The sequence below is a fragment of the Apostichopus japonicus genome, chromosome 8 (genome assembly GCF_037975245.1).
Source record: "Apostichopus japonicus isolate 1M-3 chromosome 8, ASM3797524v1, whole genome shotgun sequence".
Taxonomy (NCBI): domain Eukaryota; kingdom Metazoa; phylum Echinodermata; class Holothuroidea; order Aspidochirotida; family Stichopodidae; genus Apostichopus; species Apostichopus japonicus.
Window position 1 is genome coordinate 291,818 of NC_092568.1, and position 243,793 is coordinate 535,610.

General features: G+C 36.8%; 8 protein-coding genes and 1 pseudogene across 27 annotated transcripts; 4 read left to right on the forward strand and 5 right to left on the reverse strand.

The window, feature by feature from the left end:
- Positions 1 to 11,282: 11,282 nt before the first annotated feature.
- Positions 11,283 to 76,423, reverse strand: LOC139970630 (potassium channel subfamily K member 2-like). Of its 5 annotated transcripts, XM_071976487.1 has the most exons (6): positions 74,787 to 74,969; positions 26,825 to 26,981; positions 24,710 to 25,028; positions 18,050 to 18,391; positions 15,287 to 15,609; positions 11,283 to 11,631 (listed from the first exon to the last, which is right to left on the reverse strand). In XM_071976487.1, exons 3-6 carry the CDS (start codon positions 25,017 to 25,019, stop codon positions 11,626 to 11,628), a joined length of 981 nt encoding a protein of 326 aa, XP_071832588.1. In that variant the 5' UTR covers positions 25,020 to 25,028; positions 26,825 to 26,981; positions 74,787 to 74,969; the 3' UTR covers positions 11,283 to 11,625. The 5 variants fall into 5 exon arrangements, with proteins under 5 accessions (XP_071832588.1, XP_071832585.1, XP_071832586.1 ...); XM_071976484.1 differs by lacking the exons at positions 11,283 to 11,631; positions 74,787 to 74,969 and adding an exon at positions 76,285 to 76,423 and having other exon boundaries at positions 12,414 to 15,609; XM_071976485.1 differs by lacking the exon at positions 11,283 to 11,631 and having other exon boundaries at positions 12,414 to 15,609; positions 26,821 to 26,981; positions 74,787 to 74,975.
- Positions 76,424 to 80,225: 3,802 nt separating this feature from the next.
- On the forward strand, positions 80,226 to 100,819 carry LOC139970660 (cathepsin L-like). Its single transcript, XM_071976536.1, has 11 exons — positions 80,226 to 80,532; positions 83,425 to 83,532; positions 83,999 to 84,082; positions 86,660 to 86,732; positions 87,612 to 87,725; positions 90,762 to 91,004; positions 92,539 to 92,619; positions 93,805 to 93,924; positions 95,204 to 95,359; positions 96,743 to 96,801; positions 98,138 to 100,819. The coding sequence occupies exons 1-11, from the start codon at positions 80,350 to 80,352 to the stop codon at positions 98,210 to 98,212; spliced, it is 1,296 nt and encodes a 431-aa protein (XP_071832637.1). The 5' UTR covers positions 80,226 to 80,349; the 3' UTR covers positions 98,213 to 100,819.
- A 10,599-nt stretch (positions 100,820 to 111,418) lies between these two features.
- Positions 111,419 to 170,797, forward strand: LOC139970669 (leukocyte tyrosine kinase receptor-like). 5 transcript variants are annotated; one of them, XM_071976546.1, is made up of 10 exons: positions 111,419 to 111,637; positions 151,179 to 152,481; positions 152,678 to 152,788; positions 161,048 to 161,194; positions 161,999 to 162,117; positions 163,015 to 163,178; positions 164,310 to 164,536; positions 164,962 to 165,178; positions 165,856 to 167,541; positions 168,045 to 170,797. In XM_071976546.1, the coding sequence occupies exons 2-10, from the start codon at positions 151,854 to 151,856 to the stop codon at positions 168,685 to 168,687; spliced, it is 3,942 nt and encodes a 1,313-aa protein (XP_071832647.1). In that variant the 5' UTR covers positions 111,419 to 111,637; positions 151,179 to 151,853; the 3' UTR covers positions 168,688 to 170,797. The 5 variants fall into 5 exon arrangements, with proteins under 5 accessions (XP_071832647.1, XP_071832651.1, XP_071832648.1 ...); XM_071976550.1 differs by having other exon boundaries at positions 151,179 to 151,962; XM_071976547.1 differs by lacking the exon at positions 111,419 to 111,637 and adding an exon at positions 140,728 to 141,186.
- On the forward strand, positions 113,579 to 113,666 carry LOC139972698 (U2 spliceosomal RNA; annotated as a pseudogene).
- Positions 169,302 to 192,620, reverse strand: LOC139970670 (carbohydrate sulfotransferase 15-like). 6 transcript variants are annotated; one of them, XM_071976552.1, is made up of 9 exons: positions 192,279 to 192,620; positions 182,247 to 182,300; positions 176,935 to 177,363; positions 176,317 to 176,512; positions 175,659 to 175,754; positions 174,753 to 174,909; positions 173,727 to 173,901; positions 173,186 to 173,330; positions 169,302 to 172,454 (listed from the first exon to the last, which is right to left on the reverse strand). In XM_071976552.1, the coding sequence occupies exons 2-9, from the start codon at positions 182,256 to 182,258 to the stop codon at positions 172,270 to 172,272; spliced, it is 1,395 nt and encodes a 464-aa protein (XP_071832653.1). In that variant the 5' UTR covers positions 182,259 to 182,300; positions 192,279 to 192,620; the 3' UTR covers positions 169,302 to 172,269. The 6 variants fall into 6 exon arrangements, with proteins under 6 accessions (XP_071832653.1, XP_071832652.1, XP_071832654.1 ...); XM_071976551.1 differs by lacking the exon at positions 192,279 to 192,620 and adding an exon at positions 191,927 to 192,102; XM_071976553.1 differs by lacking the exon at positions 192,279 to 192,620 and adding an exon at positions 188,875 to 188,979.
- Positions 192,621 to 194,783: 2,163 nt separating this feature from the next.
- On the reverse strand, positions 194,784 to 202,797 carry LOC139970969 (molecular chaperone MKKS-like). Of its 5 annotated transcripts, none has more exons than XM_071977069.1 (7): positions 202,655 to 202,797; positions 201,332 to 201,534; positions 200,921 to 201,105; positions 198,979 to 199,981; positions 198,391 to 198,572; positions 197,327 to 197,437; positions 194,784 to 196,189 (listed from the first exon to the last, which is right to left on the reverse strand). In XM_071977069.1, the coding sequence occupies exons 3-7, from the start codon at positions 200,921 to 200,923 to the stop codon at positions 195,740 to 195,742; spliced, it is 1,749 nt and encodes a 582-aa protein (XP_071833170.1). In that variant the 5' UTR covers positions 200,924 to 201,105; positions 201,332 to 201,534; positions 202,655 to 202,797; the 3' UTR covers positions 194,784 to 195,739. The 5 variants fall into 5 exon arrangements, with proteins under 5 accessions (XP_071833170.1, XP_071833171.1, XP_071833172.1 ...); XM_071977070.1 differs by having other exon boundaries at positions 202,569 to 202,715; XM_071977071.1 differs by having other exon boundaries at positions 202,578 to 202,698.
- A 6,672-nt stretch (positions 202,798 to 209,469) lies between these two features.
- LOC139972171 (uncharacterized) lies at positions 209,470 to 216,559 on the reverse strand. Of its 3 annotated transcripts, none has more exons than XM_071979166.1 (3): positions 216,300 to 216,559; positions 212,168 to 212,232; positions 209,470 to 211,781 (listed from the first exon to the last, which is right to left on the reverse strand). In XM_071979166.1, exons 2-3 carry the CDS (start codon positions 212,214 to 212,216, stop codon positions 211,090 to 211,092), a joined length of 741 nt encoding a protein of 246 aa, XP_071835267.1. In that variant the 5' UTR covers positions 212,217 to 212,232; positions 216,300 to 216,559; the 3' UTR covers positions 209,470 to 211,089. The 3 variants fall into 3 exon arrangements, with proteins under 3 accessions (XP_071835267.1, XP_071835266.1, XP_071835268.1); XM_071979165.1 differs by lacking the exon at positions 216,300 to 216,559 and adding an exon at positions 214,461 to 214,874; XM_071979167.1 differs by lacking the exon at positions 216,300 to 216,559 and adding an exon at positions 212,973 to 213,542.
- A 1,378-nt stretch (positions 216,560 to 217,937) lies between these two features.
- Positions 217,938 to 233,472, reverse strand: LOC139972169 (regulator of microtubule dynamics protein 1-like). Its single transcript, XM_071979163.1, has 8 exons — positions 232,911 to 233,472; positions 231,953 to 232,109; positions 231,356 to 231,467; positions 229,745 to 229,881; positions 225,452 to 225,529; positions 224,598 to 224,750; positions 223,568 to 223,648; positions 217,938 to 221,061 (listed from the first exon to the last, which is right to left on the reverse strand). The coding sequence occupies exons 1-8, from the start codon at positions 233,273 to 233,275 to the stop codon at positions 221,011 to 221,013; spliced, it is 1,134 nt and encodes a 377-aa protein (XP_071835264.1). The 5' UTR covers positions 233,276 to 233,472; the 3' UTR covers positions 217,938 to 221,010.
- A 261-nt stretch (positions 233,473 to 233,733) lies between these two features.
- On the forward strand, positions 233,734 to 243,420 carry LOC139972173 (GTP cyclohydrolase 1 feedback regulatory protein-like). The gene is made up of 4 exons (XM_071979168.1): positions 233,734 to 233,925; positions 238,199 to 238,293; positions 239,878 to 240,055; positions 243,281 to 243,420. Exons 1-3 carry the CDS (start codon positions 233,890 to 233,892, stop codon positions 240,029 to 240,031), a joined length of 285 nt encoding a protein of 94 aa, XP_071835269.1. The 5' UTR covers positions 233,734 to 233,889; the 3' UTR covers positions 240,032 to 240,055; positions 243,281 to 243,420.
- The last annotated feature ends 373 nt before the right edge of the window (positions 243,421 to 243,793 follow it).

Here is a 243,793-nt window from a genome sequence, read left to right on the forward strand (position 1 = left end):
GATAATACATGAAAATAACTTACAACCCTATAAAAGTGTAATCTCGTTAAGGCGCCAACTTGAAAGACAGAAATGACGACAGGGCATGCGTGTTTCAAATCATTTACAGCTGATTTTCCCCGCGCGTTTTCCTTGGATACGGATATCGTCTGCTCAGTTGAATGAAGCCATAGAGCACATAAAATGCTTCCCGGGTTGTTTAGGGTACTGTATTAGGTAAAAATGTGATAGTGTAAGAGGTACAAAGTAAAAACACCTCCTGCCTCTCTCCCTCAAAGCAGAATTCCCAGGGAGACAGAGGCGTCTCTATAGATCTGAAATCCAGATGAATTTGTTAGAGGAGATCAGTTCAGCGAAACATCGAATTTCTTCGAATATTTTGTGTGAACGTTTAGTATATGCGTTCTCTTGCAGCAATATCTCTTAATCTTATTTCTTTTTCAATCATAACGGCAAATGGATTTATTTTGAGTTGGTTGGGTTGGGGGGGGGGGCTGAATTAAGTAAATTTACAATATCACATTATAGATAGTCATCTTCTAAAGATGACTCAACGGGGGCATAGAAATGACTTCATATTGAAATAAAAATAGGACTGGTGCAGCGTGGTGCGAGGACAGGAATGGTACATGGTTACCAACCGTGCTGCGGTAGCTTGATTGCTTGGGCAACAAAACGGGTATATGGATAGGGATGGGGCCGGGCACTGATTTGGACATATAATGTGACACTTTAGACAGCCCCCATGAAAAGAGATGAGGATTTAAAACTGTTTTGGTTCAAAACGGGCGGATGCAGGATATTATAGTGGAAGAAGCGTGGTCCTGGTACCACATAGGGGTAGGGATTAGGGGTATTCCCCAGAAAGAAAATAACAATTTATGATGTCAACTTTTGTGGCATTTTGATGTGGCATTTGATGTGGCATTTGATGTGGCATTGTTTAACTATAAATAAGGTCTTTAAACTACTTTTGAAGTTTTTGTGAGGTGGGGGAAAGGGCTGGGGAGTGTACTACCCACACCACCAGGTTCCTCGCCTGCTAGACACTCTTCCTTCCCACTTCCAAAATGTTAATATTTTATAAAATTTATGTACAATGTTAGACTTTTAAAAAAAGTGAATGTTATGCAAAGCGAAGCTTTCTTGTATCTCATTACTTTGTTTTAATCTTTTTTTAATTACGGTACACATCATCACTTAAAGGTTGATTTGAAAATTTAATGGGAACCAGATGTAGCCATTCTATATTAAGAAATATTTAGATTACAGTTGTCGTCTATTGTTTTAATATTCAAGACTCTTACTCATATAACTACTATAAAGAGATGCGGCATTGATTTAGCGGTTGTCTGTAGCCTTCATTCTCAGACAATGGTTTAAGAAGCAAATATGACTTATTACAGATCCAAGCTGTTATTAACATTTACTTCTCGTCATTAAATGAAGAGTGTTAAAAGGACACTATTAAGTACTATAAACATTAAAGCAAGACAGCGACATCTTATATTAAACGAGGCAAGGGGAAAGCCAGGTAAACAAAGGTTTGGATTATCAAACAGTTCCGATGGGTGGTGGGGGGGGGGGGGTTAAGAGTGGTAGAAATTGGGTTAGGAGTGGTTGAGAGTGGGAGGGGGGGGGGTAGTTTATCTATACGTTATTGAGGCCAAGTAAAATTGTTTATGTGAATGATGCAACAAAGATCGTTGGATCTAAAATTATTTAATTGTAGCAACAAGTTTAATGAAATGAAGTCAAAATTCGAAGTAATGGTAACGGTTTTCTCACGGGACACCCAAATCTTTCCCCGGTGTTATATTTAGTTTTAAAGATGGCGACATATCTTAGGACGAAAGTCGCAATACACGACTCCTGTTCAAAAACAGTTGTAATGTTGCGGGGGATGTTAATTCGTTTAGTTATAATACAGTTCTAAGCCGGCTGTATGATATTTACCTATAATCATCATGATCACAGCGGTAGGCTTTATCCTGTAGGCGCCTGAGATGTGCAGACGGTAGACTAAATCTCATGTCGAGACGTATTTATTAGGAGGCCACAAAATGAGAAGAATATGAAATTACAAACAGAACAATAACGGACAGTGTGTGTGTGGTAGATTTACACTATCATACTAAATGTTAACGAGTAGTTATATCACGTATCACCTACTGTCACTTGTAAGCCTAAATCAGATTACTACACCCTCGTACCTCAGTCTAAATTTCATTGGGTTAAAAGGAGAAGCGACCCCAACCATCATTGTAGATGCTTGGGCTGAATAACTCCCACAAACAGGTAAGTAAAATGTTGTTCCATCTGGTGAGATATCCTGGGTTGAATGTCACCTGGGAGGGGGGGCATTTTTTCTATTTGTGATGTCATAATGTCACAAGGGGGTGATATCTTAGACCCCCCCTTTGAATTTCTTTTAATATCACCTCCATGGTGAAATTGATCACCATTGTTGCTAGTTAATGTCAGTATGATATATAGGTAAAGTGCGAAACGTCATCTTTGTAGACAGGACCATTTGAAAAATACCTCTACTATAGAAAAATTAAGTCATTAATAAAGGTAAAATGAACATTCAAACAACTAGCTGCACTTTGATGTGCTTTCAGACTTGCTCAAGTCTTCTTCCTCGCATTTGAAAGAAAATGTTAAAATTCGATACCTCCCACTACTTGAAATAGGCTGTGGTTTTCTCGTTTTAATATTTTTTACGGACATCACATACAATTATGTTCTTCTCATTTGGCTACAAGATTACCCATACAGATGGATCCAGTAGCCTATAGTTCTTAAAATAAATTAATGAATTGGTTTTGATAACTGTTTTAATACTTAAACTAATCAAGTCTGAGATGAAATAATGAGGGAAGGTTCAGTAATTAGGCTATAGTGTTAATGACGCATAGCATCGACACGATAACCTTTCAGTGACCTAGTGCTTTATAGGTAATTGATCTGTTATAAAAGGTAAACAGCGTATTTTCATGGCTTAAATCTGTACTCCACGCCCACCCCCCCCCCCCCGACCCCCATCCATCCGTAGCTCCATTCACCATTGCCTACGTTCGAATCTCATTTCTCCGTTACCTATAGTTGGACGTCTGAGATGTACTACATCGAATCTATTGCTTTTCCTGACATTTTGGTTGCTGTCCATAGTTCGTTATCCTAGAACGACCTTATTTTATATCGAGCCATAGTCTTCAAGTGTTTACGTACTACTCTACAGGGCCACACTATCTAGGAGGAACCCATGGGAAAGCGGTTTAACTAAGAGCAACAAGGTGTGATTTTATTTTAATTAATAAGTTGTTTATAGATATATACCTTCATGCAGCTCGATTGAAAGGAATGAAATGATATACTTGCTTCAGACAAACCTCCAAATCCCTCTCATCTATACTCTCTAGTTCTAAACATTATTCAACTTATCTGGATATTGTAACAACTGTATATGTTATAAATACCCTACAACAGGTTCACGGTAGGTTTTGTAAACTCAACCGACGGCTTTCTGGGAGTTTCAGATGTCTGGAATGAGTTAAGTCTCTTGCAGTTTAATGTTATTTTTATGATCTTCTTGGAGGTTTACGGACCTTTACCCTTTTTTCTCGGTAATTGAAAGCGTATACGACTGCAAAAACACAAATCATGCAGGATCCAAGGGGCAGGTTTTTTTTGGGGTGGGGGGGGTGCACCCCCTTTAGACCTCACAGATATTAGCACTACCTTGCGTGTATACCTTAACATAGGCACTAGATTGATCAATACGTCTTACCTGAATCATTTGAAATATTCCACAACAGACAACAAAAAGAAGACAAAAAACATCGGTTGTCATAGTTACAACACTTCTCTTTACGAAGCAGAGGTATAAAACGGCTGGTCATTTAAGAATATCACATATCTTACAATGTCACGGAAACTGGCAATGAAAATATTCAATTCATTATCTATCATACACATGCACTTATGCGTAGAAACAGAAAATTTGAACTTTTAACCCATTATTTATATTTAAAAAAAAAAGAACCCCGACAACCCCCCCACCCCCCAATAAAAAAAAAAAAGAAAAAAAAAGAAAAGAAAAAAGATTTCCAATTTCTGTGGAGTTGAGTAAGTGTACGTCTCCGTGAGAGGGGAAGCGGATCTCATACGCAAGTTACAGAGACATGTATGTACAATGCGAATAACAAAACAACGTTAATGAATCGTTTTCTTATTGTTATCCTTCAATGTTGGGTGGATGATATCTTCTACCAGCAGTACAGTTATGGCATATAAGCTGTGTTCAGCCGTAGAAATATTGCAAGAGAAAATAAGAATTACTTAAAATGGTAATTGTAACTTTATAAACGCCTTACATCACCGTATATCAGCTTGTGGTGTACGCGTACAACAGCTTGAGTACGAGTTCAAGTAGGCTTCCCCTTTGGATTAAGTACGAAACTGAGTACAAAGCATGAGTCCGCATACTTAATCTTGAGTGATTGATACCCTATACATTTCTATATATGTATATTTCAAATCCATGACGGCGAGTAAAAATGCCCCCCACCCCCGGGTACAAGTATCAATCTATAAGGGCGCGAGAGTACACGTACAGACAACACTGCCAGAATAACAGTATATACGGACTCACCGCAAGTCTGCCATATACCTAAATAAATGCCGGAAAAATAATCGAAATATTTGCAATAAATATTGATAGCCTCTGTTACACATCAGTTTGGTAAAAAATACAATATAAGCTTAAAGTTGCGATCATCTTATAAAAGCATGTCTGGAATATTTTTTCGCAATTTAACGCACACAAATATTGTTTTCCCCCAGTTTTATCAATACATATAAAAGTAGCGTGTGTTTCATTAAAATTTAAATATGATAAATCTGAACAGTTTACATTGCCAAATCACGTGACGTCATTCTATGTATTACAAATGCCAAGAGGGAGCCCATATTATGTTAATGAGAGCTAAATTTAACATATACGGATAAACCATAAACCAGCTATTTATATCAGTGAAGACTATTACTAAAAAAATTAAGAAGTATATCTAACACAAACAATACATGAAAGCCTATGCTTTATTCATATACCAAACTGTTAAGGTAAAGAAATATTACAGTAAAATTTAAACGTTAAAACAAAATATTAGCTAAAATTTTGTGACACACTGAAGAGAATAACAGATTGTGATGAAAAACAAATGGATACTTCTTCCATACCTCTGTGCCCAGTTTTGGTTTCTCGGCATTTCAGTGAGTATGACGTCACTCTTTGCAACAACAAAAAAAAAGATGGCATTAAAAAATACGATAAGAAACATCGAAAGCGCATGCGCTTTTATTTGAATATCCAACCTAACATAAAAAACGTCCTTACAAATTATCTTGCTTATGAAACGTCAAGTCAAAACTTGTTAAAAAAAATTGTGACAAATATCGAATTTTCTGCACGATTCAAACTACAACCAAAATGATACATATAATATCGTTAATATATATGAAATTAATTACTGGGTGCCTGAATGCAACTCTCTCTATAAGATAGGGCTATAAACGAAATACAACATGGTAAAACATGATGGTACATCGCTTGGTATTTAACAGCTCCGTACATTTTTCAGTCTACAACCGTCTTCTTATATCTCAAGATGTCAAACTGAATAATCATTAATAACGAATTAAAAAAAAAAAAAAGTTCTACTGAATATTCATCTTCATACAAATCCCTCTGTCAGACCATGGAGCTATTAATAGCTCCATGGTCAGACAGCCACATAAAAGCTTTGAAGAAAAACCAACACTTAACCCCCTCCTCACCCCCCCCCCCCCATGTCGAATAGCCTTATCCAAGGTTTTAATAAAGAGACATGGAAAGACAAATGACGATGGATTATTACAAGCCAGCCTTTATGTAACATAGCTAACGTACAAACCAAACGGGATTCTTTCCGAGGTAATAAACTTGTAATAGGATATCTTTCCACAAGGAAGGCGCCTCCCTAATTAGACCGTCTACATGTAGATCCCATTTAAACCTAACCGGGTTAACCGAATGTACAAGCATGCACTGTACTTTAATAATGCCTAGACAAGCCTAGTACGTACACGACAATTCATGGTCGTGTCAATATGTTATATTCCGTCGTCCGAAGATGGGATGGGGGTTGGGAGGGGGATCTTACACGAATAGCTATTGTCTGAACAATTCGAATGCTTGCAATAGAAATCCCTCCCCCCCCCCCTTCCCCTCTATGTTGTTAGACACCGAAGTCGATGGAACGTTTACATGTATAGATATAGCACATACAATAATAGGTAGGATGCACCTTTGTATGACGTAGAAAGTTGTAAACGTTTGATAAAATGTGACGAATGAGATGGAATTAGGCTGTAATCCAGCATTTTGGTGATAAAAATGTTTCACTGTTAACTTTTTTTCTGGAATCGACAGCCATAATATTAAACGTTGTACATAGTCTGAACACAAAGTCACGACTCTTGTGGATTTGAGTTATGTAGGCTATACTCACAAAACCTGACACTGAACAGGATTCAAAAACGTAGTAAATCAAATTTGATTTACGAATATTGAAAATGGTCGCAAGTAATTTACTCATGGCCTTGGTGACTACTACAGGACATAATAATTAATGTAGGCCTATATCGTTGTTTTCAACATATGTAGGTCTAATGTATAAGTTTCATTGTTTATCCAGCTCAGTAAATCAAATCAGAGATACCTCATCCACGCTAATGAAAGATAAATATTATTTGACCATTACTCATGCGAAATTGATTGTATCAAAAGCATATCGCTCCAGCTGTTTTGATAAGCTATTTCTAATCTAACGCGTTAAAAATCGTGACGTCATTCAACTAGGGCATCGTTACTTACAATGGTCACTGTAAAGACATAGATGCCCATATTGTGGCATTAACAGATCGAACAATAAAACTTTGAGTCATAAATTCAAACACGGTCTAGATGACAAAACGAATGATATATGGTTTTAAGTAGCTTGCTTGAGAAGGAAGACAGAGATAAATCACAAGCAAGATCGGAAATGACGCCCTGAATTTATGACTCTTTAATAAGCTACTATTATGTTATTTATGCCAATCGAAATGATTGCCGCAGAAGACTATATCTGTGTTAACTCGCATCATTTGTAAATCAAACAAATTCGAGAATGCTGTTAAAAGCATTTCTTCACATATATTCCCAACGATTTGTGATATGTCCGTTGTGCGTGCCTGTATCATTGCCTTTCTGACGATGTAAGGTATGTATCATACTGTTGCATGTAAGAGCGTCAACCAGGTTACCCAGGCCACACCAGCAAAGAGATTGAGAGGGGTGGGAGAGGGAAACGGAGGTGGACAAAATGCATGTTTTCATTTTCTTTACTATGGAATACGATCATGAGATTTATTTTATTTCTTTATACTATCGGGTTAACAGAACCCGGATAAAAACAATTATTAGCAATGTGACTCAGTTTCAACTTAATAGAAGAAACTGGTCAACAAAGAAAGAAAAATGCCGCACGGGGATTGTATTTACCAAAGACAAGATAACCTCCACAGAAACGAAAGATCTAGCACTGAAAACGAGAACCTTATGTATGAGTAATACTTCCCCGTGTTAATATTTCACTTATAAGTAAGAACCAGCCTCCCCCTCCCCCCCCCCCCGCCCGATTTACCTTCTTGTGCATCCTGGGCCAGATGTAAATTTTTGGGCCCCAACTGGAAGTCAGACACTTAAGGTAGGTGCGTACATTTCAATTCTGACGCACAGTTAAATACGGGTTTAATCAGTGTTTATGCAATGAGGTACACATATGGGAGGGGGGGGGGGAGGGGCATATTGACATATGAGGAAACGCACCGATGAGACGAAAAGTGGTCTGAATTAGCAGTATGACGTCAAAGGTTACAGTATGATAGCTGATTGATCAAAGTTAAGACATACTTCAGATATTCTATTACAAAAAAATACATTTATTACGAATATTATCAAGCTCAAACAAAGAGCTGGTTTTATGAAGATTTTGAGACTTCTTTATTAATTAAAAGGAAACATGAGTAAAGTTGAGATCATATAACCAGTGCAGTTAGATAACAAGAATTCAAACTCTCATAACGGTGCTCTTAAACATAGCATTGCACACTACTGCGTAACAATTGTTAAATCATGTGACACGTCACGTGGGATTTGCTGATGAAATCATGGAATGAAAGGTAGTCCACGACAAAAGTATAAATAACGCATTACGCACAAATGTATAAATATTGATTGTGTTAGACACGATTGAAGACTGAACAATGAGAGACAAGACAAAGTCAAATTTGAAAATGCCACTTAGAAATAAGGTCTTTCCTGTTCTTGAAATATAAATTTAGTACCACAATGTCACTTATTTAGAAAATAAAGTTACTAATAATTCTCCAGTGCTGCTTTGAAAAGGTTTTTTTTTTTTTTAAATTTTAGTTATTCCTGTTCGATTAACACATTTTGAATTTCAGGATAATTTATCCACAGTAAACGCTAGGACTAGAAACAGCAAACACTGCACAAATCTAGCTACTGGATTTAATTTCTTCTACATTGGCCTTCAGCTGTGTTTTAACTAGCAAGCAGTCGTTTCACGAATAACTATTGTCATCTCAAGAACAATGAATCTTTTGTCTTTTAGGCCTCCTTTGGCTTTGAATGACGTCAGCACGGACACTTGAGTTACAATCAGTCTTTTTTACCGATTAACATAACACACGCGTCGAGTGGCTTCTTCAATGAATTTAAAGAGTGGCACTGCTGTAAACAATTTACGGATGGACTTTTGTTGCTTACAAACTTACTGAATTTGACATGGTCAAACATTTGTTAAGGCAGCAACTGTTTACCGTGTGAACATGGCAGCAACTGTTTACCGTGTGAAATTTGAATGAATGATTGTAAAAGTTATCGAGTTAAAATGTTAGTGGTTAAAAGTTAAAAAACGTTGTTAAAAATCTTGTTAGTTCTGTCTATATGGCTTATTTGAATAAAAATGCTGTCACCAATGTTATACATGCTGACACCACAGTTTAATAGCTGCCACCAGCCAGTGAATAAATTTCTTGATGGAGTCCTTTCTCATTTGGGAGGTGTAATTTTACATCAATTGCACCTAAGGATGAGCAAAGCGATGCTAACAATTCCGATTGCTATATTACATTATAGCATTTCAACCCAATATATAATGCTGCCCCCACTCCACCCCCCCCCCCCCCACTCAATCAGATCTCACACCTCACCTCATTTGTCAAACATGTTCCATTTCATGTATTAAAGTGTACCTTCAATTTAAGCTTGACCGATTCACCTTAGTTTTTTACTCTTCTTTTGATTTCATATTCTAGACACTGACCAAGGGTAAGACCAACGAACCATAGGTATATCAAATCAAAAATAATTTCTTTAGGAAATTGGATCAAACCTAAAATATAGCGACAGTAAATAATTGATTCAATTTATCTCTGGATGTAAGTGGAACAGAAGTAAATCTTGTCCTTGCCATTTATTACATATATATATATTTTATTATTGATGATGGTTATAAATGTCTCAGTCAATTAAAGTAACACGCTGTTTTTAAATAGTTCTTGCATGTCCAAATGCAGTCAGTTAAATGATAAAGACAACCCCCTCCCATTCATAGTTTATCTGCATAAAAATGTCTGATATTTCATAAAGCACAAATATTATTATTTAAGCATAATATCGCTAAATTGAAGATGTGTTACTCTTCAACGACAAAAAAAACCCAGAAAAAATGCTCATCTAGAAATAATACAGGGAAACAACTGCAGTTTGGAATGCTGGGAATCATTGTGAAGGTGGTTTACTCCTATAAGTTAACCTTTTCAACCTGGTATAGATTAGCGCCTGCACCATGGTGTGAAGTTAAATTGAAGGAGAGTAAAGCGATTAACACATATTGATGGTTTAGTTGGCGTGAATTATATCAGTCTTCTACAGAAAGTGTCAATGCACCTTTGAACTTCTTAGTGTAATGGAATACTTGCATAATGGAAAACAGTTTTAATTTCAAACACTGTAAGCGGGTACATTGTTGATGGTATATAACACAGCTTGTGCAACACAGGAGTAGTTTTGCCAATCTATAATGGTTGCTACATACAATCCAATGAAAACACCCAACCAACCTTTTATATCTGTAACTTCAAACTTTTCTAATCGGTTATCTTTTGATACAATGTTAACGAATGCTGTATGAGGGATGAAATCTTGTGTGTAACCACATAAATAATCCAGAGATGTAGCTTTCTCATTATTTTTCAAATTGTGATGAATTTGGGCTGTAAAAAATATATGATGCAGAAGTCTGCAGTCATTTCTCTGGGTTGAATACAGTGGGAAACCTATAAATGTATGCCCGTACCACTCAATTGGGTGTGTGGGTCATGGACAGGGGATGTGGGGGGTTATCACATGGGGGTAGGCAAAGCAAGATCTGTGCGATGATTTACAAAGGATAAACACATTCATGCTGTGCAGTAAAATGTTATTGGATAAAAGCTTCAAAGACTCGGTAATTATCTGAGATAAGTGCAGAAGAGTGAATTGTGCTCACTAAAATCCTACAGTGCTGGAGACGAATAGTGGAAATTTGATGATCAGAACATCAGAACAAAGCCAACTAAAGCTCCCACCCACTGTCCCTCACTGATAATGGATTAATGGATGATTTGTCAGAAATTAATCTCAATCAACTCCCCCTCAAAAAAAAAAAATGTGTGTAAGCTCTGCTTCTTTAAGATCCGAGGACATCATTATTTTGAGTTAATATTGGCAGTAAAGACATTACTTACATTAATATGCAGAAGGAGGATTATAAACAAAATACCCTACAGACGTTCAAGTGTATCAAAAAATTATGTATCCCATGAAAGTGATTTTGCTTTTTAAAAATTACTAAAAATAGCAAATGGTTAAGCATTTCAGATTCTATCACATTTTGCGTAAAACCTTTGAAAAAAAAAAGTGTTCATATCTTAGCGCACAGAATGGTGATCACTTCACTGTTAAAGTGTCAAATCAATTTGTTTTTTTTTAGATGGAACAAACATACATCATTTGTGTGGCCTTATCGAACAGAAACAACAAAAAATTCTTGTTTGTGTAAAATTAGAGTGACACCTCACAACAACAACGTGTGACAATTTTTGGGCCAACTGTTTTTTTTTTAAAAAAACAAGAAAAGAGAGAAACGAATAAGTCTATAAATGAACGAACAGAAAAGAAAGATTGCATAAAGGTGAGTTAACCTTGAAAAAGACATACAATACATTTAATAGACAAAGTTAGTGCAAACTTCCCCCAAGAAAAGGACAATTAAAAGCTTGGACCGGACACAGGAATCAAATCAGCCATACGGCAAGCAGACATATCCCAAGCAATGACATCAACCTCTCACCCAAACAAAGGCTCATTGTTAAAAATGTAACACAGTACACGTACCACAATAGAAAACCAAAAAAATATATATAATTGTTACCAAAAAAGTAAAGAATAGAAAGATGGTCTCCCAGCTATTAAAACTGTGAAAACAAAAGACAGAAAATATTCATAAAAAGTTAAAAAATCCATCTGAATAAGTCAAATCTTTCAGGTAGTGACTAGTTACTACTATTATCACAATTTCAACAGGAATGAGTCATTTTACAAAATTAAAAAAAAAAAGAATTTGTGAGGAATAATGAGTTTAACATGATTCCATATTTAGCCAATAAAAGGAAAGAAAAACACACTTTTCACAGATATTTTGATACGAAAAGAAAAAAGCCAAACGAAATGATTTTAATGAGAATCTCTTGATGAACACTTTTCTACATAGTACGTAGTATTGGAGAGAATTTTGAAGACAGTTTGGAGATACATAAATTTATGATTTCCAAATATTTTCATTTGGTAGATTGCTGTCAATGAAAAAAAAATTCTAACTAAAATGCTCCTTTGTTGAAATTGTAGACCTTCCTACTAATTTGCATACAATGTGCTAGTATATTGTTATGCTAATCAATCAACAATCAGAGTACGTCAAAAGGTACCGTAAAACAATTTAAGTACATAAAGATATGATATCCGGAAATTGAAAATGTTGTCCATTGGCTGACAGGAACATTGAAAATAAAACCTCTGAATATTTCAATATATTTAAAGAATGTGGACAACTTAAATAAGTCATTTTCATACAGATATCATGAACTTTGAACCAAACTTTCATCAAATTTATTGCTGCATTTTCAGTTTACCGAGAACTAGACGACAAATTCAAGGAAAGGTAAAACTGAGTAACCGAGACAGCTTCTTTTTTTTGGGGCCTTCATCAAATGAACAAACACTATGAAATCATCATACAAAACCATTCAAAACACTCCCAACTTTTTCTGCACTAAAAATCTTTACCACATTTTGCATTAGTAATATCCAGAATGAAAATTTCAAAAAGGTTTCAATTTAATAAATTTAATTTATAGTTTTAATTTTTTTTTTTTAAATGAAACTTGACCGAGTCAAGCTAAAAAAAAAAATCCATTGACAAGGGATATTTGGTATGAACTGGTATAAAAAGTTTTTTTTTAAATTTATTTATTTATTTTTATGTATTTTATTTTATTTTCCAACAAAAATAACAGCCTAAACCTAATAATATAAAAAGATGGACCTCTTACGGCAGACAGATAACCTCTTCCGAATCCCCATTGCATCTAAATACGGTAATAAACAAAACCAGCCTCGCTAAAAAGAAAATGAAGTATCGCAGACCGAACGGTCTATTTGCTTTATATTCCCCCCCCCCCCTTTTTCAGCAGATTGTAGACAATATTTTAAAGGATTTTGATAAACAATTGATTAACAATGAATCTGGTGACTGTGCTGGGGAATGTGTATTTCATGTTGCCATAGTGACCTCTCATCATCAGGTTGAGCGTAGGTCATTGCAATCATTTCCTCAAAAGCAAACATGTTTTCTGCTTTTTGCTATTAAAGGGGGGGGGTGGGAAGGGTGGGGAACCTGTGATTAGTTCTGACTGGTGTTTTAATAGTAGGTTATTATTAAAGCAAATATGTAGAAAGTTTCTTTGCGATTGGGCTCAGAATAAATTATTGTGGACAGAAAAGACAGTAAACTTGGGAAGAACTACAAAACTTTAAGCTAAAGAAAATCTCAAGAGAACACAAAAGTCTAAGAGATGTCTGCTAAGTTAACACGATTGTCAAGAATTGGTAATCACCTACAGTGCAAATCTCCTATGGACCATCTATGCCCTAAGTTTGTTTGAATAAGATAAAATATCAATTCTGTAATTACTTAATTATTAATCATTTGTTTAAAATAAACAATTCCAGTTTCTTCAAAGCAAATCCCATTAATTTTTTTCAATGATTGGTCATGAACGATGTGAAAACACAGCTGCAAATCGCAAGTGGTTTTTTCTACTGTTGCACCTGGATGTCAACTGATAATGTCACAAAGTTGGTGGGCTGTGTCGGGCCACTACTTCAATTCATACAAGAAATGCATCATAGACTACTTGGAACTAATGCAATTCATTTGAAACAATTTTCAATTATTAATAACATTTGTCCGTTTCGTGTATACCCTCTGTTAAAAAGCAACAGTTAAAAAGAAATTGACATTATGACTAATATTCCAACCATGCCTGCTGTTTTCCCTGGTCTCAACTAGTATGGCACACTGGCAATATCATCAGCCTATCTACTGTAAACAATTAGACGTCTGCATCACATGCCAGTGCTTCCTTTAAAGTTAATGTTTCATTCAATTCCAAATTTAAATCACTATGATTTGGCTTCCCATTATTCAAGAATCAGTCCAAAGGTTACTGTAGTAAACATTGCACTGTAAAGCCCAAGAGTATTGCATATATTGGAGACCACTCTTCCTTTAAAAAAAATAAATACAAAATAATTCAAAAGAAAGTTGGGTATCCAGAGTAATATAGTATAGGTTAGCCTAACTTCATATAGAACAATTAAACCTGCATTGTTACCAGAAGGGGAATTTGAATGGGGAGGGGGGGAGGGGATGGGGGTGAGACCACAGAGGGAGATACTACCTTATTCTGATCCTTCCCATTTGGAAAAGATGCTTCATCCTGCAAAGAAGGGGGTACCTTTGTGTCTTTGTATTGACAGGCCTTCAGCAAATAAATGGATGGTAATTGAATAAACTTTTCAAGTAAGCAGTCATCAATAGCTTCCTCTGCTATTAAAGTTAGAAGAGACTTTTCACTTACCTATCACAACCACCACAACCCCTCCCCCCCCCCTCCCCTCCTCCCAAACTCTCCCACTTCCTTCCTAATACTGTACTATTTTCCTAAAAAATTTCAATAAAGTAGAAAAGTCGTAAACTTTTGATGCCTCACTTAAAGTAGTTCAGACCACAGTACAAAAGTCAGTGAAAATAAAAATAAAAAACCTACCAAAAACAAACCCCATCAAAGAGAAGTGCAAACCAGGGATGATTTTAAAATAAAAAGAGATATGCTACAGTACCTACATTTACAGGTAAAATGATGAAATGGAAGGGTGGGGGAAAAGTATTAATATTAAATATTTTAAAAGTTACAACAGGTGAAAGCCAACTAACATTTGAGTTACTTTTAAAAATTGTTGAGTTAAAAATTGCCAAAAAACATTTTCGTTTTCCAAATTTTCGATGGTGATTTCAAGACAGGTAGGCAATTTGAGTTTGAAGAAGACTAGAGAAAAAAATAAGAAAAAACAAAGAAAACTTCTATCAAATTTGATCCACACGCCTTTGAAAATAGGAAAAGCCTGCACACATCATGGTCATACTAAACCTACTTACTGTACAACTATCAACATTCTCAAAATACTCAAATGTCTTTTTGACTCCAGGGGCCTTTATGGCATACATTAGCACTGCCACTTGATATACACAACACTATCTGCATAATTAAATGCAAAAATTAAGTCCATATAACATCACTGGCCACATTTTATTAAATATTGTTTCCCCCAAGCACTCATACTCACACACTCTTTGCTAATACCCTACGGGGATTTGATCCCACCTCTTTAAAGTCCCGAGCTACTCTCCTGTCAGACTTCAGCGGGTGCTATACCGTTCCCATCTTTATCTAGACTATCTGGCATTTTCACGTGATCTTTCCCGTTTAACTCTTTCTCGTTGCCAGTTACCTTTTCTCCGGCATCCAGCGGCGTCTCCTCCACGTTACCGTCCCGGTCCTCCTCTTCCACTCTGTCTTCGTCGCCGTGGTAACCCGCTTCCACGCCCTTGATCCCCTTCTTGTCTGACGAACCTAGCCGGGTGAGTTGTTTCCCCGTGAGGTTTTTCAGCTGCTTTAGCCGTTGTTTCTGTTCCTCGCGTAGTTTGCCGGCGTAGTCCGTCATGAGATCCGAGAGCAGACTGATTATCAGAGCTAAGAAACTCATCCCGACTATGATCCAAACATAACACGCCCACTTGTAGAACTCGGTGTAACCTTTGTCCGAGCGTTGCCCTGTAGGGAGCAAGTACGAGAGGATATGAGCTACAAGTTTGCTTAGAGTTAGTACTGTACCTTGGCAAATATACATTCACAAATATACATTCCTGGCTCCCGCTCCCTCAACCCCCCCCTCCCCTTTGACTTGTTCTTTCCACCCCTTTCCCACAGGAACAACAGACCAGCAAACCAAACGGGGTAGTGATTCCTTGCCACATTTCATACAAGTTCCGTGTTTACAAAGTTTTCAGACTCAAATGAGCTTCGACTTCTACAAACCCAGAGTGCCAGTTGGCTTAGTAAATTCTTGCCATGTATGTATTTTGCATTAGAAATTAAAACAGAAAGTTCAGAAACCAAGGTTTTCAGGCGTTGACCATTACTGACTGACTTCAAGTAATCAGCAAAGTTCTTACACATTGACAATATGAAGAGAACAACAAAGTGAAAGGAAAGTATTTCAAATCCCAGTGGCACTATGACATCAAAGATTTAGGTAAATGAAAGCTGCCCCCAAAATACAACCTTTTCAACTAGGATAGGGTATCGCCCAAAAAGGGTTGTTTGGGGGGGGGGGTCGTTCTTCACTTCTGTCTGTATATAAATTGTACCAATGATGGCTGGATTTGTATCTCCTTTAAGATGCAAGTACCTCTCTCCATGCCTCTTCCCTGTCTGGAAAACATTACAATTTTAATGGTTTCCCTTGTCATTCCCTCAATTCTCATTATTCCCCTCTAAAACTAAGAGTACGACAAATGTCTCTCTGAGACAAACAGTTTCTATATTCATTTTTTATTTTTGCGCCTTAGGATACATAACATTATACTCTGCATTTTTTATCCAATGAAGTCAAGTACTAACGATCTTCCCAAGTAGAAACGATAGTTGCAATAAACAGAAAGAAAACAAAAGTATCGTGAAAAAATGGGCGATTTTCAACGATGAGTCCATAACGACACAGACAGTAAAGTCAATATTCCTAAATGAAATTTGCATATCTTAGACTTGCACACAGCTGTTTCGAATAAAGACCCAACGTAAAACCAACATGAGATTCACCCCGGCAGACATTTCCTAATGTTTAAGCTAGCCTGGGCATTATATCTTACAGACAATTTAAAGACAATATTACTGCTTTGGAATTAATAAACAAAACATATCACAGCAAAATATGAGTTGTTTTTAATTTGAGGAATGGGGATCCACTCTGACACCTGCAAACTGCATTAAACTCCATACTATTGCTGGTATTCTCATATTTGTTTAACTGTAAATAAACTAATTTGACCATGAAGTGAACTGTAATGAAGAAATATCTTCGTTTAATTTGCAAATATGGTTATAACATCCAACCAGACGACTTAAAGGTATGTCAAAGGACGAGATGTATAAATACAGAGCTGGCGAATAACTCACAGCTTCAAAGATATATATATATATTACAGTTTGTTTAAATTCACTTAATAAGTTGGATGAGTGTATTGTGTGCAATGTCCTCTTTGCATCAGTGCAACATAATGACAAACAAAGAGTTTAATGTTGTCCATCAATAGTGTGTTTGATATATTTTGTTAAGATTTGGATCTCCTTTAATGTCTCTTGGAGTGTTGTACAAGTATATACTTACAAAATATGAACCGTCTAAACTGGAGTTCTCATTTGCATTTTTCTGAATTACAACACACATCAGGTTTTACTATACAGGCTTGTTGAGAGCAGCTCGATCCTAATTGCTAATTTACAAGCAGTAGTACAGAGGTTACGCTAGCAACAGAAAATCTTGCCATGTCTTAGACTGTTAACCGACTTATCTTGTGTTTTCTTGCAGAAAATTGTCTGTGCCTTATTTTCTTTTGCCTTCTGGCAAATGGCAAAATCAGAGAATGGTTTTATATCCAGTATCTCATTGCAAAAATACTATGCAATAAGGGGCGATTTGCTAAGCAAGTATTAAGATGTATATAGAAAGTTTTTTTTTTAAAAACAGGAAACAAAGCATATAATAAGAGACAAAATCCAGAGCAATTAAAACTGCTACAAAAATAATTTGAACACTTAATTATTCCCTGAAAATCCAGTGGCTTTTTGACCAGGTAATAGCACAATATTTTGAGGCCTGCTGCTCATTTGCGAATACGTCATTTGCGAACACAAAGAGGCATCTCCTACCACCCCTCTCACATACTTTTACACACGCTAGACTATGGATTCAATTATTATCGTGGATAGACCCAATAATTCTTTAGAAAGAAAGTAAGCACAATTTACACGTAGTCTAAAATGTCTACTGCTTGCGTATCATTTCCGAAACGATCGACACCTTCCCATCAAACTATAAAATCCTTGTGTGTTGATGGTCTGCAAAATTGTTGTCATAAAAATTGGTCAAACATCACTTATAATATTGGCTTTTAGACCACAGGACGATCACTAAAGTAAAGGTTGCTCTTACCGATCACGTAATCTCCGAAGCCGATCGTAGTTAACGTTATAAAGCAAAAGTACCACGATTCACTGATCTTCCATCCTTCCACATGCATGAATATAATGGAGGGTATTGTAATGAAGAAGATGGCTCCAATTACCAAGAGAATCGATATGTAGGTCAGACGGAGGAGGGTAGGGTAGCCGCACGTCACCCTGTCGTAGAACATGGCCTCTAGTTTCTTGGCTAGAATGCCCAGCTTTTCACCGATTCCCGTCAGGAGGAAACCGCACAGCGGGATGCCGATGAGAGCGTAGATGATGCAGAAATTGCGACCCATCTGCGTCGACGGTGCATTGTTTCCAAAACCTGTCGGGAGAAACGAAACAGAATGGATCGGTACTCACGAAGAATGTTCAGCTCTATCTTATGGTTTCTGATAGAAAGTACAAGTTAATTGATGAAAAAGTAATAATATGCATCTCAAGTTTAGCTTAAAAGTGAAGAAGTTAACTTACAATAAACCAGCTATGACAGTGAAAGGGCTCAAATTAGGGATGGATAGGGAGGGGGAGGGAGGGGGGCAGGCATTAGTTTAGGGGCAAATAAGTTAGAAATTGCCTTGGACTATCAATTTTTCAGCTTTCAAAAGGGCATCAATGTTTTTTTTTATAAATAAAGTGAGAGAAAACATTCTGAAAACAGAAACTATCACTTTTTGCTTCCACGTTTTCGATCCAGTATATTGGCCGATGTCTGGTCAATAATTTCCATCATCGAGATCATTATGAGAAATCAAAATTAAATTAACCACTACTTTTTTGTCTGTGAGGCATTGCCATCATTTCCCTACTAGAATGCTTTGGACAAGCACTTTCAGCACTGTAATTGTGTCTGATTTTTTGTGTCTTCGGTTTTTTTCTCTCCCATTGGGTCCTTGATTGTCCCTGATCCTGGTCCTTTTATTCAACAAAATAAACTAAACTACAACATACAGTTACATTTTCCCTTCTGATGAGCTAGGCCAAATTAAAATCACCACAAGGACGTGATTTAGTTGTAACATCAGATACGCACGAGAGATCAGTATTAAGATAGTCGCTCAATGATCCCCATGTTTCCTCATTAATATTCATAGGAGATGTTCTTCTTTGTGAAGGCTTTATCTGCAAAACAATCTGTAATCTTCTGTTCATTCAAAATGCATTTTCCATCGGTTATGCTCTTAACTTTATGGATAACTGTGAAGTCTATGATAATTTGGTACAGTAAAAGGTAGATTTTTGTGTACACCGCACAGCTGGGAGGAGAAACACCCAGGGTTGTGATTGGATGATTATGATGTAATCAACTATACAGTATATACATATTCATAGATGCGATGTTAATCCGGCTCTGCAATGCCGGTATGTAGCATATACTATAACTGATCACGATACTGAATGGAACATTTCTACTTGACCACATAACCATGAAAATTCCATCTCTCTGATTCAATCAATGATCTATTTCTAGCAGATTGATTTGCGCCTAAGCCCTTCATGGGCTATTAGGTACATGGAAATTGAATCTTCAATCCGAACTAAACCACAAGCATCTAGCAGATTGTCTTGGTCATTAATTCCATCAGATTAACATAATCTTCAAAGCTGCATGACTGAGTCAAATATAGTTGGAGCAATAATCTGAGATATTTTAATTTTAAAGCGTATAGTGTATAGCTTTGATCTTCAAGCAGAGAAGAGAGATTTAAAGTTTATTCATCTTTCTGACTAGTGACTAGTCCATGAAAGACATACCTTAGAAACAATAAATGTGATGTACTTCCGTAAGCTACTGCATCAATAACAAAAACAGGTCTCTTCTTGATTGGCATCCATTTGATACTTGATACTTAAAAAGTAGTTCTGAAAGTTGCTTATATACTTTTAGCTCAAATTTCCATGGGAAAAAAGGTTATCTGCTTTTCACAAGACAACATTTTGCATGAAGCATGGAATCTCAACAGTTCAGCCATGGTACACTGTAAAATAGAAACATTGCAAGGCTCTGCATGGTTGCTCTAAAATCATATTTTTCCCGCCTAAATTAGTGTAGTCTGCTGGCATTTTCAGCCTTATCATTTAACAATAAGAAACATCAGTTTTTCTACATATATATATATATATACAAATTAAGCTACAAAAGACCTGCTCTCATATGTCGTAGGGTCTAGCGTTAAGAGTGAAAATTTGCCCTGAAAAACGGAGGTGTAGACGATATATATGAAGACTCACACATCTGTTAATTACTGAAACTAATTAACATACTGTACGAACAGCATACTGTTTAATAATGTGCTCTGGTATGTAAGTGTATAATAATGTGTTCAAGTATGTAACGCATCAGTGGAAGATACACAAGTAGCGTAACAAAAAGACCTGCTTTCTTTTTACGTCTTTTTTTAGTACAAAACAAGACAGAACTGCACGATCCTATACGTTAATCTCCCAGCATCGTCGCCATCGCCAAGGTTTAACTAATCGCCTGAAACATTGACAAAAAAATTTCATTCAACAGTCAAGGCCACTCTGACTTCATCCATCATCACTGAGGAAAGAAAATTATTGTTGACTTTACTCCTCTGGAGCCGTCTGTGTCATTCTACATTTTTACAAGGTCCGTTGACCGACTCTAAGCCGATCCAGACCTGTTTTTATACTAAGATTGATCTCTTTAGTTTATGTCAGACAGTGATCAATTTTCAGCGATGGGGGAGGGGGTGGGGGAGGGGGTGGAAGGAGGTGTTTGTAGACCTTTCATCATTCTTGACAGGCAGCTTCCCCAACATGTTGACTCAGAGCAAGATGAAGAGCAAACAGAGAAAAAGGAAGGAAGAAGTAGAAGAAGAAGCAAAAAAGGGATAATTCTGTTACAGGTTTTTTTCACGGAAGGGGAAAATGAAATGGGTTGTTTCTTACTAGCAATGAATGATTACGGTTGTCAATGAGTAACCAGGGAGTAAACCATTCTGAATCACAACAACTGAGGACTTGAGTAATATTAAAGCATACATAATACAGAGTACTGTAGATGGGTATAAACAAATGAATTTTGTCAAATTTTTACAGAGATTTCTTTTGAGTATGGATGATGGCAACTACTGGACATCAATTGGTTTGACATGGTTTTAATACTGAGTGGGTTAGATAGTGATTTGATTTGGCTTTCTTTTGACATCATCATCATCATCCACTATGTAAATTAATTGTTACCTAGAATCAGACTACACTCTTTAGTACACTACAGATGAATCTGATGAGGTTTTGTTGGAGCATATAAAAATTAAGATTGTATACTCGATTAAATAGAAGTAGCTTTTAAAATGTGAAGAAATATACCTGTGAAACTACTGTCAAATTCCGATTGTCTAAAATGAAAACTAGCCAAAATATATTGATCTCTATAATTTATTTTTCTAAAAATAAAATCATTGATATAATGCAATTTGTTTGTATTTTTAGATATGAAAGTGATGTAGAGTGCAAGAAAACATCTCTGGAGAGTAATGGAGCATCTTGCCTCTTAGATAACTTTCATATTTTATAGTACTTCATTCACAGTAAGAGAATTATCAAAAACTAAAAGCATATTGAACATTTTTCAGTCATCATCGTCTTTGATTTCATTATTTGAAACGAACGAACCTGACGATTGAAGATAAAATATCTACATTTTCATCTCATCAAGGAATTTTCTAAACCAATCACGGTAAACAACTGTTTACCTTCAAAATCCACTCAAAATTAAACCTACTGCTTTAAGAAGGTACATGGTCTAGACATCAACTTAAATGGTTCAGGAAGAACCTTTACATAATTACTTAATACTAAACTGTCTATATAGTCAACTGGAAATAAATTCTACAAGAACTTTTTCTTTCTTTAATATTTGGTCAGGAAGTAGCAGTGAAAACCTACATTAATATTGTACAGCCTCAATGTAGTATTTACCATGCGATACAGTACAACGAAACCTACGCAATACACTCCCAACTTCCAAGAATAAACTTCCAACATTTGGTAATGTAAAGCACTAGTGTACTTGTTTGGTTTTCAGTAAGGTGTGATAGTTGTATCTAAATATTGTACACATTCTAAGAGTAGAATCCCTCTGGGAAGGTTCTGTTGATATTCTTGTTATCTTTTTGTTGTTGGCAAACACAGCTCTTTCAACAATTGAGTCGATGCCATTACTAGTCATCTATGTACATCTCCGTAAACAGCTCTATCACATAGAATTCAAGGCCAACAAACAACGCATGAAATCCTCAACATTTGTGTGATGCATTGTGGCGAGGTGGCTGTATTTATAAAGCCATTGTGAAATTTTGTCTGTCTGGATGGATGGAAGGTCAATGAAAGTAAGAAGCCAGTGTAAATAACATTCTGACCTTGTAAATGTTCCAACAGACATTACGCATCGATAGACAATATAATCAACATCTCCTTTTATAATCCGAATTTCCTCCCTACTGTACCTCGGGAGGCAGATATTGCATTAAACTGGTTCTTTCGTTTCGAAAAAAAAAGGATATTATTGTCACATGCACACGAAAGACGTTAAACTGTGTCAAGCATTTTATTTAATTTAGCGATCCATTCCTAAGATACGGATCCTAGATACGGATCGCTAAATTAAATAAAATGCTCGACACAATTTAATGTCTTTGTGTACATGTGACAATAATATCCTTTAAACACTTGAGTGTTACCCAGAACGAGAAGCGTTAGAAACGATTAGAGTTTCGACACACAGCTGGCCAAAATAGTGCATGAACGGATTAAAATTGTAATAATAATAATAATCAGCAGCAGTTATTTTTACGATGCTTAAGCGACCACAAATGTGGGAGAAACCCGCAAGGGCTTATGGAATACAACTTACACGTCGGGTGGCTTCCAATTCAACAATTTTAACTCAAATTTGGAATCTTTTCAATTTTAGAAAGTCATTTCAGATGGGAAAACCGTAGATTGCTCTTGCTCTTGTAGTTTCTTCATGCAGTCATTCCATGAACTAATCAATGTCTCATAAAGGTCACTCAAAGAATGACTATTGTCGCTTCCAGAAATCAATTTCTTGATGAAGAGTGATGAATACTGACATTGAGAAGTTCTTAATGAAGACATCGATTCTAAACCTGTTAATCAGTCGATTTATGCTGGACGGTAGTACTGTTTACATGTATACACGAATGTCATGCATGAAAATGACTTATGTAAGTCTAAATTACTCATGTCTCAACCAAATACACTGACACCTACATTATCGGGTGCTTATGAACAGTACAGGGCTCACTCTAGGCTGAATTGTAACAATTTACCTCAAATATGACAAATAGTGGGGGCTTGATCTAAAGATTTGATTGTGTAATGACTAGCTACCAGGCCTCGACAATTTTTTTTAAAACTACTCGCCAACTGGCGACTGAGTCTAAAATTCTACTCGCCAAAACGTTAAGTTTACTCGCCATATTTTCCCGCTAATTGTTTGTGCGATATAAGCCTAGGTAGTATGGCCTAATTTAGGATATCGCCGTATAGTGTTACTGTTAGTTGTTTACAGCAAAAACGATCTTTAGTGGTTCGTCAAAAGTGTTTAAAACATGTTGATATATTTGAAAGTTTCGTCTTTTCTTGCTGGCCATAATAAGGGTCAACAATTTGGTAACAGAACTGAAAGTTTGTCGACAAAAGCCGAAGCTATGCCTCATCTGTCTTACCTCCATGATATTACAGACTGGTGAATTGGGATATAATGTTTTAGTTATTGACATGTCAGGTAGGCCTTATCGCGCGATTGCGGTTAACCTACTGACAGCACTGTTTTCATTTGTACTGATCGTACACACAAGGTACCCCTGTTTGAGTTGTCGTTACGCATTTATTTAAGTCTGTTGTTTTACGTTTTGGTTACACCTATCGTGCATCATTTAGTTTCAGCGATAAGTATCAAATTAGTTTCGAGCTGGTACGTGAACAGAGCTGTTCATTAGGACCTACTTGTAACAGTGCACTTTATAATACTACTGTTACGTGTAACATTAGGCAATAGGCCTTTGTTGATTGGCTCACAAGTTAATAATTAATTTTAAACCTTGCATACAGGTCCAAATGTGGCAACCTACAACACACCAGCAAAATCATCAAAAAGACACCATGACGAAAACTTTTAAATTTTTTCGTAGGCACTGAGGGTACATTTTCCTCTTCAATCCTAAAGGACAACGAGAAACATCAAAAATAGAAATTTCATGTACCCTAGCTGTTATCATCACACATAAGGATTTTTTTATATTTTTTCTGACACCTTACAAGCTAGCGATTAACAAACCAGCAATAATAATACTTTATTATTGACCAAATTATCGAGAAAAGGTAGGTATTTTCTGCATTTTGAGCAACTTGTTTTGTTTTGGGAGTTTTCTTTTGGAAGGGGCACAGTATAGCATTTTTCTGAAAGAATAAAGGGAACAAACGGCAAATCCCATCGGTTTTGTACAAACCCCGAAGAAGCAGTCAACTGTTTCGCCTCTTTATCTAACGTTTTTCCATAATGTGCTAAATCATGCTCAGGCTGTACACTGAACCTCTTTATCGGACAACCCTCGTCTTTTGCTTTTCATATCAAAACTGAAATTCTTACCGATGGTGGTGACGACCGTCCCGGAGAAGAAGAAAGCGCTGTTGATGTCCCAGTTGGTCGGACTGGTCTCATTCATATTCAGGAAGTTTACTCCCGCCGCGGTTATTTTCAGCAGGTTGGTTACGATGGTTTCGATTTGATCGTCAGTCAACATGTCCGTCAGGTTAGCCATCAGCTCCACCCGCATCTCTTTCGCCTCTTCCATCTTGGCTAGTTCATTCGGGGATTCGATGAAATGAAACAGCACCGCCCCCAGCAGGAGGTAGATGATGAAGATGAATGAGATGATCCCTACCGTTTTGCCGTTCATGATGACGAGCTATCCAAGAAATGAATCGGGTGCGGAACGGCTGTCAAAATATTACCTTTCTAAGATATGCAGCTTATTAGGGAAGAAACAACATTCTTGTTACCAAAAGGATACTTGATGAGGTGTCCAGTGGCAATGTTCAAGATGATCAAAACTGACCTTTAAACACACCACATGGTTCACTTAAAAGCTAGTATGACACTGTGAAAACCGGACATGTGTCTCAACGGTTTATCCAAAGTCTACAGATTTGAACAGACAATGAACTCTAAACCAAAATATATTTTCAAGTACTTTGAGTGGCAGAATGAAAAGAGCCTTTGACCGGTAGCAACCAGTCTGCTGAAGGTGTACAGGGTTTCACTCTAGGCACAGTAGTGCAATAGTGCTGAGGTGGTGAGGAGACAGGTAGGTGAGGACACAAAGTTAATACATCTATACAGTATGAGAGGGTTTGGTTTGTTAATCACAAGTGTCTATCATTTAATTCTCATTAATAAAAATCAAATTAAGAAATTAAATAAAATCAATACAGAACCTCTGTAACGATGCAATAAATAAACTTTAAATCATCAACAAAGCACTAAAAAGGAAACTGGAGCCGATGTAAAAACTCTTAGCTGGAATTGCCTGCATGGACAGAGCTATTCAGAATCTTAGATTCGGAAGAGGCAACATCCTGAAGAGGTCGGCAGGTGTGGGGGGGGGGGGTGTTCTGGCTCAGTGCAAACAATGTTACCAATTGTTTAAAAACTAGGTAAACCGGAGTGGCATATATACAAAAGACTGGTCCGAGAGGAATTTAGGTGAATTATTTTGTTCAGCTATTAATTATATGAAGACAGAAATATATCTGAATTTCAAGTTCTTCTATCACACATCCACAGAGATTTACACTTGACAAGAGGGGTGGTGCACATGAGAGATTATCCTGATAAACTTAAGTTCTGTCGGTGGTGTGTCCAAGATGTTACCAACTAATTATTGCTAAAAGTGTAATGGAGACTATTGTGTGTCAGTGGTACTATCCTGGAGACAACTTAACGGCACTGTATCCTCTAGATATGTCTAGGCTTGTAGTATATAATGTTCAGTTAATTCAATAAAGAAACAGTTGCTACTAGTTTGCAATATATTATATTTGAAATTGTATTCTTCTTCTTTTTCTTTTATTCAAATGGTTCCTTCAAATATCTAAACTCATATTTTAAGTACATAGGAACCATTATATAAAATTTACTTCATTCAACTCTTAATGTGATCTGTTTCCACTCAGAATTGTACTTGGCCCTTCCACCCAAATAACACAATCTGCAAAAGTAACACCTCCCCCATCCCACCTCCCCGCCCCATCACACTGGAATACTTTTTGTTTCACAATCCCCAGCCTCATTCTTCCAAATCTGCATTTCTAATATAAAACTACAGATATTTGTGATTGAAGTTTTTCTGGACACAAGTGAATACTGTAGGTTTCAACAGATGGAAGGAAATATGGCCGGGTACCTTATAGGTCAAAATGTTGTAGGCTCACTATAAACAACCTACAATGATTTATTGTTTCATCAGAAACTACGGTAGGAATCATTTCCAAACCTTTTGTACAACTGTATGACCAACATAGTTAAAATTTAGACGCCCTGGTGTGATTTAAGCAGTGTAAAAGTCGTATTTTATGTTTTCCGGTAGTAACTTGAACACCAGCAGTGTTTGACTTTTGGTACCACCATAATATTATAAATACTAATAAACTGCAGTGAATTCAACATATAAAACTCAGCGTGAACACAGTCATCTATACCTACGTAATATACACAGGAGTTGGGCGTAGTCAAAAATCAGTCTGGAGGTCTACTGTTTCAAAAGCTGTAACCGTTGACGTGTGACTCAGGTATAGCAACAATTATCTCCTCGTACTTGCCTTTAAAGTGTCGACCAGCGATGGATGTTGTAAAATGTTATCTAGAAAGATACAATGTGAGAAATGATTTGAGGCACATGATAGGAATCGAGAGTATTCAGTTACAACATCGACTTGAAAGAACATAACAGTGATTAGGGTGTGTAAGCTAGTCTTAAAGATAAACGAATGAAGACTTATGTAATATACCTTTTAGAGGTTTGGTAGTTGCATCGAGACGACACTGCTGTGATGTATACACAAGGCAAACATCTCCATGAAGGATACGTAGATAGATCAATGTCAAACTGTCAATCATACCACCATGCAGTACATAGATGCTGCCCCCAAGTAAAAAATCCAGTTTAGCAAGAAAACAAAGATCGATGCTAATATCAGTTACAGTACCCCAAAACTGACAGGTTTAGGGTCGTTACGAATGATGTTACAGGGCGCAACCCAGAGAAAATCATATGTTGACAGAAAACATGGAAACTTTCAAGGAGACTCAGTCAACTGCTTGTACAGGTGAACAGGTCATGGAATCCTCCGATTTCAAACAACTCTCACTTAACGCCCCAAAATGTTATTTCGGATGGAATCCATACCAGCAAAAAACGTTGCTACAACGTGCTGGAGTGGTAGGATGAGGGGGCAGGGGCTTGTAGAGGGTCATTGGGGGGGGCACAGTGCAAGAATTTTTCTAGTTGTTATGGGCGAGGGAGTTTGGAGTGTGTATGTATTGGAGACAGCCAAGAGGGTAGTGAAGTGAATATCGAGGTCTGCACTGACCAAGGAGCAGCTTACACACCACTTTGACAGAAAAATTATAAGCAACAGACTGTGCTAACGAGACAATTGACACCTCTAGCCTGAGAAGTGACCGACAGATTCCTTACCGGCCAGAGTAAAGATTTGCCAGGTCTAGAAGGCTGGTGGGCTGTATAGTACCCAACTGTGTATGGCATGTACCTGCATGCAGTATTAGTGGCATTTCATGCAATGTTGCATCTAGAATGTGAGAGTGCAGAAAGTGTGATCAGACAGGTACTGTACTTGAGGACAAGTTTTCTATATTTCTTCAGAGATAATGAAAGTTTCTTTCCAGAGACTCAAAAGTCTCTGCTCAAATACTCTTAGTTACATTCTTCAGGTTGACTCAGGTAAACAATCTATATATCAGCAACTTCATCATTAAACAGAAACAAAACTAATTAACTCCTGAATTAAATATTTTAACTTAGGAAATCATGTTTAGAGGAACAGCATACATTTTTGAATGCTTGTACTTCATTACGTTGAGTTATGTGACCCACTTTTATTCACCCTGATACTAATCAGCATAATTTCTGGGAAATATATCTACAAAACTGTTCTCACAGTGTGCAGGTAATCTAATCTGCTAGCATGCAGTAAATGCATATATATATCACAGAACCAAGAGACCTACATCCCAGCAGCAATATGTCTGCTTTAACTTATCTCCATTTTGAGATTACTATCATAGTACTTTTACCCTTATTCTTGTGAAACTTAACAAAACAAAACAAAACAAGAAAAAGACTCAGGATATCTCTCTTGAGGTTCCATCTTCTGGGAAATGTAACACTCGAAAAGATTCATAGATGAGAGGAAATTAACTACCAGGGTAAAGGACAGATGGACTGTATTTGACACATTGCAATAAATTGTAATCTTTTGACGCTTTGCATTGTAAACTATTATTATCAAATACAAAATTTATAATAAAAATAAGCAAAGGAAAGAGCAATTGAGAAATTTGCTATGTTTAGTCATTTTATTCAAAGATATAAAACCTGGAATGAATTCAATGTTAATTTCTGGTTTCTTTTTGCCCCGCAGCCCTGAGTGAAATTGTCAAAGATTTTCTAGCAAACGGTGGAAGCCAGAATGGATCTGATTGACCAATCAGGAGCTATACTAGGTGTTTTGCTTCCTTTGATGTATACATGAAAGGTAGAAAATGTACTTCGAAATCATTTGAGATCCACATATTAACGATTACGGACGAGACAAGCCAATTAAAAATGGCTGATCTGGCAAACACGGTATAGATCAATGGTATGGATTGTTTCACAGCTGTATCCTGTTACTCGACTGTGAAAATAAAGAGATTCTTCTTCTGATTTTGTAATCTTATCAAGGTTAATGTCCGGAAAATATTGAACATTTATTTCTTCAAAGTACAGTGAACCCATTTAATTTAGAACCAATCTATCTGAATGTCTTTCAGGGAAGTTTGAGCTTTCACTGCTCAACCTTTGGAACAATTTAAACAGGCTGCTTTTTTGTTTCTTAAGATTCAATTGGAAATTCAGATGAAATGTAAATAACAAGCACAACTTCAAAGGGTACAAAAGCTACTTTTTCATTTCAGAAGTAACACATTAGAGACCATAGTAATGTGGGTTTCACACTTTTGAATCTATCATAAATTTAGGGAGCCTCATTGAAATCTGATATATGTTTACTGACATTAGTTCCAATCCTTATTTCACAATGTTCTTTTGTTTTGCTAAGTAGTATTAATAGGGATAGACGTTTATTTATACCACAGAAAAATCCCTGTGGGTGAAAAGCAGGCACAGGTCCAGATGTGGGATATGGGCACAGTTCTAAAACGTTATCTATTTCGTACGCCAGGTTAGGTACAGTCGAAAACAGGAAAGTGCCACGGTGGGCTAGAGGCAGATAAAGAGACAAGCACAATATCATCATCTGGTAAATAGGTATTATGCCATGGTTGTCATCAGGCAATTAATTTTTTCAAGTTCAAGCAGAAAGAACAAAGTTTAAATCTTTAACAGTGGCTCCGTGACTGCATCATCGTCTAACATATATGGAGCTGCACCCCCATTCTTTTTGCATATTTTTTATTCATCTATCCCTTCTTTCTGCCAATGCATAGGAGGGCAAGGTGTTTGGTTAAATGCTTGCATGCTTAAACCACATTGGTCTCTTATATGTATGGGTTTTCTACATATCACAGGCGTTTAGCCAGTTAATAATCCAAATATTTGAGTCAGGCTGTTATACAACTATAATTTGATATTATATGACATACCACATATATAAAGCTTTTAACAGATTCAGCCTGCATAATCATTTCTGCAATAAATGGTCAAAACGATGTTACCGTGATATCAAAAGACTATTTATTTTTCATCTGTCACTAATAAAATATGTGAAGTTAGCTGGTAGTTATACTAGTGTTCACTGATAATATCTTGATGAAACTAATAAATTATGTCCCGATTAGTGCGTCAGTTAGCTGGGTCGCTGAGTGTCACTGAGAAAGGCGGAATTTAAATTCAGGAATAAAGCACTCTCTCTCCGAAAAAGTGGCAAATAGTTTTTTTTTTGTGTAACCAAGGGCTATTCTGGCATGTTATTCTATTTTCTTTATTTCTAATTTTGTGTACACAGCTATCATGCTGCAAACAGGTGTATTCATTTATGCATAAAAAAAATTCTGTTCGTTTAAAGTTTGCTTTGAACAAAATGCATATGACAAGCACTAATAAAGTGTTTAGATACTGCACCTGGCATGTTTTCTCACAGATTAAAGGGAGCTCTTTGGTAAGTGATGGGTAATTGCTAATGTAAGCCAGTAAAACAGGAATTTCGATCTGCTATGGAATATTCCAAATGTTATTAATATTCTTTTGTGTGTGATAAATTGATAAATTCTTGACGATAATCGTATAAAATTCAGATTCTAAATCACGCATTGCATGTACGGAACAGACTGGAAACCATCTTTGTAACTACCCAGGCCAAGCCACCGATGGCTTCCTTGGAATCAACATGGATTTATTAAGCATGTGATTCTACTTTGATAAAAAGGACGCCTCCCCATTGTACAGGCATTCTTCTGTAGCTAGCTTACATGTGCACATCACTGCACACACTGCTTGACAATGACAGTCATCTTCAAAACATGACCATCCTAATGTTAAATACATATATATTGGGTCAGCTACAGTAAAAACTGACTTTTGAAGAATAAAAGAATTGTATTTATGTAGCAGGGAGACACTATTAGCTTCCACCAATGATTCCACACTACTAACAGTCTACCACCTGCATAAAGTACTTTTCTCTACAATGATCCAAAATTAGGGGAACTTTAGCACAGTGTTCATTGAATGGTACCTTAATTAACACATACTGTACAGTAAATGTTGAAAAAAAATTCTTCATTTAACTAATTATTAACAAGTCATGTACATTTAAATTTAAGCAGGCTAAGTACTATGAAATGTAATGCATCTGGAATTAACAAGCGATTGCCCGTACGCATTCGAAATTGTTATCCATGAAATAAACTTGTGTCGACATTGAGCAGTTTAAATGCACAATACTCCCATAAATCAAATTTAATGGTTTTGAAATCTCTTTCAGGATTATACAACATCTGCATATGATTAAGAACCATGACTCGTAATGAACCTATAGTGCATATATATATATACAGAGCAACATTAAAATTATACACACGAGTAAAGTGCTAGCACAGCTACAGTAAGTTGTTAAATATTGAAAATTTTATGCCCTGCAAGAAAAGCTCTTAAAGCTAATACCATGAGTGATGCAGGCTTTGAAAAGAATTTCTTTATTTTGAATCCATTTCTGGAAGTACATCTACTGTTAAAATGGAGGGGAAAATAGTATGTATACATATGTACATAATTATATATATATATATATATATATATATATATATATATATTTATTTATTTATACACACATATACTGTAGCAGATGAAGCAGTGCACTTAGTGGAAAGAGCAGACTAACTATACTCATTTCATATTTATGAGTTAAGATGCACTGGACTATGTAAATCTCCCCCCCCCCCTTCTTAGGGACAAGTTGGACAAAATGTTGCTTTGTACAATATATTTAGTATTTAATATTGATGATACTAAGAATAGCTTACAAATTGATGAAAGGGATAAGTAAGAGTAAAATCCCATCCTTCTAGTTTTCTTGCCATCATTTCGAGAGGTGGAGATTTCAGGGGCTCTGCAGGAAGCACTTAAGAATGGCTGACAGTCTAGAAGATGAAAATTTTCATTCTCCTTCTAATTATCCCGCCATCGTTAATAGAGACGGAATATGCTGCTTAACCTACTTTAAGACATCTTCAGAGGCACTGAAGACTTGTTGAACCGTCTGGGAGAGAAAGCAGGATAGATTTCATCAGTTTCAAGTTTCCTTGCATCTTCAGTAGGGACAGGTTAGGCTGCAAAACCTAACATGAATCATTTTTGTATTCAGTGATTGGCTCATGATGATGTCATCGAGGCCTTGGTAGAGCTGGTCCACCTCAAGCTAAACCTTCCTCCAGCTTTGATGTTTTCTTGATTGATTCAGGCAAAGATTAAAAATTGATTGAATGATTGGTTGATTGATTGAAACACTGTCTGCAATCTTTACTACCTCTGATTGAATCAGGCAAATAATTACAGCACTGGACGCCCTTAAAAACATTTAATGATAAAGTATGGTTAACCTTTTAATTTTTATTACTGTACTTAAATGAAACCTTCTATCTTAATTATTATCAGGAAAAGTGTGGTTTAAGAAGGGAAGGCAAGATGATCATTGTTTCTAAATCCCATTTATTATGTAAATAAATGTCCACTGCTGGTAGGGCTATTTGTATTATAGGAGTATGAAAATATGGTTTAGCTGTATCGGACAAGGGCTATTATTATTATTATTATTGATATATTGATAAAAATTGATAGTTGATAAACCTAAGAAGGAAACAAAGTTTACAGTACTACCCAAAATAGAAATGCAAAGATTTTTTGCCAGAGGTACTGTGGAAAAATTGCCTTCTTAAAAGTACTGTACACTCACAGAAGTCTGTAGGATGATATAGGCATATTTTTTGGATAAGGCAGCTGGTGTGGGTACAAATCAGGAGTGTTTTGTTTCCAAATTAAACGTTACTACAGTACTGTACACTAAAAGCATTAAAATTTAATGATATGCAAAACAAAAACAAGTACCTATGGTTTGGGGAGTACAGAGGTGAAGTAGATAGGGAGGGGTGTAGATGAATAGACCCTACTTTGTCTTCTTTCTTGGAGGAGGGGAGACTGCTGGGGGAGGGGAAGGGGATGGGAAATTGATACAAAACAACTAGAGTAAATGTTCCTACAGGCGTGTTGATTACCTTTGCTTTAAGACAAAATTTAGGATAATTGCAAGAAAATGAGGATGTACAGAAAAACTCAGTAAAGTTTTATGTTTGCCGGAAAGAGAATTAATAAAGGACCAAAACTTGTACGCACCGTGGGACTCGAACCTCAAAATATTTTGCCTTATGGATATTCATTCTTTACATATCAACATACAATCTAATCTAACATTTTCAATGTTGTATCCAGCATTTATACTTTGTACTCATTTCAACACAGCAGTACAGATACAACACCAATCCCCTACCGACTACCGGATCATGCTAGCATCTGCAATTGCGAACATTCTGGAAAACAGCTTTTAAAATTGCTATTTGATACAGTTGTTTTTTTTATGAGCTATCCTAACAAATAGAAGTTAATGTCCTCCTCCTCCTGCAAATCTGAGTAATTAAAGACGACAAAAAACAAAATGGTTAGACGAAATAAACCTCACAATTTTCTTTGGGAAGGTAAAAAAAAAGCTGGCAATTTTTTAATCACTAAGGGATAGACAATACTCATAACGAACTTAATCGACTCACAAGAGAGTCCAGTAAGAGCTGCATCACTTGACAACCGAAAACTGTAACAAACATTGATCCCGAGGCAAGTGTTCCTAAGTTACCAATTCAAAGTTATTTAGTGAAGCAACTGACAAATTCTATAATTAAATTAACATTGATCAACAGATATGGGTGTCACCCGTGATAAAGTTAATTATTAAGTCATTGATTAAGTGTGTCCTTGTACATATAGCTATCAGTATTGGTAGGAGGCTTTGGTAGAGGGAGGGCGCCCTAGTTTAGGAACCCGGTGGCTAGAGGGCTTGTGAGTCAAACTCCGGACAGTAAAGTTTACTTCCGGGGAACAGCACAGTCACCGAGAAGGGAATTTTTTCCTTTTCATGGCTAGATGCTCCTGGGAGGGTGGTTTTGCCATTGCTGGGACAGCATCCCAGTGAAGTTAACTTTCCCACTCCCTCCACCACCTCCCCTCCTCTGGCTGACACTAGTTTTACTTTTGTCTATTTCTTGTTTACACTTTCAGTCTGAAAAATTATTTGTTTATCTTCTCTACTCTTACTCTATCCTCATTCATTTACTAATCTGCTTTATTTTTTGCTTATATACATCTTGATCAGGCTTGCCCAACGCCCCCCCACCCCCCACCCTCCGTTCACTAGTTCTATCAGTATAACCCACTGTAACAGTTTTACAAGGATCATGGTTCTCTTATGCACAAACACTCCATGGGGATATAACTGTCATATTAATATCACATATCATACATGTTTATTGTTGAATTTACGGTCTCTATTGTTCGACACCACTTTATATGCATGTATAATATATATACTGTACATTATTGAAATACTGAAATAAAATGTTTTTAATCCATGTGACAAATATCGATAATTTACATATTTCAATACATGCAGACTCCCCCTCCCCCCCCCCCTTGCCACCAGGGATGAAAATCAATGTAATCAGGTCAATAAGATCATTGTCTGTATTGATTCACCACGCTTGGGTTAAATTAAAAGTTGGCAACTCCCATATTTAGCTTCTACCCACAATTGTTTCTCTCATCGATCAGGTCTGCTATTGTTTTTGTGTAATCATGAGCCTATCTAACAGAACAAACGAATACAGAGCAACCTTTGGTACACTTTGCTGTTTAAAAGAAAAAAAAACTTTCAAATATTTAAATCATGATTGGTTCTACCAGAATTACATGCTCTTGACACAGTAGAATGAGAATGTAGATATTGTGTGGAGACAGGTAATAAATAACAAAATAATATTAATTATAAAATAGATTTTCACATGCTATTGGAAATTCACAACTGATCAAAATAGCAAAGAAATATTTCCAATTTTTCTTTAATATTAAATCCAAATGTGAGATCATCTACCACTACATTTGTAGCAATTTAGTAAGTTTCAAATCACACGATCATTCACTTGACCGTAAATTACAATTCTTCCCAAGTTTTACTGATTTAATTACTAATTACTGATAGCATAATGTTTAACTACTGAACTTTGCATGGAATACAACACCACTGAACCAATATAGAGAGTGGAATTTGTTTTACGAATTGTGTCCAACTTGTTCAAACACAGTTCCCATATTCAACCTTCTACAAATTTATACAAAAATATCACTCAACTATTTGCCTATGAAGAAGGGTTACTGTACATTTGCCAATCTCCAAAGGATCTTTGTAGTACAACAGAGATGATGAGAGATCAGCTGGGAATAAAATGGACGTTTAATAAAGATTTCTTGCCATAATAATATCATTAATCACTAGTCTAGTTTCATATTCATGACTAAATTATAGAGATATGAAGCACTCTGAATCATAAGATATCACTATAACCGATCATGACAAACTTTCTATAAAGCCTCCAGTTTTCATTCATTTCCCTCCCTAATTCACATTCAAACGTGTTTTACAAGACTTAACATTCATGAATACCTTCCGACTCGATTTGATGCAAAGACGGAATCGGAAGTAAGGAAAGACAATTTTATTTTACGAACCAACTAAGAGCTATTTCATGTTTTTTACAGGTAAAGTGACTCGGAGTATAGACAGTGAATATGATAAAGGATCCCAAGGTTGTACATTACAAATTCAACTCAAACTAATAAAATGTAACAATATCTAATGTGAATAGTGTTTGAGACAACAGAAAATATGACTCAATAAACTGGTACAGTAGTTTTGGAAGGTGAGATAATATATCATAAATATGAAAGGCATAAAATAAATGCTTCAAATTTACCAATTTATTCGTTGAAATGAAAGAAACAGATTCATTCATTCATTCATTTATTTATCAATATTTTGATGCTGATATAAATGTTCAAATTTTATGCCCCCTTCCCTCAAGGTTTATAGAGAAGGCAATATTAAAAGTAGCATTTTGTCTTGAGCTGAGCTTGGAGTCGGCTTAATTTTGGATTCTGTTTGATATTTGGCAAGAATCAAAACAATGTACATAAACTGACATCGGTAGATGTGCTTTATTAATGATTGAGTTTACTTTTAAAGCATGGAATAAAAAGTTCAAAATTTCTGAACATTTTACAATTTACTTTCTGTATCTGATTATTATATCAAACTATGAAAAATTATCTGGGAGTCAAAAGTTTTCATTTAAATAAAAATGGAGTTATTGATTAATCCCTACCTAACCTCCAGTGAACTTAATCTGTCTAAGAAGGCGCATAAATCTGATCAACAACAAATTTTGTTTGGTAGTAATACAAAAGGTAGAATCTGTAAAATTGCTGACCAAATTTATGCAAAACATTGCTTTAAAGCCACAGGGTTGATCCAACATTATTTTAAGTACACTCACTATACAGTAGGATGAGTGTCCTTCCAGGATGAGCTACAATCAGTTTACAGACATAAGGACAAACAAACAGTACACATACATGTATCAGAACACACAGCTCATGTTTCAACCTGAATTACTTTGTCAGCTGCTGAGGCATGTCACAGCCCCAGACTGGGCCTTCCTCAAGAATGCATCCAAGATTTTTTGGTGCACAGGATTGTCTAAAAATAATGAGGTTTGTTCACCCCCACAGTACTGAACGGTGTTTGAACGTGTATTGCCCGTACCATGTTCCTCTGGTAAACTGCATGGACACTTCATGATAGGTAATGTTAAGTCGTCCAGGAAATGGGTCTGAATAATGGGTTTAATGGCCGTCACCTTTGAAAATTTTGGCAAAAGGGAGGGTGCTCAGATGCATAATGGATTTCTGTGTTTTGGTATTATTCTGCTTGCCAGTATGTGGGGCGCTGAGCAATCTTATGTTAATAACATTTGGAAAAGACTGTTAACCCAAAACTAAATGCTTCCATAAAATTCTCAATCCTGATGCTAACAGTTACCATGTAGCAACTGTAGAAATTTGACACTTAAAAGCTGACATTTTGAGCTCTAGACAACATGTGTGTATTTCAGAATCTGTCAAAAATAGCCAAGGAGGTATTTTGAGTCATTAATATCAACAGACTACTTGCTGTCACGATTTTCACACTTGATCTAGTCCCCAAAGCCTCCCACCCCTCGCTCCCCCGGCTGCCATCGCATAGGTGACTCTCTTTCCATGTGACATAAATATACCTCTGGGTGCGAAATGACAACAGAGCAGTTCGTAAAGAGCTAGTACAGCACATTGACGAGTGTGAGGATGCAATGACGGCCGCCCTGTTGACTATAAAAACAACGAGTCATCATCTACAATACTACAACTTAAGATGCCATGGCAACGATGTAATGTTAACTAATAAATAAACTGCTGCCACAAAACCCATAAGACTACTGCAGACTGTATTCCATAGATGATATGCCAGGTCAGAAGCTGTCTGCGACTAAATTACTTAAGTTTTTATTCGTTTATATGCTTCCATTTTTTTCTCACTCATCTTGTTTGAATAATTTAGTAGAAACTCAATCGTGGAGCAACAAAATGGATGAATTTTTTTGACATGTTGTAAACACAACACAACATATGGCATGACAGTCGGTTTGTGTCACATCTGTATATATGCTTCTGCAAGTGACAAAAACATAAATATAAACTTTAAAACTAAAAGTTTTTTGTTCTCTCACTTGGCAGTTAAATCTCATTGACACATTGCTCAGCCTTAGCTTGTCAGTAAGTTATGGTTTTTAACGTACTGCACTGTACACCTGGAAATTAAAATAGCATTTTGGATTGGATCGTCACTGTAACTTGTTGTGTAAGTCCTATCAAGCCCATATACTGTAATATTCGCACATAATTGAATAACCCTCAAATTGAAGAGATATATGTAATTTCATAATGTACCAGTCGACCCCTACTCCTCCAATGTGGTTTATTAACCTTTCAGTCCAGTACACAAAATCTTGCCTCTCACAAAATTTTACAGTAGGTCATGTTTCAAACTTTCGACTTTTCATTTGTAAACCTTTGAAGTTGATGCTTATCTTCATAATTTCTGGTACGATTGTGATTATGGTGGCGTCTAGTATGGGAACACGTATGCAGGTTCCATTTATCCTGTTAAGATTGGTCCGATGCGGTACGCAGCATATGGTAGGTACGTTGGTTAAATGCCACCGAAGAACAAAAGGTGGAAAGTAGCGTAGATATCTAACAATATATATAACATTATCGGCATGGTAAAACGGGTGCTTAAGTTGTGAGGAGACAGGTAAGCACGGAGCGAAGTAAATCAAGGTAATTAATCACCGATTATGATGGACATTATAGCAGCTGGTTAAAGGTTATATGCAGTACTCAATGCTTATGGAGACAGGTAAGCACAAGCATGCATGCACCCTCAATACAGTCTAACAGTGTATATATGTCACTGGTGCATTTACTTCTATCCTGTGCATGGGCTATTATGGCTCAGTTGCATTTCATGACCGCAAAATTTATGCAAATTAACCCTATAGATCTATGATATATAAACAATAGGCATTTCTCATAAGATTCACCACTTCAGTCCTTGTTTATCCTAGTCTTGAACATTTTGAATAATTTCCATCCCAATGACCCCTTCCATCTTCCATCCCCTCCCATCCACACCCCATCCCCACCCCTTCCCCTAGAAATCCCCCATCCCCACCCCTTCCCCTAGAAATCCCCCATCCCCAACAGATCCACATAAAGCAACACAGTACAGTAATTTTACAAATCTTCGACAAAACTGTTCATATAGCTTGATTGAGTTTATAATTTCTGCAAATCCAGACATGAAGTAATCAATTCTGATATTATAATCAACATTCGCAAACTCTAAAACAACACATGGAAGACGGACCCAATGAGACATGGTGTCTCATACATGTTTTTCTTCGCAATAAGCTCTTTACAATCATATAAGTATATACTATATTAATCATAGCATCTCTTATGAGTTTGCTTAATAATGCAGTCCGTAGCAATTTTGATCAAATTATCAAGTACCATATTTACAGTTTAAATATTTGGATAATCACCCATCTTTTTGCTCCCCGATCGACAGATAAATCCCATTGGTGCGTAACTGTTGATTAATAAAAATTAATCATGATAATAATCAGGCGGTTATTTTTACGAGGCTTAAGCGACCACGAATATAAGAGAAGCCGATAGGGGCTTACAGATTACAACTTTCACGTTGGGTGGCTTCCAATTCAACATTTCAACTCTGTAAGTTTGGAATCTTTTCAATTTAGAATGTCATCTCAGATGGGTACACCGAAGATTGCTCTCGGGATGAAAAAACCCACCTTACTATGACCTGGCCGGGGATTGAGCTCAGAACCTCCCGATTGCTAAGCCCCATTGCTTCAAATGCCATCGCCTTTATCCACTCGGCCACAGCACTGGTTATTTTTAAAGTTTAAATTCTAAACATTTCATTGCCTAGAAGCTTTTCCAAAGTTATCCTTAATGATACGTTTAGAAGCAAACTTTCAAGGTTTTTCAACTTCACCTTACCTTTACTGTAGGGTAAAGTTAATGTATTGGTGCATTACTTGAGGAATTTTGACAAATATTGGTAAGGTCATCGGAAACCTTTGCAAACTCAGTGCAGAAAGCATGCTTCTGTGGATGGATAAATTATTTAAATTTTATAACCCAGAACAAAGATATTTTCGACTCCATAGCCATGATGGCATCTGTTGCCAGATGCATTCACTAAATATCACCAGATTTGAAAATTTATAACTCCGCTATGACCACAAAGGCTACAAGGAAAAATATTTATGGACCTAAAGATGCCAAAAATTGCTGGCAAATATTGTTTTATAAGCAATCAAATTCAGGAACAAGAAAGCATAAGTTCACTTCATGTGAGCATAACCCGAGTAAAAAAGGGTTAAAGGGTTACCAAGACATTATAGACACGGTAGAATGGGTGCAAAGGTTGTGAGGACACAGGTAAGCGAGGAACAAAGTAAATTTTACTACCTCGGATCTTGATCCACAAATCTCATCCTTATAACGTCTTCTTACAAAAATTACCTGACTCTTGTTTCATAAACTATTAATGTTCTCTCGACATGTTTCGGAATCCACCGGGATGAATACACTTGCAGCCCATACATATATGCAAATTAGAGAGGAACCCCCCCTCCCCCCAAGGCTAGTTGATCTACTTTGTAAGGTAAAAAACATTAAATGGCAAGAAAATCTTATCAGACCTCATTACAGCAAAGACTATAGGCCTACCAACACCCCCCGGGGGTCGATGCTTTAAGCTAATGAATCATATGCTACAGTGGGAACAATCTTCTTCATGCATACAGTACATCATAAGCCATTTATTTGGATCAAGGTTGCAAGGTACTGCCTCTTGTACCTACAGTTTCTGGGCTAAATCCTGCTTTTTGTTCCAATTCATTTCTGGGTCAGTCTGTAGGTTACATTGCATTACTTCAGCCAAAGGCATTTGCATTATTAAGTTTTTCATTCTTTCTTTCTTATTTTGCTTCTATTTATATATTTATATACAGTATATATATTTTGAGTTACAGTAACTTCCCGGTCATATTTCACCTCTAGAGGAAAGACATAGAGGAAAGATAGTGCACATTCTTGTAAGCTAATTACAGTCAGCATACTACTGTACTGTATCAAACTTTGCAAAAGTTGGATTCTGTTTTTGAAGGGGGGGGGTCGGGGGCGGCAGGAGGGGGTCACATTCACTATGACAGGTTAGTCAAAGGGTACTAAGGACAATAAACTCACCACAGCTCTTCTCACAGCTAAAACACTTCGTCGACTTTGCTGGATGTGCTCCACGTGAGAGCAACTTTTTTAGTTTATTCTTATCAAATTTTTTTTTAACGGAAAATGAAACTAAAATCTCACACCAATGTAGCTCATTACGTTTTGAGTTAACCATGTAACTTTTCCAGCTGCTGATATATATTTGGGAAGTCAAAAATGTTGAGGCTTTCTCAAAACTTGCCCTATGGCGAGGGAGCCAGTATGAAGAATAGGGATCGCCATCAACTAAGGGCTGGATACACTAGCTCATTTCGGGAAGAGTAGGCCCTCTAACCTTGAGGTCACAATAAATAGAATCTGGACACTTCATAGTGATGTTTTTTTTTTTTGCTCTTTGAAATTTGTATTATAATTTTTCAAATGACTTTTTCCTTTGTTCATTCACTTATTTAGCATTTTGGGCCAAACTTCCTCTACAAGATTTTAAAGTCTGATATTTTATTTGAATATTTAATTTCTCTTTCATTATGATCTTGTATTGGTAAAGTAATTCAAATTTTGTTACAATGAAAGTAATAATAACCATTTAGAGCTGCCAACTCTAATTGACATTAAAAATAAAACAAAACTGTTAGAAAACTGCTATAAATCCATTAAAGAGCCTGTGTATTAGAGAATGTGTAAAAGTAAGGGGGCAAGACGTTTCGATCCTAGCAGGATCTTCTTCAGAGGCTGAACGACATTGACATTAATAGTATTTTACTCATCTTTCACATAAGTCTGCCAGTACTAATTTGCATTGCCCGTTTTCATTTCGAGCTGTTTATTTGTATAGTATGTCTCTTAGGGAATCTTCGGCGATCTACTTAGTACTGTATGTGATATGTGAACATGTGTTCTTATCAATAGTCGGCAATGCCGTAAAGTTGTAATTACTCCACAACAGATGAGGCTGTATTATCCCATGCAAGAGAAAACAATGCCCGAGGGAATCATCAGGTAATAAATCCGCAAAATTTCAAAAGCAGAGACTGAAATTAAGATTGCTACAGGAGGCGAGATGCTGCTTCTACTATATAATGTTAAGTTGGAATATTTACAAATATTTTGGTCATATCATCTTTCATCCGCTGTAGTACATACAGTAGTCTAAGTCATGATATTGCTTTTAGTCGTGGATTAAAAGTCATTGCACTTCACTAAATTTTTGCAATTAACTTGAGCAGAGGATTAAAATCATTCATTCCCTCCATCCAGTTTAAGTTGATCGGATTGTTGCAAAGTTGCAATAACACTTAAAATATAAACAGTCAGCCCACAAGTCGTTTTTTTTTTTAAATGTTAAAAGTGTCCACACTGAAAACAATGCCATCAATAGAACATATATGCTAAGACCTTCAAGGTTTGTGACTCAGCATTTGCATCTCTAACACAGAAAAGTAAGCCAATAATTGTAATAAATAAACCAATAATTGTAATTCATAAACCAATAATTGTAATAAATAAGCCAATAACTGTAATAAATCAGCCAATAATTGTAATACATAACTCAAAGGGTAATAAACTGAGGCATGTGTCTCTCTATGATATCATATTTAAAGTACTTAATTTAGTCTTCTGCATGACAATACATCAACTGCAGTATGTACCCTTACATCTAAGTTACAAAAGTTTGATGGCACCATTTCAATTGGCATGTGTATCAATTATCCCACTACTGCCACCACTGTAAGGTGCGAGGGCCAGCGCCCAGGCAGAACCACAGGGCAAAGAAATGGGGAGGAGAGTCTGTCCTTGGGTGTGTCTAAGTGTATAACTAAATTTATTTACCGTACATGCTCAACTGTATACAAGTTGTACTTTGTAAAATTATGCAAATGAGACGTGAATAAACATTAATTAAATAACGTCATAACTTACAGCCTATTCTACGCAGATATAGCATCTTTAAATTTAAGTCTAACATAAATTAATATGCAAAGCAATGATAGATGCTAACTTTATCATGCTTACCTGTGACATCACTAGTGACATGTTTATATCATTGAGTTTTGCATTTCACACTCGGTACTGTACTTCATGCGAGCAACTGTCCAACCAAATATAAAAGAGTACCATTATACTTATAACCTGACAGCCATCATTCTTTAGATCAGCAGAGTTTCTTTCATCCAAGAAGATAAACAACCGTTAAGATCCATCAAGCGGTCTATTTGTCAGCCAAATCTTGCTAAACATCTTTCATGTTGTCGCTAGGCCAGACAGAGGCTGACATTAATATCATAAACAGCTTTTATGTAAACTATAGAAGACAAACGAATAAAGTGTGTAATTTACTGATCAGAATGAGGCATCGGGGCTTTCAAACAAATGAAGCGACAAGACCATATATGTGTGCAAGAAACTGGAAAATGTTTCAAATAAGGTATTAAACAGGATTCATGATAAGAAAACAGTAAAGGAATGTAAATGCGATATTTACATAGTTACACACTTCTGTGGGGAACTCCTTTCATTTTGAAAATTGATTAAAGTGGCGCCAATTTGATCGATCTTGCAGTATACTGTATTATTGGTCTTTTCTATTATCTGACTTAAATTAAAATGGGCAATGTTACTGGGAAAAACAATGCACTGTAGGTGGGAGAGGGAGGGGTGGGGGCAGAAGATTGATGTCACAATTTTGATGACAATGTTTGTTCTACTGCTGAGAAATAAGAATGGGTTCTGCTTATTTGTAAGTTTTTAGATCTATATGAAACTTCAAACATGGTATGGAGACTTCTGATTGATTAACATTTAATGCAAATATAATTATAGTAACATCAATCTCACTGAGACACTCATGCAAATTAAACCACAAACACATACATACATACACACGCCTTCATGAATGCATATGTTACGATAATCATCGAAACCAAAAACTTTAAAAAATTCTGAAAATTTGGTTAAACTACCTCAACCGAAACTCTGACAAGTTGACTTGGGTCAAAAACACGACAGATGGTGACTAGAATACTGCCCATGATGGATGTTTAATTGCCATCACAGAGCATGGACAGCACATCTGTAGATTCGGTTTACTATGAATTACGTACATGTACAGAAAAACAACTTTCACTTTAGAAAGTCAAATGTATAAAGTTCAGCTATGGCCAAACAGCAGTCTTGATTCCTTTATCAATAAAACTTCAATTATAATACCCAGGCAATCTGAAAGGTCTTCACACCAAATGCTTTGGGATAATTACTGTATGGTCACCACCCCCCCACCCTCTCCTCCCCACCTTCTGGGTCACTGCGTTCAATACTTTCTTTTCATTCCAAATCTGCCTTAATTTCCACATAAACCTGCATGCTTTTGCATCCAAACAGACTTTTTTATAAGCGGCATATTCCACCATGGATTATATCCCACCATATCCCACAATGGCTTATCCCACCATGGCTAGTTATATCCCACCATGACTTGGTCAACCCGGTGAAGAATGAACACCGGACGTTGAATAAACTTACCAAAACAGAAATATGCACCAAAGTTAGATCACAATGGCCATGTTCAAATATCAACTAACATGTTACTAACCAATCTAACAATTGTTATATATCCACAGTAAGACACTGCAATTTTTAATAATCCTAAATGCCTGGGACAGATGTGAAGGTTCAGAGCCTCAAGGAAAGGTACTTTTGAACTCTTTCTAGCAAGTTTTAGCATGCTCAAATTTAGCGACCAATACTGATGACTTTTAAGGCTAACTTTTGAGTAAGCTAGGGTCACATGATTACTTAACTAATCAAGTATAACCACCATAAAGATTGCAATTAAAACACAATCATAGTCACTTTCCTTAATTTTTTTCATGAAATAAATATGCAATTTGCTGGATTATTGTTGATTCCATTGCATTTATTTTTTTTATTTTTTTCTATTTACGTCCTTTTTGGGCCGACACGTTTTCTTCTTTACTTCAAATAACACTCAAAATGAAAACCAATCATTCTCACAGATTTAATTAATATTCTTCGCAAATTAATTGCACATTCTTATGAGACTCTGAGCTTAGATTCTTAGTATAAGACTGAGTATCAATAATTCACCAACTTTAATCAAAATAAATAATACTTGTACTACCATAGACGTCACATAGACCGTGCACTGATTGAGATTTGCAATCAATATTTCAACCAATTTAATAGGTTTCAACCATCTTATTTCTTAAAATATAAAACACTGAATCAGTATCAATCGATTTAGAATTAAGATAAATGCTTGAAATCTTATTTCTAACACACTCCACTTTTTACATCCTTTTTTATGACTTATCAACACAGAATTAAGATGCAGTGGTTGGTCTCTTACAGCCATTAGCACATTAAACTGTCATACCAATTAAACAACTTCGAACAGTTTTTGCAAGACAACCATTATCAGTTGCAGCAGGCGTAATAATTTATCGCTTTCTCTTGTAAAGTTAACCAGTAATTGACCTTTCAACAGAGGAGCACTCAGATACAAATAATATAAATCAACTTTTTATGTCTGCAGGCTATGAACTCAAGTTAACAAAGGCAGCGAGTGCGTGTACTTGACTCAAGTACAGTATAAATTTCATATCTCTCCCTGTGGCTGAATTATTGTGTAAAGCAAAAAAGGGGGGGGCGGGGGAGGGGCGGGGCATCATAGAAACTAATAGTACTGTATTTTACAAAATCCATTACAAGATGGAATTGAAATGAGGCAAATTTACGACCTACATAAACTGTAGTGTACAAGTAAGTTTCAAAGACACATATTGCTTTAATACATATATACTGTATGCTAAGGTGTTGAGGTTTGAGTTGAAAAGTATTGCAACAGCTGCCTCTTTGCAAGGGGTAAAGCACCTGTTTCCACACTAATGCAATGAACTGGACGTGACCATGGTCACTAAGGGTGTTTATTTTGCATATTAACAATTACCACAAAGCTCTGGGCACAGCATAGTGAAAGCTACTGTTGATGGTTTGAGGAGACAGTCGAGCTACTGCAGGAAGCACTAAAAACCTATGTAAATTGCCATATACTGTATAAAAGGCATGGTGGATGCTATTATTCTGCGAATAGAACCGGCTGGTTTAAGCAATAGATGCAATTCAAAGAATGGCAAGAAATATGCCTTTCTTTAAAAAAATATGCTTATCTACTGTAACTGTCTGCCTTATCGTCCAGTTAATCTAAGTGTATTATCTATGTCCAGTTTATCTACTGTATTCGTCCAGTTTATCTATGTATTCGTCCAGTTTATCTACTGTATTCGTCCAGTTTATCTACTGCATTTGTCCAGTTTATCTACTGCATTCGTCCAGTTTATCTACTGCATTTGTCCAGTTTATCTACTGCATTTGTCCAGTTTATCTACTGCATTCGTCCAGTTTATCTACTGTATTCGTCCAGTTTATCTACTGCATTCGTCCAGTTTATCTACTGTATTCGTCCAGTTTATCTACTGTATTCGTCCAGTTTATCTACTGCATTCGTCCAGTTTATTTCCTGTATTCGTCCAGTTTATTTCCTGCATTCGTCCAGTTTATCTACTGCATTCGTCCAGTTTATCTACTGTATTCGTCCAGTTTATCTACTGTATTCGTCCAGTTTATCTACTGCATTCGTCCAGTTTATCTACTGCATTCGTCCAGTTTATCTACTGTATTCCTCCAGTTTATCTACTGCATTCGTCCAGTTTATCTACTGTATTCCTCCAGTTTATCTACTGTATTCGTCCAGTTTATCTACTGTATTCGTCAAGTTTATTTCATGCATTCGTCCAGTTTATCTACTGCATTCGTCCAGTTTATCTACTGTATTCGTCCAGTTTATCTACTGTAATTATCCAGTTTATCTACTGTATTTGCCCAGTTTATCTACTGTATTCGTCCAGTTTATCTACTGCATTCGTCCAGTTTATCTACTGTATTCGTCCAGTTTATCTACTGTATTCGTCCAGTTTATCTACTGTATTTGTCCAGTTTATCTACTGTATTCGTCCAGTGAATCAATCAATAGTTAGTTAAAGACTGATAAAAGTGCAAAGAGAATGAAAGAGAAAGTACAATCATAGCCTAACATATTATTACTACAGGAGTACCTGGAAAATATGAACAGTTCTATACTGTAGTAGGATATGACTTTCATTCTACTATTATTTCTTTGGTTCATCGCATGTACACTTTTGTCACTGACTGAACTTGAAAAACAGATCTTTGTATGTTTAAACAACAAATGTTATTTTATCTTTCAAAACTTCCCTCAGAAAGTTGGCATTTACACAAGTTTCTAGATTAATTACCGTAAGGTTACAGTACTTTTGTATGGGTACAGAGGATCCTATACAAACCTCAATAAACTCAATGGTTTGGCTATACTCACGGTACTGCAGTATGTACCAACCACGATGGTTAGAGTACTGTACCTATCTTTTCACAACTTATGTACTCCAATCTTCCTAGTGTTAACATGAAAATGCAGAATAAGTGACGTTTGTTTGAGCAGCTGTGTCCATGCTGACCGTGGCACTTCCAAAGTTGTTTTAATGCGACTCTATTCATAACACTCTGATAGGTTGTGAAACCCTCAGCATGTATACCATTAAAAGGACTAGATTTCGATGGTGGAACATTTCAGAATGGTAGATTGGGAAGGAAGCGGGTGCGCTCAATCAGCCTGAGGTGGACTAATACTTGTTGTAAGTTATGTTGATCGGAGTGCAAATTTATGGGCGACAGTCAATATATTACGAGATTGAAGTACTGTTAAATTCATGATTTTCTTTTTTATCACCAATTGATATGTACAACCAACCAACGTACGCACAACTCCGTACAGATTTAATACTGTACTGTATGTGACACTGGTGCAGCACAACAGCATGCAGACCTGTGCAAAGAATGTAATTGATTACTGTTGCATCCCACGCAGGCATTAAGGTTGAATTCTGCATCCATATACTGTACGTCATTAACAAATCTGTTACTATAGAAATAAAGAATAACTACTGAGTACTTATCGTACACGTGCAATTACAAACTAACGGTTACAAATCTGTTGTTATCATGTGCACATCAGTTGCCTCTGTCCACAATAATTTAATTTACTGATGACTTGCTGAAATATATATATATACTGGTTGAGAACTTTCACATTAAGCGAATCATCACACAGATTTCACATCAACATATTTCTTCATAGCCTAGAGATGACAGTAATTAATAAATACAGCATTACATAGAGACGAAAGACAGAACATGTTTAATTCAAACCTTGAACGTTCATGTTTATGAAACACTGAGAAGATCATGCAGAGATTTCAAGCAATGTCCCGTAACAAGGTTTTGTTCACAACGTAAATTATGCATGGTTCCCAGCAATATAAGGTCTGTACAGAGTATAGCATGCTCACTAATGACTTGAAAACAAATTATATTGCTAGGTTGTTTCATGCATTGCATGCAGAATCCATATATTTCAAATTACAACTAGGTACGTTTTCCAACATCAATTGCCAGCTAACATTGAAGAAGCTAACAATGTTAGGTAAACATATAAGTAAACATCGTTCATACAGGATAATTTAATAGTTCTGTCCGGAGTGAATCTGGTGGAAAGTGCAGTAGCTAAGAATAATAATGGTAATAAATAAACTGCATGCATATGGTAAAATATAGTAAAAAATAATAAAATACAGTTAAAAAAAATTTAATATGGAAAATGAAAGAAAGAAGTCGTTGAAACCTTTGGATAGTTTGGATTCATTATTACATTAAATTTTCAGTACAATAAATCTACACGCGGTAGAGCAACTAAAGTGTTTCTGTTCTGTAATTGTCTGTTTGTGGACATGTGTGTTTGTATGACATGCCTGTGTACCTGTCACAACTTCTCTTGCCATATACTCCAACTCGCACACTTCATTCCTCCAACAAACTGTTTTTAACTGTTCCAAAACCACGATTGAAGAACTATGGTTACAGAAGCTTCCAATACTCTGGGTCTTATCTCTGGAACAAGTTACCAGATCACATTCGAACATGCTTTAAACTTTCTACTTTCAAAAGTCTACTTAAGACCCATTTTTTCACTTGTTCTTTTGTAAATTAATTTACTTCTTTGTAAAGCGCTTTGAGCAGTAACTTTTGTTTACTGATTTGGCGCTATATAAGTCTCATTTATTATTATTATTATTATTAATACTGGACGATGTGACTCATGCAATGCTTTTTTACCCTTTACCGTATATCTAAATAATAACTTCACAAAATGGCAGTCTCCAGTAAAAAAAAAAACACAAAAGCGATAGTCATTACTTTTCCTGCGTTACCCTCAAAAAAATTAGCATATCAGATATACACTTGTATCAAAACTACCCGGAGGTGAGATTATTTCCAGATGCAAATTTGCCACTCGATATGAATCCATTGACCTTTTTTTTTAGATTATCTTAGTCCAATGTTTGAAATTGCCTTATCCCATCTTATCTTCTTTTTTTTATATGTTCAAGGAAGGAAAGGACACCATGATTTTATCTAAAAACTACTGTAGATGAACAATATCGGCCAAAACAAATTCTTGACCGTGAACCTAGTTTGATGCTGATGATGGGAAGCAGCTGCATATGTAAACAGTTGTTGATGAGAAATAGTGAATACATCAGTTAGCAAATGAATGTGAACTGAAGTATTAAACTGGAAAATGCAGGAATTGAACAGTGACAAATATATAACCATATATGCTGAAACTTTGACCAAGTTCTCTCTGTTTCCAAAAGATGAGAAAAAAGAGCTAACGTTAGATGAAATATCAAATGGAGTTTGAATATTAAATTTGTGAAGTGGTGTATTATGTCATACTTGCCATACAGTAAAAAGGACATGTATACAAAAGGGGAAGTTTCATCCAAAATGTGAAAAAAAATCCAGAACATTCAGTTTCTTATCAGTGATATCGTGCTATTTTTCATGTATGCATTAACATCCAGATTTCCATCCACTGAACAGGGCAGGGCCCAGAATCCACATAAAAAGGCCTCCAAATTCAAAAGGATACTTTATTGTGCTCTCACGATAGTTAGTCCAAAGATCTGAATCTTCAGTAAGCACCAAAGGAGATCCTGATCACATCAGTTCCATAAGATTCGAACGGATAGAAAAACTGAAAGTTCTAAACACTTTCGGTGGTAGAATGAGAAGGGAGGTCATTGACCAGAGGGGTCGGTCATAGAGGGCGCACAGTGTTAAAAGGTTACCAGTTCACTCTAGACACGGCAGGATGAGGGTGCTGAGGTTGTGAGGAGACAGGTCAGGTAGGAGCGAAGTATTATCACATTCTTGTTACCTTCATTTCCTATGAAAGCCTCAGCTGTTTAAACTTAGGTCATTGGTCAAAAAACTTGAAAGCGGTATGATATAGACATACAGCCTGGACAGGACTGAAAAGCAACGTTTTCTAAACATATCAATCATAAAATTTGTGCTTTTGTAAAGTCATCCTTAAACAAGCTTTTCATTTTGTTCAAAGTTCAAAGCACTTAGAGGCTATAGAAATGACTTTCGAAACTAAACTCTCGGAGTGACCACTCTTGAAAACTGGCCACACCAAATTATTCCCATGTCTCCAGAAGTTCAGTTATTATATTACCAATTTATCAAGTATATATTTTGAAGCTTGTTCTTTGTCTCACCACTAGAGAACAAAATTAGTGAAACCCTTTGAGAGATGTAAGTCCACTTCTCTGCCCACGGATGTATAGAGTAATTACTGTATCGGTTATATACACGGCTGTTTTGCGATATTATACCATTTGTCATCACGATTCATCTTCATGATGAAGCACAATTTACAAATACACTTCTCCACTACCAGCCAACCTGATTTAAAACCCTAAACAAACTAAAATTGTTTTCAGAGTCAACAAAATACAGATGATTGATACAGGCGATGTTGACTTTAACACTATTTACCTAGAAAGGCTTGTGAGCAAACAGATGGATGTGCAGAACAGTAGACCCATAGTCCCCATAATCTCTGTCCATTAATTTGCTCTGACTACATTTCTAAATCCATTTTGATATGGAATTGGACAATAAACCAGTGATGAAAAATATTTTTGCAAAATTTTGAAAAAAATTTTGAGTTAAAAGTCCGGTTGTAAATTAAAACTATACTGCAAAGCTGGAAACCCTTTCCAATCGATCAGCCAATCAATCAATCAGATACATGCGAATAAAGTTATGCTATTGTTGGGCTTTCACTTTCATTCTCATCTTCGTGGAGACATTGTACCTTACCAATCATCATTTCCAATCTCAACTTTACTTCAGCTGGATCTGGATCATTTAATTGCAAATTGGGTGATGCTGTGAAAAGGCCCATTGGAAGTATGAAAGACTCTTTCACAATGAAAAAAAAAATTACAGGACTTCACAATGGTTCCAAAAGCATTGCCATGTTACTCCTGACCTACTGTGATTAAAACCCAATTTGAATTCCCACCCTGAGGAATGCCACTCTACCATTTAGGTACATCTTTCATCTACTGCCTTTTCTGCAGTAGACCTACATCTACCTGCAGATGATAAAAATCTACCTACAGATGTCCTACACTTACATATAGATGACCTACAACTACCTACACTTACATATAGATGACCTACAACTACCTACAGATGACCCACAGCTTCAATTCAAGCATAAGACCTATTTAAGACCTACAACTACCTACAGATGACCTACACTTACATATAGATGACCTACAACTACCTACAGATGACCTACATCTTCAATTCAAGCATAAGACCTATAGAAGACCTACAACTACCTATAGATGACCTACACTTACATATAGATGACCTACAACTACCTATAGATGATCTACATCTTCAATTCAAGCATTAGACCTATTGAAGACTAAAACTACCTATAGATGACCTACACTTACATATAGATGACCTACAACTACCTACACTTACATATAGATGACATACAACTACCTACAGATGACCCACAGCTTCAATTCAAGCATAAGACCTATTTAAGACCTACAACTACCTACAGATGACCTACACTTACATATAGATGACCTACAACTACTTACAGATGACCTACATCTTCAATTCAAGCATAAGACCTATAGAAGACCTACAACTACCTATAGATGACCTAAACTTACATATAGATGACCTACATCTACCTATAGATGATCTACATCTTCAATTCAAGCATTAGACCTATTGAAGACTAAAACTACCTATAGATGACCTACACTTACATATAGATGACCTACAACTACCTACAGATGACCTACATCTTCAATTCAAGCATAAGACCTATAGAAGACCTACAACTACCTATAGATGACCTACACTTACATAAAGATGACCTACAGCTACCTACAGATGATCTACATCTTCATTTCAAGCATAATACCTATAGAAGACCGACATCTACCTATAGATGACCTACACTTACACATAGATGACCTACAACTACCTACAGATGACCTACATCTTCAATTCAAGCATTAGACCTATTGAAGACCTACAACTACCTACAGATGACCTACACTTACATATAGATGACCTACAACTACCTACAGATGACCTACATCTTCAATTCAAGCCCTACTGTACTGTACCTACAGTTGATTTAATATACTTGATTGGTTTAGTTCCAAGTTGATGTGTCATAATTGTCATTGTCTGTCAACTGACTAAACCACTTTACCACAATGCACATTGTGCCTGTGCAGACCTTTGTTCCATTACTATCTAGTCATTCCCTTTACAGTACATACTGTAGCTGTCACACCCAGAATTTACAAATCTGATATGAATCAACCTTCTGTTTTTATATAGAGCATTTCAGTTCTCTCCGTATTACTGCACAATATTGTGTACACCTACAGTACAGTACGACAGCAGGTTTCAGAATTTCAAACCGGTGGAAACAAATATTCGAAAATAATCGATAAATTCTGGTCTATGAGCTCTAAATCTAATTAGCATAGCCTTGAAACAATCAGGGGGTAATGAAGGATGTAATTACCCCATGAACTTGACCAAAGAAATGCACAAAGTTTGCATACAGTTAATGCTTCATATATGTAATATATGTCAGCCTCAACTGAATAATATGTATTTACTATGCATTTATTATTTCGAAAGCAGGGAATAGCTGAAATCCTCCATGCTCATCTTCAAACCTAGGGTTGGTACTGAGTTGTGGCTATAAACAAGGCTACTTGATAGTAACTTCTCAATAAACGGATCTATTAATGAGGATCACCATTTGGCTGAGCTCCTAATTATTGTAGATTGCAATATGAAAAATTCTGTGTCCCACAAATTACATATATAGTGTTGTATATATGTTGCCCTACATTTGCTTTTGAACTTTTGAAATTTATGTCTGTACATAACTTTTGTTGTTCCTGATGCATGCTTGGTGGAGTAATGTAAACAAGAAAATTACAGTAACATTTTTTTTTTTTTTCACAACAAAACTGTATTTTTCACAACTTTTGGGAGACAGCAAGAAAAAATGTTAGGAACAAGCAGAAAACCCAGCTCTGGCATTTTGATTACTTGCCATAAAATATTTCACTCCGTTACCCGATTGATTTATGGGCAACGGAGCATCAGCTCTCTAAAGAACAATAATAGGTTGCCTTGTACGAACTATAACAACAGAGTTTAAGACTTCCCACTAGTTATTATGATCCTTACAATTACACCTCAGACTTACTACAGTACCTGCAGGAAGATGACAGTTCATTACAAACTATTACATAAATCAAATTCATGATCACCACTGAAATTATTCAACATTATGACTTGACGGTACAGACTGGGGCATGATTTGTTTATACAGCCAAAGTCCATACAGTACACTGCAGCACAGTATATCTTTATACTCCTGTAGCTTTCTTTATTGAAGCTGTTGTATGTATAATATGATACTGGACTATACTTTGCGGAGACAAAAAAAATTCAGAAATGGTGTTCCTCAGAGTAGGGAGTTGTTCCAAAACTTATCGAGTTTGGATAATGACGTTTGACGAGCTCACCTGTCTCCTCACGACCTCAGCACTCTCATTCTACCGTGTCTAGAGTGAACTGGTAACCTTTTAACACTGAAGTGCGCCCTCTAGAGCAGGTCCCCTCTGGTCAGTGCCCTCCCTTCTCATTCTACCACCCAAAAATTTTAGTAAGATACTGGACTACTTTGTGGAGAAAATAAATTAATAAATAAATATATAAAAATAGAAATGGTGTTCCTCAGAGCAGGGAGTTGTGAGGGTCTCCTTGCTTAATGGCAAAAGAAACCCAACTATAATGCCATTAATCCTCTTAATACAGCGCATACTGTATGTGACTGAGAGTTTCCCAAAATAAGCATCAACCTTCAAAAATTAGACCTACGTAACTGAAACCTCTTTCCACTTGGAAAAATCTACAAAACTTTTTTTAAGAGAATGACAAATCTTACCTATCTCACAGACGTACTGTACACTGGTATAGACTACAAAACTTGGCAATATATTTTTTTAGTACAGTACTAGCCCGCCCCGACTATACCCACTTCTAGGCACGCTATGTATTTACAATCTATTTTGCCAAAGTTGGAGAATGCCTACTAGTTTTGGATTGAATATACAGACAGTACTGTACTTGTAAAGTTCACTGACTTTATCTGCTTTTGAATTTATAGTCTAGGAAAGGATAATAAAAACCAGGACGAAAAACTAAAGAACCATCTGTTATTCAATATGGATACAGTGTCCTGACCCGTTTTATAGGTTAACATCAAATCATGCTTATTATATCCTTACTTGTAAAAATCAGTCAGGTGGACTTTAAACACAGTAACATGATGGAAGCTTATCCCTGCAACATGACCCTTTCAAAATTAAAACTTAAAATGATGCTTCGCTGATCAAGTGAAGCTTTAATTTATCCTGCAAGATGGACAGTCACAGTCTAAATCGAGGGAACAGTAAAAAAGGCAACTTCCATCAATGACAAGATTTTTCATTTTGGGACAATTGATATTAAGAGCACATGCTACAAAATATGCTCATGAAAATTAAAAGAATTACAGGGATTGGATATTTAAGAGTTAGCTTACCTGTCTCCTCACAACCTCAGCACTCTCGTTCTACCGTGTCTACAGTGAACTGATAACCTTTTCACACTGTGCGCCCTCTATGACCCGACCACTCCAGTCAATGCCCTCCCTTCTCATTCTACCACCCAAAGTGTCTACTGTAGAACGTTCCTTTTGTGCTTAGAATTTTCTTCGATCCAAATCGTTCGCAATTGTCATTATCAGGAACTTAGTTTTTTGTTTCCAGAAGAAACAGTGTTTTGGTGGATTATCATGTGCAGCCCGAGAAGTATCCTTTTTGATTGGGAGGGTTTTTGGGAGCTGTCCCTTTCCCGATCTGTAAAGCCTTATCCGGCACTTGTAGCCATTGTGGGACTGACGAGATTGTGCTTTTTGGGACGATTGATAAGAGGAACGATGTTACGTAAGAAAATATGCTCAGAAACTACGGACGTCCTTTAATTTCCTTTAATATCTTGAAGAGCTTTTGAAACTGAGCAGGATTGGCAATATATGTTGGAACAAACTAGATTTTTAAAGGAATGAATTGAAGCAGAAGTTTAGTCTTGATATGTTATAAATACAGTGGTCCAATAACTTACCAATTAACAATGTTTTCCAACAACATCCAATAGTCAGTATGTGCATGTTCTTTCTTCTCCAGTAGAAAATAGCTCTTTAGAAAATGACTTTGCAATGAGTTCTCACACCTATGGTACCAGCTAAATGACTAAAGACCTTCCACAAAAGATAAGGTATGTTTGAAACAATTTTTAGTAGTGTATACAACACACAGCAAGCCAAAAATTGTTGGTACCACACTGTTTGTTTTTACCTTGCATAAATATTCAAGGCCATCACAAGAGACTAAATGTTTACATTCCCGATATCCTGTTTACTTTAGGCACCAATTGCTAATGACAGTACTTAAGCAAAATGATAACAAAATTAAAGTGTCACCTTTATTGTGTTAATGACTCAAATTATATAGCAGTACTGGTAAAGTAAAGTACTGTACATTAATCCTAAGAAGGGCACAGTGACCTTCAAGTCTAAGATACAGTATGCTGTTAGAATCGGGAACACTGCGAGCCAGCTCAGAAACAAGGGGCTAATTACGGACGCCAGGCCCCCCATATGCACCTACCAGACGAAATATCTTCCTTTTCCCCTTAATAAGTATATTAGGAAAATAAGCATCCAGTATCATTTAAAACCATAGTACCCTTTCCCCCCGACAGTAATTGACCGCCGGTCCTAGGGTTGCAGCGACCCCTGACCATCTCTCGTCAGTTTATGTACCATACTAGCAAAGGAAACGGGTTGCCTGCAAATGCCCATATTCTTTGACATGATTTTAAAAGCCAAAGTTGAGAAGATATATGTCCACACTGTAATATAGATACCATGGTTGTAGTACATAGCTGCTCAACATTTTCTTTGAAGTAATTATAGCCATCACACACTTTTCTATTCCTTCTTTATGCGCTAATGACGACATCAATCACTACAGTACTTGCGAAGAGGGTGTAAACCGACAAAAGACATTTCACCGCTAAATATGCTAGAAATGTCAAGTACTGGTCATTCATCTGTTATCTTGAACTTTCTCTTTCATTAATACTACCATGCACCTTTCAACAGTGCGTTGCCTTGCACTGATGTAATGTACAGTACAGTAATTTCACTTTCCTCATCAAGGTCTGTGGCATATTCTTGCGGCTTAGAAAACCCCTGGAAGTACTCTAGGTAACTTATTGTTCAGGTTTATTAAATTAGGACAAATATTACATTTTGCATTACAAATCGATGAACTCCTAATCTGAAACCAGGACTTTTCGCTCAACTTTGATGTTAATGCAAAATACAGACCATAGATGATTTGTATTATAACGCTTAGTAAGAGACATTGTCAATATTTGTATAACCTTCAGTTACAGAAAGTCTATGCTCAACCATGAGCAGTTTTGAACTGGTGCAATCTGAGGTCAGAAAATTTCCTGGTCGATAGTATCAAAAAACTGTCTGCTCAGACTGTCTGTGTACTTTTTTCAAGTTACAAAATACATACATACCTACTGTACGGGAAGCTGAAGACTTGTACTGTACTGTAGCATGGGTAATGCACAACAGCATGAGTAAGAGTACATCTATGGTAGCAGTGAGAGTACACCCTTGGCATATTAGTACGAGTACACCCTTGGCATGAGTACAAATACACCCTTGGCATGAGTACGAGTACACCTTGGTATGAGTACGAGTACCCTGTACACCCTTGAGTAAGAGCATGAGTACATGTCTCTAAGAGCTGGCATGAGTACTTAATATTACACTAGTAAAATGGCCAAAATCGGAGTACAAATCCATGAGGACACCGGATACAACGAGAACAGACAACTACAGTATGAGCTGAATATAAGTACAGACAGGTTACAAGTCTGCCAAAGAGGATTCTTGTAAACACGCTTATTATAACTGTTCACTATGAAATGGGGCATTCAAATATTACCACAATTTATTGAATCAATCTTACAGTATGTTACTAGAGCATTAAACACAGTCTAATTGCATTTTAAAAAGGTCCATAAACACCCCCTAAAATGTTATCACAGTAATTATCGTTTGTCAAAAGACATTATTTTTTATGGAAATCCATGTTCAACTGCTGCAGAGTGGCAGAAAAACATGCGGGTGGGGGGGGGAGGTTATCTTTGAAATTGATGATTTATTAGTGATAAAAACCTCAGTTTCAAATTTTAACTGAGCTATAATTTATTATGGAAACAACATTTATTAATTAGTAATTAATTTAGTCGCTGTCTGCTATGTAATTTTCTCAAAATCTTCTGCCTTAAATACAGTGAACATATTTTCACTTTTGATAAAGACGTTGAAGTCACAGTGCATTTTGAATTCACTTCTGACTACAGTCCAATATTGTCCTTCAGGAACAGATCCGATAAAGTCTTCTGACATTTTATCAATCTTCCTGCCAAAACTGTTTTGTCTCTCAGAGAGCCATCTTGGTCATTTCATTTCGACTGTTGTAGCAATAAACGGTTGTCAATATGTCACATGAAGAAATGGCAGAAAGCTACCACATAAACCGATTTCCATAACATTGAGAGCATGCAAACAACCATACGGTTCTGGAAATATTTTATGCCGAGTCCTAAAAAGCAAGAGTGCGCAACCACCTACTCGGGATATAAGCACTTACATCAAGCATCACCGGCTATTAAAATTCTTGTTCCAAAACACATTACCGAAGGATTACTTCTGATTGGTACTTTGGACTGGCAAGAAAGAGGTCAGTGACCTCATAGAGGGGTCATGAGGAGGGGGGTGGGGAGTGGAAGAAATTGCCACCAGTTTGTAGACTAGGTCCGGTAGATAAGAGTGCATATGTACAGGAGACAGGTAAGACAAGTAAGAAGAAAATAGAAATAAATTACAGCTTTACAAAATTATGGTTTTTGTTGTACATATTTTCTAATTGGAAATTCATTCTCTCCCATCATAATAAATTAAAATATGCTCACAACTCTGAGAGGATCTAGTGCTTGGAAAAACTCTTAAGCATGACATTTCATTAACTTCAGACTCAGCTGAAGAGCATTTTTTTATATTTTGTTCAAATTTTTGTTAAATTAATATTTCTCTGCCAATTAAGTCCTGGGTCAGATCCAAAACCTGTCAACCTCAGGGCTAAAATTTAGATGATCATAGTTATCAATTTTGATAGTTTTGTCCAAAAGAAGAACAATTTAAGCTTGCTTGGCAAAAAAATTAAATTTGTATGTTTCTTTGTTAACGAGTACTGCTTAATTATATCAACAATGCACTTAAACCAGCGTTATGGACGGAAACAGCAATTTGTGCCACTGAACTGCAAGGAATGATGGAATTCACAGGAATCTGCACCTGAATAATTGTTTATGGTACTGATCTCTCCAAAATAGTTTTGAAAAAATTAAGTAGGGCATCCCTAATTAAGATGCTAATCGAGAAGAAAATCATTAATTCCGTCCATAACGCTACCTGATGTCATTAATCTCCTGGCAATTTTAACGTTCACTTCAGTGATAAAATTTGCATGTAATCTTCTGAAGGTTATCAATGCCATTAAGGATGAAGTGAAAAATTACCAGATTCCTGCATATTGATAAGCTGGGGTTCAATGAAACATCTGTGTTATGGATGGAATTAGGAAAACGTTATGGACGGAATGTGAATGTTATGGATGGAAATTACTTTCTTTGGAAAAACTATGCAGAATGTTTTTTATTAAGTTAAATCAAAGCAATCAAATGTGAATGAATGTTATTTAGGATGGAAAACCTTTTTTTACATGTACATTACAGTATTTTTCTAGGCTTTCAGGTGATGTTTTCCCTAATTTTAAAAAAAAAAGAAAAGAAGAAATTTCTGTAAAAATCCCAAACTTTGAGGATTTTTCATTTCAAAATAAGGCAAAACACCCTCCTGAAATTTTTTGTACAAACAGGGTGGTACTATATCTCTTCCAGAAAAAATTATCAGATTTTTTCAACATTACGCATTTTGAGTTATTGGCCGGCAAAGATGACCTCTTTTGTACATCGGAGCAGCTTAACAACTTCTTAAATTATTATTGAGAACAGCTAGAACCCTGAAATTTGTTTAGGGGTAAGAACTTTATACTTATAGTTGAAGTATAAAACCCTGACAGCTCTAACATGGTTACTTTGGTAAAAAATTGGCATCAAAACTCCTACCTCATGCTGAATCGCAGCATGAAATAGCAACTTTAGAGTTGCACAACTTGCAAACATATCATAGGAAAGCATTGTAATCATTATTTTGTAATGTTTGTACCAGACATAATAACCTCTGAAAGAATCAAGTACCCTGAAGCAATGGTTTAGGAGCAATTCATCACTAAAAATAGCGCATTTTTTAGTGAAAAGTACAAAAATCGTATATTTTGACACTTTTAAGTGGACCTAACTCCACAAGACAATATTTTTGTAGCCTAATTTTTTATTTTCCTATTCTATGGGATAGACTCTATAGGCATCTGTAATAGAAAGGTACAGAATGGTTAATTGCTGAGAAATGAGACCTCAAAAGTCAAGAAAATGCCATGGTGGCGACAAATTGCGGAATTTCAAAGTGTGATAAATCGGCTGGAAAGCAATGCAACTGAAATTTTCAGAATATGCTTTTTTCATGATGGTCCAATCATACAAAAAATTTGGGAATTTTTGGAGAGGGTGCAGCAACAGCCATTCTTGATTTGACACGGAATGACCCTTATAAATCCAAGTTGTCATCCTTATGCCACGTGGTTTTTGTGTATGAAGGAGAGGTTGGAAAAGGTGGACCAAATATCAGTTGACAGTAATGATGTCTATGTCTCCTTCCTACACCCTAAGGGCCCTACCAATACTTTCTTCTGGCCATCACCTGAGACAAATATCCCACTAGGAATGATCATGGGGAAACTAGAACAGCCTGTCCTCCTAATTTCAAGTAGCAAAGTGGGAATTGCAACAAAGGTGGTTGAATATATTAGGGACAAGTTTTAAAGAGATTGTGAGCCGTGATGGTGACGAAAAATTTTAACAAATATGAATCAATGTATTTTGTTGAGATTGAAAAGTCTATTTCAAATTTTCATGACTGTTCAACCCATACAGGCCTCCCATGTCCACAGTTTTATTTGCATGTGTTGTTTTCTTTCATACAAGCTTTGCAGACTGGTGAAACTTTGATTTCATTGGCATTGTTTGAAGGAGGTGAAGCCACAAAAGTGAAAAAAACAAATGGGAAAAGTACTGACAGCCTCTGCTTATAGTGCTGAAAGCCACCTGATGAGTACCTTCAGCAAGAGTGAAACTTTTCATGTGCTGTAGCAATTCATTTCAGGCTAATTCAATACTTTCCGTCCATAACATTCCGTCCATAACAATTCCTATTTCAGGACTAGCTCTTTCCCTTCTTATAATAAATTCAATTTTATTTGATATTATTACACATATTGGCCATAAGTATTAACTTATAACACACACTTCACAATTCAAGAGTTGATCCTAAATCAGGACAAAACCTTCCGTCCATAACGTTGTACATTCCGTCCATAACACAGAATTTTGGTTTGGGGTAGTGGGTTAATAGAGGTACATTGAAGATTATGAGTGGGAGTGTGATAAAGCTAAGGTACCAGGCCTGTGATGAAAAGTACCTGATACTTTGAAATCCTGAACACTTCACAGAGTTTTGACCCACTATGAAGGTTGGTGGATATCGATCATTTTTCTGATTCCGTCCATAACACCTAATTTGCATATTCAGACTAATATTGCACTACCCAATTAATTTTTTTCCGTTATATGGTAGAGGTATCCCAACTTAAATCAATCATGCATACCTTACCAAATACTAACTCTCACACTATTTTTGATGGGACTTTATCTCTGTGAATTCCGTCCATAACATTGGCAGAGGTTTTGGATCTGACCCTCATACTAACAACCTGCTATGCATCTATACATTTTCAATTGCCAATATTCATCCTTACTTGGTTTTTTGCCCCTCCCTTCTTCTTTCCTATATTTTAAGATAAAAAGCTTATTGGCCGGCCTCTAGGGAAGATGCATGCATCTTGGTCAGAGGCCTTCTGCTGCCGGAAATATGCTAGTATACGGACAGTATATAGGCTTCTGAATGGTAGATTTGGAAGGAGGAGGACAATGTCCTAAGAGAGGGTCATTAGGGGGTGCAATGCAAGACTGTTACCTGTTCTTAGGCTATGTACATCGGAGTGCATATGTATTTGAGACAGGTAAGAGAGGAGCCATTGCACACACAGTTTGCTGTAGGTACATTACATGAACACTTCAATGGAAAACTCAAAGAGTTTGTTTATACCATGACAAGATATATACCAGCTTATAGGGATATGTATTATAACCTACAGTATAGTCAACAACAGTTGTAATTTTCATATTAAATTCATAGGTTTTTGCTGCCAGAAAAAGCATGAATTCAGATATTTAATTGTTTGGTGCACCAAGAAACTCTGAAAGCATCATAACATGCTGTAATGACTGGACTGGTCTCTTTGCCATCCTCCCCTCCCCCAGCCTCACCCCACCCCCACCACCCGCACCATATTCTCTTCCTTTAGAATCTATAAAGCAGAGTAAACCATACGTTTTTTTACAACATTAAAGCGACTACTTGTATTTGCTCTCCAATTCGAACGAACCCTGTTGAATGTTTACCCACAATGAATTACTACTGATCACGACCACTGTGAAACATAACAACATTGTCTCTTTAATTAGATCTATATGTCTTATACACTGTTGACTGCAGTATGGGATTTACAGTAGGTACAAAACAGTACAGCAAATTTATGAAAATCAATGCAAAAAGTAGCATTAAAGAGATTATGATCTCTGTATATAGTACTTCACAAGGGATTAGACCTACTACGCTGGACGACATGACACCTTAATAAGTACAGCAGTAGATCATTTTTTCAGATCTGCATCTTTAAATTTTTGTATATCAAAGAGTTCAGCGAATTTATCAACATTGATGAAGAAAGCTGTACTTTAAATCCTTTATCTTTAAATCTAAATAGAGTCTGGGATGACTCATGATGTCTTCAATGATAGAATTACTCAATTGCAGCTAGGTTGTGAAATAATGCCTGGAGACATGAACGGTACTGTTTGTTCTTTTGCTAACACGAACTCTGACAATACATAATGACTATCGTCACCTACAGTAACATGCAAATTTCACTCCACCAGCATGTGTACACATTTATTTTACATTTAAGCAGTGTATGATCCCACCATGACAGCTGGTAATATAATGTAGCCAGAGTATGTAAACCAATCTAAACTAAACATAGTTCATTGTACTACGGAGGACCCCTACCATTTTGAGTCCGTTCATGAACCCCTACAATGTTTGTTTGCAACATACAGCTGTCTATACATACACATTAAAAACCGTGAAATTTCCCACTCAACATAACACACACAGATCATCATACTGTACAATGCTAAAATGAATGTACTCATTTGGATTGATTGATGTGTCAAATGAGGCATAAATCCCGCTGATAAAGTGACATTATGAATTATTCATACTTTGTAAAATATGGCTCATTTGCATTGTCAGTGAATTTAGTGACTTCGATCATACTTCTCTTCTCACACTCTTCTTGATATAAATAAATGTTGTGCAATTTTAATGTCAGAGAAACCAGTTACATTATTGCAATTTGCAATGTCATTCAGGGGTAATATATTTTTATTCTTTGTCATAGTTTTGCTATGTCAATAATCAAATTTTTGATTTTTGTTTTGTTTTTTGGAGGGGGCTGGAGGAGAGGGGGAGGCAAAGAATTTCTTTAGGACAAAGTATTTCCTGTATTGAACTTTTAAAGTTATATGTTACTCTAAATTATTAAGACTAAAGAGGTACCAAACGGTTGTAACCACATAGTTCTCTTACTTGACAGGAATTATTTCTATGTTTAAACAAAGGTTATAGCTGATTGAAATAGTTGCATTATTATACTTTTCCACTCTAAAAAATCAAAATTTTGTATTCTAATCATTCCACATTTTTACTAATTTCTATTCCATACAGACTACATTCTCGAAATTTATATTAACCCAAAGTACCAGAATCTCCTAGATACCTGACCAGGCTTTTTCTCTTCTTTGACTCAACGAAATTCAAAATAGATCGGTCAACATGATCCCCTTCCGACGACCAAAATCAATACAAAGACGCTCCCTGGAAAATGTTAGGAAGCGCTCATCACATAAAACGACAGACGTACTGACCTATTTACTGACAAGAATCTCTTGATTGCACAGTAGGCCAGCATTTGGAAAGTGACCTGACCCATAGTCAATTAACTATTTTACTCACTGTAGCTTGATAAGCCACGGTGGAAAAGTGGGGATGAAGCATTCCCACCGATAGGCAAGATGGAAGAAACAACACAAGGACAGCGGATTTATCCAGGTGGCAAAAATATTTGAAAACACGCAAAAACAATTTCTGTTTTCATTCAATGTACAGTATTTTACTGGAATAGGCTTGTTGAGATTTCTTTCTTCACTCGACAATGATTCACATATATCTGAGAATGCCACCAGTGAATAAACCTTAACCCCTCACCTACCCCCCCCCCCCCACCGAACATTCCTTCTCCCAAATATAATCAATTAATTGTCAGTTGTAGTTGAATCCACATTTTTGTGTGTTGTTGAAACTATGTAGTAAGAGGGATCTTGATCGACAGTTCTATATAGTAATTAAATTTTCCTCAAATTAGAAGAATTTTGCAAATCTAATCACGTAGCTGTCTCGATGGTACTGAATAAGATGTAAACAGACTGTTGTCACCTGAACCTTCCAATAGCAGACTTTTGTAAATTAAATATGTTAGTTAGAGTAAAAAGTAAGTACAGTAGCAATGCCTTTCGTCTTGAGTCCGTCTAGTAGTTGACAGACATTTTATGCGGCCGAATAAGTAAACCTTCTTAAATTACTGCATTTTAATCAACTCAAATGCTTCGGTCAGTAACAGAGTACCCAGAATCAAATGAGATTAGATATAATTGCTTGAGGCCAGAGGTATAGATATATTCAAACTCCTCCTGTACATTTACAGTACTTAGCTATTTAGTAACCCCATAAATCAAAACTAAAAATAAAAGATTCATCAAAGAAAGATGTGTGTAAATCCTTGAGAAAGAAAAAAAAATCTAAACAAGCAGAAAAATTGAGATTATCTTAAAATGACTGAATAATAATTAAAGCAGAAACAAACACTGACATCTTTCTTTATACAGTGTTTATGCGGTAAGGATGAGAAGGATGACCCGATGACCTTATTTAACGGTAGATGAGGGAGGACTCTGGAGGACAAATATGGAGAGGCACATAGGACGGGAATGACATCAAAACAGAGAGGTCTAGAATATCTCTTGCATCATCCCAGTTTTGCAATGTCTCGGAAGAAATTTGCAAAAAGCTCTATGACCAGTTGGATTTGAGCAAAACATTATGTGAACAGCCACATGCTGTACTATACGTAGCTCCGACCACAAACGTACAATATAGTTATGTCGCATTATTACACACATCACTGAAGTTTAATGCAGACATCATACAAGCTACAGATATACATGTCGTTCTTCACCCAACAAAAGATAAGACAGAATGAACAATTAAATTACTGAGCTTTATACACAGAGGATTAGAGGAAGGAATCATTTATGTCTGTTGTTTGGATGAAAGCAACCTTGGTTTGTAGTTGAATTCAGCTTGTAAGAGATACATCGAATCCTTTAATCAGGGATGATAATAGGAAGCAAGGCTACATATCTACCGTGACCAGAAAAAAGATCGTGGACATATCTGTAAGGAGTCAAACTTAAAACCAGCTACAGGAAGTATTTATTCATGACAAATTGGTGCCTTTAGTGTTCAGTGTCTCACAACAAGGAAGTTATGACATTAATCTGTGTTATAACGGAAACAGCGAGCTGTTGAAGGAAATTTTCCTACGGTACTCGTCTACAGAACAGGTTACATACTGAACAGCCAGGAGTATGGTAACTAATGTGTCAACTGCCAGGGTACAGACGGGATGTGGTAAATACTCCTCCAGGGTACAGACGAGATGTGGTGACTACTGTACCAACTACCAGGGGTACATGTGGGAGGTGTTAACTAATAAACCAGCTGCCAGGATACAAACTGGAGGTGGTTACTACTGAACTAACTGCCAGGGTAAAGGCGGGATGTGATAACTACTGTACCAACTACCAACTGCCACGGGTACAGGTGGGAGGTGGTGACTAATGTACCAGCTGCCAGGGTACAGACTGGAGGTGGTTACTACTGAACTAACTGCCAGGGTAAAGGCGGGATGTGTTAACCACTGTACCAACTACCAACTGCCAGGGGTACAGGTGGGAGGTGGTGACTAATGTACCAGCTGCCAGGGTACAGGTGCGCTGTCAGTGTTTAGTGGCATACTGGTGCTGGTGCTGGACATTTTCAAGAGGTGCAGAGGGGTCTTTTGAATTTCCTTCCCAGAGAGAAAATTCCCAATCCACCCCAACACCCAAGTTTGCAATAAATGGTACTCATGATGGTCGGATGTAATACAAATTGGGTGAGGGTGTAAAACCGACCACCATAATAATATCTCTAGCTATATAAAGTACTTGTCACTTTAGGCCTTCTTGTATATAACCATTGCTTTGTCAAAGTTCTACAGAAAAACGACATTGCAGGCAACAAGTACTAATATCTTAAGCTGTAAATGCTACTACCAAATGCAACTTCTCAATACCAATGCCCACTTCCATTCCTGCCCCTATACTCTCTGTGCACTCTCAAGTGTCCATAACACACTAATTAATACTTTCCACTAAATAATGTGATACTATGTGCTATATCTACTCAAATCAATCCACTCCCTTGCAATGGTAAAAACAGAACCAAATGACAGACCAAATAAAATATTGATTTCTTTTACTATTTTGTAATCCCTAGATGAGAATTTCCTACATATACTGCACTGTATATACACAATGCATAGTGTGTGTACAAAAGGAAGTTATAAAACTCGACTAATAAATAGATCTGATCAGTGAATAACAACAATGTACAGTAACTGTGGTTAGAACTTGCATGGAACAACCTTGAATTAGCAGCCCTGGGAGAAGCAAGGATTTTTAAAAAGGAAGGCTGTTGGGTTCCTGAGGTCACTGATGCCCATGACTCTCGTGTACAGTAAGGGTGGGGGAGGGGGGAGAGGGAGGGCCTTCCCAGATGTGAAATTAAAATTTAAAGTACAAAAAGAATGCATAGTTAGGCCATAAATGAGGCCTATAATTAGGTCAACAAGCACAGTTTCACTTAAAACTACTTTGAGTGTGTGATTGAAGAGGAAGAATGTAGAACCCCACCCCAACCCCCTCCTTTCCCTGGAACCACATCTGATAAGTTTGTTCATTCTGGTTTGACAGATGCCAAAATTACATTAACTAGATCCCCTAAAGAACATTTTACTTCTTTTAGCTTTACAAAGAGGGGGGAAGTGCTAGAGATGGTTGGGAGGGGGGTGGGCAGTTTCCTTCTCATTTAAAGTCATCACTTCACTTTTTGACTTTTTAAAATATTCATTTGGGTTATTTACAGGTCACCCAAGGTATAATTTAGCTAATGAAAACCTAAATCAAGTTTCATTGTAAACATGTTTGGTGAAACCAGGGAACAACTCCCTGGTGAAACGAACTCAACACTATTGACAAGTTATTGACCTCCAGTCACAATCATCTCTACCAAAACCCACTTTTCTTCTTCAATGTAGGGAAACCAAGGGAAGTCAAGGTAAAGAACTAAGTTCCTTTGGTTTTCCTTCCCCCCCCCCCTTTTTTTCTTCTTTCTTTTATGACAGATCATAAAATTTACAAGCTATTGTAATGAGAGACTTATCACACATACCTACTGTACTTACACCATGGAGGCCATGATTACACACACCTGTAATATATGCAACAATCAGGCACATGTGCCAAGTTTGCCAACATAGTCTGCAACAGCTTAACTTAGGTAGTTAAGCTGCCCTGGGGCAAATTAACACTAATAAACTAAAAACCATTGTAAGCAATACACAAATTTGAATAAATTGTTAAAGCCATTTGGGGCCTGAGCAGGGCAAGAGAATTATTTGTAGCTCAATCACATTTATTCCTTATTAAGATATATATACATGTATGACAGAAACATAACATTTACCATAATTTGAACACATGGATGCAGTACAGTACACTGCATATTAACCTGAACTAACAGAAATCAAGGAGTGGAAAGAACTTGATAAACAATATAATCATTTATTGATGCACCAAACAAGATGTACATTTATGCTCTCAGTAAATAAATCAATTAGGCTATGCACACTGATTCTACTAATGTAACAGTTACCGTTCGTTTCATATATTATTCACAGCCTGCACAGCTTTTATAAAATTCCTACCCGAGATCAAACGTTTCTGTACAGAAAAACCATCACAAAAAACGTGGCAATTTAACACCTGCGATAGCAAAAACAACTGTATGCATGGTATCTACAGTAGAAAAGATGGAAGAGTATGTACAACTGACAATTAAGACAATTAAATTGAATATCAAAACCCTCAAAAATCAAAATGTACAGTGGTCTACTGGGTAGCATTAAACTCATACAATCACTTCCAATCATGTAGAGTGCTATTTATCTCAGATTTCCAAGTTATATATATACTGTATATGGTTGGTTTGTAAGTGATGCATAATTAAAGTTTAAGCTGTCAATCTGTCATGCTCAATGACAGACATCTTTAGTATCTTTTGTATCGCATCACCAAAATAATATGTAAAATTGCTATTCAAGTGCAAAAAATTGTATTGTAGCTATCATTCACAGTAATTATAGCAATTTTTATTAGAGAAAATCTAACTTGCCTCCAAAACTGCTATGAACACAAAATCTGAACACTCATTTATTACCTGTGGTCATGTATAAATGGAACTAGTCATACATTAAGACTTTCACAATCACATAAAAATGTCACATACACAGTACAGTATATATATTGTAATGATTCAAGTAATGCTGAACTAGTGTACTACAGACTATAGGTAATGAATAGCTCTGGTCTGTGATATACAGCTCTAAACTGAAATCTGGGTGAATATGTTGTGTACTACTGGTTTTGTGTAACAAACAGCTTTGCCGGGGAGCTGCAAGCATGTATCACAGAAAGTAGCAGCTCCCTCGTACATATTATAAATAGGTATTAAAAGATGGAGAACAAAGCATAAATTTAAAGCTGCAATCTCTTCTCAAGGTTCATCGACTAATGAAAAACCATTAAGATTTTGGAAATTCATGTAATAATTATGAAATTATCTGACAGTATTGCTCCCATTAGTGTCAACATGCCAAAGAAACAATTAACTGGACAAGAGCATCAGGAAACATTTATAGCCCAACATTTACAAAAAATTACAGACTTGAACTGGTTTATGCACATGTGTGTGCCAAGCTAACAAATGGGAGTGGGATTAGACTGGTGAGGGTGGGGGAGGGGAGGGAAAGGGAGGGGAGGAGAGGGGAGGAAAGGGGAGGGGTTTTGACCTAACCTTACTATGAAAATAAATCACAACGAGAATTGCCAGAATAATCAAAATGTGATACAGTTTGGTTAACTTTGGTTATTCGTGTCAACTTATTAAAAAGAAAATTAAGAAACTAGAAGTAGAAACCTGTGTGTAATCTGACTGATTAAATATGTACAATAATGTACAGCAAAGTGTCTCAGAAAAGTTTATTACTTTGATTATAGAAAATCTCATACCCAGGATGCAATTTACTTTAAGAGATATTTAGTCAATGTGGCATGTACAGTGTTAAGTGTAGAATGATCTTGCTCTCTCATAATACCTGTAGAACTGCAATGAACTTTACAAGGCCACTCATATTCCCATTACAAAATTGTCCCTTCAATTTTGTAACCTAATAACAATAACAAGTAAGATGAGAACCACGAACCAGACTCCAGGGTATACAATACCAGGCAGGCGCGTAGCCAGGAATTTGCCAAGGGAGGGGCGAAAATGTAGAAAAATTTTCAGAGTCGTAGATATGGCATTGCATACTATCTAAGCGTAGCGCCACCATGAGTTGGCGCGAAGCGTACAAGAAAATTTTGGCTGAAAATGCCTCCCAGATCGCTGGAAATGGCACTTCCCAGGCCTTGTAAGTTGCATCTTAGCATTTTCTCTTTTGAAATTACTAGCGATATCATAAAAAAATTAAAAAAAAAAAAATAGGCTCAAGGGGGGGCGGCTGCCCCCTTTGCCCCCCCCTTGGCTACGCGCCTGATACCAGGCCTTTAACTTTAGGTTATTTACCAGCCAAATGCTTTCGAATTTTGTCGTTTGCCAGTAGAATACCAAAAAGAGGCACTGGCAATTTTCTGCCAGTAAACAATAAGAAATTTAATACATGATAAAATCGGATCAGTTAGCAATTGTCAGGCAATGAATCAGTGCTGGTTTAGAACTGTTTTAAACATAAACCCTGTATTATACCCATTACCAGTAAATATTTTGGGGGCTGTTTCAAAAAACAGAACAGTAACTAAATAACATCCTCATAAGTCAGGGAAAGACAAGTGAAACTTGATTTTTGACAGTACTTAGGTTTCTAAAGCACTGGCATTTTTTTAAGAAATTCGCTACACACTGTGTGGAACCATTGTGGTAGTTTAAATCCCCTTGGAATTATATAGGGTTATCTCGTCTGGCCTAAAGCCCACCTGTTGTAATTGTTGGCAGATTATGGCTTTTGGGGCTGCTCCTAGGATCGGCATGTGGTATCAGGCTTATCCTGGGATTGTGATGTAACACATGTGTGATATTTTCTAGGGATACTCAGGTGATCACATTCATCTCTGTAAAGGAGTACAATTGTTTGGGGATGGTAGGAATGCACTGTACTATTTGTGTATTATGGCTTAAGCTAAGTTGTAGGGTAAAGTTCATCATTTTGTATACATGTGGTATTTCCACATATATTGTTAAGGGATTTATATAAAATGCATTACCTGGGAGTGACAGGACAGTCTACACTGGTTGCTGTGGGAAGAAACAGTCTTGATGGTAGGCTTCAGGGCCACGTAGCCTCAAGTTTGTACAACACATCCAGTACAATACACTCAACCTTACTGTTAGAAGTTTTCTTTTCAATGTATCGCCGTTAAAAATACAATCACCTCTCTGGATTTATTTTGTGTTCATCTTCATTCTCTGGCCAATTACAATACTAAATCTTAGGCCAAGAACCCTGAATCGGCTGGCCGGCGCTACTCACAGAGGAAAGTGTTTCAAATATATATGTATGTATATATATGTACATATTTATGTGTATATGTTTATATAATATATCTAGATATATAGATATAGATATATGTTGCCAGAAATTGCTAATATTTTCCAGACTTTATTTTTCTGTTTCACCAATAGGTTAATTTGAACATGAATGTCAAATGAATAAATATGACAATTTCAAAAACAAATCCCTCCCAGCTGCTGCTGTTCTCTCTGGGTTATAATATTCATTCATGTCAAGGGCTCTGCATTTGCATACCTTGGTTACAATATTTACAGAAAACTACTATCACCACTATGTACCATACTGCATTTAGTATTACTGTATATATTCTTTTGAGCAAGCTTCAAATGTTAGATGCATATTTATTCATACAAACACTCGTTTCATAGTGTTTTATTACAGTCTTTATTACTCAGTGGTCAATGACAAAATTTGTAGTAATTAAATTTAATTGCATACGTTATTGAACTGATTCTACTTGCACATTTAGGATTCATTATATAACTTGCTACTGTACTATAGCAGTGGCTACAACTGTTGTACAATACTAATGCAGATATATTTCTGAGTACAATGAATGTCCCACTTAACGCTTTCTTTACCTTTAGTACATATACCACTCTCTTAAAGTGATTGTTGCAGTGACTGTTACAATAGACTGTCACAATCTTTGTGACCTGATCACCGAAACAAAATGTTTGCAAAGTTCAGTCAACTAGAAAGACTATACAATGTTCACAGGACTCCTTCAGTTATAAGTACTGTGCACACCTCTATGGAATTTGCCTAGCAACAAACTTGAGAAAGGCTTTATATACAATGGTGGCCTGTATTGTACAGTTCCCCTATATCAAAATCAAATGGACAAAGACATGAAAAAAGTGTAGGCCTGGTGTAACTGTCTGTGCTGAACATGCTAAAGTTTGAAAACCTTGAATCCTAAATGTTAAAGAAACTGATCCAGACACTTTACCTGAAATATGTAGGCCCAGAGGTATCATATTAAGATTTATACACATGTTGTTGTTGTTTTAACAACTTGATTCTTTTCATTCTTACTTTCTTCTTCAAATTTAAAAACAAACCATAGAAACTCAACTGTAATACAATATTTAACAGTATGGTTTAACATTCACCTAAACCCTTTATTTCTGAAATACAGTACCTTGACGTATAGGGAGCAAGATTGCTTTGTGGGGAGGAGGAGGGGGGTGGGGATGTCAGCAAAAGAGGAGATCAATTTTGAAAGGTCAATCTAGTATCCTTGAATGTGGAAACAATTATTCACGACTAGTGGCCTATGAATTTAAAGGTGAGGATGCAAGGGTTGAATGAGAAAGGGGAGAGGCGAACTACATATAAACATTCTACTCCCTTCAGTCATCCATCATAGCCCGTTAATATCGTACATGGAGTATTGTACATGAAAGATGCTATGAAGGCATCTACTTGACAACCACGGACTTAAAAGGTTTATGCTGTATTGGCCCCAAATATGCTAGATATTCATATGGTCACCTTTGGTCAAAATTCTTAAACTGTTTTCATTACAACCTTCGAGGAAATTTTCCTCACTGGGACATTCAGTCATTTTGTGTGTTCCTTAAAAATTGTCTGAGAACAATTTTGAGAGAAAAGACCTCCAGGAAAGTACTATTTGAAAACTTCTAGAAATTATAGCATGCTATAATTTGGGGTCTATACAGATTACCTTTAAATACAGCCCAACTTTACACCTTAATTCACTAGATGACCAAGGAAAAATACTAGTTCCTTTGCAGTAAACTGTAAGATTCCAGTAATATTGTGTACTTAGAAGCAACAATTGTGCGTACTGGATAATGTACATCGACAGCAAACAACTCACGGCAGTTAAATGACGGAATCGAATTTCACGACACACTTTACAATGAATCCAATAAAAGGAGAGATTTACTGTCAGATAGTGCAATTTAGTAAACAACAGATTGATTGTATCACTTGTGAACAATGTACTGATTGAGATACCTGTATTTAGAGAGATATGTACCTAGATCTTTGTGCGCTGAATGTGACGGCATAGAGATATATAACAGTGGGTTGCATTTATCAATTACTTGGGGAGAAAAATCAAAATACAGAAATAAATGTAAAAAAACACAACGGTAAACTGACATGGAAATAATATGTATAGTAGCTTGATATTTAAGACAAGAAAGGATTGGCTAGGACAGGGTTCTAACTTAGTGACCTCAGGATTATAAGCCCTGTGTTCTAACCAACTTGGCTATCCAGTAACTTGCATACAATGTATCCAAGGATCACACTCAACAAAGAAAAAGATGTACACAAATTCTAAGAACAGAATTCAAATAAATATATGGTCCCATTAAATACCACATACTACATTTCTTATCATTCTATGATTTAAATACCTGGTTCTTAAAATTTTACTAGTTTACCAGAAAATACTGGAAATTCATGTCCTGATTCTTAAATTTATAAGCAACATAAGCTACTCAGTAGGCCTGACAGATAAGAAACATTTTGTAGGATTAATGGTTCGGTGTTGGTGTTGCCTAGGCTAGAAGTACTGTAATTACTTATCTTGTGGTTTGCAACTTTGGGTGTGAACCCCCCCCCCCCCCCCATTGCCTTTTCATGGTGGTTACTAACTGTTCCCAGAAATTGCACTGATGTGAAGCAAATTGATTATAAACAACTCACTAACACACCAATATTTTCTGTAAATTATGGAATAGCCCAGTCTATCAATCACTAGACTTCAGTTTAAATAAGGTATACAGTCATTTAATGAATTTCATTTTGTTAAATTTTACTAATTAATATCACTATAAGTATAAGGATAATAGGTTGAAGTTTAAATTATAAATGGTATTTAATTAGAAAGCTCTTTGAAATCTTTTTAATTGTCAACTGTTTAATTTTAAAATCCAGTCCAGTTATTTAACTCAGAGCCTATAATACAAAATTTAGCATGCCTTACCATGTAAAATATTACCTAGTTGCAGCATCCAGCAAGCATACAACAACTGCATGTTCAATTTTCACTGCTAGTTTGAAGTTTTCCCTAAGTAATTTATTATATGTTAATGGTACTAAGAGTGTAGAAAACTTACTTCTTGTAAGGAATACATGAATGTTTACATTAGGAAAAGTCTACTAAAATTCATGCATTTTTGTGCTAAACAGTAAAAATAGTAAACAATGTTTTCAAAATAAAACTCTGTGAACAAAACTCATCGATTCCAAGACTGCCTGAGTAAAGGTAGAATAACAGGGTTAGAACAAATTGTCATCTCATATTGTGGGAAACAAATTTCGAACGGTAGAGTAAATACATACATTTACGTACGGTACTTACACCGCAAAATAACTATGGAGGTCATTTGATGTTACCCTCAATATATACGCCTAGCCTAACTTAGTAACGTTATGTTTGAACTTGGGAGGCGTAGGCTAACTAACTTTGAAGCTTTAATTTAATGTTAGTACTATAGTAGGTCCTACTCCTACAAAGATTCTGCCTATCAAATTCCTCAAACTGCTTTGAAAACCTAATCAGCTACTTCACATAATACTAGCTTCCTTTGAACTATCACCGCCGCATAGACACTTATCACGAACCGTATAAAGTTACTGCAGTTTTGAACTTGGTTCAAAAGATTGATGTAGGCTATATTTGTGGTAGTAGTGACGAGATGTGTTGTTTACTCTTACTACAAACGATTTCCTCTGTCATTCGAAACACTTTCTTTTCTCAAAGTGACAACCACCTGAAACTTACCCCTTAGTATAACCGTAATGACAAGGTCTGCTAACTTTCTTTGAAAGTTCCAGATACGTGTGATATTTTGTTGTCAAATTATTTAGGTGTTAGTCCACATGTGGCGAAGTTCATTTACTTGCAGGTACTACAGTGAGTATGTCATAGGGCTATAGATACAGTATATGCAGTGCGCACACTAAAATATGATTCTGACCAATGAACAATTATGAGGAAGTGTGAGCTGACCTGGACGAGCGATTGTGTACAAAAGGGACATAATTGATACATTCATTGTGCGCTGTATATCATTGCTGCACCTAATTTAGATAATAATCCAGGCTCATTTTGTTTCTATACAGAATCACTCTAAGTTACTGTAACCTTGACAGCGCCCTGATTTGATATCGGAGGCTACAATCAGACACCAGACGTCAGCTAGTATGATCAATGAATCACAAAGATGATCTTCTAAACAATTTGGTTTCAAATAATGTACGTAGACAAGAGCATTTCGAAATTTGAGAGGTGCCCACAAAAGTGCATGTATACAAAATAGCTCAATACTATGGCATTTTTACACCTTCCCTCACACGAAGGTAATATCAAAACCTACTCGGAACGCCCGTCATATGCAATATAAGCTCTTTGTGCTGGTATATATATACTTCCACTTTGTTCGATTGCATGTGTCGTTCTAACTATTTTGTTAAAAATTAAAATAGTTTAGTCTGATAGGATCAGAAATAATCCACAACAAACATCCTCCACATAGCCATCCGACCATCCCTTAATTTATGCTTGGATCGGTAGCTTTCTTTATTTATTTGCAATTTATCAAAACTGCATGGGCACCTGCTTTGACTTATGGCGAAGTGTCAGGCGTCGGTACCTATTATACGTACGCCATGACGAAAGATGGGGTTGGGGTTGGGGATGATGTAGTTCACAGGGTCCATGTGAATAAGCCGGTCTGGGACCCTTTAAAATATTTGTTAATTTTGTATTCTCAACTTCATAATAAACTTTAAACAAAATGAAAAGTGCAAATAGATGATCCGGTAACATAATTATCTCAGGATCCCAAATGCCTGGTTCTCGATGCCTTTGTATGTATCATGCTGTCTATAGTAACATTAATCATTGAATGTTACATAAAAAATTGCATTTGCTACTTTCACAACTTTTATGAAATCAGTATTACTTACATTTCACAAATATTAATATAATTGTTCATGAGACTTAAGTAACCAACTTTTAAAAAAATATCGAGGGTTGTATATTAGTCCTCTGCAACCGATTTTACTGAAATAGTAATATGAATATAGTTCATTTGACGCTAAACATCTTGCGTATGAAGATCATTGGCACTTTGAAACATATTTGTTAACATATTTACGAAATTTGGTCGGATGATATTGAAAATTTTCTCGACTAAACTAAACAGTTATAAAGTCAGCACGGTTCGTATCGATAGCGTTTAATAATTGTCGAGAAGCATAATCACGAAAGCACTTACCTTATCTTCATTAAATTCCTCCAGCGAAAAGTATTTCTCTTGTTATCTTGTTACTCAAATCGTTCCTGTTATGTCAAACTTATCCGTCATTATATCTCTCCGTGGAAGCAAAATAAGTTGAAATGATTTCGCACATTCGATGAACATTATGAGTGAAAAACTTTGCGGAAGAATTGGTGGCGTTATTCCAAAATAAGAGTCACGAGTATACAATTTTCTACGGTAGTTGCAATTTTTGGTTGTGTTATAAATCAGTGGTTATATTTATGATAAAAGATACCTGAATACATAATCTCTAACCAAAGTGTAAATAAAAGATACGTACAGAGTAATAAAAGGAATAAAGTCTTCCAAGTCCAATACAAATACATGTAGTGGGCGCATTGTTCGCTCGAAAGCCCTGGCCCCTTGAACAACCATTGGGTAAGTTTTATGGTGATAGGGAGTTTCATATTTGTGCACCACGTCTATGGAACGCCCTGCATGTCGATGGCACTTCGTCTTTTACCCATCTTTTTATCATGTACTTTAATATACTGATCTAGTTTTTCGTTGCAACGCCACGTCAACAGTTCACTCATTGTAGGACGGCGCCTTGCCATGTGTAATTTAAAACACAAAGCATAACATGTTGATAATGATTCGCTGTTTAATTGGCAACCAATGCAGTACTCTCCATTCTTGAAGTAATTGGATCATGTTTGTTGGTTTTGGTGATTCAACGAGTATAGCAGAATTCCGAATGAGTTGGAGTTTGATGATTTCACAGGCTGGGAGACCGAACAGTACACTTTTGCAGTAATCTAAACGAGAAGTAACAAAGGCATAGACCAATTCTTTCAGCAGAATGCTGGTCAAGAAATCTTACGAATCTTACCAATTTTGTCAATTGCAAAACATAACAAACAATCGCTACATGAACGGATATCACACCATTTTTTTTTATAAAGAATTAATAATAATAACACCAAGATTAGGGACCTTAACAGAAGGATTAATATACTGACGTCACCAGTAAAGATTAGCGTATGTTCATCTCTATCATCAGATAATACCTAAGGGATAATATAAAGAGTTCGCTTGTATAGGTGGGAGACGGTACCCTAAACACTGGTAGTTGTATTGTTTTGTTTCTTTGCTTATACAATTCAGAAATTGAATAGAAAGTTAAATAATCACATTTTTTCCATCTTCGTCTATATCTTCACACCTGCTAATTGTTTGAAAACTTGCTTTCGGTGCAAAACGACGAAAATCTTTTAATTTCGATTGTCATCTCGGACACGGCCTGCAAATCTCGCGGGGGGGGGGGGGGGGGTGTAGAAAAATAAATCCATCATTTTCGGCAAGTGACAAAGTTAGAAGAACAAGTGTGTGTCGAATTTGGTCATTTCAAATTCAAATCTTGTTGGCTACTCTATTGTCTCGAATTTTCGAATAATTTCGCAAATTGGACTTATTCTCAAACTTTCGACAGTATCGACTTGTTCAATTTTGCACCAAATTTCATCTTCATATACCACAATATCCATTTTTTTATATTAACTTTTGGCCAACTTCTCAAAATTTCGCCATACTTTCCGAAAATGTGATTTTTCAATAATTTTTACTCTTTGAATATAAAATTTCTTATGTTACTTTCGACACCATTTTATTTTTGTCTGAAAATCTTTCAATGTTCGAAAGTCGAATAATTCTTACAATTCAATCTCTTTATCCAAGGGGGGGCTGGGGGGGGGCGCAAGCCCCCCAGTGAAAAATGTGGAGGGGAGGAAGTATCATTCCGCCCCCCGCTTCGCAAGTCAGAAAACCCCTTTTTATTTCCAAATGAGAAAAAAAATCTCATTTGGAGCACCAAATTGCACCTAAGGCCTGGTGAAAATACAAAATTAAGTTTACAAAATGGAGTGGGTGTTGAAGTGTGCTATATTGCACCAAATTGCATCCGAGGCTACCTGGAAATGCAAAAAATTCCAAAGGGGAGGTGGACACCCCCTCCCCTTAGACCCCTCCCCCAGGCCGGCCATCAGTCTTCAGCCCACCCCCCCACTCAAAAGTACCTTCCTACGCCACTGTCATATATCTGAATATTTTTTTTGACTTGGTCATCTCATTATGACTTTTTATATCATACGTATGGAAAAAAAAACAGGAAAATATAACAGACGTAACATTTCCCCATTCTTATGTAGGGAGACTCATTCGCGTCGCTGAGCAGACTAAGTAAAGTCTATAGTGTGACTCGCCACCGGTCAGTTATTGTTTTATATTTCTACTTGGTCACTACCTGAGATACAACCTTGCTTGTTTTTCTATAGTCACCTTCATTTGTTATAACCCTCCTATTGTAATGTTTTTTCTGTGTTCATCTTATACAAACATATGAGAAATAAAATTTGAAATTGAGATTTCATCTATATGTGGGTGACCAAACCGAGTATATTGATGCAGAATATGCATAATACATTAATTCGGTACGAAATGACCTGCCTTCATTCGCAACAAACTGAACAAAGGTAAGGTTTACGTATTACAGAGATATAATTGAAGGCATAATATTTAACAGGCTTAAACAGGGTAGGCCTTATTGTCACGAAGACTTACAATTGGCTTCACACCATTGGCAGGCTTATGTTTCCTACATGTTATTTAGGATTGCTACAGTTTTGTATAACAACCTATTGCCCAGGTAGCATGGTTAACTGTCAATATATACCCCTGTTATCTTGTATTGTGTTTCGTTTGTTTGTTGTTTTGCTTAATGTAGGCTATCATTGAATTGAATCAAGTTAACTAATTAAGACTGAATCCCGCCAATCAAACAGTGGCGCAGATTATAGGTACTACCTGTACTAATCTCCTATTTAGCATGGTGACCCTACGTTCAACCCGATCCACTGCCCCTCCCTGCAACTACTTTAGGCTCACCCTCTCCCATCGCTTTCCCCTCACCTCTCCCCGTCGCGACGTGTCTTACCTCTCACCTCATCTCTACCCTCACTGATCATTCCTCTCACCGCATCTATTCCCTCACCTCATATTTCCCCATTACCTCAGCACCCCCCCCCCCCAGAAACACCCTTCTCCCCACAGAAACATTTTGCCTGAAAAATATTGATAGGCCTATCACTTATATTGGAGTGTTAGCTCAGTGGTTAACGCCGGTGCCTTTCAATCATAAGGTCCCGAGTTCGAGTCACTCCAAGATTTATGTATGTCATACAGTTACAGAGTTGTTGACAATTGACAATTCATAATCATGGACGTTAAATATGAATCTAAGAGACTGACTTCGGTCAGCTTGCGGCTTTGATAATTAGCCAATGATGGCTTCATGGTGAGTTGCTGCTTGCAGGAGGATCTAAAATACATAGGCTACATATTAGCGCCAGAAGTTTCCTTTCAACAAGTCTCTTATGAAGTGTTACAAATTTACAATGATGTACATAGGAAATATTCTACTAACTCCGTTGATGCTCCTAGTTTCTATTCAGTTTGCAGTTAATACATGAAAGTGTCCTTCCTTCCTTGATGCGTTTAGTTTCCATTTCCCTTGATCACCAGGTCACATGGTTTTGTTTATAGCATCGTTATATTGGCACTTCCAATCATATGACCGATGACTCATCCGGGGGGAAAAACGAGAAACTATAGCAGTTTTTAGAAGATTAATATTGGGCTTAGATTTACTAAATTAACCTGAATTCGTCAGATTACATCGCCAATTTCTTTCCTAGTTTTTAATTCAAGTACTTTTTTATCATCTAATTTCCGAAGAATCACTAAATGTCAGAGTAAATGTTCGTTGGTTCTATTTTACCTCCATGGTTCTATTTAGTGCGATTCTGTTTGGGAATGTGATACTCACGCAGCTTGTTCTGAGGTATTGAAAATGGTCACCCTGATATATGAACTGCTTTTGGGACAAAAGAAAACAACCTAATGTTTACATACTGAGCCAGGCCTCTGAATCGAATCGAAGTCTCCAGTACAGTACACAACAGACGTATCCTAACCTGTGTCGTAATAATTATAGCACTGTCAGTGTCAAAGGAAACAAACAAAATGATGCGCGTTTTCATCTCGATCCTATTTCTAGGGTTTTCTTCGGCCGGCGGAATTCATGATGGAATCGTTGATCCTCAGAAATCGCAAGATTTGGCTATGTTTGCTGTCGAAACAATCAACAGTGGTAGCAATGCTGAATACAAAAGCAACCTTGTGCAAGTTAACAATGTGCGGACGCAGGTAGGGAGTTACGACAGTAACATACAAGTTACAGTACATCTATTTTGCAAGTGGTTAGATTTTTGAAACAAGTAGGGACCTAAAGCCATTACCAATCATCCAAGAAGGCTAGGTGTAACTTTGATAATTTAGCAGTTGGGACAGTTTTTGACAGCTAAGGCCTACAGGTCATTCTCTTACTGGAAAGTTACTAAAATTTCGTAGTTGGCCTATGTATGTTAGCGGCCATGATTAAACTTAAGTTAGATTAACATGTCAGTAAGCAGGCCTACTGTTTCAGATGGTTGTGTAAGGCTTATTTTTGATAGTTCCCGGTATTAGTTGGTAACGGTAAGCTGGGCTTACACTAGTAGTAGTAACGTTAATCTGAACGAAAATATGAAAGTCTTCATAAATAGTCTTCAAAAGTAGATATTTGATTATAAGTTCCTTTTTATTAACTCTTGGTTTATAAACTCAATGATGAATATAACTTACGATGATTAAACTACAAGAGCATAAATGCTGATTATAAATATAAATTACGGAGCCCTCTGTTATACGTCTGTAGGCTTCTGGAGATACACTTAAACCCCTTATTCTAAAAAAATAAGAAATAACGACGCGATGCACAGGTCACACGCTCTGCCCTTGAACCTGATTGGTCCAAACTTATAGCTACAGTAACCCCTCACTCAACTCTTGATTGGTTGAGTGCCAACCCAAAATGCAGATAAGCACATGCAAATGAGCACTCAACCAATTTGAACCAGTTTGGCTGTCTTCCAGCCCCACAAACCGAATCATTCAAAACAAAACATCTGTACACCCTTGTAATTGCGTGTGATTCATAGCCCGCCACACCACAGAGCAAACCACCAAAACACGAGCCATGTGTGACGTCATAATAACAACTGTAAGTAAACAATATGTTAACACAAACTAGAATACACTTCACAGTTGTTAAGGAATGGAACGATTTGGCAGAGTTGATTGACCTTTCTAACAGTGTCAGTGAACTGAAGATGATTTTAGACAGTCATGTTAAAAATTGTGTCAGATTAGATGAGGCTTTTACCATAGCGTTCTTGAGGGAGACAAAGTTACATTTCACCCACCTAATTCTTTTCTCTACAGGCTAAGCTACTGTAGGCCTACACTCACTTCATTCCTTCCAGCCCCTTGCTCCTACATATTGCTGTAATTCATGTAGCATGGTGATACCATGACTTGCATTATTGAATGTTTGTTTGGAATTATTTATGATGGGATCTTTTTGAACATGCCATGTTATTTGCAAATCACCCCTGAGATTTTGTCAAAGTTTCTAATGCTAAAATAAATGTTTCCTTAAGCATGGCTGTTGATGTGCATGTGGTGCCAAAATTGTTCACATGTGTAAATGTACAGTGATGAAAGGTTCAAACTCCCTGTTCGAACTCCCTTAAGTGGGTTCCCCTCTTGCCGATGGGTTCCTCATCTAGTGGGTCCCCTTCCCTCTATCCCTGCCAGAAGGAAAACCCCTTCCAGCTTTTGAGGACTGTCACATTGCACTGTAGTAACTGTACCAGTATGATTTTAGAAGTTTATTGCTACCACAGTCTGCTAATTGTGTTTATTTATTTACTGAATTTCATATAGCGCAACCACAACAAAGTTTTCGGTTGCACTGTACAACAAAATACAAAGAAAGATTAAAGCAATCATAAGAAAATAAGATCTCAAACGGTGTAGAAAAATATACTAGATGAATGTACAAAAATATATATATTGTTATGAAAATCAAAGAGAAAAATAGAAAATGCAAAATGTTATATAAAATCTAAAAGAAAATTCAAAAATATGAAATATAATGAATACAAATATTGCAAATTTGAAAAATTGAGTATATAAGTGATAAGCCAGGAAATAAATATGTTTTGAGTTTTCTTTTAAAAATTGCAAGATTCTCAGATTGTTTGACATGGTTAGGTAATTTATTCCATTGCTCGGCGGGTGTCGGCGCCATATACACTTATTGCTCTTGATGCAAAAGTGACCCTCTGTGTTCGTGGAATGATCAGCTGATAAAGAATATTATTTGAACAAAGAGACCTACTAGATTGTATTGTGGTGCTAAAGTGAATCTAGATATAAGATATTGAGGAGCAGATTTATCAACAACGCATTTAAAGACCAGCGTTAATATTTTGTGCAGAATTCTTTGTCTGATGGGAAGCCAATGCAACTCCTTTAAAGCTTCAGAAGCACTATGCTCCTTTCCTCTTTTCAGAACAAGTTTGGCAGCCATGTTTTGAATCATGAAAGCATCATAATAACAACATTTGGTAGATAAGCATAGAGGGAGTTAGCATAATCTAAGTGACTTATCACTAGTCCTAAAGCAATTTAGTATGGCATGCATCCTTGGTTAGTAAGTGTCTAATGTTTCTTACAAGTCGAAGTCCTGCCATGGCAGCTCTACATTTGGCAGCAATGTGAGTCTTCAACCTTAAATGAGATCCAGATATAACATTGTTTAACTAGGTTGTTCATAAATATTTGAATAGGCAATGAATTTTTAGTTTGATAATTTAATGCAGAAAGTACAGAAACATTGCATCCATATAAGGCAACAGGAAGTATTAACTACATGCTACTAGTACACATTATTTGCTTGTTCATACTAAATGTAGCCCACTACTTCCTTTTGAAACTTACAAATTAGAAATGACGCAGCAAATGTAATTGTGCAAGAGATGGTTTAAGTTGATCGATTTTACTGAAGTGAAACAATTTGTGTTTACTTTGTGCATTTATGAATTTTACTGTAAAGTGCTTTCATTATTGTTATTATTTCTTTTTTTGAGCAAAATGATGTGCTTTTTGCCAATTGTTGATACACAAATGTTATCTTTGTTTTCTTTATTGTAGACAGTGGCTGGTACTATGTACTACATGGAAATCATCATAGCCCAAACAGAATGTACTCAGAGGAATCCTGTTGACATTGCAAGCTGCAGTTTCACAGATGATGGGAGGGTAAGTATTTATATAGAGCTGTAATAGCTAGAGAGCTGTTATGACTAATAATTAACAATTGGCCATTGTTAGAGAAACAAGTTTGCCGTTCAGTATTGAAGTTGTTTGGTCATGCTGTTTCCAACTCAGCATCAAACCAATCAGATTGCTTCAATTTGCATATTCAGGATTTAATACATATGCATGAGTTTAATTTCTAATTGATTCTGTCACGTAGTACATACTGTATCTATTTTCCTTAATACTTCCTGTCATATTTTCTTCATGTATGATCACCAGTAGGTCTATTAAACAGATTATCAATGAATCCATTTACAAGTTTCCATACATTTCTTAAGAATTTATCCCTCCAGTTAATATTGCGATGCTGGCCTGAATACAGTAAGTCACTGATTGGCAATCCTTAAGACAAACAAGTAGTAGGCCAGACTATTAATGTGTGTTATTGTTTGAAACTTTTCTACAGAAAGAGATTTGTACAGTAAAAATCTGGGAGAAGAGCTGGGAGGATTTCCGTCAAGTCGTAGAGAGGAGCTGCAAACCATTAAAGGTAAATGTTTGTTTCTTGTCATTGATGTCATATTTGACTATCAAATTCTGGAGATGACCACATAAAATGTCTCTTAGTCTGCAACTCCTTCAATGGCAGATTTGGGGATGAGCAATAATAAACATTGAATTAGAAAAGGTTTTTAAAATTCTTAAATTGACATTAAGCCTTTTTGCTAGAATTTTCTGGCCAAAATAAAAATGTTTCCACTACTTGTTAAGTTGTTATGTAGAATACTTTTCCTTAAAGGTTGAAATAAGTTGTGTGCTTGATCAAATAACAAAACCTCAGTTAATCAACTTACTGAACATTCCATTAAATGGATCATTGACGAAGTGGTGTGTCCTAAACATCTCATATTTATTGTAACCATGCTTTCCCAATATCTTTAGCTGAGAACTTGTTGTATGTAATCAATATGGAGGCTATGCATTCATAATAGCTATAAAGGAAATGTTTGTTTTGTTTCAAATATAACCTTTCAAGGCATTGCAAAAGAAAGCCCATGTGTTTCCTCAACAAGTGAAAAGTAAAAGGGAAACTAGTTCTTCTGTTTCATGAAATAAACATTTAAATTACGGAAATTACTCAAATGATTAAATTAAGCAAAGTATATTTTCGCATATCATATTTCTTTGTTTTTACATGTATTAAAGGTTCTGTCCCTCATGATTGAATATAAGGAAATAGATCGTATGAGGGAAGCTACTCTTTTCACAGAAGTTTCATCTTTCAAATGCAATCTTTTCATCCAAAAGTAGCTGTATTCTGTTTCGAATATTTTGCAGAAAATCGTTGAATTGACGAGATATGATTAGTTGTCAATTACATTTAGCAGAAAAATGTTCAATTGTTCAGTTGGAATGAAGGGAACAATTGAACATTTTGCAGTAAAATGTTGAATTGACAAGATCTGATAAGTTGTCAATTCAACATTTTGCAGAAAAATGTTCAATTGCTCAGTTAAAGCAACTGAGCAGTCCAACATTTTTCTTAGTGTTTGCACGGGTTATCCGGGTACCCGCCCGACGTGATACTACCCGGTTCCTAATTTATTACCCGAATCCTTAGCAAAGTGTGATTAAAAAAAAAAAAAAATTGGCAAACCGACGGTTAGGCAGATTTCCCATTGACTTAGTGTGGTGTTAGGCTACAATGTGGTCGAAGATAACAGCAATAACGAAGGGGCCCGGTCGACGCGATACTACCCGGTTCCTAATTTATTACCCGAATCATACGCAAAGTGTGATTGTTTAAAAAAAAATGCAAACCGATGTTTAGGCTGATTTCCCATTGACTTAGTGTGTTGTTAGGCTACCATTAGTTCGAAGATAACAGCAATAACGAAAGCTTTCCATAGATATCTTATAACTGCGTCACAATTTTAGCTAATAAACAGATGGCTAGGCTAGACTACCCCCATTGACTTGGTGTGGTGTTAGGCAACCATGTGGTCGAACGTAACAGCAATAACGAAAGTATTCCATGGATGTCTTATAACTGCGTCACAACTCCAGCAAATAAACAGATGGTTAGGCTTAGCTAGATTTCTCATTGACTTAGTGTGGTGTTAGGCTACCATGTGGAAGCAATTATTATTTATTCATTCGTTTATTTCAAAGAAGGAAAGGCTGACAAGGATTTTACGCGATTTTTATGGATTATAGACGGGATAACTAAAAAATAGTAATCGCAAGTGGCTTTTTACTAATCGTTTATTCCAAATGCGATCAAATTGCGCGAATCTCGTAATCTCGCGGCTAATGCGAACCCTGTGCCTGCATAATAGATAGTAGTTGTATTAAAAACTGTTTAAGAGCTAAATTGGATATTTATATGGTTTGATCCAATAGACGTGCTCGAGCTAGCATAAGCAGCGGCGGCAGTGCGATGTTAGTAGTAATGCTAATTATAATTAAATAATTAATTTATTAACAAGTTAATGAAAGAAACAGAAGCAAATAAAAATTATTGAGAGAGGTTTTATACCTTATCTTACACCTACGTATTTGAACATGAAAACATTGTCAGTAGAGAATATAATGCATTTATTACAGCATCCAATATGTAATTTCTTGAAAATCGTGATACAAGAGGGTAACGGCCCTCGGGTACCCGGTTCCCGATTTTTGGACCCGTGTAAACACTAATTTTTCTGATGTTTGATAAGATATTATCTTGTTATCTTTAACTAAACAATTTATTGAAAAATGTTGACATATTGGGACAAAGTTTTCTTATGTTGATGGCACTTTTAAGCTTCCGTAGTACCCACTTTCAATGTCTGACAAGAAACATTTCGAGTTACCATATCCTGACATGAATGTTCCTTGATGATTTTGATCATGTGGAATCAGAGTGTTACCAGTAAAAAGAAGCAAAGTTTTACTCATTAAGGAGCAACAGGGGCATCAGTTATCAAAGTAAGATCAGTAGTCACTGACGACCAGATCAGCCAGGATAATGTAAACAGAGCTTGCACTAGTCGTGAGAGGATGTAAGTGTGTGAAGTGTAGAATAAACTCTCCTTGTTACTACTGACACAAGGAGTGCTTTACGTTTTGTTTCCATCTGTAGCCTACCAAGCCATACAAGGTGGACTTTGAAGATTTCTGCAGCAAGTTTAATAAAACTTACAAAGAAACTGATGGTAAGTAGAAAGCTGAAGCAGTTCCGATTACTTCCGGTTAGAGATCTAATTTTCTAGAAATGTTAATCAGCCATTGTCACAGTACAGGCAGTGGGAACTTTGGAGGGAATTTCCCAAAACTGAAAACTTGCCTAACAAGCTCTCGGATGTGATGAACAGTCAAACAACGTCACAGAAATATAGAAAAACATTTAACATTTTTCCAGAAAATTAAGTTGACTTAACTGTAGCATGCAGATGATCGCATTTTGTAACGGCCAGAGTACAGTATTTGTGTTTTACATCATCCATCTGTTGTGATTTTCAAGACGATCTGTTAGTGTTTTGCTATCAACCTATCAAAAGACCACACTGTTGATATGATCTCAGCTTCAACCCCATGAACTACCTAACTGTATACTGAGACATACCTAATACTGTCAGGGGCCGTAAGCATTAGAACATGTACCTTGAAAAGGTTACAGTATGGGGTTGTGTCTACCTAACCACCATATTGTTATGGGTTCAAAACTACACAACAGGAACAAGCTTCTCTGGAGCTGTTCAAATTTACTGCTCTGCAGTTTTTGTTGAGCAAAGTCTTCTGTGGATTTCATGTTTCTGGTTTGCAAATTGTAAAATAGGGTTTGGTTCTGTTTGATTTTGGTTTGGAAAACAACTCCATTCACCATGGTTGCACTGCAGTGATGATGAATGGGGTGCCCTCACCTCTCTCGGTATTTGACAAAACTGGTCAGAAGATGGTGAAGTTGGCCGTTAAAACAAATTCTGAGCTTCAAATCACTTTAGGATGAAAAACTCAAGAAAGGTATTTTGGGCTATTCCAAATTGAGGATCCACCTTGATGAAAATAAAGTACAAGTTTCGTTTCTTTGACAGAGTACAACCTCAGAAAGAAGACGTACGAGGACAACATGGAAACTGCTGCACTGATGACCGAATACGAACAGGGAACAGCCGTTTACGGAGAAACGATATTCTCAGATATGACTCGTAAGTATGCTGCATCCTCTAAGAAAGTCAAACTTAAACACATTTTAAAAACAAGATTTGTGTAATAATACTGTAAGTGGAAGGCCAGACAATGCTTTCAGTACTCAATAGTCAAGAACTTTACAGTATTAATGTTAACCTGTCTTAGCATGACAACAGATCACATCATCTCGCTCATGTTTATATACTTCCAACGATGATCGGAGGATGGTACATTTTCATCTCTACACACAGTTCAATATATACATGTACCACCATTAAAAAAATTTCATGTTTCCATAGTCACATGCTGTCAGCGACGTAGCCAGAAATTTGAAAGGGGGGAGCACTTTTTGCGATTGATATGGATTTTCAAAGTTGTAGGCACGACTATCTGAGCGGAGCGCCACCATCGGTTGGCGCGGAGCGTACAAGAAAATTTTTGGTTTTACAAACCCCCCAGATGGCCGGAAACGGCCCTTCCCTAGTGTTCATTCTGGTTCCCTGGCCTCTTGCTAACTTGAGACACCTCATTCAATATCACTTTTAAACCCAAAAAACAAACGAGTTAAAATACTGTAGTACGTAATTCAATAATACATAATGTATTAAAATTAGCAAGTTACACAAGGGCGGCGGGAGCACTTTTAATCTGGGGGGGGGGCACCGACGTCAAAGGGCACTTTGTAGAAATTCGATTGGACTGATGCAGCCTGATATTTAGTACCCTTTATAAATCTTATTGTATTATCTTATTTGCGTATACACATCACTCCATCAACGCCCCCCCCCCCCCCCCCCCGTCTTAGTAGTCTTACTTTTCAACTTCTGATACTTGTAGATACAAAGATAGGCCAGAAATGTCTTTGATACAACCATAGCAAGTATTTGTCTTTGATACAACTGTAGCTAGTAAATGTTTATCGAAAAGGCTGTTTTGGAACTTGGAACGCCGATTGTGACAACAACAGGCAACAAAGTGCTGCAGCTCTATACATATAAAGTCTGTTAATCAACGATAGGCTTATTTGACTGTGGAATGTTCTCAACTGAAATTTTATCTGCGTAAACGGGTTCTTAATTAAGTAGATGTTAAAAAACTGACAAGATCGTATCCTAGTCTTTTTCGGCGGGTAGAGTATTGAATGAAACGGCACGCGATATGAATGACAGCCTAGATGACAGAAGAATAGGTCACCTAATTTAGCCATAATCTTGCTACGTTCATTTCAATAGTTTTTCCTGTCTAGACTCTTAAACTCGTCCAGCAAGCTTATGGATTTGAATTATGGGTGTTTTAATAAAAAAGATAACTTGGCCAAAAAAAGTGTAGGCCCGGGCCTACAGTGCTACATACTGGCTACGCCCCTGATAGTTCTAAATTAGGATTAGATCTCTTACTAGATATTGCTGACCTAATAAGGTGATCAAGAGTACAAGTTTTATGTAGAAAAAGGGCACATTTTTAACCTGAGGAAAAGTGGGGGGGGGCACTTGCCCCCTGTGCCCCCCGGTTCCGCCGCCCTTGAAGGTACATGTACAGAGTAGTCTTACTTTTCAACTTCTGATACTTGTAGATACAAAGATAGTCCAGAAATGTCTTTGATACAACTGTAGCTAGTAAATGTTTAAGTTAGCCTAATAGGAGAAGGCGAGAGCTATCCGACGATTGCCATCTGATGCAAATTTCTCAAGTGTTTTCTCAACTAAAATATTATCTGCGTAAACGGGTTCTTAACTACATGTTAAGAAACTGACAAGATCGGATCCTATAGTCTTTTTCGGCGGGTAGAGTGTTGAATGAAACTATCGTGCTACATACTGGCTACGCCCTGATCATATGATATCAGTATCAGCAGATTTTGTTTCCTGTTTAAATTCTTTTACATGTTCTTTTACATAATATATCAGAAAGACAAACATAGTGCTCTTTTACAAGTTTTCCAGTAGGATGATTCTTGTTTATTGTCCAATGTCTGGACTTTAATACATTTGACGAACTTAATTGATGGACAATATAAACTTTCATATTTTGTAATACAGCCAGATATGCAGTGGCCTAAAAACAAATATCGTTATCGCAGTGTATTAGCAGTGTAATAATTATTTATAGGAAGTGCGTATCACGTACGATTGCTAGCTTAGCTTCATAACATGCTGTTCGTGCAACAACTTAGGACGACTCATTGAACGAACGTTGTCGACGTTGTTGTGCATACAGTTCGTGACATTCCATAGAGTGCGGTTAGGTAGGCAATATGTATTTTATAACGCAGTGGCCAACTGTAGGCTTGTAATTGGCTATAAGCTAAATTTAGCTAATTGCATCTGCCAAACTAAGTAAGTAGTTGAATCAGTAGGCGTGAATGTTACTACGATTACAATCGAGTTAACGGAGCTGACGAGTATTCAAGATCAAAAGAGCACTGACAAAATACCATGCTAAAAAAACGACAGTTTAAAAAAAAAAAATCGACACTAAAAGGGGGGGAGCGGTCGCTCCCCCTGCTCCCCCCCTGGCTACGTCCCTGCATGCTGTTATATACAGTCTTGAATAAAACAAACTCATTACAAAAAGGGGCCATTAGTAACAAGATCTACACAATAACAAGCTCTAAACAGGAACAAATGTTTGTCTTACAGGGACAGAAACTTTGGGCAAAATATTTGAAAAATGAAAACAATGTTTTATCAATAAAAATTATAGTGTGTTTAATAGATTCTTTTAACAGACCTTTGAAGTTAAATGAAATATACCACACTTTCTTTGTCAAATTATACAGTAGCTTAAGAATCATGCAGAAAAAGGGCTGTGTCATTGTAAACTGGGATTCACAGCTTTCATCCTAATTAAGACCCCCCCCCCCTCTTCATCTCCTACCCATGAACTCCCCTACCTTCCTCTACCTTAACTTCCCTTCCCCTCCATTTTCATCCCTTCCTGTCTCTTCCCTTCTACCTTTCTCCTCCCACTCATCCCTTTAATCTCCCTTTCCTTCCATTACACTAAAGGAAACTTGAATATTCAATAGCTCATTATATTGCCCCCCTTTACAGGTGCTGAGTTCAAGAAATTCTACACCAGTGGGTCTATGGAGCCAAAGTACAACCCCATGATGAAAGAAGCTAAGATCCCAGCAGGTGATATTCCAGAAGCATTTGACTGGAGGGATCACAATGCTGTGACCCCTGTGAAGAACCAAGGATCATGTGGATCATGTTGGGCCTTCTCCACCACAGGAAATATCGAAGGCCAGTGGGCCATTAAGAAGAATAAACTGGTCCCTCTATCAGAACAAGGTTCAAGTTTTGTTTTAACATCATTTTGGTACCATGGAAACTTTAACAAAATATTTTTTAATTTGCATGTACAAACTTTCAGCAAACAGTCTTTTTCTCTACAGGCTTTTTTTTGAAAATGATTGATTTAGTCGTACTCCAGGAAAACTGAAAAGTTACTTATTTCAAAATCAGAGGACATTCTCTTGAACAATCCAATATTGATGAATATTTTGCAGAAAGTTGAAAGTTGAAAGTGAAACATTGGAAACAAGTTCAATAGACAAGTGAGAAAGACATGTCTATCGGAACATTGGAACACTGAATAGAGTAGGATAGGAACAATAGGCAGGGAGTTGAAAGGAAGCAGGTGATGAATAGGTTGCTGGAGATGTGCTGAATGAAGGAGTAAAACAGCTGAAAGAGGGATTAGGGTGACAAAAGGGGGATTAGTAAGATGAAATATGTTTTTTGGCTGTAGATTTGCCATTTGTTAAACAGCTTGCCCTTTCTATGCGGTACCGCGGCAACAGTGTGCAGAATGTTAATAACAATTGTTGTGAAATATGAATGTAATTTGAATGAATATCTTCATGTCCATCTGTCCAGTCGACCCTGCAAACTTTTAAGGATTGTTCATTGCAGTCATTTACGTTAGTTACTATTTATTGGGGTTAGGCTTCCAAATTCATAGGTACTATATAGAGGATCATAATTGTAACAAAAAATTACCCAAAGTGGTGGAAGCCAAATAAGGTAATAAGCAATGCTTGTTTGTTTCAAAATTAAAAACATCGTCACATCCATAGGATGTGAAGTACAAAGCTCCAAAATTTACTGACATAATTTTTTTAACCTTCTGGATAATTGTCAAGGTAGAGTTTAATGTTTGGTTGAAAAACAAATGTAGATTTTTGTACCAAAAGTGAAACATGTTTGATACCACTAGCTACATTTTCCTTTAAATGATAAGCTGAATTTCCAGTCAGCTGTGATAATGTGTATTTGTCAGTGTCACATTTAAAATGTTTGTGGTAAGGGCTAATTCTGCGAAATATGTAGTCAATATTTTCATTGTGAAATTTATGAATTATTTTCGTCCGAAATATCTCACCAACCTGAAATGAGGATGTTGCATTCTTTGAAATTATAACATTCTATATAAGCTAAAACAAACCTGTCTCTCTGAAATACTCAAAATGACATGATTTCTCGAGCCATTTTCTAAATGCCACTTGGTATCACAGTGATAGTGATGGCGACTCTAGCACCTTCTGGGGAGACCAGTATCAGTAGCTAACGAACAAAGTGTTGCATTAGGAAACATCGATAGAAAGTAAGGAATACCTGAAGTGTGATGTTTTTTTTCCACTATGTACCATTGACCAAAATAATGTCTTGCAGCTAATTTTTAGTGCCCATAAATTCTCATACGAGTTGGCACACCCCCCCCCCCCACTCCCTTACCTCCTCCCTTGGTCAACCCAAGGTTTGGAGATTTAATTATGGATAAGTGTTTTAGCTTAACTTTTGATGACATGGTTCTCATCTGCAGAGTTGGTAGACTGTGACAAACTTGATGACGGTTGTCAGGGAGGACTTCCTTCTGATGCTTACACAGCCATCATGCAGATTGGTAACCATTCAGATCTTTATGCATGTTCTCCTTTACCGTGAAGGAGTATTCTCTATTTATTTATTTGTTTGTTTGTTCGTTCATTCGTCGTTCGTCGTTCGTCGTTCGTCGTTCGTTCGTTCGTTCGTTCGTTCGTTCGTTCGTTCGTTCGTTCGTTCGTTCGTTCGTTCGTTCGTTCGTTCGTTCGTTCGTTCATTTATTTATAAGGAACAGAGGGAACAGAGTGTCTGCATCTCCTGACTCAGATCACAGAATGATATCTCGCTTTTCACCAAGTTCACTCAAGTAAACCTAAAGCAATGTGCATTTTAAACATGGTGAAGTAGGAACTTTGGCTTCTCACACAGTCCCTCTCCCCCCCCCCCCTCCTCCCCATGCCGCCCTCCAGAAAATAAAATGGGTACACGAGGATCATCACAAATTAAGGGCTCGATACCTCAGTTGGACTTAGACAAGACTTGTAGTCTCGGGGCAAACTGGTTTGAATCCTGTTCTAACCAAAGATTTCTTTGATCCTCTCAAATTCATAAAATATAAGATTATAATTAGCCTTCCAGTTAATTACAATTATATTTCCCTGGAAATCAATATAAATAAAGATGAAGGTAGTCTCCAGATTGGTTTCAAATTTTAGCCTGCTAAACTTGCTAACAGTTGTCTCAATTTATTTCCTGGAGACTTTAAAGGTTCCAAGTTGTTTGTGGACACTGAGGAGAGTTCACTTGGAAATAATCTCAGTGAAAAAAATACTTTGAGAAACTGGTTATAAAATGGCTGGTTTGAAGTTTCAGGATAGGTGGCCATAGTTTGACATGTTTAGCATATTGGGGGACTTTAGAAACATTTGACATTTTTAAAAAGAAGATGTTGCTACATTACAAAAGTTACTCCGAATGTTAGAAATGTCTTCCATTTAGATCTCTCATCACCCATCAGTTTCCATTTTTCTATATTTCACTCACATTTAGCTTTTATTAATGATATCGTGAGCTATTATTAATTTCATAGACATCCTCTCTGATCCCTCCACCAAGCTTGTCTTTGGACATCTTAAAAGTGACAGGTAGAATATCCTAAAACTGAAGTCCAAGTGTACAGATCTATGTTACAACTCTTTGTCACTTCTTCTGTTTGCATATAAAAATGAAACTTGGGTCACCATAGCAACTGTAATTTTTTGATCAGGTGGGCTAGAAGGTGAGGCAGACTATCCATACAGCGGCAGAAATGACAAATGCTCTTTCGACAAGTCTGAGGTCAGGGCAACCATCAGCGGAGCTGTCAACATTTCCAGCAATGAACAAGGTTCGTTTAACAATGTTCGTTTGAGTTTAATATGCAGTCATCAAATGGCAAGCCCCTCAATTCATTGAATAAAAACTTGTTGTTGATTGGAGGATGAAGGGAATTATAATGCAAATGTATTTCATGAATAATCATGGCACTGTGACATTTGACAAGACAGCTGCACACGATGTACATCATGCACCTATTTCACCATAAGTGTATGGAGCAATGATCTTGGACCTTACAAGGACCAATAGGCTTATGTCAGTATAGATAGCACATTGTGTCGTTCACAGTGAAGTTCGCTCATCAGATACCTCTTTGACTCAATGGTATGCAGATGATTTTAAATAAAGAAATGAAGTGTTAGCGATGCTGTCAGAGAATGTTCTGTGATGATATAGAATGCTGCAAATTAAGGATTTCTTCAATTAAAGGGTGGATAATGGGGGAGAGGGAGGGGTGGTGCAGCTATCCTAGGAACATTCTTAAATTGACTGAAGGGTACACCTGTCCCCATAAATTATCATCACCTTCATCAGCTTATTTTTTGTTTATGTTTTAAACTAAAAATACAATTTTCATGAGTTCAGAAATTTTTCAGCATTCATTTAATTCCTGGTATAAGACTGGTCCCCTATCTTTCTTTCTTTCTTTTTGGTATTCTCTAAATCATAATAGTCCTATCTGCCAGACTGGCTTGCATGGCAACTCTTTAACTTTTCACCATCTCATTGATATGCACGTAAAGGCCTAACAGTACTTATTTCCAAGAGGAGCATATCTCCAGTTACTTCAGTCTGTTGTAAGAGGTATTACCCTCTAGTGTTCTTCTTCCCAAACATTTTCCCTCGGCAACCCATATTTTCACTTCCTTCTGGTTAATATTATAAAATGCCAAGCCTACAAAACATGCAAAATGTACACCCTGGTGATAGATGATAAATCAACACACTGACTGATTTGATTGCAATCAATTGCACAGTGACTGATATGATTGCACAGTGACTGATTATTGCACAGTGACCTGGCTTTGTGACCCATCGTAAAAGGTTGACGACCCATTCTTGGGGTCCCTACCTATGGTTTGAGAATCATAGCTCAAGGAGACCATTATGCTGATGAGTATGTGCTTGGAAGCCAAAGTGTTTCAAATGATTCTTTAGATATTTAGGCAAATGTAAGGTTAAAAGTAACTTCCATTATCACCTGGATACTAACACATCTCTGAAAAAACATTTGTTATTGTTCATGATTTTCACTTTCCATACTTTTGTGGATATTCACTTTGTGACAGAGATGGCATCATGGCTGTACAAAAACGGACCCATCTCCATCGGAATCAACGCCTTTATGATGCAGTTTTATCTGGGAGGGATCGCTCATCCTTGGAAGATCTTCTGCAACCCCAGATCCTTGGACCACGGTGTCTTGATTGTTGGATATGGTGTCAGTAAGTAGACGTCTAAATTGCACTTGAGCTCATCTTTTTCGTGATACTTGAATGTATCCTAGTATCGCACGGCTACTAGTCTCGTTTTGTGACACGTGAACCACAGTAGATGACAGCACTGAAGGACAGACGTGTTCCACACCCTTGAGCATTCTGCTTTGTGTCTTTCAACAATGTAGACAATATTTTCAGAGTAAGAAAATGACATAATGTTGATTGGTATAATATAGCTGCATTCACTTCAGGGATCTTACAGAATATATTGGGTATGCTTCGATTGAGAATAACGCTGTAAAGGAAACATATATATAAAATAAGAAAACATTTCAAATCCGGTACTGGATTCCTGATTTGTTTAGTATGGTATGCTTAGTGTTATTTTCGTCTTGTGTCATGTGAACTGCGGTAACATGATGCAATGAAATAAAAGTCCCCACAAATGACGTTACTGAAAAATGTATGTCCTGTTTATACAGACTTTAAATAGTATTCTGGTGTGTGGTTTACAACAATGTTAAACTGTGTTTTCAAAGTAAAGAACAGTTTGTGAGAACTAACACCCAGGTTTATTTGTATTGAGTAGCAGTCTGTAGTAGTCTAGTCTTGTAAACCCAAACTATGTCAACCTATGTGTTTATTGGATGAATTGTAAACCCAAACTATGTCAACCTATGTGTTTATTGGATGAATTGTAAACCCAAACTATGTCAACCTATGTGTTTATTGGATGAATTGTAAACCCAAACTATGTCAACCTATGTGTTTATTGGATGAATTGTAAACCCAAACTATGTCAACCTATGTGTTTATTGGATGAACGGGTTCTGAATACTGACACATCACATGTGTTTGTACTGTAGACACACTATTCAGGTATTCTGTTATTAGACACGTTAAAATAAATATTGTCAGCCGTGTGAAAGGGAAGCAAGAGTTGAAGCCAGCTGACAACACCCTCTTGTAATATTGCAAGGGTAAAGCTGCTACTGCTGTGTTATCTGTTATTTAAAACTTGGCTTTGGCCTCATGTGGAAGCTCCTGGTGTTGAATTTCATTGACCTCACTGAAATTACAGATCCTGCTTACAATCATGTGATTTCAGAACAATGCCATGAATTTTAAAGACTTCAATGAAAGAAGAAAACTTCTTCATTCTAGTACATGATTTCAGACAAAAGCACGTAAATCATAATAATTAGTTTTTTCGTGTCGAACCTCTTGTGAATTTTCATTTTTTCAATAGGAAGGTTTTTTTCGTGAATATTGATTAATTATTTAATAGCTGCTATTCTTGCGGACTATTTTTGTCTGTTTTGATGTTTTCTGGCGATCTGCTTCTGATATTCGTTGAAAATCCTTTTCATCTTTGTTTTCCCCCTACAGAGGGCAGCAAACCTTACTGGATTGTTAAGAACAGCTGGGGAGCCTCCTGGGGTGTTCAGGTAAATAAAGTTATTGTTTTTGCTTCTTTCAGACTTTTGTGTCCCCTCTAGCAAGCCTCTGCCATACATCTTACACCTCTACTACTATATGCTTACTAGTCCTCTTAATCACCCTTCTGTGGTCAATGGAAAATAATGCTCTTTCCAGAAGTATATAGTTTTACATTTCTCTCCCTTTGTCGAGTCTTGAGGTATCTTAAGGTAGAGTGAGTACATGATTGTGGAGGACACTATTGTTATTAAGGTAGAGTGCCTACATGATTGTGGAGGACGCTGCTGTTATTAAGATAGAGCACCTACATCATAGTTGAGGACACTATTGTTATTAAGGTTGAGCAACTACATCATTGTGGAGGACACTATTGTTATTAAGATAGAGCAACTACATCATTGTGGAGGACACTATTGTTATTAAGGTAGAGTGCCTACATCATTGTGCAGAACACTGTTGTTATTAGGTAGAGTGCCTACATCATAGTGGAGGACACTATTGTTATTTTGACCATTATAAAGTTAGTACAAATCCAAGGGTAATAGATTCAAGGTTATTTGCTGATGTTTTTAGTGCATTGATGAGAAGCTGACAAGAAACAAAAAGTAAATGGTGTGTACCAACCTCCCATCATTAATGTTGCCACTTGGTTTACCCCTGATTACCCCTTTCGAGAGTGAAATTAACAGATCAAGCCTGTTAATACTAATACATTTCAATTTTCTCAATTTGCTTGTTTTCCTCACTTGCAATTTCTATACACTGTTACCTTTATGTTTTGCCCTAACCCCTAGTACCCTTGTAAGTCATAGGTGGGCAAACTGTAGTCTGCTGGTTTTGTGATGCCTGGAAGCACACTAACTGCAGCCCACAAGAAGGCTTTGAAAAACCTTTATTAATGTGGTCAGTGAAATTTTAGCCTATAGCAAAAGAAGACGTGAAATTTGTGTACTAAAACAGAGTTTCCATATAGAACCTACTTGTGAAAGGATACTTTAACATAACAGATAAAAATGTAGAACATTCTGTTCTGGTATTCCCATATAATTGTCATATCTCCATTTTCATACGAGGTACATCCTGAAGTGTTGCATCACATGGACTGGGAAACAAACTTTCACTGCGGCCTGCCACATTAATTTTTATGCCCACCCCTGATGAAAGACATATATTTGCAAGATCCTTCCTCTCTCCTCCCATTGTAATTTTTTAGATCTCTCTCAGTATTAGAAGAAGAAATAGTTAAAATATATCCCAAAATTTGTTCCCTTTCATTCTGAGTTTCAAATCTATCTGCAGCTGGTATTTATTTCCCATTTTTCTTTTCTTCTTTCCTCCTTGCAGGGGTACTACCTCGTTTACCGTGGGGGAGGAGTCTGTGGCTTGAATACCATGTGTACTTCTGCCGTGGTGAATTAAAAACGTCAACAGACGTTGTGGAAAATCAGATAAAATTGTTCTTTCACTTTTACTTCATACTTATGCATGCTGAATTTTAACATTTTCACATATTCTTACATTATTAATAGAGAATGACAAAGGTTCAAGTTTTGACAAGAACAACCCCTGGTATTTTGATAAAGAGGTTTTGAAGATGAACCCTGTTTGTAAGTTTGATCATTAAATGTAAATTTAAAAGAAAAAAAATTTCATTGCAGAGATTGAACAATTTATCTAGAGATGGCAAAATTACGGCCAAATCCTTTTTAGAAAATTTTAATAGATATTTTATTTTTCATGAATCTTGTAAGTAATTAAAATGGAGATGATTAAGAGTATATGAAAGTTTTTTTTTTTCATTTCATATTTTAGCAGAGATTTTTTATCCATCCTTTTTCATCTTTGTTGTTTTTAATATAACATTTTAATTGCACAAGTTTGTAGCTCATTCTCAGGTTGAAGTGATAGTAAAGTATATTTTATAAAAGCAAAAAGAGAATGCAAGCCCTGCAGTCATCATTAACTGTTATAACGGTAAAGCTAATGATACACCATTTCATATTTCAGTATCTTAGTATCTCATACGATAGAAAATGAAACTTGACGACCATTTTGGTTTTTCTATGTGAAAGATGTGGATCCCACTCTTTCGGTACGGTTAATGATGACTGTCAGGTTTTTGTCTCTGTTATAGAAGTAACTTCTGTCTGGGAGGTTGAGGGAGTATTATTTAAAAAAGTTATTGCACCTCTAGCGCATGTTCATATATAGATCGCACTGATTGTAAACTGCATTGTAAGTCTCATTTATGGTTGTCAAATTCCAGTCTCATTTATGCTTGCCAAAGTCCGGTCTCATGTATGGTTGTCAAATTCTGGTCTCATTTGTGGTTGCCAAATTCCGGTGTCATTTGTGGTTGCCAAGTTCCGGTCTCATTTGTGGTTGCCAAATTCCAGTCTCATTTGTGGTTGCCAAAGTCCGGTCTCATATGTGGTTGCCATATTCCAGTCGCATTTGTGGTTGCCAATCGTGCAATGATATTCTCTTTGTTTGACTGTTCTTTGATTTTTGATTGCTACTTGCATCTTTAAATTTTACATTCCTATTTTCTTGGGTCTTGTTAGAGGATTAATTCCACCCTCATAAAGAAGTGTGACAAGACATAACATGGAAAGCTGAAGTGGCATAAAACTTCTCTGACTGATGAAATAAATATTTTGTCTGTCGCCGAGTATTCATGTCTACACTTTACAGTGCCTCTTCTTAAAGGTTTCACATCACAGCATCCAAAACCAGACTGGAGAAATTCTCTCTTAATGAGATATTTCGACAGAGAGGTTTAATTTATTGCCTTCACCGACATAATGAGACGTTATCACGTTTAGAACGACTGTGACATGTAAATATTACATTCCCATTCTTCTAGTCGTTGAAAGATCCAGGTAAAATGTTGTCTCTAGCATCTTGACATGCTAACAAGTCATTAAAAGGAAGATAACCATGTGTTTCATGTTAGACTCAAATTACTGTTTGTTATGAAGTGATCATGTGATGTGCATTGTCTATGAAACCTTCTTTTGACTTTCATAACATCATCAAGAGTTAGGCGGTGGGGGGAGGAGGGGGAAGGGGGGAGGGGCAATAGCCTAGTTTGACTAATATGCAGGTTGCTTTTTTAATCTCATCGGTGTGGAAGTGTGCTGCCCTGAACTTGGAAAGTTGACATTGGCGCCAAATTCAGAAGTGGTTGAAGAGATATGTGAGGCTTTCCTCTTCTGTTCTTTAAATTTCTCTCTCTTTCCTCTCTTTAATTGATGAGTAGATGTCATCAGATGCCCTATACCATGTGATTTTGGGATATTAATCAGAATTTTTGTCTTTAAACTAGACTTAGAAAACAAGAAACCTGTTAAGTATGTGGTTTTTGGTGTTATCTGTTGTTACTTCAAATGCATACTTAGGAATTTTGTTTATAGCAGTGAAGAGCATCGAATGATAAAGAATTTCAATCACCCATTTTAAGTTATACCTCTCTCGCAAACAGGGATAAAACCTAGTAGACAATTGATGGAATTTTGACAGTTATTTCACAGACTTATTCCTACTGGAGTTTTAGTTTGTCGGAAGTCAGTGCAATCTATAAGTATGGTCATTAACAACCATGTTTGTGAGAGGAAAATTACTTATTATTTGAATGAACGGGTATGAAAGAAACTATTTTCACATTTTATGACAGGAATTTTTGTGTTCCATGAAAATTTATGCAATAAGTGTAGTACAGGTCATTTTTTGTGGATATTTACAAATAGCTGAAAGTGTTCCAATCTATTCATTATTTTGCCTTTTTGTTCACTTTTCTTCTTTTATCTCTCTCTCTCTCTATGTTGTGGTTATGTCTCTGTCTGGTAAGGATAACAATTATATTTTAAGTATTTGACTTTGTTGTGTAAATTTTCAGCATTGATTTTATTATGAAGGGAATAAAAATTTTATGTATGCTAGATCAGCAACTGGAATTTATATTCCAACAGTTTTCTATCAGCAATATATACACAGGAATAAAGAGATAGTGGGATCAAACCAAAATCTATGAGTGTGATGTCTCATTTTGTCTCTTTTGAAAGCTTTAGCGAATTGAGGACATAGATTAATTTAAAAAAAAACGTTACCAGTGACTTTTGTGAGATTTTTTCTTGTAGCTGCCTAAGTTGTTAGTTACAAGTATCTCTATGGCATAGACTAATGATGATGGTTGGGTGTTAATGCTCTCCTTTAATTGTTTGTTGTAGCTGTCTAAGTTGTTAGTTACAAGTAGCTCTATGGTATAGACTAATGATGATGGTTGGGTGTTAATGCTCTCCTTCAATGGTTTGTTGTAGCTGCCTAAGTAGTTAGTTACACAGCTCTATGGCATAGACTAATGATGATGGTTGGGTGTTAAGACTCTCCTTCAATTGTTTGTTGCCATTTCATTCGAAAATTGGGAAACACGATTTATAGCGACAAAGTATACTTAATGTCATGTGATAGTGATGTGACATTACGGAATCTACAAACATGTAATTACAAACTGAAAACGTGCTTTTACTATGATATTGCTATCTCTAGCTTTTGCAAGCCTGGACTAAGTTTTATTGGGGGGGGGGGGGGGGAGGGGACACTGATTCATGACCTGTCAGTATCATTGTTAAGAACATTAACTGTCAAACTCATGTTTAGTGGGACATCATCCTTTTTATGAGTTCTGGTGGAACTGTGTTCGATAAACACGTTTCAGCTACAGCGTTTTAAGACATCATAGTGCAGTGACATAATTATACGGAAATTAACAATCATCTGTACATCGTAAAGAGCAAGACTGCATCAATCAGTTTTATGGTCCTCGCAATCGACCCCGACACCAAGTTTTGCTAGAATTTCAAATAATGGTCACTCATATACAAAGTACAACATTTATTTTTAACCAGCATCAGTGCCTGTTTACATCACCTCTTGCTGACACAATTTTTAGCCGAAATATCAAACAGAATGTTGCATTTTATTACTGAAAGAATCTAACCATCTTTACTTTCATATTTTATCGAATGAACAAGTTGAAGGTCTTGTTTTCTTGCAAAAAAAAAAAAATTAATACAAATAACTCTGAATTAACTAATCATTTGATGATAACAAAACCCCTCATATTCGCTTTACATATGCTAAGGAGGCTAGGCTTTTGAATGTAACTACGCTATGAACTTGAAAATGCGGTAGAACCAACGTTAGGCTATAACGTGAATCTATGTCGAACAATGTACTTACACCGTTTTGCTTGAAATAGGGCATCTAGCATGGCACTAATGACCTACATAGTAACACTATTTTTGCGTGCAAGCGGGAATCGAACAGTTGAAGAATAATTTAAGGCAACTTTAAAATACCTTTAATCCCTGGAATGCTCCTTTAAGTGTAAAATTATGATGACGTCAGTCCCTCAGTGCAACCGCCTAATGTTAATCAATCATGTTGTATTGTACATTCTAATGACATGTTCTGTTTACTCTATATAAACAACAGAACACATTTGAATGGATGACAATGACCACCATTTGTCCTGGACTCATTTTTCGATTCGCCGTAAAACATGTTATTTGACGAAATTGTTGCTTCTGTGGAGTGCTGGCCAAATTGCCTGGATGTTAGACTAAGTAGTCCAGTCAATTTTAGTAGAAAAACCACAGATGTTTAAAGAGTCATTTCTCGCAAATTAGATGCATAATAGAAACAAAACTGGAATGATAACATTATTTTTAACAGCCGCAACATATCAACAATATTGTGTGCCTATAGTCACCCTGTAAATTGTTAATAAGAATTGTCTGTTTCAAGTCTCTCCACTGGCGAGCAGCCTATACATTGAACTATTTTGAGTGTAAGCGATTACCCTATTTTCCATTGACAGTTTTACAACCTAAGCATAAATTTGGCAATATTTCAACCAAGAAATGTATATAACAGACCGTTAACTTTTCTTTCATTCTACAGACTATAGACCTTCGAATTAAAAGGGAGCATGAAATTAAGAAGAAGCTAGTTTATTTCCACTCGACCTAAATCTTTGTCATTTTCTTCTAAAATGAATATAGAACATTATATGATTTATTTACATCCATTGTTACACGTCAATTAGGGAAGTAAGTTCCAAAAGGAACCGGTACCGTTGTGCAAAGTAGATCATGTGTGCATGTAGCCCAGTTGTGACACTTGAAAATAATTTATTACCTCGAAATCGCGCTTTTATAATCTGTTCCTCTCATATCCTATAAAAGCAGAGATTATTTGTGGACATTTTGAAAGACATTTTTTTCTCCCGCATTTTGGGACGCAATATTGCAGAAAATAACCAAACTTGAAATATCGCAAAACGAGAGCTTGATAGGAATTTTGGTTTGAACGCCTGATAATAATGACGTCATCGGCGTAAAGCATTCAATTACGTTGTAATGAGACTAGTATGCTCAAATTTATAATTTGTTTGTCCTGAACAGATATAGAATGTGGGGCAGCTTTGAATGTTAAAAATGACAGAATTTGTTGTTTTTTGGGGGGAGGGGGTGGGGTGGGGAAGGGTGAGACGTGAGGGGTGAGGAAAGAGGCAAAGAGAGGCAAAAATGTCATAATTTCACGTGTGTTAGTCGTTTCGTCTTTTTATCTAAACGACACAAACCTGATCATTTTTGTGCTAATTTTCAACACTTTGTCTAAGGAAGGGGACTAACTGACCCCTGACTTTTTTATTGCTGCGGCTTTGGCGTTGTTGAAGCAGTCCCAATGATCGTATTTGCCAGGTGGGGGCATGTCCTTATCACCATCAATCCACCGCTGTTCCGCCCCAAATTTTATGTTTGTGAGTAGAATTGTCTTGCTATCTGCAATGGCAAACCTGATCACCACAGGATTCTATCATCGAATAGCTCAAGACAATGTCCTGCATAGAGTGACATCAACATAAACAGACGTGCATGTGTTTACGTTTTGTAAATTTTTAAGTTGACAATTTGTCAAACTACGGTAACTCTCAAATAACTCACTATAATGGAATAATTATGAATAATGGATATCAAATTCACCTTAAAGTAGCCTATACTGTGGTGATGAAGTTTTGCTAAGTCTTGTGTGGCATATGTGAACCACTTGTGTCTTTCTATTATATAGTATACATGGAAGCTGAAACAATGGAAATATGTTTTTAATTCATTAACATTTTAGGCTGTCTTATAATATACGTTTTGGATAATCGCTTTTGGATGACACCCGAACGTACCCAGATGATAGTGTTGCTTTTCTGTGTGATTGTGTTGAGGTTGTTGTGATGTTTTATAAGCTTCCATAAATTCATAGTTTATAGTTATACTAAAACATTAGATAGAAGGGAAATGTACACATGTCAAAGACTTATTGAGCACTTTCGACATGTCATAGGTGTAGAGTGCTGCATGATGTGAGAAGGGAAGGGTCGTTCGGAGGTGGGGTTGGAGGGGTCGAAGTCTATAATCCGAACTCGGTTTACTTTGGATTATTACTATACTATTTGGACTCGATCTAGGTGATCCCGGACACGGAAATGGAATTGAAAACCCTGAAAACCAGGACGAAGCCTTGACCTACGGGATGACGTGATCACGACGGGATCACATGTCACATAACTTAGTACGTGGAACAAAGTATACACATGTAGGTTTACGTCAGAGAGTATAATAGGCCTACGACTGGTCACGAATTACTTAAATTGAGGCGGTTTGGACAATCGGTGTTGCACAATTTATATTTTATTCTTGACATACTTTGCTCCTTAATAACAAATATGAAATGTCAGAGGATTAATTTGATAAGCCGCTTCATGGTTCCAAGTACGCATGTGCAGTATGTGACGTATACTTCCGGGTCAGGTGATGTGATACGAACACAACCACGCATCACATTGTATGAAACCTGGGAAAATAACGGGGGAGGAAGTTCCTTCACCGTATTTGCTTTCTCATTTTCTGTGAATGATTTGTGTCGACCTCATATTCTTACCCAAGTGTATAGGGAGGATTTCAAATGTGATATTTTCACTGTTTTATGCTTTATATGAGATTTTATCAAACTTGTGTACCATTGTCTTTTTCCAGACGAATTATTGTTTGAATCTCACCATTTTTAAGTATAGTCACAATAAATCAGAAATAAGTCACAAATCGACCGATAACTGCAGTATTTTCATTTAACCCAAAAGCGTGCTTGAATATACAAGCAAATTTGGTGATATTTAATCTTCAAAAGGAAAAATTTTCTCCTTCGTTGGATAAGAAATAAACACCGCTAAATTATCTTTTCCATCTTCAGTTATCACGTGATTAATCTCGAGCATATATAGAGGAGACATTAAAATGACTCAATATGTGTATGATAACTGTAACTCGAGAATTAGTTTGGGGCATGAATCAAGATGGTATATTGAAAATGAGCAATATTGTTACAATATTATAGCTCCGTTAAATTTTATCTGTGAACCACAAGGAAATAGCTGTTGAGTAGAAGCATAAATTAAACATACATGCACATTGTATATGAGTCATATGTAATGCGTTATCGTGGCGGTGTAATACAACGATGTTACCCACGAGTGTTAGTGTTGGGTTTGTAGCCATTATATATATATTAATACATAATCGTATATATATTCAAATATAACGCACTGTACATATTGTTTAGTTATGCTGCATTACTGTACATGCACAGACGCGGATGTGGGTTTACCTCCTATTCAACACCGTTCACAAATTAAAAATGTAGTTGTCAGCCCAACCTTGGGTGTAAACTTGATTACAAAACCACATTTATAGCCTAAAAATTGAAATATGCCTAAAAAACACCATTTCACGTCTAACTTTTTTGTTGTCTTTGAGAGGACACCCTTCATGCTAGCTGGCTTCGATAAATCCACAATAATTGTGCGCCACACTTGAAAGCGTGGGAAATAGTGTATAGGGAATTTAGGATGATTAATTGTATTAATACAGGCCTATGCCTGCATATCGTGCTTGGAAGTTGTCATGGCAGGGTCCTGCTAAGATTTTGAGAACATCTCCCTCACTTGACCCGAGTTCATTTTGGTCTGTCTCTTATCACGATCATTTTCATCATCTTCGCAGTTCTACGAGTCAGCTTATTATTATTAAGTTATGTTGCTAACGTAACATCAGAGCAAATTTTCACGCGTGACTAAATACTGGGTTTTTCCGTATATTAATGTTTTAATGTGTTAATGTTAATTCATCCTATACAAACTGACTGGTGCAATCCGCTGATAATCGTCTAAGAAGTGTCATTTTGTTCCGGGAGGAGTACCCCAAGACCCGCTCCCGTCCCCGCTCCTACACTATAGAGTCAGTTTTAAAGACCTCATGGCCACACACCCCCCTGTTCAAATTCCTGGATCCGCCACTGCTTAATTAACAGCCTAGCCTTCGTGAGTTTTATTTACGAACTGGACTAATTCTGATGTGAATTTGATTTTGTTGCGTATATGTTTAATTAACGTATAGGCTATAGACAAATCCATGTTATGTAAGTTATAGGATATGTTACTGGGTTGGGGTGTGTCCGAACGGGGAAACTCAGAGCGATATTATGTGTATTTTACCATGGTTTTATTTAACTGAGTTTCTGGGTTTTTGTTACTGCGGAAAGAATCCCTTTGCTAGCATATACTGTATTGTATGTCATGTTTACATGCACTTGCAGTGAGTGAGGCTAGAAGTTTATGTCATTCTATTTTGTTCAAAGAAACACATGTAAGGTTAATCGTACTGTACTCGATAAAGTACTTCTTCAAAGTTCACACACGAAACAAGATACTTTCCTTTCGAACAACTGTAGATCATGCCATCCATTATCGAACACGCTATGACAAAACCCCTTGACAACCGTGACGTCAGCATCTCTATGCATCTAACCGCCACGTCACAATTACGAACCTTCTGTGTAAAAAGAGCTGCATGAAAATCGACTGTACTGTTTCATATATAACTTATGCGGAACAATTTTATCAGCAAATTGGTATACTAAACAAATAGTTTTTTTCTTTATCTCCAAACAATAACTAGTATAGACATCAAAGACTAGCCTACTAGAGATATAAAAGTACATTGTTATCAAAGAATTTCTTCAATACTGAAGTAATCAGTGGAAAGGGGTTCATAATTGCCACATAAACATTACTGATGTATTTAATTCCAAACCTGAATAAAGCTATTTGTAGATTTATTTGTCAAATGTTATCCATACGGCATTAATCACCATCATGATGCGACGCTGTTTAACCTTCATTTGATCAAATGTATAGCGATAGTTCCAAAATTTGTATTCAAAGGAGCTCGTAGCGATTAATCTAAAGTGCAAATACACTCAATGTAGATATATTTACTTGACGGTGGAATCCATCGAAAATAGATTACACTTGAATATGATCTCCGATGGCGCCAAAATTACGGCAAAGCTGCTCTTATTTTTTTTATGTTGGATACAGCACTGGTACATTAAAACGGGTGATGTTTTTCCTTCTATGTAAAGCAGAAAATTAGCAGAATAATTTAAAAAAAATTGTTATAGAAAGAAAGAAGACAGACAGAAAATGAGACACTGGAAGAAAGCGCCATCTTCATGGTCACGTGATCACATGATGACGTGGACTTAGTCATATGACCACATGGTCCCAAGATCACGTGTTTATGTGGTCACGTGATCAGTTTGTCACATCCTCATCGTCAAATGGTTACATGCACACATGTTCACATGAAAATATGGTCAAATGAAAATATGGTCAAATGAACACGTGATCACATGATGACGTGGACTTAGTCCCGGTTTACATGGACTGGAAGAGTGCATGCCTCATCTAGTTAATAAAAAGGTTTGTTTGTTTTTGTTTGAGCCCAGTCTTTATCTTGCAATCTTTTCATAGAAAAGTGTCGGAATTTAAATCTGGTTTAACAGGTATCATAAAATTAAATCGTTAACCTGATCAACTTCATCTTGTAAAGCATAAGACTACAATATTAAGATATGCTATAACATATATGAAGCTATAAAACGAAGCCAGTGATGTTATACTATGATAAATGGTTATGTACGTGTCTCTTAATGTCACCTTTCAACATGCAGTTCTAGGATATTTCAAAAGTTAACCGATATGTCGATATTTTACTAAGTTAATGTTTAAATATATAATTTATTACATTATAAGAGAAATGTCGCGTTGCCCCTTCAAAATCTTAAAATCACAAATGGCATATAAAGCGTTGTTTTTATATTAAACGGAGGAAAATTTACTACTCTATGTGACTAATAATTAGCTAATATTCACATCTGGTGTAGTGACATTTACTATTAATATGTGGGGTCAGCAGAAGTGCATTGACGATAGATAATGAAGTGAGGAAAGAAACATTTGAAAGGATGTATAAATCGTACCGTCTTTTGAAAAATTTTTCCATAGCACGTGCAATCCCCCCCCCCCCCCCCCTTCTCACCCATTAATGTAACACAAACCTGAAAATGCCTCTTTGCAGATTAGAAGTATTCTTATAGTTATACTGAAAGGTACCTTTTTGTTATGTGGTAAATTGATTGGAACACGGTTCATTGTATAATCCTTTCAGTGTTTTACGAGTCTATTCGGGGGGGGGGGGGATTCTGTCTCTTTTATGACATAAAATAATCGTACAAATTTGTCTACAATCTTGTATCTGGTTGAAAGCATCCGGTGAAATATATCAATACCTTTTTGTGTGGGAATAAAGAACATCTTTGAAAGGTTAGATCAATCCGGTATAATAATGGTTTTTCATGTAATCAGTAATAATTTAAAACCGCGTACACTAATGAAGCTTGAAATGCTTCGAATCTAACGTTACTTCACATGATTTCAGGCGGCGCCGCGGGCATTATTTATAACGGCGATAGCATTGTAAATTTACCCACAAAAAATCTTTTTTTTCTTTTTCTTTTTTATAGCAAGCGAGAAATCCTTCACTTTATTGCAACCCTCCTTCCCTCCCCCCACATTGAAGCATATATATTTATATATACAGTACACAATTATCAAGTTTTTGAACAAAAAATCAACAGCTGTGCATAATATATATATATATTTTTTTAATGGTTGTCTTTGATACCAAAAAACAGTTGACATGTAGTATACACAATTAATAAGTTCTTAACAAACAAATCAACAGCTGTGCATAACTAAATTTTAAAGACAATTTGTTGACTTTTGATATCAAAAAATAATGTTTTTAATTGGTTCTAATATGGAGGCTAGATAAACATGCATGCCAGCAAATTTGTTGCCAATCTTTTTCAAAGATACCATGGACAAAGACATATACATGTATAACATTGCAGATTGTATTAAAAACACAGCCATAAAAACGTTTGTTTTTCTTCATTAGGCAACTGTTAACAACCTACTGTAACTGCGTAATAAAAACTATAAAAAAATCTGCTACTACATTCACTTATAAAAGTAAAATGTTGATGGACCACTTTTTATTCAGAATTTTCCTACTTTGAAAACGACAAGTGACAAATATGAAAAGATAAGTAATAATTTTACCATCGTAGAAATATTCTTTTCATTAACAAATGATTTATTTATTTTATATATATATATATATATATATATATATATATATATATATATATATATATATATATATATATATATATTTATATATATATATATATATTTATATATATATATATATATAAATTTATATATATATATAAATAGGATCTAATTAATATTTGACCGATATACTCACGTTTTACAATGTAAACCTGAGTCTGTTTTTGTGAAGATTGAGTTTTTTAATTATAACTAAGACCGGTTACAAACACATGTTTCAATGTGTGCCTATGGGAATTATCAAAGCCTTATAAACTTGAATATTTTGTCATTAATGTGAGTCATCGTGTATTGTAAGATCAATCACTTTTGGTGTTATTCACGCTAGGGGCTTTCTCACTTATTGTTGACATTTTGTCAGTTCTGGAAGGATTTTTCATCAATGTTTAATCAGCCTCTAAGATAACTGTGACGCAAACTCCGTAAGGGCTTCAAGCCTCTAGAGGACGGATTTTTCCGGGGGGGGGGGTTATGAGGTAGCAAATGACCACTGCATCACGGTGCTGTTTACCTACTTAAAGAGGTAACCTTTACACATATGCAATTGCATTTGGGTTCAATGGCACTTGCCAAAAAATATACACACACACACACATACACACAGGCCTTAATTATACTTTTGTAAACTTTGTGAGAAATGAAAACAGCCATGCAAAATATTATGTGTTTAATTACATTTTCGAGTGTAAAAGATGTTTCATTCAAGTAGTTCTTTATATCAATGAACCCCCCCCCCCCTCCCCGCTCCATGTGCAGATTTAATATTTCAATCTAATCGTTGATTGAAATTCTCAATTCTTCTGACGTCATAACATGTAATAGAGCCAAACGTGATTACAATACTACTTTGTCTGTCTAACAAACGTAGCGCTTCTTGAAAGCTCATAGTTTCCTTCCTCAAGTTAGTAACGTAATATGTTCTATGCTCCCTCTGTTCGCCTCCAAGTCTTTCTTTTCCTATTCGCTTTGTTATATAATTTATAATACGCTTGTCAAACATTGGTAATGTTTTGTCGACTAAATCCTCCTTTGCCATATAGCCAATGTAACAACTCTTGTTCAAACGGTATTGGAGCCTCCCGGCCCTTATTAGTATGTAATATACAATAATATAATAATTGTGCAGACAGCATATTGAATCAAGTAGAACTGTTTACTTAATGGCTAAGTATATGATTTGTATCCCAGTAACGTATATAGAGGTGTTATGGTATCATGAATATATAAGCATGTTTCTGCTCATTTCGTAACCGCCATTCACCCACACAGTCTAAGCCAGTGAGATTCAACAAGAGTCATAGCTTGTCCTTAAATGTAAATTTTTACATATTTTTTTTACACATCTGCTTTTGGTTCCATTCCACTGAGTACCACATTATGCCACTGTAGTTCCACTCCAAATCCAATGTTGGTCCCTGCCACTCTTGTCACGCCATTCTATATCGATGCCACTTTACCATCCACGCCCAATGCCAACTCACGTCCCCAGTCCATCTCACGCTAAACCGCCACGCCACGCTATCCCACCTCACACTATTTCGTGCCACCACCGTAACCCACTCAAAATCACCCACGTCATAATTCGGGGCACAATAAAACAGTAAACATTATGACGTCATCGTTATCATCATCAGCTTTAACAACAACAGTTGCATGTTTGAAACATTATGCTAGTAATACTTTTCATGTCATGAAAAAAAGTACATTTCTTATGTTTTCTTCAGTAGGATCCCATGTATGATTATTGGATATTCCAGCTGTGTTCACATTTCAGTTTTATCAATGGGAATTATATATATTTCCTTCCTATTCTGAGGTCTGCTCCACCCACCCGCCCCCCCCCACCTGCCACTATCTAAAATAATGTGCAAATAGTATCTCCCTACAAGCATGCATGTGAACCTCTTACGAATTTCTACTTCCGTATAGGCCTACTGACACCTTTTTGGATTTGTCACGTTTATACATTCCCTCCCAGCAGACGACACTAGAAGGATCCGAGTACTAGTACAAGCACAGACGTGTTGACGTACTGTCGCGAATATCCGCACACATAGGCATATAATGTGGTTAGCAGCAGGCCAATTAACGGATTCAATGTTTATACAAACAATCACATGTGACGAATTTTGATCAGTGGAATTATTTATCGTAAAGGAATAAAAACACCGAAACCAGACAATAGTTATAATGTAAGTTAATGATTCTATTGTTTTATATTTCTCTTAAAATGCATTGTTTTGTATAGCGTAATTACAATAGTATTGGGATGTTATATGTTAAAGTTTTGAGGTTGTAGTAAGAGGTGATTCTCTAATATGTTTTTTACTGTAGTCTGGTATGTAGCGATGTGCACTCACGCGTGACAGTAATAAATACACTGTGTCATACCATTCATTCCAGGATAAATAGATACAGCTGTTATTTATGATGATACAAATCCGGTGTTAATTTATTTTCAAATAAGCTCTTCTCGTGAAACTATCAGAAAATGTAACATAAAGCACCATAGAGAAATATATATATATATATCGATGTGTTGGTTGCCTAGTGTGGTGACCTGCAGTGCGTTTGTCAGTGATTATATATAGAGTTAACTGCATTAGATCTCGAAGTAATGGGATATCGTGCGGACCAGATCAGGGTGTGGAATTTTGCTTAAAGCAGCCGGTCGTGTTTGCTATGTGTTTAATTAAGAACACCTCCATCCTACAACACGTGAATGCGCACGATACTAATAGTTTGTATAGTAGTCACGACAGATGCGATAGAGAGAAATTATTTTGCCTTTGAAAAGAGAAATGGATAAAAGAACATCATCATTATGCAGATATCGGGTATACCTGCCCATAGTAACGTGTTGGAATGATTTGCATATTAGGGTTCAGGAAAGAATGGCTGTCTGTGTCATTTCACTGATGCTATCAAGCAGATTATCAGCTGCGATTGCACATTTTTGGGGGTGGTCTGAAGGAAATGAAATGCATGCATTACGTCATAGCATATATACATAACATTACGTCATCAATAAGGAAAGTTAAATATGACAATGTACATTATATATATATATATATATATATATATATATATATATCATATATTATCAAGCATGAAAAGAAACAGACCGCAATAAGGTTTGGCTGTGATAATGCAAACGTTTGCTATGCATATGCTTATAACCTAAATAGAAGGTCTTTAATTAGATTTGAACTAATGGAGATATATTTAAGATTCTTAAAATATCGTGCAGGCCCTAATTCACACGTTCCATTTTCGCTACGAAAGAGAATGGTTCGAAAATATGTATTGTACAATATATGGCAGTTATTGTGTTCTATCATACATGTATGTAGCTGTCAAACACACACACACACATACACACACATATATATATATATATATATATATATATATTTATATATATATATATATATATATATATATATATATATATATATATATATATGGGTGTGTGCGTCTGTGTGTGTGTGTGCATTCCTTCATTTGGCAAATCCATACGTTATTACTCGAGCCCCTATATCCATCCGCTTTTTATAGCAAAATAAAGTGTGGAAGCTGGATACTGGAAGTAATTATATTATTTAAATGCAATACATATCTTTTCCAGCACCAGCTGCAACATCATCAACACATCGCTACTATTACACTCTTCCATATACTCCTTGCATAATATATGAAAGACCCGCATTTCTGGCGAGTGACAGTTTTGGAGTTACAGCATTGCTTCAAGTACCGGCAATAGCATGAGTAAAGAAATAAATTATACTAATATACTGGAAAACCTTCTTATAGTTTGTAACGCCGTCCGTGTTTAATTATATAGAAAACTGACAATGCATATAGGAGATTCTTTTAAGTATAATTGTTAATTTGCTTTTAAAGGAGAGGAACTGAATCGTAAGTTCAAAATTGGGACGTTGTGGCCAAAAAGACAGGGACTGGGGCCAAACAGGAACTCAACATCACCGTTAGTCCGTACTTGTGAGGGGATCATTTGTACGCACGCCCAGTTCAACTTGTTCAATCGTGGCATAGCTCTCCATAAATAGCTAGAAATAAATCTGATCGCCATTTCATGGCAAGATAACCGTGATACAAACTCGTGAGTAATCATCGCTTCTCGGCCTTTTGGCTAAGATCATGTATAGTATCTGTTCCCTTTCGAGGGGAATGGTGATGCACACTTGACGATGATCACACAGTCACAGTCCCGATGCAAGGGACTGGGCTTGAGAGCGGATCAGTCGTTCGGTAGTTTGGTTTTCGTGCCCAGGTTCTTTCCTGGTCGACTTTTTCTTAAAGGGTAGTAGTCATCGAACTGCATAGTTTAGACCTGCATCTTCAAATATATGACGTCTGAATCACTTGTTAATACAAACGCTATGTGCTCCTTTAATAATTCCAACCAAGTTAGGTTCATATATGGTCGTATTGGAGGGATGTAAGGTATTAGTGTAACGAAAAAAAATACAACAATTTTGAGACACATTTTGAGGCCCTGTCACGCAGTTCGTTGATACTCATGCATGGTATGGAACGGGAGAAAATGTTACAAAACTATCTACGAAATTCTATTTTTATCATCCAATTAAAGTTATATAATAATGTACTCAATCATACTAAACCATTAGTTTGTCAATGTTGTACCCCTGGAGTGTCGCTCATCTTGCCGGTTGCAGGTGTAAAAGTTTGTTTATTGTCACCATATGCCGGTAATATTTCATGAGGCTTTAGAGCGTGTTGTAGAATTGTTAATAATGTACATTAACTCCCCTATACGCCTCTTCACGCATTGTCGGAGTAAACTTCACTTGATCTTATCAAATCAAATGTAGGCCTACACTAAACAAGCAGTTTAAAAAGAAAATACGTTGGTACGTTGCGATGGATTTCTTCTTCAGTATCCTAATTGGCGAGATGAAATTTTATAGTGAAGGTGCCGAGGGGGACACCCAGTGGTTCTGTATATAAAAGAAATAGTTAGAAATGTTGGTTGTTCCCTGCAGTAAATATATATATATATATATATATATATATATATATATATATATATATATATATATATATATATATATATATATATGTATATATATATATATAATTAGAGAAAACCAGAGAAATAAGATATGACTCATAATTGACAAATAAGGAGTAAGTTTTAGAAAATATATTGGAATTTTCGGTCCCCCTGGGACCTTCGTCAGCAATACTTGGCAGTCGAATGAGAAGTACAAAATGTGACACAATGAAAGTATGACGCTAGATAAGTGTAAGTTGCAATGATGGAATTAAAACCAAATAAACCATGACTATACAGGAAGCGGATTAAGGAGCAAAGAACGTTCTTATATATATATATATATATATATATATATATATATATATACAAACTATAACGACTTTAACTAGTAAGCTTTACGTTTATGAAAAACAATGTCTGTAATGACTTTGATGGAAGGTAAAATATATTTTCGTAAAATGTTTCCCTTGAGGAATGAGTTAGTCGCCATCCTGTCGAAGTCCACGCTAAGGATTGAACTTTTGGCGTCAAGCACCAACAATTCATCTTCCATGCAAATATAGTGCAACTGTTCGTTCTGTTGCTATACATACAGGCTATCCTACGCGCGTTTCGCAGGTCGCAATGAAATTTGCAAAGGAAATGGTCATTTTATTATTGGTTCTTATGCAAAACCCACTGCCCGCAAAACAACGGTGAGGCAAATTTGCGCTCCACTCACTTTCATAAATAGAAGAATTCGCTACGCATGATGAAACATGTACTTTTGACAGATGTTGTATATTTTACCATTGCAAACTGTATTGGTAAACAACCTATAAACCCTGTGCCGTATACTTCCGTTCATTAATACTATTATGTATGATATAAAGAAGTTAAGTAATTACGTATGAACGCTAAAGTAGCATATTGCTGTATATGTCCATTCTCATCATATATACAGTAGCATATTGCTGTATATGTTCATTCTCATCATATATACAGTAGTATTTTGCTATATATGTCCATTCCAATCATATATATATATATATATATATATACACAGTAGCATATTGCTGTATATGTCCATTCCAATCATATATACAGTAGCATATTGCTGTATATGTCCATTCTCATCATATATACAGTAGCATATTGCTGTATATGTCTATTCTCATCATATATACAGTAGAATATTGTTGTATATGTCCATTCCAATCATATATACAGTATAGCATATTGCTGTATATGTCCATTCTAATCAAATATACAGTAGCATATTGCTGTATATGTCCATTCCAATCATATATACAGTAGCATATTACTGTATTTGTCCATTCTCATCATATATACAGTAGCATATTGTTGTATATGTCCATTCCAATCATATATACAGTATAGCATATTGCTGTATATGTCCATTCTCATCATATGTACAGTAGCATATTGCTGTATATGTCCATTCTCATCATATATACAGTAGCATATTGCTGTATATGTCCATTCTCATCATATATACAGTATCATATTACTGTGTATGTCCATTCTAATAATTTATACAGTAGCATATTGCTGTACATCATATACACTAGCAGACTAGGGCTTCTTTTAGTTATCCTGTTTTCTTACTTGTTTGTGTTTTATCCCTACAAAGCTATTACAATATTTTTACCAGGGGGAGGCGGCGGGGGAGGGGGGGGGGGTTGGCAGTCAGGAGGGAATGTGTCTCCCAGGTTAAAATGGTACCTTTTCTCGTGTTTGAAAGTAAAATGTGCCCTTTCGTTAATTTTTAATGTTCCCTTTTGTTGAACAAATGATATACAATTGTAATTAAATACCGTAATAGATGGCACGGAATGAACAGTTCTTCTTAAAGATGATTGTTCAAACTTCCATACGCTGGTATGTGCATTGACACGGGGGGGGGGGGGGGCAGGGGCCATGGTCCCACCTTCCATCAGCAGTCGGGGGAATTTTTACATACACCTGGAGAATATTTAAATCTCGCTGAGCGAACTCTCCCATTTTCAACCTCATACAAAACATTCAAGAGTATTTGTTAGTTCCACCTTGCATTCAGACCTAATTAAAGACATTAATTACAGCCGAAGTATGTCTCAGGATGCAGTATTTGTTGCTTAAACGTCATTTAGTTCATGGGGGGGGGGGGAGGAAACCCTGGCCCTTTTCTAAAATTCTTAATTCGCCTCTGCCCCTCCTATAATTTTTCCTTTCCACATACCTAAATTCGGCTTGCATGGGGTGTGGGGGGGGGGGGGATTTACAGTTTGACCTCTCACCTTTGACTCCTGTGCACAGCCCTGCAAATACTCCTTTGCACTATATGTTATCAATCTATGTGGGTTTTTTATTCAATTACACAAAGTTTATCGAGTAGCTTAGATAACACAGTTTGGTCTACTAATTTCTCATCATGTATTGTTTATACTAAACGTTCACCCCACAATTTTATATTTGTAAACGCTTTTGAAATATTGAGGAAAGAAAATTAGTATTTTATTCGTTGTTGTCATTTTTTCGCCATGTATATTTCCTTTGAAGTCTTCTCCAACTGCTACCTATTTGTAAACGCATGAAAATGTTTATACCGATGCTAACGTCACCAAAAGGAAATGGATCAACCAACGATGTCATTTCCTTTTGTTTTCCAAAAATCACAACCGTCACCGGATTTTAACCTATTATGCATACAATAAACTTGTTGTCGTTTTAAGTGTCAATCTACATGCAACATTCAATGTGACAGGTGGAAACATTAAAGGGAGAGAGAGAGAGTAGTCATGTCACGTAGTAATGTTGTAGTAACTTATTGTAATTTAACTACCGTGATTAATGTAGTAATATTAATAATAACATTAAAATGATTACTGTACAGTAATACTTTTACAATGCATTCGTGCAAATACTATAACAGTAACAGTTTTTACTGTAGTTTACTAATACTGATTACTGTAGTATTACTACAGTAAACTGATTTCTGCAGTACTATAACTAACATTAAACTGTATACTGTAGTAATACTTATAGTACAATTATTGCTGTAGCAATGCTAAATTGCATTTGTGCAAATACAAACAGTATCTTTTTTTACTGTAGTTTATTAACACTCATGATTACTGTAGTATTACTAACAGTAAACTGATGACTGTAGTTTAACTATCATTAAACTGTAAACTGTAGTAATACTAATAGTACAATTATTGCTGTAGCAATGCTAAATTGCATTTGTGCAAATACAAACAGTATCTTTTTTTACTGTAGTTTATTAACACTCATGATTACTGTAGTATTACTAACAGTAAACTGATTACTGCAGTACTATAACTAACATTAAACTGTATACTGTAGTAATACTAATAGTACAATTATTGCTGTAGCAATGCTAAATTGCATTTGTAGAAATAATAACAGTAACAATTTTTACTATGTAGTTTATTAACACTGTTTACTAAAGATTATACATAACAGTAAACTGAGTAAAATTGTTTACTGTACTTTATATGACTAACATTCAACTGATAAAACTGATTATTGAATATTATGCATAACAGTAAACTGATAACTGTAGTTCCCTAACATTAAAAATGATTATTACATCAAACTGATAGCCGTAGTAAAGTGACTCGGTTCCAGTAAAGTGACTCGATTCAATAAAGTGACTCGATTCCTTGAAAGTGACTCGATCCCAGTATAGGGACTCGGTTCTAGTAAAGTGACTCGGTTTTTAATAAAGTGACTCGATTCCTTGAAAGTGACTCGATCCCAGTATAGGGACTCGGTTCTAGTAAAGTGACTCGGTTTTTAATAAAGTGACTCGATTCCAGTAAAGGGAATCGATTCCAAGCAAGTGACTCGATTCCAAGAAAGTGACTCGGTTCCTATAAAGTGACTCGAATCCAATAAAGTGACTCGATTTTAATAAAGTGACTCGATTCCAGTAAAGGGACTCGATTCCAAGCAAGTGACTCGATTCCAAGAAAGTGACTCGCTTCCAGTATAGTGACTCGATCCAGTAAATATTATTGGCAACGATTCTACTTGATATTGAACATGTAGCGACTCGTTACAACTATGTATCATCATATATTTAGTTCATATTTTTTATAAGAACTTAACATGTATTCCAACAACTTAACATGCTTTATAGAGATTGAAGCTCGCAGAAAGCACCTTATGCAAGTCTAACGTCCTAATGGCGAGACGAGAAGACGAGACGATATGCACCCATTAAAGTCTTATGCATTATGGGTATTTAAGTAAACCGAAGACTAAAAGTGGCTTGAATGAAGAGGCATTTACATATTCCGTTGAGAGGAAGTTATTAAAAAGAACATGAAGTCTCTTTCTCGGGTTGATTCTTGCAACCTGTTTAAATGTCACCACTCCTTACTTATATATACTGTAGAAGACCTGAAGGCAAATATCAGAAATCCTTTGAACTTTTCTCTAGAGAAAAGAGAAAGGAATGGAGGGATTCATATTAAATTATAAAAAGAAAGTTCTAGAAAGAAATTCGCTTTAGGGTACATATAGGCCAACCTGTTATTAAGAGCAATGCATATCATACGAAATTCAACCCTTTTAGACTTTTGTTATTAGAAAAATAGTGTATGGTTTCTTTTTTATTACCAACCCTAATCCGATGTGACAAAAATGATAATTTGTCTTGCTTTTTTTCAAAATTGAGGTGATCAACTTGGGAAATCCATCGATTACGTGGTCAATTATAGGATATGTTCGTAGCCAAGGATATATATTAAAAGATTGTAATAAGCATATGGTAGCGGGTTTATAAAGCAGTTGTTATCGTAATTTAAGACGATTGTTTTAGTGGAATTTTCTACATTAATCGATCATACTAAAATCATTCCAACAATGCAATTCGTTAAAGTTGACTCGTTGTCAAGCATTACCTTTCAATACTGAAGAGAAAATCACAAATTTGCAAGGAATTGTTTTTTTAACGTGTGTTGAAGTACAAATATACCAAATGTCTAAGCAGCGAAGATTAGAACCATATTTTATGCAATGATGAATAATTATTCTGGCTACTTCAAATTGATTTGTGTTTAATATTACACCTCTATATGCACATGCGTTATCTTGGAGGAAGCACTAAATCAGTGTACTTATTGCAATCCACCGTCGCTGCTATTCATATTCAAGTTGAATATTCAATGAAAAGTTCATGGGAGTATACTTGTAACAACTAGGCCTAGGCCTATTTATATCTTATCAAACCTGTATGGATTCTCCATCATTATTAAAGTATCTCATAGTTTCAGTTTCAACTTTCAATCAAGCAAGCGATATCAGAGATCTAATAAACCAGTTTTGATAATCGTACTTTGTCGTCTATAAGTTAAGACCTCTCAATCTGTAAACACAATATCCTATATACCGTTTAAAGTATTCATTACAGATTCATCTTACGTAGATAGAGTAATATCACCCACAGTAATCCACTTCAGGATATTGTAACTGATTTAGCAGAGCATGCACGGGTCAACGGTTTACCATGAAGGAGGACTTGCAGGACAAACAACTTATAAACTCAACTGGGTCAGCTGGATCAACGAGGTTTAGAGTGGGGTGGGGGTGAGACTGACTACCGCAATTGTGATGATTTTCAAGGTATTGTCTAACCGATAACAATGAATGTCAAAAAGGTTGATGAATTCATATAAACGCATGCATAGTTAATATTTATTTTGATGAATGTTTATAATTAACACTTTTATTAGCCCAGGTTTGGTACTCCCATTCAAGCCAAAACTTAATAATCAATAAATATGCAAATCTGATTGCTTAAATTCTTTTCCCAAAGCATCATCATGTTTTCTTGTTTTATTTAAAATACTGTGAAAGGCGAAATCTTGCTCAAAGTAATTAAAAAAAAATTGCCTTTAATGTTCTAGAATAACAATCATTTTGTTTCAACTCTTGCTAATCAGATAACCCTAATAAAACTACATCCTTGCCAAAAAGAGAAGAAAAAAGGGAATGTCTCGATATCACTGAGAGCATTCTTGATTGATATTTCATCTTCTTATAACCAGCCGTGATATTCTATCTTTCCCTTCTGCTATCTTCGCCTTCATTTTGATTTGTCGTCAGTATACTCGATGTCTGGATTCAACTTGTACAAGTCTGGAAAGCGTACTCCAAATTACTTTCATGAAAGCAAGTCCTACGTATAGCAATTGTATTGTACATGCAGTTTTTTTTTTGTACTTAAAGCAGTTGCCAATAGTTGGTCCCCAATTCCCCGTAAGTTATACCAAATTAAATGATATTTATAATTGCAATTACATGAAGACACCGTCTGAACAATTTCACTCAAAGACAATGGAAACTTGTAAAATAATTCCGTTCGATTTAAAAAAAAAATCGCCTTCTAGACTTTTTTTTTTGTCTCAAGGTTTATTTTTATCTTTATCAATAAGGTTTATTTTTTATCTTATCAATAACGTGTTACAAGGCAAATCAGAATTTTAATTCCTTCAAATTAAGCATTTTTTTTCCCATTCATTATCTGAAAGATGCAAACATGAAATATTCAACTCATGAACAGAATTGTTAATGTTAACTTTTGCAAAAATCATTAAAGAAAAACTCCTTTAAGTTCTTTCATCAAACCTGTTTTTCTTTAATCAAGGCTATGTAAAGAGGCCCTGGGAAGAATTCCCGGCGAATTCCTGTCACACGACAGTTTCTGCATTATTCATAAGAATCTTTTTGGGTTTATTTCTTCTTCAAATGTTATTATTTTCGTTTATATTGAGGAAATCATGTACCATATGTGAAGTATGTACAAAGATGTTTTCTCGAATACTTAGGATTAGACTAACATAAATAAACAATAATTGTTCTTTTTATAATAAAGGTAGGAAACAGCAAATAAAACAAAACGGCAGATCAAACAAAATAGGGCAATTATTAAATGTTCTTCTAACCTCCTTAAAGTCTAAATTCTAGACGTTTCTTTATCTAGATATTTTGCCCCTGAATTTGTAGAAGAAACCATTAATATCAGGAATGACACTTTTTCAGAAACATATAGTATTATAGGGTGAAAACTTACAAATTTCTAAAAATGTCTGTAACCGAAAGAGATCTCCCGCTTAGACAAAATAAACATATATTCATATGAGATCTTATGAATATTTAGAAGGCAAAATATGGCGTCTTTTACTTTTCTTCAACCATCGATTTTTGTGAGATAATAATAGGAAATTAGCCCAGTTTTTTTCTGGTTAAGGTCATGGTCCACCAAATATGAAATATATGAAAGGTCTCTCCAAAACATTCAATAATTGTTGTTAAACTTATTTTTCCAATCAATTATGCAACTGGAATAGAGAGAAAGTTGTTTTTTATGATATTAATATTTCTTCAAGGGATATTTCGGCTACAGACAAGATTCCATTTAATATAAAACAGACTTAAATAGTCCACACAGTTGATGATAAAACCAAATCGCAATATTTTTGTCCCATAACTCGAGCAATGGTTGTTTAAATGTAAACTATTTTGAGTATAAATCCTCCCTTACACAATGCAGTCGATCACAGTATGGGTGGTCTGTGACGTCATAATGGTAGGCATTCTTTAAAAGCTTTGCTTTGTTAGAATGATCGTCGGGTTGATTTATCCTGGAGTTGTGATACATATGCAAATTTAAATGCTTTTGTATTTGTAATGTCGTTAAAACGCAAGTGTTTACGTAGAAAACATTTCACTGTGGGATAAGCCTAAATGATTTAAATATTATGAAAAAACAAAACACAAAAACAAACACATTTACGGTTAAGTTGCCATGACGACATCATTCGCTTCGCTTTTGCCAGATGCAAGATATCGCCAAATTATGTAAATGCCATATCCTGACCATGAAAAAAAAAACGCTTTGAGGCTTTGGTACGGTTCGAAAGATTTAGATTAAGTTCTGTCAATTGTATTAAACAAATCCACTTCAGTGACCAGAATATCACTTTGACACCATATACACAGATTCTTGAAGTAGCGTCAAACATATGTATCGTGTTTTAAGATGAAGATCACGTGACCACTATACAGGCACTCATAATGCATTACAAAAGTAATTTTACTAATCTATAAATATATCTACTAATGTTTCAGATGGAGAGTGTAAAGTTACTTAATGTGACGTCAAGTACTCATTCAAGCGCATGGAAGACTGGCTTTTAGTATTCACCTTATTTTGTATAAGAATGTATATATGTATACACGGTGATTGCTTCCCCCTTTACATTTTGATTACTTACACTTCATAGCCTCTCTGATTCGAAGTATCTCACAGTACAGGACATTCTATTCCCTTTATGAATAAAAGATGAGGTGAGAGTTAGCATAACGTCATAACATTGTTATCAAGTAATCAGTTTATCCATCGTCAAAACAAAAACTACAATGAAAAAATATGAAGTATACACATTACATTGGACTACATAAAATCTATATTTCCTCGCTCTCCCGGCCCCATGCCAGTTCAACAACATCACTCTGTCACCCTTCAAGCATTCCTCGCAATTTTGAGAGTAAAAATCGACGAAACTTCTACTATATTCTTATACCCAATAAATTTCAAAATTATCCATCAGTTAGAATGTCCGTTCTTTCTGATCAAACTTGTCACGCAATATGTTTTTTCTTTCTCTTCCATATTTATCAAAGTATTGATGTATTATAAACTCTGTAATAATAATATTACTTGTCAACCGTAAACATTCTCTGTGGTTGGTATACAGATTGGATAATTTTGTATTGTAAACAACCATTGTCAAGTGAAGATACATTCATGTTCTTCCAACATGTTCAAAGACAGTACATTATAAGCGTCGACGGTCGGGGAAAAAATATGTCACCGAGTTCCATGTTTTGAGCTCTTCATGTTTCCTCAAGAATAATATAAACATGAGAATGCTGTAAGTTTTACCCCATATTTCCTCTGATCCAAATTGACTGCAACATGTCACGAAAGTTGAGCGTAACATCATGCAAGGCGTGGACAATGGGTGGGCAAATGTTGGGGTACTGCCCCACCCACTTTCGTCGTCAGTCGGTGGCAAAAAGGGTTCAGTCGGGGATTGTTTACATTAAGATGGGATTTTATATGACTGAGTGCCTGAAGTGGAATTCTTCTCACCTTTTTAAAGGCCTATGTAGAAACGGTTTAGTTCAGATATTGACGACATTTGATACAAGAGCTACTACGAAGAGGGAAGGGGTAGAGGGGCGCCTTCTCGTAAATTTACGACCCATGTCCAGATTCGATCATAGAGAAGTGTGCATGTACCGCCAAGCTGCTGCCTATTTAGGTCTTTATCTTTTGTGAACGTTATATGTGGCTACAATATCGTGACATATAGGCAATATATCATTTTGTATTGTAATTATTATATTCTTCTTGTTGTCTTCTTTCGTCATGTCATCGGCCTTTTACTATTCTTGGATTCTCTTTCTTGGTTATAGAGGCTATAGATTCTGCCATGTATTTACGGTTTCAATGAGTAGAAGATGCAAGGTCTGACTTCTCGACAAATACGATCATGCAATCTACATTTATTTTCTCGGTTCTAATTTAATTAATAAAAAAAAAAGATATTCATGATATCGACTCTTGACTGAGATGACAGTTGATGTAGTATTGAAGGAGAAGGCGTTATATTATAACGTGCACATGTGTAACAGTATCGTCTTCGTGAGCAAACTTGGTAATTTAAAATGAGAATCCCCAGTTGGAGATGCAGCAATATTACTACAGGGAAATGAATCTGACGCCGGTGGTGAAAATTTATCACTGCGTTTCACTTAAAGGTCATCAATATAACCTACGAATATATATATATATATATATATTTATATATATATATATATATATATATATATATAGAGTAGGTTGGCGTCTATCTTGGCGCAGAGTGCTCTATGTCCATTGGACAGAGCGTAATATATGTTGATACTAGATGAGACTAGTGGAACACTAGTAGTTGTTACTCGGAGTTTCACGCGTTATAGCGATCTTCAGACAACTCTGAGTTGTCTGAAGATCGCTATAACGCGTGAAACTCCGAGTAACAACTACTAGTGTTCCACTAGTCTCATCTAGTATCAACATATATATATATATATATATATATATATATATATATATATATATATATATATATATAATAGTTTCAATTCCTGCTACTCCTTGTCACTTTCGGTGATCATGCACTGAAGAAGAGCTAGTTTTGCTCGAAAGCTCTGCAAAAACCAAACATTGGCTGTTTTACTTCCAATCACTCACCTAATTTAATTATTGTATCTCACTCGAGATCCAGCCTTTCTCTAAATGCATCATAGTTGTTTAACAGTTCTTCCGTTATTCCTATATATATATATATATATATATATATATATATATATACATATATATATTGTGGTTAGTGTATGAACGTGATAATAATTGCAGCCTACCGGTTACTTGAAAAGATACGAAATTGTTTACTACTTTGTGCTGAAAACATTGGGTTCATTAAGCTATGAGTGTACTTTATTCCGGTGATATGTTCTGACATGGTTATCTGCTTTGAACCCATTTGTGAAATCTTCTGATATTATTGATACCTTCAACGAATCAGGGAACGCGATAGCTGCAGATCAAAACTTGCAGGTGTCATCAAATGATGCGTCTGAGATATTCTGACAGAGTATATCGCAGCAAAGCTAAAATTAGTTTCGAGAACATGCACATGTACTGGACTCTCTTTTAAGATCATCTCTGATAAAATTCTCACGTTTATGTATGTTCCCTATTTTGGTAGTCAAGCTTCTCGGTTCACGTGATTGATAACTTCAAAACAAATCTTAAAAGTGTGTCAGGATATTGGCGTAAAATGAGCACTTGTGGGTTCGCAAGATCTTTAATTATAATAATAATGATCAAAACCGGATACCAACGAGATTTTGGTCGTCTCAAGCAAAATATTTCAAACATGTTTTAATGTTAATATATTGGCACCGTTGAAGAATAACGACTATTCACAAATAATGACAATGTCAGTTGCTCATAATCAATCATAAGTTACTTCGAAATAATTTTAGTTTGATCAAGCAGCAGACAAAGGAACTACTCGCAAACTCGTGAGACATGAATATTCATAATGATAAAATTGATAAATAATTAGCGCTTTATTTTTCTTCAACCTTCTTATATGATGGGTACGACGTTTCTTTAAAATTAACATACTTCCTTGAGATTTTACATACATGCTGGGAAATGTTTGCAACACAAGGATATAACAATATTTAGTTTCTTTGCATGTGTTATGTAGTGATGTAAACGAACGTTCGAAACAAACGCACACGGATCGGCTTCAAAGCAATATATATATATATATATATATTTATTATGCCATTATTAATATTTCATGGCACATATTTGCCAAAAATGAGATACTGGCCTTAAAAGATTGTAATAAAACTTAAAGAAAATTGTTAATTTATTAGACTGCATAAGATGTTCTCATATTCATAAATTTGTTTCTGCCTGCTCGAATTGCTTTGAATTGGTTGATGGCATCGCGTTACATGTTGCAATATGTTTACACTGACAGAATGACGAAAACAAAACAACAAGTAATGAAGAATTCCCTCATGAGAATATCTGCTAAAAGTTGACATATTTGAAAAGTCAAAAAAGAGCACTTGAGCAATAAATCCTCGATAAATTCAGCGAGTTGGGGATTAAACTTGATACTATAGACGGCACCATCCATACCTGATCATAGAAATGAGAAAAGTAAAATTAAGACAGTAAAAACAAAAGGTAGAGTAATAATAAACGGTAGAACGATCTGCAATAATTGTCATTTGTATCCGAACTTATATCTTTCTTAGTATTATGATACACTGTTCGTTTTACCAGACGGACGTATAATGGAAAACTATCAGTGTACAGTGGCAATAGCTTTTATGATCTAGTTGTGTGCTGAGATGCAGGATAAACATGTCGATCTACGAGAGAGATTGAGGGTGTAAATGACAGCAACTGGCTAACAGGGTACAGGACAGGGAAATCGGCGAACTGGGGTGAGTGCATGGGAGGGAGGGAGGGGAGGGGTGGAGTGGAGGGGAGAAGGAGAGGAGGGGAAGGAGGGCTAGGAAGACAACGAGACGGAAGAGGTGAAAAAGAGGGAGGAAGGGGAGGAGAGGAGAGCGGTTGGGAAGTAAGTTGGCAATGAGGGAGAAGGGAGCAAGTGGAGTAAGGGGCGAGGAGAGGGAGGGAAGGGATGGGATGGGATGGGATGGGAAGGGGAATTAATCATGGAATGTAAAGAAACCGAATTCTGATTATCACAGTATGTTAACAAAGATGATGTGTTCACCGTTGAAATGTTATATGCTTTATCTGGTGCATATCTCCATGCATGGACAATGTGTGTTTTATTGCTGTCATTGTTTACCATGTTGTCCGAGGACATTATGCATACACGCTACAGTAGGCCTACATTCTTACTTTATTTTATTGTATGTTGTGTTTGAAAAGTTTGGTCTACAGAATGAACAGATTGTGTCAAAATCTGACGTTTTACGGACTATATATATGAACCACTATACTTTGGAACGAGTTAATTCTTCTAAGAAGAAAACACACTGACACACACACACACACACACACAAATATATATGCCTGCATACTTGTTTAGATTGCATGCATCTATAGTTTTATGACTGTTTCATATTAAAATCATAAATTTATGTATTCAGATAATCAAATTAACAAGATAATTTGAATTTCAAATGTGTGCATGTATGTGTGTGTATATATGTATACATAGACAATATGTTTATAATAAATTTAAGCAACTGTATTGGCAATCTAGCCGAAAGATCTTCACATGTATCCTGTCTTTCCTTTGCGTTTCAAGTACTTTACCGCTTCGTGACACTTGAAATATTTTCGTTGTTCTTCAGATCTCTGTTTTGACTTTAGGCTGTTTTGAGAGGCTTGTCTGTTTGCGATGTGCATGCTGCAATCAATAGCGAAAAGACAAGCGTTTAAACTAATAGACCTTTACCTCGGTTATTGGAAAGAACGCATATACCCATGCAGTATATGTACGATAGTGTTCTATCTTAGAGTAACTGTATATCAGTGAATCACTCACTCGATATACCCACTCCAACCACACTGTTACCCAGACCACCTCTCTCACACCCTCACCCTCACCCTCGCCCTCACCGTCACCCTCACCCTCACCCTCACCCACACCCCATCCCTACTTTCCATTCAGTAAGCACTAGAGATGTGTAATGAAAATAGTAAATGACTAGGTTGTACATCTCTGAAGGGGCAGGGTGGGGGGGGGGGGAGGGTAGACAAACCAATATCTAAGCCCTGCAAAGAACTATTTTATAGGTGAAATATCAGTATCTAATCTACGGTTTCAGGGACCACGGGTTGGGCACTTCATTCTTACCTCATCTAAACTGCACCTGACACCAATCTTTGAATGTTAACATATCTGTTCTGCATGGCTACATCTTACTTGACTGCCAGTTGTGATCCATTAACTCAAAATGTCGGAAACAACCGTCGGGATTGGGGAGGGGCGGAATTTGGGTCCTGGGTCTCGACAGTGTGTGAGATATCAGGTTTCACTAAGCAGAAACACATATAGAGATACCATAGACCACTTAGAGCGTAGTGTATTCAAGTGTCTTATATATAGTGTCTTATATATAGTGAAAAGTGATTACATAGTATCATACTTATATACGAATTCCTGAACTGGAGGTTGAAAATTCACTTTATTTCTTAGACTATAAAAGAAGAAAATTCACCCCAAGTTACACAGAGCATGGGTATTTAACTCGACAGATACTGCTGTAACAACCACAACTCCGTTCTGGGCGGAACTTACTATATGATCACGTGATCATGATCTATATGGCGTAATTGTAGCATATACGGATTATCATGAAAAGATAATATATTGCACAAGCAAAGTCACAACTACAGTATGAAATGTTTCCCCGAGTGGTAATGAAGGCGGTATTGAAGAATTTAGCATGCATAGACTCCGAATGTGTGACCTGATTAATTCACGTTGGCATCGGCTTTGAGTACAACGTTTCTATGTTGCTGCCGTGTTGGACGAATCTAACCGTGGTAGTAATTACATACTTTGCTATACACGTCATAGTCATTGCCGACGTTACAATCCGAGGTTCCACTCACAATTTTGCAAGGTCGGTTATAGTGACTCTATAGTTTTTGGGAAAACCAAATAGAAAAAAACTAAATAAAATTCCTTTCAATACAAAAATTCTGTTGTTTCGCACTTACGTCAACATGCACGACCGTCTAAGGTGTACTTACAAAGCTTTTTATTCGATTGAAAAAAAAAAGTAAACAGGATCACAATGGAAGAATATATATTTCTTTCATTTCTATACGTCATTCTTGGATAAAGCTAATCAACTAAAAACTTACAAGGATTAGGGAAAAGAAGAACTTTTCTGCACACACCGTATAGTTAATGGGCTATTGACGATAGAAATCCGTGACATCGTCAAGGTAAGCGTATGTAAACAAAATTTGTCCAGATTAGTCACAAAAAGTTCAACAAAGAAAAAAAAAAGGAAGGAAGACAGAAAAATGTGAAAGGATTCAACTGCTTGTGAAAGATTCCGGTACAACGACTATACTTTTATTATTTGACATTGACATTTCAAAACGCGAAGGTCTTCAGATTCTGAGATCAAAAATGGTTTTTATACATTTTTACACATATTATAGTGGAAAAGAGGTTTCATTGTTTTGCTTTATGATAGAAATTTGAAAGTTATATGTTGTCCGACTCAAGTCGTTCTCTCTATATGTAAATGAACAAAATAACCAAAATGACCTTGATTTGCAAGAAATATAACCGAACAAGCTGTTAAATACAGAAAAATGACAGATTAACTGACATATTTTCAGCTATCCGAGAACTATAATAATAAGCTAAGCTAGAACAATTGATTTATGTAGAAGGCAGAAAGGCGAGAATGAGTGGGAGGGGTGGGGGTGGGGGGTTGATAGGGGGGAGTAGGATAGGGAAGCAGGTCGTACCCGTGTTACGATGATGGTATCATATGCATAACAGGTATAGTAACCTCTAGATTGTGGTGGATTCGTCCTTTGCAAAGCACAACAACGAAAGGCAATGATAGATTACCCAAATTGGCAGATAAGGCAAATGTGTAGGCACACCAAAACAATTTCCTGCTCCCATCTCTTACCCCATCTCCAACCCCCATCCCTTATATCTATCACTATATCCCTCTACCCATCCGCTCTCATCCGTACTAGTTCAAATGGGCATCCACAAAAGAGCAAAAATGCTGAATACTATATACTGTGTGAATACAACGTGTTTAAAGATCGATTGAAGTCTCCTTCCTCTTGAGTTTGATAAAGAAGACATTTAAGTGACCAACTATACAGAGGTCAAAAGTTCCTATATTTTAATTAAGTATATGGCGAGTTTTCTTTGACCAAATGAAGACAAAACTGTGATCGATATTATGCTGCTGGGCAAAATATAAATCCGATAAAAGTTGGAAAATTAATAATTAAAGAGAAAATGAGTGTTGGGGTGATTTACTGATATTGATTATGAACGCTCTGTATATATATATATATATATGGTTGTAATTAGCAACGAATAGGTAAAGTCTTTAATGAACCTTTAACTCTTAGGTGATTGTATATCTTTAACATGGGTGGACGTAAGTCGTGAAGAGTTTAGTAAGTTCACAGCTAATCAGTTCTATCACAACCGCCCCCGCCCCTCCACCTCCACCCGTCTACACCCTGGAGACTTGCAGTTATTGATGTAAGCCTATATATTCAGATGTTTACACACTTGCCCGTAGGGCATATTTCTCTGTATTAGGCACATGCTTTAATGTTTTCATTGGCATGTTACGAACTGTTAACCAAAAAAAAATCTTGCTTTCTTTATCGGCAAGTTCTTTCAAATAGACCTAGTTTTAAATTTTAATACATTATTTCAGTTGTACGAAGATTGGCATATTTTCCCTTGATTTAGCACGAACATCGCACGTTCTGTATCGACCCAAAGCTCTATTTAAGCGTGTATAATGTAGAATGCCTATCTTACCTCAGAGCGAATCGGGCATATCGGAATTGGAATGCCTCGAAGTAGAACTTGCCTGAGCTGAATTTTATCAAGGCCAAAGGCGATCTTGAATCAGGAAGTATTTATATGTTAAACAGTAGACTGTCTTCTTAATTTTTTACTTTTCATGGAATGTTGAAACCAAAGCTTGATAAACTTGTGTTAACAGTTACTCAGCTACAAACATGCTGGGTTAAACATGAACTTCACAAGTTTTTCTTCTTGTTAATGTTGTCTATGTTTCTGTTGTTGTTTAAGATGTTTTTGTCTATTTTGTTGTTGTTTATGCTGTTGTTGTTGCTAGAACTATTTTTTGAGCTGCAGCAAAGGATTATTTCATCTTATTCGATTTTTACGTTTTTTACTTCAAAATTAAAACAATGATTTGTTTGTTTGATGCGGGCTTTGTTTTTGTTTGCTGTGCTGTGGTTACTTACTTTGTATTGTTTTTGTTTTGTAACCTATTAACCGCAGAAACATTGTTTACATCACTTTCACTTTCATGTAATTATGCTGTGTTTCTTCATCTTGCTTTGTATCCGCTTTCCCTTTCTAATATGTTGCCATGGAGGTAAATTGCTTTCATCTTATAAAGCTGAGCTCGTTATTTCCAGGATCCATATATAACAACTGGCTCATCATTATACATCACACATTACTTTAGTTATGGGAATAGGAGATTGGGCGAATCATGTGCCCAATCCCCACCCCAATCCCCAACCTACCTCAATAACCTCACCAAGGCATCTCAAAACCATCGTGGAGTCGGACGTTTAAAACTTCGAGGTTTGTAAGTCCATGTAGAGAGTATTCTGGACATACAATCAAAGTACTTAGATGCATATATGGAGACACTAACTGCATGAAACGTGCAACGAATAAAGCGTGTTGAGCATACGAATTAAGCTTACGTCATATAGATTAGTTTATATCACTGCAGCCTTAATGTAAGGCTGTCAGGTCATTTCTTCGTTAAACCTTATACATTAGGGAATTAATCATGATTCATTCCTCTAGGCTTATTTAATAAAAAGGTTTGAAATAAATGAAGAGTGTGACTCTGTTTTAACTTATAGGAAGGCACTGCCAGGCAGTGCCGGTTGATTAAACATGGCTAAGAGTTTAAGTGTGTTACGTCAGAATTGCTACATATACGTGTATGCGATACATAGAGTTAAGTGTAGAGTGTATACATCTAATTTAAAATACGTAACCTACATTTAGTGCATGAAAATAACGTTTGGTTATATGTGGGCCTTGAACTGCTTCGGTTGATCTTTATCTTACTAGCCATGACGTAGCATAAGCCTTGAGGTATGTGTATATCCATCGAGATTACATGCACGGAGTAACAGTGACAAGAACAGGAGTTTAAAGCTGGGGGACAGGGGTATTAGCGGGGGGGGGGGGTTCTAAATCCCTCACGGCTGATTCAGGTAGGGACATGAACCTTTATGGAAGGACCAGAGGCACTGAGATCCAGGATTACACAAATGAAGGGGGTGGCCCTGGGCTCGTTGAAGGCATGTTTAGGCTGTAAATTAGGTATATATTCAGGTTTATCCATGCACGCAAAGTTGTGCTAATAAATACTTTTGTATATTGGTATCAGGTTGAAATGGAGGGTTGTGAGGTGGGCTAACCCCCCCCCCCACCCCCTGGAATGGCTCCTTGGTTGATTAATATGATGAAGAGTTAATGGTGTTATATTAAAATAGACACGATACAGAGTTACGGTTAAACTATACGTCCAATTAACGATCGATATTGGTACGTTTAGAGAAATGACGTTCATTTATTAATGGAGGGGCATGTATGTTTGTTTTGGTTGATCTTTATTATTAAACCCGAGGTATCAAAAACCTTAAGGTATGAATATTCATAATGGATTGCATGCACGGGAAAACATACCTCTGTTATCAATCGAGAACCGGCAGTGTATATGAATTTTATATAATGTTTTGTAAAATCAAACTAAAACGCAGCTCCAGTATTTGCCACATGTATTTGCCACATTTGGAGAAGGTGAAAACAAAAGGAAGAAGCGAGGGTGCTGATTCTAAGAAAATGATGGTATAAATATTATTAAATAATAAATATGTATTAGTTAAGATCTACATCGCTTTATTTTAAACAGTTCTTACGGTTTACGAGGATTATAATGTATAGTCTCATCTGGCAAAGGAAGGATTTCTCTGAAAAATGATTATTCAGGTGTCCTTTGACATCAAGTAGCTTAGTAGTTACCCGTAACGTGCATGCATCAACCATAAACGGTATGCTGCGGGCGGATATACGATCATGTGTGATATGAAGATTTAACATGATAATAGACTGCAGGTGTGTCCAATCCGTGACGTCATGTATATGACTAACGCGTGAGATCTGTGTATTGTTGAGTTATAGCAGGGAGTTGCTATAACAACTCCCTGGTTATAGTCAATACTGGCTTAGATCTGGCTTACATCAATAACTCCAGGGTGTAGACGGGTGGAGGTGGGGGGGGGGGTGCGAATGAACTAATTAGATATGAATACAAACCATCCCATAGATGGTGGGTAAGGGGAGTGGGTGGGGGGAAGGGGCATCATCATTTTGACATCGTCTGGGGAAGGTTGAAATTGTCCTTAGTTTGGGAAATGTTCTTAGAATGGAGGATGCTTAGATGTAAAATAGTGTTGTTTTGCAACATTTGAAACAATTTTCAAATGTTTAGGCTGTACCGTATATGGCCGTACATACATGCATACTACACAGCTATAGACCCTTATGACGTTTATGTACTGTACACTAGGATTTATTAGAAATATTCGGTTCGTAATTGGGGGAGGGGCTAAATCCATAGATTGTTTATGGAAGGGGACTGAAGTCCTCCCCCCCCCTGAGAAGTATACGCCCCTGCTTTGGATCTCTGCCATCTTGAATCATACGGGATACATGATAATCATGATGCATGGCACTGGAGAAATAACAGTAAGTTGTTAGCACTCCTGAGTAAAGTAGATTAAACTAACTCGTTGCATCATAATAACGCCATCATAAGTCTTCACTCGACCAATAAAGTATTACCCCGATCCGACACTACCCTTTACCTAAAGTAATAGCAGAAAGAGACAATGTAGTCATAGAATGAATTTTCTTCTGACTCATGTATCCTTGAAGCAGGGATGTGCTATAGTCTATAAACATGTACCCTGTACATTACACTTCTGAGTCAGTTTGCATAAGTTGCGCTTATCACCTGAAATCTTCAATTCTATACATGACTGGCTATATGATTTATCGATCCACAGGTAACTCTTAGATTGCATGTCTGAAGAATCGAATCACATTCTAGGGCTAAACTCAACCACATTACAGTTCAATCAGGTGGAAAACACGTGACAAACATTCCCCCTCCTGTCTTTACTATTCTTTCACGTCTACACATCAAGCAGAAAGGAGCAACCTTCATTGCTAACGAATTAAATTTGTGAATCAGTAAATGGAAAAGTTCACAGACGGAAATTTAAACTGACTATAATCCGTCGATGCATGGAAATACCTAATATATCTTAAGGTTTAAAAATATGGCGGATTGTCAGCTTTTATGACGTCAGAATTTTGTGTGGTATAAAGTTCTTATGATAGTCCGCCAAGAGTGTTTGATTCCTTGCATTGTGCAACACTATAGTTATAATGTTACACAGTTCTATTATATGTGATATGTACGAAAGAACCATCAGTTTCCGCCTCTCCACCCGTCTCCTCCCACCCCCCCCCCCAAGAATATATATATATATATATATATATATATATATATATATATATATATATATATATATATATATATATATATATATATAAATATATATATATATAAATATAAATATGTACATTGTTATTTTGGTATGAACGTGATAATAATTGCAGCCTACCGGTTACGTGAAAAGATATGAAATTGTTTACTACTTTGTGCTGAAAACATTGTAATGTATGATGGAATGTGAAATAAAACTCTTTCATGTGCAAAATTCATCAAATACTTTCATTTCACTTTTACCAAATTTGACCTCATTGAAATACGTTATTGCCTATAGTAATTAACTCATTGAATAATAAGTTTTAACAAACATTGGAGGTAATTATCATAACCGTTAAGTGCAGATTATGCTAAACAGTATATGCTTATACTATATGTTAGGATTATATTGCTGTTAAATAATGACATTAAAAATACAGCCTGAAAAAGCAGGAAATTGTATTATTTATGGCTGGATGAAAAAAACATTTATTTTACGTTTATACAATCATTAATGTCTAACATAATTATCGAAGAACAATTTTTAATACACATAGTGACTGATAAATTAATATTACAAGATCAAAGTTTGAGTTTGTCATCATAACAACGGTTATTCATTAATATCATGAATTAGACAATAGACCAAACTCAATAAGACCAATGGTATGCTTCATAATGAATGGTTGGACGCTTTTTAAACAAGAAAGATGTTAAAACATAGCTTTTTGTGAATATATCTATATGTGTGTGTGTCCGTATGTGTCTTCATCGACGTATGGCATTGCTTATTGTAATTGGTTAAAGTATGTCTGTCTTTAGCAACAACAAAAAGATTTCTGTTATGTATTTTCCTATACCTTCTTATCTTCGTTTTTATACTATCTGCATAAATTCTTTCTCGACAAGACTTTAAAACTCAGAAAACTACAGTTTTGAACCTACGAATCATAAATTGTGTGAAATATAAAACAAAGTTATAAAATTTAAAATTAAGAATAAGAAATCTTTTAAGAGATAGCTTTTGTAAATTTGTAAACATCGTTAGCGCGCTTTAAGTATGTTGAAATACACAAAAGGCCGTTATTCTTGTTGCTCTAATCATTGTATTTCATTCTTTAGTTTGGTTTGTTAGATTTTTTTTATTAGTATCCCTTTAACTATTTTGCTGATCGAGTGTATATATTTTATTACACGTAGAGATATCAGGTTAACTGACGCATACAGACTACATGGAAGTGTTGCCCGTAACGTATCTCTCAAAAGTGTACAGAAAAACTACATGCATGGAACGCGCTTAGGGAACGTCAGTATTGAATAAATGTTACAATGGCGTTCCATAGGTGGTCTCACTGTTCAAAGGATATAGTTAACTGCTTATGTTCATCCATGCCATGCGTAAGACATACACGGTACAGACGACATTGCGACATTGAAAATGATATCTTTTTGCAGCGATAGGACTTCGTGGATAGGATAGGCATACCAAGCCTATCGCACAAACCCTTGCGTCATGTTGCATAATGTCAAAGCAATATATACATGAAAACGTCACGAAAAATTTTTAAGTGAGAACGAATTACTATAATAGTATTATCATACTTGTACTATAGTATAGCATCATAAAGTAAATTATTACCCTATTTTCCAATATTTGTGCAATATTTGAATTTGCTCGGTGTTATGGCCGAGTGGATGAAGGCGGTAGCATTTGAAGCAATGAAGCTTAGCAATCGGGAGGTTCCGGGTTCGATACCCGGCCGGGTCATAGTAAAGTGGATTTTTCATCCAAGAGCAAATTTGAGTTAAAATGTTGAATTGGAAGCCACCCGACGTGTAAGTTGTAATCGATAAGCCTTTGCGGGTTTCTCCCACATATGTGGTCGCTTAAGCGTCGTAAAAATGATTGCTGATTATAGTACTAATATTATTAATCTCGATAGCGTTTAGGGCAGTGGCGTAGAAGGCGTGGTCAGGCCCTGCAGAAGATAAGTTACGGGACTATTTCTTGTACAACTCATTTTTCCTATAAGTGTATCTCCTCCCCGACCCTCTTTTTAGACCTGGTGAGAAGAAATCGTAAAGGGCTATATATTGCCTCCAACTTTAGCGTGTGCAAAGTTGCTAAGAGTTTCTGCATTACTTTACTATTAATCACAGATTCTCATGGACATGGTCAAATTACAAATGAGCAGACACGGTCGGACCGGGTAATTAAAAGGGTTCCTACAAAGTCTGATTATTTGTGATTAACTAAACTGAGGGACTATATAAGGTGAAAAAATAACTGTCCGAGTTGACAGCCTAGTAATCTCAGATGTGGGGTTCAGAGGGGGGAGAACCCCGGGACCCGGAGCCTTTTAGGGGCTCCGAGGTAAAATAAACGGTGCAGAGAACATATTTAGTTCACTGAAAATGTGACAGGTTCAATATCGCCGAGACAAAAGTGGGAACCGAATTTCATTACGCTCGTATACAGAAGTGCTTATACAATGTATGTATTAGGCTATATATATCTACAATAAATATGTCATTAAGATAATAAAATCTCGACCTGTTTCCAGTTTGTCTATGTTTGTCTTCGTCAACTATCGGCGGACTTCGTGTATGGTTTATTCTAATGTTGAAAAGGTAAATGCATGGCGGTTATATACGTATATAGTAAAAGTGCCGTGAAAGTATAGTAACGGATTGTATTTCAAGATGTACTTCGCTCCATTCAATTAAAAATATGGCTTTCATAAAGTTTTGAAAACAAAATGAAGCCGGAGAGCTCTTTAAATTTTACATGGTATATTCTAGTAGGAATAATCGCCCCCCCCCCCTTCATCATCCCTTAAATGTTTCGGAAAAGTTGAGAAATCTCACCCCCCGCTCAAGTTTGCAAAGTCATATTTGCTATACATATATTTCACTGCCTATATAACGTCATATATTTTCGACTTTGAAGTGTCTGGAAACGTAAGCAGTCATTTATCACCAGGAAAAGTATAAGCACAAGTACCGGAAAACCCTTTTCGTGTTCGTTTTGATATTTTTTTCGATTTGGGGCATACCACAGAGACGGGTTTGTTCAAGATATAACGGTAATAGTTTTTCTTATCCAAGTATATGAGAGAAGCATTTTCTATAAATCATTTGCGTTCACCAGCTGTCCATTCTTCAGAAAACACTTCTATGGATTGAGTTCAACCATATGGTGTGGGCTTAAATTACCCTTAAAGTATACATATCTATATAAATTGTACTTTGCAGTTTGATGGAAAGCTTCAAAGCACTTGTATATGGACCATATATGAGGCTACTATGAGCAGAATGTATGAATAAACCCTATACGGTACTTCTAATTATTATACAAAGGTTCGGAAGCGTTCATATACTGTTATAAGAATGATCTTTAATTGTTTAGATATTTTCTTTGTGTTGTGTCCATGCACTTGATCGCTTCCTCTGCCGTTTGGCTAAGATCATGTGTATATTATTGTGACCCTTTGTTAGGGACACATGATACACTGTTGACGATGATCACACAGTCACAGTCTCGATGTAATGGGACTGGGGTTGAGAGTGGATCAATAGCTTGGTTTTCAAGCCCATGTTCTGCCTTCGGTGGCTTTCCTTAAAACGTTTTTGTCTGCACGTTCCTGTCTTTTTAGTGCATTATTTAAGATATTAACATTCCTCAACATATATAGTGCGATTTGTTTTGAAGCGCTATTGCTATCACGTCAAACTGGCTCATTATGATGTAGTTACCCTTTGTGGAACGCCAAAATGACAACGGTGTATACGTTATCATTGTGAGTATTTACATTATCATCGTGCATGTAATTCACAGTATTTTGTATCTTTACATTATCATTAAGTATTTTATATCCTCATCTTGTACTTTTACATTCGCAACGTGTAATTTTATATTTGATACTTTCGGCGTTCCATACTTTATAGTACAGCATTTCATATTATGCAACACATTACTCTGTGTATGATTCCTAGATATAGCAAATGGTCCCTTACCATAGAAAACTGGTTATCCACATTCCTTTCTTTTCCGGACAATCTCTGGTTCCGATGTGTCCGTATAAATAATATTGTATTGAATAATTGCTTAGTACGGTACTTAGACGCAACCAATTGCTTAGTAAGGTGCCCTAAAAACATGGAATTATAACGTCATAAAACAAGCCGTTTAGTGACTTTGGTCTCCATTCGCCTAAACAGTTATATTACCATGTTAAAAGCAAAGAATATTGAATGAATAAGCAAGCAATCAACACAGCATAGTATTATGCGTTATGAAACACACTCTATTGTTTGTTTGGTTCATTCAAAATGCATAGGAAACTGGTTACTTATTCCTTTCTAATCCGCGAACAATCTCTGGTTCCGATGTGTCCGGATAATTAAGGATTTACTGAATATACTTTCGTTCAGTGGCGTAGGAAGGTACTTTTGAGTGGGGGGGGGGGGGGGGCTGAAGACTGATGGCCGGCCTGGGGGAGGGGTCTAAGGGGAGGGGATGTTTTTGCATTTCCAGGTAGCCTCAGATGCAATTTGGTGCAATATAGCACACTTCAACACACACTCCATTTTGTAAACTTAATTTTGTATTTTCACCAGGCCTTAGATGCAATTTGGTGCTCCAAATGAGATTTTTTTATTTCTCATTTGGAAATGAAAAAGGGGTTTTCTGACTTGCGAAGCGGGGGGGGGGGCGGAATGATACTTCCGCCCCTCCACATTTTTCACTGGGGGGCTGGCGCCCCCCAGCCCCCCGGTTCCTACGCCCTTGCTTTCGTTACCTTATAGACGCAATGGTAGCTCCCTTAAAAAAGTTGACTAATATTTCCTGTTAATCAGCGTGAGATTCAGTCTAGCGTATACGCCATATTTCCGAATAGAAACTAGTAGAATAATATATCAAACATAATGACCATCTATTTCGACCATGGGTTGTTATAAAGATTACATAACGCTTATGTAACTCTTTGTTGTTGAAAGTAAAAGCAAACGATAAAAAAAATAGTGAACCTCGTTATTTTTCTCTCTTTTTTCTTTAAAAAAATAAAATAAAACAAGATAGAGACACTATCGTCTTGTTATACGTAGTTATAAATTTCGCTTTTCCTTTTACCAACTGAAAGAAAAACAGACTTCGTAACATTTACATGCCTTGGATACATATCAGAATGCCTTATATATCTAACATATGCCTTTTTTACCTGCCATATGCATTGTATACCTACAATATGCCTTGTGTATCACCATGTGCCTTGTATACATATCATATGCCTTGTATATCTACCATATACTTTTATAATATACCATTTTCCTTGTATGTCTACCATTTACCTTGTGTAGCTAAACCCCCAGAGCCTCGTATTCTGAGTTGAAATTGAGCACCAACAATTTATAGTAGGGAACCAACAATTTAAGGAAGTGCACAATACCAGTGTCCTATAACTTGAGAGATGGAGTGGCGGAGCTAGGGGTATTGGTCGGGGGGGGGGGCGAGAATGGTCTGTAGGGGCCTTTTCGACACTATATAAGCGGAGCGCCACCACAGGTTGGCGCGGATACTCTTTTTTGAGCAAAGATACTCCCTAGATCGCCGGAAATGACCCTTTCCGGGCCTTGCTAATTTGCAGATAAACGGAGAATAAATAGGTGTCATCGCCATTTTGTCAGAAAATTACACCAACAAAATGTGACAATATGTCAATAGGTATTTGAGAGTGCAATAAAAAAGTCAATAATCGAGAATAAGTAAAAGGTGGTGAAAAGCTGAAAAGGGCGCCAGCAGTCCATATGAGTCTGTCAGGGGGGCATCCGCCCCCTCTGACTGTATGGACGCTCCGCCACTGGGGGTGGGGGCGTAAGTCTTCACGGACGGGGGTGGGAAGGCACGCCGCCCTTGTGTTCTGGTCGGGAAACTGACCGGTATATAATACATGTCATACCTTACAAAGGCTATCTATACCATTTACCATATAGCTTGCATATCTACCCATATAAACAATGTCAATCTACCTCGATTTATATGCACGAAACAGTCTGTGTGTACATACCTTTATTTATCATTTATTTTTACACATTGTGGTTTCTTCATCTTCTTGTTCTTCTTCTTTAAGGAACCTTATCATGTAAACATTCGAATCAATGTTTTATTTGAATGTCGTCTGATTAATCGTAAAAACAGAGCAAAGTTCATACTTACATGCATCAAAATCGGAAACTACGCTGGGAAATCATGACCTTTGACCTTAGTTGTGTTATCACCGCGTTTTACCTAGCTAGGATTTACCTGCACCACTCGCCGCCATTCATTATTGTTCTTTCTTCCGATTTATTCACCACCCACGGGTCTGAACTTTGTGTAATGTCACCCCATGTTGCGCGGAGGAATTCGCGTAGCTTTCACTTGACGTTGATCATATCAACTGTATAGGCTGTACAAACTTATACATAGTTAACATACACATATAATTATAGCCTATCCTATATAGACTATTACGGTAAATATAAAATCACGTATATATAGAAGACTTCCATTTGGCACGTTAACAACAACAACAAAAAAGGTTCACGCTACCCGTTGGCCTTCATGAATGTATCTGGAGAATATATATATAGGCCTAAAGATATATGGCCTAGCCTAAACTACGACCAACCATGCAAGCCACCATGCAAAATCGACTAGGAGAATTTCATTTTATTGAGGTAAGTTTGACATGGTTTGCTTTTTACCGCGTTTACTCCTCATAATACAGGCACGTTTTGGAAACATGAGCAGCATGAAATTTTGATTGTAATAAATAAAAGCTTTGAAACATTTGGATTATATTGTTAAACATAGAAACATGCTGACTCTAGAGTGGCCCAGTTAGTGAACCTGTTTTAGTTAATAGGGGAAGTAACTATTTGTTATAATAAACCATGTAATAGACAGTTCTATTGTAATCCTCGACAATAAATAACGGAGCCATTGAAACTTGATGAAACAATGGTTGTAACAGATAAAGATCGACACAAAAAGAGGCACTATCTATCCTCCCGTCCCCCCACCCTCCCCACCCTCCTCACCCGGTAGGGGGTGACGTAAACTTAATGATAATGAGTTGAGGGTCTTTAATTAAAAGCACGTACATGGTGTTCAACCATATATCACAAGTGTCTTCGCTTTAACCACTTGTAAACCAAATATATACTAAGTTGAAAGACATTTGCCTACGTAAGCTGATTTTTTATATATTTCAATCTATATATAGTTAAAGTGACCTTTTCGTCCAAAACCTTACTCTGAATTATTAAAGAATAAATGTATTATTTCAGTCTATAAACTAAGAAAGTGATATTTTGCATGATTGATTGTTATGACGTCACACTTATTTCGGTAACCAGCTAGCTCAGACTGCATAATATTCAATCATGACGACCCCCGCCTTTAAAGCAGCTGTTTCCGCTTTCGCTTCAATTTCCATTATTTTACTCAACCTCACGATTGTTATTTAATGGTAAGATTGCAAACTAAAAACTAAAAAACTTCTTAGAGGTTTTCACCAAATGAATGTTAGTGGACTAGTCCATAATGACGTCATATATCAATCGAATAAATTTCGCAATCCAGACACATTTTTCCAAGACAAAGACGAAAAATATTGTCAAATGTTGACCTCTTGCTTAATTTATCAAACTATTATTTTGACTGTATTCAAGCTAATAAACTTCGTTTGTGTTTAGATTTGCTATTAATAATTGCATGTATACCAAACAGCGCTTTAGCAAAATCGATGCAAAATGGTGCAACTGTAAAATATTGAGTTTCATCACACGCTTTAGGGAGATGAAGTACCTTACGACAAGTTTCCATCAGCAACTTTGGAACATAATTTTCATGCTTATGATTTTCATAATACCATATAACATCTAGCATATAATACGATATTGATTGGTTGATTGAACAAGAAAGTTCACATGACATGGCAAAGGGCAACAACATAACACACATTTCACATTCAACATTGGGATATTATTGTTCCTGTTTCGGGTGTATAGCCGTACAACTGGCTCGGATATCCACACGGCAAGGTGCGATGTGGGGGTAAAGAGAGATGGGTTGAGAGGTACTGTGAGAAGGATCTCAACTGACCCTTGCTCCTCAAAGTGACTATTTTTTCAATCCCCTCCCCCTCCCCTCGCTGTGACCCCTCCCACGGCAAATCAATCATACATGCTCCCTTTTATTCGGTGCACTCATTTATGCCCCTCAAAACAATCATTACCTGTAATATTGAACCTTTTGATGGTTTATGCTTGTCTTCTATAAAAATAAAATGAACACTGTGATGTATAGTTAACGTGTGCTTCTTTATACTTTCCACCAAGCCAGTCACGAAACAGGGAATTCCCACTGAATCGATTAAACTGCAAGCGTTGTATAACTATAGGCGATAGAATTCTATAACAACAATGGCTATTGGTCGATAAGATCTCTTTATAAGTAGACATATACTACAACGGGATAAATGTATGTAGCCTATAGTCAGAAAGTTATTTTTCTAGTCAAGGATAGAGTATATCACTGCATGTGTTATTTATAGATAATTGGTCCGCGTAAAAGTACGTTGTACCGGTATAATATATGACCCTACTTCTCAGCTTACAGAAGTTTTACTAAATTGGTCAAATGCGTGCAGGGGAGACATGTGCAATACCGACGCCAAACCCCCGGAGCTGGTCAAATATGACATAGGGCCTATATAAGTGATAGGCTCAGGTAAATATACACATTTAGTAAACAGTATATCACTGTGTAGCCTATACCGCTAATTTCAAGGAAGAATATATTTTCGATGATGCTTATTCAGCATGATATTACTAAGGTAAAGTAAGAAGGTAAGTTTCGGTTCAAGTATTTCATCAGCTGATAGGGGATTGTTAAGGTAACACATTATAAAATAGAACATAAATTATTCAAATTCAGTGAGTTTATTTGTTATCCGTTATCATAAACGAGGGTCAAGTAGGGTTCTGACCGTCGTCCATTTGTCATTTTCTTAGCTTAATGTTAATCATCTGGTAATACGGTATGAGCCGTATGACAATGAATCCATAATGAACCAAGTGCGTGTTGTATGTATATATGTATGTATGTAGTTTAGATCCTCCTGCAGGCAGGAACTCGCGAAGTAGCCATCATTGACTTATCAAAGCCGCAAGCTGACCGAGGTCAGTCTCTTAGATTCATATTTTAACGTCCATGGTTATGAATTGTCAATTGTCAACAACTCTGTAACTGGACGACATACATTAATCTTGGAGTGACTCGAACTCGAGACCTTATGATTGAAAGGCACCGGCGTTAACCACTGAGCTAACACTCCTGTTCATAGGCAAGGAGGGTGAGGGAAGGAGGGGTGGGGAAGGAGGGGTGAGGAATGGTGTTTTATACACACAATGATTTGAAGGTTTGGTCCTATTTTATAATTGGAAGATTATGAAGCAGAAAACAGTACCAGGTATTTATTGTGAATATCATGTTTATATTCTTAGGAAAGGTGGACAAAGTTATCGCGACGCAGTACTTAATCCCATCATGCACCATGATAATTGATATAGCATATGATACACAATGGCCTGCATGTAATAAAGTTGTGTGACACAAAATTTTGCTAGTCAAAATTTTTAAAACAATCGATGTGCCACACAGCTTGAGGTAGTAGCGCACTTACACAGATTCCTTGACCTCCTTCAAACAGCATATACTGTCATTCCACTGGAGAACGAAACTAGAGGAAAAGTTGAAGATATCACCTGACAACATAAACGCCCCCGCGACTCAGCCCATCCCCATTTATAGATCTTATATATTTAAAAAGAACAAATAAAATAAATATTTAGAGATTTTGAGCTCGATATCTGAGTAGAACAATTATTCTAGCAAACATTAAAGCAATCAATTGTGGATTTCGAAGAAACATGAATGTTTGATTAAATGTTCATCAGAAGCATATAAGTCGGTCCATTAGCTGAAGGAGTAAATCTCCTTCGAGTATTCTGCTGTAAACATGAGAATACTAAGTGGAAAGTGCACATACCCGCTATAATCTCTTAAAAGCTATAGCTGCGTCCAACTCTTAGATCTGCAAATGCCAATTAAAGAATACGAGGTAGGTCATGCTATAGAAATTCGTGAGATATGGAAGTGGGGGTGGGGGGGGGGCGGGGAGCAGGGACTCATAGAGGTTCAAGATGTAAGTACTAAATGATTGGCTAAACCGTATTTTTTTGCTGGAATGCTGGAAAGATAAATACAGAACGAGGTACTTAAATTTTGTCTTTGATCAATAATAGACAGGTGACCAGCACGTACCCCTGGTACCCCTGGTAAACCTTTACGATTCATAAATACCTCACAATGAAGGTAAGAAGTCATCATGCACGATCCGGCATGTTGGCACACGAAACATTGATAATGGTCAACACGAAATCGTTAATAGCATGAATAATCATTATAACGACTCCATTAAAATATGAAGTGAAACAAAAGTTTTAGGTCATGATTCACCTATCTAATTTCAATACCGTGTACGTATTCATAACGTCACTTGGTACTATACCTTTGACATAAATCCCCTCCCCTCCCTCACTACCCCTCCCCCACAAGACTAAAAGAAAACGAATATGACAATGTGCACACAGTATTAAAAAGAACGTGTTTATTCGAATGGCTTTAAGATTGTATCAATAAATACGTTCTCTACGTTTACGAACAAACGTTGTCGATTTTGACTTGCTTTTTAGTAGCTGTATACAATCAAAAGTCGGAGGGATGGTTGATTAAGTGGGTGGGGGGGGGGGGGTTGGTGTTGGCTACAGCATACACGTCGGTACATATGGCCATATTGATCTCCATATATTTAACCATTATGTTTCTAACTCCAAACAATGTAGTCCGAGATTACAGACTGTTATATCACACGGCAGACTATATGTATAGGTTCTGCAGTGTAGATCGTGTATTGCCCTATATTAACATACCAATATGTATCCTAAAGAAATGACAAAGTGCAATATGATATGTTTCTGATCTATTTGTAAATGACACTGTAACTCGAGGATATCAAAATTCATTGTCACGTTTCTTAAAGTACATTTTTAACCCCGGGGGATGTAACATCAATCATACAAGACACTGATATTTATAAAAGTGGGAAATAATATATTTGGAATTGTCAAGTAATAGCAGCCTAGGCTCTTTTAAGTTGCGTTTTTATTATAAATTTTTTACTCACGTTTTCTTTTCTTCTGTCAAATGTCAAGGTAACATCATAATTAGACAGGCCTATATCATATCCGAAACTGTCATCATCGGAATATTTTGATATGAAACAGTTGGTTCTTTGACATTTAAACATAGTTTGCAGTGTTTTATTTATCTCGAAATTTACATATAAAAATTTTTCGTTTCTCATTAGACAAAAATCAACAAACATTATGGTGTAATAATGTTGTTTACGCGAGAGTTATAGGCGGTATCAATTGTTACTTGCACGTCCGTATAGTTGAAAGTTGTAAGTCTGTATAGTTGTATAATTTTATAGAAACAATAACATTACAGCCCCATGTCGACAGCTGACATGCTATATTGTTGTTGACCTATATAAATAAGCCCCAGTATTTGCCCTGAAGATAACGAAATCACTTGTGAGGTTTAAAAATATATTGGATATGTAATTTATGCACAAACTGAAATTTTCGTAGGCAACAAATTGAATTAGTCTAGCTATAGCGTAGTTTCTATTCAGTTCTAAGTGTGTATTTTCACGGCGAAAGACAACAACGTTTGCAAAACGTGTCATCTTATAAACTTCAGTTCACTTTAATGATATTATTTTAACGTTTTGTTTTGTATAATTCTATTTGAGATAATTTATAGCTGAAAGGAATTTGTGTCAATGTGAATATTCAATGAATATATTACAAATTATGTGCATTAATGCGGTTAACAATTGACAATAAAAAAACATCTATTGTTTTGTTTTAAACATGTTTGTGTGGTATCGTGATTTATTATTATTTTATGCTTGATTTTGTTGAAGAGTATGAAATATGAATAAATAAAATAAAAGAGTATGAAATATGACTACTGACAGGTACTATATAGGATAGATGCGATTTGGGAGATTTAGAAATGTACTGGTGCAATATAAAGATAACGTAGTGAGTAATGACAGAAGCCTGGTTGGAAAGTACTGTGATAAGCTTTCACGTCATTTACAGCTCAAAATCTAACCAGCCATATATTGGATAAATTTGCGAGTTTCTTGTCAGTATTTCAACCCATCTGCTATCATACTATGCTGGTGGGCCAGACACGTCAGTTGAAAACTTCTCTAGCGACCTCTCAAAGTGATGAATTTAGTGTGAAAGTCAATGGAGCAATTAATTGTGGTGCGCCACCTATCGCAGATTACTTCATACTGTAGTTCGTATTCAATTTAATTCAACCTATGCGGACTCTATTGTTAGGCTATAAATATAAAACCCCTTGATGGACCCGCGGGAGCTGCGTCCGTCCCTGAATAGAGGGCCTGCATCCACTATCCGCATCTCGTCTAGCTTTATGCTTTCGACCTCAAATGACCTGCATATCATTAAAAAAATACGCTGAGTACATTTTGTACTATAGAGCAGTCAAACAGTTTTGCTACGATTGAGGCAAAATTGTTGTTACAATTAAGCATTTTCACAGACTTTGTCGATTTCTTTCATATTCATGACGTCATACGACCTGTTAACGTTAGTAATATTATTTAATGGCCTCATATCTCAATATTAACGCATTGTTTGAGCTAATCTAGCTGACCCTCTATCCAGAATCATTGATTAAATAATGACAACCAATAGCTGAGAAAGTTTATCATAAACACAATGATGGATCCTGTCCCATTTTTTTTTTTTATGAATTTGACCATTTTATGATCGATTTCTTGAGTTCCAACCAATAAGTGAACTAAATTCATACCCGGATACCATATACATGAACACTGTTGTCACGTGTTTATTTTTGAATTACGGTACTAAATGAATTGTATTTTTCTTTGCAATGATCGTCAGAGCTTTGAAAAGTACGAACGTTTATGTTTCATTTTAGATTTTTTTTTTTTTTTTGAAGTCGCAAGCCAGGGAACTGAATGCATGTACAGACTTGAAAATACGTAAACAAGCCGTGAAAATAATTTCATTACACGGAGAATACAAACGACAGACGAGGTGCCATGTCCTTGGAATTATCATAAGGAGCGTTTGAGCTATAGGCTGCTGTGTTGATATATTCAGGTATAGCTGCCATTTAGCTTCCTGGTTACCGTTACTTGTCTTACAGGTCGATTTATTTTCTATGATTGTCATTATGAATAATTTCAGTTACGTACACTTAAGGTTGCAACAATGCTGTCATGGAATAGTTAAATATATACGGATTTGTTTATGGATGGTAGGTATACGCCGGCCCTCACCCAAATTGCTTCTATTAATATACTTTATTACATTCTTTATATATAAATATATATAAATATATTTATATATAAATATATATATATTTTTTTTACATATATATATATATATATTTATATATATATATATATATATATCGATGTATATATATATATATATATATATATATATATATATATATATATATATATATATATATATATATATTTGATCCGACAAAATCTCAGTGGGTGACGTTTTCAGTATTTATATTTAAGTGATCACATGACTCTTGTGACGTCAGTGGCTCGAATCATGTTACATAGACAAAGACATTTTTACATTTGCTCGGTAAAACCTTCGATCAAAATTTTCCTACTAAACTACGTCTTGTGATTCAGTTACATGAATAAAAACTTGTTGTTGACCGAAGTTTCCGCCGCACAATTTTTGTCGTAGCCAATACTTACTCACTTTCTCTCGCCGTTCGAAAGGACGAAAACATATTTAATTGATGAGATGATGAAAAGAGATAAGGATCACACCTTGTCGATATAATGATGGCTATAAAACGACAGCTTAAAAGATTGATAAAATCTACAGATACAAAAAGAAAGAACAGATTTTAATGTCATTTAATGCGCGCTCGTATATATTCCTATGATGTTTCCCTTGACTCGAATGTTAAGTGAGTTATACTCATGAGGTACCTATTAAGACACTTTTCATCGCATTAAACAGTTTCATATTGGATTTAATCGGATTGAAATCAACTTAGTTTGAGTTTACGAGCTCAGTATATTCTCCTTATATACGTTATAGATGGGGGGGGGGGGGTTAGGGGCGACGATATTATGTCTGTACGAGCTGTCAATCCAAATAAGGTTTTTTCTTTCTTGCTCTGTATCCTGCCTAAATATTCAGCATCTTTATGTTACCAATTATTTTCATATCAGCTACAATAGTCTGACAATAGTCAGTAAATCAAAGTAAAGTAATACTATACGTTGGTTGCACGGCTTCCACGTATACTGTGTTATACCTGTATGTTTTGTTATATATATACTTGATGGAACGTTATGATTGGTCGCGATCTGTTGACTTTATACATTATTCGTCGGACACTTTGTTAGCGTTTCAATAAATACAATTCAAGCACCGATTCTGACCTTTGTCCCCTGTTGGGGGAGGGTGGACTTAAGGGTGCATGAAAGGTCATCATACACTAGAAAATCAAGTAATGGTCTTTCATGTTCCAACGTACGGAAAGTAGTCACTGCTACACTATATTTAACCTTAGACCGTAGTGATTTATCGAGATAGCCGATTCACTTAGTTTCTTAGCACGCTAATAATATTCATTATTCATTATTATTACTACATACTATACCTGCATTTTCCAAAGCAGAGACATTTAAAAATATTTATCCCTTCTCAGTGTTTCAATATATAATTTGAATGATAAAAAACACTCCCTTTAAGATTTTACCTATATATACTCCCGGTAAATTTCCTGCAACCAAGTGCATTGATCTCGCACGCAGTTCTGGCAAACTGTCAGTGTATAATTTCATGGTAACGGTGAACAAATACGATCATTCTTAACTTTGAATTCCAGTCCCGCGAGATCATATAAACCGCGATTCATTGGCCACACCTGTTGGTTAATAATCACAATTATGGGTGATTTAACGACACAATCATCTATACCTTATCCGGTTAAACGATGTCATGAATTAAGTTCTCACAATTAAACAGCGGCCGCGATATACCGTTTAACAGCTCCCGCGGTATAGATATTTAATGAACTGCGTGACTGGTTTGACTTATGTTTTACATATTAAATACAATATTTGAACATAGCGATACAAACAAAAAAGAGATAAAGTGGGACTCATTATTTTTCAATTTTTGAAGCACTTTAGAGACACTTTAAAAGTTTGACCACTGCCGTTTTTGAATTAATGAAGGTATGAAATTTGCTCACTATCCCCTGACTGGTATTCGCTAATGGAGAAGGATTCGAGTTGCTCCGTTAGGTATTAAGTCTCTAATACTTCCAATAAATACCATAAATTAAAGTACAGCGTTGGTTGCCAAGGATCAACCCCTATATATTTATTTATATTATAAATCTTGCATATTATGAAGTGAATATAGTCTTGCAGATTAATCCATCTGTAAACACACTTGAGTGTCCGCTACAGGTCAAGTAGCGAAACGCATCGTCCATTAATGCCAAATCTCCCGCCATTTACAAATTACTACAGATTATGTCGCGCTTATATAGTTCCAATGCATTTTTGGTTTTTAAAATGCATGCATGAGTGTTTAAAACTCCGTGAAAATAGGTGAAGCTTCTAAATATGGTCTTCAAACGTTGTGACATCAAAGTTGATTATGTCAGTGAGATTTGCTTTAAGATTGGTAAATAGGTTTTTAAATAGGTAACAGATATATTTGTTTTCCCGCCACAATTAAAGAACTCTAATAGACTGAGGGAGAGAGTTGTTTTATCTCGCCTCTGTAAATTATGTATTTATATATATCACTTGTCATAAAAATGCTTCCTATCTAGTAATTATCACGAGAAATCTAGAGGCTTTGTCATGTCGTCTCTGCCAATCTCCAAGATTCATTCTGTCGAATCCCCGGAAGGGCAACCGAAGAAAAGCCGTCAGAACAGATGACAGCAAACAGGGTGTTTATTTTACTTATGTAAAGTTATGGATGGCCGGAGGTTTTACATTGGATATATCGAATCTTTTTCCTTCTTTTTTTTGTTGGCTTGCAGCAGAGGTCACGGCGTTACGTTAATACGATTACACGTGCGACTGCCAATGAGAAAGACGTTTTCTTGTCTTCAATGTTTTACATTCAATTTAAATTCTGAAGGTAAAGCTATATATATATATATATATATACATATCCCGTTATGTGTGCATTTTGTGCATTGGTCGTGTATATATTAAAGTAACGTGTTAAAAACGGTGAGACTGCTCTCCGATATAGGGAATACCTGTTCTAATCTGAATATGATATTTATGTTTTCCAAAACCTTCTTTTTCAAGCTTTCATTGAATCTCTGAGCATTTCATGACAATATTGTACATTTGTTTTCCTATGATTGCTATCAAACGAACATATCTTCTCATAGAAGAAGAAGAAAATATCAACAATTTATGCCTTCTTCTGTTTTCTACCTTCTTCTCAAGCTTTGAATTCTGCGGGGGTGATACAAAGGTGTTAGAGTGATGAGTCCAAGGTTGAAGGAGAGTGACTGCCTCTTCATCTTTGCCTCCGAGATGATTCCTAGCTTCGTGGCTTTATAAATTGATAGTTGCCGTGGACAGATGTGTCAGATACGCGTTCCGTATACGACTGAGACCAAACCTTCATATTTGTTAGCTTCGATGGAGAGCTTGCAGCCCACAGTAATATTTCCGAATCAAAATTGTGACGTGTATTTGTTCTTGAACGGTGCATCGTTTTTAGTATAAATCTAAAATACGGTATTCGCAGAAGAATGGAATTGTAGCTGATGGAATGTGCTCGTGAATCTGTTTGTTTTTCACGTGCGATACCCGGATCCTAAACAAATTTAACGATTTGACGACATTTAAGGGCTCATTCGACAACCTGGGTGTGTTTCTTAGAAATGTCACGCTATCATTGACGTCAGTGTGTTATTGAAGACACTGTCACATGATGGTATTTGACAGTTGTGTCACGTCAATTCTGTTATAGAAATATATGTGGATGTTCTACCCAACAACAATATATCGGAAAGGATAAGCAGATTATTGGATCTTCAGACTGCCAATTATTGTGAATATCTCTGATTGTGGAAATCTTCTGGATAAATCATAGAAGATCGCAACCACGTTGCCATGGCTCCATTCCCCGTTCGTAGCAATATTCATGTCATGTCTGGAAGCAAGGTAACTGGCGGGTACCTCACAACTCATTGCCTTCGTGTATATCAACCGCTGTACATACGTATGTACATAACTTTAATCTTTGCCAGTTTCTTTCACTTTTCCCTTTCATCTCAATCTTGTTCGATTAATCGAACGTACGATATACCGTCTGTTCTCGACTATCGGCAATTTACCGAAAGTCAACTTCAACCTGTCGAAATACAGTTCGACTCCGATAGGAAGGAAGAACTTAATCTGATTGTTAATAACGCTACAGAGGCAGGTGCAATAGTTTCAGCATCATTAATGATATCCATTCCGGTTTCCATAGCAACTGAACCTTATGACGTCATTGTTAATTGTTCTCCTAGTGGTCGTTCAAGTCAGGCGACTGACGTCATTGGCGACGTCAGAAAACGTCTCAATTGTGTCGATAGCTGTAACGGTACACTTGACGTCACGAATTTTGTCCAGTCATCCCCGAGTGACCTCGATTGTGTTATTTGGACCAATCAAACGTCTGCAATATTTAAGGTCAGCACAGAGGTGACACTAGCAGTATATCTGAGGATAGTGGTGCAGGGTCTTCAAAGACGAGGTATGTACAGCTTTCATTCTTCGGTCACATGACTCGATAAAGTCTGTGTGGCGGTTCCCTTTGCCCCTTTCTTTAAAAGGTAGATGTATTTTAGAACACATTACTGTATAAAAAATCAGTTAAATGCAATGAAATGTGTGACATTAAATGACGTTACATTTGTGACGTAACATTTGCTTTTTACATTATTTTGCAGAGCCGTGTCCAGCCGGTCAGTTCCAGTGCAAAGATGGCCGCTGTTTTGACGTCACACACCTGTGCGATGGTATACCGAATTGCTTACACGAAGACGACGAAGGTATCTGCGGTAAGAGTACTATGTTTAAACGTCTATAAGAAAACGAGGGCGTATTCGTAATACATTGAGCCAATTGCAAACTGCCAATTTGTCTCAAAATCTGTCGTCTTTCAAACAGCTTAATATGGTTTTCATCACACTTTATTAACGCCGTGTTCATATGCAAACGTAAAGTGTATTATTTTGTCTAATTATTTAGATTAATGTTTACTTGTTTAAATCACGTGATGCTGTGCACATAACACGTCAACACTGGTGCATGTGTGCATGACCTACAAGTTGCATCTAAGATACCAAATGTCAAAGCCGTCATTGTCTTTGGGTGTAAAAGATAATTACCACTTCATGACTGCAACATTTATTGTAATTAATGTAATACTTCCCTAATGTCCATATAGAAATATATATGTTTATATAAATATGTATGACTGTAAATGAGTGAGTATGATTAGACTTTCACATTGGCAGTGTTGTTAACGTAAGCTAACTTCAAGTTGACATTCAAACTGTCCTTACGGGAAAAACCTTCTATACTAGGTATACTGGTATACTACAAGTCCAGTTGCCAGAATATAATGTTCGCTGACCTTCCAAGCTTTATACATCATACATCTTAGGTCGACATACTGTACACTGGACTACGATTTACTTGTGTTGTTACCTAACCTTACGAAGGATGATAACATTTCATTGATCATTGGTGGTCAAAAGACTAAAATTGTACACCACTATTTTAGCCTAAGTTTCCTGATCAAAAATGAAAACAAATGTTTATCCAAAGGTAAAGGTTACAGTCAGTTTACATATATCGATGCAAAGAGCTCAATGGTCGATATGTTTACTCGAAAACTGTAACTTAGTTAGTCAATTTTGTCACCAATCTATTCCGAATCACTATCTGCGACAAATAAACACATTGTACATGAGTTTGAGAAAAAAGGAAAATAAAGTTTGAATTAATTCAATAATATTTCTGGCAACACAAGGAGAATAGGGCCGACAGATAAACTTTTCGATGATTATTCTTTAAATATATTTTGGGAACGATGTCTCGTCATACAAGTTGAAAAGGAAAACAAACATTTTACTCTTGGTTATACAATTTTTCCTTGAATATATATATATATATATATATACATATACATACACACATATATATATAATATATATATATATTTCTTGCAAGACGGTATAATCTACCAATCAATACACAAAATATATAAACATTCATCCAGGGAAGATTTAATGCAAGGTTTGACGTTCATTCCCAAGGCGAGATCTTAGAATTTACAAATCTTTTTTTTGTGACGTTATGAGACAAGACATAAGGATGCGTTACCATAGTAACAAGCGGATACAATTTCTCTTCACCTATCTCCTGTTTCAAAATTTACAGCTTAAATAGCGACAATTTGTTCTATCTGAGTTACGACAAGGGGCCCGTGAATAAAGGCAGACTGATATTAAACTCTATCGGTTATTCAGGTTTTAAACATTGATTAGAAACGTGCAACAAAAATCAATAAGCAATACTTCTACTCAAAGAACCTTTCTAAATTTGAAATTCTAATTTTTCAAGAAAACAGTTATTTGCTAACAATTCCTTTTTTGTTTACACGGGACCCTGCAAGGTTATGTATGGGGTCTGCGGTATGCAAATAAAATGGTACGAATTGAATAGAAACCAATAAACAAACTCAAAATCCAATCAGGAAAAAAATTATCAATAGGGATAAAATGTATGCAGATATGCAAGTTTTCAAGCAACAATGGTATCTTACTCGTACAGGCATGTATAGTCTTGCAGAGCCATACCGATATGATAATTTATAATAGGCCTAAGTCTTTTTTCCCCCGGTGATATCCTTAACTAGTGTAAATCCTCCGCGTAGAAGCCATGCAATGAGGTAGAACCCTGCACCCCCACCACTCCCCCACCACTCCCCCACCACTCCCCCACCACTCCCCCACCACTCCCCCACCACTCCCAATCCTGTTTGTGTCAAGGAGGTATTACTAACGTAATATTTGTGTAGGGATCTAAGTGACTATTTTATTGTTTATTATATTGTATAATGCTATTGTTTCTATACACAAGATACATTTTTTTTGTTATAATTTATTGATACTGCCAAAAAAATCAATAATAATTAGGCATTTTGACTGCTGAATTTAAGGACCAGATTACTAATCTTTCAAGTCATGAATCTCGAGCAGGACATAGTAATATAACGACATACTGGAAAAGATGTTGTGGGAAATATTACTGTAGTACAGAATGTCCCTCGAGGTTTTACACTAGTTTAAAATATCCCTCATAAATATTCTGGGGGTGGGGGCGGGGGGGGGACTGTTTCACCGGCATATGCCTCTGGATATAACTTTTACCATGTACCGTAGTGCATATTATACAAACGGAAAATTAATGTTACTTTTCTGGTCTGTTGCTAAAGACACCTTCCACCTTAACATGCAATTCTGCTGCAGAGTTGGTGAATCTATAATACCACTTCACAACTATACCATTACACCGCTTCATTTTTTACATTTTATGCAGATCGTTTGTATTTTGAAGAAAAGATAATCATAATTCTTTATTATTTTATCACTTTTTTTTTGTTTTTACCTCACTCTCCCATTAGTTTTTAATCCCTATCAATTACGCCTGCCCAATTATCATCTTCAAATGAACTTCACAGTTGCAGACAGGTTAAGTTAATAATTAAACATGGTATTGTTAACGTAGGCGTCGTCTGTCAAATACATTTCTAAATTGCAAATATCTAAAATATGACTAGTTACTATGGAAACTGTTGATGGTACCGCTGTAACGTGCTATACTTTAAACAGCCAAAATCATCCAAAATACTTATCTAGTTATGGATCTTTAATGTTCAATAGGAATAATGTAGGAAGAAGGTCATTAAAGAACTCAACTTTCACATTTAAAAAAAAAAATCGACGAAACGCATCATGACGTCATCACATTTTGTTATCTTCTGATGACTTCTGATAACTATTTCCGTATAATTGGCACATTTTGCTTTATTAAAAAAATCCAACTTCTTGCCTCCATAGTTTTAGTTGATTAACCTTGAGTATGTTTTTTCCCCATTTATTTTACTGCTTTTCTACGAGGAGGGCTATAGGGCCGAGAGATAATGTGATATGTCCATTCAAACTATTTGCAAACATTGCAGGGCTTCAAATTAACGATTCGATGACAAGAAATTATCTGCTAGAAGTGAGGTTAATCGAGTTTACAGGTTCAACGATGCGATGATTTCTCTAACTATATATTTGGTCACATTACACATTGGTGACATTTCTCGTTAGATTTTTATCCAGGGAATCTCTTATAACTCAGTGACATTATACCCTGACAGCACATGACACGTCCCAACCTTAGAATGAAGAGAGTCAACCACATCCAAGATAATATATTAAAATGTCAACCCAGAAGACTTTTCTTCTTTAAGTTTCCGTCTTTACTCTGCATGACTCTATATATGAGTTATTATAGCCATGTGAATACATCATCTTATGACGATGTATTATTCTCCTGAGAATATAGAAACATATATAGCAAAAAGCGTAATTGCTTTCGTTCTCTTCTGTAGTAGCTTGAAATATAAGAAGATATATAATAATGATGGATTTATTCAATTGATTGTTGTTAACTTTACGCGAATGAGACATCATTTATCGTATTAGAAATTGACAACTGATATAGCCTAAAACATGTCTTTTGCTTGTTAAACTGTTGATGGTTAAATATTACTTTTCCCACCATCTCTCGCTGTGTGAGGAGACAACCATCTATCAAGTCCACAATTTTACAACATATGCAGCTATGTTAGCCTATAGTCCCAGCACTAATATGTTACCTAGTACTATATTAGCATAGCCTAACGTACTATATAGAATAGAATGCCTGTAAAGCCTAGCTTACTTTCCTATTAATATCAGGGCTGAAGTTGGTAAGGTCAATAACTCTCGAGGCTAACGACCAGCTTTCGATGCAAGTAAAGTGTTCTAACAGAGCACTGTATTATTATTTTGAGTGACACTATATGCACAACGCCCATCACACACAAAAACAGACACACACATACGCAGACACGACACACCCGACACACCCCTCGTACAGGTTTCACATAATAAACAGAAGTCTACCGTCTGATGTTAAAAAAGTGCGCACAAGATTCCAATTTACAATTCCCAGCATGTATATCCTGCTGCTTCTCATTTGATATAATTTTGTGATTTGGCTTGTAGTCACTTCACGCCCACGGAAGATGGATGCCGAATAATAGCAGTGATGTGCTTGGAAACCTTTGATAGTTTTGGTAACGAACGAATTTATTGTCAATATGTCGGTCTACCTGCCACCTTCTGTTTGCTGAAAGCTTTAATCCAGATTTGTTTAGTAAATTAAGTTCTCGATCAAGTGCTCTTTTTTGACAGATTTTTTTTTTTAAGTTGTAGAGATTTCTATCCATCCCCCCCCCCTTCGATCGTCTGCTAACAAGGTTATGATTAACATTGTGAAGTGAAGGTATGAGTAAACAAAAATGTGTGACGTGTTTCCCCAATGTGACGGTTATGATGTTTACAAGAGCTGAAGTATAGCTTGATCGGTTTACGTTGCCCTTGGGATTTTAGGTAGTATCTGTTTTTTACAAGTCAGATAATACGCAGTATACAGTACATATCTCACCAACCTACAAGTCAGAAAATAGTCTATACAGCTGAATTAAAATATATAGAACTATAAAATATGAGGAACAATACTTCCAAAATTGGATTTACCTTTTATAGAATCGAAAGGAGCTTCACTATAAATAGTGACATTAGGCACACAATTAGTTTCGATATATTGCAGTTTATTATGAAAAAGAAAAAAGCTGTCAGTCCAGCTTGTCTTTCTATACCACTTTTAGTCTTTGAAGAAAATGACCCTTTAAACATCTGAGACTCATCAAAGAAAGTGACTGAACTGTTAAATTTAACACAGTCGATTATGTCCAGTTTTCTCAGATGCATGCAACTAATTACTCAATCGAAAAACATAAGACATTTACTACGGTCCCAAATAACTCTTTTTTTTTCTTTTTCTTTTAACAATGCAGCAGTCAGTCTTGGCGTCACACATACACGATATAGCACAAACCAAACCTCACGCAAACATGAAACGAAAAAACAAAACACACACAAAAGTGGAGCACCTTTCTGATGTCATATTGACCACAGCTGTACGGCGGTCACGAGCAGTCCACACAATAATCAAATAAATTTAAAAATAACTATACCAGAGGGTTAATCATAAAAATCAAACAAACTCAGTTCGTTTACCTCTTCAGTTTTATCATGTTTGGTAATTAACACCACGTTAATTCAACCGCAATACACTGTGCCTTGCAGGCGTTTCTTCAGCGTCCACTAATTACGTCTTAATTATGTTGTCCCATGGGAATCCTTCCTGTTATGACGTAGGTGACCGGTGTGACGTAGTAATGTCACTGAAAGTTGAAGACCATTGCTGGCGCCAGTGTAATTACAGAAGTTTATAAATGTCCGTATTTAATATCTACTAGAAAGGACAGTACAATTTTGTTAGATTAAGTTGTTTTTTGGTAGCCCTATTATGCAGAACTCGCCCCTACACTAATACCCACCCTACTAATATCCTCCACATAACACAACACAACGCCCTATCTACCGCCCTGACCTAACAAAAGAGGTTGGGAACAATGTCTAAGACTTTCCCCACATTAACACATATGTGTCGGTAGAGTGGAATGGGTATAGCACAGGGGTGGTTTATCTATTGAAAATATGATTCCATATGTTCTCCATCCATGCATGTTATCCATCCAATTTCCCCACTCATCAACCGGCTCTCCTTCCACCCCTTCAACTCCCTTCTTCTAACCTCAACCTCCCTTCCTCCACCCCTCCACCTTCGTTCTACATCCCCTCAACCCATCCACCTTCCACCCTTCCCACACCTCCAAAAAGTAAAAATCCAAAGTCGACGATGTAAACTGTATGCATTCTATAGATCGTCGAGTAAACGCCTGCTCGTTTTTGTCATATACGGCTCCGTAGCAGGTTTCCTGTGGATTGGTTACCGTCCAATATTACTTGTGGACATAAATCAAAGCCTATATACAATTCACTCGAGCAAATTTTATGACACCTTGTAAAATGACGTCAGCAAATTGCCAACGGTCGTCTTGTTTTTGTCTTAATTACAGTCATCTAAAAGACAATTGGCTCCCATCATTGTGAGAATTCACACTATATGAATACCACGGGCTTACAGTTAAAATTCTGTTATCTTTAATAGGCCATCAATGTTAACTCCAAAACTGATTAGCTGGAAGATTCCTAAAGTACTTTCCTGACCTTTCGAGTTTTGGATTAAGTTTAAGAATCATTACTTCGGTAGTTTTTTATTTTGTCCTTTTCGTCCATTAACTTTTAAATTTGTTTTCTCGGGAATATAATTAATTTCAATGATCAATCATTAAGGAGGTTGATTATTTTTTTCTTGAATAAACACCTCCTCGTGAGAAAAAAAATATCGAGGTCACTTTCCTTTCCTCTCCGAGAGAGTTCATTTCTAAACTTCTATTACGTTTTAAAATTTTTAGCTTGAACGTGAAGTAGATCATCAAAACTTGTGCTACGTAATCCGGATATTAGTTTAATGTAACATACTGTTTTTTCTCTTCTTTTCTTTCTTTTTGTTCTGTTTTGGAAAGCAAAGTTACTAAGAATAGCGAGCAATATTGAAAGCATGATCGTTATTGATCAAGCTACGACAACCGCGTCCTTTAATTTCTGTTTAGTTTTGTGTGGGTGCGTGTGTGTGTGCATTTGTTTTGTATTCTGACTGTGGACTTGAACAAAGGAATTCGAAGTCCCCAGACGTCATTTCAAAGTAATCACCACGTCCACAGAAGAATTCTATTCTTTTTGAGGGGTATTGGAAAGGTTAGGGAACGTAGATTTGAACAATGGAAAACAATGGGATCCTCAGTCTGAATGAAAAACACACCTGTGTGTGTGTGTTCCACTCAAAACAATATTTGCTTTTAATTAATAACGAAAAACTGTTTTTAATCATTAAGACGGTTTTGTGACATACTTCGTCCTTCAGATTGATATCCCTTATAGGTTCGATCTGGAATTTACTTTCTTTATCTTTCAGGTTGATATCATTTCGTTTCATATTTCTTTATCATATCATTTAGATGGATATCGATTAGGTTCGATCTGGAATTTACTTTCTTTATCTTTCAGGTTGATATCATTTCGTTTCATATTTCTTTATCATATCATTTAGATGGATATCGATTAGGTTCGATCTGTAATTTACTTTCTTTATCTTTCAGGTTGATATCATTTCGTTTCATATTTCTTTATCATATCATTTAGATGGATATCGATTAGGTTCGATCTGTAATTTACTTTCTTTATCTTTCAGGTTGATATCATTTCATTTCATATTTCTTTATCATATCATTTAGATGGATATCGATTAGGTTCGATCTGTAATTTACTTTCTTTATCTTTAAGGTTGATATCATTTCGTTTCATATTTCTTTATCATATCATTTAGATGGATATCGATTAGGTTCGATCTGTAATTTACTTTCTTTATCTTTCAGGTTGATATCATTTCGTTTCATATTTCTTTATCATATCATTTAGATGGGTATCGATTAGGTTCGATCTGTAATTTACTTTCTTTATCTTTCAGGTTGATATCTTTTGATTTCATATTTCTTCATCATATTATTTAGATGGATATCGATTAGGTTCGATCTGTAATTTACTTTCTTTATCTTTCAGGTTGATATCATTTCGTTTCATATTTCTTTATCATATCATTTAGATGGATATCGATTAGGTTCGATCTGTAATTTACTTTCTTTATCTTTCAGGTTGATATCATTTCGTTTCATATTTCTTTATCATATCATTTAGATGGATATCGATTAGGTTCGATCTGTAATTTACTTTCTTTATCTTTCAGGTTGATATCATTTCATTTCATATTTCTTCATCATATCATTTAGATGGAAATCGATTAGGTTCGATCAGTAATTTACTTTCTTTATCTTACAGGTTGATATCATTTTGGTTCTTATTTCTTTATCATATGAAATGTGTTTCATTTGTCATATTATATGTTTATCTATCGGCTGGTTGGTATAATTTCGGTTCTTAATTTAACTTGTTTTCTGTATCCTTCAGATGGGTATCCCTTAGGTTCGATTTGCAACTTTGAGAACGGCCTTTGTGGTTGGAGAGGTTTGAGGTCATTTTGGTTACGTCATAGCGGACCTACCCAAACACGGTTAACTGGACCAAGCGTAGATCATACACAGGGAACATCAGATGGTGAGTCCATGTTTTCTCTCTCACATTTATCAACAATCGCAATGTTGCTTTTGTAAGAAACAAACTATAGAAATGAAACCACAGTTTCCATTTTTAATTAATAACTAATTAATAATTAATAATTAATAACTCATCAAAAAACAAACACCAATTTGTCTCCCACTGTGCTTTGTTCACATTTTCACTTATTTTGCTTATTAAGGATCCAGTCATTGTGAATGCACGACGGTCCTGTTGTGGTGTGCATTTTCCTGTTAGCCTGGTTTGAAGTTGGACCAAAACCCGATTATTCTTTTAAGGATGACTTAAGGGCATAGACCGTTTCAAAATGAGTGGTATTAGTCCAGGTGGTATACTTCTGTATACCAATTGTTATTTTTGAGAAATGACCTATTAGAAATATTAGACATAGGCCTATCAATCAAAGTGGCTGGACTAGTTAGTCTAACACACATACCATAAGGTTGCAGTTCCCTCAGGTGTAACACAAAGCTCAATAGCAGAACATAAGACATTTATGTACTGAAATACAACTATAAAGAAACTTAAAAGTGCATTAGAAATGTGTTATGGACAAGTGGTGTTGAATGCTAGTCAATCTAACATTACCACTTTTGGTTGAGTCCTCATCAGTTTAACATTAATGGAGTATTGCAAAGGATAAGCATGTACTAAAACTGAATATATGGACAACCGGAATAGCTTCTTCTTGTTCTTCTTCTTTTGCTTGGACATATCAGGACTGGTTCTCATTCAGCTTTGTGCAAGTATTTGCCCTCACAGCATTAATTCATTTTCTTGTAGGTTATTACGTGTACACGGAGGCAGACTCGATGAAGAGTAATAGGACGTACACAGCTGTACTGAAGAGTCCATTGTTCGATCCTATGCCATCTTCTCAAGATGAATCCATACAATGTGAGGTATAATACTGCATAATCATCAACTATGTAACTTAACGCTACGGTGTCTCTTTGGTGACATAGGTGACATTTGAGGGTTGTCTCGTCTTCTGTCAATCTAACTACATTTCCAATCTACTCATTTCCAATCTTGCCTTTTTTAAATGATTGACCAATGCATCTATTTATCCAGTTCATTACAACAATAACAAAAATGTCAAACAACAGAAAAACAACGGTACATTGGGTTTTGGCTGTGCATGTGAGGCTGTTGAGCCTATTTGGTTACCCGTTGTTTATTATAATTAACACCCAAATAGTTAAACGATATCAATATAATTGGATATTGTTGTTTAATTTCTATTCAGTGCGACTTTTAAAGTCAATAACATATAGAATAACTGTGTAATACAAAATACCAGGAAATATTTTTGGTTTTCTATTGGTCACTCGGTGTTACTAAAAATACCGATTGACGTCAGAATTAAATCGAATGTCCCAATTATAATAAGATTGACACAGCCATTCCATGTACTTTAAAGAGTGCATGAAGCAGAATTAGCGCTGTAACATTCCAAACCAGATTATTTCATACATTACTTTGAAAATAGTACTTTTTTTTGAGTTCATCTAATTGAAGGAGATGTTATGACTTCCTGAAATTTCATGACGTAAACAAACTGTCTAAAGTCGTGATCATTCACGCCGCCACAACAACACACATCTTTTTTATCGCCCGCCGCACTATCTTCCTACGTATCGATTTGAATATATTATCTGCCAAATATAAAAGTGGAAAGTCAATTTTCTTTGTCAAACGTGACATTCTATCACTAGATTCCCGTCACATTATTCCGTTCTTTCTCGTCAAAAGGTGACATTTTTCGCATATTTATGTTTTGCTTTATTTTATGATAGGTGACATTCTACTACCATCTTTTCGGTGATGGTATTGTATCGTTGTCTCTTTACGCTATCGATGAAGATGACGATGAATCAACCTATATTTTTGGTCAAACAAGCAAGAGAGGTGACCAATGGTACAAAGCTGTCGAAGTGATTCAAAAAGTTTTTACTAAAAGGTAATCTTTATTGTTGTAAATTTTTCTGATTTGTAGCTTGTTTATCATTTTCCGAAAACTCAAGCCGACGTATTTTGTGACCTCGCTCATCAACTTTGAACATGCAGTTTGTTAATTACCATTGAAAAGGAAGTCTGAATCAATTGATTCGCCCCTTGACCATGTGTCTAGTATATATTCCGTTCGGTATTTGACACGTGACACATCACTCGAAGTAACACTGGTATGATCACATGGCTACAGACTCGGTTTGAGAGGTCTGGGTTGAGAGGTTTATTAAGTTCTTGGGATTTGCGTTCCCGAGCTCTGTCTTGGGTAACTTTTCTGGAAAATGTATTTCGAATGTAAACGGCAATGGAAATATGAAAATAGTTTTCTCATGAAATTGTGCTGCATGTGAAATGAACTCACATTATTCCTCTGTTAAAAATTGATCTTGTTAATGACACTGAGATGAAATATTATTCCATGTTGCCGACATCGGATATCAAGACAATATTTGCAAGAGCAATATCATGATAAAATGTGGTCCCATGTTTTCAACATTTTATTTCACACACACACGCAAAGTATACAAAAATGCATGATGCATTTTGCATTTAACCCCCCCCCCCCTCTCTCCTTACCGAAACCAAATTGTCTCAAAGAGTTGGGGACACCCCTCCCCTTTGAGCCCTCCCCAGAACTGACGGACAGCCCCGTATAAAATTCCAAATCTTAACAGAGGAAAGAACCTATATGGTGTATTGAAAAGTCATATCAATATAAGCGTTAAGTAACTTAAGTTATCTGAATGGTGACAGAAATTTGGCTTTTTCCCCTGACACCAAAACGGCTGACCACGCCGTTGATTCAGGATAACCACATAGATGAATTAATACTTACGAGGACTATATCCACATTTTGCTAGCGCATATTGATCCCATTCAGTAACGACATAACAAGTGTAGGGGGAACGTTGAAGTCTAATGTGATATAATGATGCTTACTTTGAATGGGAAAGTTCATGGTTTGAGAGGGGACAGGTTAGTTTCTTTGCTCTCAAACCAGAATAGTTATCAAGTTTTTACGCATTACGCAATGATGCATAAAAACCTCTTTAAACCTGTTTTTCTCTTCTTTTTTTCTCAGATATTATCTCCAATTTGAAGGCCAGATCAAACCATTTGGAAAGACCCTTAAGGGGGATATAGCTATTGATGATATTTCAATGAGTCCTAGTTGCTTTAATATCGATATCAGCAATCGAATCAACAATTACGAGGAATGTCTTGAACCCACTGCAACTACCGCTAGTCAACCAGTAATGACGTCACCAATAGCTGACTACTCTACGACTGCCTTTGAAGAATATGAAGGTAAACCATAAGTTATCCCTTATCGATCGTGGTATGTTCCATTCTAAGAAAGGGGCGGGATGGGGGGGGGGTGGTGGGTGCATGTTGCGGGAGAGGAAAAGGGCCGGGAAAGGTGATTAGAGACGGAGCGGGTGGTTATCAGTTGTAATGATTTTAGTGATTTGGAATATCGCCAAAATGATTCGATCTCTTCATGGCATATCATTTTGCCTTAATCTCTTTGCTTATATATTTCACCCAATAATGGTAAACAAACAACCATTCCTTGGAGAGGTAAGAAAGGATAGATATCGTTTCAAGTGACCGCTTGCAACGTCATGGAAGTACCAATGGCGGTTTATGAAATGAATAAATCTTGTCGCGGAACCAGGTATAGGCAGTTTTTTTATTTGATTAAGTTGATTGTCTCTTTTTTTGGTTCCCAGCTTCAAAGAGAATAATATCAACTCCCTACGCGACTCAAGAGCTGACACGAAATTGGACAAATGAAACGAAGTTTCTTTTCACCCCCTGTAGCCAAATCGGTCAAACTGGACCAAGTCAGAAACAATGTGATCTTTTCTACCTACATTCAAATGTAACCGTGCGTGTGCGTGGTGGCGGCCTGCAGGAATGGGTCGTCCCGCGAAGTGGCATTTACAGGTCAGTATACCATTAGCATAACTGTAAACCTGCTATGAGGACTGTGTAAGGTAGCATAATTCCATATAAATGCACCATTTAATTATACACAAATTCGTCAAAGTAACATGGTCTCTAAAAGAGTTGCAAAAGTTGTGTCTATATTACCTCCGTGCTATCACTAGGTTTTCGTCACAAGCCGTTTCACTAACCAGTTTATAAACAAATTTTCCTACGCTGTATTTCGAAGGCCTATTAAACTTCCGAGATATTCACAGCACATGTACTTTCATGATATGTACACTTTGACATCCAAGTCACGAAAATCAAGTGCTGTTTGTTAAAATATCGAAAAAGATATTCTCATGTAGTAATCCGGTACTTTTCCACGAAAATATCGGTCGATTAACACAAACCCTATATGGAATATGTTACCGGAACAATAAAGGATGGCGCCATTCCTTATATAGTAGCATAGCCGTATATGGTACGACCGTATATGGTAGGGATGGTACAAACAGTATGTCTGATAATATTCTTGAACGTTAAGAAGCTATACTCTTCGTAATATCCTGGAATACTTTGGACGACCAGAGTTATTTTGATAACTTCTTTAACTATACTTTGAGATCAATACTGATATGTTTTTGGTTCTAGATAAATTTGTAATTTAACATTTCACTTTTCATGGAAATTAGAATAAAAGCACTTGGTGCTTCCGGTGGCAGTGGTGTCGAGAACCCAGGACCGTCCGCTGGAGCGTCTGCCCAGGCTGTCGTTAATCTTACTGCTGGATCCAAACTTCTGATTCTTGTCGGCCAAGCTGGACACAGCGCATGCTCAGAAAGGACCTTTCGCTTTCCCGGTGTTCAAACTATTTGTGATGGGATGTTGCCAACTTCGGAGAAGCAACGTCTAGGAAACATCTCAGCTGGAGGAGGAGGTGGCGGTGGTGGAGGCTCTTATGTTGCTCTTTTGCGATCAGATAAACAATTGGATGGTTCTGTAGGCTGGGACGAAAGTTTGATTCCTTTAGTGGTCGCAGGGGGAGGGGGAGGTCTATCATTTAGCCCGTCTACTGACGGAACATTGTCATCACATGGTGTTTTCAATGCCAGTTATAGTGGAATGGGTACCAGTGGGGTGCATGGTGATCCGACCGCTGATAATGTTCCCGGTGCTGGAGGAGGATGGTATGGAAATAATCTGAATAATACAAACGGACTGGCACTGGTATTTGGTGGAAGAGGGGGTCAGGGGTGCTGGAGAGCGTTTAAGGAACTCAAATGGCAGTTACCGGGTGGGTTCGGCGGAGGTGGGGGTGGCTGTACCGCTGGTGGGGGTGGGGGAGGTTATACAGGTGGTAATGTATCGTTGATCGATAGCCTTGCAGCTAACGGTAACGGAGGATCCTCGTATGTCTCCAACTTGAGCCTTTCACCTGTAAAAGGTGAAAGTGGGGTGAACCTCGGACAAGGGGAGGTGTTAATAGAGTTAGTGATAATGTGCCCTGATAAAACGTTCGTACCGTTCCATAGCAGGGTCAACGCATGCAATATACCAATCATTCCGATGTGGTGCTGGGTCGTTATCGTGATTGTGTTGTTAACATTGTTGGTTCTTTTAGGGTTAATCCTCTGGTGTAGGGTAGGGCTGAAGAGATCAGAGGAAGATCGGTTACGAGATGAACTTTCTCTTCTTAGGAAGAACGTCATGTCCGAGATAAATCCTCTTTACGGTGCAAGAAAATCGGTGAAAGAGGAAGATTTTCCAGAATTGCCAAGGAATAGTCTCAAGCTTCTCCATCCTCTCGGTAATGGTGCCTTTGGAGAGGTTTACAAAGGGGCATATTTCCCCTCCAGAGAGAAAAACGAATCGATTAGCGTTGCTATAAAAACCTTGAGCAAAGAAGCCACGGATGAACACAAAAATGACTTTCTAATGGAAGCTGTTCTTTTAGGAAGCTTAAAACATTATAATATCGTTAAACTCATCGGTGTATCATTTATCAGGGTGCCCAAGTTTTTAATCCTGGAGTTTATGGAAGGCGGAGATTTAAAGACATTCCTTCAAGCTAATCGTCCAACTTTTAATAATAAAACGACATTAAAAATGACAGATTTGCTAAGAATAGCGATGGATATAGTAGACGGTTGCAAATACCTTGAATCGTTACGGTTCATACATCGAGATTTAGCAGCTAGAAATATACTCCTGACATCAAGGGGGGTAGGGAGGGTCGCCAAAATTGGAGACTTCGGAATGGCCAAAGATGTCTATAAGTCGGAATATTATAGGAAAAGCAAAAATTCTCTTGTACCAGTCAAATGGATGCCACCCGAAGCTTACCTGGATGGAGTGTTTAGCACCAAAACAGATGTGTGGTAGGTGTAAAATTTATATTTTGAAAATGTTTTTGTCAGTTTATTTTGTTGAAAAATTGTTACAATACTTACAAAACATGTTCACGGCACCTGAACGTTTCCATATACTAAAAAATGTGCTACTATCATTATTGTCGCGTAAGATTCAATTCAACTATATCATAACTGGATTCGGTAAAAAAAAGATACCTGGTATTGGACTTAATCGATTAATTCACTCGGTATTGGTTCATTCGTTTTTACTGATTATTACATATGTACCGAAACACGGGTAGCCAAACGTTTCGTACATATCAAAAACTAAAATGAGATATCAAGTATCATATGAAATGTCCACATATCTGTTAGCATGTTATAATATGATAAAATTCTGATGAGATACATATGAGCTTGTCATAATTACATATTCTGGGCACGGCGAATTTTCATATTGTCTGTGTTAGGTAGGGATATAATAATTAAATCATAACTGTTTTTTTTTTTTTGTATTCTTTTTTTTCCAGGTCGTATGGTGTTCTTCTTTGGGAGATATTGACCTTTTCTTACATTCCTTACCCTGGGCTGAGTAACCATGAGGTCATTCAATGCGTTGCTAAGGGTGATAGGATGTGTCCTCCTAGATACTGTCCAAAGCCCCTCAAAGCACTGATAGAGTCTTGTTGGCGAACAGAGCCGGAACTGAGACCGACGTTTGAATATCTTTGCGAACATTTAACACGCTTGTCCAGCTCAAGTGACGTCATATCGGTTACCATACCAACCCATGGGATAGACGTTGATCGCTGTCTTGTGTCGGCGTACTCTTATGAATCCGACCCGGAAAACGCCGAAACTAACCCCATGTTACCCCAGACGATTTACCCACCTGCTTCTGCCCACTTCAGTATGGACGCGGAAGGTTATCTCCAGGCCGAATTCTCGAATAACAAATCAGGAAGGAAAACCTCGGTGAGGTTAGATAGTACTGAAGACGACTTTCCGAAAAGTGTTCAAATGAATATTTATGACAGCAGTGCTCCTACAAGCGCATCCATTCTTCAAGATGACGTGACCGGTGATTCTAATGAATTAAATCATGAATATTCATTTCCCCCAGTAAACGTAGCACCAAAAGCCAATGTGGAAAGATCAGAAAGTTTAGTTTAAACCAGCTGTCCGCAAACGTTTAGGCCCACGACCCAGCATCTGCCATGAAGGCTCAGCCAAGACGCCACCAGAACCCACCACTTGGAATCGGTGCTCAAAATGAATGAAAGCTAGCTTGATTTTTGGACTTGACGTTCAAAACAAATGACTTAATCAATCTTCGTCTGCAAGCTTCAAAAATTGTTGAGAAATGTTTCGACCATTGTTTTTTGATTTTGTGAACCACTTTGGGTCGTGCCTCATATAGTTTGCGGACCGTCGGTTTAAAGCGACAAATATTAAACAACAAAGTTATAATAGTTAAGAAGCAATAGTAAACTGTGAACTACCGTTACGTTTGTGAAGAAAGTATTCCTTTTGAGATTTGAAGACGCTATAATTTACTAATTGATATTAATAGTTCTTGCCATAGGTCAAAGGTCATCAGTATAGCCTCGTATATATGTTAAGAAGTATAGGGGAAAAAGGGTCCTGCACAAGCATTTTAACTTTATCCATTTACCTAGCGCATGGCGTCATTCAGCCATGTCCCGGAACCCTCAATTTTACGATATGTGGATAATTTTAGAGATTCAAACCACCAACATAAAAGAACTTATATAACTCTATAACTATATAACTCTTAGCAAAAGTTAGCAACTTCAAATTTGATGAACTTTCATGTTCATTCAAAGATGAAATCCAGTAAACAATCGTTATATGTTTGCTTTGTCGATGAATTACATTGCCTTATTCTCAACTCATATCGAACAGTATAATCAAACGATGCTTTATTATATACCTGAGTGTCTGGGCATTTTTTTGTTCAAGTTCAAGTTTCAGTAAAATCGTAATTCAGTAAAAAATCGTAAAGCAGTAATTCTTCTTAACTTTGCATATTACCATGAGCTTTGAAACCTCATAAAATTTAATATAAGGGAGCACATATATATGAATCCTGATCAAGGAATTTAGATTGTTTTCTTTATTTACTTCATCCATCTGTCTCCAATCTATTTTCCAGCTACCTAAACTATATGATTGGAAACGTTTTAACATTGGGCCCCCTTTTTCCGTTAAGGGGGGGGGGGTGGGCAGGTACTATATGTAGCTCACCATCCATGTATGCATATGGTGTAATATTCAAATTATGTTGTACTTTAAGTTGCAAGTTTTAATAACCATGGGTAGGATTGTCGTCGGACTGTGTCAAGCTCATTGTCACCGGAGTTCGAAACAACGCCTAGCTCAAAGAGTCCGAGAATGCGAGATAAGAAGGCTGGGTAACGTATAACCTATAAATTACAACTAAAGAGCTGAGTATTGATTCCGGACTTGAGTACTACAATCTCTTCCCCGGAGTTATCTGAAAGATATTTGTGATTTGCTCTTTAAAAAGGATATTCCAGAGGAAAATAGAAGAGGAACAATGACTTAACAATCAGGTGAAATTTGCGAGCAATTCCTGCCTAGCGTTATCAAGATATTGATGTTACAGATTGTATCATAAGTAAACTTGAGGCGAACATGTGGTGTGATGTCATAGTTGCAGATTGGCAGCAAAATGTTTGATTTTTTCTTCATGGTGTCACTTTATTTGTTTTGACCTTAGATTGGATAGGGATTCCAACTTAACCTACACATATAAACAGGATGTAAAGTTAACAATATACCAAGACTGTATAGTGTGGTTATATTGAGATCCATCCCAATTTTATAATAGCAATAATAATTTAATAGGAAATTATTATTACTATAAACAAAATAATCTCCAGTGTGCTTCTATGACCTCACACCTGTTTGCTTCAAGTTCACTTTGGGAACAAAACTTGTTAACCTGAAAACAGTACGAATATTTTCATCTTTGAAAACTAAATATTCCTAGGACTATCATTTGAATAGAAACCTCTCGAAAGCTTCATATCGTCATACCGATATGTGTCAATGTGTGAAATTTAAATTATTTATGCTCAATTTTTAATCTTCGGTGATCTATAAGAGTGCAAGAAAAAAAAAGCTTTTATATTTTGGTATGTATAACAGCAAAAATAGTATTCGATATCCGGTTAACTGTAACTGACGATTCATTTTACTCCTGAAAAGGCCAAAACAATATACACGATAACTTTAATTAATTTCTGTTTTCTTTTTATTTATTGTTAATGGCAGTAACAGAAAACCTTTAAAGCGATATTATAAAATAAATTCATTAAAAAAATATATAAAATAATAAAACAAATAAATACAAAATAAATTATACAAAGATAAATCACAACTGTTCGATAATTTGTAACCAGGCTCTTTTTAAAATGTTCATAAATCAACGAACATAAATCAACGGAATATTCTGTTGGAAGGAAAGTCACGTGGAGTAACTGTCATTTCTTCTTATTCTCAAAAGTATAATTGACAACAGTCTAACAAAGTTAGGCAAATATTTTGTTATTACGTAATCCAATAACCAGCAAAAATGATGATGGCTTAAACCAATTTCATTCTGACAACGTTAATAAAAATCACCTATATCATCGTGAAATTTGACATTTTTTTTTTTTTGGGGGGGGGGTCCTACCCAGGTTTGGTTGTTTGCGTAGATACCCTGAGTGGGGTGAAATATTTGCCCTCTTTTATGTATACAGACGTGCAAATTAAAAAAAAAAACATATATAATGAACCTTTTTCCCGGGATGTTGTTTTAAATTATCCAATATTCTGTTCTTAACAGGCCACACTTTTTATTTTTAAGAATGCCTTTTAATCAGTTGTTCCCATCGTGCAGTACATTACCCCAGGCAGTGAACCGAATTGGTCCGTGTGGGGTTGGAGGGTTGGGATAGGGGGGGTTAGGGATGGGGGAGTGGTGCTGTTGCTGACGACATAATCATATTGTAACATGCTGTTATGTACTTCTTACGTAACAGTTGGAATATTATACGGTACTACACCAGGTAAATAAATGAACCGTTTCACATAAACATAAGGGAATGGGCCTAGGGGGAGAAGGGTATTTTGGGTAGCGATGTCGAAAAGGTTGGAAACAACGTTAATAAACGAAAATAAATGATACGTTGTTATCACGTTGTGTTTATAATCCTATCCATTCCATGCAGATCTGAATTTTGTTTAGTTATACATGTATAGAAATATAATTGTGTCAAATGTAAAAACAGAATCCCAGAATGGGAAGTGGGTATACGAACGAATGGACACCCTTATTGGTGTAACACCTATCAATGTAAACACGCTGCCATGAACAATCTCCTCACCCATCCTCCAGCCCACCCTGATTTTTCCTTCCCAGTTCATGCAATTCAATATGAAGTTGATTAGAAGTTTATGGTTAGGGAACCAACACCTAAAAATAGGTCAAACATAAATAAATAAATGCAAAAGCAGTAAGCTTAATATGTTCATATCGATATTAATTATATTAAGTAGGCCAGTTGTTAGGCTGGATCATGGAGGCCACCCCCCCCCCCCTCCCAGTCGACTAATGTGCCTCCACGTGTCCTCATCTATTTTCATATATCACGTGCCCGCCTCTATTGCCATGTATCACGTGTTCTCTGGTGTCTTACATCGCGTCGAATGAATATATATTATCTATACCCAGCCATATCGCGAATCGTTCATTATGCGTACCATTTCGTCATTGTAAGGTGCATAGAAATCCTGCAATAACATTTTTGTCTCCGGTAAGATTTCTCCAATCTTTCTCACTGCCTTCTTATTTGAATTCTTAGCTCTTCCTCCGCACATTGAGGATAATGTCCTCTCGTCTACGTCATCTACAAATGTGGGCAAAGAACGAGAGCGGAAGTAATTATATGCATGGATTAATTGAGACACTGTCAGAGGAAGAAATTAAAAACACGTAAATATGGCGAGAGATTAAATATATATAGAGGAGCATGTGCATTGCGAATAAATGACATTTTTTGCAAGGGACTGGATCTCAACAACTGACTGAAAAATGATATGGATTGACAAATTTGTAATTTCCCCAGTTCTTTGGTTGATATTTGCAGTGGAAGTGAAAATCAGAAATGTGAAGATTTTCCACAAAGCTGAAAGCAGGAATGTTGTAAACAAATGAAAGAAACATACATTTGATCTAGTTTTGCTTACAAAGTAGGGGGACTGGATTGTTCTACGAGGGGCACATAGTGGGCTAGGGAACCAAGGTCCCTCCTAGTTAATAGATTCAGGAATTACAATGGAACAGATGCCATCCTATTTTGTAAGAAAATGAAAAAGTACCTTTTTATTATAGTATGTCACTATTTGAAAAAAAAAGTACATCTTTTACCTCATTGTTTAATACGAACATTTAATAATAAATACACAAAAATTAATAAACTTATATGTGTGTATATAAATATATGTAAGTATACATGTAAACATATACATATATGTAGAAACATATATTTTATATATTATTATTATTATGTTTTCTATCCTTCTTCTATAGACTGAAAAGGAATATTAAAGACCATTATCAAGAGACGTAAAAACTCACCTAATTCTAAAAAGGTGAAGAGATTCTGCAGAACTTTCGGACAATTTTCCTGCCACTCATTTATCCTTGTAATGAAAAACTGTTCCCTTGGAAACACATCCAGCCAATGACGTAGAAATGTGGAGTATATACCTACTTTTAAGCTCTATACAAACAGAAAAACAGAAACATTAGAGGAAAAACAATGACACAATAACAGGATTGTAGAGGGCAGAATTCTCAACTACTTCTATATAGTCTTCTCCGTTCAACATCAAATACCCTCCACTTACAGGCTATATATATATACAACATCCAACATTAATGTATATAACCTCTGTGTACCACACTGCTGCGTATGTTGCTTAATACAAAATTTATTGGTTGAAAATAAACCTTAAAACATTCGAATCACGAAGGCGAGGTAGAGGGAGAGAGATAGGTGGAGAGAAAGGGAGAGGTGGGGGGGGGGGAATGGAGGGAGAGGGAGAGGGAAGGTGGAGAGGGAGACTTTTGAACAGATACTCATTTGAGGAATTAGTAACAAATTTTGAAAACTTACGAAAGACCTGTCTGTGTCTGATGCTTTCCAGTACAGACACGAAGTTTTATTAAAATGTTTTTGACATGATTGAAACTTCTGCATGTATTCTTCAGTTAACTGATGGAATATCTGTGGAGATTGTTTTCGGTGCTGAGCAATACCGATTGGTCGATATAAATAGTCAGAATATCCACTGTAAATAAATATAAATATATAAATATTCATGTCCGTTTGTGTAAGATAATTCCTAAACATGTACTTTAATCAGGGACGTATAGCGGGGGGGGGGGGATCAGTCGGGGCTATCGCTCCCCGTGGGGGTGGGAGCACCCCGAAAAATCAAAGTTAAGTAAAAGTAGGAATAATCATTAAAGCAGTTTTTTCATACCCCTAAAAGTTCGTCTTCTACGTACGGAGGCTTAATAGGGACATATAGGAAGGAAAAAAAGGTGTCCTCAAATCTCAATATTGTAACTTTTCATCTCAAAATTTTGCCTTTTTATAAATTAACTTTTTATCTTTTGGATCCTTTTAAGTCAAACTTTTGAGATAAAAAGTCAAACTATTGAGATATATAGTCAAACTTTTGACTTTTAAAGTAAACATTTTGACTTTTCTCTTTTTGACCTTTCAAGTCAACATTTTTAGATACAAAGTAAAACATTTGGAATTTAAAAGCCACAAGTTTGACATAAAAGGTCAAATTTGACTTTTTTTCACTTTTTGACCTCTTAAGTCAAAATTTTGATATAAAGTCTAATTTTTTGAGATACAATGTTAAAAGTTTGACTTAATATGTCTAAATTTTGATATAAAAAGTCTAAATTTTTATATCCCCACATTATTTTACTCTTTTTTACTGAAAACTAAATCATTTTTACTACAACCCGAATTATCAAAGTCATACAAAATTTGTTTGAAACAAAATAACAATTAATGTGGAGTGACATGTTTATTTGTGAAATGGACGAATGACTAAATAATATTTTACAAAATAACTCTTTGCTTGTAACCAGCATGGGTTACGCTTTAGTGTACACTTACCGTTCTACTGGTTCTCTGACAATTAGTATAAATTTAGCCTTTGGTGATATAGCGTGTATTATATCAGCGTTTGTATATGGCATACCTTGCTCCAGTAGTTCCCGATGATCACGATAAATACTATAATGGTCGTAAAAAGTCGTCGATGAACCGTCTCCTAAGAACGAAGAAACAAAATATGAGTATGTTACATGAAACTAAAGAAGGTCTTTAGTATAATTTTTCATCCTCCATATTTTTTTTAAGAGTAAAACATATACATAACCGGTGCTGTGGCTGAGTGGAATAAAGGCGGTGGCATTTGAAGCAATGAGGCTATAGCAATCGGGAGTAAGGTGAGTTTTTCATCAATGATCAATGATCAATCTACGGTTTTCCCATCTGAAATGACTTTCTCAAATAAAAATATTCCAAATTTGAGTTAAAATGTTGAATTGGAAGCCACTCGACGTGTATGCTGTAATCCGTAATCCCTTGCGGGTTTCTCCCACTTTTGTGGTCGCTTAACTGATGACGATGACGATGACGATGACGATGATTATTATTATTGTTATTATTATTATTATTATTATTATTATTGTTATTGTTATTATTATTATTGTTATTATTATTATTATTATTATTATTATTATTATTGTTATTATTATTATTATTGTTATTATTATTGTTATTATTATTATTATTATTATTATTATTATTATTATTATTATTATTATTATTATTATTATTATTATTATTATTATATTAGTATACGTCAATGTCAAGTTTTCCCATTGAGGTCAGAAACCTCTGGAGATAGCGTTATAACTTCACAATCAAATTGCCCTTTACATAGGCTACCATTCGTATATTGCTTCCTAATGTTAAACTAAGAACGTAATGGTCCACACTGAATCGATTACTCACCATATACAGCAGTCTTATATCCGACATGCAATCTCCTAACAAGGTGTTCGCCTCGCTTAATGTAGTCGTCAAAATCTTTCGTACTTGGATGTCGATCTTCAAGAAAGTAAAAGAAAGCGCATGTCTATGTGATTAATAAGAATGATTGCAATATATAAATAATAAACGACCAAGGCAAATTAATTTATATATATAATTGAAATTGTAGTGAGTTGGAAAAACCATAACGGTGAAAAAAATTCCAGCCTATACCGTGAAATCGAACTGGATTATATACGTTATCACCCCTTGCCCTCACATCTCGTTTCCATTCCGTATATTGCCGAACGTGTCCGTTTCAGTTGATTACAAAGCTTTTCATTGGCCCATCCACCGGTGTAGGAAGATACTTTTGAGAGGGGGGGGGCTGAAGACTGATGGGGTGTCCCCTCCCCTGTGGAGTTTTTTTGCATTTCCAGGTGGACTCAGATGCCCCCCAGCCCCCCGGTTCCTACGCCCTTGGGCCCATCTCTCGTTGTCCTCGAGAAGGGGTGATCCAGAACGTGCAATTATAGTTACAATCTGGTTCCTCCCCCCCTCTCTCTTTTGTTGTGCCATCTAGATTACGTCGGTGTATTCGATATTCTAGTTACAGGAGTTTCTGTAATATTCATCTCACCTCTCCAGTAATGGGGCTCTTTAGATGATTCGGCTACTTGTGGGTGGAGGGAGATTTTCGACCACACGTCGGTTGTTCCACATTTAGATACTCCAAGCACGAAAAAGTATGGAAAACATTTTAAAGCCCCCTTGAGATCAAGCCAGCAAGGATTCTTATACTCTGGGAGAAATGTTGTAGGTACCGTGTCGAATATCTGCAAACCATGGAGAAAATGGCTGGTTATGAAACTAAGACCATGCTAAACAGTAAATATTGCATATTTGAGTATTGTCAGATAGAGAGGGAGAGAGAGGTGGAGACTGATGGGGGGGGGGGGGGTGGCAATTATAGGATTGTACATTCTGTCAAAAAAACTCAAAATGTTCACAAAGAGCTTTACGTCCTTTAAATTTCGTTACCAACATCCTAGAATAGAAAGAGGCAAGAATAGGCAAGAATAGGCGAGAATAGACGAGAAGAGCCGAGAAGAGTCGAGAAGAGTCGAGAGGAGGCGAGAGGAGGCGAGAGGAGTCGAGAGGAGGCAAGAGACGGCAAGAGGGGCAAGAGGGGCAAGAGAAGGCAAGAGGAGGCAAGAGGAGGCAAGAGGCAGGAGAAAAGAGACAAGAAAATGTTTACCTCAGGAGCTAGTTTATAAAGGTCCGTCTGTATCAAGCGTGTCATGTCTGGTCCACATCTTATCTTTGAACTTATATTCAAGTGCGTTATTGTTTCCGAAGCTTTCGCTGTCGCCCAACTTTCATTTTTACGGAGAAAGTGCTTCCTTTCCTCCATTTTCATACTTTCATTTAGTTCACCTTGCAAAGAATCTGGTGACAATTCATGTTTCGTCCTCAACAAAACATTTTCTTTTTGTGATAGAGGAAAGACATTTCGTTTGGTTTGGTTTTGTTGAATTTGTCGGTGTGGTATGACCACTCCGATATTCCTAGCATATTCTAGCTTTATTTGCAAAGCTTTCTTTTGTGTGGAACTCCAAAGTACTGTCATTAAACAAATGGCGAAGAGAACGTTCATAACTGTAAGCACGGTGATAAGGCGTTTCTTCTGTAGACAAAAAGACAATGAACAGTTCAAGAAAAGATATACATACATATATATATATATATATATATATATATATATATATATATATATATATATATATATATATATATATAATTTTGGTTTAGCAATCTCAAAATATACTTACCCAAATTGGTTACGAAATTATTGTGTTACTAATGATGGAAAATGAATTACTGCAGCATCTGTAACGTATGTGGAATAAACTTAAAGGGTCGGTGTGTTTCGATCAGTCTCCCTTAAACACTGAGTTAATTCTCCTCATTCTTCCTCTTACGTGCATGTCGTCAGTTATCATCAGCATATTTTGACAGAGTTGTCACCAAGTCATTTTACGTCAGGTCAAGTCAAATCAAGTCAAATCAAGTCGTCACAAATCATTTGATATTACTACAAGTCAAGTCACAAGTCATTTCATATTACTGCATGTCAAGTCACAAGTCAAATATCACATAAACTTCAAACTATATATGTGTAGGCCTAACATTAACCAACAGCTAGGGTTCGACAAGGCAACTTTGTTACGTGATAGCGGTCTGTTGGATGACGTGTATATTAGTGAACTCCAGCTGCATTCAGTGTATATTATGAAAGGCGATAAATTCTACAGCTGCAGTTCTCTTCTATATAGCTTTCAACAACATATACACGTAAATGCCAAACAGGTACTTCTCCGGGCTCCCTCTCTCAATATACAGAATATCATATTGTTAATTACATGTGTAACATCATGAGATACGGCCAGGGGCGTAGCGAAGGGGTTTTTGTTGGGGGTGTGTGGAGAATTTGATTTGCCGACGGATCTGGAAGTGGTGACTGAAATGGGGGAGGGGTCTAAGGGGAGGGGGTCTACCCGTCCCCTTTGGAAAATTTTTAGTTTTGAAACGTCCTTAGATGCAATCTGGTGTATATTTTAAGTCAAATTTGATTTGCCGACGGATCTGGAATTGGTGACTGAAATGGGGGAGGGGTCTAAGGGGAGGGGGTGTCCCCCTCCCCTTTGGAAAATTTTTAGTTTTGAAACGTCGTTAGATGCAATCTGGTGCATATTTTAAGTCAAATTTGATTTGCCGACGGATCTGGAAGTGGTGACTGAAATGGGGGAGGGGTCTAAGGGTAGGGGGTCTACCCCTCCCCTTTGGAAAATTTTTAGTTTTGAAACGTCGTTAGATGCAATCTGGTGCATATTTTAAGTCAAATTTGATTTGCCGACGGATCTGGAAGTGGTGACTGAAATGGGGGAGGGGTCTAAGGGGAGGGGGTGTACCCCTCCCCTTGGAAAATTTTTAGTTTTGAAACGTCGTTAGATGCAATCTGGTGCATATTTTAAGTCAAATTTGGCACGGAAGAAGCTCCCGTTCTCCTTTTCTCTATTCAGCTTTCCTTCTTTCTTCCCCTTCCGCTCTCTTCACCTTTTCTCCTTTTGCCGACAGACCCAAAATTTGCCAACAGCGACCAAATTATTGGGGGGTGTGACACCCCCCCACACCCCCCCCCCCCCCGCTCGCTACGCCCCTGGATACGGCAACACAATATTCCCGACTGACCACAGCTGTACTGAAATACTGAACGATCAATATAACGAATCTTGTAACATCGATTGCGCACATGTGTGTGTGTGTGCGTGGGTGAGGGGGATATGGCACAAACTTACATACTACCAAGTATATACCATGTATAATCATCAACCCGTTATATATACATAAATTCCACACATGCATGTTACCACAAAGCTTAAAAACATAGAAGGGATATTTAATCTAGTCTTTGAATTTGATCATGAGAGTGAATATAAAGCTTACATTGATATAGCTTACGATTGTAGTAGCATAATAAAGCAATAATGCAATATTGTCTTCTGCTTATTCTCATTTTTCTCGATATCGTTGTTTCTTTTGTGACATCATATACACGCTCCATCGATATTAAGATATTGTAAACTATGCTGAGAAAGTACTACAATTGATCCGTTCGTGCAATAAACATATTGCGTGCGTCTCCCTTTGTAAGTGATAGTGAGCAAAAAACAAGCCGCGTATAGTTGCATCGATCTGCTTTTATCTGTTTTATTAAACTTGATTGCGTAATCTCTGGTATTGTAACAAGTCAAGAATATTCTACTCAAGTCACCAACGTTTAATTCAGTCAAAATTATCTGCAAGTCAAGTCACAGTGAAAAGATGTGAATCGATTTGGACCTTCAGTAGAAGTCATTTGACTCAAGCATCAACACTGATTTTGTTTCTATGCTTGGATGAAATAAACTACTGATAGTGGGAATGAGGGTGGGTGGGGTGGAGTGAGATGGGGCTGGGGCTGGGGAATGATGATGATGAATGATGATGATGATTTAAAGTGACTTAAGGTGTTTTAGAAGTTCGTTGATGAAGCATGAAGATTCCGCAACGAGAGTTGTCACCTATATAGCTGAGTTGGGAAGTACTTTGCTGCTAAACTTTCACCTCTTTTGGCTCAAAATTCTTGACGGAAATGTGGGTAAACTAGCACATGCCATGGATGATAGTCCTTGCCATCAACTATCAAATATGATGGGTAGGACGTCATTTGAAAACTTCTAATTATGCTTTGACGACCTCGGAATGTCGCGAATTGCGTGTGCAAGTCAACGGAAGAATTTATTGTTGCAGTGGCGAAGCTAGGGGTATTGGTCAGAGGGGGGGCGAGAATGGTCTGTAGGGGCGCTTTCGACACTATCCAAGCGGACCGCCACCACGGGTTGGCGCGGAGCGTACAGAATTTTTTGAGTAAAGATACTCACTAGATCGCCGGAAATGACCCTTTCCGGGCCTTGCTAATTTGCAGATAATTTGACAAATGTCAATAGGTAGATGAGAGCAAAATAAAAAAGGCAATAATCGCGAATAAGTTAAAAGTGGTAAAAAGCTGAAAAGGGCGCCAGCAGTCCATTTGAGTCCGTCAGGGGGGGGGGGCATCCGCCCCTGACTGTATGGACGCTCCGCCACTGGATTGTTGTATATACTTCTATACATATTACCTTACGCAGGCGCAGTTACAATCATTTAAAGAACAACTTACCGCCTCCCTGGCCCCCCCACGCACCCCACCCATGGCAACTTATATATATATCCTTGTTTGCACCATGCACACTAGGAATTGATATGCGATTTGTAAACTGTTTTTACCAATACGATTTGCGTACGGTTTTACCTGTCCATGCACTACGGCGTATGAGAGAGTACATAAGTTTTGTTATCACGAGTAAATATTACACAGAGCGTAAGTAGATCGCTCAGCAAGCTAAAACCTGATTACGGGACGCGTGATACTCGAAAAAACACCGTCATGATGACACGGTTACAGTCTATATGTATAAGGGGACTGGGTGGGGTTAGTCTCAATGTAACGGGACTGGGTGGGGTTACAGTCTCGATGTAATGGGGCTGGTGGGGTTACAGTCTCGATGTAATGGGGCTGGTGGGATTACAGTCTCGGTGTTACGGGACTGGGTGGGGTTACAGTCTCGATGTAAGAGGACTGGGTGGGGTAACAGTCTCGATGTACCGGGGCTGAATGGGGTTACAGTCTTGGTGTAACGGGGCTGATGGTGTTACAGTCTCGATGTGAGGGACTGTGTGGGGTTACAGTCTACATATAAGGGACTGGGTAAGGTTACAGTCTAGATGTAAGGGACTGGGTTGGGTTACAGTCTCGACGTAATGGGGCTGGGTGGGGTTACAGTCTCGGTGTTACGGGACTGGGTGGGGTTACAGTTTAGATGTAAGGGACTGGGTGGGGATAGTCTCGATGTAACGGGACTGGGTGGGGTTACAGTCTCGATGTAACGGGACTGGATGGGGTTACAGTCTCGATGTAACGGGGCTGGATGGGGTTACAGTCTCGATGTAACGGGACTGGATGGGGTTACAGTATCGATGTAATGGGGCTGGTGGGGTTACAATCTCGATGTGAGGGACTGGGTGGGGTTACAGTCACGATTTAATGGGACTGGGTGGGGTTACAGTCTCGGTGTTACGGGACTGGGTGGGGTTACAGTCTAGATGTAAGGGACTGAATGGGGTTACAGTCTCAATTTAACGGGGCTGGGGTTTAGAGTGGATCAAGTTGTTTGGTTGTAGTGCCAAACCTCTATTTTTTGAGTGACTTTTGTTTTAAAAATCAAATATTAACTAATCAACAAACTATGTTTGGAATGAAAATGTTTATACACACTTCCCTTCTTGTTCTCTTAGCCAATTTCTGTTTGGTTTCTACTTTCGATTAAATTTTTACTTATTTGTGACGGTTTTTTCTTCCTTCTTCAAAAATGGAGTTTCTTTTTGCCGTTTTCTTAAGCTTGTATATATTCGTCACATTCCCGTGTTTAGTTCTCATGAAGGAGATATTTGTCTGGCACAACTCGATCAGGTTATTTCCTAAGTCCCTAAACTTTTCTAGATCTAAAGCGCTATCAACTCTCAAAGCTTCGTCAACATGGTCAGTATGTGCCTCAGATGGAATGTAATGTGAAACAAAAACAAAAAATGAAGAATAACGTTTCTTCCAAACATAGATTTGTTTCTGATTCCGAAAAGTTCTATACTGAGCTGTAATCCTTGTAAAATAAATTTTCAATTGATAATATCAGGGAAAACAAAATAACAAACCTCAGTAGATGGTAGATGTATTCGGCCTAAATATATATATATATATATATATATATATATATATATATATATATATATATATATATATATATATATATATATATATATATATAAATATAAATATAAATATAAATAAATATATATATATATATATATATTAACTATAATATTATTAACTATAATATTATTAACTATAATATATTAAATATATTAACTCACCGTAACCTTCATGGTGTATATGCAAATCCGTCCGATTTTATCTTGAAGCCATTCCTGTTGGAAGTAGAAGAAGAGAAAAAGATTTGTATCCATGAGACAAGTTAAAATCAATTGTTTTTGTTAAACTCAGTTACACTGCTAAATATTTATGATCCATTATATCCTATGGAAACTGCGTTTCTATGAACAAATGAACACATTTTCTACGCATCTATCCTTCACAAAGAAGAGTCGTATCTATATGGATGATTTCGTGGCATGGCTTAGTACACCACCCACACACACACACATACACACACACATACACGCACACACAAGTATACTAACTGGACTAATTTTAGGAACGACCTGGACAAACCTATGAAACCCCAAACTTTAACACTATAGAAAGAAATTAACTCTCATTCAAGACCAGGAAATAATTTAATTAAAGACAACCTACCTGTAGCGAGATCGCCGTCGAAAAGGATCCCCTAGAATTTTAGGAGGAAAGTTAGCAGTCTTCCTTAAGTTAAGCCCAATCTAGAACTGAGCGTTGATAACAAAACCAGCTACCTTATTAACAGTGACCGTGGACCGCATTATTAACCAGTCCGACCAAATTGATCTGCTAGTGAAGACGTTTACTATAGTAAATTTGGCATCCCAACCGACCAAAACTACGATAATGCCTTCAAAAACTATATACCATTATCAACTCTAATCCAAATTATTTCACTCCAAATGTTTACGACATACCTCTTCAAGAGAATGAATGTACCACCCCCATATAGGGGTAATATTACTTCTCTTCAAGAGAATGAATTTACCACCACCAAATACGGGTAATATTACTACGATTGATTGGAACCTATAGCGCTTGCTAACACAAATAATAACTCCTCTCCGCGTGTCACGACTGTGTTATATATAACTATCTTATGCTTTAAAATAGTTTTACCAGTAACGACATTAAACTTTCCAAAACTCTCACTAAAGCAGGATAATTTCCTTATCCTTGGAAAAGGCTACTATACTATTCTCTTTCCAAAACAAAACGAAAATCCCATTCAAATCCAGAGAGCTATAGTCCAATATAGATCAATCAATCGGATCTATCAAATAACGTATATAGCGCCCTATATCCAACGTACAAAACAATGTTCAGTGGCGCTCAGTCAATTAGAAAATGCTCTCGAGAACAGATAACTTTTCAGTCTCCTCTTAAAAGTGCAGTTATTTGGTGATGTCTGACGGAAGTTTATTCCACAATTCAGGGGCTGCTACGGAGACTGATCGACGATCATAAGATGCAAGCCTCCATTTGGGTACCACCACAAGGCTCTTGTTCGAAGCATAGGCGTAGAAGCCTGATTTGATTTGGGGGGCTGTAACGACTTGCCCGAAAAATATAACCAAAATTTTTCGCGCGCTACGCGCGCGTTCAACATCTTAAAGCAGCGATTTTTTTTACATATATATCAATCACAAAACAGCAAACTAAGATATTAGCCAAGAAAATATCTAGGAGAAAACAAAGTTGAAAGTTGCAAATTTTTCGACTTTTATGCCACCATTTGAAGTAAGATATAAATAGATAAGCTAGTTATATATGTCGTTATGGCATAGTGGAGTCAGTGCGGTCGAGAAAAATCATAGAAAAGGACGCAAAATGCTGCTTTAATGTGCTATCATATAGGCATTCATCGGTTATTACATGACATGCCGATAACCGATGAATGCCTATATGACATGCACAATAAGATGTTAAATGCGCGCGAAGCGCGCGAAAAATTTTGGTTTTATTTTCCCTGTTATTACCCTTCCAAATTGGTTATAATTATTGGGGAAGTCGTTACAATAATAACGATAATAATAATAATATCAGTTTAACCATTGTAAAACACATTGTAAATTATTCTTCTTTCCGTAGGTGCCCGAAAAATTCTCAGCATATTGCCCGAATTTTCACAAAAAGAAAATGAAAAACACATTGCAAGTTATTCTTCTTTCAGTAGGTGCCCGAAAAATTCTCAGCATATTGCCCGAATTTTCACAAAAAAAAATTGAAAAACACATTGCAAGTTATTCTTCTTTCAGTAGGTGCCCGAAAAATTCTCAGCATATTGCCCGAATTTTCACAAAAAATTTTGGTTGGGGGGCTGCAGCCCCCCCAGCCCCCCGCCTCCTACGCCTATGGTTCGAAGTGAGCGAGAAAACAGAATACGGTGTGATCAAATTGTGTAGGTACTGTGGGGCCAAACCGTTTAAAGCAGCATTTTGCGTCCTTTTCTATGATTTTTCTCAACCTCACTGACTCCACTATGCCATAACGACACACATCACTAGCTTATCTATTTAAATCTTACTTCATATGGTGGCATAAAAGTCGAAAAAACTTTCAACTTTGTTTTTCTCCAAGATATTTACCGTTAGAACCCATAAACCTCGCCCATGATATGAATATTTAAACACTACGAACGTCATTGACCAATACAACACCATGCTTGATTTGTGTACAGTCTATATTGCAGTTGTACCAGGGAGTTCCATTACATCTCCCCGGTTGTACCAACGCAAAGCCTTGAATCTATTTTTAGCAACGGCTCATAACTAAACCTGCATCTCTGACTGGTTGAATTCAAACTAGTGGGTTTGGCGGAACTGTATGCGATTAATTTTAACTGTTGAATTTGTCGTGGACACTTTTCTCATTATCTGCAAATATCCTTAATTACTCGCCAATTAACGTTGTTGGCAGGGAAAAACTTGGCTAATATCTTAGTTTGCTGTTTTGTGATTGATATATGTAAAAAAAAATCGATGGACATGTCAATAAAGTAGAAAACGGCGACCAAACGCAAAATGCTGCTTTAAAATTGTATATGCCATAAGCAGGAGCTTATACATACAATGCGATATGACACAGGCAACCAGTGTCACAGCAGATGCTAGTCCCTATCGTATTGCCTTATGTATCACTTGAGTGACTCTGCTAGATTGAGCCTAACGTGAAGGTAGTAGCTTTATCCCTTTGTGTCCTGCATATTTGTCTTGTTTGTGTCTTGTCTTGTGCTATTTAATGTTTGAGCCAAGGGCGTAGGAACCGGGGGGCTGGGGGGCGCCAGCCCCCCCGTGAAAAATATGGAGGGGCGGAAGTATCATTCCGCCCCCCCCCCCCGCTTCGCAAGTCAAAAAACCCCTTTTTCATTTCCAAATGAGAAAAAAATCTCATTTGGAGCACCAAATTGCATCTAAGGCCAGGTGAAATGCAAAATTATATACAAAATGGAGTGGGTGGGTTGAAGTGTGCTATATTGCACCAAATTGCATCTGAGGCCACCTGGAAATGCCAAAAAATTCCAAAGGGGGAGGGGGACACCCCCTCCCCTTATACCCCTCCCCCAGGCTGGCCATCAGTCTTCAGCCCCCCCCCTCACTCAAAAGTACCTTCCTACGCCACTGGTTTGAGCAGTACATGGTATGCATTCATTTCAGAGTTGGAGAATATTCCTCACTTGACTCCCAGGGTTTGAAAGGTACAGTTGTACAAGACTGGCTGTGTCCCCTGTGGGCGTGGTGTGTTGGTTATTTTTGCTGTTGTGGTAAGACCATGTGAGGGCACTAAGTTGTATTCAGGCTTGTTGAGATGCTTGAAGCTTAGCCTGTGAGGCCAACATTTTATACGCAAAAAACCATATATTATTTATTGTCACCACCTGAGTTAATTTGACCAGTAACCGGTTCTGTGTGGATGTATCGTGGCGCCAGTCTGTACCTGGAGAGCGGGAGCAAGTCAAAGCCCAGTGAAGTTAGTCACATTATTTATCCTTGTTAAAAACATGTGGGTACTGGTGTTTCAAGGTATTAGAATATGTTTATTCTATTCATTGCTTATTGAAGTGTCACTGTTATTGTGGGGGTTTGTATCCTGACCTAGGTAACTTTGGCTCTAGCCTTGGGGATATGACAATAATACTTAGTAATATGTGTTACAAGATAATGCAATCAGGGATCACTTTAGAGAGGAGAATTGTGTCTTGGGGTATGGCATGATATTTCAGATACAGACATTATGTTCTAGAATAATCCTGGTCATATGAAGCTGCCCTAGGGGTAGAGATAGTATGTATATAGTAAGTGCTGTATTGGAGCAGTTAGTGGGGCATTATAGAATTGGGAGCCTTATGATTATTTAGGACTTGGTGGTGGGTTTATGTTATTATTTATGTTATTATGTGTTATGCGTTTTCAATATCCCAAAGGGAAATTCACATCTGCAGGAAGATTCACTGTGGTTAGGGTTCGTATTACAAATTCCCTCTGGGTAATTCCAGAGCATGTGTAGACAAATGACTAGTTAACGTATTTTGTACCCTGCAGTTCTCGACCATCATCAGCGGAGACTGAGGGTCAAGGGGCGGTGGCCTAAAGAGGGCGTGGCCCAAGAGACGGGAGTTGGTGAAACAGTGACAGCGACCTGAAGCTCACCGAACTTTTGGATTGAATTGTCATTTGAACTTTAAGTATCAGAAGACGTGAAAAGAGATCAAGTTTCTTAAATTCTAGAATTTCCTAATGTTTTAATTTTATCATTCGCTAATTTGTAATTTACGTGCAGGGTGTGATTTATGTGAAGGGTGTGATTTATGTGAAGAGTGTGATTTACGTGAAGGGGTGTTTCATTCGGTAATTGCATCACTATATTTTTCTGTTCCATACACCCACATGTCCGAGTTCTATATGAACGGGTGTTTCAGTCGGTAATTGTATCAATATATTTTTCTGTTCTATACACCCACATGTCCGAGTTCTTTATGGAGTCAAGTACCTAGCCGTTATCCTCGCCTTAATTAACAAAGATAGCACTATTCCCGTGTTGGTCAGGGGAACAGTGACACACAGGCAACCAGTTTAGTTGTCGCAACACTGATATGGTAGGAATTTTTAAACTAAAAACTAGCTGCGGTTATCACCTGTGCCCGTTGAATACACTGTAATTGGACATGGGACAGGCCATACAGCAAGGAATTACAATAATCCAGCTTCGAAGACAATAACCGCATGGACTATAGTGGAGTACAATTCGTTGAAAGAAACTTTCTGATCCGCCCGATTTTCCTTAGAAAGAAGTAAATGGAGCGGCATGTACTTGTTATGTGTTGTTTGAACGTGTACGTGTCGTCCAAAATGGCACCAATATTCCACGTAGAAGGAGACGGTACGAATAACACTTGAGCAGATGGTAAATTTGAGATGGGGAATAGTTGAATTTTGAGCGAATGACAATGACTTCAGTTTTAGAGTCATTCAACTTCAATTTCAATCTGAGTCATCCATTTCTTAATGGCGATGACGCATTCCTGTCTTGACGGTACAACAATTTATGCCTTGAAACATTTTGAGAGTCATTTTCGTCAACTTGAGAATCTACATTATCAACATAGCATAACAATTTGGTGACTTTACCCGAGCCGCCATCTTTCTGTGGGCCAAACTTACGTCGAGTACACTGGCCAGCACGAACGCCTCGAGTATATTTCAGTATCTTTTTCTTCTTTTAAGCAATCAAAGGTATAGCAGCAGGAAGATAATCATTCACAGATTGGCCTTGGATAATATTCGGCATAACTTTTTTTTCTAATAGGGTTGTGAATGAGTGGAACGGGTTGCCTGAGAAAGTTGTACTTACAAGTAGTGTGAATGGGTTTAATAATGCTTTGGACAAGCACTTTAAGCATTGTAATCGGGTCTGAGTGTTTGTGTCTTCAGTTTTTTTTCCCTTCTCCCCTACAGGGTCATTGACGGGGACTTAAGTGTCCCTCCGGATTCCATTTTTCTACTAAACTAAACTAACATTAGGCCTTAGGGCTAATAGACGGACTATCCCTTGAATACTGAATAGGCATATAGCCGAGACAATAGCCTATCGATATTGTGCAGTGATGTACGGACATTACGGAATACCATTGAGGAGGTAGATCAAGAAAGTTATTGTTAGGGTTGGAAATGACAGAAAAAATACGGAAGTGTTATAGGCACACTGAGTAAGGTGAAGGCAAATTGGAATTGCACAGCAGCAATTACTGTTAGACTCAGTGAACAATGTAAGCCTACACCTAACAGTTATGTAAGCATAAGCTAATGCTGGAAAAAAATCATCCGTAGATAATATCACAACTTCCATAGAATAAGATGACAAAAAACGCTCAAAGCAAATGAAGAACCAGAACAAAACAAAATCCCTGTCCAATAGTACAGGGAATAGATTACCACTAAATGGCCAAAAAGAACAATAATCTCGAGAACAGATGCATCATAGCTGCAGCTATATGACTGCGCCTTACTATCCAGTGTAAGATCTTCTTCTAGTCTTGTGAAAGATCCTTAAAAAAAATCCTCATTCGTCGTATTGGAGTTTTTCTCGAAAATACAAACAAATTATCTCCTTATAGGACTGGTTTCAGGTCCAATAAGTCCCATCTTTAGAATTACGGAAACTATCAAAATCGGCTTGCCAATCAAACAACACTCGGCCGCTCCTTTTTTCTTTATTGTGGAAGCCCATTCGACCGTCAAAACTTGGCATAATGGTGTCCGGTACAAACTACTAAATTATAATTTTACAACATACAAATATATATCTCACCAATCCGACTATAAGACTTCTTTTCTCTTACCGCCTCCACTGCCGTACATTGAAAATTAACTTCAATGGTCTAAGCTCGAATGCATTTGAGCTCAAAGCTGCAGTACTTCTCGGTTTATAGAGTAGCGGCCTATTGATATGTTAATGACTCCCTTACAATGAGCTGAATTCTACTGACTGCATCAGCACTTGGTGTAGTAGATGGAGAGTAAAAATTTACCCGACAAATCTAAGTTTTTAATCTTTAATTGAAGTATCCTTACTTTACTGACTCGACTGGGGACTATATAATATTAATCTTCTAGCACCAACAATGTTTAGTCTCCACCGTATTTTTTTCCTGCTTTATTTATTCGCCAACCTACAGGAGCTACCCCCTCTCCCCCCTTCTATTTTCGTCAGCCTCACAAAAAGTATTTATTAGCAATTACCCTTGTGTTGTGAGCTACCTATAACCTATAACTATAACAGGCGCGTATCCAGGATTTTCTAACCCGGGGGGCGCGAAGTACTATCTAAGCGGAGCGCCACCATCGGTTGGCGCGCAGCGTACAAGAAAATTTCTGGTTTTGATACCCCCCAGATCACCGGAAACGGCACTTCTCGGGCTTGAAATGACCAACCAGATGAACCCTTTTGGCCTGAGAACCAAGTATTTCCTAATAGTTTTTTTTTCCATCCATAACCATTTTGTAGATTGTCAACCCGGCACACGTCATGTTCGACCTGATCGCATGTCCTGTGGGTCTTTGCTTTTGTAGGTGATTCTACGTCGCGGCCCACAATACCCGTCAGCCCCACTTTTCAAGGTTTTAAGCCCCAAATTTGTTCAGAATTTGAGAATTCACATTTCTCGTGAATAAACTCACTTCAAAACATACCCATAATGTTGTACAAAATTTCATCTATGGACACCCAATATAGAAAAACTACCTTCAACCCCTAACAGACCGGTCAAAATTGCACGAGTAGAGGGAAGTGTGATGCAGAATGTTGGTCAGAAATTTTCGAAAATTCAGACACAGTTAATTTATTGGTGTACAAATATTAAACCTCTTATAACGGCTATTATAAAACTTGGTTGAAGGAAATGAAAAAATAGCAGATATTTCCGAAACAGCGGAACACTACACACATAAGCGTAGGAGGCGCGGCGGCAGTGGCGGAGCTAGGGGTATTGGTCAGGAGGGGCGAGAATGGTCTGTAGGGGCGCTTTCGACACTATCTAAGCGGAGCGCCACCACTGGTTGGCGCGTAGCGCACAGACAAATTTTGAGTAAAGATACTCCCTAGATCGCAGGAAATGACCCTTTCAGGGCCTGGCTAATTTGCAGATAAACGAAGAATAGGGTGTCATCGCCAAATTACACCAACAAAATGTGACAAATGTCAATAAGTAGATGAGAGCACAATAAAAAAGTCAATAATCTAGAATAAGTAAAAAGTGGTAAAGAGCTGAAAAAGGCGCCAGCAGTCCATTTGAGTCCAGTCCGTCAGGGGGCGCATCCGCCCCCTGACCGTATGGACGCTCCGAAACTGCGCGGCGGGGGTGCAGCCCCTAATTCGCCATTACTAATGTAAAAGAAACTTTTGACATAATTGGACCTCCTTGCTTTTTATACATCTACATGAGACATGTCGTTGTTTACATTAGCATCCCGCGGTATACTGCGCAATTTTAACGGACCGTACGGTACATGATGGCATGCGATGTAATAACCGATGCTTGCTTATATGATATTGACATTGACACGTTGAAAGCGCGCTTCGCGCGTGCAAATTTTTGGTTATTTTTTTCAGGCAAGTCGGACAGTTTTGAGGATTTTCATCCTGGAACGCCATTTTCATGCTCACTGATATGATGTGATATTTGCTGTTTGCGTTACAAATTCGAACAGGCGCGTAGCGAGGAATTTGCCAAGGGAGGTGCGAAGCCTGTAGGCAAATTATCTAAGCGTAGCGCCACCATAAGTTGGCGCGAAGCGTACAAGAAAATTTTGGCCGAAAATGCCTCCCAGATCGCTGGAAATGGCACTACCCAGGACCATTTGTTAGCGCGAAGCGTACAAGCAAATTTTGGCCGAAAATGTCTCCCAGATCGCTGGAAATGACACTTCCCAGGCCTTGTAAGTTGCATCTAAGCACTTTCTATTTTGAAATTACTTAGCGATATCATTTAAAAAAATGCTGAATGGGGGCGGTCGCCCCATCCCAAAATGCGTCATGTTCCCCGACGACACGGTCGAGTTCGAGACCAGCCACAGTTGTTTTCATAGCACAATTCTACACACGCGTTATGATAGACCATATATAGAATATATATAGATCATTAGTGAGAGAGGAAAATGGAAACGTCAACAAAATGGAGTTGTCGGTGTAAGGGGTAGGATGAGGCACACTTTTACGAAATCATTGATCCGTCACTGGCTACCCTTCAGCGCTGTAATGATGTCACTGTTCCTCTTTCTCTTCCCGGTGTCTTCGCGTTTTTCTTTTACTCCCTCCTTTTCTCCTTCTTCTCTCTTTCTTCTTTTTCTTTTCCCTTCCTTCCTCTCCTCCTCCTCTTTTCCCCCTCTTTTTTCCTTTTTTCTTCTCTTTTTTTCTCTCCTCTTTTTCTTACCCGGGGGGCGCGCGCCCCTAACGCCCCCCCCCTGGATACGCACCTGTATAACCTAGAACTATGATTACGTACAGCTGTACGTAAGTAATGTGCCTCAGAATGCACTGTCATTTGCGGCCTATATTTCTTCCAGCGGAGGACCCCTATACGTGAGTCGGTTTCAATGACCTCAAGGCAGCACACCCTCCTTTATAAAGATTCGCCTCTGGTCCCTGTATAAAATTTCATGCCCATAATTAAAACAATTTTTTTAAATTTCTTCCTCCGCCACACGCCACTGAACTGTCAACTGTTATTTGGTTTAAGGGCCTAATTATTTCTCGGAAGATACGACGAAAATCAATATAAATTCAAAACAGTGGTTGCTGTAGTTAAAAACTGTTTAACGAATCCCACCCCCTCACCACCACCACCATGCCTACAAAGACATACCTCATAGAGCACCATCTTATCACCAGCGTTGTTTGATTGAAATTGGCCTGCACTGTCAGTTCCAGTCCCCTAACATACGGAATGAAAGGTACTAGTGGTTTTATTTATTTATTTCTAAGAATAGTCATCCAAGATAGAATCCGGACACTAACTGAACTCAGCACAATTACTTTTCCCTGCGCCTATCAACCCCCAGTCCCCTTATAGGTTTTCAACCAATCATGTGATCATATATGCAGTCATACGTCAAAGGAAGTACCACCGACGGTCACCTCTTAGAGAGAGCGAGAAAAAAAGAGTAGGTCTTCATAGTACAGATGAGATTAGCTAAAATTAATCCATTACTGCCTACCTTCTATAGATAACGTCGATGAAGTCCAGCCTGTACGTACATATTATCCCTATACACAGATGAATTCAACCTAGGGCTACATCTCTCCTCACCTTCACGAAACTACTAACTCCCAATTTTTGAAACAATTTCCCTTTTGAACTCAATGGCTGTTGGACCCTGTACTGAGTGTTACGGTAGTTTCGGATTCTCTGTCTTTCTTAGAGAAGCAGAAAATCTAAAAAACACAAATTGAATTCGATTACAATATTTTTGTTGTTTACGGTTGTATAGATGTAAACGTGCTCTTCAATGTGATCGGACACCAGTGTGTTAACACAACACAATGTAAGAGTAAATAGAGACCAAATGCTATGACCAAAACACACGATCAATAATGCACCATAGTCAATTTACAATAGAGTTCACAGGATAAAGATATGTCCTCGTCCAATCCTTATTGATCTCTTTCTATTAACGTTACTATATGCATGATGTTGTATGCATTTGTATGTATTTTAGATCCTCCTGCAAGCAGGAACTCGCGAAGAAGCCATCATGGGCTTATCAAAGCCGCAAGCTGACCGAAGTCAGTCTCTTAGATTCATATTTTAACGTCCACGATTATGAATTGTCAATTGTCAACGACTATGTAGGCCTAACTGGACGAAATACTTTAATCTTGGAGTGACTCGAACTCGGGACCTTATGATTGAAAGGCATCGGCGTTAACCACTGAACTAACACTCCCTAAATGTTGGGAGAATGATGTGGAATTTACATGCGGTAGTTCACAAGGTATTATTTGTTCCATGTAAGTGCCAAAGGCCATCAGAATTAAACCGTAAAGCCCCTCCCCCAGCCTCTCCCCTCCCCTACCCCAGACGATTCCAAAGTTTTCTACCCAAACAATTATTGCCAGATAACGAACTAGAGCAGATATCAACATAGATACTCTGCATGGGAAAGTTGCAGTGTTTTAACGATAAAGTTGACTTTTCTCTTGTTTTGCTCCATTTCTAGCATATTTGGAGATGAACAACAGACATCGTCTGATAGATCCAAAAGACCGCAATTCTGATCAGAAACATTGAAGAACAATGCTGGGGACCATACCTTAGGGCTGTCCTCCAAATAATTTCTTATTATCAATTTTGATTTTCTTTTTTTCGATGTAGTACATGTAGAAACCAGAAGAGTAAATTCGCGAAGTGTGGGGGTCTCATCCCACCCCCCACCGAGCACCCCCCCCAAAAAAAATCAGAAATCGGTCTCAAGTGGGAACAGAAATCAGCGTGGTTTAACACCCATGGACGTGGCTCTTAATTATATTCTATGGCAATTTATGAGCGGGAACGTCCTCTTTTGTGAATTTGTGCTTGAAAATCGCTACAGGAGGACATAAATATCATCTGAGAATGTAGCAGCTTTCGAGTGTCCATCATCCTGGGCTGCCCCCCCCCCCAGTAGTATTGTCAACTTATCTCATTACAGAAAACAATTAGACGTTTAATTCTGCTTTCATAAGTTTCTATAGTTAAGAGTCTAGTGTTGTTGTCAAGTAGATACATACCCGATATAAGTTAGCAATCACTAACAGCACATGTTAACAAACGCACTGTTCTACCAAATAGAGGGCAGCAATGCTAACTAGGCACCAAAGCCGTATATTTAGATACGGCTCTGCTAAGCACTAACTGTAACAATCAAAAGTGACATACAACACCCTGCCCTCTCCACTAGTGCTTTGAGATCCATTTCAAATAAATTTCGAAGTAAATTCTCTTTCTGAAACATTTGTGCTAAAAATTATAATGAAAGAACAAGAAATACCTAAAATCTTGCAGCTTTATGTGGATAGACTGGTGGACCTCATAGGGCCCTGACAAATAATCCATAGAAATTACTGTGAGATTCCTCTTTTGTGACAAAAATTGTGTTTTTAGAAACCACCACGAGAGGACAAAAATATCATCTGAGAATGCCACAGCTTTCGAGTGTTCGCCATCCTGCCCACCCCCAACCCCCCCAGCTTCACTCCAGTGCTTGGAGGTACACTCCAAATTTATTTCGGAGCTTTTTCTATGTCTGAAAATATGTTGTTATGCTTGAAATCGTTATGGGAGAACAAGAAAATATCTGAAAGTGATGCAGCCCTTGACGAGGGGGGGGGGGTTCCATTTACAAGAGCTCTGCCTCCGCTCCTTTACCCCTCTGAGTTGAGCTTGCCGCTGTTTTTAAAGTGCCTTGTGCGCAGCTCACGTTAAAATGCTCTTACTCTAGAAAACTTTGTTCAATGAAATCAATGCAGTTAACTGATTAAATCCTCAAATGACTTCCCCTATGTTTATTCAGATTTGAAGAAAGCCATTGGAAGTATTTGTGTGAAGTGATATCATGCTGTCTTTGTTAGTGTGTTTGTATGTTTGTGTTTGTTTGTTTGTGCGTGTGAAGCAACAAAGAAGTATCTCTGTTATTGTAGTACATGTAAGAAAAGAACAGCAACAAAAGCAACAATCAGTAATCTTATTAAAAAATTTCACCGTGTTCAATATTTTATTTTCAATTATAGATCCCACACAACATACAGCAGTAACTTTTAAACATAATTGTAACTCAAAAAAGTCCATATTTTTTGTGTGTGGAAAATCTACGTAGAATTTCGGAAGCTACTTAAGTGTAATGTGAATCTAAACTCAAGGAAAACAATTCTACCAAAAACACAACTCCTAACAACGCCAATGCAGAAATAGCAATAAAACCACATCCTATGCCAATGGTATATGCCCGATGGGTTACTAAGGGGGAGAGGGCAGGAAGAACAAACTTTAAAAAAAAAATCGGCAATTTCTTGTTTCTGCAGGGTGGAGTGAGAGGCAGACAATCGTTTGCCCCCCCCCCCATCTCACCCAGTGGCTTTGCCAAATACAACCCACTAAAATGTAGACAAGTTACTTTTGCAAAACTGTTTATTCCAGAGCGAAGTTTCCTGAGTTTGCAATGTTGTGAAGTAAGATATTTTTACAGAGGCCTTCACTTGCTCAAATGATGTGTTTATCTCATTGACGTGTATATAACTTACTAGTCCTTAAGCAAACTTCTATTTATATTATGGAAAAGTAACCCGATTACGACATATGTTGATATTAGAAACATGATCAACCAGCAGTTCATACAATGATAAAAAGATTGATGCAATTCACAATACTTTTGAATTTATTTGTGACTGAATAACAGCAAGCACCCAAAGAGATAGTTCCATCTCTGCAGAGGTCAAGCCCCAGTTACGACCCCCACCCACAAAAAAAATCCTTTCTCCAAATTAGAAGTAGGGGGAGGGGAGGGGGAAGGGATGCTCCAATCTATATTTGCATGTCTGTGTAACTTCATTGTTTAAGTTTCCAGTCTTGAAAAACTACCTGTACTTAATTCTTTTTAAGATAAAATAGAATTGATTCTTACAACTTTTCCTTCATCACCAATCACTCAGATGAAGTAACCATTGCACCAATACTGAGAATCATGTTGGACATCTCAACGGACATTTTCAAAGCATTCTTCTTCGTGATCAATAAGTCAACGACCTTTTGATCCCAATTTGTACCGCCATCTTCTCTCATTCCAAAGTAGTCTCCCGTTTCGTCTTCTTCAGACATTTTACCGGGGAAAGATTGACGATGCCTTTCGCCGATGGCCCCGATCCTGTGACTGTCTTGTGAATTGAACAGCCGGCTCTTCGTAGAATCCACATCTTCATCTTCAAAGTTTGATGAACGAGTTTCTTCCAGTGATCCAGATAATGAAGATGGTTGGCCACTTCTAAGGCCTTTAGCGACACCTTCCAACGACCTTAAAAATAACCCAGATGTCAGGTTAAACTGATGAAGAGTACAAGGTAATTCGGATCTTGCAGCTTCCCACAGTTCTGTCAGCTGGGATTAGAGATAGAAAGAAGAAAAAACTTTTGGAAAAAGAATGTTCCTCTAAGAAAGAAAAATCAGAAATTGAGTATCAATTTGAAAAAAAAAAAAAAACTGGAGAAAGCAAGGAGGAGTAGAGGGGAGGGTGTTATGGCTGACTTGTTTTTCCTTCCATCATGCTCTTTTCTAGTAGGTAGCCAAAGTATGGGACAATTGTATCCACTCTGGCAAACACCCTCCCTCCCCTTTCAAACTACTCTGTGTGCCTTTGATGAACTTTGACCTCCATATTCTACACCATTATTATTCAGCCATTCTTCAGACCATGAATGTTTGCGACTGGCTCTAAAATGATACAAACAAAACATTGCAGTAACTGGTGCATGGTCTCTCTTACACACTATTGAACTATTCCAATAAGATAAAAATCAGTCAAATAGTGCATATTTTGATGAAGTCATAAAACACACACAAGTGAATTTATTTCTTCAACTCCATAACTGGGAAAATCCTGCAAAACAGTTAGTTTTATGATTATCATGATATTGTGCTGCAAACCTAACCAGCTGTTGGAGAGGTGATTGCAATTTTTTTTTTTACAGGCACCCTCTACTTTGACTCTCCCAATTACATCTTTTGCTCTCCGTCTGGGGCTGTTGCATAACTTTGACGACTTAATTTCAGCTACGTATATAGAGTCGGTTAGTAAAACCAAACTGTCATAAACGATAAACAAACTGCATGAGACTGATTCGTCAAACTTTCACTGCAGTTTTCTTTTGCTTTATTTAGTCAAAACATATAACGTCAAAATAATTATTATTTTACTATTTTTTATTATTTTAGGTTTTACAGTCTTGTTCAGGGCCAAGGCCCTCTCATACAACTTCACAACTTGACCCTGGTCATTGGTAACTTGTCACACCTACTGTACACACCAAGTGTGCACAATCCAAACAATCTCTCCTGAGGCACCACAGTGCACCACAACCATGTGTCCCCCGGGGGACTTCCCATAGGGTGCAGCCACAGGGCGCACGCAACTATAATGGAGTCAAATGTCACTTTCTTTTTGAACAAATTTTTTGCATTTCTTATATTTTCATCAGATCCTCTTGCAGACATACAGAGACACACAATCAGACTCACCTTCCCACGGAGGATTGTAACCAGACACGTTTCAAAGACGCCACCCCCAGGGACCACCTCTGGATTGCTTAGAGACAAACAAGCAACGTGGTAGGCCACACCAAAAACATGCTGAAAGCAAAAATAAAGTATTGTTTGTGATTAATTGCACTGTATACTCATCCTACAGTCTTCTCATCAGTTTTAATTGTAAATGAGTTAAATGTATTCTCCATCTTTACCAACCCCAATCCCCCTCCTCCAGTTCCTTTTCATCCCTTCTTCTTTTTTCAACTTTTTTTTGTTCTTTCTTGAAAAGCATAATTATACTTACTTCGATGCATTAGTATCATACAACTAATGATTTGATACCTTGTCAATATTCAAAGGACCGACACCTACATGTTTGCCTCTGCTTCATAACACCTTTTGAAGCATATGAACCTTTGCCTACCTGGATTTGCATATATAGTTCAAGGTTAAAGGGTTGATATTATTGTCTAAGAATTAGGAGAAACTACAGTTGATTTTACATCAGTCTGTACCAGCGGAAATGCTCCACAGAATTCACAAGGAAGTATCTACTTGTTATCACTGACAAATAATTCCTTCTACAGATGTGTACTGAAGAAAACTGACATTTGAAAGCATACAAGTTATTTAAGGTCCCGTCATAACGAGTAATTATTAAAACTGACAACTGCTAAACTAATGGAACAACCAGTGCCATAAGATTCAATGTAATTGTTATGTAATTATATTTGTAATTACATTTATATTACAGGAAGTTTCAACATGAAGCACAAACCTATGAGATGCTTAGGATTGGACCTGGACTGTAATTATCCATATATTTGTTTTTTATGATAGAAATGAGATTTGTCAGGAATGGCCATGTTGCTCAATCACAGAGAAAAACAACACACAGGCACTGAAGTACCATCATCGCTAAAACATTGAGCGCATACGACTGCAAGGTTGATTGACCTCAAAAATGGAAATTCCAAAACTAGAAACTGACATAACGGTTGTTGCAACACTCAACAATATTGAAAACAAATATAAACAACCTTAAGTTATGGTACCTTTAACTCCTGTAAACAAGCCTCTGTTCGGTGGCATAAAATCACGGTTGTTACTTGATTTTCTTGACTGGATGTCAGCTGAAGCATTTCTTGATCTAACACTGATTGAGATGTCACATCCACCAATGACCCCAAACTGTCAGCTGTGATGTCACAATCCATGGAGGAGAGGATACAGGCCCCTGCAACAACAACCAGTGTAAATCGTTATAATGATGACTTCATATTTTTGTTTATAGAAATCTTGCAAACAGACGTGCTTCTTTGTCATCAAGTTGCTTCCTTAAAGTTGCGTAAAAGTATGAAACTTGTTTGCTTATTCAGTCTTCCCTTCTCCACAAAACTTGGACAGTGACTTTCAAACAGGTGCACATTGAGAGCCAATGTCTAGCTCTTAGAGAACTGGATAAAATCAGGCACCCCCTTTTACATCTTCATTTCTCATTATGAGAATACATCATTCTTTTTCCCATATTTCCCTAGGCCACCTGCTTACTCTTCACCCTGGGGTTTTGGCACCCTAACCCCTTACCCCCACCCCCAGGGTCGGACTGCTTTCAAGTCATGATCAAGCTATTTTCAACATACCTGTGAGGTTCTGAACGGCCCCAATGTGAAGCAGCGAGAGCCTATCCACTGTTAGAATTCCCATCTGATGAAGAGTCTTAACTAGAGTAGGATGTATCACTTTTTGACAGCCGACAAAATTAACTCCAGCCTGGCGAAGTTTTGAAGATAAAACTTCCATTTGCTGTGAGGCATAACCCTCAATGTCTACATCTACGCTGACTTCTAAGGTTACCCCAGGTAATGGGTCTCTTTTGATAGCAAGTGAGTTGTTGAACAGCGCCACTTTAATGTCTGCATGATCAATGTTCAACTCCTTCTTCCAGGCAGCAACAATCTTGTGAAAGCTACTTGGAACATCTAACAGCACACCATTGATTAATTTCGTCTCCGTGGCTGGGTAGCCCACCATGGTGACGTATTCCACACGGGGTATGAACAAGTTCTTTGGTAAATTGTCGGGTAAAGACGAAAAGAGAGTCTGCAAAACCAAACTGCTGAGAATGTTAATTTCAACTGTACTGACACAGCAAGAGGGCTTGCTTCGAAATATACTCCGCACCAAACATAACATAGCGTCTAGATTGGAAAGGTCTATCTTAAATGAGATGTCCTTTATAGCATCCAGGCACGCATTCAGGAGGAGATTATTAATTTCACAGCAAAGTTTGTGATGTAAATCACATTTGATGGCGCCCTCCACGATAGATGAAATGACGATTCCCATGTACAGTCCGTTGTCACTGTACACAGACAGGTGTTGCAGAATGCTACTGGCGACCAGCTGTGAGATCGGACTGGCAAAGGTTAAGTTTGAGAAAAGCTTCTGGGAGGACGCAGAGATGGTCATGAGGGCGCCATGACTGTTTTGGACGTATTTGGCTCGCCCTCGAGGACCAAAGCAGGAAAGCAGGAATTGTTTTAAGGAGGAGATGACCTGCAGTTTCTCTGGGTTACTTATTTTGACGATTGATCCGTTGTTATCTTCTTTGTGAAGGTTTGGCTGGTTTGAATTACTGCTCATCTGAGTAAACAAGAATAGACTCCAGAAGGTTATACGAAAATGAGAAGCGCTGACATTTTTAAGATGCACTTTGCATTCCTTTGTATACATGACTGAAGTCACACCAAAGATCTCAAATGGTTAATGATCTCAATCTTTCTAAGCACTAATATGTCAGCGTATTAAAAAGTCACACAATCACATTTTGACCTCTTCATAAAAACTGAGAGATTATAACTCTAATGTCAGCAACTTCAAGACTGTGTCCGACACCTGTTTACGACTGGACTAATTACAAATTCTTAACTCAAACAGGTTACAATGGAATGCACTGTGGGGTTTTCATAGCAGGAGACTGGTTAACATTGTACCTTACAGGTCCCTGATTGTACAGCATATATGGACATATCTCTAGCATCAGAAGAAAGGCTTTTGACTTTCACAAATCGCAACCTTCAGCAAAGAGCATAATATTAGAAACAAATTTGTTCTCCTACAACTGTAAAAAGCTGGATTCTTGCAATCATTCATGTAAACACCTTTCTTCCAAAATTCCTTGAAATGCCAGTCTGACACCTGTACTAGTATCTTTAAATTTGCATTTATAGACAATCAGGTTGCATAATTCATCAGCATTATAGAAGCTTTTACTTTCCTCAAAATATTTTCATTTCATGGCAGTTAGCCGGAAAATTAGACTGAATTTGAAGGCGTGGCTTTTTCAGGTCAATCAATGTACTTTAGCTGTTCCAAAATTTGAACATAATATTAATATCATAATCATAGTTTAAAGACCATGGTGTTAGGACTGATGGGCTGATTGTGCTGGTCCTGTTGAAGACTCTGGCATCAAGTCTTGATGATAGTGTATCCTCACTTTTTCTGCTAAATCTTAGGAAACCATTAAGGGAAATAACTGTAAAACTATTAAAAGGAGAAACAACAGAAAGTTTTATTTACCATGATCTCCCTGAAGCCCTTTCAGGACTGTCTTCAATTACAAGAGACAGACGTTCAGGTGGCTTTTTAGCTTTAGCCAGCTTCTGCAAGCTGTAGATTCCAATATGGATTGATGCTACGGCTAGGAAGGCTGACAAGAATTTGTGGTCCAGAATCCACTTCTTAAGAGCCATGATGCTATGACTCTGAAAGGTAATTTCAAGCACTTAATCCACTTTACATTTGGATAGAAATCATCACATGTACAGGTCTGAAATTTCAAGCATCAACTGTTGATCAAAATGTTTGCACTTGATCATAATGAAATGAAAGGCGAGAAGGGTATTAGCATTAAAGCATGTACTTAGGCATGGAAAGGGCTAATATGAATGTCATACCATTTGAAGATAAATGCAAAATATGAAAATTTACCAGGCAGTAGCTTCCTTAGCATTTTTCTTTTTGATGTATCGTGGTTTGATCTGAACTGGCGCGTCCTCGGTGATTCCGGAATATTTGGGATTCTTTGACATTCGATACCAGGCCAGATGTATGAGACCTAGACCACCCAAGCCCACTATGAGAACACGATACCTTTTGAAGAAGCTTGGTTTTGTCATGATTTGCAGTGAATTCTGTATGATAAAGAAAGACTAATTCAGTCACGGTGTGGGAAAAAAGAGGGATTAGAGATTTCACAGACTTTCAAATACTTACTTAACATATTTTTGGAAGTAAAGTTTACCAAGTTAAGCGTGGATAGTATCATCTTACACCCTCAAACTTTGTTATCTACTCGACAAATTTACAAACATGAGCATGAAATTATCACATGGCATTTTAAATGTCTTGCCTATTCCATATCACTGATGTTGCTTCTAATACACTCTACTGAGCTATTCTTTACACAGCAAGTGGTGTTGGATGTTTGAAGTCACTTTCCATTTCTCTTTGGGATCTTTGTGGTCAAAGTCACAGCAGCAGAATGCCAAAAATAAAACTAAAATTGATAGACTTAGTAACTAATGAAATTAATAAATGAAGCATCTTGTATGTGAAAATCTGTGAGCTGCTACAGAAGATTCTGCCAGTCAATGGTGTTTCCTCCTTATTTACATGAGATTATGTAACTGGAATGAAATCAGTCATGTTTTGCATAGTGGGCTGAAGGTTTTTAGATGAATTACTCAGATAAGCAATGTATGCAAACATAGTGTTATCTTTTGTGTTAAGCCTGACATTTCTCATTGAACTGACAATGAGATGCCTGGAATAAATGTTACAATAATATAACAGATGGGATTTAATTTCATTCTAGGACCTAGGTTACCATAGCTACAGTTGGGAGGTCTACTAGAGTTGATGTGCCTAAGTCTTATGCTCGTCAAAGAACAGGCGATTGAGTGGAGTGCATGTTGAGATGTAGGTGTTTCCTAGTTTAACCTTGACAAGGCTACTGTTTCTGTAGGCATGTCACCTTTGACACACAACACTTAAGTTAGCCTAGTGTTAGCCTTCCCCCGAGGATAAGCCTACTCTGAGACGGTAGCCTAATTTTCAGCTCCTGTGGGTCTTGACTCCGAAAGAGCTAGAGCATACCCATTGCATTAGTATTAATAATACTAGTTACCCAACATTTTTCATATTTGATATCGCCCCAGCACTATACCTCACAAACCTTCAGAAGATATTTAGCCAGCCAATGCCAAACCAACCTTATGAGAAGTACAATAGTCTGAGCATGATTTCACTTACTTCTTCAAAATTTGTACCCGTTCAACGCAATTTGCCGTACCGTTTGTACAGGAACTACATTTGCGAAACGTTTTGCATTCTGTGTGGATCGGAACGTGCGATATCGACCGTTGTGCAACAAATCTACGGAAAACTGTAATAGACATATACTAATTTATGGTGGTTTCAAATTAATCGACTAAAGTCATTTGCAATGTAAATAATACTTTAATTTGATGCCAAATTACATGTCATATCCGTAATGACGTTTTAACTTCAAAAGAGCATTATTGATTACCATTTAATGGGGCATCATTAATAATCAAGCCTGACAAAGCTGAAGTTGGAAACTGCAGACAGTTTGTTATCAACATCCGTAACATTGACAAGGTTTGGTGTTCACGGTTCTGGTAGAATTTGTAAGCCAATCCAAGGTTACATCGTCTGCGCAGTTTCCCAACACTTACGATACCCCCCCCCCACCCCCCACACACACAAACGTTGCTGGATCGGTCAAATGGGTGTTACTGTATGTGGGTGGTTTGCAGAATTTTATGCCACGTTTAAGCAGAGAGCAACAATATAAAGTGTTTATAGTTACCAGGCTTATGGTCAGAAGGGAACGTAAATTCAGTTGGTTTATTTGTAGTGGCCCCATTGAAAGTCAATTTCTTTAAGTGGCCCATAAGTCTAAGGTGGGTGGAATATGGGATGAAATACAAACGCTAACATGCCTTGTCTCTAACCAGTTCCATATATATTTTTTAAATTATCAAGAAAAAAAGGGCATTTTTTTTCATTACAATTTTTTTTTAACCAAAATGTGCACTTCTAATGTATGTACTATAGGACGAGCTGTTCCGCCGTTCCAGTGCTTGGCCATAATAACCCCTTAGTTTATAGACATAAGCAAATGTTGATGCTTTAATAGATTGATATAGAAACTGGGTCAAGGAAGGATCCTACATACAACATAACATGAAGTCAGGGGCGTAGCGAGCGGGGGGGTGTGGGGGGGTGTCACACCCCCCCAATAATTTGGTCGCTGTCGGCAAATTTTGGGTCTGTCGGCAAAAGGAGAAAAGGTGAAGAGAGCGGAAGGGGAAGAAAGAAGGAAAGCTGAATAGAGAAAAGGAGAACGGGAGCTTCTTCCGTGCCAAATTTGACTTAAAATATGCACCAGATTGCATCTAAGGACGTTTCAAAACTAAAAATTTTCCAAAGGGGAGGGGTAGACCCCCTACCCTTAGACCCCTCCCCCATTTCAGTCACCACTTCCAGATCCGTCGTCAAATCAAATTTTACTTAAAATATGCACCAGATTGCATCTAAGGACGTTTCAAAACTAAAAATTTTCCAAAGGGGAGGGGGACACCCCCTCCCCTTAAACCCCTCCCCCATTTCAGTCACCACTTCCAGATCCGTCGGCAAATCAAATTTTACCTAAAATATGCACCAGATTGCATCTAAGGACGTTTCAAAACTAAAAATTTTCCAAAGGGGAGGGGGACACCCCCTCCCCTTAGACCCCTCCCCCATTTCAGTCACCACTTCCAGATCCGTCGGCAAATCAAATTTTACTTAAAATATGCACCAGATTGCATCTAATGACGTTTCAAATCTAAAAATTTGCCAAAGGGGAGGGGGACACCCCCTCCCCTTAGACCCCTCCCCCATTTCAGTCACCACTTCCAGATCCGTCGGCAAATCAAATTCTCCACACCCCCCCAACAAAAACCCCTTCGCTACGCCCCTGCATGAAGTGAATCTCTACACCACACATCAAACTGAAATATACTAATTCTGCATATCAGCCTACTATACTATATGTACCGTAACCAAGTATGCCTCCTTTAAATGTGTGTATAATTTATTTCTGAATTATATTTATCTTTGTATTTTGGATTATGAACTTAATCATTTTGTGTCATGCGTTATGATATGGGGAGATGGGAAAATAAGAGATGAGGGTATATCAGATGATGTGGCCTACAATAGTAACTGCACGCTAGTCTATTAGTTGCACATATATCGTATACAACAACGTTATCGGGAGAAATTTAATTTCATATGTACACATCTTCTAACACTTAACTGGAAGGATATACCGCCGTAAGCTTCTCATTACCAATTCAAGAAATAAAAACAAGGGGGACACCGACATTAAATTCTTTATTATTCTTGGTAAGTTATGTTTAATCATTATATTAAAATATTTCAATAATTGCTTTTTTAGTATTGCAAAATAAACATTGAAACCATAATTGAATCTCGTCGACTGTTGTCAGCTATGTTTAAGGCGAGACCAGTAATACTATAGCAGTAGGCCTACTAGTATAATTAATTATATTTGAGATAAGTGCAGTTTTGAACTTTAGATAGCATATTTCACACGTTCACATGTGACGGTTGTATTAGCCTGTGTATAAATTATCAAAGCCAGAATATTATGTGTCATGTTGAATTTTACGCAACACATATACTAAAACAATGTTAACTGATAAATCAAAATGGCATATAAGAAGTTTCACAAAATTGTTTACAAAAATTGCAATAAATGAAATATATGTCAAGAACTTTTCCTAACTCCCGACCTGTGTCTTAATCGGGATGAGTCCACATATATCTAACGTATCATAACCGATATCAACTTAGAGATAATCTAACAATTTAACGAGACTTACCTGTAATCGGTACATAATGTATTTAGTCCCATGAAAATGGCAAACAATTCACATTAATGTGTAAGCTTTCACTGAAGTCCGGTCGGTTGAATGCATCTCATGGAATCCGAGGTGTTGCATGATGGGAGGTAACACACATATAGTCGTGACGCTTAAAAAATAATTTCAGTATAAAAATTGAATTGTCATCTCAAAAGACTTGGTATCCCTTAGTGATACTGTAGGCCTACTTCCATGAGACGCAGTTTCGACCAAAGTGAACTAAACTTGAAAGTTTCATATATGTAACTATCGATATATTTCCAATTAATTTCAATGCGCTGCATTGACTGTTGCACAGATAGGGCCTTTACTTGGATTTGCGCATATAATATTATTCCCAATACCCTTGCACCACTCCTCCCCCTATCCCAGTCGATGCACTGAGTATACATACAAACCCATATACACACATAGGCATATGCTATATATGTATTTGACTCATTAGAATCAATTAGCTCAGAGCGGTGATATGCAATAGTGTGAATCCATTCTGTTGTAGTGCCCCTATATACATGCATTACAATATAGTTAGTTAGTAGCAACTATTATCATGGTATCTTGTTTGCTACTACGTTGTTTGTGATGTTCTGTTTTTGTGTTGGTCCCTCATCCAAAACCATAATTTACTTTAGTTTGTGTAAATTTTCCTGCCCTTAACAATCTATGTTACCCTCAATTTGGTATGTGAAGTTATTAGGGAGTATGCAGCCGTAGCATCGGTCTGATGCTTTACCAGCTGAATATAAAAATCAGGCCGAGTGAATCATCATTTCACGAGGTGCGATGACATGAACCCCTGCCCCACCCCTTGCTCATGACACTGTTAATGGTCAAAAGAAACACCAAGGATCATATATTATGTAAAGTTTCCGTAAAAAAACTAGATGACCTGTGCTGAAAACAGGCTAAATTAATACTATTTTAATAAAAACCATTATGTCTATATATTGAATATGATACCGATATTTGGAGAAGAGGAAGGGGGGGGGGGCTATATTTCATTGAGTTTAATTGAGTTTTTCCACATCTTTGAATACCACTCTTACAATGCAAAACGAACTTCAAGTACAATGTTGTCTACAATAAACAATTGTTTCTTCTTTCTGTGTCGAATCCTTACAAATTTTAGAGGTGATTTGTAATCAGTTTCAGAGTTTGATTCAGGCTGTTTTAAGTACGGTATCGGATACCGGTAGTTAATAACTTGTCCTTATACAACCATCTACCAGCAACTTTCGAGATACCTTGTAAACAACGGGACTCAATCGCTGCCATTTCATACTTTATGACTTTACTTGAACATGTGCTTTACGTTGTCAAGACCTCCCTGGCAATATTATACTACCCTGGATCAGCATGCCTTTTGCATTTTATGCGTAATTCATCATAGTATCATAAAAGCTATTTTCAACAGGAATAATATTTTCTCTAAATGTTGAAGTTTCACGCATATAAATTTGCCTATCACCAAAAAAAAAAAAAAAAAACACACAAAAACACGTAAAGTTGGTAAGTTTAAATGATGCAAACACATACAGTACGACTGTATCTTACAGTTTGACGTTTATATTTACCACCTCAGAATTTCCAGCAAATAAAAAAGAGAGAACAACATTCAAGATGGGGCTACTTCAGTCCAGAGCCAGAGGACCACCAAGAAAAACCTCTACACGCAGGTCCTCCACGCATTCTACGCGATCATATTCGTCTGGTCAGTCACGTGGTTCTTCTAAGAAAATGAGTAAGGTTCATACGTTATTTGCTCCACCGACTAAAGACACCGGTAGTAAGAAAACGGGATCCTCGAACTCCGGTGGCAGAAGATTTAATGGAATTTGACGACAATTCCCCAGGCCGCATAGCAGAAACGTGGGTTGGCTGGATTCGGACGTGCATTATGGAATTGACCACGACAGCTTTAGGCTGAATATATATTTTTTTTACCAATATCAACTAATAGTACGAACTAGCGTATACAGGGACGAACGAGACGGCGACGAAGTGTTAGGAAGTTTTACGATTGTTTTACTTGAAGCACGCGGACGGCGTATACAGGAACGAAGCAGACTAAACCTTCGTTATGATAGCTACAAAAAAAGACTAAAAGAGGCTTCATTATGATGGCGTACAGAAGGGTATAAGACAAAGATTTCGTTAAAATTTTGTGAGCATGATTTTGGGTGAGAGGAAGTTTCAACACACGAGGAAGTTTTAGCACATAAATTTCTCGCTTATTGTTTAAAACAGCCCAAGCAAGCAAGTTAGGCGCTTTGCCTTGAAAGCAGACTTTTTTTTAGAAAGCGGCGAAGGGCGCTGACTTGTAGGCTATTGGGGGGGGGGGGAGTTCCCCTCCACCAACAGTCCATGCGATGTTAGTGGAACAAGGAACCAACAGAATACCTATCCAGATGACAGTGATTTATGTTTCTGATGAAAGCGTCGATGTAAAGCCTTACACAGGACGGTGACTATAGACAGCCTAACGAAGCAGCATATACTCATGTAAGCAGCTTAGGCTAATTTGAGTTAAGGTCGTCATGGTGTATTTCCAATAAACAAGTGTCTACGATATTTGGACCTAAAGGATGCGATGTTCAATACAGAATTTGCTGTTAAGTGTCGCCGGTGAAATTTTTTTCATTCTAGAAAAACAAAGGAATGAACTTAAAAGTAAAATTACATATAACCTCACAATTAATTTCGTTCAGTTAAATAAATAAAGTATATCGTTGTGATTTTATTTCTTCGCGTATACTTTACAGAATGTACAGGAAATTATTTGATTGTCTTTTTGAATACAACTCGAAAATTCACGCTTCTGTATGCAATACGAGGACGCTATTTTTTGTTTTCTCTGAGCAAACTGTGTTATATAGGCTACTACCGCCTTTAGTATATATAACTGCAGAATACCACTACTCAATTACCACCAGACAATCTTTAAAGACAAGGTCTTAATATTACAGAAATAACATATTTTATAACTATATGAAAACAATCAACCTGATATGCATTTATTTAACGACGCATGGTGTATGTAAAGGGAACGACGAATATGGCCGTACACTTTACGTCGGATGGTTAAATCTAATCAACGGTTTCGCTTTTTACCATTTGACACATCGTCTCAGATACTAAGCCACGTATGGTTACGCAGTAGATGAAAATTCTATTTTATTTTAACTGGTCAGGACTCGAATCCACGACCTCCATGCATGCTTGGTGTTGTTTCAAAGCTTCTTATATGCCACTAATACAGCTTTTATCGAATCTATTAATTCAGCAGCATACTCTATATAAGTGCCCTATTGATTTACACACTACATCGTCAAGGTAATGTGGTCTCTTAGGGCCTCACTATAGATAGCTGACAGGTTGACTATTCATGGCACCTTCAGTTTCCCGCATCATAGGCATGCAGATATTAAGCAACTAGAACCAAGTTCTAGTCACTTGTTAACAAGCAGCTTCCCCCCTTTGAAGGCCTAATGTGGTCTCAACCTTGCCTCTATTTCCCCAAATTTCACACCAAGTGTACTACCATGCATGTGCAACTTGACATCCAAGCCACAGAAACCAAATCCTGTTTTGCAACATATCGATCAGATGTTCTTCTTTTGCTGTTCGGTAATTTTCTTGAAATGGGAGAACATTATGGCGGATTGATAGACTCTTTGGAGTATGCCATCTTAAGACAGTTATCATGTCCGTTTCCGGATGATTCTGTACGGTCAGGTTATAGCCGAAATGTAGCGACTGGATGCTAGTTCACTTGAGAGTATAGAGCGCCAAAAGGGCAAAAATAATCCATTGCTTACCATGAGAACCCAGCGTAGAGGCAACACCAAACTCAATAACAGCATCCAAACTAATAGTATCATTAAATAGTGGCGACATATACTGCAATTGTACTTGATAAGACGATTGCTGTTCATGCGTTTGTTTTTTACGCCATGATTATTATCTGTTTAGTTCCCTAGCAACGACGATTAGTTTCGGCACTCTTGGCCGTTCCATAGAAGCGAGAGAAGGTTACAGTATTTTTGCCTTCCTCATAAACAATGTATGAGTCTTCGAACAATTAAATTAATAAGTTTACTAAGAAATTCATCCTTTTATTTCCTGTTATATTTGTAATATTTCAAATTATCAAACCGTAATGTACGAATTTGCATCTTTGTGGTGAATTTCAAATAATATAATTTTACTATGCTCGGTAAGAAGAATAGAAAGGTATACAAGTCGCTCTTTTGCCTTAGCACAAAAAAATGACGATTGTATAAGCATACTGAAGAAAATCAGATTTAAAATGTAGCTTAAAGAGTGGCCGCCGGCATTTTTTTCAATACATTATAATGTATGACAACTTAAATTGTATTATATATGAAACTGTTCAATAGTCACCTTACAGTAATTTCTGCCTTAACCCTTAATAATATATACTCGATAGGGTTTACGTGTAAAGGTAAAAATAAAATACGGTTTTGTCACGTTTCTACTACGAGAACAGTTTTTCAAAGAGAAAAATAATATTAATAAAGAATTATAAAATTCAGAAAAGCAAAACAAAACGAGTAAAATTGTTTTTTTTTTAAGTATGTAGGTTTAAAATTCTTATTATGATAAACAAAGAATTGTAAACCTTCATACTGTTTTATAAAAGGTTTTTTGATCTGTTGTGTTTTGCTTTCTGTTTTCCATTGTTCTTTATTATTCTTATTCTTTTTTAGCAATTCCTTGTGTAAACATGTGAGCAAGTTTCGAAACAGGTTTGTTCAATTACATGTTAAAACTATTATACCTATTTTCTTACAGTTATAACTACCGCTAATTTCATTTCTACCCAACAATGATCGGACTCAAAACGTGTGATCGGTGACAGAGTTTTATTAACAAGTTCATCTTCTACCCCCCCCCCCCAAGGGGAAGGCCCCAATGTGTCGTCTACCAACTACAGTGATATATACATATATAAATATATATAATATACCTATACGGTAACTTACAGCATGTTGTTACTCGAGTTTCACGCCTGCAGGCGTACGGTACATAATCTCTCTCATCACCTAGATAAGAACCAAATGCAACTTATAATAAAGTGACTACCACCACTACCCCCCCCCGTTTCCCCAACCCTCGGTACCGTAGCACCCTATGAACTCTGGAATGGAAGGGACAGTATGCCCCAATAATAATGTTGTCGATCGTAGACTAACCTAGAAACTCGAAAAATCGTAAACATAAATTTCCTTCAAAATCGCAAAATGTAGCACCATTTTACATGCAAGCATATCATATATTTAAACCCTGCTCCAGACACAAATCGATAACGGAATATTAAGCCCCTCTCAAACGAACACTGTGGATCCGATACCTCCAATATGAAACTCCTTCAGTTGCTCATGTACCAACCTTCCACACTGTCCTGTATCAGTCGCAATGAGACGTGATCAATATTTGGTATTGGATGTGGTCTCACCTCGTTTATGGAACATCCATTCGTGGTCCAATCTATCTCAAACCCTCTAAGCTCTCTTTGCCTCCCACCCAGCGCGCTTCTCCCTTCCTCGCTGCCCGAAATATTCACGCACTCGATATACGCCGATGGAACATAATATTACATAATGACTTAGCGCTGTCTTTTACACACTTTGGTAATTTGAACTATGCTACATAACGCATTATTTGCATAGCCCTATAAATCGTAGGCCATGTAAATATATATACTGACTATATGGTAGGTAACCGTTGAATGGTAGAATTATTTCCAGTCATTTCAACGTTAGGAATTGAAATCTCACTCCGCTGACGGTAGAATCGATTTGGCAATTGTGGCATACCATTGGCAATAAATCCCGGTTTATCCATCACCGGGAGACTCTGTACCCTTCTAGCTGGAAATTCCGGTAAGTCGTCGGCAAGTAAGCGTAATTCTCTTTCTTTCTTTAACCGATCCAATTCTTTCCTCTCTTCTGCTGCTCTTTCTAACTCTTCCTTCGTTTTAAGACTTTCGGGGGGAAGTTCGGTAATTGGAGGAAGGTTCAAACCCACGTGATCAAACGAACGTCCGTTCATCGAAGGTAAACCTACGTAGTTCCGGAATGAATCTCTCGATACAAATTCTTTGCTATAGGCGGGAACACTCCGCCTCTGTCGTTCTAATTTCGCCAATGATCGCTGCAGCTGTCGAAATTGTCGATCTAGGACGGAAACATTGTACTCTTTTTCGCCATCGATTCTCTTCACTACAGAGTCGTAACGGCTCCTTTCGACGTCATTAAGTACGGATGCCCGAGAAGCGTTTCTCTTCATTTGTCGAGTTATCGATGAAAATTTTGCAAATGTAGCCGACTCGGATTTCCCAAATGGCATATTGCTCTCACCGGAGAGGGCGCATGCCTTCAATGGATCAAGGTAGTTTCCTACAAATAAATAAATAGAACGTTAATAGAACTTGATGTTGAATGAATTCAACATTTTTTTATTACTTCGTTTATTGAAATGATATATACTTGACTATAAAACCAACGCGATATAAAACATATATAGAAATCGTCACCAAAATCACCGCAAACATGATTTTTGTAAATTTATTTGTGACAGATTGTCACAAACCAAACAGTTTTCAACCAAACAGTATATATATATATATATATATATATATATATAGGCTATATATATATATTCTCACGGCGATCATCATGCTGTAACTTACAATATAGGTATACTATATTATATTATTTGCTCTACATCTACGTTTTGAGCACTCTTGCAGCAGGAAGTGAACAATTTAATCTTTGTTATGTACCTCTTGGTTTTGAAGTATTACTAATGCTGGACGCTCCATCCTCCGCCATGATGCCATTGAGTTGTCTGAAAGTATGAATATGAAACAAGATATCATTGGTCTGTTATATATACAAAAGCTACTTAAACACACTGTAAAGGCGGCGAATAATCTTAAAGGTCATCAGTAATTTCTCTCGCAAATATGCAAGAAAGTCGAATAATTTCTACGCGTGTTCATATTTCAACAAGCATATTTCTACCACCTGCATGTATCTCTCATTCAGACATCTTGTTGTCTATATAACTCTGCAATACCCCATGGCTCTAGGTGGGGTGGGGGAATCGGGGAGGGGTTAAACCTGATGAGAAAAGCGGGGGTCAGAGGGGACACAACCCGCGCTCAATTTGGAAGCCAGCAAAATATGAGGGGGAGCCCAGAAAAATATATAATTAACTTGAGAGAAAGGGATACGAAGGGGACTCGGTGCACGGAGCTGGCTATGGACTCCTCTGTTGGTGGGAAACTGGGAAGGGAAGAACAACCAAGAAAGCACTTTCTGAAATCTCTAATAATATTTAATTATTACACTTTTAGGCTTACTGAAGACTTAAGAGTTTGCTTTCCGATAACTTACACTCATATTTTTGGCTTTATCGTAACATTAATGTAACGAACAAACATGCTCTCTGTTATTTATTTGTTTTACATATAAAATATCACGAGAAGAAGTTAAACCAATCTTTCAATTGTTATTGGCCCAACAAAAATTAACAGCATATTATAATTTGCAAGCAGCCCGATATATGAAATGACGTTAACTCACCATAATCTATCAAACTGTCCGAATTAATAGTAAAATAGCAATTTAGAAACCGTAACGCCGTGAGTGGATTTCTTACACTTTCCTGAGCGAGCAAAATCAATTGTGTAACATCTGAGTTTTCCGTCCTTTAACAAAACAGCCTACCATGCCCTGAACCAGTAACGTGTGATGGTTACAACATATGTGTCGTCTATATGCTATTGTAACATAATGAGCCTTGCATGAAATTTGACTGTATGCATGACGAGTAACAGTGATTGAATGTTTCTGTCTTCATGTACTTTTCTAATTAGTTGCCATACCGACAAACAGATTGCTTCAAAGTGACAATAGGCTTTTATCCGATTGCTTTTACTTCAAACCAATAAATGCCCCTCTCCAGCCCACTCTTTGTAGACTATAAATAGGATTTTATGTTTGCACATTCCCCCACTAAATTTGATCAGCAAATAGAAAGTTCGGAAGCAGTCGCTATTCTGAAAACAATGAGACACAAGTATATACGGTGTACAAAAGGTGCCATTCTGCGAAAGACGATATTTCAGATGTCTAGAAGTGACAAATTCGAACTGACCATTACGTGACGTAGTGTTCCTGTTCAGTTTATAGCTGCATGTACAAAAGCAACCAGATATCACATTTGCATATCCCGTGCGGCTTACACATGTGACAAAATGACGGTGGATTTTTATGAATTAGAAATGATTTAGATTAACTTTCTATCACTGAAGGTATGATAATACAGTTACCTATCAGTTTCATCTAAGAATTTATTTTGCGCATGTGCAGTAAGACTCATGGCCATGGTTATTGTTGATCAAAACTTTGAATGTTACTGGTATTTAAGAGATGTTTAGATATGTCAACATGAATTATAGTCGCTAGTAATAAAATTGCAAATGTTGAAAATGTGAAGAAAATGCTCGAGTTTTTACATTTCGAGCCTGTTACGTCATAAGGGTTAAATGTTACAGAGACTAGAGAGAAAGTTCTTTATTCGAAAGTTATGTTTAATCAATTGCAGACAATTTTCATTTAGATCAATATCCTAGATTTAAAAACTCATATTAGAGTAGTCCCGTATTTTATTGATAAACTTGTTGGTTGTTGTGTTGGAAACTTAAAATGAAAGAGAAACCGTTTGAGACAGGCAAAAAGAATTTATACCCGTTTTCGAAGTTAAGTAATAAATTGTATTTCTTATGATAACTACCTTGTACCGAACTAAACTCATTGAATAAAATTAAGATTAAATGAACATTATTTTACATTCATACATAGTTATGTAAATGTTTCGTCTCTATGCACGGTTTATGGGTAAATGATTGAATCAACTATATGCAACCTTTATTCAGGTTACGTAACTCTAAATCCTCCAACTTAAAACGAGTATGAACGAGAAAAGAAATTAAAAATAAGAATAGATATGCAATAAACTTTTTTTGTTTTTTTTTAAACGAAACTAGATGGTTTATTCTAGTAACTTACCAGATTCTACCTTCTTCACTATCAGAATCTCCTAAACTTCTTATTCCCAAAACAAATACAGCGGAAACAGCATACCGCCCAGAAAGTTTATGAAACCGATCTTTGGCTTAAAGTAACTGTGTGTTTTGTCCCCCACATAATGTAAGACGTCTGAAGTTCCTTTCGGATAAGGCCGTTTAGTTACCGAACACACATATTAGGCCTACCTCAGTCAAACATCTGTCAATCGCCTGTTGAGACTGTTGCGTAATATATAGGCCTAGTCATAAAGGCCTACACTTACTAACTGTGTGTCTAATAACTGCTTCAGTGTGATAGACACCGGGACCATTCACTTTCAAGATCTTAATACTGTCATTTTCAAGGTAAATCCTCTTTCCTTTCAATCCTGTGTTTCTTAGATCTCGATCATTTTGACATTGTCATTCTCCGTCAGAGTATAGCAAGTAACCAACTTAACAAGATAGAATTATCGATTGATGGGCTCAAACTTAATCAAGCGTAAAGACTTTGTGTGTGTGTGTGGGTTTCAGTATTGACTGAATCATTAGTAAATTGAAAGTGTGTGACGTAAGCAAACAGCGTTGCACGCTCAACTGATTTTTGTCGTCATCAACGTGAACTTTGAGAAACGCCTAAGGCACGCCAACGGGGCCATACTACGGAAGTAATTATACGACCGTATGCTACTTCCGCGGGTCATATCGGTAGCGTTTCTGTCTACTATACGAGTGCCCAAAACAACTTGAATTTTCGGCGACGACATACATATCGATAACGCTGCATTAAGAACCCTGCACTAATTGGTTGATTCTAGAACGTGTAGTAGCTGCCAGCCCCTGTAATGGCCCCGTCGGCTTGCCATAAACTTTGTAGCTGTATACATACCTGCAACAGGGAACCTCCCGCAGCAGACATGATATCAATTACAGAAACTGTTCGTGGTTAAAGGCATGGATTTGCAATTTCGTGTGGTTATTCCGAAGTTGTCAAATTCGTGCAACCTTAAAATTTGAGTTACATCATGTATGTCATCTGAAGACATGGTGACAAGCTATCGCGCCCTGACGATGGGGGTGGGGGTTAAATTTAAGGGCTAGCTTTCCTCTTATGGGGAAAACGATATATGTAAAACGGACATTCATGAAAATGATATCAGATTTGAAGTTCATATTGCTATATGTCTAGTAGATTGAGACAGTTGGACAACTGCTACTGTTCGCAAAGTGTCTTTCTGTGTCCAAAGCTACTCACCATCGTGAAAGCATTTTTGTAGGTATTACATTTTTTAGAGAGTAAAAAATACAGATTTGTCAATTGTGTAAACCAATAAAATCTGTCTGCGAGGGAAAGAGCTCAGAGTATGACAGTAAAATGAAGAATCTGACACATGGGTAACTATCATAGCACTTTCTTCTTTCTATAGGCTATTTGCGGGCAATAAAAAACGCCCTTTAATACTGATCAAACTGGTCAGGAATCGTACCTACTAAGTTTCATTTACCAACTACAACACCCACTTCTTGTGGTTTGCCCTATGCAGGTATAGTTGCTCCGAATAGGCCTAGTAACTACTTGCTCTAAGCCTAGCAGAGAGTCATGATTGGTAACTCCTTGCTCTAAGCATAGCAGAGAGTTGTGATTGGTAACTCCTTGCTCTCAGCATAGCAGAGAGTTGTGATTGGTAACTCCTTGCTCTAAGCCTAGAAGAGAGTCATGATTGGTAACTCCTTGCTCTAAGCCTAGCAGAGAGTTGATTGGTACAGGGATCTGCATAAGGGATCATGCCGTAGAAGAAAAGCTGCTTAGTCGTATACAATGTTTGGAAAACATATTTACCTCAGTTTAAAGTATAGGCTACAAATGATGGTGTGTGATGAGCAGCAGGAGGGCTTCCATTAACGGTGACATCCTGTATAGATTATATGTAGCTTATAACGTGGATCCAATGCCAGTAAATATGGCCGCAGTAGCTCCTACTACAAAACCATTACCACAAGAAAGATATTTTGCGACATCCAAACACAGAAATGCGCATGTAAATTGCAATAACTAACTATATACAACATACCTGCCCGTCTAATCAATGACATATATGAACCTTTCACTCCCTGCGGGTACGATTTTGTTAACCTCTTGGTACAGTTACCATAGCAACAGGTCGCTGTAGGTGCGCGGGCTGATTTGCCGCAAATATTTGTCACTTACAGACTACTAACACAACAACCTCGAATAAAACTTGGGAAATTAAAGGAGACGATAAAACACACAATACAACTGGCGTAAGTTATCAAACAAGGAAAAGAAACGAGAAACTAACAGGTCGACGTTCGAATAGAATATCCACATGTTTTATACTAACTGTTCGTGTCACCCGTGAGAATTGTCTCCTGTACGTAGCCCACACAACATGCAAGTAAAGATAATCCATACAACATGAAATGTGACTATTACTTTTCCGATCCTGGCAGAAAGAACACAGGTTTAGTGATTATTTGTCGCGTTTTATAACAAGGTAAATTGTTGTTACACTGCATAAAAGATATTCAAATTTTGATCATTTTTATTGGCATCCAATTTTCAGCAAGGAATTTTTTTTTTTTTTGCACTTATTTCTCCATATCAATCCCTTAGGTTATCATCGCTTTACTTTGATCTCTGTAAATCCCAAATGAACTCTGACAACCACAAAAACCAACAGAGTTCTTTACTACTTCAAGGTGGATCAATTTACTATGTATGAAGTTCATGAAAGTTTTAAAAGGTATCTGTTTACGACCTTTCAGCCTATTGCTGACTTTTGACATTAAATGACCCTTTTCCCTCTACTAAAGACCTAAAGGATTCTGATATGTACTAAGGTGGATCCACTTACCAAGTATGACAATCATCCGAGCTTACCTCTTAAGATATTGCTTACTGGGTTATCATACGTTGACCTGCATTGACCTCAAGGGGCAATAACACAAAGGCTTATTGTAAACACTTCAATGTGGACCTACACAAGTATTAAGTTCATCCAAATTATACCATTGGAACTATTGGAATTATACTATCCAATTTGACCTTAACTTCAAGTGACATTGACCCCTAAAAAACAAACCCCACATAAATATCTGCATATACCGAGTATGAATTTCAACCACATTGTCCATTTGAGTCAGTGTTTACAAGCCAAGGCACCACTAACACATACCATCACCATTACATACATTCCTCATGTCTAGTGTGCAGAATGATAACAATGAAATGCAGAAAATAGAAGCTGCTTAAATGCTCCCCTGTTCTGGAAATTTAAAGATCGGGAGAAAGAACAGACTAATTACATCTCATTGGCCCATTTTGGTTGGCATGCATATTGTATGCCACACTTTAGGATATATGTTAAGCTATACAGTTTAGCAGCAGGGGAGGGGGTAGGAATGAATAACATGGAATATCTTATAGAGAAAAGAAAAAAATGATGAACACACTACAAACTTAATTCATTAATTTCTTTCAATCAAAATGTATTGCATATGTTGAAAAACAGGAATACTCATGTGACTCAAATTGTAATTCACTTTATTTCTAATTAAGGTTTAACTGTCTACAGGGCCAGATTTACCATTGAAAAGGACAGGTATGCGTCCATGAGTCAGGAGGGGGGGGGGGGGGAGTGAGACAATTTCACTGAATATCTTTAAATCAAATATATTGATTACCTCTAGATATTACTTTTCAAATAACAGGGTATAACACAAATTCACCAGCAAAATTTATGAATAAGATGTTAAAACAATACATCCAATTGTCTACAGAAATAATAACTGCACATTGCCTGGTTTGGTTGCCTCACAGCCTATTGGGACCCCAAATTTAATGTCAGGCCCAGGTCTCCCACCCGACCCTGCCCAACACCCTAAAAGAGACAAATCTGGCCCTGTGTACTGGGTTTCCTTACTTGAAACGTTGACATGTTTTTAACTTACAATTGATTGATCGCTATGGAAATACCTTCACATAAGGTGAGAGCTTCTGCCCTTTGTCTGCTTAAACACACATTACAATGATATTCCATTTGAAATAGCAGCACTCTGTTCCCAGTTAATTACATGTGTGTTACTCATGTTGTAAGTATTATACATTGTACTAAAATATACCAATAAAACCCATGAGAAATTTTCTTAACTCAAAATCCCAATATGGCACATGTTGGGAAAATGTGGAATGCAACAAACTTGAGGTAATGGACCAGTTAGAGAGGTCTCCCCTTTACACCAGTAATTTTTCCCTTCAACATAACAAAATGTGAAATGTCTATCTACACACAATATTTCAATGTAGTTGTTGGCAGTTATTGTTGTTTTGTTCTTTACTGAAAGGATCTTAGAAAAAAAGAGCAACTGTGTTGGTTGTGATTATAACAGAAACTCTTGTTTGAACACTTTTCACAATAAGCTTTTCATAGTTGACTTTGCTACCCAAAGCTCCATCCCACTATACAGGCATATTCTGTACTGTTAAAGTCACAATACTACACCGGCAATCTTTACCAACTGCAACTAAAGCAACTGGTCTCAATTATTAACATTCCTTTACCCACCAAACAAACTCATGGAAGTTAGTGCAATGGTTTATATCCCTAGAAGCCAAATCGAACATCAATTTTTCAATGGGAACATTTTTTCTTTCAGACAAATTACTATCAGGCAGTGGGGCTACACACTATTTTGGTATGCTGGGTATGCAGGGGTAGGGGAGGGGATGAGAGGGGGAGGAGTCTTTATGGGAGAGGGATGGGGTGAGGCAAGTGATGAGGCATGCAGCATCAAACACCCTGGTTGTATTGCTTCACTAATGCTTGAATTTTCTAGGAGGGTGATACATGTGCTTACCTTTGCTTTAGGGAGCTCCCAGAAATGATAATGCAATACTAGTGAGGTAGGGTTGTCATGGATAGGTATATATCGACTGTAATTCTTGGCAACATTTGGCAACATTTTGTTATGGAGAAACACATGCTAGTACACATGGCACAGGCAAGTATTTATTTCAGTTCTTAACACTCATGAAATTTTCAAATCTAAGTAAAGCTGGCAAAAACCTTTTTGATATGTTTCAATATTATGACAGAGCTTTTAGGCTTGACCTTCACCTTAAAGACTTATAGCCACCCAATAAATCTTTAAAAATCCTTAAATAGTTGTTGCTCACCATTCAATATATATATCCATATCCCATACACTAACTAACCACTATAAATGATACCATGATACATTATAACCACAAGTTTTAAATCCAAGAAGCACTTGCTAGCCACCTGGGATAGTCCTAAACACTGTCACCTTGTTAATCCTAAATACTCAATAATCGCCCTCTTGCTCCTAAAACACTTACTGACTACCACAGTAATAAAGAAACAGAAATAGAGAAAGAAAGCAGTTGAATGCATTTTTGATAAACTAAAAAGAACATGAGGTCTAAACTTGACAACCAACTAAGAAATTTTACATACTCATGTAAGTATTCATTCATTCATCCATCCATTCATTCATTCATTCATTCATTCAAAAACATGAATTAGTTAGCAATGAAAAGACATAAGTATTAACCTCAAATTTTCCAGAAGGCAAAAAAATAGGTCACCCATACTTAATCTTGGGCAAGCATTTTACTGGCATCGTGAAATCATGTTTCATCATTCAGTCATTTAGCGCAACTTTTTGAGATTGAGTGGAAATTCTACCCAACCTAGAAAGTATTGCTCAAAATGAGGGTTGTAAAAAATCACACTAAGACATTCTCCAACCCCCCCCCCCCCCTATCTCTCTCTTGCCAAACCCTTGATACTTTTTATAGGAGTATTAAACATGTTTCAACTAGGAAAATTCACAACTTTCCACATGAAAGTTGAATGAAATCTGATCTGTGAAAACAATGAACAACATTTTTATGGGAATTTAGCCCAAAATACCTCCAATTAGTTAAACAAACTCAACTCAAAAAGCTGCTAAAATTGTCTAATTTTAACCCTCCTCAATGTCTGGAAAAAGATCGGAAGGTTCCAATCTACAGAAAGGTACATTTAATACTCTTGAGTTTTAGCTTGCTCCAAGGCAGAGCCTGATGACATTCAATACTAATTCATTCAAATCTGAAAACTTTGTGGTTTGTCACTTTGGTCAATGTTATTGCTCATCACATCTAATTCATAACTCAGCAAACAGGAATCCACAGAAGTTATTATTTCTAGCAGATTATTTTGAAAAAGTCAACTCTTTGAGTAAGTAAATTGATTTTAAGATCGAGTAAAATTGAAAAAAATTAACATAAAAATAATCGCCCATAAAACAACATCATACAAAAACCCTGTTATGAGGATAACTACCCATCAAAACATTAAAAAAATGTAAAACAATAAACAAAAACTTTCTGGCAAATATTTATTTCATAAAACTTGTTCAACGGTTTGGAATGGAACATCAATAAATTTTAACAAAAACAAAACAAACTACAGTAGGGTGTTTACCAGCGAGCACTCTCTCGGATGACCTCAGAGGTCAATTTTTCATCTGTAGCTTTCCAGCATCTCTCTTGCCTTGTCTCTCAACTCTACTTCCTGAAAATTTCAAAATGAAATTGTTTAAGGCTTGTACATCTCATAAGTTGTCAAAATATTGCTATATTAATAAAAATTATCAATTTATTCATCTCAAGCTGTTTCAGTTAGTAATAAACTGGCTTCAAACCATATTTGTTTCCAATAATTTAGTGATACAGTTGCTGAAACCTTAATGAATATGGTATTAAAAGGTGCTTGATGATAAAATGGAGTAAAGCCAGTTTCGGCTGTAGCTATGAAGTTTGCTTGCAAATTAATGTGACATAAATGCTATTTTCATGCTATTTCAGTTGTCAGGCTATTCCTATGCTATTTAATAATTGTCATAATATTGCTTTTGCTGGTTAAGTTGTCATGTTTATACTGCCATGTTATTTTAAGCGCTCGGGCTATTGCCATGCTATTTAAGTTGTGTGGGTATTGCCACGCTATAGTATTGAAGTTGTTGGGCTATGTTCTATAAGTTGTCAGAATATTAATATGTTATTTAAAATGATCCAAAATTATCAGAAAAATAAAGGACAATTTCAAAACTTTTGGACTTTCATTTCACCCAGTGAAATGAAACTTGACTATCTAAGTTTAGACATTCATTGCTATTCAACTTTATACCAACCATCACTGACAAATTTATCAAAGTCAACTGAAGAAAAACAAATGTTTATTTTCTGTACAACTATGCCAGCTGTGAAACATCTGCCAGGCTTCTCTTACGCAATGCAAGCTTCAACATGGCCAAACTGTATACTGTCTCATTGCAGTAATAAATGCCACTTTAATACTACAAAGAATTGCTGAACTGAACTGAACCCCCTTTTGTCTTTAAACGGTCTATAAAGCAAATCTTTAAAACAGGTGTAAATGTATTCTGAGATGCAGATTTTTTATTCACTTTTCAACAGGCGGATTGTATTAAACTCCCATGATATTTATTAATATAGGTCATAAAATTTTAATGATTCTTTTTGAAAGAGAAATCGAAAAACATCTGAGATATATCAAAGGTGCATTCAGATTTGATTGTCCTTTCCACAATGGGAATTGTAATTTCCCAGAGGGACAACATTTTACCTTCATGATTTTCTCTTCTCAAAACTTGTATTAATCTCATCAACAAAGCGCAGTGTGCAACCATTCACAGAGGTTACATTAGCCTACGGGCAAAATTCATGATTTCCTAAAGGCATGTTTCTATTTTAAGAAGATACATTGTCAATTTGAAAATTGAGTAAACCAATCAAGCATTTTCCCACACTTCTGACCAACACAATTTCACTCTAAATCAGGCGCGTAGCCAGGAATTTGCCAAGGGAGGGGCGAAACTGTAGATTCGGCATTGCAAACTATCTAAGCGTAGCGCCACCATGAGTTGGCGCGAAGCGTACAAGAAAATTTTGGCTGTAAATGCCTCCCAGATCGCCGGAAATGGCACTTCCCATGCCTTGTTAGTTGCATCTTAGCATTTTCTCTTTTAAAAATACTAGCGATATCATAAAAACCTTGAAAAATTTTGTAAAAAATATGCTCAAGGGGGGGGCGGCTGCCCCCTTTGCCCCCCCCTTGGCTACGCGCCTGCTCTAAATTGAAAGCAACCACTCTGACTTTTCACTAGCCAATCAGAGACTCTAAACTAACTTGCAATGCCTTATACATACATATACACACAGTCACACACTGTTTCCTTTGACATGTTTGGAGCAAGTATTACAGGGTACAAAACTATGTACACTTAAAACCTTAAACCACTTCAAAACCTTAAAATTATGCTGCATTATTTGTTCAAGTTCAAATTTTGTTTGTCTTCTGGCATTTTATAAACACAAATTGTTGTTGTTTTTCTTATTGAATCCTATGTAGATGGTAGGTTATGCCTTTGTTGCATATTTTGCTGTGAATTGTTACTCAAGTTAAAAACATTTGGTAGCTTTTGCAAGGTAAGCACTCCCCTCATGCAAATACATTTGAGCATGAAATATATGGTTAATTTTTTTTCTCAGAAAGACAAAGTTTATAACCTTGATAAATTCTGCCACTATTCAAAATAATACCCACAACTAGACAAGGGCATATACTCATTTTCTGCAGCGAGTGCATTTAATTTGTATATAATAATATGTGAAGAAGTGGTTATTGTCATTAATTGAATAATTGGTAATCCAGATTATAACAGCATTGGTACTACACATACAGTAGGACTACTAACTTGAGTGAATTTGAGGGGGTGGAATGCTCTTTATAGGAAAAGCTTTAAACTTTAGGTAAGAAAGACTTATCGAAAAGGACCACACGCTGAAGCAACATTACAACACCAGGACAGACTGGAAGGGAAGGGAAGGGGTATAATGTAAAGGTAAAACCATTTGAAGGAACAGTTAAGTAACAGTCGAGTAACAGTGAGAATTAAGAAACTTCTCTGGATATATAAATTGCTCATTGGGATGGAGAATTGGGAGGAGGGGTTTGTGGACTGTTATCAAAGCAGTTACAAAGCAGTGGTACGCACCTCCACTGAATTTCCCTGAAAGGTGATGCTTTTCTCCAAAAGCTCTGCAACAGGATCTGTCTCTCCCTTCTTGATGTAGCACTAAAGAGACACAACAACAACACAAAATAGATGTATATGTATTTATATATATAACGCCTACAGTGAAATTACAACCTACAATCAGCGTCCATATCCTAGTGGTTTGGGTGTCCGCATATAAAGCGGGAGGCTGGGGTTCGAATCCCGGTGGAGGCTGGAACTTTTTTCACTGTTCTGGATATTTCAACTCACTACGATTTCTATATATATATATATATATATATATATATATATATATATATATATATATATATATATATATAGATATAGATATATATATATATATATATTTATATATGTATAAATAAATAATCATCCATAAATCTATGATCACTTTGAAAAATCTAATGTTTCAAAAACGTTCATTGGTTGATTATCTCCCTCGGGTACATTGTAAGGGCAAAGCATACATTTATTGTCTTATACTATCACATTAAAGTAACAGTTTACCAGTATGCTGGAGTGCCTTTGTTATTAGGCAAAAAAGACCTTCATAACTTTGTATCTTTTATTCTACTTTTTCTGTTTCAAAACCTGTTACAGACAAATCAACCCATATGCATTTGTCTTGTAGTAACAAGTCAAATGATGAATGCATTTTGTTACTCAATTTAATGGACATTGAATGTGAAGCATTAAATTAAATTGCCAAATTTTGCCATGATGCAAAAGTCTTGACCAAAATGGGGCCACCCTTCTCCAATTTGTTTTAAGATACTACAGTATACCAGAATCCAAAATGGCAGCTGCAAGTCAAAATAGTATTTAATATATTAATATATATTAATTCATCTCAAATGAAAAGATGTTCTGAAGACCTCGATTAGGACTCCTGATTGATAAACAACATCCTTGAATCAACCAACACTGAACGAAAGATTGCAATGAGATTTCAAAACTAACTTGACTTCATTTAAGCTACTATGTGGTTAATGGCGAACATACATACCTCTGCCATATAAAATGGATTACAGTTAGAGAAACCAGGTTCAAGACTCTCTGCTTTCTTAAACCATTTCAGAGCAGTGTCCAACGAGACAGGTTCTGTGAGTCCATACATTGTGACAACCGCTTTACGCTGGACCCATCCCATGTTGGCTAGCTGTGAAAACAAACAGGTATGTCAAAATGTAAATGAATTGTTTGTTTTTCATCTTCATATCAAAATTAAAGGTAATGTGCTAATTTTTATGCTGAAAATGTAAACTATTTGTCTGCCTACATTACAGAATAAACTACAGACTAAAGAATATAGAATATCTTCTGTATTTTAAATAGTACAAGCACCAACGAGCTTTAATATATTGAAAAAAACCCAAAAACAATCAGTAAAGAAATAAATACTTTAAATGACTTTAAAATGATTTACTTCATTTAAAGAGAAATTTAACCAACCATATAGCAATACATTGGTGGGAAAGATGGGTTTCTTATTAATCTCATGTAGGATTTAACATTGGGTGTGTGTCTTATTAATTATGAAACAATTTAATGGAAAACAATAGACAATTGTGAACGAACTGTACTATAAATTATGTGACACATAATATATTCCTTTCACCAGACAATCACATTTCATGGGAATTTTTGAATTATTTTATACTGCCCCTCCCTTCCTTCTCTTCCTCTCCTCAACCCCCTCCCCCCCCCTCCCTTCATTAACCATACATATTTAGTTATACTACAATCAATAACCTATGAACAACTTTACATTTGCAATAAAACTATGCTACATCCAAGTTCTATGAATGGTTGATTTTTATGTTGTAGCTATTATACAAGACTATGGCAAGTATTGCATACCGTGTAGATGAATCTGCCATAAAGATGGCTAATATAGGCATCCGTAGGTTTCAACTCGAGCGCTTTTTCCAGGTGAAACTAGGAAGAGAAAAAAGTATGGCAGCCACTTACAGTTTGAGAAATATCACACACACACATACATAATATTTAATATATAGTTTAGTCACTGTTTATATATATTTATATATATATATATATATATATATATATATAATATATATATATATATATATGTTGAGACTAATTGAGATTAAATGGAACACTGTGTTCCACTAGTCTCATCATATATTTCCACCGGACATAGAGCACTCTGCGCCAAGATAGACGGCAACCAACCAATTTTATATATATATATATATATATATATATATATATTTATATATTTATATATATATATATATATATAGGAATAACGGAAAAACTGTTAAACAACTATGCTGCATTTAGAGAAAGGCTGGATCTCGAGTGAGATACAATAATTAAATTAGGTAAGTGATTGGAAGTAAAACAGCCAATGTTTGGTTTTTGCAGAGCTTTCGAGCAAAACTAGCTCTTCTTCAGTGCATGATCACCGAAAGTGACAAGGAGTAGCAGGAATTGAAACTGTTATATATATATATATATATATATATATATATATATATATATATAAATATATATATATATATATATAAATATATATATATATATATAGTATAAGTATATGCCTTGGTAAGTACAGTTGTTACTCGGAGTTTCACGCCCTTAGGGTGGCGATCATCAGACAACATATATATATATATATATATATATACATATCAGACCTCCCAGCAGCTCTTCAACAAAATCAAGGTTTTTGTAAAGGTTGTAAATGAAGAAATATAGGTTTTTAAGGCTTCAAACATGAAAATAAAGGTTTATAAAGGTCCAAAATGAAGTTGGTTTGTAAGATACTCACCATTTTTACATCATCTGTGGCCCTTATTTAAATACCTGACTTACATTAACTGTTGTTTGTGAGTCGGTTTTGTATCACTGCATGAATCATGCCTGGCTGTCCACAAAAACTTAATGACCAATGGTTAGCATGACTGAATACAATTTTTCTACACTAAACTAAATCTTTAAAATATTTTGTGTTCAACCTAAAACTAGAGCACCAATGGTGCAGAAGCTCATACCTTTTCGAGCTTAAAAATATAGGGCCCACAAAACTTTATGGCCCACCAAATTTCAGGCCATTTTACAGATTCCACCAATTTTGGGCCCATGAGGGATAACCCCCCTCCGTTAGCAGAATCCTGGCCACACCACTGGCTATAATTCCTATTTTCCCCCTTTAAATGCTATTTTACCCACTCTCTCAAACAATACCACTGACCTACCCTATTAAACTTTCTCCCCTCTACCTGAGCAGACCTGAAGCACTCCTTGCCAAAATTTTGGCTGGCTGCCTACATACCTCAGGCTCAAAGACTTCTAAGAATTGCAAGTGCTGATTGGCTATAGGGCTCTTATGCTTACAGTCCAACAGTTAATAACAACTCCCAGTCCTGCTTTAATTCCACTAACAGCCTCTGCAGAGCTTAACCACAAATGTAAACAAACACTGCAGAGACTGGGAGACAAATTAAAGGAGCTTTGGCAAAAGGTGAAGGCTGAGATTTTTTTAAACAATGGGGATTAATTGTAATTAATTAACTTTTGACCAAAAATTATTAGGCATCACCTTATTCATACACAATCCAACAATCATCAGTTCAACTTTGAATATGATCCATCAAAATCTTGAGGAGATTGAGATATTTGAAAATATTACAAAGAATGACCCCCGATGACCCCCTAAATGTCCTTTGACCTCAATTTTCCGAACACCCCTCGTAACTCTCATCCCGAGGAACGTTGTGACTAAGTTTCATTATAACTGGCCATACACTGTACAAACAGGAGCAATTTGAAAATATAGGGCTGCGGCCCGGGCCACAAAAGACCCCTAGTTGATCTTTGATCTCAAATTCATGAACACCCTGAAGGTAAAACATCCATAGTACTATCGTGACAAACCCTCAACATTGTACCATGGAATCTGTAGGAGAAGAAGCATTTTGCGTATTTCCACAAAATGGCCCATTACGGCCCACAGGTGACCTTTGACCCCAAATTTCGGACCATCTCTGATGGCCCTATACCCAATGGTCCTTGTGTCCAAGTTTCATGAAATTCCATCAAACACTGTTTTACCAATTGTTGACGGATAGAGTGATAGAGTGGTAGAGTGATAGACGCTGCACTGTAACAATAGCTCACACCAGCATGCTGGTAAGAGCTAATAAAAATGAAGGTTTTTAAAGGTTTCAAAAGTTTCACTAGGAGGTCTGATATATACAAAGTTACATATGCCAATGAGTTTTATTAATTAGTTTCAATCTTCATTCTGGTGTTCCATTTCCATTTTCCATTTCCGGCAAAGTCTATAAATGTTTTATATTTGACATTTGGTACACAAAAAAAATGAATTCTCTGAGCAAGTACAAAATGTACAGATAATAAATGCCTCAGAATAGTACCAAAAAGGTATATACTGGCTTTGAATGTAACTATTCTCTGGTGTTTCCTCAAGGATATAAGGTTGCTGGTCTCAATTCAAATGAGAAATATTACATTTTATAAAAAAAGAAAAAAATTAGTCTGAGCTACGGTTTCTTAGCGTCAAATAGCATATGATTTTGCAACGTAACAGAAAAACTAAATATTTACAATGCAGTTGTCAAAAAACACCTGGTAATTCAGAACTTTTGCTGACAGAATGCAAGTGCATCTAACAATGCTAAGGATGCTAATAATATTCAATTTGTTGAGGCAAGTTTGTTGAAGCAATTTTAACCCTTTTACCAAACTATGTCAAATACACACACATGCCTTTTCAATGAACAGGAAACATCAACAGTCAACATTAATTAATCACACATCCTCATAATTTTTGCACAGGAAAGGACAAACTAATCGTCATGGTGATTGTCACCTGGATACAACCATAGAATAAGTGTTGTAATTATATAGTCCATGCCAGTAACCTCTGTGTAAGTTTTCATATCAAGCGATGAATTTTTACTACAGATAAAGATAGATTTAAGAAACAGGGAAACTTTGGATGTACTTAAACAGCAGCTGACAGCTTGGGGGGGGGGAAGGGGGAGGAGGGACTTTTAATTGTTAAATTATATTATCCGTTCACGTCTCACTGGCATAAAATTTGTAATACAGAAAAATAAAGAAGATAGAAAGGTTGGCCATGAACTCACATTATAGCTGGTTGCCTTTATTTTATTAAATTATAACCCCTGGTGAACTCTCCATTAGGCTGATCATTTACTCACCATTAAGTGGCTCCATACTGACACACTAATCCAATACCCTTCTACCCCACCCCACCCCCCCATCCCCCATCCCACCTCCCCTACCTCCCACCTCCTCTCTCCTCCAATCAAAAAATCATAGGTGGTTCCAGCTGGAAGTACAGTTAAACATTTGATGAAAACTTAAACCAGAAGTACAATACCACACACAGTTTTCTGATACCCATAACCTCGGACAAATGTACCAGTCTGAAAAATAATTCCATTAGTGATAGGTGGAAATCAAAGTAGCGGAAAACCTAACCACTCGATGACTATAAATAGCTTAGAACAGAAGAACAAATTACTCTTTATTTTTTTCCCCTTCAAATACCTGTACTGTAGCTGTACCAGTCTAAAATAATTCCTTGAGGGATACATGGAATCAACAGGAAATTAACAAAGCACTTGATGACAGCAACCATCCTGCCTTTAGTCTAATATGCAGATTAGATGAGGGTTTAATACATCTGCACTGAATGTGTAGTAGTCTGATGCTAAGTATTGATGGGTGTCTTAAAAATGTAAAAATCATTATCGAGGCTATAACCTTTGTAGAAACATTGCACTATTCAGAGGTGGAGTCAGGGAAAGATTGCGTGGGGGGGGGGGAGGGGTGTGGTGTGATATGCCCCCTCCCATTTGAAAATTGTTTGGCAATGCACATTAGCTACAAACAAGGAGCATAGTGAAAAAAATTTGGCTTTGTTCTTATACCCCTATTTTGGTATTAATTGTGGTATCTACAGATATTTGCCCTCCACTTGACCCCTCGTCCCAGAAATCTTGGAGCCACCCACCACTGCTGTTTAATTTAAAAAAAAGTGACTCTGGCAGAAGAAGGGAGCGTCGTCACGTAATGTTAGTAAACAGAACACAAATAGCTGCTTCAGGACAAAAGACTTAGTAGTGTACGTACCTTGAACAATTTCCCGATGCCCATGGCCTCTGAGAGCGGCACCCAGTCTGAAATAATCCCTTGCGTGATGCTGTAATACTTGTGTGCTTCCGCATCAAACTCATCCAAACCAACGGCTTTCTCCGCATCGTCTCGAGCTGGAAACAATTTTTGGAAGGAAGAAGAAAAATAATTCTACATGTGTGGGTTAAAAACTTGTATAATCTACTCTCATTTCATAGATTATGCTAGATTATGCTTAACATTGAATATAAGAGGTTTGTTGAGATAAATTGGAGGCATGCAATAAAGTGTGCAGTATGCATTACTTGTAATAGCAACTATATAAAACACTGAACTCAATTGTTATATATAGCCTCTAAACATACACTATCCTTATACATACTATAATATCTTAACAGGAATGGCAGGGAAAACCCACACGTAGGAGAGTTGAGTAGTGAAAGACTACTCATGGTCTCTGATCAAAAAGTGTTGATACTTGTCATCTCAGACCAACAACTCTTAACCGACTTCACGATAGGAGTGGAGTTGCCTTGAACTATTCCTGTATTTTCTTATGCAATTGACTTGCCCTTGAGACTCTCAGAAAATATGGTGATTCTAGGTTGTGTTTGTAAAACACCATCTACTTTAAATATGAGTGTTGTTGCAGTATCCACACAACATACTCAGAGAAGACAAGTGTTAACTGTCAGTGACAAGATTGGAAGCATCATAAGAAGCTAAAAATTTCTACCACTGCTCTACAGACACAATGTGAAGCAATTTGTGTTTTTCTCACAGTCATTAAAATATATACAAACACTTTTGATTTATGATTTTGCAAATACTGTGTTTTTACCACACCATTTTCTGCTTGGATATTCTGTGCCGGCAATGCTGAAAGAATACCCACTACTGCCTAAGTAATGTGAATTTTACTGAGTTTTGTTTACTCATAAAAAACAGCTATTTCAACCTGTTTGTACTGACAGACACAGAGATGTGTCACTTGCGTTACTTTACAATATTGGTGGAAAAGGGGAGAAGGGTAAGGTCTTGATGCAGATAGACATGGAGACTATACTCACAGTCACAATATGATTGAATTAAGTAAAAATACATCAAAAGAGTGTCTGATTAATATTATAACCATAATTATGTTGCTAGGATTACTGATGGGTTTTACTTTTAAAGCCAGTCCCAACCATCAAATTAACAGCCAGCAATCCATCAAAGCAGTCTTTGGAATTAACAAGTGGTGATGTTTACATTGACTCTGAGAAGTTAAACAGCTTGGATTTGACAGAGACAGACCACATAAATGAAAATCTTTCAAGCAGCCTTTACATTTTGCTACTGCAGATATTATTTCACATTAACTTTTATCAAAACCCCATCAGGATCAGCACACATGTTATAGAATGTTAATATATCCAAGCCATTATTAAACATCCACCATACAATCATCAAATTTAAAGACCATATTTTAACAGGCAGGCTTCATATTAAGACTGATATATACATCTCAATTATATCTGTAGTTCTGTTCAATAAGTGACTTTCTTGACTAAGATTGTCAGTTATACAGTACTATGGACTAGGCGAGTCCTAGTTCATGAAGCGTACCTGAATACACCAATTCTTTCTGTCGTTCTCCATCTCCCTGTGAGTTGACAATTTCTCCAACAAGAACTTTTGCTTTAGCAAGCCTCCAAAGAACCTGAGCATCATCTGGGAACTAAGAAGAACAACAGATTAAACAACAATTAAATAGCCGTATAAAACTTGATTGGTTAGGTAACTTTAGCTTGAATGGAACAAGTACAAAGAAACAAAGCTCGGGTTTTTACTCTTTAATTTGACCAAATATCTTAAGGGTATGTTAAATCGTGAGGTTAAGATCTTTTGGGAGTTAGTAAGGGGAGGTTTTTCAGGTCTGTGGTTTCTGATATAGGTGACTTGTAAAAATGAGCTTTTTTGTTTGTATTTGGTTCATTCTGAAAATTTTCAACAATTTTCACTTAAATTATGTCAATTGGCACAATTACTGTATAGGCCTACTTCCAGAAAGGACATCATTGCTCAGTAAACATAGTAATTACTTAGCATTTCCTTCTGAATAATGAATTGGGCATTTGATCTTAATGTTACTAATTTCCTTTAAGTTTCATAACCAAATGACATGCATCCAACAACGATTACTGAAAACGAAATGATTACTACCTTTGGAGCTTCCTTTTCCATTAACACCAAAGACTTATTAATATCATCATATGATCCAAGAAAAAGTTGATCAGCTTCTTGGATAAGCTTGGCAGCTGTATATTTTTCTTCCTCTCTAGCATCCTTGTACAGTAGTGGATCAGGGGGTGTGGTATATCTGTAGGTAAGAAAATAGCAATTTCTAAATCGAATCCCAGTTTGGTCACCATTTTTTTTTTACATAAACAGAACAATTGTTTTTTTTAAACAGTAAGATGCTACTTACTAATGCACGAATCTGTACATAAAGTGATTTAACTAAAAATTTGTGAATTGGGGTTTACCTTACCATGGAATTTGTAACAGTTGAAAACGTTTAATTATCTTTCATTAGTAAATTGACTGATCTGTTTGTAACTTGAGCAATAACAGACATGGTGGTCTCATATAGAGAGAAAACTAAATTCTGTTTTGGTATGAGTCTTGAATACAAGTGTCGGCTTAAAATAGAACTGGGTCTGTAACTTAAATTGCAAGAAAATTTAATATGAATGCAGTTAATATATATGAACTTCATGATGGCCTATCAAGTATGGTGGCATGCGCAGTTCTGACGCGAGTTACAAATATACTGTTATGTCTACATTTAAACTAATGACATTCAAACTCTGAAAATCACATTGAGGAGCTGGGCTTGTTTCTGTAATTTCTACAGGCCAGTAAACTATGATTCAAATGTTAAATGATACAATCAATAGTGTAGCAGTACGCTACCACTGCTCACGCATTATCGCACTGATAACAGTGATATACATTGACTTGCTAAATTATGAAACTTGAATGGGCTCGCCAATATTACTGTATGTGACCATTGATGAATATTGGATACATAACATAGGCTTATACATACATATTATCATTGAGAGTAATTCCGCGATGAATCGAATAAAATTATTGTCACTAAGTAATATTTGCTTACGTGAGGTATTCTGGTGGAGAAATATCTTCATGTGCTTCCTCGAATTCATCCTCACTTCCACTGGTCGTCGGAGCTGACCGGTAACTGCGTCTCCATGGTGATTTACTGCGTCTTGATTCTCTTTCTTGAACTTGAAGAAGTTGTTGTTCCTTCTCCTCCTGAAGTTGTTGTTTGAATTGTTGCCACTCTTTCCTCAATTCAGACACATTCAACACAACTTTTTGTAGCAAGCGATGAGTTTCTGTCTCGTCCTCACGAGTAAGTCGCTTTATTAACAATATTCCACCGGCTCCTACAACAAAACCAATCCCTATTGCTGAAACAATCTGCTTGATATCAATGCCTCCTTGCTGAAATTCAGACATTATGCATGTCTTAATCTTAACGTTGTGGTTGTTGCAAGCCTGAGAGAGTCTAAGAACACACTTCTATTCGATCGAACAACGAAGCAATTGTCAATTCGTCTAATATGAGAAAAATGTTTGTACCAAAGTGATAGCAATTTCGATGAAGAAATTTGGAACGTGTAGGTGCAGCTAGTCGATCTCGATCCTGTGAACAAATGTGCATGGGCGTGAGAGCCAAAAGGGAATTTCCCAATTGTTTACTTTCTATGCTATTACACGGGCAGTGACGTTATCAGATAAAAAAAAGTTACATAAATTACGTCGGTACTCGGCACCTTTATAGATGCTTGATATAAATATCATATTACAATTTCATGGACGATGCATTATTTAGAATACCGTTCTTAGTGTACACATGGACGAATGTATTTTGTAGCATAGGGGATATAAACATACAGTATTTGCCTGAAGGACTTGATTGTAAACATTGTGCTGGTTGAACGCATGGTAATATCAGTGTGGGTTGTGTTGGGCACTGTCACGTTGTACACAATTCTGTGCTATAACTAATTTACTAAGTGCAGGACTAGTTGCAGAACCTTCCCGTATGAGCTTCGATTTACTCAAGCACGATGCCTTATGTTCTAATTAGTACACAGATTCGATTGGTAAGAAATGACGATTTCATGCAAATACACAATTGTGGTTTATTGAGGTTAAACATTAATGTTGAACCGATCAGTCACTATGTTAGGTTGCTCACGATCAGTGTTCTTTACACCACAGACTACAGTATGTCTAATATTACACTATATAGGCCTAGAACTAGGTGTTTCACGAATCTTACTGCATGCATTTTAATTGCGTTGGTTCGGTTACGTATTTAATTGATTTCTGATCCTTTTTTTGATTGAATACGATGATATGCAAAGAAGACCAATGTTGTATTAATCGCAATCATCCTAGGCCTACGGAACATGGGTAGGTTTTGGCGGGGGGGGGGGGGATGAGGAGCTATTTACCAAATATTATGTTAAATAATGATGCCTTGCTTATTTACCTGATAATCATAAAAAACAAACTCGAAGCAATGGTGCATATATTTACACAATCAGTTAAATGAGTGATTTACTGGTGCTTATATATGTACCCAATCATTGGTTTAATAAGTATGGCGATATTACTTATTACACTATTGTCAGTTCATATGCATTGCACATATGCTCATTTCGGTGAACGTCAATAAAATATGCCTGGTGTAAGGTTTATTTGCTGACTGTTGGGCAATAACGAACACAGAATCAAGGCAAAGAAACGTACTGAATGCGGTATATCGTTCAATGTAAACTGCAAAGAAATGAAGAAGTTTAGGCTTTAACATTTAAAGGCATTGAAGACTCGCCCCAAACCACGTGCCACGTTCTGAAAAAGTTAACTTTCCGTTGCTTGCAAGTGAAGTTTTCTTCGTGTGGCTACAAAATGAAGACAGTAAGGAAATGGGATACCTTGTTATCTTTTATCTAGACTTGAGATGTCCATCGCTGCTATCTACACGGTGTTGTGGGTATTTACCGTAGTTGTATGTATTGACTGTACCCTAGTGTCTAATTAACGACGGTAGCAAGCTGTGTGGGTATATTCTGGGAGCGATGGTGGTGTATAGGACACTTCTGTACACCTCATTCGAAACTAGGTCAGATTACCGGCATTAGACGTTTCTTTGTGAGCGAGTCTTCACACCCTTTAAATAACATCTATGGAGGCAAATTTTTTGGGGGGATTTTCCATTAATTTGGGAGTTTACATACCCATAATCAACATGTGTAAATAATAAACTTCAAAAACCTACTATAACCCATCAAAAAACGACCACGAAAATGGACATTTTGGGTAGTCACGTGACATGAACCTCTGGAATGTCTGAAAACAGAGATTGACCCAAAGGAGCCTCTGGTCACCATGTGACGTCATTGTTTGTATACCGCGAAAATCAAACGCTGATATAAGCACTGTTTATACACAGATAGCGAACAATTGTACTGTATTTGACTTCCAATTTTAAGCATTTGAAAAGCTGTTAGCTTAAAACAAGAACACATGAAGGTAAACAAATAGTTTTAAGACAATTTTAAGAAGAAAATTTAGTTTAATTGGTTATTTTATTAGCAAAATTTCCACTCAAATGGAAGCATCTTTTACATAGCGGAGCGTCAATAGGTCCGTACGGTACAATATACTGTAGAACATGCAAGCAGCTTGGCGATTCCGTAATACAATTTGATCGCAAGATACCGTAAACTGAACAGAAGAATATACCTAAAAGATGCCTCATGCGTGATATGTGACGGAAAATGGCTTACGTTACTGTCAACAAATTACCAAAAAGACACTAAACATAATCGAACAACTACGAGAAGACGCTGACCCGAATCGACCAGGGTAGCATATACATGACTAAGCTTCAGCTGAACATAGTACTTACTCGTTTTAATATCCAAAAAGTACAAACACAGAAAAAGTATCCTTTCAATAAACAAAATTTAGCAGTGAATATCCAAATCCACGTTTCTCGTTCAATCCTGGGCGAAATACTACCGTGACTCTGTGTAATTCCATAGAGTTAGGTCTAGTTGAAACAGGCCTTGACCAGTTATATCCCACAATCACAAGACAGTCACTAACAAAATAAAACGTCCGATCGCTACATAGAACCGTTTTTATTCAACTCCTTGGACCATGCAGATGCCGGAATAAACATAACGGACAATATAACACAATGTATCACGAACTCACGATACTGGAATACAACAAAGGAAATAGATAAATGCGATGAAATCCTAACATGACTATTTACACATGCTGTGAGCCAACTCACTACATGTACTAACAATGCTACCCTATATAGGCACGGTATATACACGGTCATCTCTTACAGTAAATATTATACTGTCAGTTGCATGATATAATGTTACATATAAGGACGTCCAGAGCTTGTTTACGGTCAATTTCACATTAGCTATGTCAGACCATGGTCCGACACAGCTATCGACAGTATATAATTTTCGCAGAATGAGACATTTGCAGCATACACAGAGGCAGTGTCATGCATGTGGACTCATGGGCTTGAGATTCTCCGGGTGCTGAAAAATCTTTCCGCGTGGATCTCAAAAAATTGATCCAAAGTCTGCGGCGTTTTACGTCGGTTCTTTTACTCGGAAATCTAAAATAGCTGATGCTTTTGTTGGTCCAGGTATAACTACAACCTCCAACAACACAGAATTGTGGCATTTCGGGGGAAAAGGAGTAATATCGTTGATGTTTTTGGCAGCTCAAGTATACAACTTTACACACTAAAAGTATTGTTGTGAGTGAGGTATACAAACAGTGACGTCACAGGGTCACCTGATGTCTTCGGAATGTTTCAGGAATGTCTGAAATAGGTTTCATAAAAAGCTGACTTTTCTTCCCATTTTTCACGTATTTAACGTCCGAAATTGGTAAAGTTAATTACAGCAATGTAATTGGAGTGAGTTAAGGATTACATACATGCAAAATGGTGGGATTTTATGTTCATCGAAAAGTCTCCATAGTTGGTCTTTAAGCCATATAGCTAGGCTACAAGAGAGGCCATGCACCCCTAGCAGTATATATACATAGCAAAACATCCTCATGGAAGCCTTAAATTCACATATATACTGATATAAAATATTTCTGGCTAAAATTAAAAATTTTCAGGATAATTGTATTTCCTCTTTTATAGAAAGCATGAAGAAACATTCCTAAATTCTTTGTAGGATGATAGTTTTTCAAAGCTACTGAACTCCATTGATCATTCTGTGATCATTTGTGATGCTGAGATTTTACTGCTTAGATTGGTTTCATAGACACAAATACTTTCCTCTCTGGCATGATGAGTCTTTCAGCTCAATTCTCATTGGCATAGACTTGCACTATAATGATTACTCCTTCAAAGTTTTTGAACTGAATGAGTTTGTTTCCACCTTTTTTTATTGCAAACCAGAAGAGGCCTGTTGGTTGTCAGAGCTCCTCACTGAAATCAGCCACAGGGCCTTGATTAATTCACCACCAGCTGGATAAATTACTCAAGTAGTATATGTCACCAGCTCAACATGTCATAAAAACATTAGCGGGATCAAAACAAAATTTCACTCTCTAGTTTATGGACAGAATAATTTTCCTCTTGATTTCTATTATACTAAAGGCTAAAGCACAGTAGGCTACTATGTAAGCCCATATCCTAGGAAAACTTACATTTAATGAAAGTCTTTTTACTTCTAGATGCTAATTAAGGAAACTTTTGATATTCATTGTAGACTTTAAAGCTAAATTTACATCGTCACAAGTCGACATTGTGGGAATTTTTTTCCCCTGATTGTCATGAAAATTAGGATGGAACGAGAAGATATCACTGCAAACTTTTTGCAGGTACATGTTTTCCCTTTATAATTGTGAAGGTAGTGTACGTGACCCAATGTAAACAAGTAGATACTTGTTTTCCCTTTATGTACAGGTAGTGTGACACAATGTAAACAACTCATACATGTAAGATGTACAGTAGTGTGTATTTGCAAAACATACTAACTGAATTGTGTTTGCTTGTGAGTCAGTGATTAAGCAATCACGCTGAATGAAATAATGTGTCTGAGAGTGGTTGCTTCAGCTTGGTGAGGCACTACTGAGCATTAAATGTGACCCATGGTACATTTTCTTAAGAACCCAAGGGGCCAATTTTTAGCAAGTTATGGGGGAGGGGGGGGCAGGGGCATTAATGCCCTCAGTTTATTTGCAACCTTGGCTGTGACACTAACTGTTGTAAGTTTTGATTTTATCGAAGAACATTGTTTTAAAAATGTATTCACATGTTGTGGTAAACAAGATGGTTTTCTTTTTAAACTTTTTCTCTTTTTACAACAATATAAGGAATGTGGACCAACGATCTGTGGCGATGAAAAATCAGATCAAGGACTGATGGCTTACCTTGGTGCAACGCTCACACAGCAAATTGGTAACAACTTGTAAGTACCTGGAACACTCACCTGTCATAGACATGTGTAAGAACAGGAGTGATATTTGGGAAGGGGGTGGGGAGTGGGAGTAGCAGAGGGATGGAGTTTTTTTCTTTTTCAATTAGGGATGCATTCCACAGCAGTGCTAATTCATTCAGCTGGATCCATCAAATGTATTATCAAATGGAGTACCTGGCAAAGGAAATTATGGAATGATCAATATTTCATTTCATATACCCCACAATACTGTATGTCTTACTTTTCAGTTTGTCTCCAAATTTTAACAGATTGTTGATCAAATTGTGATGAAACACACAATTTGTTCAGTTCACAATAAAAAACTCTCCTTAAAAGTAGTCCAAATATTCCACATTCCATCTGTGCCATCATGCCAGTGAAGCAGTTTTCTGCACCATCACGTTTTGAAGGCTGCCTACGCCGTACAGGCTGTTTTATGGTGACGTAACACTGAATATTGTCCTGTCTTCATATATCATGCTGGGTTTGTGCTGTGCATATAACATCAAAAGACCAAGTCTTTCCAGTATTGCTGCCCTCTGCTCTGTATATACACTGTGTACACATTATTTTTACTGCATGAAAATCATTTTGGCATTCAAAAAGCTTATTTTTTTTTTGTTGACATCTTACTAACTACTGTAGTAAAAAGAAAGGGGCGGGGGGATTGAGGGATTGCTAAGTATAGGGTCACTTTGAAAATAATTCCATGATGAGCCCTATTAAGACTAAATTTATTCCAATTGTCCTAGAGTTTGGACATGTTTTGGTTGATCTTGCTTGATAAAAAAAAAGATTATATTTGCGATGTTGTTAAACTTTACATCACTTTTGTGATGAAAAGATGGTGTAATGCAAGAGGTATTAAACACTGCATCAAGAATGTTAATTTGGTGTTTGTGTAAGCTTGGATTCGCAACCCCTTCCATAAAGAAATATATAAAAAAAAGTTACAGGGGACATGGAAATGATTTCCAGAATTTATTTCAGTTATTTACCTCTTTACAGGAATGTAGACTGGCACATACAAGGCTAAGAGTAACTAAAGAGTGAACATAGATCTGTGGGGTGGATGAAACAACTCAGGAATGACTCTCTGAGGAAAATAAAAAAGGGATATATGCTAAAATATGAAAAATCAACTGTTGTAAGAAAGAGGTAACAGTGAGTGTCAGTATTAAATTTATAGGATGAATTCAATTACTGTCAATACATATAGAACCAGTGAATTAAATTTGCATAGGCTCACTATAAAGCGAAAGGGGAACAACTTTAAAATAATCCTTCTTTTGAGTGGGAAGTGAAATATATATTTTCTTAATACAAAATTACGCACAAAATTAATATGACAATAAAATAAAACATAAAAACAAACAAAATAATAATTATAATCTTGATATATAATTATTTTAAGTCATTTCTTTATTTACATTATTAACGCTGCTCCATTTTGTTGTGTAAATCTGTTTTACTCCTCTCTTTTTGCTTTTTGCAATTCTTGTATGCACTCACATTTCATTTTCATTTTGTTTTGTAACTTTTTCTCTGTTGCTTTGTTACTTGTTTCTGTTGCAGTTCTGAATACAGGTCCGACCATCCTCCTCGCATTGTGCTTGATTTACTGGAGAGCAAGGGCTACACCCTTGTTAGCCAATGTGGTGTGGGTCAAACAGTCATTTGGACCCTATGCAAACCTTCTCCACCTGGCCAAAATGGCCTCCAGCGGTAGTGCATGAAAAAAAAATGAAAAAATGTACGTTTGTCTCGTCTTTATGCTTTGAAGTAGGAGAAAGGACGACACTGAGTGTCCTACCATGAAAAGAAAAAAGAGAAATAACAAAAAACACAGGCGATAGTGACTGTTTTTCAATGCGTCTCATTTTCTCGGGTTAACAGGGAACTTTTTGCCAGCCAATCTTGCGAACAAAATACCTCTGTTTTGTATTCTTCCATAGTCATTAACTCATTATATGTTCGTTAGCGGTTTTGATCAGACTCTGTCGACCATGCCTGACATTATTCCAAAATATGTCTTTCTGAAGTTTGTGTCAAATTTTGCATAAATATTTTAAAAGCCAGTGAACGTCATACTGGTAATAAAGTTGACCGGATCGAGTCTGTATTATAATATAAAGTTGAGGACATGTTGAAGCCAGTTAGCACAATGCAACACATACTGTTCTTGTCTTATAGTCTGGTTTATGAGAATATGTTGTTATTGTTTTTTTTTTACCTTTTAAAAGAAGGTCACAGATTCATAGTTTGAATAACAACAATATTCATTTAACATGCTTCAGTTCATAGCTGAGTATACTAATATGCTAATATTAATCAGCACCGATCTTCTTTAAATTAACGATTATCCTCCAAAGCTTCAATACCTAATTAGCAAAACCTACTAATACTAACATTTATTTATTTTGGGGCGCTTGACTTCACCTTGATTTTCATGATAACACCTGATAGAAAGCAGCTGATGCATATCATAATGGAATAAACACTTCCCCAACAAAGGCACCCAAATTTCAAACTGTGCAACTGCCTGTACTACTGCCATGGAATATATATCTTACTGCCCAAGAGGTGAAATTTGCTGCCAATTATCCTAAACAATTTTATGAAAAACTGCAGATTCACTGCTTCAGTCATTTTGCCTGTTGGCTTCTTGGTTAGTGAATCCTAAGGTGTTTTGATAGGAAGCCTTACAGTGATATCTCATTTGAAAACACTGTCAATTTGATAGTAATTATTCTGTGCCTTAACAATTTGTCTTTCAAACAAGCGGGTAACCAGGATTTCATCTTGAAGGGGGGGGGGGGGGGGTGGGGGGCCAGATTCAATTTATTGACCTGTCAACAAGAACGATTTGCCCTATCTAAGTGGGATCCAGGGGACTGACACTGGGCCCCTGCCCCCTGGTGGGGTCCACGGGCAAAGCTCCTGGAAGCTGGCAGTCCCAGATGCAGGATTGGCTCTAAAATTTATACATGTTAGTTGAAGAATAGAAACAAAGGGCCTCCCCTTCCCCAAAAAGAGAGAAATTACTGGCCAAAATATTTAACTGAAAAATTGTACGAAGAGTTTACTTTTCTCTTTTAAAAGTCCTTTCTCCTACTTCAAAGTCTGCTTTAAATTTTTTGTAAATAGTGATAGAATGAATACCCTCCATGCATGCAGTAATTACTGAAAGAAGCTCTGTTAACACTTGCATATAGAGCACAGGAATTATACTGTAGTGATATATACAATGTATGTATGTACATGTATGGATCTATACACATGTTTTGCATACAATTTGTATACATTAGGTATGATACCTACCAGTAGAATTGTTATTGTAGTTCACTATTTGCTGCCCATTACTCTTAGAAACCTCTCTGTGCAAATATGCATGCGATATTACAAAATCATTCAAATATTGAAAGACCGACTTTTTGAAAATGTCACACTTTTGGTTCCCAGTGAGGAAAGTCTGGCTTAATACGTCATTGCTACTAAGCCTACCATTTCTTTGAAAACAAAAGTTGTTTAAATCTTAAGGGTAGTTTAATTCCTTGTTCATTTTTAGATTTCAAACTGCATGATCCAACTCTTACTCCATAATTCAAGTGTAACCATTCTACCATCCTCATTTTGTTACCTTTCTTGTTTCATTAGTTTCCATGTGATTGATATTCAGTATATAACTGGTTTCATTAGTTTCCATGTGATTGATATTCAGTATAACTGAACTTCATTTTGCTGGCAGTGGAATAGGGATGGGGAATGGAGGGGGGAGGGATGGGGGAGGTGGGGTTATAGTTTTTAAACTTAGGTATGGTAATACATATTTTCAGACATTTGTCTCCCGTAAACTTGTGAAAGCGTTTTTTGAACATGCCAAAGTTACAAACGATGCAGGGTAGGTTGCTTAGTAATAATAAGAATAGGGTACATTTCTTGGGAAACCTGTTCTACAATTCATTAGCAGTTGGGGAATTTAGTGATTCACAACTAGGGTGTAACCTCTTGTGCTAAAACTACTGTAGCTGCAGAGCTGTAGTCATGTCCACAGAGCGTGAGTCCGAACCGAGTCTTCAGTCCGCTACAGTAGGTCGATTCCAATACCGCCCGAGCAAGAGCCGAGTCCACAATAATCCAGATGGTATGAATAGGTGAACAGCTGTAGGGTAGAGATGTCCCAAAGAAATGCTGCTTAAAGGCTGGATTCCTTTCTCTGTACCGAGATTACTGTGCTTTTGATACACATTGTACTGTAGTGTGGTGTTATTAGTGCCAATATTGAAAGTCAATATCTGGATAGTTTTCTGTTCAAAGTCTCAATAAAGCCTAACATTTCTGGCACTTTTTATGCAAAACAGATTAATTTTATAACACTCAGTTAGTCTCAGTGCTAGTTGTAACATAATTTGTAGGCGATAAAGAAGTACAGAATTGATTATAAGGAGACTTAGTGTGGTTTGATGTGTTTGGCTTGAAGTATGGTAAGTTTGCTCACCACAATTTATTTGGTACTTCACACACTAACTCTACATCTCTATTAATGCTCTTACGGTGTGTATTTTATTACAATAGCATTTTCATCAAGTATATCATAGTAATATTTGAAGCCCATCTATAGATGTAATTGACACTCTTCGACATTATTCAAAAGGAGAGCTCTCGTTTACAGGTCGAGTAAAAATTGTATGCACCAACAAAATAGGTATGTTTTAACAAAAGGCCAAACAATTGGAAACAATCATTACCACAGTTTTAACATTTATATGGATATCTTATAACAGTTTTTTGAAGTTTTAATCTACAATATTCTGAAATATGTTCAAAACTCTTAATTTTTGTTTTGATAGAAAAACAAGCTAAAACAAAATATGTCATGTCCATATCATTTTAAAGATCTTCTGTCAAGACTGACTTTTGCTATTCTATGTTTTGCAATGATATTTCTATTTTTTTACTTTGTTCCTTTCTTGTACAGTAAAGAGTATATAAGCCCTGAACTGCCACGAGTGATCCTTGATAGATTAGAGCGCAAAGGGTACACGCTACTGGGTACAACAGGGGTAGGACAGACAATGATTTGGACCATGCATCTCCCCCCAGCATAGATCGGAGAAAGACTGATAGAGACTGTTTTGAATACCTCCAGCCTTGGTAATAAATCTGGTCACATCTATATATCGATGATGTTTGATGGGCAATAATACCAGAGGTATGCAATATCCACATTGATATCATACATATGCATTGATATCATACACGCACAGTGTGGACACAACAGACATCTTCAGTGTGTGGCATCAAAGGCATATACTTTTCCAAAATAAAGTATCTTCTTTTCAAAGAAACATGTTATGTAATCCTCTTTTCAAATTCAAGGCATTTTATTTACTTGGATTATATTAAGGCCAAGAATCGGCATGTGGCCACAAGTCCTATCCACCCCCCCCCACCCCCTCCTCCATATCCATGGACATGTCAGCGACTGGAA

What these genes read in the sequence shown, in the direction of transcription:
- LOC139970660 (XM_071976536.1), top strand. Translation starts at nt 80,350, where the DNA reads ATGATGCGCGTTTTCATCTCGATCCTATTTCTAGGGTTTTCTTCGGCC. An exon ending in AACTTACAAAGAAACTGATG is followed by an intron (nt 86,733 to 87,611) that starts GTAAGTAGAAAG and finishes TTTCTTTGACAG; the next exon opens with AGTACAACCTCAGAAAGAAG. An exon ending in GAGCCTCCTGGGGTGTTCAG is followed by an intron (nt 96,802 to 98,137) that starts GTAAATAAAGTT and finishes TCCTCCTTGCAG; the next exon opens with GGGTACTACCTCGTTTACCG.
- LOC139970630 (XM_071976484.1), bottom strand. Translation starts at nt 25,019, where the DNA reads ATGAACGGCAAAACGGTAGGGATCATCTCATTCATCTTCATCATCTAC. An exon ending in GACGGTCGTCACCACCATCG is followed by an intron (nt 18,392 to 24,709) that starts GTAAGAATTTCA and finishes TTCTCCCGACAG; the next exon opens with GTTTTGGAAACAATGCACCG. An exon ending in CTTCGGAGATTACGTGATCG is followed by an intron (nt 15,610 to 18,049) that starts GTAAGAGCAACC and finishes TGCTCCCTACAG; the next exon opens with GGCAACGCTCGGACAAAGGT.
- LOC139972169 (XM_071979163.1), bottom strand. Translation starts at nt 233,275, where the DNA reads ATGTCTGAATTTCAGCAAGGAGGCATTGATATCAAGCAGATTGTTTCA. An exon ending in GAAAGAATTGGTGTATTCAG is followed by an intron (nt 229,882 to 231,355) that starts GTACGCTTCATG and finishes AATTGTTTCCAG; the next exon opens with CTCGAGACGATGCGGAGAAA. An exon ending in ATCCATTTTATATGGCAGAG is followed by an intron (nt 223,649 to 224,597) that starts GTATGTATGTTC and finishes GTGTCTCTTTAG; the next exon opens with TGCTACATCAAGAAGGGAGA.
- LOC139972171 (XM_071979166.1), bottom strand. Translation starts at nt 212,216, where the DNA reads ATGGCGGAGGATGGAGCGTCCAGCATTAGTAATACTTCAAAACCAAGA. An exon ending in TAATACTTCAAAACCAAGAG is followed by an intron (nt 211,782 to 212,167) that starts GTACATAACAAA and finishes ATTTATTTGTAG; the next exon opens with GAAACTACCTTGATCCATTG.
- LOC139970969 (XM_071977069.1), bottom strand. An exon ending in GGCCGTTCAGAACCTCACAG is followed by an intron (nt 198,573 to 198,978) that starts GTATGTTGAAAA and finishes TTGTTGTTGCAG; the next exon opens with GGGCCTGTATCCTCTCCTCC. An exon ending in TTACAATCCTCCGTGGGAAG is followed by an intron (nt 196,190 to 197,326) that starts GTGAGTCTGATT and finishes CTCTAATCCCAG; the next exon opens with CTGACAGAACTGTGGGAAGC.
- LOC139970669 (XM_071976546.1), top strand. Translation starts at nt 151,854, where the DNA reads ATGGCTCCATTCCCCGTTCGTAGCAATATTCATGTCATGTCTGGAAGC. An exon ending in CCGCGAAGTGGCATTTACAG is followed by an intron (nt 165,179 to 165,855) that starts GTCAGTATACCA and finishes CATGGAAATTAG; the next exon opens with AATAAAAGCACTTGGTGCTT. An exon ending in AGCACCAAAACAGATGTGTG is followed by an intron (nt 167,542 to 168,044) that starts GTAGGTGTAAAA and finishes TTTTTTTTCCAG; the next exon opens with GTCGTATGGTGTTCTTCTTT.
- LOC139972173 (XM_071979168.1), top strand. Translation starts at nt 233,890, where the DNA reads ATGCCTTATGTTCTAATTAGTACACAGATTCGATTG. An exon ending in TTAGTACACAGATTCGATTG is followed by an intron (nt 233,926 to 238,198) that starts GTAAGAAATGAC and finishes CAACAATATAAG; the next exon opens with GAATGTGGACCAACGATCTG. An exon ending in CAGCAAATTGGTAACAACTT is followed by an intron (nt 238,294 to 239,877) that starts GTAAGTACCTGG and finishes TTTCTGTTGCAG; the next exon opens with TTCTGAATACAGGTCCGACC.
- LOC139970670 (XM_071976551.1), bottom strand. An exon ending in ATATAAGACTGCTGTATATG is followed by an intron (nt 174,910 to 175,658) that starts GTGAGTAATCGA and finishes CTTCGTTCTTAG; the next exon opens with GAGACGGTTCATCGACGACT. An exon ending in GTCAGAGAACCAGTAGAACG is followed by an intron (nt 173,902 to 174,752) that starts GTAAGTGTACAC and finishes ATTTATTTACAG; the next exon opens with TGGATATTCTGACTATTTAT.